Source organism: Hippocampus bargibanti, linkage group LG14, assembly GCF_051943395.1.
Source record: "Hippocampus bargibanti isolate YZ-2025 linkage group LG14, ASM5194339v1, whole genome shotgun sequence".
Lineage (NCBI taxonomy): Eukaryota > Metazoa > Chordata > Actinopteri > Syngnathiformes > Syngnathidae > Hippocampus > Hippocampus bargibanti.
The window spans coordinates 16,284,587-16,514,586 of NC_142747.1; the positions used below are offsets into that span (position 1 = coordinate 16,284,587).

General features: G+C 40.5%; 11 protein-coding genes across 18 annotated transcripts; 5 read left to right on the forward strand and 6 right to left on the reverse strand.

Annotated features, from left to right (window-relative positions):
* Window positions 1-6,040: 6,040 nt before the first annotated feature.
* Window positions 6,041-9,818, reverse strand: snrpa (small nuclear ribonucleoprotein polypeptide A). 2 transcript variants are annotated; one of them, XM_089014589.1, is made up of 8 exons: window positions 9,755-9,818; window positions 9,354-9,426; window positions 8,626-8,798; window positions 8,385-8,540; window positions 8,037-8,201; window positions 6,490-6,578; window positions 6,215-6,397; window positions 6,041-6,098 (listed from the first exon to the last, which is right to left on the reverse strand). In XM_089014589.1, the coding sequence occupies exons 2-7, from the start codon at window positions 9,424-9,426 to the stop codon at window positions 6,238-6,240; spliced, it is 816 nt and encodes a 271-aa protein (XP_088870715.1). In that variant the 5' UTR covers window positions 9,755-9,818; the 3' UTR covers window positions 6,041-6,098; window positions 6,215-6,237. The 2 variants fall into 2 exon arrangements, with proteins under 2 accessions (XP_088870715.1, XP_088870714.1); XM_089014588.1 differs by having other exon boundaries at window positions 6,041-6,397.
* Window positions 9,819-9,950: 132 nt separating this feature from the next.
* Window positions 9,951-17,559, forward strand: actmap (actin maturation protease). Of its 2 annotated transcripts, none has more exons than XM_089014586.1 (6): window positions 9,951-10,520; window positions 11,901-11,969; window positions 12,137-12,255; window positions 13,444-13,573; window positions 14,335-14,405; window positions 16,764-17,556. In XM_089014586.1, the coding sequence occupies exons 1-6, from the start codon at window positions 10,354-10,356 to the stop codon at window positions 17,138-17,140; spliced, it is 933 nt and encodes a 310-aa protein (XP_088870712.1). In that variant the 5' UTR covers window positions 9,951-10,353; the 3' UTR covers window positions 17,141-17,556. The 2 variants fall into 2 exon arrangements, with proteins under 2 accessions (XP_088870712.1, XP_088870713.1); XM_089014587.1 differs by lacking the exon at window positions 9,951-10,520 and adding an exon at window positions 10,527-11,537 and having other exon boundaries at window positions 16,764-17,559.
* A 489-nt stretch (window positions 17,560-18,048) lies between these two features.
* Window positions 18,049-38,208, reverse strand: itpkcb (inositol-trisphosphate 3-kinase Cb). Its single transcript, XM_089014578.1, has 8 exons — window positions 38,096-38,208; window positions 36,892-37,998; window positions 26,835-26,934; window positions 26,545-26,758; window positions 24,332-24,536; window positions 22,985-23,086; window positions 21,353-21,424; window positions 18,049-20,186 (listed from the first exon to the last, which is right to left on the reverse strand). Exons 2-8 carry the CDS (start codon window positions 37,942-37,944, stop codon window positions 19,977-19,979), a joined length of 1,956 nt encoding a protein of 651 aa, XP_088870704.1. The 5' UTR covers window positions 37,945-37,998; window positions 38,096-38,208; the 3' UTR covers window positions 18,049-19,976.
* A 5,037-nt stretch (window positions 38,209-43,245) lies between these two features.
* On the forward strand, window positions 43,246-56,878 carry gfm1 (G elongation factor, mitochondrial 1). Its single transcript, XM_089014594.1, has 18 exons — window positions 43,246-43,418; window positions 43,514-43,666; window positions 43,755-43,887; window positions 44,491-44,695; window positions 44,762-44,878; window positions 45,519-45,669; window positions 47,423-47,577; window positions 47,653-47,737; window positions 47,817-47,954; window positions 48,644-48,745; window positions 49,666-49,722; window positions 49,794-49,931; window positions 50,515-50,597; window positions 55,052-55,214; window positions 55,291-55,435; window positions 55,503-55,663; window positions 55,749-55,802; window positions 56,575-56,878. The coding sequence occupies exons 1-18, from the start codon at window positions 43,344-43,346 to the stop codon at window positions 56,701-56,703; spliced, it is 2,244 nt and encodes a 747-aa protein (XP_088870720.1). The 5' UTR covers window positions 43,246-43,343; the 3' UTR covers window positions 56,704-56,878.
* lxn (latexin) lies at window positions 50,651-58,793 on the reverse strand. Its single transcript, XM_089014599.1, has 7 exons — window positions 58,606-58,793; window positions 53,576-53,755; window positions 53,373-53,435; window positions 52,966-53,146; window positions 51,911-52,047; window positions 51,768-51,830; window positions 50,651-50,871 (listed from the first exon to the last, which is right to left on the reverse strand). Exons 1-7 carry the CDS (start codon window positions 58,708-58,710, stop codon window positions 50,758-50,760), a joined length of 843 nt encoding a protein of 280 aa, XP_088870725.1. The 5' UTR covers window positions 58,711-58,793; the 3' UTR covers window positions 50,651-50,757.
* Window positions 58,794-61,654: 2,861 nt separating this feature from the next.
* neu4 (sialidase 4) lies at window positions 61,655-65,661 on the reverse strand. Its single transcript, XM_089014601.1, has 3 exons — window positions 65,405-65,661; window positions 64,292-64,547; window positions 61,655-62,826 (listed from the first exon to the last, which is right to left on the reverse strand). Exons 1-3 carry the CDS (start codon window positions 65,645-65,647, stop codon window positions 61,928-61,930), a joined length of 1,398 nt encoding a protein of 465 aa, XP_088870727.1. The 5' UTR covers window positions 65,648-65,661; the 3' UTR covers window positions 61,655-61,927.
* On the forward strand, window positions 63,057-70,743 carry wdr53 (WD repeat domain 53). Of its 4 annotated transcripts, none has more exons than XM_089014596.1 (4): window positions 63,057-63,190; window positions 63,284-63,365; window positions 67,768-68,257; window positions 68,864-70,743. In XM_089014596.1, exons 3-4 carry the CDS (start codon window positions 67,769-67,771, stop codon window positions 69,461-69,463), a joined length of 1,089 nt encoding a protein of 362 aa, XP_088870722.1. In that variant the 5' UTR covers window positions 63,057-63,190; window positions 63,284-63,365; window position 67,768; the 3' UTR covers window positions 69,464-70,743. The 4 variants fall into 4 exon arrangements, 3 of the variants coding, with proteins under 3 accessions (XP_088870722.1, XP_088870724.1, XP_088870723.1); XM_089014598.1 differs by lacking the exons at window positions 63,057-63,190; window positions 63,284-63,365 and adding exons at window positions 64,434-64,572; window positions 65,450-65,539; XR_016117248.1 differs by lacking the exons at window positions 67,768-68,257; window positions 68,864-70,743 and adding an exon at window positions 64,280-64,418.
* Window positions 70,571-74,723, reverse strand: srprb (SRP receptor subunit beta). Its single transcript, XM_089014600.1, has 7 exons — window positions 74,492-74,723; window positions 74,139-74,233; window positions 73,974-74,051; window positions 72,821-72,903; window positions 72,414-72,550; window positions 72,290-72,344; window positions 70,571-71,243 (listed from the first exon to the last, which is right to left on the reverse strand). Exons 1-7 carry the CDS (start codon window positions 74,622-74,624, stop codon window positions 71,033-71,035), a joined length of 792 nt encoding a protein of 263 aa, XP_088870726.1. The 5' UTR covers window positions 74,625-74,723; the 3' UTR covers window positions 70,571-71,032.
* A 735-nt stretch (window positions 74,724-75,458) lies between these two features.
* col26a1 (collagen, type XXVI, alpha 1) lies at window positions 75,459-94,896 on the forward strand. The gene is made up of 14 exons (XM_089014595.1): window positions 75,459-75,928; window positions 76,810-76,932; window positions 77,059-77,162; window positions 84,518-84,579; window positions 84,664-84,766; window positions 85,682-85,780; window positions 85,858-85,992; window positions 89,039-89,098; window positions 89,189-89,241; window positions 89,319-89,381; window positions 89,726-89,761; window positions 89,849-89,893; window positions 91,524-91,608; window positions 93,200-94,896. Exons 1-14 carry the CDS (start codon window positions 75,741-75,743, stop codon window positions 93,262-93,264), a joined length of 1,221 nt encoding a protein of 406 aa, XP_088870721.1. The 5' UTR covers window positions 75,459-75,740; the 3' UTR covers window positions 93,265-94,896.
* Window positions 94,897-100,240: 5,344 nt separating this feature from the next.
* Window positions 100,241-103,822, reverse strand: LOC148888583 (alpha-(1,3)-fucosyltransferase 4-like). The gene has a single exon (XM_089014579.1). The coding sequence runs from the start codon at window positions 103,198-103,200 to the stop codon at window positions 102,109-102,111; it is 1,092 nt and encodes a 363-aa protein (XP_088870705.1). The 5' UTR covers window positions 103,201-103,822; the 3' UTR covers window positions 100,241-102,108.
* A 12,873-nt stretch (window positions 103,823-116,695) lies between these two features.
* Window positions 116,696-226,332, forward strand: cux1b (cut like homeobox 1b). 3 transcript variants are annotated; one of them, XM_089014570.1, is made up of 23 exons: window positions 116,696-116,796; window positions 153,251-153,361; window positions 161,621-161,668; window positions 172,682-172,760; window positions 176,966-177,103; window positions 181,658-181,781; window positions 184,139-184,215; window positions 185,083-185,149; window positions 195,165-195,213; window positions 197,341-197,448; window positions 198,853-199,041; window positions 199,149-199,207; window positions 199,417-199,459; window positions 200,537-200,633; window positions 201,749-202,552; window positions 204,139-204,222; window positions 204,846-204,947; window positions 205,728-206,269; window positions 206,403-206,544; window positions 209,287-209,571; window positions 211,448-211,636; window positions 216,668-216,935; window positions 218,091-226,332. In XM_089014570.1, the coding sequence occupies exons 1-23, from the start codon at window positions 116,734-116,736 to the stop codon at window positions 218,569-218,571; spliced, it is 4,149 nt and encodes a 1,382-aa protein (XP_088870696.1). In that variant the 5' UTR covers window positions 116,696-116,733; the 3' UTR covers window positions 218,572-226,332. The 3 variants fall into 3 exon arrangements, with proteins under 3 accessions (XP_088870696.1, XP_088870697.1, XP_088870699.1); XM_089014571.1 differs by having other exon boundaries at window positions 209,290-209,571; XM_089014573.1 differs by lacking the exon at window positions 204,139-204,222.
* Window positions 226,333-230,000: the final 3,668 nt, after the last annotated feature.

The following is a 230,000-nucleotide window of genomic DNA, read 5'->3' on the forward strand; positions in this document are numbered from 1 at the left end:
AAAACACGTGCACTTGTGAATTGCTTGCACTAATTCCGAAGCTCTCTTCTTCTTCGTCGTCGTTAACGTACTCTTCTTCTTCGCCTGCCGGGTTTTCCCTTGAGGGCTTGTCACAGCCAGTGTCCTCCATCTTCAGTTTTGATTCGCATATTTGTTTTGGCCAAGCCAAATGTATCTTCATTTTTCAGATTTTCACAATAAGAACAACAAAAAATAACCATAATAATATAATTACTCATATTTATGAAGTACGGATTAAGTTCAGGAATAGTTTTTAAAAATTCCTGAGCTATAAATAACTAAAATAAATAAATAAATTCAGCACCACTCACGCTATTATAGGTCAAATGTACGAGCAAAAAAAAAAAATATTTCACAAAATTTTTGAAAATATAGCAAAGACCTGTTAAAATCAATGTAAAATATTTTTAGGAACATATAAATCCATTTGTGATTGAAATGTGCAACTAACCAATTTTGCTAATGGTTACGTCTGAATCTCCATGAAGGTGTCTGGGGAATTGTAACCATCCATCTAATTTTACGGCACCATTTTTAGTTGGAAAGTCAAACTGAATAATGATTTATTTTTCTGAACGCTTTTGTAAAAGAACAAAAAATGTATCTTTTTTATATCCATCCAATAATTAATTAATTTTGAAAAATCCCCTTGCTGGGCTTGCTGCTCACCATCAGATTGAGTGAGCCATTTTACTAATCTAACTAATTAACATCAACAGAACCAAGACATAAATACAACAGGAAAATGTTTTCTGGGTATTGCGCTAATGTACATGGCATATTTTCCACAGATGTCCACACAATGTACCTTCTGTATCGCCGATGGTGGTCTTGTTGCTGAAGAACTTCCCTGACAACCGCAGGCGTTTCCTCAGCCCCTGGCGATTGCCATTGACCGCCCCTCCCCATCCTATACCACCCCTACCCCAGTCCCAACACCCCCAACCCCCGGCAGGGGAACAGAGAGGACCCTTGAGGAAGTAAGGGGGCCTTGATTTGCATGCCGTGACTGTGACCTCGGTGCCCGAGATGAATTCTTAAACAAGGCTAGCGGAAAGCGACGTGACAGGACCATGTCTGTGTCATCACCTGAGAAAGATCATAATACAGTGATAGCTTGGTTTACGAATTTAATTGGTTCCCAAACAGTGTAAGGCGAAAAGTGTGTATCCCAAAAATTAATTTCCCATGGGAAACCATTAAAATGAGAATAATCCGTTCCCAGGTCCCCATAAAACATAATTTTCTACTTTATAATTTTCGAAGCAATAAAATTACACAAAATATACCTTATTTCATGTATAATAAATGTGCTATGGTATTATAATTAAATAATAAACTACTATATAATGAAGTCATTTTATTTACCTTTGTGATGGTCGTTGATGGCTTGATGGAATGGCCGGTTTAATCAGGATTAAACTTGACCAATCACGTGGCTTTAACCGAAGACTGGGGGCGGGGAATAGAAGATAAAAACAGTCGGCTGCCATTTTGTTGTTAGAAGAACGGGTTCGTTCGCGAACGACACATCACTCATTGAGGCAGCTCTGTGTACAAAAAAGTTCTGATGCCAAGGTAAAGTTCGTATGCTCAGGTAAAATTTTCATAAATGTAACGTTCCTAAACCGAAAAGTTCGTAAGGCAAGGGGTTCGTAAAGCGAGGTATTACTATGTCATCTATTGAAGGTGCGCCTTATAATGTGTTGCAGTCAGGCAACACAGGTTACTGTGATTATTCATGCAATATGACGTCCACGTGATACAAGCCACTCCATCCAAGCCTGGAGTGGGTAATCTTGACAACCAAGCAATTTCCCGGTGGGCCAGGCAGCCTTATGTGTTGCTCAGGGTTACTATTCCAGCGCATACATTTATGTCCTCCTGTCCGTGAGTCTGTTTTGATATCGGCAAAAAAAAGTGCATTTGCGCTATTATTGGCTTAACATTACCGCATTTTCCGTACTATAAGGCGAGAGTTTCAACTTTGATAGTTCAAAGGCAGTGTAGACTGCAAGGTTAAAATATCCCATCAATCAGGCTTCACAAACAACCCGCACAAGCTATCTGTACACTTGATGCAAAAAGCTATCAACCCAGCTAAACAGAACACAATTGATGAGGAACTAGATAAAATTATCACAGAGAAAGCACCTACAAGGGTGCTACTCCATTCCATTAAGCCATCAACGACCATCACAAAGGTAATTAAAACAACTTTATCATACAGTTTATTTATTTAATTATAATACCGTAGCACATTATACGTAAAATAAGGTATATTTTGTGTAGTTTTAAGGCTTAGAAAATTATGTTTTTATGGGGACCTGGGAACGGATTATTCTCATTTTAATGGTTTCCTATGGGAAATTAATTTTTGGGAGACACTTTTAGCCTTACACGCTCCGTCTGTGAACCAATTAAGTTCGTAAAGCCAAGGTATCACTCTATTTTAAAACCATTTCCATATAGATTGATTGGATAGAATGGATTAAAAGACGCATGGTCAGCTTTGGGGAAAAAAAAAATTGAAGTGGGCCTTAAAGTGCGGAAAATACGGTAAATAATACTTTTTTTTTTTTGCTCCTTAACTCATTCACTGCCAGACATGTGCAAAAATGTTTCCACACAGAACCAAAACAAGAGAGTAAGAATAGGTGACAATTTTTAAAGCAGTTACTTGAGGATTATTTATGCAATTATGTAATGTTGTTCTTCTACTTCTTCCTGTCATAATTTTTGCTGCTGTGAATTGTAATAAAATTATTTAATTGAATTATAACTTCATTAAAATACCATCATTAATGATTCATTTGGGTGATTTATAAAATGTATTAATGAAAAAAAATGAATAGATTAATTGTGCTGGAGAGAATACCACATGTTACTACAAAAATATTAATCTGTACCGTTGTTCGTAACTCAAATGTTCGTAAGTAGGGGAGCGTCTGTATAACCGGCCTGACAAATGGAAGTAGTGGGGGTTGAGGGGGTGATCATCTGGGAGAATCTTTGCGTTCTTTATATTTCACTGTGACGTCAAGACCCTCCCATATGTGAGCCGACAGATAAATCCCATCATGCAACTCTCAGAACACTGTTGCTGCTGAGTAGGAAGGTTCTAGGCATGTTGCCAGGAGCACGCAACAGAAACACACATATATGGCACCCTGGGGGGGCGAAGGTCAGCACTTTCTCAAGGCAAAATAAGGGAGTGTAGAAAGGCTTGGGAAAGTGACTAAAGAATGTGCATTTGTAAGAACACAGTCGAGGTGACCGAAAGACAATAACTCAGGGCACAGTTTAAATCCACACTAAGGGGGAGGTCTCACACTATATATGTGTGTGTGTGTGTGTGAGAGACACTTGCCCACAGTGTGTCCCCAATAAAGACAACCTTACAGCTCAATCCACTCAATGTTTGCAGCACATAATTACACCGCACAATAAACCAAGGCAACTGAGGATACGGTCAGCAAACAGGATTTGGGAATGTACTAATTGGCAGACTACCGTGAGCACAAATCCACTGTTTCTCCAAATTCATAATGCGCACCCCTCTAGCTAGCTATCTCTTAGCTATATAGGTATCTTGCTGGCAAAAAAAATGAGTTTGACACCTTTTAGCTATCTATCTAGTTAGCTACCTATTAGCTATATACATGTGGTTATCTAGGTGGCTAGTTAGCTATATAGGTATCTAGCTGGCAAAAAAATGAGTTTGACACCATTTAGTTATCTATCTAGTTAGCTACCTAGCTAGCTATCTATTAGCTATATACATGTGGTTATCTAGCTGGCTAGTTAGCTATTTATTAGCTATATAGTTATGTAGCTGGCAAAAAAAATGAGTTTGACACCATCTAGTTAGCTAGCTAGCTAGCTATTTGATGGTTATCTATTAGCTATATAGCGATGAGGTTTCTTCAGACGTCATCTGTGGACCACTGTTGTACGACTGAGAGCTTACACAGACCTATTATCTATATAGGTATCTAGCTGGCTAGCTAGCTAGCTGGCAAAAAAATGAGTTTGACACCCTTTAGCTATCTATTTAGTTAGCTACCCAGCTAGCTATTTGCTGGCTATCAATTAGCTATATACATGCGGTTATCTAGCTGGCTAGTTAGCTATCCATTAGCTATCGAGGTATCCAGCTGGCAAAAAAATGAGTTTGACACCCTTTAGTTATCTATCCAGTTAGCTACCTAGCTAGCTATTTGCTGGCTATCTAGCTGGCAAAAAATGAGTTTGACACCCTGTAGCTATCAAGCTAGCTATCTAGTTAACTACCTATTTGCTGGCTATTAGCTATATAGTTATCTAGCTGGCTAGTTAGCTATCTAGCTACCTAGTTAGCTATCTAGCTGGAAAACAAATGTGTTTGACAGCCTTTAGCTATCTAGCTATCTATTAGCTATGCAGTATAGCTATCTAGCTGGCTAGTTAGCTATCTAGCTGGAAAATAAATGTGTTTGACACCCTTTAGCTATATAGCTAGCCATCTAGTTAGCTACGTATTTTCTGGCTATTAGCTATGTATAGTCGTTATCAAGCTGGCCAGTTAGCCACATAGTTAGTTATTTGCTGGCTATCTAGCTGGCAAAAATTAGTTTGACACCCTTTAGCTATCTATTTAGTTAGCTACCCAGCTAGCTATTTGCTGGCTATCAATTAGCTATATACATGCGGTTATCTAGCTGGCTAGTTAGCTATCCATTAGCTATCTAGGTATCCAGCTGGCAAAAAAATGAGTTTGACACCCTTTAGTTATCTATCCAGTTAGCTACCTAGCTAGCTATTTGCTGGCTATCTAGCTGGCAAAAAATGAGTTTGAGACCCTGTAGCTATCGAGCTAGCTATCTAGTTAACTACCTATTTGCTGGCTATTAGCTATATAGTTATCTAGCTGGCTAGTTAGCTATCTATCTATTAGCTATCTAGCTACCTAGTTAGCTATCTAGCTGGAAAACAAATGTGTTTGACAGCCTTTAGCTATGTAGCTGGCTAGTTAGCTATCTATCAGCTATACAGTATAGCTATCTAGCTGGCTAGTTAGCTATCTAGTTGGAAAACAAATGTGGTTGACACCCTTTAGCTATATAGCTAGCCATCGAGTTAGCTACGTATTTTCTGGCTATTAGCTATGTATAGTAGTTATCAAGCTGGCTAGTTAGCCACCTAGTTAGCTATTTGTTGGCTATCTAGCTGGCAAAAATTAGTTTGACACCCTTTAGCTATCTAGCTAGGTATCTAGTTATCTACCTAGCTAGCTATTTGCTGACTATCTGTTAGCTATATAGGTATCTAGCTGGCTAGCTACCTAGCGCACAAAAAAATGAGTTTGACACACTTTAGCTGTCTTGATAGCTATCTAGTTAGCTACCTAGCTAGCTATAAGGTATCTAGCTGGCGAGCTAGCTGGCAAAAAAATTAGTTTTAAACCCTTTGGCTATCCAGCTAGCAATCTAGTGAGCTACCTAGCTAGCTATCTATTAGCTATATAGGCATCTAGCTGGCTAGCTAACTATGTATGTATTGCATTGTATTTTGAACAACCCTCATTTCAAGCTCATATAACTCCCGACCCATATAATTTAGGAATTAACTTTTTTTCGCTGATAAAAGAAGAGCGTTGAACGTTTCTACCGCTGTATTGAAAGTTTATGTAGTCCTAAAACTCAATATTCTGTGCGTCCTGGAATTTAAGGGACAATGACAAAAACCCCGGCACCGGAGTGTACACATTTTTGCACATCACCTGGCAGTGAAAGAGTTGATTAAATAGAAGACCACAACTTCAGTGGAGTCACAGAATTGAGTTGATCTAATAATTATGCAAAGCTATTGAAAGTAATTAACCACCACAGAAAAATGAATCTACAAAAGATAATTTATTACCTCTTGACAAGAAGGTCACGCTTATCTCAATAACCAGGACAAAGGCGCCACCTGCAGGACTTAAAACTCAAATGTGAGTGATGAGGCAGTAAATTTTTGTAGTTTGTTTTTATTTAAAAAAAAAAAACCTAAGGCTCCAGGTGTGATGTCTGACAGACCAGACGCTGGGTGCAATGCTTTAACAAAAACACAGTCCAGAAAAATCAACAGTTGAGTAAAGATCATTATAAAAAGAACCAAAAAAAAAAAAAAAAAAACACATTCTCAGTTTGTTTCACTGCTGCAAACACACCTTGTTGCGAAGAGATGACCGGTTTATTTCTTGGCGAAAGAGATCTTCATGGCGTTACTCTGCGTAATCTTGAAGCCTTGCAGCGCTTCGCGTGCAGCGCCGGCCTGCACGTCGCTGTCGAACTCCACAAAAGCGATGTCGTGCCTTCCGGGGACCAGACGCACTTCCTTGAAGCCCGGGAACCTGCAGAGGCAAACGACAAGGCGTTCTGTGTTTAAAAAATGCGGGTGGGATACAAATGTGCGGGTGATTAAATGCACTGAGTTGTGACTGACTGGTTGAAGAGCATGGACAGCATAATATCGTTGGTTTCTTCGGGCAAGTTGGTGAGAAAGAGGATGTGATTGGGAGGATTCTCCGAAATCTGGAAGCAGAAAGCAGTTGAAAACACTTTGCGTACAACTTTCACAATTTATTATCATTTTCCATATTAACTCATGCACAAATTTATTCGGGAATTGAAAATGCGATGTTGAGCGCCATTCTCGAATTTGTTCGTTTTTTTTTTTTCATGCTTAAGTGCCGATAAAGCGCTGGCCATGGCCTCCGGCAATGTTTTTTTCTTTGCCACAAGGGGGCAGCATTTCCATTTTATCCATGTTATTGCTTTGTTTCACCCAACCCGGAACAACTCAAATAGATAGAAAGCTAACTAGTTAGCCAATCGATAGCCAACAGATACCTTGCTAGATAGCCAGCCAGCTAGATACCCAATAGCTAGCTAGCCAGCCAGATAGCTAATAAATCGCAAATAGCTAGCAAATGATATTTTCTTCACCGTTGAATTAATAATAATACATTTAATTGACAAGCACGAATTAGTCGATCGTTATCACCCAACACCTCCATAGCGGCATCAAGACCTGAACAGGGTTATAGTTAGTGAGATATTTAATAGCTAGCTAGTTAGCTAATAGATAGCTACCAAGATATTTAATAGATACCTAGCTAGATAGATAGATAATAGATAGCTAGCTAGATAGCCTGCTAGCCAGATAGATAGCTAATAGACTGCAAATAGATAGCAAGCTAGGTAGCCAACTAGATAGCCAGCTAGCTAGCTAATAGACAGCAAATAGATCAACTCCTCGCAAGCGCTATGTAAACCAACGTGTATGTATTGCATTGTATTTTGGGCAGCCGCCCTCATTTCAAGTTCATATAATTCCAGACCCATATAATTTAGGAATTAACTCTTTTAGGGTTTTCTTGCGAGGGTGCTGATAAACCACTGGCCGGACCTCTGGCAATGTTTTACCCTCCCTCGAGGGGGCAGCATTTGCCTTTTGTACAGCCGCCCCCATTTCAAGCTCATATAACTCCAGACCCATGTAATTTAGGAAATAACTTTTTTTTATGAAAAGAAGAGTCTAAGATTTCTTACGCAGTATTGAACATTTATGTAGTCCTAAAACTCATTATTCTGTGGGTCCTGGAATTCAAATGACAAAAACCCTGGCACTGGAGTGGACACATTTTTTTTGCACGTCTGGCAGTGAATCAGTTAAATTTGACGTTTGTTTTCTTGTTTCCCTTCAAACTATCAAAGATACTAGACATAACTGCGGAACGATAGCTAGCTAGCGATATAGCTAATAGATAGCAAAAAGATAGCAAGCTATTAGTTATCTAGTAGCCAGCTAGCTAGTTTTCTATCTGCTTGAGTTATTCCGGGTTGAGCTGGCGCGTATGGCTGCCGCTGCTCACCCACAGAAAACCTTATCCCATGACTGTAAAGTGACCTTGAGAGTTTTGAAAGGTGCTTAGAAATGAAATATATATTATTTAAAAAAAAAAGCCATCAAAAGACGACAGACAATACCTGGTGGTGCATCTGTCCGGGCATCATCTGACCATGACCCATGCCACCAGGGGGCATTTGACCAGGTGCCATCCCTGGCGGGGGCATCATACCCGGCGGTGGCATGTACGGTGGCTGTCCTTGCATATGCATCATGCGTCCCCCCTGGTTCATCTGTGTCATTCCCTGCAGAGAATGTCAATGAAAGCAGTGACGACAGTGTGCAGCGATTGTTTATCGGGAGACTGTGAGATCAGATTTAGGAAGCCTTTAATCGTCCCATAATGGGGACATTTGCAAATAATAATAATAATAATAAATGTTAGAAATATGAGGGTTTAATGATGAATACTAATGTGTGCATCTTACGGCCGCGCCTGCAGCCCCGGCGGATGATTTCTTGTTTCCGCTTGATTCTGACTTGGGAGGCTTCTTCTTCTTCTCCTTCTCCTTACGATCACGCTCAACATAAGTTCCTTTCATTTTGGCAATGATGTCCGAATCCTGATTGGCATATTGGATTCGCTGTGAAAAGAGTTGATGGAGAAGATTTATCATGATGTTATTTTTCTAAAGGAGGCTAAAAAAATGAATGCCACCAAGGACATACCATGGGTTTGTCATAGAAAGGAAATCCCTGCATAGATCGGAGAGCATTGGAGGCGCTGTTGACTTCTTTAAAGATCACAAAGGCTTGACCTTTCATTTTCAAAGTACGTGCAACCAAGATGTCTAAAATCTGGCCAAACTGGGAGAAGATCGCGTACAGAGACTTCTTCAACTCTGGGGAATGAAAACAGATACATCGTTCACATTGCACACCTTTAAAAATACATTTAATGTGTACTAGAATAAGACTCTGCGTTCCCCATTTTGAGATATACTACATCACATGACCCAAACAGGAAAAACACAGCAGAAATGTGATGTATCTTAACCCAAAACAAGAATTATCCTTTTTTTACGCAATTATATTTTCCAGAATGTAAGGCACACCTTCAAACTATGCCATTTAAAAACATTTTCCATACATAGGGCGCACCACAATATAAGGGGCACCTTCAATGAATGACTATTTTAAAACGTTTTCCATTCATAACACACCGCATTCTGAGGCGTTGAGTCAGCTTTTGAAAAAATATTTTCTTTTAGGTTGGTACTTCCTGTCACGTAAATTAATTATGCATGATGGTTCCTCCGTTACAAATACAAATAGTATCCAACTCCATATTACCTAGATACAATGTTTAGAAATGAATTACGTTAAAAAGTAATTCATTGTCAACTTTTTAGGATGCTTCACTCATCATTCATGCGAAGGCAGTCGGCGGTCCTCACCATCTTTCTTAATTTTCTCGTTCAAGTTATTGATATAGATCGTGTGATTCAGCCGAGCCTCCGTCGTGGCCATCTGAAAGTTCGAAAAGAACACAGATTAAGTGGAATTAACATTACTAAAAAGACAGAAGACGATATTTAATCGACTGAATGAACATCGAGAATTAGCAACCGCCATTCATTTGAACGGCGTGTGGTTAGCATTAGCCAAAAAGCTAATTCTAACACAGCATTGTTAGGATAAAAACCTTGTTTTTTTACAGACATATAGGAACCACTTAAAAGAAGAAACAACGAATCATGCTCAACAATGCTTGTAACGAAATAAGTGAACTACACGGAAAACAGATAATAAATAAGATAAGACAGATAATAACAGATAATAAAAAGCTAGTACGTACGTTGAACACGAAATCAAACGCGGATGGATTCGGTGCTCAAGTCTCGCGATAAAATTGAAGCATTTCTTCTTCGTCGTAATTTCGACAAACAGCCTTTACGCACATTACTGCCACCTTCAGATGCGATTGCCACATTGCATTCTACAATAGGCAGACATGTGGTAGTTCTGAAAATGAAACTTGATTTATTACTTAGTTTATATGGTTACTCGGCCAAGTTTTGAAAATGAGCTCTTAAATGAGCTCTTAAAAAACGCAATTTTTCATAAATAACAAATTAATTTATGAATCAAAATGTCCTGCAGGGGGCGATAATGCGTGTTCGGCGAGGCAACCCGCCGACTACATGAAGAAGAATGTTGGAAGTTACCAAATTTGGTTCCAAACAACCGGCTACACAGATCAAAAAGGCTTACTTATCAAAACAAATCACGATGTGCAACAAAACAATGCGAATAATGTTTGATGGTCATAATCGTTCGGAGATGATCACCACGACTTTTTAGCACATCGAAACGAACTATTTTCGATGCGGAAAGAAGGTTGCGAGTTGTTTTTGCACGCTGTTGGAAACTGTCCTTGACAGGTCATCAGAGGATATGTCGGGGCTCCACGTGTCCCTTCTTCCACCACCTCCTCTGCCACCTCCAGCACTTCCAGATTCTACTGGCAAAAAGAAGTTGTATCAAACGATAGCAGGCGGCAAGAGCCCACTAGAAGGGGACACCACAGAACCTCTCCTACTCATCAGTCAGAGGGAGAGCAGGTGACCAATAAATAATAATAATAATGATCATAATAATAAAAATAACTTTGGACCAGTTGTTCTATTATGACTGTATCGTTTCCTCTGCATCAAATGGTTCATAAGATAAAGGTCAATTGCATGCATAGCTTATGCGTTAAGGTATCACAAGCATGCACAATAATGTCATCGCGCAAGAAAACAAAACATTACATTTTGTGTAATTCATTTGTTTTCAAAATAGCCAATCCTCACAAAAGCTACCTTGTTTTTGTTCGTTGATTAATGTACAAAAGCTTCATTTTTACCTCAGAATAGCATTGTGCTTCAGATACACAATGCATATCAGAATCATCTTTATTGGCCAAGTGTGTAGAACACACGAGAAATTTGTCTCACGCTACTCTCGTATCATCATAAAAAACATGACAAACACATAATAATAACAACAACTATAATAATAATAATAATAATAATAATAAAAACCAAATAATAATAATCCATAATTAATTAATAATATATTAATAGTAATAATATATTTCATTTATAAGCACCTTTCAAAACTCTCAAGGTCACTTTTGTTCGCGAACGAGCCCGTTCTTCTCACAACAAAATGGCTGCCGACTTTTTTTGTCCTCTACTCCCCGCCCCCAGTCTTTGGTTAAAGCCACGTGATTGGTCAAGAAGGCAGCAGTGAGGGGAGGTGGTTTAAACATTAAAGAGACAGGCAGACGACAGTGAGAGAGTTTCAACTTTGATAGTTCAAAGGCAGTGTAGACTGCAAGGTTAAAATATCCCATCAATCAGACTCCATTAACAACCCACTCAAGTCATCTGTACACTTGATGCAAAAAGCTATCAACCCAGCTAAACAGAACACAATTGATGAGGAACTAGATAAAATTATCACAGAGAAAGCACCTACAAGGGATAATTCCTCAAAATGGTGAAAGAAGAAGGCTACGTTCCTAATCAAGTGTGTGATGCTGAGGAAACCGGCCACTCCATTCCATCAAGCCATCAACGACCATCACAAAGGTAAATAAAGCGACTTTATTTTACAGTACCGTTTATTTCTTTAATTATAATACCATAGCACATTTATTATACATAAAATAAGGTACATTTTGAGTAGTTTTAAGGCTTAGAAAATTAGAAAGTAGAAAATTATCTTTTATGGGGACCAAGGAACGGATTATTCTCATTTTAATGGTTTCCTATGGGAAATTAATTTTTGGGATACACACTTTTCACCTTACACACTCTGTCTGGGAACCAATTAAGTTCGTAAGCCAATGTATCACTGTATATTTCTTTTATCTCATACTTGACTGTTTCAGTTGTACTCTTTCCATATGCACAAACATATAGGGCACATCATTTCTTTCTTGTCTGTTGCAGTTTCAGCCGAGATCTCCACTGGACTCTGGTAAACACATACGTGCCTTCGCTCATCCAAGATGGGCCACAGTGAGTGCGGAATGCTCGTCAAGTACTATCGTGTTCTACCTTTGACTGATAGGATACTTATGTAACAGTGGAAACTGTCGCAATATTTCACATTGACGTCATTATTAGGCATACTGTATTTGCCAGGGTGTGTCCGGACGCCGATTGTGTCTTTGTTTACTTTGTAGGTGTGGCTTGGTGGCCTTGTGGATGGCGGCTCACCTGCGGCGAGCGGCCGTTGATATGGACGCCGTGGTTCAGGTTGCGCTCAGCCGAGGCTTTACAGTACAGGGTGAAATGTTCTCAGGTAATGTAAAGGGAAATGGGGTTTATGTTTGTTTGAATAGTACTGTGACAAATCATTTAGGTTCCTATCCTAGCTAAAATTGAAACACTCTCATAGCAATAACCAAAACACTCAAATAATGATTGAATCACTTTTTCTTTCCCTTTTCTTTCTCTTTTTCTCTCCCCTTTTATTTTCCTTTTTCATTTATATTTTCTTTCCTTTATTCCTTTATTCCTTTTTTCCTATTTTCTTTCATGTTTTCTTTACTTTATTCCTTTTTCCTTCCTTTTTTCTTTCATTCCTTCCTTTTTTTCCTTCCTTCCTTCCTTCCTTCTTTTTTTTTCCTTCCTTCCTTCCTTCCTTCCTTCCTTCCTTTTTTTCCTTCATTTTATCGTTCCTTCCTTCTGTTTTTCTTTCCCTTTTTCTTTCATTTTTTTCTTTCCTTTATTCATTTTTCCCTTTTTCCTGTTTTCTTTCCTTTTTTCCTTTCCTTCCTTCCATCCTTTTTCATTCCTTCCTTCCTTTTTTCATTCTTTCCTTCATTCCTTTTTTCTTTACTTTATTCCTTTTTTCCTTCATTTTTTTCCTTCTTTTATTCTTTTTTCCCTTTTTTCCTTCCTTCATTCCTTCTTTTTTCCTTCGTTCCGTCTGTTTTTCATTCCTTCCTTCCTCTTTTCCTTCCTTCCATCCTTTTTTCATTCCTTCTTTCCTTTTTCTTTCAGTGCTTTTTTTCTTTCCTTCTTTTTTCCTTCCTTCCATCCTTTCTTCATTCCTTCTTTCCGTGCTTTTTTCCTTCGTTCCGTCTGTTTTTCATTCCTTCCTTCCTTTTTTCCTTCCTTCCATCCTTTTTTCATTCCTTCTTTCCGTGCTTTTTTTCTTTCCTTCCTTTTTTCCTTCCTTCCATCCTTTTTTCATTCCTTTCATTTTTTCTTTCCGTGCTTTTTTTCTTTCCTTCCTTTTTCCTTCCTTCCATCCTTTTTTCATTCTTTCTTTCCTTCCTTCCATCCTTTTTTCATTCCAACCATCCACCCATCCATCCATCCATCCATCCATCCAGCTTTTCCTTTCAGGGGTCGCCACAGCGAATCAGTGTCCCTGTTTTTATGCATCCTCTTCTATCGAACCAGCTAGCTACCTTCATGTCCTCATTCACAACATTCGTAATGTGTTTTAAAACAATTTCATGTATTTTTTTTTTTTGTTCAGCTCGTAACATGGCGTTGCTGGCCCAGGAAGTGTGTGGCTGTAAGGCGGAGTTGCTAGCGGGTGGTTTGAGTGGCGAAAATGCCAACAGGATTGTCGCACACTTGTGGAGCAGACAGCCTGTTCTTATCCCGTATCCATTTTTAAAGAGAATAGCGGGGAAAAAGACAGCCTGGATCTTATGATGACCGAGTATAAGATTTTTCTTGTGATTGTCCATTTAGACAGTCAAAACATTTGTAGAGGTAGGACTTGTGCTGTATTGCTGAACCCAAATACAGATGTCCACCGCATCAATTTCAGGGCGCATTTGAGTATGTGCCGCAAATCTGAAATTATTGTTGCCAATCTGAGCATCCCAAAAAATGCGATGCAGGTTAATAAAAGGATGCATGACAGTGTTTTAAAGAATACAGTGATACCTCGGTTGATGAACCCCTTACGAACTTTTCGTTTGAATAAGGTATATTTTGTGTAGTTTTAAGGTAAATTAGAAAGTAGAAAATTATGTTTTATGGGGACCTGGGAACGGATTATTCTCATTTTAATGGTTTCCTATGGGAAATTAATTTTTGGGATACACACTTTTCGCCTTACACACTGTCTGGGATCCAATTAAGTTCCTAAGACGAGCTATCACTGTATTGTCCAGCCATCACTTGAAAGTAAGTGGCTTTGGATGCAACTGTGTCATGGATTCAGAAATTCAGTATCGAGGTGGTCACTAAGCAAATTAGCCACATTATGTCAAAGTGGAGTCCAAGGGCGGGAAGACTTGCAGGTGGACACATTTTCAGATGTAGGCTACTCACAAGACAAAAATACTGGACAGACTGAGCATACCTGCAAATAGTTTTAAACCAGGGAATCTGCACCTTAACATTAGCCACCCAGATATGATGAAGACTACAACCATGAGCCTTGCGAGCGTGGCGGCCATCGGGCTCACTGGGCTGTGGCTTCAGGTAAGAAACGGATGCCAAAAATCAATACAATGCGGCATACAGTTCCTGGAGTGGGTCAAAAGCAAAATGTAATTTAATGGGTTGACGAAATCACAAACTCATTCACTGCCAGACGATGTGCAAAAATGTGCTCACTCCAGTGCCAGGGTTTTTGTCACTTTCACAGGACCCACAGAATATTGAGTTTTAGGGCTACATAAACATTCAATATGGCGTTAGAAACCTTAGACTCTCTTATTACATCAGAAAAAGAATAAGAAAAACATTGTTAATTCCTAAGTTATATGGGTCTGGAGTTATATGAGCTTGAAATGAGGGCGGCTGTCCAAAATACAATACATACATACATTGATTTATATAGCGCTTTAACAACAGCTGAAGCTGTAACAAAGCACTAACATGGACAAAAGGCAAATCCTGCCCCCTTGTGGAACGGAAAAACATTGTCAGAGGTCTGACCAATGCTTTATCGGCACCGCAGGAAGAACTAAAATTCGAACAAATTCGGGAATGGCACTCAACGTCACACTTTTCAATTCCCGATTAAATTAGTAAGTGGCAGCGAATGAGTTAAAAATGAAATATGATACATCCCCAATACTTATTATTAAATGTATTACTGTATTTTCTGGTGTATAAGGCGCACCGGAGTATAAGGTGTACACCCAATGAATGGTGTATTTTCAAACATTTTATCATATATAAGGCAATGAATGAAAAAAGTTTGACAAACATCATATAAATATATACGTTTTCTAAATATATGGCACATATACTGAAGACATATAAGGCGCACCTGGCTATAAGGCCTAGGGTCATCTTTTGAAGAAAATCACAGTTTTTGGGTCCTCTCTCTCTCTCCCGGCAAATTGGCATTTTCGTGTTTATTATGTTTGTTAAAGTCATTATAAGGGCCTTGCACGCTGAGTCTGAGAAGACAGTAATAGCTATCTAGCTGGCTAACTATGAGCTATCTATTGGCTTGCTAGCTAGCTTTCTATCTATTTGTCTTACTATTCTATTTGAGTTACTTCCGGGTTGAGTGAATGCTGGCGCGTGTGGCTGCCACTGCTCAACCACAGAAAAACATCCTGTGACTGTGTAAAGTGATCTTGAGAGTTTTGAAAGGTGCTTATAATTGAAATGTATTATTATTTCATCTGTGCTGTATGTCTTGCATATTACCATATTTGACAATAAAGCTAACTTTGACTAATGCGTGCTGTTCAATTCCACTTTATTCATGTAGAGCAGGGGTCTCAAACTCGTGGCCCGCGGGCCAACTGCGGTCCCCGAAAGAATATTTTGCGGCCCACCTTGATATGAAAGATTAATGTTAGTGCACCCCGCATGATTGAGATGAATGAAACGTGTGTGGAACTGAACAAATAGGCAAGAGAAGCCATGTTTAGGACAGTTCATGTTCAATATTTTATGTTTTATGTTAAGAAAGTTAAAGGTGAAAGAACTGTGAATACAGACATTTGAAACTTTATTAAAATAATTAGTTTTCCTGTGGTTTTATCAGTCGTCTGTATCTGCCTTATAATAATTATAATTATTTTATTTATTTATTACTGGTTCATTTATTTTTTATTCATTTTTCCATTTATTCATTGAATTAATTTTTTTGTGTGTTAAAAAAAAGATTTTGAGAACATTGGAAAGTTTTATCTGTGCTTTTCTTGTGGAAATCCTGATGCGGCCCAGCCTCGCCCAGACTCTGCCTCCAGCGCCCCCCGGGTAAATTGAGTTTGAGACCCCTGATGTAGAGCATTTCAGAAAGTGAAAGCACAAATATGTCACATAAAGCAGGGGTGTCAAAGTCATTTTTTGCCACGGGCCACATTGTCGTTATAATAATAATAATAATACATTTTATTTCAAGCGCCTTTCAAAACACCCAAGGACACTTTACAATAAAAACAATAAAACAAAGCACATAACAATAAAACCATGGTTATGGTTTCCTCTCGAGGGTTATGAATTTGGGGAACCCAGTAGAATGTTTAAATCCCTTCAAATATTACATATGGAGCACACAGCAAATTAATGAATAACTCGTTTTCAAATCTGAAGTCAAGAATAATGACTTTTATTGTGGTTGACATCCAAAAATATGAAATTTTGGCTCAGATTTTAGCAATCATCATGGAATTTAACAAGTTTGATTTGTTTTCGCGGGCCGAAAAAAATGATGTGGCGGGCCGGATTTGGCCCGCGGGCCTTGACTTTGACACCTGTGACATAAGGAATGATGTAGTTCAATGTATTTCAGATTGTCTGACAAGAGCCTGACCGCTCATGCCTTTGTTTACAGGCGCTTATAAATGAAATGTATTATTATTTACCTTGCAGGGGTTCTCTTGGGTATGAACCAAGGGGACATCGGGACAGAACCCACACAGCAAGACTCCACTCTGCCATGGATTCACCTGCGTGGACATTCCAGTTCCTCCTCATCTTGTCCCACAGTGGACATCTCACACCTCAGAGATATTTACATCCTGGCCAAGCAGGGGAAAAGTCTGCGCTACCAACTGTGGACTTTAGACAGCGTCATTCGAAGCAATGAGCAGCTGAAATCGTTGGACCCGCAAAGATCCAGCGACGGAACACAATATGTGCTCCCCAAAGGTGGAGTAGAAGCCGGGTTGGCTGGTCAGGCTGTTTTACTGCATGTAAGGACAGAGTGTGGAACAGATAAACAGGCAGTTTTAAAAGGTCAGGAGTGATGCTGTTTGTATGTAAATATGGACGTATTGTTGTTCATGTGTTGAAGTGAAGTCTGTTTTAATTTTTTTAAGTACTGATTGAACTCCTTTAATAAAGGTGCAGACATTAAATATGATGCTGCGAGTTATGTACGTACATTACTTTTCTTTTTTGCACATTAAATAATTTCCTTCCATTTTCATGAATTCAGATGCGTTTCTAAATTCTTGAAACATGTTTCAAGATAATTGTTAGGGCAATTCACAATACAAACACAGTTTTTACATCTTTTCTATTTCTTTACAATGTTTTATTTTCTCGGACTTCCTGTCATCATGTCACATTCTGTCCGTCTTTATATCATTTTATTTTCTCGGACTTCCTGTCATGTCACATTCTGTCCGTCTTTATATCATTTTATTTTCTCGGACTTCCTGTCATGTCACATGCTGTCCGTCTTTATATCATTTTATTTTCTCGGACTTCCTGTCATCATGTCACATTCTATCCGTCTTTAGATCGTTTTATTTTCTCTGACTTCCTGTCATGATATCACATCCTGTCCGTCTTTACAAAAGCTCTCCCAACCAGCCCCTCCCACTTTTTCTCTCTCCTCTCTGCCTCGCCTTCGGGGGCAGTTACATTTTATGCCGTCCCGAAGATTAAAGAATCTTTTTGTTTTTACTTTTGATTCCTGCTTCATTAATGATGACCCTAACAATAATAACATGAAAATGAGCAAATACAGAACTAAAAAAATAATTATCAGTAAGAATATCACTCAACTGCTTTGGTTATTTCAGCCTTTTGAATTTTTGGGGTGTGGCTAAAACCGGTTCCATTGATGCAGTTGGGCTTCCAGCATGACGTGGCTAAATTCTCCCAATTTCAGGAAAAAAAGAGAAGTTATGAAGAAGAAAAAAGTCACTTTCTACAGCCTTATTTCCAGTTTATTGCAATCTGTTCCCTTCATTGAAAAGACGAGTTCATACCAAATGTATGTACGATATTCAGTTTGCTCACACAAGAAATCACCCAGTTAGGAGAAAGGGAAAATAATTTGTTAGCTGCTGTACATGCATGGAAGGAGGAATATAATACAGTGATACCTTGGCTTACGAACTTAATTGGTTCCCAGACAGAGTGTGTAAGGCAAAAAATGTGTATCCCAAAAATTAATTTCCCATAGGAAACCATTAAAATGAGAATAATGCATTCCCAGGTCCCCATAAAACATAATTTTCTACTTTTCTAAGCCTTAAAAGAACACAAAATATAACTTATTTTATGTATAATAAATGTGCTATGGTATTATAATTAAAGAAATAAACTGTACTTTATAATAAAGCCATTTTATTTACCTTTTTGATGGTCGTTGATGGCTTGATGGAATGGAGTGGCCGGTTTCCTCAGCATTAAACACTTTATGTGGAACATAACCTTTTACCATCTTGAAGAATGATCCCATGTAGGTGCTTTCTCTGTGATAATTTTATCTAGTTCCACATCAATTGTGTTGTGTTTAGCTGGGTTGATAGCTTTTTGCATCAAGTGTACAGGTGGCTTGTGCGGGTCGTTTGTGGAGCTTGATTGATGGGATATTTTAAGCTTGCAGTCTACACTCTGCCTTTGAACTATGAAAGTTGAAACTCTCTCACTGTCGTCTGCCTGTCTCTTTAATGTTTAAACCACCTCCCCTCACTGCTGCGTTCTTGACCAATCACGTGGCTTTCACCGAAGACTGGGGGCGGGGAATAGAGGACAAAAAAAAGTTGACAGCCATTTACTTTTGGGAGAACGGCTTCACTCTCTCTCTATCTGTAAACCCCACCCCCTCTCACGGCTGCGTTCTTGACCAATCACGTGGCTTTAACCGAAGACTGGGGGCGGGGAATAGAGGTGCCATTTTGTTGTTAGAAGAACGGGCTCGTTCGCGAATGACATCACTCATTGAGGCAGCTCCGTGTGTATCCCGAAAAAAGTTTGTATGCCAAGGTAAAATTTTCATAAATTTAACGTTCGTAAACCGAAAAGTTCGTAAGCCAAGGGGTTCGAGGTATAACTGTACTCTGTAAACAAGTCGATATTGACTTTTCAGAAATCACACACGCACAGTGATTTACTCCGGTACGTCAATCATGTCTCATCATGCATCATGTTATTGCTGCTATTTGTTTTTCCACATACCGAGTCCAGTTTGAAGATAAGGATACAAAATGGTGAAACATGAGAAAAGTAATCACTTGAATCAGCTCATTCCAGTTCAAAAATGTTCAGCGACACTCTCGCGTGGCTCCAAAGTCGCTGTAAAAGTATAAAACAGTTCAATTCTTTTGAGTGTGTGTGTGAGTAAACACAACTGCTGCTAAAAAAAGAGTTTTGATCAAAGGCTTTCGTTAGGATGCATAGTGCAGCAAGTTTCAAACAAACAGTTGTCGCTTGTATTTAGATCAATGAAGGGGTGCGGGGGAGAGAAAGGGCACGTTCAGCATTGTTCTGTTAATGGTCGTTGAAGAAGAAAATGATCAGGAACGATCTTTCTTTTAAAGAGTCACCTGTAGAAAAAATGTACAAAGTGGGTTAGTATAAAAGCCAGGAAAATAAAATTTGCACTTATACTGGTCATTGACATGGTTCATTCAATAACCAGTGTTTTAGTGTTGCTGTGTCTTTCTTTGCAAACCGTGAAATGGGGTAAAACTCCCATGGAGGCTGTGATGCTTTTTTTCAGGGAGCCGATAACAAACAAGGCTGGAATCCGCTCAGCCATTAAAGTCCTGTCTTTCTGAAGTGGCTTTAGTCCGCAATCAGCACTTTTTCCAGTTTTATAATTGAGAAGTCTTGAGGCACTCCAGCTCAGGACACCTGTGACAGCATGGAGCCAAAAATATCTATGAGGTTGTCCAGCCCCCACATATAGCCATCTTCCTGGTTGCCCTCTACCCAGGGGGTCCGGTGGTCCAAGGTCCTGTGTGCAGCTAGTGGTACCGTCTTGCCGAAATCAATCATCCACACGCGGGCCTTCCCTGAGGCATCGTGTACAAAAAGTAGAGAGCTGCCCACCACCTGCAACATCACAGGCAGGAAAAGTAGTCACACATTCGACCTAAGTAGAAGTACAGATACTCGAGGAATGACAGATGAATACATATCTTTCATTAACTAACTTCTATTGAAAAAAATCAAAAGGAAAATCACATCACACACTCTATCTCTCTCTATATATATATATATACTGCATATATATATATATATACTGCATATATATATATATATATATATATATATATATATATATATATATATATATATATATATATATATATATTATATACAGTAAAGTCTCGTTATATCGATATTCTCGGGAGTCCGAAATAATATCCGGGACTATAGATATATCCGACCCTGCCCGCATGTAATTTTCTCCTTGCGTTCATAGAAATAGTATCGTAATAAGCGGTACGATATCGATATAACGAGACTTTACTGTATATATATATATATATATATATATATATATATATATACATATATATATATATATATATATATATACATACATATACATACATATACATACATACATGTTTGTCAAACTTTTTTCATTCATTGAAGGTGGGCCTTATATATGATAAAATGTTTGAAAATACACCATTCATTGTGTGTACACCTTATACTCCGGTGCGCCTTATACACCAGAAAATACAGCAATACATGTAATAATAGGTATTGGGGATGTGTCATATTTCATTTTTAACTCATTCGCTGCCATTTACTAATTTATTCGGGAATTGAAAAGTGTGACGTTGAGCGCCATTCTCGAATTTGTTCGAATTTTAGTTCTTCTTGCGGTGCTGATAAAGCATTGGTCAGACCTCTCACAATGTTTGTCCGTTCCACAAGGGGGCAGGATTTGCCTATATATATATATATATATATATATATATATATATATATATATATATATATATATATATATATATATATATATATATATATATATATATATATATATATATATATATATATATATATATATATATATATATTGCAATGGCCTGACTTCTATATTATCAAAACATAGAATTGCAAATATGCAAATATGCTCATTAAATCAAGAAAAAAAAATATTAACGCTAACATACAAATTGCATGGAAGGAAATTATGGTGAAATATCACCAAATCTCAAAACTCCAGCAAACAGGTTTGTTTGGAATTGTGTGAATGTTACCTCATGGGTCTTGAAGAAATGTGACTGCTCCAGCACGGTCCGCAGGTCCTCCAAGCGTTGCAGGTACAAGTTCTGAATGAATAGAATGGAAAAGGACAAAAGCTTTAAAATCTTGTTTGACTGATAGCTCTAAGTTTAGACAGAAAACATGACCCCCCCCCCTAAAAAATGTAAATAAAACTAAACATGGGTTTCATGGTGCCGCAAGAAGGGTAACAGGAATGTTGAAGAGGAAAAGTGTAATAATAAAATAAAAAACAGGAAGTGAAACTTAGTGAGACATAAGGGTGTGGTGGCGAAGATAAATACAGGAATGGCAAAACGGGGAAAATAATGTGAAAAATATTCCAAACAAATATATATTAATATATGTATGTGTGTGCGTTTTTTTTAAATTAAAACTCATTTAGAAGTTTATAAATTTACAAAAGGCGGATTCGGATTCCGATTCAAGGAAAAGGAAGGTAATGCAAATTTAGAAGTACAAAACTAAATAGCCCATGAAAATACATAATGTGCAATCAAGACCATTTTTATTGGTGAAAGCTAAACTTTAAAACACAAATTGTATTTTTTTTTAACTGTCACATTCCCCTCAGCCAACGTAAAGGGACGTAGTGTAGCCTAAACAATTTATCGTCTTTATGTCAGACTGATAGAGATTAGACAGAATAAGAAGTTATCATTTTTAAAAGTTTCATGCTTAGCTGGCCAACCAAATAAAAGGCGCACATGGCCTGAGGTCAACCTAAGTTGAACAGACACAGCAAGTTAAATGGTCATCTTCATCCAGGAGATCTGGCCTTGGGCAGAATTTAGGACTTGGGAAACTCCTTTATCACCGAAGTAATTTACGACTTGAAACTCCTTCACAGGAAAAGCTCATTAGCCAGGTTCCAAATGTATCAGTTCATGGAAAAGACAATGTTTTATTGCTTACAGCTGTACATGCTTAGAACTCAAGAGGTGTGGTATTCTAATCAAGAAAACTATGTTTTACGAACGTATCACTTAAATTTGCATATACTCTCAATAAATAGCTTGACAGAGGGCTGCAGAATTCAGGCGTCTGTCATGAATGGCTGCGTCTCCTGCCGGCAGTAAAAGACAATCTTCCTGTATTCGAGGTTTTGTCCACAGTGTCTGATCGAACATCTCTGACACAGACATTACAGATAAAAAGCCTATCTTTGCACTGCTCTGGCTCAAGTTGTGTTTCAAAGTCGAGAAGTGACGGCCAAACATTAGCTGGAACACACACAGACTCAATGGTGACACTATCAGCCATATACTCGTTGGTCAAGTCCAGCCCACGAATACATTTACACTTGCAGGATGACCAGAGGCACTCTGATGAGACTATTTCATCACAAAGCTCAAGTTCCTCCCTAGTTGTCATGATAATGAAAACCGGTTTCACTGTTAGGCCAGAAATGTATGGAGGTGGGATAACAGCTGACTCACTGGCATAAAAACGGGGGTCACCTATCAAAACCGGCTAATTTTATGAAGACAAAATATACAAAGGTGTAAAGTAATGCCTGATACTTGGACCATTTTACACATCCGGGAACTGCTTTTAATTTCCAAGAAAAAAAAGTCATTACAAATCAACGGTGACTGAAAACCCACCAGGGTCTCAGTGTTTCCGTCAACAAAGTCCTCCAAGGCCCGCATCACTTGCTCCTTGAGTTTGGTGGTCTTAAAATTGGTGTTGCAGGTGCCATCAGCTTTCTGCAGAAGAAAAGAACCATTCAATTCAGCATGTACTGTGCTGTCATCATGTATTCACAGAGCATCTCGTTTCCCCCATTTTGGGACATTCAAGTCTGATTCCAAAATGGGAAAATTCAACTCGTCCACTCTATGAATAATTGCGGAAAGCATTTACTGTATTTTACGGTAAATAAGGCACACACAAAAGCATGAATTTTCTTCAAAAGATGACCCTGTGCTTTATACGCAGGTGCGGCTGTTATGTGAAGTCATATTGAGCCACAAAAGGTCGAGCAACAACAGTGATACCTCGGTTTACGAACCCCTTGGCTTATGAACTTTTCGGTTTACGAACGTTAAATTTATGACAATTTTACCTTGGCATACAAACTATTTTTCGGGATACACACGGAGCTGCCACAATGAGTGACGTGTCGTTCGCGAACGAGCCCTTTCTCCGAACAAGAAAATGGCAGCTGACTGTTTTTGTCCTCTATTCCCCAGCCCCAGTCTTCGGTTAAAGCCACGTGATTGGTCAAGAACGCAGCAGTGAGGGGAGGTGGTTTGAACATTAAAGAGACAGGCAGACGACAGTGAGAGTGTTTCAACTTTGATAGTTCAAAGGCAGTGTAGACTGCAAGGTTAAAATATCCCATCAATCAGGCTCCACAAACAACCCGCGAAAGCCATCTGTACACTTGATACAAAAAGCTATCAACCCAGATAAACAGAACACAATTGATGAGGAAAAAGATAAAATTATCACAGAGAAAGCACCTACAAGGAATCATTCCTCAAGATGGTGAAAGAAGGTTACGTTCCTCATCAAGTGTTTAATGCTGATGAAACCGGCCACTCCATTCCATCAAGCCATCAACGACCATCACAAAGGTGAATAAAACTACAGTTTATTTATTTAATTATAATACCATAGCAGATTTATTATACATAAAAGAATGTATATTTTGTGTCATTTTAAGGCTTAGAAAATTAGAAAGTAGAAAATTATGTTTTATGGGGACCTGGGAACGGATTATTCTCATTGTAATGGTTTCCTATGGGAAATTAATTTTTGGGATACACACTTTTCGCCTTACACACTCTGTCTGGGAACCAATTAAGTTTGTAAGCCAAGGTATCACTGTATATGGAAAAAAAATCGAACATACACAATTGAACAGGGGTTTGCAATGTACTCTGGTGCGCCTTATATACCGGAAAATACGGTAAATAAAGAATCTACCGCTCACTTGAATGACTGACCTTGATACCCTCGATGCGGAAGCCAAGCGTGGCTGTGGAGCTGAGCGTTTCCCTCCACTGCATGTATCTGGGCTTGAGTACGCCTTGTTGGGCCTTTTCCTCTTCGGTGGGGGCATCGGGATCCACGGCGACCATCTTGTCGTACATATCCTTGCGCAAGCGCGGGTGCTCTCTCGCTTTCATCAGCTCCTCCTCCAAATAGGTCCTTGACCAGTGTAGACAGGCAACATTTTTCTTATTTTGTGGCTAAATTCCAACAGTTTTACCAACTAACCTAAATGGACGTTGTTGTCACAACAAAGGACACATATCATGCAAACAACTGAAAACTAGTCGTGTTCAAGGCCTCTAAAGTGAAACCAATTGGAAAATCGAGCAGATGAGGGGTTTCATGCTACTTTGTTTGAGAAATACAGTAAAGTCTCGTTATATCGATATCGGATATATCGATAGTCCCGGTTATATCGATACTATTTCTATGCACGCATGGAGAAAATTACATGCAGACAGGGTCGGATATATCGATAGTCCCGGTTATATCGATATTTTTTCGGACTCCCTTGAATATCGATATAACGAGACTTTACTGTATGTATAAAGCTACTCTGTTGACTCCTTGTTTTATATTACCAGGCTCTGAGAACATTTCAACTCATACATTATCAAATCCATCGATGAAAAGGTTTCTTCAGCCGTCATCTGTACTTAAAGAAGTACAGATGACGGCTGAAGAAACCGTTTCATTGTTGGACCACTCCTGTGAGCTTGGACAGACATATCAAATCCATTGCCATTATTTTAGGAATATAATGTTTTTGAATGATGGGATAGGCGCTAACATTATCTGAATGTTTTTATTTTATTCATTCCTTCAAACATTAACTCATTCACTGCCAGACGATGCGCAAAAAAATGTGTCCACTCCAGTGCCAGGGTTTTTGTCATTTTTACTCAAATTGCAGGACACACAGAAAATTGAGTTTTAGGACAACATAAACAGTCAATTCAGCGTGAGAAACATCAGATTATCTTCTTTCATCAGAAAAGAAAGAGTTAATTCCTAAGTTACAGTAAAGTCTCGTTATATCGATATTCAAGGGAGTCCGAAAAAATATCGATATAACCGGGACTATCGATATATCCGACCCTGTTTGCATGTAATTTTCTCCGTGCGTGCATAGAAATAGTATCGATATAACCGGGACTATCGATATATCCGATATCGATATAACGAGACTTTACTGTATATGGGTCTAGAATTATCTGAGCTTGAAATGGGAGCAGCTGTACAAAATGCAAATGCTGCCCCCTTATTGCCAGAGGTCTGACCAGTGCTTTATCGGCACCCCCCTCCCCCTCAACCCCCGCAAGAAAAAACAAAATACGAACAACTTAGGGCAGGGGTGTCAGTCATTTTTTGCCTCGGGCCACATTGTAGTTATGGTTTCCTCTCGAGGGCCGTTATGAATTTGGGGAACCCATTAGAATGTTTAAATCCCTTTCAAATATTACATAGAGAGCACACAGCAAATTAATGAAGAACTCGTTTTCAAATCTGAAGTCAAGAATAACTTTTTTTGTGGTTGACATCCAAAAATATGACATTTTGGCTCAGATTTTAGCAATCATCAGAATTTAACAAGTTTGATTTGCTTTCGCGGGCCGAAAAAAATGATGTGGCGGACGGATTTGGCCCGCGGGCCTTGACTTTGACACCTGTGACTTAGGGAATGGCGCTCCACATCACGCTTTTTAATTCCTGAATAAATTCGGGAATGGCAGTGAATGAGTTAAATGGCAAAATAATCATAATATTTCTCGATTATTATTACAATGCTACTTCATTGCAAACTTATCCCCCATTGTATTGCAATTTAGACTGTGGACTGTACTACTCACGATTTCTAAACACATCTTAATTCTAAAGTCAAACAAATCCTGTTTTATTTTTAAACATGCAGTGTTCTCCAACTATTTTTCCCCCAGGAATTATGTTTGATTTCCACGGAATTTTACTTAAAGATGCAGTTTTGGGAATGTAGGAATTGTGTAATTCTAACGCATCATTTTTAGGGGGTGAGAAGGCAGTAAAAGATTGTTTACACAAGGTTGAAAATATAATTACGTTTAGTTCAGCCTTTGAATTGATCAAAGTGGATTACAGATACAACAACTGTCACCCATACAGTCGGCAAAGTCAAGTGATGTCTTACCTGCAGCCCATTTTACAATCCATAATGGACGGCGAATCAAAATCAGACAGCAGGTCGTCCATCAGATTGTAGTCCTGCTCATCTCTTTGCACCACCCCATAATAACCGGGCACGTAGGGCCGAAGAGTGTCCTTCATTAGCTTCTGGAGACATTGTTGCTCGCACTCGCAGTATCGCTTTAATAGGCGACCGTTCTCGCCGGCCTGGAAGTTACCTAAAGCAGATTGAAGATTAAAATGGCTTCGTGTTGTATGACTGATTCACGCATGGCTTACGCTTCGTAAACAAACCTGCGTGGCCGGCGAGCTGCACCCACGGGTAACGCTTCTTGAAGGACACGACGAAAGGTGACCAGTGAACCATGGTTTTCAACTTATGCCATGACTTATTCTGGAAGAGAAACAGAAAACAGTCATTGTGGATATCTAATATAGAACAGCCAATAGTCACTCTGTTGAAGTTTAGCAGCGAGTGAGCTAAAATGCACTTCATACATACGCACTTTAGTAGACATTGGTCAGATCCTCCCCTTTCAGGCCGGGAGAGGCGCACTGACAAAGCCCATTCATAAAACATTTACTAAAGTGTGGTGATGTAAAACAGAGACGTACTGTCTGAAGCCGGTGTGTTTTATCTGAAGAGCAAGGACAGTTGGGACAGATTAGCGTGCGTGTGTGTGAGTAAGAAATCAAATGGACAAAGCGTCCATGTCAGTGTTATTTATTCTGATTTCTGCATTCTGAGCCGTTTTTTTCTGATTTTTGTGATTCATGTGATATGGAAGTAATTTTGGACAATTTACCGAAACAAGAACGAGAGAACATGAAAATAATCTTTCAATGTACAGTCATAAAAATTGCGACAAGCCTCCTATGAACACCGTGTTTACATGCCGGCAATATCTCTGCGGTCTTTGCATGCATTCTTTCCACAGCTGCGGCGTGGAAATTCTGTCACAATAAAACAGCAGTTGCGCAGCAATATGCGCAGCGGCCCTTTGTTGACCTGAAAAAGACACCGGATTTGACTTCTTGGTCATCCGTCATTGTAATGTTGTTTTCATAATTTTGTCAGGCAATTGGGTAAAGTTACACTGCACAGAAGGATGTTATAAATACGTACAATAAAATGTCCAATGCGGAGCAAAGTCAAAGAGTGAAAATTATGTTCCATCAGGGGAAATAATGTGAATTTGTTCACTGCATTTTTCAAAACTGTCGCCATCAATTAAAATTTATTCCACAGTGCATGTCATGTTTGAGTAACACTGTCACTGTCATTATTGTCATACAACTGCACAAAGCTAGTGATTTTTTTTAACTAATTCACTGCCAGACGATCCACTCCTGTGCCAGGGTTTTTGTCATTTTCACTCAAATTCCAGGACCCACAGAATATTGAATTTTAGGACTACATAAATACAGCGTTAGAAACCTTCCACTCTCTTCTTTAATCAGAAAAAAAAGAGTGAATTACTAAATTATATGGGTCTGGAGTTATATGAGCTTGAAATGAGGGTGGCTGTCCAAAATGCAATGCAATATATACATATTGGTTTATATAGATTTGCTGTGGCGACCCCTTAAAGCACAGGTGTCAAAGTCAAGGCTCGCGGGCCAAATCCGGCCCGCCACATCATTTTTTTTCAGCCCGCGAAAGCAAATCAAACTTGTTAAATTCCATGATGATTGCTAAAATCTGAGCCAAAATGTCATATTTTTGGATGTCAACCACAATAGAAGTCATTATTCTTGACTTCAGATTTGAAAACAAGTTATTCATTAATTTGCTGTGTGCTCTATATGTAATATTTGAAGGGATTTAAACATTCTAATGGGTTCCCCAAATTCATAACGGCCCTCGAGAGGAAACCATAACTACAATGTGGCCCGCGGAAAAAAATGACTTTGACACCCCTGCCTTAAAGGGAAAAGCCGAAAGGAAAAGAAGAAGATAGCGCTTTAACAACAGCTGAAGCTGGAACAAACCGCAAACGTGGAAAACAGGGAAATTCTGCCCCCTTGTTGAAAGGAAAAAAAACAATGCCAGAGGTCTGACCAGCGCTTTATCGGCACCCACCGGAAGAATAAAAACTAAACCAAAAACAAATTCGGGAGTGGCTCTCACTTCACACTTTCCAATTCCCGAATAAATTCCGGAATGGCAGCAATTCAGTTAAAAACAAAAAATAATGCTTATATATATATATATATATATATATATATATATATATATATATCGATATATATATATATATATATACTATACGCATATTATATATATATCGATATATATATTTTTTACTCCCTTGAATATCGATATAACGAGACTTTACTGTATATATACACCCACATAACCAGGGCAATATCAGGTCATGTCAGTAGTCAGCTAATACACAATCAGGTATTACTGTTCGTGTTTGTATTCTGTTCAGGGTCACAAAATAGTAGCGATCCATCCCAGCGGCATTTTGGTGAGAGGCAGGGTGACACACAGGATGAGTTGCTGGTCAATGACAGGGCACCATTCACATTCTAGAACCTCCAAACAACCACACACGCACACTTTTGGAATGTGGGAGAAGTGCTCGCAAGCACGGAGAGAATCATGCAAAATCCACAGAAGGAAACACAAAAGCTGAGATTTAAACCCAGAACTTTTTGACTATGGGGCGGACGGACGTAGATTTTCTTTAAAGATGTCTAATAATAATAAAAATACATTCCATTTATAAGCACCTTTAAAAACTCTCAATGGGATTTCATTGACGTAAATGCGATCCTAGAGACAAAACAACATTTTTCCTTCACCGTTAATGAGGGGTCGCCAGAGGTGGGCCCCAGCAATGCGCTGGTCTTGGAATCCTCCCCCAAGCATCTTTTTCTCTCTTCCTTAGTTACAGCGCCTTCTGTTGTTGTCCCAGCCAACATGAGCAGGCTTGTGTCGCTTGCTTCATAATCCTCCTGTCTAACCTTCACACAAAGCTACCTCTGGTTCTTGGCGTGTGAATTCCAAAACCCTGTCGGCGCTGTTTTAACATGCTATCACGTCCCTTTACTTTGAAATTCACCAAGCCCGCTTTGGTTCCATCGACAAATCGACCTTTGCTTTTCTCTTTCTTTACCGCTGCTCCCATCTTCTTTGTTCTTCCTCATCCTATAATCCCCCCACCCCTCCCCCATTTTGAGCCCCCCACGCCGAGCCAATAGCAGAAACACGATGAAACGGGGGTGGGAACAGTGGACATTCATTCTTTGCCGTTGTGGCAAATTCCACAGTGGTGTGTAAACCTACAGTGGGCATGCGCATCGGGGCAAAGTGTGTAACGGACATAAAGTTGAGCAAATGTTGGAAGAATTGAATGGCACTCAATGAATGGAAATGTGTGGACAAGCAAGCGCTCGCTTGTATGCAGAACCTGTTAGGTGACTCTTCAGTGTTTTATATCAAAACCGCACCCCGTTGCTTCACATTGTCTGAGCACTGACTCTTTAAATGTGTTAATGAGGGCGGGAAAGGAAACGTGTTTCATTATTATCTATAAACTAGTTATTTAATAAAATAATACTGTGTGAAATATATATATATGATGGGTGTCAAACTAATTTTTAGGGTTTCCTCTAAAACACAGGTGTCAAAGTCAAGGCCCGCGGGCCAAATCCGGCCCGCCACATCATTTTTTTCGGCCCGCGAAAGCAAATCAATCTTGTTAAATTCCATGATGATTGCTAAAATCTGAGCCAAAATTTCATATTTTTGGATGTCAACAACAATAAAAGTCATTATTCTTGACTTCAGATTTGAAAACGAGTTATTCATTAATTTGCTGTGTGCTCCATATGTAATATTTGAAGGGATTTAAACATTCTAATGGGTTCCCCAAATTCATAACGGCCCTCGAGAGGAAACCATAACTACAATGTGGCCTGCGGCAAAAAATGACTTTGACACCCTTGCTCTAAAAAGTTTCTTATGAATTAGAGGAAACCATTAGAATGTTTCACTCCTCCACATATCAACTCATTTACTACCATTCAATGAAAATATGAGCGTCATTCCCGAATTTGTTGAGGTTTTGTTTTTTCTTGCTGTAGTGCTAATGAAGCGCTGGCCAGACCTCTGGCCATGTTTTCTGTTCCGCAAGGGGAATAATTTCCCTTTTTTTAATTCCCGAATTTGTTCGAGTTTAGTTTTTTTTTATTGTTTGGGTACCGATAAAGCGTTGGCCAGGGCAATATTTTTTCCCTTCCACAAGGGGGTATCATTTCCCCTTTTTCCCTGTTAGCACTTTGTTCCAGTTTCAGCTGTTGTTAAGGCACAATGTAAAACTGATGAAAGAAGAGAGTCTAACATTTGTTAAGCTGCATTGAATGCTTATGTAGTCTGAAAACTCAATATTCTGGGGGTCCTGGATTTTGAGTGAAAATGACAAAAACCCCAGCACTGGAGTGGACATCGTATGGCAGTGAATGAGTTAATGAATAACAAGTTTTAAAATCTGAAGTCAAGAATAATGACTGTTATTGTAGTTTACATATGACAATTTGAAAATTTGGTTTGGACTTTAGCAAGCATCATGGCACTTCACATGCTTGATTTGCTTTCATGGGCCGAATAAAATGATGTGGCGGGCCAGACTTGGCCCCCGGGCCTTGACTTTGACACATATGCAATAAATCGTGAATTACATTTTTTTACAAATTGGAGATGGCTTATTTCTACAATACATTTTTATTACCCTCAAATAAAAGAAATTCATTTTTAGATTGGTTAAAATGTATTTATAATTGAATGTAAAATGCTTTAACTTTCATAGTTATTTTTTACTAATTGAGAAGAGCCATTTTGTTATTTACAATTAACGAATTATTTCAAAATCTTGCTTTTTTAATGAAAAAAAAATACATTTGCACAACAACAAAAAAAGACTGATCACGTGAATGCTCAATGGGCCAGATGTGTTGCTCCTGAGGCTGTCGTTTCCCTGCCCCGCATCTCCCTTTGCATGTCCCTAAAAACTATAATTTACAAAAAATGTTTGACGTTATTTACACTTTTATGACTATCAATCTCTTTTTGTCAATGGACGCTACAGCTTCGTGTTTGCTTTCAACATTTAGCTTGTAGTAGACGTGCACAGTCCACCATGACGTCCCTGGTCCACTGGTGAAAAGGACACTTTGATCCTCTCCTCTTTCATCGAGAACCACTTCATGTAACAAAGAGGGTACAGAAAGTGCTTAAAATTGAATGACTCTCTTTGTCTTGTCGTATTATTTGTTATTTAGGTTTTATTATTCTTTTGACTTCAAGATGGCGCCGCGAGATTGGCTGCCTTTCCAGCAGTTCCTGTATTTTTTTAATACTTCTTTCATTCATTTCATAACTTTGCTGCTGTGAAATGTAAATTTCACCACTGTGAGACTAATAAAGGTAAATCCAAATCCAATCCAATGGCAGCCCAAGTGTAATTTTAAATGGCAAATATTTAATCATAAAACACATTTCCATTCTCAATACAGTAAAGTCTCGTTATATCGATATTCAAGGGAGTCCGAAAAAATATCGATATAACCGGGACTATCGATATATCCGACCCTGTTTGCATGTAATTTTCTCCGTGCGTGCATAGAAATAGTATCGATATAACCGGGACTATCGATATATCCGATATCGATATAACGAGACTTTACTGTATTTTCCATGAGGAAAAAAATGCATTGTATGTTATTACACATGATTTAAATACCATGTTTGAAATATGGAAATTAAATTTTCTAGAAAATAATGCTAACTTCTAGACTGACATTGAAGTCCCGCTCACTTGTTTTTGACAAAAGTTCATTCAGTAGCTTTGTGAATTTAACTTGTACAAAGACTTTATCAAACAACGTTGGGAACATTTCATCATCTTAAATATTACCCAATTTAGTGTGACAGCCACAAATGGAAAATGGCAAGTGTGCTTCCGGTCGCTGACACAAGAGTTTTGTTGCCTCTGGGTTTTTATTTGCCATTTTTTAAAAACTCGTTTCATGGATTTCCATATAGCCTGGGAGAATGCCAAGCTTACATAATCATGGAAAGCAAGTCTGCCTGTCGAGTGTGCGTAAAAAGGGGAAACATCACGTATGTATTCTGTGGATGTAATCTAAATTCTAATCTAAATCTGTAATGTATTCTAAATTTAAAGTTTCAGTGTTTGTAATCTTGAACATACATTTTTCCTTTTGTATTTTGTTCCACTTTGTCTTGTTACGGTCAGCAGGATTTTTTTTATTTTTAAAAAAGGCTAATGTTATATAAATTATATTAACACCGACGTGTACGAGTAACCTTTGAGTGTCAATGTTAGGGTACAGCTTGATACACGAAAGGGGAAAAAAGTACTATAAGATGCTGCCTAGCAACCAGATTCTACTTCTGTTCACTTTTCCATGACACACAACACGCTCAACCCTGAGTACAAAAAATGTTGTGTGTGTGTGTGTGTGTGTGTGTGTGTCTGCGTGTGTGAGCAAGTTGCTGAAGCCTTCAGAGCGTATCGCCTATAACTGGTTTGACGGCGAGACTGAGGCTTTTTTTTTTTTGAAGCTGTCTGCAACCATCAAAACGCACCTTCTCTTTCTGGGACACAAAACTCCTTTTTTTTAAACCCAACTCAGAAAAGGACACAATGTGCCTATTAAATCCCAGACTCTTATCAGAAACTAACGAGAACATGTCATCCTGTTTGTTACAAAGGTTCAGGTTGCTCATTTCCTGCCTTTGGATTTGTAATAGCCAGTAAGTGACAGCATCCATTCATTGGCTAAAGTGACTCAAACTAAAAGCGTATGGAACAACAAATGCATCAAACGAGCACCCAATGGAAGGTTTCTACAACTCTGTCATGTTTCATACATAATATAGGTAACATCCGAGTTACGACCAGGTTCCGTTCCAACAAAACGGTCGTAAGTCAAACAGTCGTAAGTCGAAATCCATTCAAAATGGCCGACGTGACGTTTACACGTCTGAGCCATTTAATTTTTTGGGGTGGGCAAAATTGTTATTAGTTGTTGACCTCAATTCCACGCATTACAGCCCACAGCTGTACTACATAATTTACCAAAAATGAGAGCGGCAACGCATTGACTTGGAAAATATGCAAGTATGGTAAACATGACAGGTTATATAGAGACAGTTAAAATGGAGAAGTGATAATATGCTTTCTCCCCCCCCCTTTTTTTTTTAAATGCCAGTCAGTCACAGTATGTCCCGACCCAAAACCGGTCTGAGGTGCAGGACCCCCGACCCCCTGAAGTGGGGGGAGGAGTGAAGGGACACCTATACAGGGCGGAAAATATATGAATGACATTGATCGACTTTCACTCTACTGTGATCGCATTTTCGTTGACTCGGAAAAGCTACAGACACAACCCTACTTACGAACATTGAAGTTACGAACAACGGTACACAGGAACATTTTTGCTGGTATGTGGAAAAATGTTCGGACAGAGATGTTGCAAGTTAGATTTTGTATTGCGCGCCTTTTTCCGAGTACTCCTTCTTTCCGCCGCTAATATTGATTGGGCCTTACACTCCGGTGCGCCCTATACACCGGAAAATACGGTAATTAAATGACAACTGACACCATTTTTTTGTTTCCTAACTGACATCAGAAAAACGTTTTATAGCATCGAAAATACCCAAAACACACAGGCTGATATTTTTAGTCAAATGCAAAACACCAATAAAAATGACTTAAAGTGTCCCAAAACTGCGACAAGATGAGCTTGGAACTGGGGTTATTGAGAAAATCCCGCCTTCTTGTTCGTGGCGTCACTATTGGTCACACACTGCCTTGCTCCAGAATAAAAAAAATGGCTTCAGGGAGTTCAGATTCAGAGAAGATGCTTTCTTGTTACTCATCCAGTTATGAATATGATTCAAATAGTTCTGAAGAGGAAAGCATAAATGTTTGCAATCGATTAAAGAAGTCCTTCCGTATCAATTCGAGCCGTCTGGACGCCAATGCAGCGCCCAGAAAATGCACAAGATGATGCACAAGCTACGTTGGAAATGGCTGATTTGTCCGCTGGGAATTTGTGTAAATTTACACATTCTTTATGTGTTTTAACGCAATTGGCTGCGACACATAACGATTCACCATCGCGTTATTTCTGTAGTTTTCCTTTTAATTTCGCCATCAACACGGATCAACATGATGTTTTCAGACCAAACAAAGGACCCAAAATGCATTGTGTGTCGCTTTCTCGGTCAGGGGCGTTCCAAATGTGACGTCACTTCAGGCATCGTCATCAACTCGAAAACAAGACTTCCTGAATATTCAGCGCGAGTCTTAAAACGTAAAATATAGCTATATGCGGTAGAATCTTTGTAAAATGCACTCAGTAGAAGTCATTTGTAGTGATTTTAAATTATAGACACAACTTGTCGGGAGGTGTCGGTTGTCCTTTAAGAGTTATAAAGTGACTCAAACCAAAACAAGGAGTTTTGGCTCAGCCTACCTACCATGAATGAGCCTCTATTTAAACTTCTTACTGTTGAATGTCTGACTCAGTCTGCAAAAGAGGAAACTAAAATTCCACAAGAGGGTGGACTGTTCAGAGGTAACGTTGATTCGATTTATTATACTGTGTATGAAAACGCAACATATTGATGAACAGCTTAATTGTGGGTAAGGCGGAGAAGTATTATCTTTCAACAATAATACAACATATACAACAACAATACGCAACTACTGAAAAAAACTTGTTTGCGTCAGCGCTGTTAACCAGAGAAATACACTTTGATGTCACACTCATGCCGATGACTAAAACAATACTTTTTTTTTTTTTTTTTTTGTTCTTTTGACTTCAAGACGGCGCCGCGAGAGTGGCTGCCTTTCCAGCAGCTCATGTATTTTGTTTTTCTACTTTCATTCCTTTCATCACTTTGCTGCTGTGAAATGTAAATTTCTCCACTGTGAGACTAATAAAGGCATATCCAATCCAATCCAATCCAATCCAATACTAATCAGGCTTTCGTGCAATCAACTATAACTGTATTGTAAAAGACGTCCTCATTAAAAAAATGTTAGTCTTCCTCCATTGATGCCAATAGTGACACACTTGAAAGACTAATAATTGAGGAAGTCATAAAAGTGACATTGTTGCCGTATCCCTGTTCAATTAACATAACATCTGACACACACAACCAAAACATGTACCTTCTACTTTTTATTACATATTAGAGCTAATGTAACACATGTGAAAGTGGCTATAAAATATACAAGTCTATATATGAGCCATCACATGCACTGTATAGTACAGGCATGTGAGTCTAATTATGCATTTTTCAACATTCAATGCATCCATTCATTTTGTAGAACACTAAAGTCCAGCTCCAGGATTTTTTTCTCTCCCGGGGGAAAAAAGAGGTTTCATTCTACACAGTGGGGGGCATAGAAAATCATTTATAAATGTTTTTCGAAACTCAAATACAATTGTAGAGGGGCTTAACTGGGACTACACAGATTTGTGACAGGGCTATAGTCCCATACCTTTCAACCTTGGCTAATAGCTGCCCTTATAAATTATTACAATTCCCGCATAAAAGTTGTAGTATGCCGTACATTATTTGAAATGATTCAAAAAAATGCTACGACAACCAGAAATGCAGACAGTTTACCGCACATGGGCACGTTATGCTTTTATCAATCCGACCGACCGTACGCAGCGCAAAAAAAATATATATACGAGTGAGGATTACTTTTGCTGGTTTGCCGTCACAATAGGAGTGATCGGCGGCAGCAGTTTTGTTGGCTACCAGCAGTTGAGACTAACTGAATTTGAGCCAAAATGGTCTTTGTAAGATTGGTTCACATTGTTTTCCTCTGATAAAAGTTGTAGTAGCCCGTAAATTTTTTAAATGACAAAAAAAACGTATAAAATATGGGGTAAGCGTATAAATTGACATAAGTCCCCCTGTCCACCCAGCACTGGTCTTGCACCATCCCTGACAAGACTTGTCCTCTTGACAGGTGAGTTGCTGCCTATCCCACCTGAGGAGTGCGAGGTAAATTCGTTGCCAGGCAATAAACCAACAAATACACTGAAAACCATGCATATTACAACATTCATACATCAATGCATTATTTTATGTCTTCAACGGGGGAAAACGAGTTGACTTTCAAATTCGTACCTTCAAACTCTTGAGGCAGATATTTGCAAACAACGACTTCGTCACAGTGATGCCCCATATGTTTCAATGTAAAAACACATGAGCAACACAAATATTTTAACTTGAATTCATGTTAACGCGTACGCAAACAGACATTGGTAAGACTGAAAAGGTACTCACCGGTTGGCCCTCCTCCGAACTGCAGAGGGACCTAGATGGAGACAAGCTGAACTCGATGTCGCTGCCCGTGTAGTCGTCTTCAGACTCCTCGAAGGACGAAGCGGACGACAGGCCGAGTGAAGACGAGTTGGACAGCTTCCTGGGAGACCGCAATAGCGCCGGGGACCCCCCACAACCGCTATCCGAGCACGGAGACTCGTCGTCCGGGTGCAGCTCCGAACCCCAACCGGTGCTAAGCTCAGTGCGGAGGGATAACCGGGTTGACGATTCCTCTGAGCGGGTGGGACTCGGGTCCCGAGTGATGATGAGTTTTGGTATGGGTCCGCGATAATGGAGATTCTGGGTAGGCTTTTCAGAGTCAAAGTTTGTGTCTTCGGGTGGACACGAGACGATAATTAAATCACTTTGGGTCATTGTAATCGAATCGATCACTTCGTTAACACCATCCCCCGACCGTAAGCTTGTTAAAGTCCGCTTAGAGTTAGACTCATCCGGGCTCAACTCTCCCAATGGTGCCATTAAACGATCGTGGCTGTTTTCCCTCAGTGGCTGATACTCCATGGCCCTCGTCGATGGGTCCGAGGCATTGTCCTCCCGCGTGTTAATCGTCTCCACGCAGCTCTCAGGGTTCACTTCAGCGCTCCGCCTCTCCCAAATTGGCATCTCGGTTGGACCATCCGTCGTCTCCCCGCTCACATCTCGGTCGGACGTCTGTGCCTCCAACAGGGAAGCCGCGGCGAGTAGCTGCTCGTCGGCCGCCGATACAGCCTCGTCCCTGGGTAACTTTCCCTCTCGTCGTTCGTGACGGGCAGGTGGCTCCCCCGCTTCGCTTCTGCAGCTCGGCTCCGTTTGCGTCGGGCTTGAGTCTCGCTTACGCCTCCCCAAACACGACAGCGTTTGTCTTTTCATCTGTTTTCCGTGTATCCGAAGAGTGAGACGTTTTCTTTCGCCTTTTAGTCTACGTGTATCGGGACGCATGACCTCCTCGTCTGCTTGCCATGTTTTGCCGGGGGCGGTGCGTGAATGCGAAACAACCGAGCGAGTTTGGCCCATCTCGCTCGCCGTTAAAGAGAATAACTCCAGAGACACTCCCTTGGGTCCTTCAATCTGATGATTAAACAAAAGTGCTCAATGTAGCGTGACTCTTAAACACACACACAGCGCACCATTAGTCATACAGTCCAATACTGGAATAAAAGCTTACTTTGTTCCGTTCTTCAGTCTACCCGTCGGGTTTGAGGCGACTAGTCACATCTGTGGGAGGACACAAACTCTTGTTCAATGCAATGGCAAGCATCAATAAACGACAATTTCCTTTGGCACTCACATACATTTCAAGGGGCCTCGCCATTTCAGTCAAAACTACAAGCCTATATGCTCCAGCAAATTAATAATCATGGTAAATATTTGTATGGAACTAAATACAGTATAGGTCCGAGCTACTTAGTTTTTATACAGCATGACAAACTTAACCCATTCACTGCCATTCCTAAATTTATTCGGGAATTGAAAAGCATGACGTGGAGAGCCATTCCCAAATTTGTTTGGGTTTTGTTTTTTTTTTTTCCGCTAAAGTGCTGGTCAGACCTCTTGCAATGTTTTCCCTTCCACAAGGGGGCAGCATTTGCCTTTTGTATAGTCGCCCCCATTTCAACCTCAGATAACTCCAGACCCATATAACTCGGGAATTAACTATTTTTGTCTGATGAAAGAAGACAGTCTAAAGTGTCTAACGCTGTTTCGGGTGTTTATATAGTCCTAAAACTCAATATTCTGTGGGTACTGCAATTTGAGTGAAAATAACAAAAACCCTGGCGCTGGAGTGGACACATTTTTGCACATCGTCAGGCAGTGAATGAGTTACGTTTACAAGAGCGTAGTAGGCCTGAGTGTTCATCTGATTCCTAAAAATACATTGTACCATCAAACAAAAAAAAACGATTCAAACCACCATAGCTGAGCTTCATTTCTTGGGCTACGTAACTGTACCATATCACTTCATGGCAGGTACAACCAACATGGTGCTGTCTTCCAAGATAGTACAAATGAATGACCAAAAATACAGTATGTATCTAAAGCTGCCGCCATCCCAAATAAATTGAAGGCAAATAGGAGTGTTCATAGAAATAGAAGTTGAAACTATGGAAATTGTATGTGTGTCTCTGTCCTGGGTGCTTATTATAGTATAGCAAAAACAAGTCACCAACAACAGCAAAAGAAAAGCACAATGACAATCTCCTAGTCCACTATGTTTCTCCAAAGACAAATATTGTACACAAAGTCCTTGGTTTATAATAGCGGTCTGTTCATAGCGATGGCGAAAGTGAAATTGCATTTTTCAAATCCAACCACTCCAATTCACCTGGAGATATTCAAATGCAGGGAAAAGCAGAAACCATTGGAATATAGTACACTACTCCCGCATTACTAGACACGCTAGAGAAAACATGTTTGAGTCATGCCAGTCACACCTGCAGTCAGAAAGCGCATTAGAGCAGCAGTAATTAGTGAGCGAACGCATTCCTCTTTCAAAGTGAACTGGATAAACAACTGTTTGTCATGACAATTATATAATCAAATAACACCCATAATCAAATGAACTGCAGGAAGTGTAAAGTAGTGCAGCCATGTTTCAAATGAAAATGAACTCAGACCATCGGGTGTTAATATAGAAAGAAGTCCCAAATGAGCATTTTTAGCGGATGATGACCGCTAGTGTCTTCGAAGATGCTAGCCAAAAACTGTTTCATTTTAATATGACAAGAAGAAAACATTTGACTTTGACATAAACGAAAGTCATAATGTTACCAGAAAAGAAGTGTTTCTTGGCAATATGACTACACAATAAATGTGCAAGTCTTTTTCCTTCAAATTACTATACTGTAATTATTTCCAAGTACAGTAAAGTCTCGTTATATCGATATCGGATATATCGATAGTCCCGGTTATATCGATACTATTTCTATGCACGCACGGAGAAAATTACATGCAAACAGGGTCGGACATATCGATAGTCCCGGTTATATCGATATTTTTTCGGACTCCCTTGAATATCGATATAACGAGACTTTACTGTACATGTAAAAACTGTTCACTTCAATTGTCTTGTTTTGTATTTGTTTTCTTAAATTATAGATACATAAAATACACATTTTGCTCTGGCATTTTCGCATATTCAGTACAACCCTACTACTCATTCAAAATAAAATCAACATAAGATGTGATGCAATACAACACATCATTAACTCAACACATTTAACCTGCCCACATACAGAATACAGGAGCTGCACTTGATCATTTCGAAAAACATTACGAAGAATTAAAACACATCCAGGATCCATATGCTCATTGTTCTGTCATTCACTGCAACACCCTGAAGTCAGGAAGATGTGTTCACACAGCGGAAACGAGACAGGAACGATAACAATGGAAACACCAGCTCATTGAAAACGAAACGAATATATGCACATACGCACATTAGGTCATCAAGATTAAAAATATTCCATGAAAATGACTCATCATGAGTTGGGTAATGAAGAGGGCAAGGTACTACATGCAACACATACACACAGACAGTATTATAACGCATACTTTTTTGGAAACTGGAAATTTATATGGACATTTTTGATGATATGGAGATTGTGACAGTTTATGCTGGCAGAGTTTGGGGAAAAAATTTGTTGCCTCACCCAGAGGAAAATCCTATCATTTGTGCAATGCAGCTTTTTATTTTTTTTGCTGTACTTAAGCCAAATATTGATGTTCACAATACACATAATGTGGTGTACATTCATTCATTCTCCAAACTGCTTTATCTTTACTATGGTCGCGGGGGCGTATCGGAGCATATCCCAGCTGTCTTCGGTCAATAGGTGGGGGACACCCTAAGCCGGCAGCCAGCCAATCACAGAGCACACAGAAAACAAACAACCATGCATGCTCACACTCACACCTAAGGACATTTTGGAGTGTTCAATCAGCCTGCCATGCATGTTTTTGGAATGTGGGAGGGAACCGTAAGCCCCGGAGAAAATCTAAGCACGCATGCAGAGAACTTGACAACTCCAGAACGGAACTACAGAATTTGAATTGAACCGTGTACCATTGCACTGTGAAGTCGCCGCACCAACCACTAGATTACGAGGCCGCCACGTGCCCAATAATAAAGCCTTAAATTTTACCATGGTTTAATGTTAGTCGTTATGGTGGTAATTAGAGATAAATACATTACAAGTTCACCCTAACCTTTTTTAAATGGAGTTCATGTTTGTAAATGTATGATTTATATTACAATAATAATACATTTAATTTCTAAGCGCCTTTCAAAACTCAAGGACACTTTACAGTCACGGGATAAGAACTTTTTTGTCATCTATGCATTAGCTCCGTGTTCATTTTAAGAATTCAAAATGAAGAGAATTTGCCAATTGATGGCTGGAGTACAACATTTATAGTTACTTAAAGTGCTCTCAATGGTCTGACTTTTCCAAACTTTTGTAATGTTATTGTACTGTGAGGTCACTGGGATCTGCTTACTCCATTTTATTTACAGCATTGCAGAAATCATCAGTTGTTTGTTTACTTTCAACATTTACTCACAGCGGCCAATCACAATTTGATTAGGAGATTACAATTTTATTCTGGTCAATAGAGACCTGAGTTGTATTCCTTTTACACATCGACAACAATTTGACACAGCAAGTTGGGGTGTGATACGAGAAGGAATAAAATTATGGACCTGTATACCAAATGCCAATGTGAAGGGGAAATGTCACATCTTCTGTGGAATCCAAATACAGTACTGTATACCTTGAGAGTACCAACAAAAGGCTACTGTAATGGCAAAACATCAGGCAGCCAACATAAACACTGTCAAAGTTTGGTCCAAGATACAGAGCGGAGTTGCTGCACAAGTTGTTGTTGATTTTTTTTTTTATTGTGTATTTTTTTATGCTCGGTTGAGAGTCCCTCAGTCAACATTAAAAACTAACGGTGGTGGAGCTTTGCAGAGCTTTTATTTGACTTAACAGATGCCTCTTTTAAAAAGTAGCTTAACATTCAATTGTTGAGGTCGGTCTTCCAGTTCAACTTGATTTTTTTCTCTCAAATTCACTGTAAAATGTTTTTGACTCACAATGCAAAGCATTGTGTGAGTAATTTTAGTGGGGTGTGCTATTTAAGATATACTGCTTGTTGCATTTATTTACAACAATCTAACCCTTTCACTCGTTTTAGTAAATTATGATTCACATTCCAAAATAAGGCAAACATGGTGGCATGTCATTCGTTGTTCGGCACATAAATAAGTCAAACTATTTCACCTATTTTGGTGTGCTGGACGAATCTGTGCAAAGACACAATTGAAATACAAATATTGAAATAAATGAATCTGTCAACAATAATGGAAAATGTGTAGTATTTATAGCCGCGGAAGAGTTTTAAACCATACACGTCAAATCGTTCCCTTCTTCCACAACAATTCGAATCAACACAAAACACCAGCAAAAACGCGTGTACGTGAAAGTTAAACGGCCAACTTACCCGAGGTGTCATTTAAGAGTGCGAGAGGCAGATATGTTGGCAGCTTTTAAAAGTTGCCTGATGGCGTGCCTGAAGCATGTGCAAGAAGCGGCAAAGCGCCCTTCTTTTGTCCTCGAATGTCAAGCTGCCGATGCGGTTAATGCGAAAGAGGAAACGCCTGTCAATAAAAAAAGTGACTAAAATTATTCAAGTTGGCTTAACCTATATCACCAAAAAAGGATACATTAAAAGTAATTCTAGTAATATAAACATGTGAACTAAGAAAATGAGTAACTATTCTAGATTCTAAAAAAAGTAAGAAACAAATTATATAGAAAGTTACAGGCCTCGTCAAAAAAAAAAAAAACAAGAAAATTGGTGACATTTCTGGTCACGTGGTTTAAAGGCCATCTCTTGAGAAATTTGTCACGTGGTCTTTGTTCTTGAAAATATTCAATCTGTGTTACGAACGCGTTTATAATAATAATAATAATAATAATAATAATAATAATAATAATAATAATAATAATATTATAATAATAATAATAATAATAATAATAATAATAATAATAATAATAATAATAATAATAATAATAATAATAAATATAACAGAGTATGTAAATCGTTACAGACGCAATACTTTAATAACATTCTGTGAATACTTCTTGTTTTATGCAATATGTGTTTTTTTAACTCCATCGCAATATAATTTGTCAATATAATATTTCCCTTTATAATACATTAATTTATTAATAAATTGAAGCAAAATATCGCTATCGGAACAGGCTTGTCCTTATGGTTTAAGACACTTCTCGCTTTCCGTAGATGCGGAAGTCGTGTTTCACAACCATCACGTCTCCCGTGTGACTTTCACCGGTTTTCTTGGGGAGGTGAGGAAAGGCATAAGGCCGACCACCCAAACTCTTCCCAACATGTCACTTCTTCATACGGCCCTGTGTCTGACAAAACGGCACGCACTCGCCCCAGGAGGCGTCACTCTCAAGAAGGTAACAAATTAGCGAGTGGCGGGACTTCTCGTGAGCCGCTAAGTGGCGGGATCCCATCATGGAAGGGTTGAATGTCCCCCGTGTCATTGCACTAGGTACTGATCAACAGCTGCCGATCGTGCTCGTCTGGTGCGGTCCCCAACGAGAGGATCCGCAACATCGGCATATCCGCGCATATCGACTCGGGGAAGACCACCTTGACCGAACGCGTGCTGTACTACACGGGGAGAATAGCGGAGATCCACGAGGTTTGCAACACATGCGTTGAAATGATTGCAATTTGAGTGTTGATAAAGTTACGGTTTCCGTATTCACCGTGTGTCTGTGGTACCTCAGGTAAAAGGGAAAGATGGCGTTGGGGCCACCATGGACTCAATGGAGCTGGAGAGACAGCGGGGCATCACCATCCAGTCAGCTGCTACTTACACGATGTGGAAGGACCACAATATCAACATCATTGACACCCCAGGTACATAATATTGTCAGATTAATGGTGTGAAAGTGTGGAGGAAAGGAAGGTAATGATTATTCAGAATAAGAATACACACATTCTGATTTATATTGCGCTTTAACATCCGCTGTGGCTGGAAACAAAGTGCTTTACAAAACAGCTAACATAAAGTAAAATAATAAACACTACACATAAGACACAGAGAGTCATGTAATCCTAACTACACTTTTCTTCATACACACTGTTGTTTGAAGCGATTATAGATGAAAGAGGAACGTGTAAACAAAATCCGTTGGGATAGTGTGCAGCCCAACTGTGGCATTGTTATGCACAAATGCTATAGAAAACACATAATTAAATAATCAAAATGGAATGTTATTACGTCAAATGAAAGGTAGCCGATGACTACAGTGTACAGTATACGTCCTTAATAGTTTATAATACAGTACTGTATATACCCCATAAGTGTCAAAGAAAAACAAAACAATTTCTATCCATGATGTAATATTAAATTCTATAGTTTTTGAATTACATTGAATCTGCAGGAGAAAATGTTATCACTTCATCAAAGTGAGGAAAGATTGAACCATGTCCACGATAAATGTGTCGTTTGTTATTCAGGTCACGTGGACTTCACCATTGAAGTGGAACGAGCGCTGCGTGTGCTTGACGGTGCCGTGTTAGTCCTGTGTGCCGTGGGCGGAGTGCAGTGTCAGACAATGACGGTGAACCGGCAGATGAAGCGCTACAGCGTGCCCTTCCTCACCTTCATCAATAAGTTGGACCGCCTAGGCGCCAATCCTGACAGAGCCTTGCAGCAACTGAGGTGACGTACGACACAACACATGCAATCTAACTTGTATTTTGATTAACGTTTTGCAATTGTCTGTAGGAGCAAACTGAACCACAACTCAGCCTTTGTGAACATCCCCATGGGCCTGGAGGGCAACCTGAAAGGCATCATTGACCTTGTAGAGGAGAGAAGCATGTATTTTGAAGGATCTTTTGGGTAATATATATATATATATATATATATATATATATATATATATATATATATATATATATATATATATATATATATATATATATATATATATATTTGCAAGAAATCAGTCTAATCTAAATAATAAAGACAGACAATGTCTAAGTAACAATGCCATGGGAATTGCATTGTGAAGGTAATTGCACACACTAAATGTTGTCAATATCTAAGCCACAGGTGTCAAAGTCAAGGCCCGCGGGCCAAAACACATCATTTTTTTTCGGCCCGCGAAAGCAAATCAAACGTGTTAAATTCCATGATGATTGCTAATATCTGAGCCAAAATTTAATATTTTTGGATGTCAACCACAATAAAAGTCATTATTCTTGACTTCAGATTTGAAAACGATTTATTCATTAATTTGCTGTGTGCTCTATATGTAATATTTGAAGGGATTTAAACATTCTAATGGCTTCCCCAAATTCATAACGGCCCTAGAGAGGAAACCATAACTACAATGTGGCCCGCGGCAAAAAATGACTTTGACACCCCTGATCTAAGTCAACAATAAAGTAAAAGAAAAATGAAAAGATACATTAACAAGATAAAATGATATCACCATTTTTTCACAGTGATCATCCAGTCCAAATGTCCATATTTCCAGACAAATCATCCGCTACGATGACATCCCGGCGGATTACCGCGCGGAAGCTGCAGACCGCAGACAGGAGCTGGTGGAATGCGTCGCTAACGCTGATGAAGTCTTGGGAGAGATGTTCCTGGAGGAAAAGGTTCCGAGTAACGAGGACCTGAAGGTTGGTTATATTTTTTATATTTGTCGTGTGTGTTGTGTGGGCAAGAAGGTAAAATTGAATCCAGCAAAAAGGAGTTCTTGCTAAATGCTTAGCTTGCTAATTGCAGTGCAAATTTCCACGTTGTGGAACTAATGGGGTTTATCCTATAATTTTATCAGCATTCAGGAATTTCTAGACAGTAGGGGTGGTACAGTACTTCAAAATACTGCACGTAGGTATGCTGTAGTGCATAATTATGTCCACTGTTTATTAAACAAGAAATATATAAGGTACATGACCTTCAGGGATTTTTGTATACATTATTTATAATTATAATTCTTAATTAGCAGTGATTATTAGTATTATTGAGATTAATGAAAATATATATAACATGAAGATTAATACAGTACATATAATTATACTGTATATATATTGAGTACATACTCATACACAAGCTAGTAAATTATTTTAAAAAACACTACTAAATATTCAATGTACATTTCAGTACGAACACTCCCCAATTTATGAACGGGATATGTTCCGAACGGTCGTTCGTAAGGTGAATTCGTTCGTAAGTTGCTTCAGTACTATATTTTGTATGGAATGTATCTTAAAACTTATATTAGTATGTTTAAAGGACAACTGACGTCTCCGGTTGTGTCCATAATTTGTAAAATGGCTTCAAATGACTTCTACTGAGCGTATTTTACAAAGATTCCACCGCATATAGCTATATTTTACGTTTTAAGACTTGCGCTAAATATTCCGGAAGTCTTGTTATTGAGTTGGTGACGAGTCCGTACGTGACGTCACTGAAGGAATGCCCCTGACCGAAACACATTGTAGCAGTCCTTTCATCACATCAATGCTTGTTTGGTCTGAAAACCTCATGTTGCACCAAAAAGAGCCAGAAGAGGGTGACCAAGCTCCATATAAGGAATTTATCAGCCTGTGGAAACGGGCTGATTAATTCCTCACAGCAGCTTGGTCGCCATTTTCTGCCTCTTTTTTGGTGATACATTTCTCCCCCAATGTTGCCTCAAAATGGCACGGAATAAATTCTTTAATCGATTGCAAACATGTATGCTTTCCTCTTCAGAACGATTTGAATCATATTCATAACTGGATGTGTAACAAGAAAGCATATTCTCCGAATCTGAAGCCATTGTTTTGATTCTCCAGCAATGCAAGACGTCTTGGCGTGACGTCACGAACTACCACTGCAATATATTTCCATGACAAACGGACACGGTAAAAGCTGGTTAGCTGGCTATCTATTAGATAGCTAGTTGGCTGGCTATCTATTAGCTATCTGGTGGCTAGCTGGCTAGTTTGCTGGCTATCTATTGGCTATCTGTTAGCTAGCTGGCTCACTGGTTATCTGTTGGCTATCTATTAGCTAGCTAGCTAGCTAGTTTTATATTTATTTGAGTTATTCCGGATTGAATGAACGCTGGCACATGTGGCTGCCACTGCTCACCCACAGAAAAACTTATCCAGTGACTGTAAAGTGACCTTGAGAGTTTTAAAAGGCGCTTACAAATGAAATGTATTATTATTATTATTATTATTATTATTATTATTATTATTATTATTATTATTATTATTATATAAAACAAAATATTGGAGACAGGGAGACCTACAAATATGCAAATCAGCAGGTACTGGGGTATGCAGGTGTTAGCTGTGTCTTATGCTAACATAACTTACCAAATCTCACTCTTTTGAGAAAATGTGAATCAAAATGTTTTTTTCTGATCTGGATATTTGCTAGGCTGCCTTGCGCAGGGCCACAGTGCAGCGTCTCTTCACACCCGTGTTAGTAGGCTCCGCTTTGAAAAACAAAGGTGTTCAGCCCCTGCTGGATGCTATACTCTATTTCCTGCCCAACCCAACCGAAGTCAAAAACTACGCCATCCTCAACGATGAGTAAGCACGGACTCATGTATATGAACGGCAACCATTGCTGCACTTTTTCTGACTCTGTAATTTTTCACAACATAGAGATTCAAATGAGACTACAAAGATTGAAATGGACCCGACAAGGGATTCCGCAAAACCCTTTGTCAGTCTGGCCTTCAAACTGGAGGTGAGCCTTCAATTTCCACGTCCATACGCTCACCGCATATTGTCTCTCACATTATTTTTCTGTCTCTTTTCGCGAGCAGGCAGGTCGTTTTGGTCAGTTGACTTACATGCGGGTGTATCAGGGTTGCCTGAGGAAGTCAGAGTACATCTACAACACACGTACCAATAAGAGGGTGCGCGTGCAGAGGCTGGTGCGCTTGCATGCTGACCAGATGGAGGTAAGAGCCATTCATTATTGACCGATGTTTCTATAATGCCGGTGTCGCCTATAAAGGTTTAGTTACACCAAACCACATAACTGACTACTCGCAGTCAAGTCAAAATGTCATAGAAAGGCTAACAAAAACAAGTACAGGTAACATCCGAGTTACGACCGGGTTCCGTTTCGACAAAACGGTCGTAAGTCAAACGGTCGTAAATTGAAAATCATTCAAAATGGCTGATACGAGGATCACGTGATCATGACAAATGACGACACGCTGGCATCTTATTGTTCCGTTTCTTCTCGCCATTGTCGGGGTTACCATTGCCTCCCACCCCACTCGTCGTTTTTGGTATTCTTTATTTTTAGATTATTCCCCTGGTCCTCTTTTTGGGACCAGCGCTTTGTGTTGTAGCTTAATAAATCATCCTGCACGGACCTCTGTCTCTGTCGCGTTGCTGGCTGGAGGCCGTAGAATTTTTAAAAAAAGTCTGGTGGTCGTAAGCACGGGTGGTCGTAACTCGCTTCGGTCGTAAATCGGATGTTACCCGTATTGATATCACAGTAGTTTTAAATATTCCACAAACATTTATATTTGAACATAAGCTCTAGAAATGGTCGCGTATGATTGAATAATGATCTTTCCTGTTTTCCTTGAGCAACAAATCTTCATATTTTCTCACTGCATACTATAAAATTCTCCAGGATGTAGATGAGGTGTATGCAGGTGACATCTGTGCTCTGTTTGGCATCGATTGCGCAAGCGGAGACACGTTCACAACCAAAACCAGCGATAACCTCTCCATGGTGAGTCCCCCGACATATTGTCAATACAGTGAACTCCACTTTATGCTAATGTAAAAAAAAAACTGAATATATACATAATTCTATTAGTAGTTTGACCCCTCCCACACATATTTTAAAACATTTATTAATAAAGGTTTTAAGAATATCAGTATTTAATGTGCATTTTTTGTGCATGCTCATATTCTCTTATGCTCATTCACTGCCATTCACAAACTTATTCAGGAATTGAAAACATGACAGAGTGCAATTACTGAATTTGTTTGGGTTTTGTCTTTTCTTGCTTGGGTGCCAATAAAGCGCTGTCCAGACCGCTGGGAATGTTTTTCCTTTCCACAAGGGGGCAGCATTTCCCTTTTTTCATATTAGCACTTTTTTCCAGCTTCAGCTGTTGTTAAACCAATATGTATGTATTGCATCGTATTCTGGACAACCGCCCTCATTTCAAGCTTATATAACTCCAGACCCATATAATTTAGAAAATAACTTATTTTCTTGTTGGCATATTTGACAATAAAGCTGACTTTGACTTTTATTTTTATTGTGGGGGTGCTGATATAGTGCTGGAGGGGGCAGCATTTTCCTTTTGTACAGCCACCCCCAGTTCAAGCTCATAACTCCAGACCCATATAATTTAGGAATTAACATTTTTTTTTTCTGATGAAAGAAGAGAGTCTAAGGTTTCTTACACTGCATTGAATGATTTAAGTGGATTTCGAAAGTCTTTTGAGCGCCTTCATGAATGTGCTCATTAAGTTTATGCATTTTATTGTTCTCCTGCAGCATTACAGTCAGAAAGCACAATGTTAAAATAAAGAAAGCTGTTAAAAATGACATTATAGCAAGTTATGAGCAATATACCGTCATAGCAGTAAAAACACGTCCTAGATTTTGTAAAATATTTGTTTCCTTCTCGCCGACAGGAATCAATTCACATCCCAGATGCCGTCATTTCCATGTCCATGAAACCAGCCAACAAGGTAGATTAAATACATTCAAATGACCACGCTGTAAAAAAAGAATCTCTTAACACAGTTTTCTTTTGGAGTAGAATGACCTGGATAAATTCTCAAAAGGGATTAACCGCTTCACCCGGGAAGATCCGACCTTCCGGGTTCACTTTGATACTGAAAACAAAGAAACCATCATCTCGGGCATGGGGGAATTGCATCTTGAGATATACTGCCAGGTACAGTACACGAAAGATTGCAAGAACCGTATTTTCCGGTGTATAAGCCGCACCACCAATGAATGGTGTATTTTGAAACTTTTTTCCATATATAAGGCGCACCTTCAATGAATGAAAAAAGGGGTTTCCAAATAGAATAAATGTATAAAGGTTTTCCAAATATAAGACACTCCACATTATAAGCCGCTATAGTAGAGGCTGGGGATACACACTACTTATACGGGACAAAATGGAGTCTGTGGCTGCTGATAGTAGTTGCGAGACCTGTTGTGGCTCAATATTATTTTACATAGAAGGCGCACCGGTATATAAGGCGCACGCTCATCTTTAGAAGAAAATCAAGGCTGTTTGGTGCACCTTATACACCGGAAAATATGCTAATTGACACCCGTCTCATTGCCTATCGCATTTAGAGTTATCGGATGATAACTTCCTGTTGACGCCATGTTTGATTGGATGATGGTCTATCCCTTGTCTACTAAAGACATTCATTTTCAGATGAATTTTAATTTCTGTTCCTCCTGTGTGGAAGGAGCGAAGTGTTTTAAATCTGTCTTGTTTTTTTTTTTTTTGGTCCTTCCAGAGGATGGAGAGAGAGTACAACTGCCCCTGTGTGATGGGAAAACCCAAAGTGGCTTTCAGAGAGAGCATCACTGCTGCTGTACCGTAAGTGCTGAATCCCAACACACACACACATATGCACACACTGGCAAATAGGAGGCAATGCAAGTTATTTTATTTTACTTTTTTAATGTACTATATTTATTAACGCTGCTGAATACTCACAGCCTCACTCCAATACTCAGGTGGAAGATTATTGCCACTTTTACAAAAGTGTAGTTTTTAGGTTCGTTACAGAGTATTCTCGCTTCTCCGTCTTCAGTACTTTAACTCCCTCTGGAGGAGACCATGTGACCAGCATCTTCCACGCAATTATGTCCTGTAACGGCAGGAAATAAAACCACTTTAAATACCGATTTTGAATACAAATACAGACACTCCCCTACTTACGAACGTACATACGAACATATTTGTAGTAACATATGTAGTATTCTCTCCAGTCGTACATGTACATATCTTTATAGAGCATATATTTACTCAAATCTTTATTTTTCAGTGCAAACCAATACAGGTTACTTATCTTCTTCTTTTCCTTTTGGCTTTTCCCTTCTAAGGGTCGCCACAGCGAATCAGTCTGCTCCATCCAGGTTACTGATACAAGCCTTAAACATGCTTATATAAACCTTAAACACACTCATATAAGCCTGAAACATACGTTCCATACAAAATATAGCACTGAAGCAACTTACGAATGAATTCACCTTACGAACAACCGTTCAGAATGTATCTTGTTTGGAATTTGGGAGCATTTGTATACGGCACATTCTGATGTAGCGTGCCCTTTCCATAGACTATAATGCTGAAGTGTAGTTACAGTTAAGTCTCGTTATATCGATATCGGATATATCGATAGTCCCGGTTATATCGATATTTTTTCGGACTCCCTTGAATATCGATATAACGAGACTTTACTGTATATTATACTTCATTTCAAATTTTTGGCCAAATAAAATGAACATACTGTACTAACTACAGAATCAAAATAGTAAAAAAAAAACAGAAATACAGTAAAGTCTCGTTATATCGATATTCAAGGGAGTCCGAAAAAATATTGATATAACCGGGACTATCGATATATCCGACCCTGTTTGCATGTAATTTTCTCCGTGCGTGCATAGAAATAGTATCGATATAACCGGGACTATCGATATATCCGATATCGATATAACGAGACTTTACTGTAACGGAGAAATAGTGTTATAAGGCAAAGAGTACCTGTGACACCATTTCATGCAGCAATACGTCATATTCAAACTTCAGCAGATCGTCATCACTTGCCTGTAGGACCCAATAGAACATAATTCTTTAGACAAACAGTACATTTTTAGGTGTGTCTTTCAGCCAAGTGAATAGCCTACCAGCCGTGTGACGTTGGCTACTTGAGCCATGTTGTACAAAGTGTCTTCAGTGGATTCTTTAAGCATGACAAAGCTGGACGCTACGGCGCCAAGGTGCCAGAATGGAAGGTTCTCAGGCTCAATGTGACCGTTGCTGTCTGTGGATGATAGGGACAAAAAGAATACATCTTCTGTTTCACAATACTCTGTTACATTTGGCAATTCGCGACACATTTACAGTATTAGTATTAGTACTGCATTTTTATTTTTACTTATACATGACAGCATGTTTGTGAGGATAAGTGATGTTTTCATGTTAAATTTATATAATGTATAAATGCATCTACAAAATAGGTCAAGAATTGCTTACAGAAGCCACATGATAGCAGCAAATTATTTAAACAAAGAGGACCATAATGTAGCAACATCATGCATTATAAGCACAGATATCTACGCATGTTCAATAAACCAGGAGTTAACTCATTCACTGCCATTCACAAATTTATTCGGGAATTAAAAATATGACGTAGAGCTCCATTCCCGAACTTGTTCGGGTTTTGTTTTTTCATGCTTGGGTGTCGAGAAAGCACTGGCCATGGCCTCTGGCAATGTTTTTTCTTTTCCAAAAGGGGGCAGCATTTCCCTTTTTTCCATGTTATTGCTTTGTTCCAGCTTCAGCTGTTGTTAAAGCGCCATATAAATCAACATGTATGTATTGCATTGTATTTTGTACAGCTGCCCTCATTTCAAGCTCATATAACTCCAGACCCATATAATTTAGGAATTAGTCTTTTTTATGAAAGAAGAGGGTCGAAGGTTTCTTACGCTGCATTGAATGTTTATGTAGTCCTAAAATTCAATATTCTGTGCGTTCTGGAATTCAAGTGACAATGACAAAAACCCTGGCACTGAAGCGGACATATTTTTGCACATCGTCTGGCAGTGAATGAATTAAATTAACAAAGCACATTCACCTGAGCCTCACAACTAACATACAAGCCAAACAGATGCACACTGACATGGCTTCACACAAACATGTTTTTTTTTTTTAAGATCGTAAATAAGGGGTCACATACCGGGCAGGTTTTGTGCAAATAGCAGGGTGTGATTCCTTTTGTATAGCTGGTACAATAAGGTCTCTTCTTCAATGCTGACATTGTTTTTCAAGAGGTCATCGTGTGATGAAACATGGACCTGCAGTGGAGGGTGTTCCTCCTTGCGGGGGAATATAACCTCTGCCATGCACTTTGCTGTGGTCTGTGGTAGGATGGAGAAGCCTGTGAGCGTACTTGTTAAAAAAAAACTATTATTATTTCATGTTAATGAAGTACAGGTAACACTATTGCAAGCATACACTCCGAACAATAAGGCAGAGACTGACTGAATTACCGGTAGACACTTGCAAACAAATTACAGCCCGCGATACGGGAGGCAACTGACTCTCTCACACAAACACTGTTAAAAAAAAAAAAACATGTCCTACTTTCTTCACCATTTCCTGTACAGAGAGCTCAAGCTTATATTTTCTCCCAGAGCCAGGCACATCCTAGAAAGAAAAACACTCATCAGTTGAGGCCATACACACACACACACACACACACACACACACACACACACACACACACACACACACACACACACACACACACACACACACACAAGCTTATTACTTTTAGACTAACTTGCCTCTGCAAATGCCCCAAAGACCTTCTGCAGTCCAAAAACTTTGTATGGTGAGCCGTGGAGGGTATTCAGGTAATGCTGCACCACCTTGGCTGCCCTCTGAGCAGGGTAGTGATTCGGGTTGAGGTCTCCAGTCTCCATCACCTCCTCCATTGACTCCCCCTCTACCACCACTGCAGTGGGCTATAATAATAAAAAGCAGAGAAAGAGTCCAAAGGGTGTACAAAGGCTGCTTGGACTTTGTGTACTCCAGGTGTACAGAAGGCTGGGCTAGTTTGTCTTAGGTTAAGGTGGATCGGATGAAAAACATTGACAAAACCAAAAACAAACAAATTAGACTTTCATAGCCTAATAAAAAAGTGACAAAACAAAAAACAAACAAATTAGACTTTCAAATCTTGCATGATCCTGATCAAAACTGAACAATAGTAACTTTAATGTTCTTCAGTCAGTTGTCTTCATGGAAGTGGAAGAGTTGTGTCTCACTTCCTGTTTGTCAAACGGGACCACCTTTATTTAAAGAGACAGTGTTCTTTTTGTACCGTTTGGGTAATCCAGGGGTGCTCACACTTTTTTTTAGCATGAGAGCTACTTAAGTCAAAATGATCGACCCATTATATTTATTGATCAATATATTGAGGATTCTTGCAATTTATGTTGACGTATAACCGCGTATGTTGCGCAACACAACACAATTCTGTACATTTTTTTGCCATTACCTGAGGTCACTCTGATAACTGGCAGACGAGACAAACGCACTTTGAATACGTCATCGTGAAAAAAGTCCTACTCCCATTCCGTATTAAAGTGAATTTTTTTCTTCTTATTTGATCCAGCCTCTCAACTCATTTTTATACCCCATATTACTATATTAAGAGGGAAAAAACGAGCGAAATATTAGCATGTAGGTAACGACTAGGTTGTTAACGTTGCAACGCTCAGTGGCTTGTTTGAGCACGTGTGTATCTAATAATGAACTGTCATCTGATTGGTTGTTCGGTGTATCAATCAAGTGAAGGGATGGCTGATAGGTTGACGTCTAGTTTTTTTGTTTTACGGAAGAATTAAACTTTATTTATACAGCGTCAGTTCTTGTTAGTGTCACATCACCTTTTCATGTGATCTCCCGATAGTAATAATAAATAAAATGTATATTTTATCTCTAAACGCCTTTTCAAATAGTCAAGGACACTTTATAGTCACTTTGGAGATCGACTGGTCGATCGCGATCGACGTATTGAGCACACCTATGATTAAATCATTGGTTGCTGGGCAGATATCACAAAACCTCCCTGTACAAATTACAATCTCATTTGTAGATTTGTGAGACGCTGAGTGTTAATAGTTCTAATGGTGTTTTTTTTCTTTTTGGTGGAAATTATTTTTCACATTTGCGAGTGAGATTATTTTTCAAATTTGGTCAGCCTTTTTTAAAAGTCATTACAAAATCTACACATTGTCACCTTCTCCATTTTGTAGGTTTGACTTCACTCACAAGAAGCAGAGTGGTGGTTCTGGTCAGTATGGAAAAGTTATCGGTGTCCTTGAACCTCTGGACCCAGAACATTACACCAAGTTGGAGTTTGAAGACCACACCGTGGGAACTAATGTTCCAAAGCAGCTCGTGCCAGCCGTCGAAAAGGTTTGCGCTAGCTTCTTTAGCTTCACAAGTTCTGTTGTCCTGCTCCTTCATTTAAATCCCCCGCATTATACTCCAGGGCTTCAGGGAGGCCTGCGAGAAGGGAACTCTAAGTGGCCATAAGATCTCTGGAGTACGATTTCTTCTGGAGGATGGAGCGCATCACATTGTGGACTCCAACGAAATGTCTTTTATCCGCGCCGGGGAGGGTGCTTTAAAACAAGGTGAAGGTGATTTTCATCCTGATGGAAAATAGCATCCCATTCATTCCATCCATGTTGTTCTTCACAGCTATGGAGAAGGCCAACAGCATCATCTTGGAACCTATCATGTCGGTGGAAATCGTGGCACCTCAGGAATTTCAAGGCGTGGTGATCGCAGGGGTGAACCGTCGCCATGGTATCATCACTGGCCAAGATGGAGCTGAAGGATACTTCACTTTGTATGCAGATGTAAGTCAAAGCACGTGAACACATCCTGCCTGTACTCAGCGCCGTCATGTCATTGGATTTAACGGATTGTGTTTACTTCTGACAGGTTCCCCTAAATGACATGTTTGGCTATGCCACGGAGCTACGCTCTTGCACTGAAGTAAGAAAAAATTATCTTTCGTAGAATCGGTCTGACTTACTTGCACAACAGCAACCATGAACGAACAAAAAAAGGAATGACTTTGTATTAATTCAGCAGGGCAGACAAATTCTTAGTCCTGTGAAAAGGACATGTCGACTTTTATCACTTTGAAGTTGTTTAAAAAAAGTGTGATTGGATTAGCCTTTATTAGTCTCGCAGTAGAAATATTTACATTTCGTCGCAGCAAAGTGATGCAAGTAAGAGGAAAGGAAAGAAAGAGGTAGAAAAACAAAACACGGAACCTGCTGTAAAGGCAGCCACTCTTGGAGCGCCATCTTGAAGTAAAAAACAACAACAACAACCAAAACAATGAAATAACAAATAGTGTGACACAACACAAAACACACAAACAGTCATTCAATCTTAAGCACTTTCTGCTCCATCCTTGTTATATGAAGCAGTTTTAGATGAAACAGGAGAGGATCAAAGCGTCCTTTTCACCAGTGAATTAGGGACGTCACGGTGAAATGTGCACATCTGCTACAAGCTAAATATTGAACGCAAACACAAAGCTGTAGCATCCATGAACGAAAAGAGACTGTCTCACATTTCCTGTCCCACGTAAATCCGCTTCAATTCCGAGCCGCGACAGTTCCACTTTTCCAAGACAATATAAAGAGTCATGGGAGCTTCCATGAATGCCAAAAATTGATATAACCATGAGCTAAATGGTGATATTTTTTTTTCTTCTTAAAATAATGTCTATGTTTTGTCTATGTGTTGTAATAAGGGCAAGGGTGAGTACACTATGGAGTACAGCAGTTATCAACCGTGTCTACCAAGCACACAGGAAGAACTCGTCCACAAGTACTTGGAGGCTACGGGCCAGTTACCTACAAAGAAGAAATTGAAGAGCTGAATCCTCATCACTGGTAGAGCTTTATAATTCAATCGTGTGGACTCCAAACCTTTATTTACACTGTCGATTTTGTCAGTGAACCCATAACCCACCCAGTCTGGGGAAATCTAATTTATTATTAGAACCTTGATATGGACATCATGGGCAAGAATTAAATCCTTCCTTGAGCAAATAAGCATATAAATATTCATTGGATTATTCATTGCAATTTTCATTGCCACATCTGATGCGATAGAATAGGAGAAATGAAAAGAGAGTTCAATTTCACAATCCTGTACCCGAATTGCAGAATATCTTTGACATGTAAAGTGCGTCACTTTTAACGCATTCGGCATTTTAAAGGTATTTCAACAGAAAAAAAATGTGATACAGCCACAACACAAAAAGTGATACAGTGATACCTCGGTTTACAAACCCCTTGGTTTACGAACTTTTCGGTTCACGAACTTTACATTTATGAAAATTTTACCTTGGCATACGAACTTTACCTTGGCATACAAACTTTTTTTCGTACACGGCGCTGCCTCAATGAGTGATGTGTGGTTCGCGAACGAGCCTGTTCTTCTAACCATAAAATGGCAGCCGACTGTTTTTGTCCTCTATTCCCCGCCCAGTCTTTGGTTATTGCCATGTGATTGGTCAAGAACGCAGCAGTGAGGGGGGAGATTTTGAAAGAGACACAGACGACAGAGAGTGACAAACAGATAGAAAGTAACATTTGGAGTTTCAACTTTGATAGTTCAAAGGCAGAGTTTAGACTGCAAGGTTAAACTATCCCATCAATCAGGCTCCACAAACAACCCACACAAGCAATCTGTACACTTGATGCAAAAAGCTATCAACCCAGCTAAACAGAACACAATTGATGAGGAACTAGATAAAATTATCACAGTGAAAGCACCTACAAAGGATCATTCCTCAAGATGGTGAAAGAAGAAGGTTACGTTCCTCATCAAGTGTTTAATGCTAATGAAACCGGCCACTCCATTCCATCAAGCCATCAACAACCATCACAAAGGTAAATAAAACGACTTTATTATACAGTACAGTTTATTTATTTAATTATAATACCATAGCACATTTATAATACATAAAATAAGGTATATTGTGTGTAGTTTTAAGGCTTAGAAAATTAGAAAGTGGAAAATTATGTTTTATGGGGACCTGGGAACGGATTATTTTCATTTTAATGGTTTCCTATGGGAAAATAAATTTTGAGATACACACTTTTCGCCTTAAACACTGGGAACCAATTAAGTTCGTAACCCAAGGTTTCACTGTACATTGATAATGAAGATTTAAAATGTTTTCAGATTAATTTCCTTTTAGGGAATAAATTAGTGTCTAAAATATATTATGTTACATTGTGTAGTTGTGCTCTTTTGTTTACATTCCCTGTGAGATTTTTATTTAGAGATGCACTATTCTTGAACTAAATCATGTGTGATTTTATTTTGAAGGGGATTTTTTCCCCACAATCATTAAAAAAAGACACAAAGCAATGAGGAAAATCTTGAAATGGTTCCTGTTCAAATGAGAATTACTTCTCAACAGAGGTTAAGGAAAAGAATAAATAAAACGACATACAGAATTTTCACACAAATTGACATTTCTCAAATTCTTTCAGGGTGGATAAGCTTACGAAAACAACTACATGATATTAAATATTAAAATGGGTGCCCTATGAAGGATTAAGAAGAAAAATGCTGCATAGTTATAACAATTTTGGCCAATGTTTTTGTATTATGTACAGAATGGCTTCAATATCATGATGACTGCAACAAATATATAGTTTGTAAAAACTGAATGGTCCTTTTTATAAAAAAAAAAATACTTAAAAAAATACCACATTCACCTTTATCATTTTATTAAAGTTGTGTAGCATGCATGAGTTTCTCTCACCTTCTCAGAATTGTCTGATGCAGCATTAGGGACGACGGTCACAGTGGGGCTTCCATTTATGACCCCGCTGAGCCCAACCATGGTCAAAAGCAACCCCAAAATCATGGTGTGCTCAGGTACGCTGCAGATGCGGGAGAAAAAGTTCAAATGCGGGAAAACAGGAATGAGCGACGACTTGTTGTGAGTGCTGCTTTATAACGAAGGAGTCGGAAGGGGAAATGGCGGTGAAGAGGATGTCTAGATTCCTGCCTTGCGGAAAGTGCTTATTGTTGTACTTTCTCGAAATCCAACATGGTTTTTATTAGGTGTGGTCCTAAACCATGTCAGTCAGTGGCTTTGCCACAATAATAATAATAGTCATAGCCATAGTCGTAGTCATAGTAATGATAGTAATACAGTGATACCTTGGCTTAGGAACTTAATTGGATCCCAAACAGAGTGTGTAAGGCGAAAAGTGTGGATCCCAAAAATTAATTTCCCATAGGAAACCATTATAATGAGAATAATCCGTTCCCAGGTCCCTAATTTTCTACTTTATAATTTTTCTAAGCCTTAAAACTACACAAAATATACCTTATTTTATGTATAATAAATGTGCTATGGTATTATAATTAAAGAAATAAACTGTACTGTATAATAAAGTCGTTTTATTTACCTTTGTGATGGTCGTTGATGGCTTGAAGGAATGGAGTGGCCTGTTTCCTCAGCATTAAACACTTGATGAGGAACTTCTTCTTTCACCATCTTGAAGAATTTATCCCTTGTAGGTGCTTCCTCTGCGATAATTTTACCTAGTTCCTCATCAATTTTGTACTGTAATAATAATAATAATAATATTATATACATTACATTTTAAGCGCTTTCAAAGCTCTCAAGGACACTTTACAGTCACAGACAAGCATAGGTGCGATAATAAATAAAATATAATCACAAATAGAATGAATACAATAAATAAAATACAATTATAAATATAAACAAGAGAAAGAGCTACACAGAAAATGCAATTTTAAATAGGTGGGGTTTGAGATGGGATTTAAAGGTGGGAAAAGAATCGAGGTTACTAATGTTGGGAGGGAGAGAGTTCCAGAGTTTGGGGGCAGAGCAGCTGAAAGCTCTGTCCCCCATCTAGCTGAGACAGGTGGGGGGAGGGGCACACAGAGGTGGAGGAAGGAAGAAGTTCTGAGGGTGCGAGAGGGAATATAAATTTGAAGACGGTCAGATAGGTATGGGGATGGATAGCTTTAAATGTATAAAGAAGAATTTTGAAGTTGACCCCATGCTGATTTAGGGCTAAACAATGGAAAACGCCATTAGCAAGCTAAAATTCAAGTTGACTTGACAACAGTGCAGGGAAAAACACATCACACACGTCAAGATCACACATAACTCTTATATAAACGTGCAGGATACACACACTTGGACCCAATTTGCTAAATACGCTGACATTGCAAGATGAATACATCTAAGGCCAAAGAAGTCAAGTCAACAGGGGAGTGGCCTCGGATGCAAGGTCTGTTGATAATCTTGAGCATGCACAATTCTCGGAAGGATTAAAGTGCGTGCGTTCTTTGTTTTTTCATTCTTAAAAGTTTCCAGCAATTCTCTTTGTAATTGATGTTGCTTCTGCTTTTTTTTATAGAGGTGGGCAAAATTTAACCAAAACATGTATTCCTGGCATGAATAATGATTCAATTAATCACCATCATAACAATGAGCTTTCATGGGTCATTTTAAATGGATTTATTTTCAAATTACTGTACAGAAATACAACATGAACAAAATGATTCATTCGAAAAGCTTTTTTTAACTCATTCACTGCAATTCCCGAATTTATTCGGGAATTGAAAAGCACGACGTGGAGCGCTATTCCTGAATTTGTTTGGGTTTTAGCTTTTGTTGCGGGGGTGCCGATAACGCGCTGCTTTTTGCCCTTTGTGCAGCCACCCCCATTTCAAGCACAGATAACTCCAGACCCATATAATTTAGGAATTAACTATTTTTTTTGATGAAAGAAGACAGTCTATGGTTTCTTACGCTGCATTGAATGTTTATGTAGTCCTAAAACTCAATATTCTGTGGGTCCTGCAATTTGAGTGAAAATGACAAAAGCCCTGGCACTGGAGTGGACACATTTTTTTGCACATCGTCTGGCAGTGAATGAGTTAAAAAAAAATAACACTCAGTCTAAAAACTATTTAAAACTAACTAAATTCAAATTCTATACAAAACTAACTCAAATTAAAAATTTTCAAACTATTACAGACACTCCCCAATTTACGAACAAGATACGTTCGTAAGGTGAATTTGTTCATAAGTTGATTCAGTGCTATATTTTGTAAGGAATGTATGTTTAAGGCTTATATAAGTAACCTGTATTGGTTTGTACTGAAAAAATAAACGTTTAAGAAAATATATGCTCTATAAAGGTATGTACAGTGAGACCTCAACTTACAAACACCTTAACTTACAAACTTTTCGTCTTACAAACGTCAAATTTCTGAAAATTAAACCTTATAATAAGCACTATTTTCATAATACACACCCACCACGGCTGGCGGAGTGATCTTCGGCGGAAGCACACGACCGAACAGCACCAGAGGTTAAGTTACCAACAGTCCTTACGGAAGGTGACTCTCCTTCCATAAGCCATCAACGACCATCAAAAAGGTAAATAAAACTTTATTTACTTTATTTAACAGCACTAATTAATGCGCCTCATTAATGCACTTCTCTTTCCAGACAGCAATTCCCTTTGACCTTCGACCTCCAACTCCATTCCATCAAGCCATAAATGACCATCACAAATGTAAATAAAGTGACTTTATAATACAATTCAGTGTATTTCTTTCATTACGATACAATAGCACATTTATTATACATAGAATAAGGTATGTTGTGTGTAGTTTTAAGGCTTATTTAGTTGACAAGTATATTTTATGGAAACCCGGGAACGGATTATTCCCATTTTAATGGTTTCCTATGGGAAAATCTTTTTTGAGATACACACCTTTCGCCTTACACACTCTGTCTGGGAACCAATTAAGTTCGTAAGTTGAGGTCTCACTGTACATGTACAACTGGAGAGGATACGACATATTACTACAAAAATGTTCGTATGTACCGTTGTTCGTAACTCAAATGTTCGTAAGTAAGGGAGTGACTATGACCTACTTTAACGCCTTCAATGAATTAAACAATAACACCACACTGCCACTAGATAACACCAAAATACATGTATACCTTTTTTTAGCCAATAACAGAAGACATGTTAAATAAAAGAACATTATACGATACATGAATTGACAAGGTATAAAAACTCAATTTAAGATAGAGCACAAAAGTCACTAAGCTTCCTCGTCTTCACATGTGAAGTCTCACATCCGTCTGCATTGCCCTCGTGTTTATTATCTTCACCATATATAACGGTCTTGCCTGGCGGGATGTTATTGATCAGCTCGTAGAGGGTGAAGATGCAGAAACAGATCTCGTCATAGGCAGTCCTGGCGCCGCACTCCAGCAGGCAGGCAAAAGCCACAGCGGGAGGGGAGCCATACAACGGGGGCAGCTCCACATATGCCAAGTCGGAGTAGGCGCACGGACCCTCGTAGATCACCCATGGCCCGCACCAGCTGTCAGGATCGCGGGGGTAAAGACTCAAGAAGACACCTAGGTCCTTCCGTGCGCTGGTCTTTGTAGGGTGGGAGTATACCACCCATGTAGGGGAGAGAAAATCTGGCGATGTTGATGGGATGATAGAGGTCAAATCATGTCTGGAGGACTGGGTGAGTTGGCGTAAGCGTAGATCAAGATCTAAATGTAGCGGAGCTGGGAAACCTACCACGCTACCGTGACAACCATTCCGAGGCTCCACCAACCGCTGAACCAGTTGACCCTCCTGAAAAGTGGTTCCGTTATCCAGACTCAAGGCCTGCACCCGGAACCCTAGCCTGCTGCGTGCATTGCAATACAAGAAGTTGCTCCCGTCCTCCTCATCTACTGATACCACCTGGCACTCCACGCTCTCCGGGCTTGGGATGGTCTCCCCGAAACGCCAAGTTCGACCATGGGTGTCGCTGTGGAAACAGAAGGAGCGCGGGGATGTCTGGCATAGCTTTCCAAAGCACTGCTTGCACTCGATGTGGTAGGCGTAGGCGGGGACAAGGAGGCGACCGGACTTGAGCTGGATGCCATGACCTGGGCCTAGCGCAAAGGTGGCCCATTCTAGAGAATGGAGCCAGGAGTTTTTGGGGTAAAAAAAAAGACTGAAAATCAGCACATTACGATGAAATTCGTGGTTTTGACAGGAAATATGGACTAGGAATACTGTAAATGCTGCTGATAAATTTGTTTATCACTGCTATCCCGTAGTTGACCAGCAGATGGCTGTGCTTTATTTTCTTGACATTCATTGCATTGGTTTGTTTACACTTCCGGTACAGGTTTTACTTTCCGCACTTCTTAAGTTTCATTTTCACCGAGAAGACGGCGAGAACGGACATGCTTTATCGCTGTACTGTTTAGCAAGGAAAAGATAAAAAAGGACAAAAATCAAAACTTCCATTTCGGACGGAAAGCGGGCAAAGTGGTTTGTACAATTTTATTGCATACGTTTTATTTCATTGATGTAAACTCCAAATGTTTGTGTAAATAATAGCTATATTATTATACTTGTTTGTAGTTCTACGGTGGTGTGAAATCACACTAAAGAATTAACCATCAGTACAAAGAACCGGAGTATTCTGTTTCGAATGGAAGCACAGGTACTGTATAATACTTTATTTTTCTTCGCGGCATAGTGGTTGACTAGATAGCATGACCGCATCACAGTGCAGAGGTGCATGGTTCCTGTGTGGAATTTAATAATAATAATAATAATAATAATAATAATACATTGTATTTATAAGCGCCTTTCAAAACTCTCAAGGTCACTTTCCAGTCAAAGGATGACTTTCTGTGGGTAAGTAGCGGTAGCCACACGCGCCAGCGTTCACTCAACCCGGAAGTAACTCAAATAGATAGAAAGCTAGCTAAGAGATAGCTAATAATAATAATAATATTTAGATGTTCTCCCTGTGAAAAAAGCATAATAATAATAATGCATTTCATCTATAAGCGCCTTTCAAAAACAGGATAAGAACAAAAAACATTTTTTGTAATGTGTCCAATGAAGATGTACTTTAACTCATTCACTGCCATTCACAAATTGCTTCAGAATTGAAAATATGACATAGACCGCCATTCCTGAATTTTTTTTTTTTTCTTGTTTGGGTGCTGACAAAGATTGCCAGAGGCCATGGCCTCTGGCAATATTTTTCCCTTCCACAAGGGGCAGCATTTCTCTTATTTCCATGTTAACGCGTTCCAGCTTCAGCTATAGTTAAAGCGCTATATAAACCAAGATGTATGTATAGCATTGTACTTTGGACAGCTGCCCTCATTTCAAGCTTTCAAGCCGACCCATATAATTTAGGAATTAACTATTACTTTCTGATGAAAGAAGAGAGTCTGAGTTTTCTTATGCTGTATTGAATGTTTGTGTAGTCCTAAAACTCAATATTCTGTGGGTCCTGGAATTTAAGTGACAATGACAAAAATAAGTACTGGAGTGGACACATTTTTGCACATCTGGCAGTGAATGAGTTAATTTCGAACAGATTTTTTTTTTATGAAAAAGGAGGTGTCGGACCTTTGAGGGTGTCACCTATGACCTGCTGCGTGAGGTCAGTGGCTGGACTCCACGTGACACCTTTGTCCGTGCTGGAGATGTAGCAGAGGCGCGTTAAGTTCTTCCCCGTGGCCAGCTGGAAAGACTCGGTGGTGTGACCCAAAATGGCGATGAAGAACAGGAAGAGGGTATCTGTGAAGTCATCGTACACCGGGCACGGGTTCATCGAGCGGTGGCCCGGCAAGTAGGCCGTTCCAAGTGCATTCATGTCTTCCCACTGGAAATAAAGAGGAAGATTCCATGTAATAACCTATTATTGTTTTTTTTGGTTATGGGACAATGTGACCTGCTCCATGTTTAAAGGACAACCGACGTCTCCAGACAAGTTGTGTCCATAATTTGTAAAATGGCTTCAAATGACTTCTACTGAGCGTATTTTACAAAGATTCCACCCCATATCGCTACATTTTACATCTTAAGACTCGCGCGGAATTTTCAGGAAGTCTTGTTTTTGAGTTGGTGACGAGTCCTCACGTTACGTCACTGAAGGAACGCCCCTGACCGAAAAAAGGACACATTGTAGCAGTCCTTCCATGACGTCAATGCATTTTGCTGCACTTTGTTTGGTCTGAAAACTTTGTGTAGCACCCAAAAGAGGCAGAAGATGGCAACAAAGCTCTGTGTAAGGAATTAATCAGGCCGTTTCCACGGAGCTTTGTCGCCATTTTCTGCCTCTTTGTGGTGCTACATTTCCCGCCCCCAGATACCTCAAAATAGCACGGAATAAATTCTTTAATCGATTGCAAACATGTATGCTTTCCTCTTCAGAACTATTTGAATCATATTCATAACTGGATGTGTAACAAGAAAGCATATTCTCCGAATCTGAAGCTATTGTTTTGATTCTCCGGGGCGGGACTTTCTGAAAATGCCAAATTCGCAGCTCAATTTTTTGCAGATTTTGGACACTAAGTCATTTTTATTGGTGTTTTGCATTTGACTAAAAATATCATACTGCGTGTTTTGGGTATTTTAGATGCTGTAAAACATTTTCTGATGTCAGTTAGGAAACAAAAAAGTGATGTCGGTTGTCCTTTAATCATTCCCAGTGGAATCCCAGTGTACATTTCTCACCTCAACATAGTTCCTGTAGAAAGTCCCTCTCCTCATAACCAACAGGTGAGCTTGGGAGTCAGCTGGACTGAGCCTCTCTTCGCAAAAGGCCAGGAAGGAGCTGCTTTGGGGCAGGTAGAGCAACGCCGGTACTCGGTAGGTCACCCCATTCGATTCCTTGCGGAAAAGCACTGACCTTGCTGGGAAATAAGGCGCTGTCATCGTGCTTGAGACAACTGTAATTGGAAAGAGTTGTATTTTCATCACTGAAATTTTAAGACACTTCTTGTATTGATGTCATTGTAAATTATTTATTGGGGTCATACTGCTACTTCCATTTTGCATCCAATTTTGTGCAAAAAAAAGATTACCTACATTGAGCTGCTGCTATGTGGGAAGGCATCTGTGGCTGCGTGATGTTCAAATGGGCTTTTAGTTGAGTGTGTTTTTTTGGATAACTGGGGTCCCCTCCCTTCCCTGCGGCCTATTCAACACAGCAGCTTCGTATGCTTTTTACTGACCTAGAAATAGACCACACTCATCAAGTCTGCAGCTTTGGATGAATCAGCGGAGAGCAGCCATTGTGGAGATGAAAGGTCATGGATGTTTTTGAGGCATGCTGAATAAAGATTGGACGAGCATGACCCCACTGCAAGGGTTTTGTTTTTTACGTTGTCCACAAACACGAGCTGTGGTAAACACTATATTCCCAAATTTGCATCATATAAAGACAAATTTATTTTTATTTTTATTACTGTTATATTATTATTACTGTTATTATTACTGTTATTATTGTATTTTTATTATGATTATTATTATGATTACCACCTGGCTGGCTCTCTAATTGCTATCAATTAGCTGGCCGGCTCGCTAGCTATCTAGCTGGCTATCTATTGGATTTGCCTTTATTAGTCTCAGTGGAGAAATTTACATTTCATATTATATATTTCTAACTAATACTAATATATATATATCATATATTGGTTATACGGCTATCTAGCTACCTAGCTAGCTGTCGATCTATTAGCTATCTATTGGCTATCTGTTAGCTAGTTAGCTTTCTATCTGTTTGAGTTACTTCCGGGTTGAGTGAACGCTGTCGCGTGTGCCTGCCGCTGCTCACCCACAAAAAAATGTATCCTGTGACTGAAATGTGACCTTGAGAGTTTTGAAAGGCGCTTATAAATGAAATATATTATTATTATAACAATTGAAGATATTTTTCATAAATAATTTTACGAATCTATTTGTATGAATATAATTATATTTACAAAAATATGAATATCTTTTTTTTTGCTTTTGAAACATTCAAAATGTATGTATATTTCTTGTAGGTATGCCTTTCAAAAATATTGTATGTACTGTATATGAAAAAAAATCACTAAGTGTGTTATTTTTTTGTAAATATCCAATTTGCATTTTTGAAATATTCTAATATGCAGTTATTTTTATTTTTGAAAAATCAGGGAAAATATATATTCCGGTTATGTTTCTTACTTGTTAGTATGTTTTTTTATTGATATAAAAAATAGCACTGGAAATATTTGGCCAATTTTTACCTTTAAAAAGTGTTAAAAGTAACATCGGAAAGAGTTACGGTGTGTTTCTGACGTGTTCTCTATTTTTTAGCAATAAAAAACACGTATAAAAATATTTATTCGGTAATATTTGTACTCGAATTAATATTTTATATGCCTCAGTCTTTTAAATAGTATCGTTAGAGAATTTGCGACAAGGACGTAAATTAGGACGTTTTAAATGAATGCCAGAAACAGCGCCTGCGTGTGACGTCATCAGTATGCGACTGCAACACTCACGTCGGTTATGAGAGTGGAAACCACGTACCTTGTTTAATATTTGCATGTCTTATCTAATGAATGGGTATGGCTACTCGGAACAATTGTAATGAAATGGAAAGCTAAAGATTTTTAGCTTATATACTTTTTTTGTTCCGTGTGTGAGGATCTTCTAAGCAGTTATTTCTACGTAAGTACACTGCCTGAATATCGTGTGTGCGTGGATCGATTGATTTAGCAAACCGTCATTTGGTTACAAATAATACAAAAATTGACAGTCGTCGTTTTTTTGGGACAGAGTAATATACGGTAATAATAATAAGATACGATATATAAGATAAGGTGAGCATAATATCAAAGTGTTTTTTTCTTCTGGTAAATTGACAACACTACAGTCACAGACAAGCATAGGTACTATAATAAAAAAATATAATCACAAATACAATGCAATAAATAAAATACAATTACATACACAGACATTTTCAGTGGTGACTCAATTGCTTGTGGGATTCATCCTTTCACATCTGGCTCAGTTCTTACAGATGATACATTTACTTAAATTTGTTCAACGCCATTCTCCCCCCGTAGCATGGCTAAGCTGTGGCGTGGGGGCCACTCCACGGCTATCTTGTGTGTGTCCGCGTCCCCGGGCCCCGAGGGACTTATCGCCTCAGGTTCAGAAGGAGGGGAAGTCGCCATTTGGAGTCAAGAAGGATGTGTCCTCGGTCGCTTCAACCTGCCAGGGGAGGAGGACTGCACCAGCGTGGCATTTTCTCCCATGGCACCACACCTCCTTTACGTTTCTCATGGCCACACGGTGAGCTCGCTCGACCCAAGGAACCTCAATGGCACAGTAGAAGAGTTTGTCGGTGTTGGGGAGGAAGAAATCAACGCATTAGCGTTGAACGAGAGCGGTTCGACTTTGGCGCTGGCCAATGATTCGGGGGCTGTGCGGATACTGGAGCTTCCTGGGGGTAAGGTATCCAGGACGCTTCGCAGACACACCAACATCTGCTCCTCCGTAACTTTTAGACCGCACAGACCCAACAACGTGCTGTCTGCTGGACTGGACATGCAGGTTAGACCATTACACACAATAACAGACAAGACAGTTACACGTTTTTTTTCTTTACCTTGATACACCAACATTATGATTTAAACCAGGGGTGTCAAAGTCGTTTTTTGCCGCGGGCCACATTGTAGTTATGGTTTCCTCTCGAGGGCCGTTATGAATTTGGGGAACCCATTAGAATGTTTAAATCTCTTCAAATATTACATATAGAGCACACAGCAAATTAATGAATAACTCGTTTTCAAATCTGAAGTCAAGAATAATGACTTTTATTGTGGTTGACATCCAAAAATATGAAATTTTGGCTCAGGTTTTAGCAATCATCATGGAATTTAACACGTTTGATTTGCTTTCGCGGGCCGAAAAAAAATGATGTGGCGGGCCGGATTTGGCCCGCGGGCCTTGACTTTGACACCTGTGTTGTAGTAGGATGATTTGCTAGCAGTTTGTACAAATACAAATTTGACACTTGAATTTCGAAAGGTAGTCGATTTCATGCCACAAAAAAAATCATGTTACATTTTAATTCAATTATTACTGTGGATAAAGGCAAAATGTTGAATGTAATTGTGCAGAATAACAAATGTGAAACTTTTCATTTTTAATCTTCAGGTGATGCTATGGGGTCTGCAGAAGACACGACCCATTTGGACCCTTAACCTCCAGGACATCATGGATGAGGAAGACAACCACCAGCAGCGTCCCGGTCAGCTTTTTAACCCTCCGTTAGCCCATTGCGTCTCCGTGGCCAGCTGCGGAAACATTGTAGCTTGCGCCGCCGAGGACGGCCGAGTGCATCTGATGCGAATAGGCGGTGGCTCCAAATTGGAACAGCAAGGGTCATTCAAGGCCCACCGCCAAGGTTCTTCCCAAGCTCATTTCATCCCGTTCCTCTGTCACCCATACTGGCTGGCCACAGGCGGCAATGACGGCCATGTGGCTCTGTGGGATGTTAGTAAACACCCCGTGGTGACTCCTGAGGCTAAAGTCAAGGGTGCGACCGCGCGTAAGAAGAGCAAAAATAAGGCCAAGACAAAAGGACAGGATGTGGGAGAGAAAAATGAGGTGGCGGATAAGTCTGGACCCAAAGTGAAGATCGACCACGGTGACAAAGTGAATTGGTTGTGTCCTGCTTTGCTCAAAGGCACAGCCAGTTTGCTTGTGGCTGATCAGAGCTCGAGTTTAACCGTCTATCCGCTGCCTGAAGCTTAAATGATGCCACTTTACTCACAAATCCATTTCAATAACAGTGTGTCACAATGTTGAATGACCTAAGACATTGTGGTGCAGATAAAGCGTTGATCAGACCTCTAGTGATGTTTTTCCCTTCCGCGAGGGGGCAGCATTTGCCTTTTGTCCACGATAGCGCTTTGTTCCAGCTTCAGCTGTTGTTAAAGCGCTATATAAACCATTATGTATGTATTACATCGTATTTTGGACAGCTGCCCTCATTTCAAGCTCATATAACTCCAGACCCATATAATTTAGGAAATACCTTTTTTTTCTTATTCGGGGTTATGTTTTTGTTGTGGGGGTGCTGATAAAGTGCTAGTCTGCTAGTGCTAGCCTCCGGCAATGTTTTTCTCTCCCTCGAGGGGGCAGCATTTGCCTTTTGTACAGCTGCCCCCATTTCAAGCTCATAACTCCAGAACCATATAATTTAGTGGTGAAGCATCATAGAAAATCGATGTTATTAGACTAATGACATCGCTTTTACAAGTAACTAATTGTACTTTTTGACAATCGATCTCATGTGTCTTCTTCTTGATGGTTACAATTTTTTTTTCTCATCACGTGAATTGTACATTTTATTCTAGTGATAATCTGAAACGAGTACAAAAAAAAACATTTCCTGTAGGGGAAATTTGTATACAGTAAAGTCTCGTTATATCGATATCGGTTATATCGATAGTACTGCTTATTACGATACTACAGTAAAGTCTCGTTATATCGATATTCAAGGGAGTCCGAAAAAATATCGATATAACCGGGACTATCGATATAGTGTTTTCTCCGTGCGTGCACAGAAATAGTATCGATATAACCGGGACTATCGATATATCCGATATCGATATAACAAGACTTTACTATATTTCTATGAACACAAGGAGAAAATTTACATGCCGCAGGATCGGATATATCGATAGTCCGGTTATATCGATATTTTTTCCCACTCCCGAGAATATCGATATAACGAGACTTCACTGTATTTGTCACCCAGTCCTAATGAATCTGTGGGTGACCTGTTTGTTTGGCTCGACAAAATAAACTTGGAAATAAAACAAAACCCACATGGACAACCAAAAAACACCATATTAGTACCATTTTGTACGAGCAAGAATTTTTATTAGTCTGTTTTTGAAGGAATAAATTATGACCTGTCATTACAAATGCATTCTTCACAACAATCTCATCCATTCAAAACTGCTCTAAAGCAAAACATTTGTCATTGTATCAGAATAAAAAGGCACACGGGTTCCTTTCCATGATGACCCGACAGCTTCTTTGCCCGTGATTTCTTGAAGCTGTCCAAAATGTATGTTTTTGCATAACCTGAGCTTATTTAAAACGGTGATGGTTGACTATTAGATTTGCACTTCAAAACAATCAAACGGTATTCATTTCATGAATCTCAATCCATTCTGGCAAATTGGACTTTGACAGTCTTGATTTGACTGAATGATTGAGGGAGTGGTCGTCTTTTGATGTGTAGTGAAATTGTTTACTTCAATGTGGATGGTGGCTGCCAGTGAGTTCCTCCACTTGTTTTTTTTTAACCCATCACAGTTTCGCCAAACTCTTCTCCAAAGCCTGGATATCAGCCTCGGCCTCTTCACCTTTGGCTCCTCGTGCGCTGCACTCCAGGAATTCGATTTTAATGGGCAGCTGACTAAATTCAAAGTCCTTGCCTTTCTTTCCCAAGTACACGCTTCCACCTCCCGAACCGTCCTGGGAGCTCAGAGCTGCCGAGCGAGTCACCCGCAGTGTGTTCCTATGACATACCGAGGGGTCATATTCAGCAAAATGTCTTCTAAACAAATAATTATGTCTCAACTAAATACAGTGATACCTCTGTTTACGAACCCCCTTGGCAAACGAACTTTTCAGTTTACAAACGTTAAATTTATGAAAATTTTACCTTGTCATACGGACTATTTTTCGGGATACACACGGAGCTGCCACAATAAGTGAGGTATCGTTCGCAAATGAGCCCGTTCTCCTAAAAGAAAATGGCAGCCGGCTTGTTTTGGTCCTGTATTCCCCGCCCCCAGTCGTCGGTTAAAGCCACGAGATTGGTCAAGAACGCAGCAGTGAGGGGGGAAGGGGTTTACAGCCAGAGAGAGTGAAGCCATTCTCCAAAAAAGAAAATGGCTGCCTGCATTTTTTTGTCCTCTAATCCCCGCCCCCAGTCTTCGGTTAAAGCCACGCGATTGATCAAGAACGTAGCAGTAAGGGGAGGTGGTTTAAACATTAACGAGACAGGCAAACAACAGTGAGAGAGTTTCAACTTTGATAGGCAGAGTGTAGACTGCAAGGTTAAAATATCCCATCAATCAGGCTCCACAAGCAACCTGCACAAGCCACCTGCAAAAAGCTATCAACCCAGCTAAACAGAACACAACTGATGAGGAACTAGACACAATTATCACAGAGAAAGCACCTACAAGGGATCATTTCTCAAGATGGTGAAAGAAGGCTACGTTCCACATCAAGTGTTTAATGCTGAGGAAACCGGCCACTCCATTCCATCAAGCCATCAACGACCATCACAAATGTAAATAAAATGACTTTATTATACAGTAGTTTATTTCTTTATAATACCGTAGCACATGTATGATACATACAATAAGGTATTTTGTGTAGTATTAAGGCTTAGAAAGTTAGAAAGTAGAAAATTATGTTTTATGGGGACGTGGGAACGGATTATTCTCATTTTAATGGTTTCCTACGGGAAATTATTTTTTGGGATACACACTTTTCGCCTGGGAGCCAATTAAGTTCATAAGCCAAGTTATCACTGTACTGTTGGTTACTCACAATTCCTTTTCCAGTTGCTGCTGAATCAGTTTGGCTGACTTTGCCATGGTGATATCTGTCAAGGAAAAATATTTGTTTATTTATCGGAGTAAGTTTGCAGGGGGAAATGAAGATTGTTCAGTACCTTGTTTGTTGCACGCAACCAGAAATGTGGGGGCGTTTTTACAGAGCACGGCATCCGTCAGAAGAACATACATAAACTCAGCAACGTCTCTCACTTCCTTCTGGAAGATGGCGCTGTCCACTACGAACACAATAGCTCTGGAGAAAGTCGAGTTTGTCAACATTATGTGGTTAAAATAGCCATTGGAATTCCCAAGTAATGTAAATTCATTCAATTTGTTGCTCATTGATGAGCCAGACATTGATTTGAACCAAAACGGTCAATTTTAGCTGTCCTGTATTTCTTGATCTGTTGTATATTTAGACAGAATTATACCAGTGACATTAGTGACACACCTAACAACTCTTTTAAAATTGTGAATTAATGCACAGTAGCTATCCTTGAAATCAAAGATGTCATATCCTCACCTGGCTGCTGATTTGAACTTTTCCAAATATTGTGAACGCAAACTGTCATGACCCGGCAGGTCTATCAGAGTCCAGATAGTGTTCTAAAGAGGGGGAAAAAGAGAGGGAAAAACAGGTTAAGTCATTGCAATAAACAACTGAGACACCAAGAACTGGATAAAAACTAACACCCGGGAGAAGTCGCACTTTCTAGATAATTCACCAATACAGTGATACCTCGGTTTACGAACGAGTTGGCTTACGAACTTTTCGGTTTACGAACGTTACATTTATGAAAATTTTACCTTGGCATACGAATTTTTTTTCGTACACGGAGCTGCCTCAATGAGTGATGTCATTCGTGAACGAGCCCGTTGTAATAACAAAACGGCAGCCGACTGTTTTTGTCCTCTATTCCCCGCCCCCAGTCTTCGTTTAAAGCCACATGATTGGACGCAGCAGTGAGGGGGGGGGGGGGGGGGTTTAAAAATTTAACAGGCAGACGACAGTGAGAGAGTTTCAACTTTGATAGTTCAAAGGCAGAGTGTAGACTGCAAGGTTAAAATATCCCATCAATCAGGCTCCACAAACAACCCGCACAAGCCATCTGTACACTTGATGCAAAAAGCTATCAACCCAGCTAAACATCAATATCAGTATCAATAATTAGCTATCTAGCTGGCTATCTAGCTATTAGCTTTTCTAGCTGGCTATCTAGCGAGCTATCTGGTTCGCTATCTAGCTGGCTATCGAGTGAGCTATCTGACTGGCTATCTGTATGGCTATCTGGCTATCTAGCTATTTAAAAGCTTTTCTAGCTGACTTTATTATACAGTACAGTTTATTTCTTTAGTTATAATACCATAGCACATGTATTAGACATAAAATAAGGTATATTTTGTGTAGTTTTAAGGCTTAGAAAATTAGAAAGTAGAAAATTATGTTTTATGGGGACCTGGGAATGTATTATTCTCATTTTAATGGTTTCCTATGGGAAATGAATTTTTGGGATACACACTATGTCTGGGAACCAATTAAGTTTGTAAGCCAAGGTATCACTGTATATAAAAATTACACCAAGCCATTGTCACTTATTTTCAATATCAGATTGTGTTACCTCACTGTCATTCGGTGACTGAATTACTGCAATGAAAAAAAAAAAGATAAAACTCACCCTTTCATGTTTCACTTTATAGGGAGCACTGCTGTCTGTAATGGATGTCTGGGTTTTCTTAAACTTCCCAGAGAGCAGCTGAAAAAAAAAAAATCAAGCATTAATATTTTAAACTTATGTCTCGTGCCACCTCGAAGCATTGAGCGGGTGATGCTATCCACTTACTCGACTGAAGAGAAGAGTCTTGCCCGCGTCGCACAGCCCGACTAGCAGCACCGCACTTTGGACTGTTTTACTGGTCAAAAAGTATTTGAGAAAAACTGCAAAAGGCGAACAAGAAGGGATTCATTGTGAAGCTTTTACTCAAGCAGAAAGAGCAAACAAGTGCAAGAGGCGAAAGCATAAACCCTTAGCTTTCTCAGTTCAACGTTCATCAAAGAGGACAAGCATTTACATTAGCAAACATTAACAAATTAACGCAGTGTTAAAAGTTAAACTTAGATTTAAACGCGCCAGCTTCATTAGCATTAGCTTGCTAGGCTATGGTTAGCATGCTAACATCCATGATGCGAACGCACCACAGGTGATGATCACAACCGCTAATGCGACGAGGACCCCAATAAGGAAAATCTGATCCTGGTCTTCCAATTGCTGTCGCACGGATTCGATGTACGGCTCCAGTGAGATCCCCGAATCGGTATTGTCGTCCATGATGCCGTCGATATCGACCTCCACGGATCCGTTCGCCCGATGAAGCTAAATGAACGTAAGGACTCAACAAAGTGGGACACGTCTGCTTGTTCAGAAAAGGACTGTACTGACGCCATTCTACCTCTTGATGACGCTGCTTACCAACACTCACACTCGTTGAAGATGAATTGAAATTGGGATGTAAATATACAGTATGTTAATCTTACTTTTCATATTTAACACCACTAATATGTTGTCGTTTTACTAAATCACGCAATTAATACACATTTGTGGATTTACGAGTGTGAGAAATGGGTACCGTGTTTTGTGTCACACTAGTGTCACAGGAATGACACAAGGGAACTCGGTTCTCACGTCTATTCGTCATAGTTTCCTGTAATTAGATGATTACTTTGTAAATATGCCCAGTTTAATATATCTGTGTGAATTTATAACAGTGGAAGTGGTGCCTTGTGTGCCACATTAGTCTTCGAAAAAAAAAAAAAGTGGTTTTGGTTGTCTGGTCATACCTAATGGAGTTCCTGTAATTATACGCTGATTTAGTCGTGGCTTTGACCCACTGGGTATTTTATCAAACAATTTATTAATGCAACTTTTGACTTTATAGGCGTGGGATTGGTGCATTAATTTTGTCACACGTCATTCCCCAAAATGAGAAGTGGTTTTGATTCCCACGTTCATTTCTTATAAGCTTCCCGTAATTAGATGTTTACTTACACATTGGGCGTTTGTTTCCCCCAAAATTAATTAACCCAACATTATGAGTTTATAGGGGTGGAATGTGTGCCTTTTGTGTCATATTAGTCTTGGGAGGGACAATAAATGATTTTGGTTCCCATGTTTATTCCAAATGAGGTTCCTGTAATTAGACAGTCACTTAGTAAGGGCTTTTCTACACTGGGTTCAGCCCTTGACTTGCATCCAATGCGCATCGGATATTTGACTCCACACAACTCGTCAGAAAGCCGCATTGTACAACAGTATATAGGAAGAGGCTGTGTGACAGCCCCACTTAGTTTTAACTCGGCGTGATCACAACGTTGAAGATTACTTTTTTAATTCACTCGGGCGTCTTGTCATCCGCAGCGGTTGCATCAGGGATACGCGTAAAAAAAGATGCGAACCAAAATGACTTCAGTATTTTTGTATTCATTTTGCACATGGACCTGTTTATTCGGTTTATCCATGGGAACAGGTTTTGTCTATCGGCTCCCAGGTATTACCGTGCAGCGGCAACGCGTCGTACCGGTGGTACAGGAGTTGAGTGCCCCCATTGGACCGCCCGGTAGCGGCTCCCAACACAGGTGAGCATACCTGCACTTCTCGTAATGCTCATATTTGGATTATTTCGAACACCGGTGGTGGTAATTTTACTGCATTTTATTATTACAATTGACACAATGTCTTCTCCAACTGAGATGCAGATGATGCGGAGCAGTATATGTATACCGACTACAAATCCCACAATGCACTGCGATGACTGGATGTGTTGTCAGACCCGGATATTATGAGTGCCATGGGACCACTCGATATACTGTACTTAGTAATATTTCCGTGAATGTCTATATAATAAATAATTGTAATCTTTTTTTTGGTAATTTCTCAATTTTTTAGTGTTATATTAATTAATTGACCTCAATAACCGAATTGGTTCACATTTTATAGGTAAACATGAATACACATACAGTACCTGTTTCTGTATTTTTCAGTGAACAAGTTTGTCCCTGAAGAGCAAATTACATTAGAAAATACAATGCAAATACGTTCCACAATTTCTCCCTTCACATCTCTTAAAATGGTGACAGTTAATTTGAGATCTGTTATTTCCGAAAGGTGTGTATCAATAAATCCCCGAGAAGTGGCTCTCACTCTCACAAAGGTTGGTGATCACTAGACTAGACACGTTTGCTGCTGCTAAAGTTAAGGACAGTATGTGTTCAGGAAATACAACACAGAAATATAACAATATTTATCCAGTCACATGAAAATAGTCTCTGTCTCCGTCTTAACATGTTAAAACTGTCCTCCATCTGACAAGATACTTCTCACCAACTATATATTTTTTCCCGATTGTCCACTTCAGTTGCATTCAGCCTCATCAGTGCTAAATGATGCACTACTAATTCAAACCCGACAATGTGTTGATGATTATACACACAACTTCTCTCTCATTTTTGTACCTTAGAAACTGGTGTCAGTATACTGTTTCCAAGACGGTCTCCTGTCAGGTGCACAACGGAAGCCAAGCCACCGTGCAACGGGTGCTTCAAACCTGCCACTGGCCTGCAACGTGTTCCAAAGTTGTCAGGTACGACATCCCCGGGCTTCTCTCACACTTTTCCCGTGTTTGTGTGTGTGTGTTGGGCATTTTTTAGGTATGTTCTATTAAATAAGTTAGTTATATATCTTTGTTGTTGTATTTTTTTTTAATCAGCTACAGGACCGTGCTCAGACCATCTTTCATGGTCTCCTACAAACAGGTGACTGCATTGGAGTGGAGGTGCTGCCCTGGGTTCTTTGGCAAGGATTGCCGTGAAGGTGAGATCATTATTATTTTATTGCCTCGGGGTTGAAAAAAAAGTACAATGCCGAAAGAATACAGTGTGTGTTTCAGAGTGTTTGAAGACTATAACTGACTTTTTGGCAGCACCATGCAATTTCTGAGCTTCATTTAATTTCTGCTGGTGTGTCACTGGCTAATTGCCCTGAGAAAGCACACATTAGCTAATGGAATCAAGAAAAGTGTTCTTACAAAGTGATTATTTATGTTGGGGTGGACATTAATACCACTCTTGCTGTAATGCCAGTGATTGTGGTTTACTTGACACCAGAGTAGCTGCAGAAGTGTGAAGAAGTATTCTGGTAGGTTGTTTATGGCTTTACTGAACTGATTTTACACTCTCTAAATTGCCATTGGGTGCAAGGGAAATCACCACCGTCCGAAACCGCTGTCACACTATGTTGGGTTGTGTTAATTATAGTTTTTTTTAAAGAGGCATGACCAATGCACGACGAGGAGCTGCTCCAAAAAGCAGGGTTGCCAGTCCAATGAAAATGTGGCTTTGAAGACTTTAAATTTACTCATTGTTTGTAGTGTTTATCTAGAACAGACAAAAAAAGCACAACACCTTTAACTCATTCACTACCAGACATGTGAAAATAGTCTCCACTCCAGTTCCAGAGTTTTTGTCATTTTCACTTGAATTCCAGGACCCACAGAATATTGAGTTTTAGGACTATATAAATATTCAATACAGCGTTAGAAACGTTAGAATGTTTTCTTTTATCAGAAAAAAAGTTAATTCTTAAATTATATGGGGCTGGAGTTATATGAGCTTGAAATGAGGGCAACATTGCAATACATACATACTGTATTGGTTTATATAGCGCTTTAACAAGAGCTGAAGCTGGAACAAAGCGCTAACATGGAAAAAAGGGAAATGCTACCCCCTTGTGGAAAGTAAAAACATTGCCAGAGGCCATGGCCAGCGCTTCATCGGAACCTAAGCATGAAAAAAAAATAATAATTCGGGAATGGCGCTCAACGTCATATTTTCAATTCCCGAATAAATTCGTGAATGGCAGTGAATGAGTTAATAGGCAATATCTCTCTTATTTATGACAGAGAATTTTGGTATAGATTTTAGAAAGCATCATGGAAGTTGACATCCTTGATTTACTATCACGGACCACATAAAATTATGTGGTTGGCTAAATCTGGCCCTCAGGCCTTTAGTTTGACACCTGCCATCGAGATAAAATGTGTTTTCGTTCTACCTGGGAGATAGATGTGAGGGGGCAAATGTTCTGATACTCAATTATTTCGGTGTTTGGTCATGATGGTTTGGGTTGATGGCCACGTTCAAGAACTCATTCAAAGGATCATACTTACCAGATCTAAAGGACGACGTAATCGTGGGTTACGCTCCAAAAATATCATTGAATTTGAAATTTTAGAAGCACCTCCTCTTGAAAGATGTTACATGTGAGTAAAACAAACCATGCAATATTAGGAAATAAGCATATGACTGAGTTGTTCTATCCAAAGTATTCCAAGGATCCTTGGAGATCATTTTCTTACTTGTGAGGCCAGAGGACTGTACCAATTATCACAGTGTCATATTACTCCACCTTTGAGCAAAACGAAATCTTTAAATCTGGAATAGCTAGCAATTGCTGACCTCCAGACTTAGAAGGAACAATGCAATTTCCTTTCTGCTTTTCACGTACAGTATCTAACTTCCTCTGTCCTGTAGATAACCTTTTCTTGTTATGGTAAAGCAATAAAACCGATGCCTATTCCACATGTGCTCCACCAGACTGCAAGTTGGACAAAGTGAGCATATGAGTGATGGTTCTATTACATCGCCACTTGTGCTTGTAACCTTTAACCCATTGAAGCTCAGCGCTTCACGCTCTGATGTGGCTGATGAATGATGTTCCTCTTCTTTATTTCTTTCTACGGCTTCTCCTTGGGTTCTTCCAGTGCCTGGTGATGTTGCTCCTTTTTTTTCCTTTGGTTCTTCATTCAGTCTGCATACATTCTGCATAAGATACTTAAAGGACAACCGACACCTCGGATGAGTTGCGTCCATAATTTATAAAATCACTTCAAATGACTTCTATTGAGCGCATTTTACAAAGATTCCACTGCATATAGCTATATTTAATGTTTTAAGACTCGCACTGAATATTCACGAAGTCTTGTTTTCGAGTTGATGACGATGTGATGTCATGGAGGGAACGCCCTGACCGAGAAAGTGACACACAATGCATTTTGGGTACTTTTTTTAAAATCCGAAAACACTGTGTTGATCGCGAAATTAGAAGGAAAACTACATGAATAACGCGATGGTGAATCGTTGTGTGTCGCAGCCAAATGCGGTAACACGCATAAATTTCTCCACTGTGAGACTAATAAAGGCATATCCAATCCAATCCAATCCAATCCAATCCAATCCAATAAAGAAGGTGTAAGTTTACACAAATTCCGGCGGACAAATCAGCCCATTTCTAACGTAGCTTGTGCACCATCTTGTGCATTTTCTGGGCACTACATTGGAATCCAGGCAGCTCGAATTGATATGGAAGGACTTCTTTAATCGATTGTAAACATTTATGCTTTCCTCTTCAGAACTATTTGCATCATAGTCATAACTGGATGAGTAACAAGAAAGCATCTTCTCTGAATCTGAATTCTCTGAAGCCATTGTTTTGATTCTGGAGCAAGGCAGTTTGTGAAGAAGTATCCTGGTGTGACATCACGAACAAGGCGGCGGGACTTTCTGTATCTATGGAGTTCCGAGCTCATTTTGTGTCAGTTTTGGGACACTTTAAGTCATTTTTATTGGCGTTTTGCATTTGACAAAAAATATCACCCTGCATGGTTTCAGTATTTTAGATGCTATAAAACGTTTTTCTGATGTCAGTTAGGAAACAAAAAAAAAATGGTGTCGGTTGTCCTTTAAGGTCCCTCAAACGATTCTTGGAAAAGTCTAGCACTATGATAAGAGCCATATGTGTCCATAAAAATGTTATCTGTAATCTTTTTTTTCTTTTCAAAACAGGCTGGGAACTGTGCTTGATAATATGTGAATGAATTGTCTGACGATTACAACCCCCTATGGAAAACTACGGCTTCCATGTTTGGGATATTTTTTGAATGGTCCAATCCATTATCTCATGAGAAATTTCAATGAAACCCATGTGATCGACAGTATATGAGGCATCCATTTTACTTCTGGAGCATTCCCTTGAAACTAGAAAGTTGTCGTCAGTGGTGGCTATGGGAGCGAGTGTCATTTATCTGTCCCTCAAAACGTTTGCTAACTAGGAGGGATGATGCTGGTCAAAGGTGCGTAAACCTTTGGCAGCAGCACCTGGCAAATATGTGTTCTTTGATGGTCCCTTTCAAAATATGCAATTCTATCCTCTATTGCAAAGGACAATAAAATCCCAGCGAGAGAGAAACCGGGACAGTTAGAAAGTCTTCAAAAACATTAATTTACATCCTTTTCCATTCTTACATCCTTATGATCTCATGTTATGTCATCAGTCGCGACTTGAAAGGACAAATAAACAGAGAACGCCCAATGAGCATGTTGTTTTTGTCGGCTAGCTTAAACTAAGGAAGGATGCATCGTTTGGCTTGGTTAGGAAAATATCGAAAGATGCATTTCGTCCTACTGCCACGGAAATACATCAGAGTCCGCGGGGAAGTTTAAAAAGCACATAGCCGTTCCAAATGACATGACTTACGAAGACCATACATGGGAAGTTCACAAGACCATACTCTGTTAGTGAGAAACAACCGCAATCTAACATTGGACATTGCTCCCCAATCTCCATTTTAGATGAAACGAGTCTCCTTAAACAAGATACCAATACTGTAGTTGTGACCCTCTTATTGTTGTTTTGGCTCATTTTGGCTGTTGTTTTTAGGACTGGGTGTTTTTTGTTTTTCGCTCTACTAATTAGAAGTAAAAAAAAATAAAAAATAGACCCGCCCAAATCCAGCTGAGTTTTGTAGTTGAAAGCAGAATTGACGACTTTCGTTATGGTCAAAATGTGTATTTATGACATGAAAGTAGTTGCTGTGTGCGATTCTTTTCTCATCGAACCGCAATAAACTCGCCTTTAATTCCATTCTGTAAGGGCTGCTGCTCCCGTACGGAACCACGTAAGATCGTGTCAGGAAAAGATGATGAATGCACGTCTACACCATCAAACCCATTCGTCTGCTTGTGCGGTTTAAGTCATGAAAGGATGACTGGCCAGATGATGAGATGATTGGCATCAGGGTTAATTTGTCATTGCATCACGTCTAGCGAACTGTTTGTGAAGTCTCCTTTTATTGAAATGGTGTGTGATTGGTCAAGTGGTATCATGGCGGTGATGCCGAATGATGCCAATGTGGTCTTCCAGGCATCTTCGCTTTTAACTCTGTCACATTGTGGCAAAAAAAATGGGTGTGGGACCAAAAGAGCTTGTGACAGAGTGATTTGTGTTTGTTTGTCAGGATGCGTGTAGGTGTGTTTCTGCCTCACTCTATTCATACCAGCTGTTCTTGATGCCAAGCAGTTGTTGACCACTCGTTGGTTGAGGCCACTTTGAGATGCAGACGGGCTTCTTGGTGGTTGTCTGCGGGTCTTGGATCTATATTTGGATCTGAAATATTGCAGCCTCAATTCTTGGGCTGTGGTATACTTTGCAGTGTACTGGCACAGATGATTCATCCAATCAGTGAACATTTTTGGATTGGAATGGATTGGATTAGCCTTTGTTAGTCTCGCAGTGGAGAAATTGACATTTCACAGCAGCAAAGTGATGAAAGTAAGAGGAAAGGATAGGAAGAAGTCGAAAAACAAAATACAGGACCTGCTCTAAAGACAGCCACTCTCGCGGCGCCACCTTGAAGTCAAAACAACAACAACAAAAAACCTGAACCACAAATAATGTTACACAACACAAAAGACACAGGCATTCATTCAATTTGAAGCACTTTCTGCAACCTCTTTGTTGTATGAAGCAGTTCCCAGATGAAAGCCGAGAGGATCAAAGCGTCATTTTCATCAGTGGATCAGGGACGTCAAATGTGAAATGTGCATGTCTGCTATAAGCTAAATGTTGAAAGCAAACATGAAGCTGTGGCATCCATTGACGAAAAGAGATTGCTATCGCATGTAAATCCACTTCAATTCCAAGCCGTGACAGTTCCGCATACACTCCTTTCTTCTCTTTTGGGATTTATTTCGCAAACATGCTAAAAAATACACGAACAAATATTTTATATCTAATATTTTGCTGCCGTGAATGTTTTTCTAGTATATACTAATGACGTGACTGGCTGATTCTTAGCTCTGAACAAGACAAGTTAGCCCATTCGCACCAAAAGAAAGAAGCTTAAGATGCCCGGAGAGTGGAAATGAATCATACTGTATGTGAGGCTTGGATGCCAAGTCTCAATTGACAAAATCATTGCCGATAGTTAACTCTCTTAAGATCATGCAGCCAATTTGCCGAATTTCGATCGCAACGGAGCATCTGTCCATCCAGTCAGTGCACTCACAACAAACAGCCTCCATGGGGTTGTCCCCTGCCTCTCTGGTTAGCCAATCTTCAGTGTTTGGGTTGATGAAAACTTTGGAATGTGAGCCATTTGAGCTGTTGATCGTTACTTCCGCTTGTGGCCACGTTCCAAAGGAGAGATTCACAAACGAGGAATCGAGAAACCACACCCCTGAGCATTCAGCACACCACAGGACTGGATTAACACGCGGGAGACCCACACACGTTGGGGTACAAGGCATCCTATTTCAGTGAAGGGGTAACCTCAGCAGCCACCCTTAGCATCCTGTACGCTGCGGTTGGAGATGCCAATTCCATCCACGAATTCATTTTCGTTGTTGCGTTATTTATGAGGGCCAGTTGTTTCTCGTTCTTGGTTTCTGGGCTATGACCACAATGTGGGTGGGTCCCATTTTAGGGACTGACAGCTGACATTCCACACTTGAGCCATTGACCATAGAAAGCCTCATATTAGGAAGAAATGTAAGGAAAGAGAGAAGGGGCCAGGAGCAGGACTTTCCAAAATAAAAGCACAGAAGGAAGTGGGTTTGTGATAACACAGCACAAATTTCCAGTGATGCTGCTATTCGAAGACAACCATGTCAAACTCTTTTTTTTTCTTTGCTGTGGGCCACATTGTAGATAGGGTTTTCTCTCTGGGGGCCTTTTATGAATTTGGGGAAGCCATTAGAATGTTTAATCCCACCTCAAAACCTATTTGTTTAAAATTGCAGTCACAGTTGAGTTTAATCATCTCTTTTATGATTTATAATTTTATTTATGGCTTTATTGTTCTGGTCTTTATTGTTCTTTTATTTGTAAAATGGCCTTTGGTGCTTTGAAAGGCACTTGTAATGTATTATTATTATTATTATTATTATTATGCAAAATTCCCCATTATGGGACTATTAGAGGCTTTCGTATTCTGATAATCCCGTCCACATACAGAATTACATGTAGAGTACTCAACAAATTAATGAATACTGTGACTAATTTTCTAATTTGAAACAAAGACTGTTATTATTATTGTGTTATTTGAAATTTTGGTCCAGACTTTAGCAAGCGTCAAATTTGATTTTCCTCCACGCGCCGAATAAAATGATGTGGCGGGCCAGATTTGGCCCCCGGGCCTTGACTTTAACACCTGTGTTCTAAGAAGTACAAACAAATTTCGTGTATCTAAACTTGAGAATTGGATTACATGTACGCCAATAATTGCACTTACAGTAATTGCAAAGCGCTGAATTTGATTCTACGTTCATTGATGCCATTAATGTCCTTTGCTGTATATCTGAAGCTTTTCCCATGAGGATGAAGCAATGTCTTAATGGTGACTCACTGTCGCACAAACCAATAACATCCCTTTATGTTGAATTCCTTGTCCCCAGAGTTCGGCAGTATATTCGATGAAACATCATCACACTTATTACCGAAGCCTATGCCAGGAAAGAACACCTCATTTGTTTGAACCATGCCTTTCAAAATATGTTTGTGTTTGCCTTCTGCCTGTTTAAAAACATCAGCGAGTTTGGTGGTGGAGTTTTAGTATTTGGGGGGAACTGAAAAGACGCCAAGTCGGGGGCACGAGCAGGTGTGCACACTGTGTGCAAAAGACATTGAATTAAATAATATTCATCCCGCGTGTGAGTGACATGACTTGAGAAGGAATTATTAATAAGCTCTCGGGTCAGGAGCAATAACGGGCATTATTCTTGTGTGTCTTGGCTGGGCGTCTAAAAGTCACTGGAGGGTCTGAGGAATGATAATTAAATGTGAAATTGTTTAATCCAACAACACCTCTCCTTTGTCTTTTCTATGTCTTGCAGAGTGCATGAACTGCACCTCATACACGGACATGAGTGTTAGAATCAACAGCATCGAGTCACAGGTAAGTGTCCAGCCAACCGGACATCGAGTTTGTGAGCGCACGTGAAACTGATTGTGTCGTCTTTTTCTACTCTTTCCGTGACAGATCAAGTTGTTAGAAGAAATGCATTTGCCGTCACCGACTGTCACCAGACCCCCACAGGAATCAGTTGACAATGAAGTGGATGCACCTTTGCCAACTCCGCCATGTATGTCAAATTTTACTTTTTAGAACAATTACATTTATTAACTAGACCTTGGTATCGAATTTGGTTTTATTGGTACAATTGAGGTCATCATTATGGATTTTTTTTATTTTTATTTTTAATTTTTTTGTGGCTTCTGTCACCCAAAGTGTGTTCTCTCCGGCGTGAACTGTTTGCATTGACACTGAATTGTGCTGAGAAATTATAATTGATTCATTGAGTTTTGGGTGCAGGTTGATTTTATATTATGTATTTTATTATTATTGAAAAGAACGAGATCCTAGATGTCTCCATGGGGAGTCCGGGCTCTCCCTTAGAGATAAGTTGGGAAGCTCAGTCATCCGGGAGGGGCTCAGAGTCGAGCTGCTTCTCATCCACATAGAGAGGAGCCAGATGAGGTGGCTCGGGCATTTGATTTGGAAGCCTCTTGGACGCCTCCCTGGCATGTTCCAATGGCAGAAGACTCCGGGGACGACGCTGGAGAGACTATGTCACCCAGCTGGCCTGGGAACGCCTCGGGATCCGCCAGGAAGTGCTGGAAAAAGTGGCTGGGGAGAGGGAAGTCTGGGCTTCCCTGATGAAGCTGCTGACCCCGCGACCTGAGCCCGGAGGAGCGGCAGAAAATGGATGGATATTAATGAAAATTTACAAAAGTTTACTCTGTGTTTTTTTCTGACACCCTGGTCAAAAAATGATAAGGCAATTATTGTCTATTAATAACATTTTAAAATTTCGGGTTCAGGCTGACGGAGAAAAAAATATTAGTTTTTATACTTTTATGCACTGTTCGGCATGACTGGGCACAGATGGGAAATGCTTTACCAACGTTGAGACTTTTCCAACCCGTGTTGGGATTACTTTTTGGAAGAACAAGTAGACCCACCTGCCGTACTGTTAACAAATATTTCCGTTAAACAGCTACATGTGCTTGCGAGGGAGTACCAGGACCCATCGGACCACCAGGAAAAAACGGACCTCGGGGTCCACCGGGAAAAACAGGTCTTCCCGGCGTCATTGGTAAGACCTTGTCCAAATTTGTTTTTCATTTTGGGAAGGTCCGATCATCTGTTTAACTGCTTATTATCAATGTTCAGGGCCAAAGGGAGACAAAGGTGAACCTGGCCAGGAGGGTCTCCCCGGCCCACCGGGCCCACCTGGTCCTCCAGCTCCTCCTTCCAAGCCTTCTATCGTGCACGTGGGAGGGGATGTGTTTCAAGTGGATGATCAAGGTGAGAAAAATCATGTTAAAATGTATAATGCTCAACCCTTCCTGCTGTTCATTCATTCATACTCTGAGGCGGATAAAAAAAAAACGCAGATGAATGGAAAAGAGTTTACAAGAGGAAACGACGAGAGCAGCGGTCTCTTTAAGTAGTCAAACGAGCAAATGTGTCTTATGCATTTAGCGAAGCACGCCTATACTTGGGGAAACGCTGGCTCCCGTCGAGATTAATTGTTCCCGTGTGCTTCGTTGACGTAGCTGTGCCGCTCTTTACAGCAGTATGACTGAAGACCACCAACAACAACGGGAATGGAGTCCAAGTTTAAAATCACAAGATTGACATTAGAGATGCGACAGATGCAAATGTGAAAAGGGCGCCTGTTTACATACAACATTACCACGTAGCAATACATTTCAATTCTCGGTTGGTTATCATCACGTTTATCCTGATAGATAACAAAAACAGACAGAAAACATGTTGTGTGACTTTAGAGGCATAATAGTAAGACCTATATATCGTATGAAGCTTGCATGTTCTCCCCAGGCTTTCGTGAGTTTGGATTGGATTGGATTAGCTTTTATTAGTCTCACAGGGAGAGCAAAGGAAAGAAATAAGAAGAAAAACAAAATACAGGAGCTGCTGTAAAGGCAGCCACTGTCACGGCACCGTCTTGAAGTTAAAAAAAACAAAATAACAAATAATACGACACAACACAAAAGACACAGACAATCATTCAATCTTAAGCACTTTCTGCACCCTCTTTGTTGTATGAAGCAGAGGATGAAAGCATCCTTTTCACCAGTGGATCAGGAACGTCATGGTGACATGTGCACGTCTGCTACAAGCTAAATGTTGCAAGCAAACACGAAGCTGTAGCATCCATTGACGAAAAGTCACTGTCTCACATCTCTTGTCCCACGTAAATCCGCTTCAATTCCAAGCCGCGACAGTTTACTCAGGTTTCCTCCCACATTCCAAAAACATGCATGGTAGGCTGACTGAACACTTGAAATTGTCCCTGGTGTGAGCGTGAGCATGTTTGTCTCTGTGTGCCCAGCGATTGGCTGGCAATCAGTTCAGGGTGTCGCCTGCCTATTGAGGATAAGCGGATCAGTAAAATAATGGATATAAGGATATATTTAAATTTGGTGGTCATGTTTCAACTGTGTGTAATGTTAGAGTGGTTTTCGGTGACATCAAATTTAATTTTTAGGAATCCATCATTGGTTGTTTTGATGAAAAGTTAGATCCACAAAGCTACTGTATGTTAATGTTGGTCATGGTGGTGGTGGTAACTGTCCAGCGACGATTTTTTTGTTTAGGTCAAAAGTTTGAGAATGACTGAAAATGGGAAAATTGTACAACACTGGATTGTGACTCTCACCACTAGAAGGCAGCAGACATCCATGTGTCTAACTCCTCCGGTGGACTTGCTCTGATTAAGCTGTATCTGCTCCCTTTGAGCCCACATTCCCCACAACTGTGTTTGCGGGTCTGGAACAATGCAGATTTGGGTCTGTGGGACCATGTTAGCTTCAGGGGGAATCGAGCGGCTGTAAATCGGCCCTAATTTGTTAGCTGTCAGCACAACACTATGCGTTTCAGGGAACACGTCGTGGCCCACGGCCAGCCAAGGAGGAGATTGCCTGCCACTCAGGGTCAGATTCTTGGCGAGGCCTCCAGGTTGGAGGAGAGTGGAACATTAAAAAAATGACTTCCAGAAGAAAATCTGTTTCTTTCTTTTTTTTTTTCCTCAGTGGATTGTAGCCCTCATGTAACACTGCAAACTCGACACAGAGCAAGCTAAGTGAATAAGAAGTGGGGATATGCCTGTGCATGTGCTTTTTTTTCAAATTTCTATAACCCGTTTTATATTCTGAGAACGAGGCACCGCAACCCAATCCAATTCTCATTTGTTTTCTGTAAAAACACACCATGTCCGAGTGCCTAATAGGCCGTTAAATGCTGTCTTGGATTGTCCTGCTGCTGCTGTCAATCGGTGTCACAGTGGGAATAATAATCATCTCAATGTTGACTATTATCATCTCAAATCCTGTTATCGTTAATTAAAATTTTGGCTTTCCTGGAAAACCCAATGCCCCGTGGGCTGTACACTACCCACAAAGAGCTTTTGATCCAATCCACTGTGTATTTGTACAAACAAATGAAGCCTCAATGGACCTCTTAGGAAAAGGCCAAAAACCTACAACCCACAAATGATTATAATTTATGATCATAATAAGACCGTGACAAAACTTTGGCTGGCATCTGTTAAAGTCCCGTGTTTTCCTTTCGTCCTGTCTAATTTGTTTTCAATCATTAGTCATGCACAAAAATAAAAGTGAAGAAAAAAGCCTACGCTTGGGTGGGGTGGGGAAAGGAAACTTATTGGGACTGTCGCAAATGTTCCGTTTTTGTCACTCATCTGTGCAGTTGGTTCCCCCGACATAATTATATAGTGATCCGGGGTTAGGATTTTTCATCTCCCCTGGGATGTAATGTGAGACACCTGGATTGTGTGCACTAGTAGACCCGCTATGCAAGTCTTAAAACTACAAAGGAACACACATACATGGTAAAATACGATGTTAAAAAGGGGACTGACAACAAACGTTTTCTGCATATTAAACCATGTGATAGCACAATGGTAAAAAAAAAAACACGTGTCGTTTAACTAACTACCCCCAAGATTTTCTACACACAACCACCAAACATTTCTGTTATATTTTAATATTCCTAACGAACCATCACGCAAACAGAACTCAAACTAATAAGCACTATCACATGTCCTTGAAGGATGAGACTCCTGCTTTGCTTGGGAGCTGCGTCTCCTCACATGAAAACTTTCCTCCTAAAATTGCTACATTTCATTTGTCCTTCTCTTATTTTTGTTCAAAAAAATTGCAGGTGTGTGTGTTTCTTACTGAAAATGGATTGCCTGTAAAGTGTCCTTGAGAGTTTTGAAAGGCACTTAGAAATTAAATGTACATATTATTATTAGTATTACTCTCTTGTTAATCGACGCATTTGTGGTTTTTATGTTTCTGTCCAGACGGGGAGTACATCCGCCTAACCGGCCCCCCAGGTCCACCCGGCCCACCTGGTCCTCAAGGTACAAATGTCAACCGGTCCCACAACATTGCAATTACTGTATTCCTAATCCACATTAATATCAATAATCTTGGACACTAATTGCATATAGGCCCGTTGGGTCCGAGGGGTCCCATTGGGATTCCAGGCATACCTGGACAGAATGTGAGTACCTTTCATCGAATATTAATCAGTAAATCAGGAAGTTCTTATGAATACGCCATCTTTGTCTTTGACCCAAGGGCAAGGACGGCGATCCCGGTCAAACTGGGATTCCTGGACCGAGAGGTGACCCAGGTCAAAGGGTGAAGCTGATTCCTTCGTACAAACGTTTGACCTCGGGATCTGTTATGCGGCTGAACAAATTGATTAGATATTATTTCTTAGTAAATACTCTCTGATGTCATGTGATACGAAAGGTGAAGCAGCTTTTCTTCAAAGGCTCTCGCTCCAGCTTGTGACGAATCCCCACAACCCCCACCCCGGCCCCTCTTTGTCCAAGGCCACTCTGCTCCCCTCTCTTATGGCCCTCGAGCTTTAAATCTGATCCCAGTGCAGTGATTTAAGACCGAGGTCTGCTGAAGAGCAAGATGAGTGTATAAAGTGTTAAAATATCTGCTGTCTTTTTCTTTATTCCTGCATCCTCTAGGGGCCAGCTGGAGAAACAGGCGAGCCGGGCCAAGCTGTGAGTACAGTGTACATTTTCAGCATTATATGAAGCAAAAAAAAAACAATAAAAACATGACAAGATGATTGACTCGTTCTTTTATAGGGACAGCCAGGGCCCAAAGGAGAGCCAGGTGAAAGCTTCAATGACGTAAGAAACATTTGCTGTTTTACTTACATTTACACTATGTATACCGTATTTTTCCCGTGTATAAGACGCACCGGAGTATAAGGCGCATTCCTAATGAATGGTGTATTTTCAAACGTTTTCCATATACAGTAAAGTCTCGTTATATCGATATTCTCGGGAGTCGGAAATAATATCGATATAACCGGACTATCGATATATCCGATCCTGCGGCATGTAAATTTTCTCCTTGCGTTCATAGAAATAGTATCGTAATAAGCAGTACTATCGATATAACCGATATCGATATAACGAGACTTTACTGTATATGGCGCACCGGAGTATAAGGCACACCTTCAATGAATGAAGAAAAACATTCCAAATATAATATATAAATATATGTTTTCCAAATATAAGGCACACTCCATCATAAGGCGCTACAGTCGAGGCTGCAGTTACACATTACTTCTTCTACAAGGGGAAATGGTGTCAGTGGCCGCTGACAGGAGGTGCGAGACCTGTTGGGGCTCAATATTACTTCCCATATAAGGCACAGGGTCAACTTTTGAAGAAAATAAAGGCTTTTGGGTGTGCCCAGAAAATCAAAGAAGCACAGATAACGGCTGAAAAAACGTTTTCACCGGAAAATACGGTACACTTTTTACAAAATTGTAGAGTAAAGGCTCTTAAACAGGGGTCTCAAACTCAATTTACCCGGGGGCCGCTGGAGGCAGAGTCTGGGTGAGGCGGGGCCGCATCGGTTTTTCCACAAGAAAATCACAAATAAAACATTCCAATGTTCTCAAAATCTTTATTTTTAACACATAAAAAATGAATTAAACGAATAAATGGAAAACTGAATACAAAATAAATGAACCAGTAATAAATAAATAAAATAATTTAATGATCATAAGGCAGTTACAGACGACTGAAAAAAACCACTGGAAAACTATTTTAATACAGTTTCAAATGTCTGTATTTACAGTTCTTTAATCTTTAACTTTCTTAACATAAAGAAAATATTGAACATGAACTGTTCTAAACATTGCTTATCTTGCCTACTTGTTCAGCTCCACACACCCGTTTCATTCATATCAATCATGCGGGCCGCACTAACATTAATCTTTCATATCAATGCGGGCCGCAAAATATTCTTTCGGGGGCAGCATTTGGCCCACGGGCCGCAAATTTGAGACCACTGCTCTAAAACAATCATCATTTTACTAGAATGAAATCGTAATGTTGTCTGAATTAAAAAAAATACAAATCAAGCACAGATTTATCTCCTAGTGGTCCTAGAATAGTATTAATCACATCGTACGATGTACAATATACAATCACACATATAAAAGAAAAGTTAGTATTTTAAAAGTTGTATTTGCATTTAGTGTATCTAAATGAAAGTTATTGTACTCTTTGTACTTGAATATACTGCACGACAAAGGTGATTCAAAGATGATTTCATGTTACAAAATCTTATTGACAAGAATACTGGAATTATTTGTTAATTCTGATTATGTAGGGAAAAAAAGTGCCGATACCGTTAGCATTTTTACAACAATTAAATCCCGCTGTTACAAGAAGAAATACCTGATATGAGAAAAGACTTGTGTGGAACACGCTCCCCTGTTAATTTTGACATTCTCAATTCAAGCCGGATGCGATCCCACAACTCAGGGAGGCTTTGAAGATCCTGGCCGAGCGAGTCCTGATCATGGAGCACATGATGGGCATACACGGTAGGAGTGAAGCCAACAACTCACATTTTAGTTTGCCTGTCGGGTAACATTGACATTCCAGAGTCAACTGCCATTTGCTCAGTAGAACTTGAACATGCGCTTATTTTAATAAACAAAAACCAAGATTCAAGAAAAAAAAATGTAAATGGCGAACCACAAACATTCTAGGGTCCATGATAGATACAATACAATAAAATACACTACATATTGATTTATATAGCGCTTTAACAACAGCTGAAGCTGCAACCATGCATAAATGGAAATGCATTTTACTTTAATTAATTTCAAATACAGCTGAACTATATTGCAAATCATTACACCGGATGAAGAAATGTAACTTGAGGGACAATTTTGCAACATTTAAGGACCACTGACACCATTTTTTTTGTTTCCTAACTGACATCAGAAAAATGTTTTATAGCTTCAGAATTAGAAAACCTTTATTGGTCCCACAATGGAGAAATTTGCATCTAAAATACCCAAAACACAGGCTGATATTTTTAATAAAATGCAAAACACCAATAAAAATGAGTCAAAGTGTCCCAAAACTACTTCAAAATGGCGAGTTTCAGAAGGTCCCGCCCCCTTGTTCGTGACGTCACGCCAAGACGTCTTGCCTTGCTCAAGAATCAAAACAATGGCTTCAGATTCGGAGAAGATGCTTTCTCGTTAATCATCCAGTTATGAATATGATTCAAATAGTTCTGAATAGGAACGCATAAATGTTTGCAATCGATTAAAGAAGTCCTTCCGGATCATTTTGAGGCGTCTGGACTCCAATGTAGGTCCCAGAAATTGCACAAGATGGCGCCCAAGCTCCGTTGAAAATGGGCTGATTTGTCTGCTGGGAATTTGTGTCAACTAGTATCAAATAGTAGTCTTAGTGCAACACACAACCATTCACTATCGTGTTATTTATGTGTTTTCCTTCTAATGTCACCATCAACACGATGTTTTCAGACCAAACAAAGTACCCAAAATGCATTGTGTGTCAATTTCTCGGTCAGGGGCGTTCCTGATGTCATGTCACGTCAGGAATCGTCACCAACTTGTCCGGCGGCGTCGGTTGTCTTTTAACTCGTTCACTGCCATACACGAATTTATTTGGGAATTGAAAATATGACGTAGATTTTGTTCTGTTTTTTTTTCCATGCTTGAGTGCCGACAAAGTGCTGGCAATGTCCTCGGCAATGTTTTTTCTTTTCCACAAGGGGGCTGAACTTCCCTTTTTTCCATGATAGCGCTTTGTTACAGCTTCAGCTGTTGTTAAAGCGCTATATAAACCATTCTGTATGACATATTGCACTTAATTTTGGACAGCTGCCCTCATTTCAAGCTCATATAACTCCAGACCCATATAATTTAGGAATTAACTTGTTTTTTTTCTGACGAAAGACAAAAGTCTAAGGTTTCTTACGCTGCATTGAATATTTATGTAGTCCTAAAACGCAATATTCTGTGGGTCGTGGAATTCAAGTGACAATGACAAAAACCCTGGCACTGGAGTGGACACATTTTTCCCCACGTCTGGCAGTGAATGAGTATATATCAAAGCATCCGATGTGACTGAGGCGTCTTTGTCCCCGCACAGGAATCCCAGAGGGATCCGGTTATGACGTGGTTGTGGACCCACAGAAGAAAACCAAACGCCGCTAAACTGCTCACAGAACCTCACCGGCGGGGATACAACAACCATCTCCTGTTTAAGGCAATTGCAATGTATATTTTTGGCTGGATCTTTCTTTTTTTGTTTCCTCACACTTTTATTGCCTTTTTATCACCATAAGTATCCGACTGACTTCAATATAATACTTCATAGTTCCTTTTTTGGCGCGACTGCAGCGGGATTACAGTGTACACATGTGTAGTAGCAGCGCTTACATTGTGTCAGGCAGTGAAATATAAGCCCATAAAGTATTATGAGGGTCTCGGCTTCTTTCTTTCCACAGATAAAAGACGACCTAGTAAACACATCAGTTTCGCTGGCTTGCGCTGGCAAAGTTCCCCAGGCTGCGACAGGAGAGTTTCCTGAGAGCCGGAGACCAAAAACATACTGTTTAGTGTCAAACATTCCCTCGTAGCATCCTCAAAATTCATCTTGTGTAGCCCTGTCAAACATATTTCTTCTTTTTTTTAAACTCTCTGCATCTTTAAGGCCGAGGTAAGACACGAGAGGCTGCCAACAGCGTCTGCTTAAAATGACAAGTTTGCTTTTTGCAGTCTACATCTGGAGAAAGCACATCTGGGAAGTAATTTATTTTCCTCCTTCTTCTCTTCTTTCACAACCTGACAGCATTACATCATCATAAACGCCTCAGAGACCGGCTGCTTTGCTATATCAAGTCCCCTCAAATAATAAACTTAGATGACATGCTATGTATAGTTTAAGACCAATATGGGTTCAAGTGTGAGCCATATTTTCAATTAAAGTGCATTTTTATTGTCTGGCCATGTGGAAATGACTAAGTGGAGAGATCGTGTAAAGTGGAATTCTATTCCTTTTTTCACACTGCGGACAAAAATATACAAAAATGATAATTTAGTCAATGCATTCCAATATACAGTTTTTTGGAGTTCATTGAAATACACTAGGTCAGTGTCTCTGAACATTTTCACATAAAATATCATCTCCAAAAAATACCTGACTTTTCAAGCACTACCATACAATAAAACTGAGTTTTTTTTTTATATTATATTTATGATGCTAAACAGCATCATAAATATTATTGTAAGGCAATGGCGTTTAATGCATCGGTTGAACATAAACTCACTGCTTAAATGTTAAAAAAAAAAATGTATTTGAATAATTGTTTTCTTCACATGTATGGCACATAATAGTTTTATGAAAATTCATGTTTAATTAAAAACAAATATTTTTGAAATCTTAAATATCAACGCCTCATACGGAAAAGAAGATACACGCACTACTTCAACAATCAGAAGTGTGTGTAAAGGCCACATGGCACTACATTAGGTACGTTGATGATCCTAACCTTTTTTTTCTGCAATGAAATCTGCTCTTTCACAGCTAAAACATGCTCAATATTAGCACCATTATAATGCAATGTTTCTTTTTCTTTTTTTTAATTTGTTGCATCGCTCACCAAAACACCGGAAATTGAACTTATATGCACATAATAATACTTGTTAAATTGATATGAACAGTTGCTGAATTTAAACTAGTAAAATGTCCAGTGTATGTAATGTACTCTGTACCCTAGATGGGCTATCATTTTACTGTCTTTGCATAATTGAAAAAAAAACCAAATAAATCATACTCTGACTTCAGTTTTTTTTCTTGGCTATTCTAACCAATGTGGTGATAGATTTGACCAAAAAAAAATCTTGATTTTGTATTTTTTTCAGGTAGAATTTTGTGCTCAACGTGGATCGCTAATGATCACAGGGAATACAGTAAACACCCTCCTACTGCAAATAGAGGCCTGCCTCATCGTATCAAGGGGCAAAAAAAAGATTAGTAGCTGCTAACCGAAAGAAGGAGAAAAGGAAGCCCACTGTGGACGTTACCCTTGAGCAGAACCAGATGCGGCATTTCAAAGAGGTTCAATAGAGTTTGTGTGCTGGTGAGAGTATATCAGGTATGACTGGCTGTCTCTCTCCATTTGTGGAGCCGCAACATTTCGCAGGCCTCCATTGTCCATGGTACGCATTTTGCTTCCAGTTTATTTTTCTAATTCATTCACCTGAGTAGTTGTTACTGTCTGTTTATACAGTGAGACCTCAACTTACGAACTTAATTGGTTCCCAGACAGAGTGTGTAAGGCGAAAAGTGTGTATCTCAAAAAAAAAATCCCATAGGAAACCATTGAAATGGGAATAATCCGTTCCCGGGTTTCCATAAAATATACTTTTCAACTAAATAAGGCTTAAAACTACACACAACATACCTTATTCTATGTATAATAAATGTGCCATTGTATTGTAATGAAAGAAATACACTGCGTTGTATCATAAAGTCACTTTATTTACATTTGTGATGGTCATTGATGGCTTGATGGAATGGCGTTGGAGGTCGAAGGTCAAAGCGAATTGCTGTTTGGAAAGTGAGGCGCATTACATGAGGACTGTAATTAAAGAAATAAACTGTGTTGTTAAATAAAGTTTTATTTACCTTTTTGATGGTCGTTGATGGCTTATGGAAGGAGAGTCACCTTCCATAAGGACTGTTGGTAACTTAACCTCTGGTGCTGTTCGGTCGTGTGCTTCCGCCGAAAATCACTCCGCCAGCCGTGGTGGGTGTGTATTATGAAAATAGTGCTTATTATAAGGTTTAATTTTCAGAAATTTGACGTTTGTAAGACGAAAAGTTTGTAAGATAAGGTGTTTCTAAGTTGAGGTCTCACTGTATATGGAAATGGATGAAGAATGTTCACTAATATCATCAGACAGTTGAAACAGACAAAACCCCGAAAAAAGATTGCTCTATAGCTTACCCAAACGGCATACACAAAACTTAAAATACCTTAACCCACGTTTGAAATATGAGAGACCACATGATGAGCGAAAAAAATCGGGATGTGGCGAGGTGACTCATAGCACGTTTAACAATTTCTTTCGTAGTCCCAACTTTGACCTCTGAGAGGCAGTGTGGCACCACAGCGCACCCACACTAGTGGATTATTCAAAGAAGAAGAAGCATTAGCAAACTGTATTGTAAAAAGAGATTGTATTTACAAAGATAGCTCAAATAATTATTTGTAAAAAGTAGGTAGAACTACTCGAGTGTTGACTAACCGGTAAGTTATATTTTTTTTCCAAGTAGATAATGTACATGAAAAAAACGTGCAAATTCAAATACAGTTCAACAATATGACTTTAAATACGTCTGTATAAGCTCTCAGTCGTACAGTAGTGGTCCATCGATGAAAAGGTTTCTTCAGCCGTCATCTATACTTCTTTGAAGGTGTCGGACGTTTCGCTTCTTATCCAAGAAGCTTCGTCAGCAAACTAAAGTCTTCCTGCTAGTTTCGGCCCTATATATATCCCTACTCTCCAGACGTGGTGGTGCCGGACACTGCAATGATAGGTCCCAGTTCCAAGGTTGTGGGGAGCAGAGGACTACTCCCTGTGGCTCCACTGATTGCTTTTATTGTCCTGACTGACGACTGGCCTGATTGCCCTATTATTACCTCAGCAGTCCGACACCACCATATCGGTTTAGTGAAGGATTTAGCTGTTTTATGAAAATGTCTTCTTTTACTCCCCTTTCAAACCATTACTCCCCTTCCGGCACCGCCACGTCTGGACAGTAGGGATATATGGAGGGCCGAAACTACCAGTAAAACTTTAGTTCGCTGACGAAGCTTCTTGGATAAGAAGTGGAACGTCCAACACCTTCAAAGAAGTACAGATGACTGCCGAAGAAACCTTTTCATCAATATAACTTTTAAACAGTCTATTTTTTTAATCTAAAAACCCCAAATCAAGGCTAAATTCTACCTCAGTAAAAATGACCCCAAACGAACATATTTGTAAACACGTAAAATTGCTGATTGTTATTTTTTTCCCCCTCAAAAAATCTACTCTGCACCCATTGAGGACTGCTTTTCGTCGGGGCAGATGCTGATGATGCGTGACATCTACTTTTTTTGGGTCGTCGTCCATTCATGGAGTTTCTTGAACCGATCTCGAAGGTAAATATACATTTCTGTCATGTTTCTCATAAATGGGTCGGGTTAACATGTGACTGCTTGGCTCCATTCGATTGGCGAAACACGATCATGTGACAAAAGCCTCACCAATGAATGAAAATAACGCCTTGCAACAATAGATACCTGAAGATAAAAACACAAGGAGCAAGTGCATTGTAGCTCATTGTAACATCGTTAAAAAACAGCTTTAATTAACATTGATGGGCCGAACTCATTAGAGAGGGGACCGTGGCTTGTCTCCAGATTGTTTGCGGCAACACTACAAAAGCAACATTCTCATCTGCTCTGTCGTCAAACTACAGTCCATTTTAATTTGAATTCCCTTTATCCTGCACGATTGTATATTAGCTTGTCAGCAGCTGACAACTTTGGCGGTGAGTCGTTGCCAAGCAACAAGGTGAAAGATTGAATTCATCAATATGAGATTCAGAGGTGGTGGTGTGCTGAGATGAATACTCGATTGTAAAGTATTTTTAGTAGATTTAAATCAATGCGTACTTTCACCCCGCCCCCCTTTTTTTTTTGACTAATTGCGCTGTTCCGATCACCCCCACGGGCTAGAGACCCTCTAATCTCATTTGTACGGCAACAGATGGTTCTCCTAAAAACATCCGCCGACTGGGGACTTTAAAGTGGGACCGGTAGATGAAAGCATCTCATTGACAGACATACTGAATTGCGCTGTGCTTATGGAGCAGTCCCACGTAAACAAGTACGCTTTACGGGTGAAATAACACAGTGCTGACTTGAGATATGAGTGACTCAATTTACAAGTCAATTGCATTTTTTTTAACTTGTAAGCAAACATTTAGGATGAAACAATATGGGCAGTGAATTCAACCCACTTTTTTATCCTATGCATAGAATGACTTGTTTTTAAAAATTCTAAATACATATACAGTAAAGTCTCGTTATATCGATATTCAAGGGAGTCCGAAAAAATATCGATATAACCGGGACTATCGATATATCCGACCCTGTTTGCATGTAATTTTCTCCGTGCGTGCATAGAAATAGTATCGATATAACCGGGACTATCGATATATCCGATATCGATATAACGAGACTTTACTGTATTTAAATTAGAAATTTTGGGGGTCCATTACAATTTACAACGACAAATATATTAATTACCGTATTTTCAGGTGTATAAGGCGCACCCAAAAGCCTTAATTTTCTTCAAAAGATGACCCTGCACCTTATATGCCGGTGCACCATATATGCATTTGAAAATACACCATTTATTGGGGGTGCTCCTTATATTCCAATGTGTCTTATACATTAGAAAATACGGTACTTGCAAACCATTTGACTGTTTTACAATATTTTGTCATGACCTATTTGTTGATTTTTAAGGGGTTTTTTTTTTGCTATTTTTTGAGCCAATTGTGTTTTTTTTACATTGTTTCAACATTGATTAAAACACATACAAGGCTATCGAACTATTTGTTTTAAAAAAGTGACTGATTTTTTAGAGTTGATATTAGCTGATTCAATTGTCAAGCCAATTTAGCAATTCTACTCTAAATATTACCCCGATCACTTACAGTAGCTTTAAAAGTCTTCTTCTTCATTTGTGACTCCATGACAGTCTGACAGTCCTGTACTGCCTCCTGATGGCCAAGTCACACACAGCAGAATGTTGCGATTATTTAATCATAATGCACAACCATAGTTTTTACACAATTTTATGGTGTTATTGTTTGATAAAGAAATATAGAATGAGATTTTACTGATTAAAACGCATTATATTTTTTGTTGTTGTTGGCTTTAGGGAAGAAGCTGCAATTAATTAACTCATTCACTGCCAGACATGTGCAAAAATGTGTCCACTCAAGTGCCAGGGTTTTTGTCACAGTCACTCGAATTCCAGAATATTAAGTTTTAGGAATACATAAACATTAAATTCAGCGTAAGAAAACTTATACTCTCTTCTTTCATCAAAAAAAATAGTTATTTCAGAAATTATATGGGTCTGGAGTTATATGAGCTTGAAATGAGTGCGGCTGTCTAACATACAATGCAATACATACATATTGGTTTACACAGCGCTTTAACAACAGCTGAAGCTGGAACAGAGCGCTAACATGGAAAAAATGGAAATGCTGCTCTGTTGTGGAAGGGGAAAAAACATTGCCATAGGCCATGGCCAGCGCTTTATCAGCACCCAAAAAAAACCCGTCATATTTTCAATTCCCGAATAAATTTGTGAATGGCAGTGAATGAGTTAATGGCATTCCCATTCATTTCAATGCGAAATCATGATCCAAACATGACCACCGCAATTGGAGTTTTCACATTCTCGTCTACGTGTGCCAAAAGTCCGTGTGCAAAAAAGGCGACAAATAAAAGAATGCAATCTGACGGCTGGTTTCCCATGACTGTGTCTTGCCGGCCTATGCACCTTCCACTCTGTCTCGCTGATGCCTCCTGTATGATTAGGATCATCCATCTTACTGTCAAAGGCAACAAAAAAGGGCAAGAAAGGGGGTGGGGGGGAGGTGGGGGTGCATCGTCACATGCGCTCACCGTCCCTCATGTCCAGTAAACAAGCCAACGCAGTCTGCAAGCAGAGGTAAACAACCAACAGCTTCGATTGGCTTTGTATCAGGAACGGGTGTGGGCGTGGATTTTTCGGGGTCGTCCGCGGCTGCCCATTATACTGCATGATCAGTCACTGGAGTGTACATAGGGGCGGGGGGCAGGAGGGGTGGGGTGACATGTCTGATCTTGCAGCTGATCAAAAGGCACCAGAGACTTGCTCCCTTGTGGCCGGGCAAGCAGGGCCCTCATATCAACATGTCTCTGTTCAGTAGACAGGAAAAACAAGAAGAAAGAGAACGGGAAGCGGGTGGGGGGGGTTTGATTGGTAGGGGGGTTGGGAGACATATGGGCTAAAAAAGCACAGATGAAAGGATAGCGAGGGAGACGCGACGGCGGTATACAGGATGACAATAATACATAACTGCGCTTGTATGTTTATTGTCGCTGATGAGGCTTATTAAAGGACAACCGACGCATCCGGACAAGTTGTGTCCATAATTTGTAAAATCACTTCAAATGACTTCTACTGAGCGTATTTTACAAAGATTCCACCGCATATAGCTATATTTTGCCTTTTAAGACTCGCACTGAATATTCAGGAAGTCTTGTTTTCGAGTTGGTGACAAGTCCGTACGTGACGTCACTAAAGGAACGCCCCTGACCGAGATTGTGACACACAATGCATTTTGGGTACTTTGTTTGGTTTGAAAACATTGTGTTGATCTGTGTTGATGGTGAAATTAGAAGGAAAACACATAAATAACGCAATGGTGAATCGTTGTGTTGCACCCAGACTACTATTTGATACTAGTTGACACAAATTCCCAGCAGACAAATCAGCCCATTTCCAACGGGGCTTGGGCGCCATCTTGTGCATTTTCTAGGACGCCGCATTGGAGTCCTGACGGCTCGAATTTATACGGAAGGACTTCTTTAATCGATTGCAAACATTTATGCTTTCCTCTTCAGAACTACAGTAAAGTCTCGTTATATCGATAGTACTGCTTATTACGATACTTTTTCTATGAACACAAGGAGAAAATTTACATGCCGCAGGATCGGATATATCGATAGTCCGGTTATATCGATATTTTTTTCCCGACTCCCGAGAATATCGATATAACGAGACTTTACTGTATTTCAATCAGATTCATAAATGGATGAGTAAGAAGAAAGCCTCTTCTCCGAATCTGAAGCCATTGTTTTGATTCTAGAACAAGACAAAGACGTCCTGCCGTGACGTCACAAACTCTGGGGTCATTTTGAAGTAGTTTTGGGACACTTTAAGTCATTTTTATTGGTGTTTTGCATTTGACTAAAAATATCAGCCTGCGTGTTTTGGGTGTTTTAGATGCTGTATAACGTTTTTTTTTATGTCAGTTCGGAAACCAAAAAATGGTGTCGGTTGTCCTTTAAGACATCTGTGTTAATAACCTCCATGACAGGAAATTGTTCTTGAAACATTATGTGTAATGTTATCGCCACATTTCCTCAAATTATGGCCTGGGGGGTTTATTTACTCAACTGCAAATGGGGGTGGGTATACAGTACATTAGGAGTGCAGATCAAGTCAACAGGAATGACAAATAATCTCCTGTATTATTTCAAAATCAAAGGCATTTTTTTGTTTTGGTAAGGGTAAAAGTTGCAAGATGAGTTTGAAATTATGTTGTGAATTCAGTTAGTGCTAAAATTATAGTTTATAATTAGAACTGTGTAAATTACTGGACATTTTGCTCCTCATCCAAAGAGCTTCGTCAGCAGACTAAGATTGTGCCGGTAACTAGCCCTATATATAACCCTAGTGGACAAAGGTGGCAGTGCCAGATCTCTGCTCCGATAGGTCCCTGCTCTAAGGTCGGGGGAGCAGTGGACTACTCCCTGAAGCTAATCTGATTACTTCTTTTGTTCTGATTACTTCTTTTGTTCTGATTAACTTCAGGAAGTAGTCTACTGCTCCCCCAACCTTAGAGCAGGGACCTATCAGAACAGAAGTCAGGCACCACCACCTCTGTCCATTAGGGATATATATATATAAGGCCAGCGTTACCAGCACAACTTTAGTTCGCTGACGAAGCTTTTCGGATGAGGAGCGAAATGTCCGACACCTTCAAAGAAGTACTGATGACGGTTGAAGAAACCTTTTCATCGATGGACCGGACCACTCCACTCCTGAGAGCCTACACAGACATATATTACTAGTACTTTTTCAAAATTAGCCCCAGGGCTCTATCCCAGTCCCCTCTAAGTTGTAGGTGTTTTGTTTACTGTATGCTAGCAGTCCTCAGGACTCAAACCATCGAGTTAAGTCACGGACCACATGGGTGCGTCCTATGGTCTTCTGCAGTGCCCTGCAGGCGGTGCAGTAGTGTTCTCCCCAGAAGGCGGGCTGGCGCAGTCCATAGCCGGTTCTCCAGCGCAGGTGCCTCAGCAACCGTTTCGGGTCTCGCCTGAGCGCCAGCAGGTACAAAGCCAAAGCTTTGACAGAGGAGAAGTCCTCCACATGGATGAAGGCCTCGGGCGGTAGGAAGCGCTCGTAATTCTTCCGGGCAGGACCAAGGACCACGGGCACGGCTCCGGCCAGCACAGCGTTCCAAAGCTTCTCTGTGATGTAATCGGTGTGTTGCGAGTTCTCCAGGGCTAAATAGAAATGGTAGTGCTTTACCAGACGCACCACGCTTCCGAGGCCTTCCGGGATGCTCTGTCCAGCTCGGCCAAACACGTCCACCTGGATGTACTGGCTGAGTTGGTAATAGAAGGCCACTCGGGCCTGCGAATCCACCCAGTTGCTCACCACCCACGCTATCAATCCAGGACGAGAAGTTCTAGAAGGTTCTGATAGCGGGTGCCCGCCGCCATGCTTGCGAACCAGGTAGCCGTAAGGGAGGAAGATGTCAGAGTCGGCCCGGTAGGACATGGTGAGGTTAAAGCGATCCTCCAGGCGCCATAAAGCTGGCGTGTGAGCGGGTGACTCATAATTAAGCCATATCCACTTCTGCCCCGACGGCCGGCCCACTTCCGGCGGCATTTCGGAGCTACCCGAAACGACATCCCGGTGGTGCACGAGCACGCCGTCGGCGCGCGCGTACGCGAGCCGGTCGTCTGTCAGCACGCAGCCGTCGACGCCGTAGAGCGCCAAACAATCCGGAAGTGGCCGCTTCCGCCCGAATGGATGAGTCCAAATCAAGAGCGTCACTTCGGGAGCTGTCGCGGCCGGCTCTTGAGCGAGCGGCTCGGGTAATTGCTGTAAAGAAAATCCCAGGAGGACGAGGAAAGCGGCGGCCACTAGGCCCGCGGTAAGAAAGTGCCAATCACATTTATACGAATCGGGGCGCCTCTTGGAGCATGCGCGGGTACGTCTTGTCCAAACTCCCATAGGTGCCCTTCACCCCCGATTCCCAGGTCACCTTGTCGTCGTCGTCATGGCAGCCTTAAGCCTTTTAAAAACTTTAATCCTGCTCGCAGTGGTCCAATGGAGACGCAAACATTTGCTGGCGGGTTCCTGGTGCCTGTCAATGAGCCTTTTGTGACGCCTACAAAGCTTCAGAGGGCACTTCGAAACTGAGTAAACATCGACGCCACAGCTCAGGAAATACGTTACTTTTTTATGATATGATTCTCAAGTACACCCAGAGTGTACCTTTGAGTTGAAGCAAAGATAAGGTTCGAATAGTTACATGGCAGGTTATAATAAATAGTGTACAGGAAGGACGCCACCCACACTGTGCCCCAATTTTTTAATCCACAAAAGCGTCTCAAGGCATTATTTTTTCACCCAATTTTTACAGTGGCATACACAAACTAAACATGTGACACTATTTTGGATTTTGATTGAGCGAGTTGCTTGTTCTGTAGCCACAAAGGGACATATGTCTTCTTGTGCTCGCAGAACACGAGTATGTGCTAACATAAAAGTACTTATGTAAAGTAATAATGTTGTTACAATTCATTAGATGAGAACACATTGAACCTCTATTTTAATAAGTCACTTCTTTAGTTTCATGTTAAATATCACACTTGTAAGAAATTCAAATAGTCAGTTCACATATCACAATATCACATTTTCTTCCAATACTGTATTGGGCAGCCCGAATGTTGATGTTAACTCATTCACTGCCAGATAATGTGAATAATAATACAAATAAGAGACTACTAAAGGCAAATCCAATAATAATAATAATAATAATAATAATAATAATAATAATAATAATAACAATAATAATAATAATAATGTTTCATTTATAAGCCCCTTTCAAAACTCTCAGGGTCACTTTACAGTCACAGGATGGTTTTTTTCTGCGGGTGAGCAGCGGCAGCTACATGCGCCAGCGTTCACTCAACCCGGAAGTAACTCAAATGGATAGAAAGCTAGCTAGCCAGCTAACAGATAGCTAACAGATAGCCACCTAGACAGTTAGCTAACTAGCTAGATAGCCATACAGCTAATAAATTACCAGCTACATAGCTAGCTAGCCAGATGTGTCCACTCCAGTGCCAGGGTTTTTGTCACTGTCATTCGAATTCCAGGACCTAAAGAATATTGCCTTTTAGGACTATATAAACATTCAATGCAGAGTGAGAAAACTTCGACTCTCTTCTTTCATCAGAAAAAAAGTTAATTCCTAAATTATATGGGTCTGGAGTTATATGAGCTTGAAATGAGGGCAGCTGTCCAAAATACAATGCAATACATATATATTGGTTTGTATAGTGCTTTAACAACAGCTGAAGCTGTAACAAAGCGCTAATGTGGAAAAAAGGGAAATGCTGCCCCCTTGTGGAAAGGAAAAAAAATCAGAGGCAATGGCCAGCGCCTTATCTGCACCCAAACAAGAAAAAAACAAAACCAGAAAAAAAATCGGGAATGGTTCTCCATGTCATAATTTCAATTCCTGAATAAATTCGTGAATGGCAATGAATGAGTTAAGACTCACCGAAATTGAGCGCAAAAATAAACATCCACCCAATTGAGTTATTATATTATCATTACCCTCATAATAAATATTACAGTTCAGATTCACAGCAATCCTTGCATATTTAGAATCAACAGATGCAGTTATAGGATTATGTATTTGTACTCCATGTGCCGCATATAAAATTTGCATATTTTACAATATATCTTGCTAAACATTGAATGTTTTATCAACATATAGCATGATATTTTCATACCATTTTAAAACATCATACATTGTTATGATGAAGTATTTCTAAGCTTTTTAAACATATATATGGTTAATCTAATTTTATATATTTAATATTTAATTTTTTTTTTTTGCTTATTTGTTTTAAAAACACTGAAATATATAAAAAATAAGCTTATCGTGAATGGCTTGTTCTCTACTAGTACAGTTTGACTACCACTGGGTGTCTCCATACACAAAGTTGTGCTATGGACAGATTTCTCCGATTGAGCCTCGATGAGCAACCACCAACCAACCTGGTTTTCAAGTCAAGTGACACTGTGGGATTATATTGGGGGGGTTGAATCATGCATTATTAATTTTGCCAATAAATAAATATTCTCATCTTTGAATTAGCCACGTCTAGCCGCCACACTTTAAAATGTATGATGTTTTATTCAATTCTGAAAAAAACCCCAAATCCAAACATTAAAAAAAAACTTGGTTTGAATTAAAGGACAACCGACGTCACTTTTTTGTTTTTTAACTGACATCAGAAAAACGTTTTATAGCATCTAAAATACCCAAAACACGCAGTATGATATTTTTATTCAAATGCAAAACACCAATAAAAATGACTTAAAGTGTCCAAAATCTGCAAAAAATTGAGCTGCGAATTGGGCATTTTCAGAAAGTCCCGCCCCCAGTTTGTGACGTCACGCCAAGACGTCTTGCATTGCTTGAGAGTCAAAACAATGGCTTCAGATTCGGAGAATATGCTTTCTTGTTACTCATCCAGTTATGAATATGATTCAAATAGTTCTGAAGAGGAAAGCATACATGTTTGCAGTCGATTAAACAATTTATTCCATGCCATTTTGAGGCAAAATTGGGGAGAAACGATCACCAGAAAAGAGGCACAAAATGGCGACCTCCTGTGGCCACCTCCGTTTCCACATGCTGATAAATTCCTTATATGGAGTTTGGCCACCCTCTTCTGGTGGCTTTTGGGTGCAACACAAGGTTTTCAGACCAAATAAGTCCAGAAAAATACATTGATGTGATATGCAGTGGAATCTTTTTAAAATACGCTCAGTAGAAGTCATTTGAAGCCATTTTACAAATTCTGGACACAACTTGTCCGGAGACGTCGGTTGTCCTTTAAAAGACTAGAAAGAAAAAAAAAGTAGTTCCACATGTGAGGTTGTTGTACTGCTGGTGTGAAAATGCCAAAACATCTGCGTTTTGGAAGCCCCCAAATCTGGCAGGAAAAAAAGCACGCTGTGTGTGTTTTTTTTGGACAGCCCCGCTACTCCACCTCCCCCTGACTATCCCCAATCCTATTCCCTCCCCTTTAAGTTTGTCATGAATCCTGGATGGAAGCATAAAACACGGAGCGGTGGGAGGAGATGAAGTCTCCACTGGGTCCTCCTCCCTGTGACATTCATTCACTTTTACTCGGTGTGAGGTTCAAAAAAAAAAAATCAGAGCAACTGCACGTCTCTGTGTCAGATCAGCTAAACCCGGAAAAGGTTTTGTATTCTTTTTGCATTATTTATTCCCTCCCTCCCTTCCTTACCCTCCCCCATCCCCTTCTCCCTTTCAGCAGAACCATTCTATTTTCAGACGATTCTTCATCTGATGTTTATCTGTGGCTGGCGAGAAACAACAACAGTCTGCTTCCCCGGTATTATTAACACGTGTATGTCTCGCCGCAGAAGCAGCCAAGGCTAGCGTGGTCTGGGAGTGACGTGCGGACGGCGTTGTGCGGTCTCCTTTCACAATTTCAGAATCTGCGATTGATGAAGGAAACAGGGCAGTAAGTCCAGTTGCAGCAGTATCACGAGTTAATTCTTAAGTTTTATGGGTCTGGAGTTATATGAGCTTAAAATGAGGGTGACTGTCCCAAAATGCAATGCGCTTCAACAATAGCTGAAGCTGGAACAAAGCGCTAACATGGAAAAAAAAGGGAAATGCTGCCCCCTTGTGGAAAATAAAGAAAAAAACATTGCCAGAGGCCATGGCCATCGCTTTTTCGGCACCCAAGCATTAAAAAAACAAACCCGAACTAATTCGGGAATGGCGCTCTACGTCATATTTTCAATTACAATTCGTCAATGGCAGTGAATTAGTTCATGTGGTTTTCTGTGTGTTTTCCCCATTTTTAAACTGAACCACAAAAACACGTCGTGATTGTCAAAGAAGATAGCCACAAAGAATAAGACATGGATGAAAATGAGGAGATTTTTTGGTATCCTTCATTTCTCAGTGAAAGGCTCGTCATCAAAATGTGCCTTTGCGTCCTATGATGGCATCTTGGTGTCAAGCATCGATGTTGAACTGATTGGAGGAGTTTCAGTTTGTCAGGTTTAAGCTTTGTGTAATAGAAAAGGGTGTGCCATCTTGTGGTATTTTATGGGATGACACAATTTCAGTGTGCGTGTCACTTCTCACTTAGCATCATAAAGTGCGTCAGAGCATGGAGACGTATGCAAGATACAATCTGAATGTTCTGTGATACCTCGGTTTACGAACCCCTTGGCTTATGAACTTTTCGGTTTACGACTATTAAATTTATGAAAATTTTACCTTGGCATACAAACGATTTTTTGGGATACACACGGAGCTGCCACAATGAGTGATGTGTCGTTTGCAAATGAGCCCGTTCTCCTAACAAGAAAATGGCAGATAGCTTGTTTTGGTCCTCTATTCCCCCCCCAGTCGTTGGTTAAAGCCACGTGATTGGTCAAGAACGCAGCAATGAGGGGGGGATTACGGACAGAGAGAGAGTGAAGCCATTCTCCCAAAAAGAAAATGGCAACCGACACTTTTTTTGTCCTCTATTCCCCGCCCCCAGTCTTCGGTTATTGCCATGTGATTGGTCAAGAACGCAGCAGTGAGGGGGGGAGGTTTAAACATGAAAGAGACAGGCAGACGACAGAGAGTGACAAAATGGATAGAAAACAGTAACATTTGGACTTGTTTCAACTTTGATAATTCAAAGGCAGAGTGTAGACTGCAAGGTTAAAATTCCCATCAATCAGGCTCCACAAACAACCCGCACTAGCCATCTGTACACTTGATGCAAAACGCTATCAACCCAGCTAAACTAAACAAAATTGATGAGGAACAAGGTAAAATTATCACAGAGAAAGCACCTACAAGGGATCATTCCTCGAGATGGTGAAAGAAGAAGGCTATGTTCCTCATCAAGTGTTTAATGCTGAAAAAAACGGCCTCTCAAGCCATCAACGACCATCGTAAGGTAAATAAAACGTCTTTATTATAGTGTACAGTTCATTTCTTTCATTATAATACCATAGCACATTTATTATATGTAAAATAAGGTATATTTTGTGTCGTTTTAAGTCTTAGATAATTAGAAGGTACAAAATTATGTTTTATGAGGACCTAGCACCGGATTATTCTCATTTTAATGGTTTCCTATGGGAAATTAATTTTTGGGATACACACTTTTCGCCCTACACACTCTGTCTGGGAACCAATTAAGTTCGTAAGCCAAGATATCACTGTATATTGGGTGTGCGCCTTATACTCCGTGTGCCTTGTACACCTGAAAGTACGGTAATGATAAGACCGTTTCTAGCTTGGAGAGTGAGCTACAAAAAAAATAAAAATACAATAAGGTGATAGCTTTTTCTCGTGGTGTAAAAGCGACTTGCAGGACTCAAGTAGTCCACAGAGAGCACAGAGAGTTAGTCTTTTACGACGGGACCCCCAGGTCATCACTCATCTTCCCTATTGATTTTCTCTTTTCGCGTTCTCGGGGGACAGGATGTCTCAATTGGTCGCGCCTGGTGTGGGAGTCTGAGCGACAGCGATGAAAACCGGAGAGTAACGGCAGGGCTGCAGAAAGAGAAAGGCAAAGGGGGGGGTTACAGAGACGCTCGCTGACCCACGACCTTAATCATGACCCTATAGGTCGCACCGAAGGTCAGGGGTTGTGTGAAAGTGGCGCAGAGGCGATTCACTACGCTGGCGGGCGTTGATGATCTTATGCAGCCGTGTCGCCTTGTCTGGCGTGATCAGTGTTGCGCGGGCCCCCAAGGGCCACGCATCCGTCTCGGCCACACGAGGCCCCTTTAGAAGCACCTCGGAGGCATGGCTAGGAAGAGGGTGCGGCCAGAACTACTCATGCAGTATTGGGGACGCTGATATGATATACAGGTAACATCGGAGTTACGACCGGGTTCCGTTCCGACAAAACCGTCGTCAGTCAAACGGCCGAAAAGCATTCAAAATGGCCGACGCGAGGATCACGTGATCATAACAAATGACGACACGCTGGCATCTCCTATATGACAGGATAGTATACGATGTCAATCTGTTGTTTTTAAGCAATGTTTTCTATCGAGTACTATTATATACCAAAATGTTAAAATTGAAAATGACTAATTTCAAAAAGACAAGATATCAGGGGTGTAAAGTGCCGTATAATTCGTGATCGTCACATTTTGAAAGTTATGTAAGACAAACATTGTCAATGCATGCATCTTGCATCGTAGCACATTCTTCATATTTACATTGAGATTGTGTATTCTGTTGTTTTGTATTGGGATTTATTAGACTCACGTTGGTCAATTATCATACAAAATTGTTTGATGAATGCTTTTCATTTTTCAGGAACGATACCCGTGTCTTGTCTAAAGTTACCATTCAAAAAGCATTCCACTGAAATATGATCTGCCGCCTGCATTCCGTGTTGTAAAACTCCAGGTTGTAAAACTACCTGTTATACCTTTAGTTGTGTCCACTTTAAATATATTAGAGTACCCGCCGAGTAAACCAGTCTCGGGTAACCAGTAAAACTGTCAAATCAACGCGGTTTAAACAGAAAATATATCAAAATGGAGGGAACAAAATTGTACTTTAAAGGACAACCGACGCCTGCGGACAAGTTGTGTCCATAATTTGTAAAATCACTTCAAATGACTTCTACTGAGCGTATTTTACAAAGATTCTACAGAATATAGATATATTTTACGTTTTAGGACTCGCGCTGAATATTCCAGAAGTCTTGTTTTCGAGTTGGTGACGAGTCCGTACGTGACGTCACTGAAGGAACGCCCCTGACCGAAAAAAAAAAAAATAACGTTATGGTGAATCACTGTGTGTTGCACCAAGACTACTATTTGATTCTAGTTGACACAAATTCCCAGCAGACAAATCAGCCCATTTCCAACGGAGCTTGGGCGCCATCTTGTGCATTTTCTGGGATTCTACATTGGAGTCCTGACAGCTTGAATTACGCAAGGACTTCTTTAATCGATTGCAAACATTTATGCTTTCCTCTTCACAACTATTTGAATCCTATCCATAACTGGATGAGTAAGAAGAAAGCATCTTCTCCGAATCTGAAGTCGTTGTTTTTATACTAGAGCGAGGCAAGGCAAGGTGTGTCATTTTGAAGTAGTTTTGGGACATTTTGAAGTAGTTTTGGGACACTTTAAGTCAGGGGTGTCAAAGTCATTTTTTGCCGCGGGCCACATTGTAGCTATGGTTTCCTCTCGAGGGCCGTTATGAATTTGGGGAACCCATTAGCATGTTTAAATCCTTTCAAATATTACATATAGAGCACACAGCAAATTAATGAATAACTCATTTTCAAATCTGAAGTCAAGAATAATGACTTTCATTGTAGTTGACATCCAAAAATATGAAATTTTGGCTCAGATTTTAGCAATCATCATGGAATTTAAGTTTGATTTGCTTTCGCGGGCCGAAAAAAATGATGTGGCGGGCCGGATTTGGCCCGCGGGCCTTGACTTTGACACATGTGCTTTAAGTCATTTTTATTGATGTTTTGCATTTTCGATGACATAAAACGTTTATCTGATGTCAGTTCGGAAACAAAAAAAAATGGTGTCGGTTGTCCTTTAAAAGTTTGCACTGGCGTGCCGTCGTTGGCTGGTGTCGGTGCCAGATGTGTTTAGCGTGTTGCGGGTTTATAATAATTTGTAGTAGGGTTGATAACACTGAGACAAACTTGTTCCAACATGAGCGCACGTCCCTCTACTACTGCTTCATAGCCAACCGGTGAGAGCCCGGTGAAGCGCTCACTGCAGAGACTGTTTGTGGAAAAGGAGTTCAATGCTAAAAATGTGAGTCACATGACTCAGCAGGGAGTCCGGCGGACAAGTCTGGCTAACAATTCTCAGGTTTGGGGTTTGAATCCCTACTCTGACGTTTTCTTTGATGTGTCATGTTTTTGGAATGTGGGTGGAGGCTATAGTGACCAGTGATCGTTTAAAAAAAGGTTCCACCTTTTGGAGAGAAAAAAAAAATCGTTCAATTTCGATGAGACTGTATTTGTTGGATGGTCATAGTCCTCCCCCCGCCCCCTCCGTGTACTAATGTTTTAAGAGCAAATCAAAAAATATGTCTTTAAAAGAAGTAACTGTACTTGTACTGTAACTATCACATTATCAGACGTCACTGGAAATCGGGAATTGACGACTGTACTGTACTTGCATTAAGCCTGACCTGAATTTCAAGTTTGACTTGATGATAGGTCACATCATAAGTCATGCAAGCCCATGCAACAACTAAAATGAAGAAAATAGTTTTCAGTTCGCACACAACATATTGGACTTAAATGACTCTGTTTCCTAGCAGTTTTAACATATGGTATTATATTGTTCACCTTCTGAGGAAAGAATATCTTATTAGGTGGCTTAACATTTCTGAACATTTGCCAGCCCCCTAAAACTCATTCACTAAATTCATAGGAAAAAAAAAATCCATATCGATACCGATTTAGGTTTACATGTCAGGGAACATGCGGAAAGCAGACATTTTGCATGCAAATTGCATGAGAAAGATCCCTGGGTGTATTTTTGTTGCAGATGCAGCCGATAGCAAGACTGCAATTCTATTTGGCTAAAAAAAAGTAGCTAAAAAAGCGCACTAATTTCACTCTGGCAGAATTTACAGCACATTTGATGGGGAAAAAAAATGAAGAATATATTATGAGCACCTGAGAGGTTACAAAGATAAACCAAAGCAAGTACAGTGAGACCTTAACTTACGAACTTAATTGGTTCCCAGACAGAGTGTGTAAGGCGAAGTGTGTATCTCAAAAAAAAATTCCCATAAGGAACCATTAAAATGGGAATAATCCGTTCCGGGTTTCCATAAAATATACTTTTCAACTAAATAAGCCTTAAAACTACACACACCATACCTTATTCTATGTATAATAAATGTGCTATTGTATTGTAATGAAATAAATACACTGCATTGTATCATAAAGTCACTTTATTTACATTTGTATGGTCATTTATGGCTTGATGGAATGGCGTTGGAGGTCGAAGGTCAAAGGGAATTGCTGTTTGGAAAGAGAGGCGCATTACATGAGGACTGTAATTAAAGAAATAAACTGTGCTGTGAAATAAAGTTTTATTTACCTTTTTGATGTTCATTGATGGCTTATGGAAGGAGAGTCACCTTCCATAAGGACTGTTGGTGCTGTTCGGTCGTGTGCTTCCGCCGAAGATCACTCCGCCAGCCGTGGTGGGTGTGTATTATGAAAATAGTGCTTATTATAAGGTTTAATTTTCATAAATTTGACGTTTGTAAGACAAAAAGTTTGTAAGTTAAGGTGTTTGGAAGTTGAAGTCTTGCTGTACCTGCTCTCCATATGTGCATCGTATGGCACATATATACAGACTGCGAGAGCATTTGATCTGAGTTGCAATGGAATTCTATTTTTAAAAACTGGCCTCTGAGGGGGAAAAAAAAAACATTTTCAAGGCATACAACGGGGCGCCTTTTGACGCGAGAACATGCAAACCTACGGCTCACTGTGAAGGCATGGTCAGCGAGAGTGACGTGTCGGGAGCAGCCGGGGGTCAACTGCAAGGTCAGTTTGACAGGAGTGACACCATAATATACACACTGGCGTGTCCTTCCCAGACAGAGTGTGTAAGGCGAAAAGTGTGTATCCCAAAAATTATTTTCCCATAGGAAACCATTAAAATGAGAATAATCCGTTCCCAGGTAACCATAACATAATTTTCTACTTTCTAATTTTCTAAGCCTTAAAACTACACAAAATGTACCTTATTTTATGAATTATAAATGTGCTATGGTATTGTAATTAAAGAAATAACCTGTACTGTATAATAAAGTCGTTTTATTTACCTTTGTGATGGTCGTTGATGGCTTGATGCAATGGAGTGGCCGGTTTCATCAGCATTAAACACTTGATGAGGAACATAGCCTTCTTCTTCCACCATCTTGAGGAATGATTCCTTGTTAGCTTTGGCAGCTTTATCGTCAGAACTGGCTGCCTCATGATGACGAATGACACTATGAATCCCTGTACGACACCTAAAGTTCTTGAACCATCCATGCTTAGCCTTGAAATCATGATTGGATGACGAACTTCCAGGTTGCCTCTTGACGATATCCGAGTGAAGTTGTCGTGCTTGCTCTGCGATAATTTTACCTAGTTCCTCATCAATTGTGATCTGTTTAGCTGGGTTGATAGCTCTTTGAATCAAGTTTACAGATGGCTTATGTGGGTTATTTGTGGAGCCTGATTGATGGGATATTTTAACCTTGCAGTCTACACACACACACACACACATTATATATATATATATATATATATATATATATATATATATATATATATATATATATATATATATATATATGTATGTATGTATGTATGTATGTGTGTGTGTGTGTTTGGCATACATATATACAAATAAGGTGTGGCATCTATGTCATCTCTTGTGGTATTTCCCATCTTTTATTAGGCCTATGCATTCGTTTTAATTAGAGCAACCCCATGGGACATTTTGAAATGAAAAGTATTAATGCTAAATTAATGATGATCTCGTCCCAATTTCCTCACTAGTGACATAATCATCGTGAAATCATTGTTACGTCTATTAGTTCATATTACTGGCAGAGAGATGAACAAATATATATTTGCAATGAATAAATGATTTTCAAATTAAGTGAAATGAGATCATTTTCGACAGCACATGAGGATGCGTTCAGAGTTACTGATGATTGAGAATGGGCCTCTTTGGAAAGTCATGGCTGAACCTTTATTTCACCTCTGTGGAAAATATCTTCTGGTGAAAGCAAGATGAAAAGGTTCACTTCCTTGAGGAGATTGGGAAAGGGAGCACTGTTAAAAATAAATTGGACTCCACAGTGCGTATCGTTGACTTGTCTCTTGAATGTATTTGCCTACAGTTGGTGAAATTAGTCGGCGTTGCCAAAGTAAAGAAAGATGGTGCTGAACATATCTCCTTTCATTTTCTCACGGTGAGTCTGAGCTAACCCATGCTAAGGGTAAGTTAAAGGTTGCATCCAGGCACCTTTCTTCAGCATTTTTTAAATTCTTTCCACAAGTACTTAGTCACGGGTCATTTTGCTCGGATAGGAACGGAAAGGAAGGTTCCTCAGGAAAAAAAAACCACAGAGATCCTCTGTCTATCTCTATATTTATCTACAGTAGCTATCTATTTGCTTAGCTCTCTATCTACAGCAGGTCCTGGAAAGATATGGTTGAGGGCCACATCCACAGTCTCCGGATGGCCTTTGTAGTGTTCCTGCCAATAAAATAAATATAGAGTATACGGTGCTTTTTTTTATTTTAATGATCTTGCATGTGGACAGTACAAGGTAGCAAGAAGTACGACTTATGTCTGCGATGTTGCTAACATTTTGGCTGTAATTTAGGGACTTTTCCTCCCCTCTAGCGACTCTTACAAAAAGAGACAAGTGAAAATGAAGAGGGCCAAGGGGATTTGGCCTAATAATACGCAGATCAACACTTTCACAGACTGTACATATTGTAATTCATCCTTGTGTCGTTTGATAGCTCTGTCAATTATATGCCTTAGACTTATCTATAATTATCCATCTGACTTCTTATTTACTACTTTTTGATTTAATAGTCCCTCTTATCAACAGCAAATACAATGATGCCTTGAAATATTAATTTACTTTGCTCCTAACTCAAAAGATTGGAATCGCAAATCATCTTTCCACATTGAAATGAATGGAGATTCCACTAATCTGTTCCAGCCGCACTACAACACCCACCCAAAAAAGTGCCATGAGGAAAAATAGTCCTCTAAAATATGGTGATTTATAATAGTAAAGGCCTGAATTCAATAAAAAATGAACAATATTTCTGTCGCAGGTCTGTTGGCTACTGGTGGCCTGTGTCAGACAGACAGCTCAGCTTCTCTTTTGGCCTCTCAATACAGCGGTAATATTCGTCATTCTTCACAGGCAATGAAGAATAAAATCCTGTGAGTAATGTTATTTTGGCTGTCTATTTGTGTTGAAGCACCATTTGTATAAAAAACATCTGTAATTTTAGGTAGGTAACAACACCACATAGATGCTAATTGGTAGGCAGCGTTTCTTGGAGTTTCCTCTTGTATGTTAGCAGTCAAGTAGCTGAGGCCACGTGCTCAAATAAAATACACAATCTGTAATTCTCTGTTTTTTTAATTTAGTTTGACAGTGACATTTAGCACAGAATGGCAATAAACAATTGTCTATTTGTCTATCTGGCACACTTCCAAATAGCTCATTGGCCCTCAAGTAACCTGTTAGGATTTTCTGCGGTTCCACCATTCACACATGTATTTGTACCTTACCTGTACTTTTCATTGACATATTTTATTCTTCTCACTTTTTTTTTTGCTGCACATTTACATCGGCATATTTCAAAAATTCACAACAGGCTGTTGTTTTGCCATATTTTAAAATATATATTTTTCACACTATTCCATGTTTTAATAATAGAAATGTGTGTGCGTGTATATTGTATACCTGTACACGCCCATTCATTAACATTCAACGTCACAGATTCAAACAATTCCCATTCAAAATCAAGAAATATTCAACTCAATCAATTCATCGTGGGAATTATATTTAACATTTCGGAAGTTAACAGATACATTTCCCCATTATCGGACTATTAAAGGATTCTGATTCTGAGATATAAAAAAATTATCCACCTTTTCCACCACTATATTGCACATTTACTCCAATGTCCTTCCACAAAATAATAATAATACATTTAATTTACAAGCGCCTTTGAAATCACCCCAGAACAATAAAGCCATAAATAAAATCATAAATAATAAAAGAGCGGCTTAAACTAAACTGTGAATGCAATTTTAAACAGATGGGTTTTGAGGTGGGATTTAAATCCATATCATTTAGTTTAACGTCATATCTTCCAATTGCATTCCATATCATTCCGGATTTTTCAACAATTTCACATTTTTTTACCACTATCTATCCACGTTTTCAGTATCATTTCATTTATTTGAATATCATTCTCTTTTTTGCACTTATTTTTCCACAACCAATATATTTAACATCATTCCATCGTATTACAACCTTCCAACATTTATACCCAATTTCTCCAGATAATGACTTTTTTTCTTTTCGCTGCACGTTCTGATTATAAATAATATACAATACACACAATATGAAGACAATAACGAAAACAATTTGAGTTCGGTAAAAAGAGGAGGTAATATAACGCCTCTTTAGTATTTACCTGTTAATTTGTCGTATTGATAAAATGCTATTTAAGCAATTATAATGGCGTTATTAAAGCGATAATCCCGCTGCGTGACTCCGTTCCACAAGAATCCCCAATTCCATACGAGGCTAGAAGTAAATCCAATCCAGGTTTTACCGGCACCCGCTCCCCTCCACTGAACTCCAACCCCCGCGCGCTCTATCAGCATCTCATTCCTGTCTCAATATGTCTCAAGATGGCGGCCAATGCAGGATCGATGTTTCAATATTGGAAGCGCTTTGACTTACAACAACTACAGGTCAGTGGACGCTGTCTTTTAGTTCACTCGGCTGCCGTTCTGCGCGGGGCTCGCACTTCTACACCCCGGCTGGGTTTAGTGTGTGTTTTTGTTCCGCCGCCGCTTCGTTCGCAGGTTTACGGAGGGGGAACAGAGCCCGGAGAGCTCCCCCTCGCATTGATGAAAGTGGCTCCTCTCGCTGATCAGAAATTGATCCTCTTTGTTCAATTCAACATCGATCGGACTACTGCGACCGGCTACCGGCGGGGGCATCGCCGTCGGGATGCGATGAAATCACAAAGCCCCCTCATATAACCCCTCCGAGCAACCGCCGACGAACGATAACGGCCACTACGGGAAAGCTTTTTCGCCTTGGCCACCTTTTTTATCGCGTGTTGTTCAACTTTTAGTAGCCGTAGTTAGCCCAACGTTTTAGCCGCGAGCTGGCTACCTTAGCTGGGGGGTTGGGGGTGGGGGGCACACACCAAGTGGCTCTGGTTAGTCGGTGGCGCTATGAGGACACCCGACTTTGACGACACACTCAACAACTCTTCTCTTTTCGTGGCATTTCGAAGCAAATGAGCAAGTTTACTTGACGTTTTTTAGCGAGCTCTTCGGCTAGCTGGTTCAAGGCAGTTTGACGCCAAGTGGCCGTTTGGTCGGCTGTATGTGAATGTTTTATGTGTGCGTGTTATTTTAACCACTTTGAACCCACTCTTGGTACTTAACTAAACAAGACTTAAATATTGATAGTTTAATATAAATCGATTTTACACTATACATGCGTAGAAGCCTGATATTGTTCAGTTTCTTTTTTATGTTTATGTTATTTTATTCTTTTTCTTCTCATACTTTGAACTGCTGAAATAGTGCGTGCGCGCGCCTGCAGAACCGGGGCTGTAAATTGGGCCCAGCGAATGCGTGTGAACGGCGGCCTGTATGTACATGAGAGTCGGTTTGACCTATCACAAGACACCAAGACAATGGCACTGTTGTGAGTGTGTATGTTCCCCCCCTCCTCATTCCCCTCCTTGTGGCATTTAACGTGTACGTGCCCTAGTTGGACTTACAACTTGATGACTATTCGAAAGATCCCATCCGGGTCATTAATAGAAAATGGCTGAAATTTGCACGGGATCAAAAACTTTCATCTGGGTCACGATGAGCACTCAGACAAAAGGAGAGTGAACAAGTCTTCCCGGTGGCCTTTGTGTTGCACTTATGCCACATCATCAAGGCTCCACTTCTCCTATTTATTTGATCCTACCCCTGCCCCCTTGTTCATGCATTATGTAAAAAAATGTGCCTCGCTATCTGTCTCCCTCCCCCTTCCTGTTCGCCATCGAATCTCTCACTGCCACCTTCCCCCCCCCCTCCTCCGTTTTTATTTTTTCCTCCCCTCTCTCCTCACTGGCCCTTCACCCCGCTCTCACCCATTTCTCCCTGTTTGAACTGCTGTGTGAATTTGTGCGAGATCAGTCTCAGACCCCACCTCCCATTTCCCCTCCCCTTAGTAGATGGACTGCCAGCATGGACAGTGAAGGCAGCGCCAGCAGCCAGGACATGAAAAATGCATCGCATAAGTTTGTGATAAGGCCCTGGGTAATTATGGCAAAGGCCCCCATCACAAGCGATTAGTCAGGACAGTGAATCTGAGCGTGTGCAAAAAGGCTGGCGCTTGGCAGGCTTGTCTGCGGGATGGAAATCAGTCAAGGCTGGTGTCTGTGTGTGCGTGTGTGTTGGGGAGTGGGGTTGGAGGGTCTCCTCAGAACGCTCACTGTCTATTATTGATGACATTCTATTTACTCTCACTCACACCAAGAGGCTCCCGGAGGAAAGTCCTCATTTGGATCAATTTTTCTGTATGTTGTAGGGGATTATGCAAAAGGCGAGAGTGGGGGGGGGGCACGTTTCCCCACCTATGACTCTGAAAAATTTGTCGGAATGTTGCTAGAAGTCTCGCCAAATCCAACTCGCCTTGACTACACTGTGATGAAGTTATGTGACGTCAGACTCTAAAACCATAGAGTACAGTGAAGCCTTTGTTTACATAGGAGTTGTGTTCGTGTGTATTTCCGGCGGTTTATTTCAATTGTATTGATTGATACTCAACAGAGCTGTTGTGTCAATTTGGATACATTTCTGGTGTTCCCGTCTTTGTGTCTGCACACCTTGAAGCCCCCGTGCTTAATTTTCATCCAAGACGCCATGTTTGGAATGGATATGGCGTTACCTTGTTGACCCACCAGTTGCTATTGATTGATGTTCTTGTCATTCTTGTCATAGAGATATTGTCATCTGCTTCAGTGTTGGCGAAATAATTTAACTACCAAATCTTTGTCATAGCTTCCATGAGATCTCAGACAGAAAGGCTCCAGAAATTATTATCTGCTTGTTTTAGTACATCCATTGTAACCAAAAGGTATTTTGAATGCAGTTTCTCTTGAAAAATCTATCCACCATGGTTACATTTTCAAGCGGAATCATGACATTAGTTGAATTTTACCACCAACAATCTCGGGAGTCCGAAAAATATCGATATAACCGGGACTATCGATATATCCGACCCTGCGCGCATGTAATTTTCTCCTTGCGGTCATAGAAGTAGTATCGTAATAAGCGGTACTATCGATATAACCGATATCGATATAACAAGACTTTACTGTACTTCAATTTCCATGAGGAAAAAAAATCTGGGGTCACAGGACCCTAAAATGCTTTGTACAGTGTGAAACACAAGACAGAAAATATAAACCTATGATATAGTGCACACGGGAAAAAAAAACTTTTCAGCCCATTGAAGTTTAATGGAAAACGTTTATTACTGTCTCTTGAAGTTTATTGTAAAAAAAAAAAAAGTGGTGCATAAAAATAAATCAAATTAAGCATTGTGGATATAAATGGAAACGCATTAAACCAGGCCATATTATTTATTTATCTAATAAAAATCTCATATTTTAATACTCACACTATTATGCAAAACACCTGAGACTGGCTATCTGTTATTTGCATGTATGTAACTTTAAACCAATGGTTCTGTTGGTGTTATCAAAACCAACCAGTTCATATGCACGTTCACCGAACCTTTTTTAGAGAAAAATATTAACAAAGGCCATAATTGCAGGTACATGTTTTCAATTGGGGATTTTCTCTGCCTCCTTTTTTTAATCTTAAATATGCCGCATCCTTTCCAGGTAATTTTACTTTCCAACAGACAATAAACCCCAAAAGACACCTTTTGCACACAATATATTGATGATATATTTGGCATTAAGCAGATTACATTTCCTTGATCAATATTGGGGCCTATTCATAATTGTTCTTGTTTTTTTAATGCGATTGTCCTGTATTCTGGCCCAGAATTGTTTTCCCACAGAAATGATAATTTTATTACCATATTTTCCGGTGTATAAGGTGCACCGGAGTATCAGGCGCACCCCCAATGAATGGCATATGTTCAAATCTTTTCCGTCTAGAAGGAACACTGGAGTATCGGGCGTACCATCAATGAATGAAAAACAGTTTTCCAAATACAGTAAAGTCTCGTTATATCGATATTCTCGGAAGTCGGAAAAAATATCGATATAACCGGACTATCGATATATCCGATCCTGCGGCATGTAAATTTTCTCCTTGCGTTCATAGAAATAGTATCGTAATAAGCAGTACTATCGATATAACCGATATCGATATAACGATACTTTACTGTATCATATCTTTTTCTTCTTTTCCTTTCGGCTTTTCCCTTCAAGGGGTCGCCACAGCAAATCAGTGGCCTCCATCTTTAGAGGTTTGATCCGCATGTTTGTTTTGGCCATCAATATATTATTTTTTTCAAATGGTAAAAATGACACTAAAAGATATAAACTGTAAACAATTTGGTCTATACAGTAATAAAAGTTGAAAATATAAAATGATAAAAATCACACTAAAAGGTAAATAATTTATAAATGAACTGTAAAAAGTTTGGTGTATACAGTAATAAAAATTGAAAAGATAAAATAATAAAAATGACACTAAAAGGTATAACATTTATAAATGAACCGTAAACAGTTTGGTATATCATAGTATTTAATAGAAAAAGTTGCTTAAAAACAACAGATTGACATTGTGTATTATTCTGTAGTATTGGAGATGCCAGCGTGTCGTCATTTGTTATGATCACGTGATCCTCGCGTCAGCCATTATCAATGCTTTTCGATTTACGACCGTTTGACTTATGGCCGTTTTGTCAGAACGGAACCCGGTCGTAACTTGGATGTTACCTGTATATTGTGTATGTGCGCATACAATATGGCCGCCCGGTGAGATACGTCTCACGTCCGGCCCGGTGTATTTACCTAATTGTACAGTTTGGAATATACAGTAATAAAAATTGAAAATATAACATGATAAAAATGACACTAAAAGGTATAAAAGTTATAAATGAACTGTATTTTATAGTATTCTATCGAAAAAGTTGCTTACAAACAACAGATTGACACCGCGTACTATCCTGTAGTATAACCCTCGTGTCGGCCATTTTGAATGGATTTCAATTTACGACCATTTTGACTTACGACCTGTTGGTCGCAGCGGAAACCGGTCGTATGTCAGATGGTACCTGTATAAAGCGCACCGGACAACAAGGTACACCTTCAATGAATGGAAAAAATATATAAATATAATGTATAAATACATGCATATAAAAGTTTTCCAAATATAAGGCACACCACATTATAAGGCGATACAGTAGAGGCTGGGGTGACGCATTACTTCGAAAGGGGGAAATGGAGTCGATGGCTGCTGACAGTAGTTGCGATACTTCTTGTGATACTTCACATATAAGGCGTACCGGCGTATAATGCGCAGGCTCATCTTTTTAAAAAATTACGGGTTTTCGGTGCGCCTTAAACACCGGAAAACACGGTACATTATCAGCATAGGTTAACATCCTGATTTCACAAATATACTTTTTTTTCCCCCACTGCAATAGTTAGAATTCTTCTAAACTCCATTATCATTCCAGTTACTACTTGCAACAATTTTCACATACTCGACATGCGTCGTCTTTCTGTGAAATATTTTGGTGGATGAGACATCGTTTGTTTTCCATCAAATTTTGTGGTTTGCAAACATAATCCACAGTTATGTCGTGCTGAAAGACATGCTTATTGAGACCAACCGCACATATGTTGTCGACTCTCAACTGGAACGCTTTGAGGTCTGACTTCTCAACTTCCAAGCGGGTTGTTTCCCAGTTCTCCGGAATGCAACGCATATCAGTGCTGTTAAGACAATTTTTTTTCTGCGTGCATTTGGTCTTTATAAAATGATGAGATTGTCCTTCATGTACAATTAAAACTGCACAGTTTAGTGTTGAACCAAAACAAGTTGTATTAGACCCACTACATTTTTTTTGTGAGACCAAAACTGTCCTTCAAGGCTCGTACGTTCGCCTTATGCGCACTTTGTATGACAACATATCAGTCGTCGTTACTTTTGATGTAGTAAGCTAAGTAAGGACAACCTTAATTTTGAGCGGACTGTGATGGTAGCTTAAGCAATTATAAGCGCAAAAAAAAAAAAAACTAATCATCTGCATTCTTTTGATCGCTTTATCCTTGAACTTGCGATTCTTTTCGTCAAGTACAAAATGACCTTGTTAATATCGTGAAATTGAAGCTTCTTACATTTTCGTTCTCAACGATCGTATCTCACTGGCGGCCATATTGTATGCGCACATAGACAATATATATACATTTTTAGGTTCATATTTACTTTGGATGGTGTTTATTGAATAGTGCAAATACGTTTGCGAGATGTAAACAGTTTTGGTGGTTTCAAACAATTCAATCAGAATCATCTTTATTGGCAAAGTATGTAGAACACACAAGGGATTTGTGTCCAGTAGAACATGATGCACTAGTATCATCATAAAAAAAAGACATGACAAATAAGTATGAGGGACACGAATAACGGATAATCTAATCTAATTCCTTAATGTAAATGGTAGTACCTCTCAGGAATAACTATGAGACAATGTGCAAAATATCAAGCAGACGGTGCTTCAACATTAGAGACAGGCAGACGACAGAGAGAGTGAGAAAACGCACACACACACACACACAAAAGGGAGACGACAGAGCTTGAAACAAAAAAACAAAAGTGAAATGGTGATAACATGGATATAAACAGTGAAATTTGGACTCGTTTCAACTTTGATAGTTCAAAAGCAGAGTGTAGACTGGAAGGTTAAAATATCCCATCAATCAGGCTCCAAACAAACAACCCGCACAAGCCATCTGTACACTTGATGCAAAAAGCTATCAACCCAGCTAAACAGAACACAATTGATTAGGAAAAAGGTAAAATTATCACAGAGAAAGCACTTCCAAGGGATCATTCCTCAAGATGGTGAAAGAAGAAGGCTACGTTCATCAAGTGTTTAATGCTAATGAAACCGGCCACTCCATTCCATCAAGCCATCAACGACCATCACAAAGGTAAATAAAACGACTTTATTTTACTGTACAGTTTATTTATTTTATTATAATACCACAGCGCATTTATTTCCATAAAATGTTATATTTTGTGTAGTTATAAGGCTTAGAAAATTAGAAAGTATTGTTTTATGGAGACCTGGGAACGGATTATTCTCATTTTAATGGTTTCCTATGGGAAATTAATTTTTGGGATACTCACTTTTCGCCTTACACACCCTGTCTGGGAACCAATTAAGTTCGTAAGCCAATGTATCACTGTATATTTTTTTACTTTGCTTGACCAACCTAAGTAGTAGGACGTTTTTACATCGACACAATTCTTCAATTAGACACAGACATTCAAAACAACTGAAACAAAATATCGGCATAGTTCATAGAGATGTAATTTTTTTTTGGTGATGTTACATCTGCTTAACAAATGCTTTAAAAGAATATCTTTAATGTGAAATTAGTTTTAATTATTAGCCTGCTGCGTAATTTTTCTAATTACAATTGTGGAACATTTCTTCCTCTCGTGCTTCGGTGCGGCGTGTTTTGTCTTGACGCGCAAGTTTGGTGTGTTTTCTTCTTTTGATGATGAAAATCCAAACCAACCACGCAAGACGTCATTCGCTTTAAGCCACCTCAGGCTCCAGCTGCTGATGTTCATTAAAATCTTATTTGATCAGCGTGTCCCATTCCTCCCTGCGTAAAGAACCAGCTAGCTGGTTGTTACAGGACGGAGAGTGCTTTGAAAGAGTGTCCAGAGCTGTTAACTTGTCATCTCTGCATGCAGGCCTCCCCTCCCCCCTTCCCCCTGTTATATTTTACCCTTTCCTTTATGCCGCCTCCCTTACCCCCACTTGAAACGCAAATGGGTGCAACAGTGACGCTTTTAGCAAAGGTCTTGCACACTTTCAAAATGGATCAGTGATTCAGAGATGACGGCAGGATGACTGTGAATTACAGATGGATGAGGTTTTTTTTATCGACTAATCCCCCCCGTCCGTTCATTACGGAATGGAGTTTCTTGAGGGGAGCTCATCAGTCTTCTCCCCTATTGTTGTGTGTGTGTTTTTTTTGCTCTGCCCTCCTTCATTTTCATTTGACCCAGTCAAGTAGTTTGCTGGGAACATTGTGTCTTGACTTGGGAGCGATGGGAGATTGTGCTTCATTATTGGCAAGCTTTAATAAGATATCACATGTCAGTATGCTTGGGATTTTTTTGCTGCGTAACGTTAGGAAATTGGGAAAAGAATTTTATCCTCTGTGATTTATTTGCCTTAATGGTCTTCCTCTTTCCTCGCCGACGTGGGAATTTGTCACTTCCGTAAGCATCTGTTTATTCGACAGATTAGTCAAAATTCAATCGTTTCTCTGAGTTTGAGTCAAAGAAGAAGCTGCTTCGGTCAACATGTAAGTAGAAAACTAAGATTGATTCATTATACAGTGATACCTTGGCTTACGAACTTAATTGGTTCCCATACAGAGTGTGTGAGGCGAAAAGTGTGTATCCCGAAAATTAATTTCCCATGGCAAACCATTAAAATGAGAATAATCCATTCCCAGGTCCCCATAAAACAATTTTCTACTTTCTAATTTTGTAAGTCTTAAAACGACACAAAATATACGTTATATTATATATATATACACAGTAAAGTCTCGTTATATCGATATCGGTTATATCGATAGTACTGCTTATTACGATACTATTTCGATGAACGCAAGGAGAAAATTTACATGCCGCAGGATCGGATATATCGATAGTCCGGTTATATCGATATTTTTTCCGACTCCCGAGAATATCGATATAACGAGACTTTACTGTGTGTATGTATGTATGTATATATATATATATATATATATATATATATATATATAAATAAATGTGCTATGATATTATAATTAAAAAAATAAACTGTACAGTATAATAAAGTCATTATATTTACCTTTGTGGTGGTCGTTGATGGCTTGATGGAATGGAATCAGAATCATCTTTATTGCCAAGTATGTAGAACACACAAGGAATTTGTTTCCGGTCGAACACGGTGCACTAGTATCATCATCAAAAAATTGCAAAGAGGCACTATACAGTTCCATTTGGGCTACTGTTCAAAGAGTTAATGCCCGCTGCAGAGCCCCGCTTTAGCGCACTCAGTGTCACTGTTACGACAGCAAAACATGAAAAAAGGGAGTCTCGAGTATGCCAAAAAATAATACCTGAGTATTCACATGCGTCTTATTCTTTTTCCTGATGCAAAATCTTTTTTGTATGATTAATCGGTTATTGGTTGAGTACTTGATTTGAAAAAAAAATTCGATAGCTACATCGTTATTCAGAAAATTCAATGATGGTTGTTCTCATCTGTTGAAAAGCAACAATTTGTTGAATAATGTGAGACATTCCGGGTAATTTAGTGACAGTGTATACCCATTCCGAGCTAAAACAAGAATTACGCAGTTGGTGGTTTTGATTCAACGTTTACAGTCAATTGTTCAGCCTTGTAGCCCTCGTCTGTTTTCTCTGTTTGTGGGCAGCTCTGTCGTAACTTTGGTGAAAAGTGATCTGTCGTTCAATCTTTTTTTTTCCTCTCCAGTTTGTGTCGCGTAAATTTAGTCAAGGCTTCGGTCAGATGATCCCGATGCGGCGGTCTTCGGCAATCCGAGTGGTTTAAATCTCTCAGCGGCCGGTCTGCTGCTGCTGCCGCCGCCGCCGTTGTCTCCAGGAGTTTTACTCTTAATTTATGAGCTGGTTGTCTGAAGGCACTGGTCAGGATATTTTTACCCCTACTGTTGCCGCACAAGATGGGGGAACATCGAGGATTGGGAGTGAGGGGTGGGGGTGGTGGGGGGATCACGTCATGCTTTTACTGTATCCAAGCAGCCCTCTGCCCAGTGACAAAACCTGGCATTGGGACTGAGCTTGTACTGTGTGCTTGGTGGGTGTTGACAATTAAGCATGAGTCAGAGTGTAGGGCGAGTACGCAGCAGGTCTTTGGTGTCTGCCACTTGCTTGACTTCGGTCTCGTTCTCCGAGAACTTTTACCGAATACCCTCAAGAGGAAGCGAAGACCGCCAGACTTGTCATATCTCGACCATGGACTCATCCTTTTCCCCACTTACTTGGTTCACCGTTTTGCTTCGGAAGGGAGTGTCCGCAACGCCCAGATTAAGCCAATTTAACAAACAAAAATAACTTGAGTCATAATCTAATAATCCCGTCGTACATTTTGTATTACACTGTGGAAATTTTGAATAGTGTTTATGAGTTCAGATAAAAACAGCTCAAAGCAGAAGTTTAAAAAAAGATTGACTTGGCTTTTGGTTGTGATTGAAAAATGTCTGAAGTACAGTAAAGTCTCGTTATATCGATATTCAAGGGAGTCCGAAAAAATATCGATATAACCGGGACTATCGATATATCCGACCCTGTTTGCATGTAATTTTCTCCGTGCGTGCATAGAAATAGTATCGATATAACCGGACTATCGATATATCCGATATCGATATAACGAGACTTTACTGTATTTTACTTTTGATTGTTGTGGCCTATTTTCCCAATTGCCCATGAACAAATAGGCCAGGGGTCGGGAACCTTTATGACTAAGAGGGCCATACAAGCGAAATATTTCGAAATGTTTTTCAGTGAGAGCCACACAAACATACATATATTTACATGTATGTGTGATTTCAATAAAATGTCAGAATTTATTATTTCAAAATTTGTTATAGTACTCACCATTAATATGAATGGTTTTCTGTTCCTCATGATTGGTAAAAAAAAAAATCCATCCAAACGATCGGAATGAAAGTCAACTTGCCGGGTCCATACGCGAAGTTACTGCTTGCTAGGCTGCACACGGCTCATTAGCTTCCACGCTTGCTTGCTGCTGTCTCAATACTGATGCTAACATTAGCATGGGGCTTGTCAAAGTGCACTAACATTTGACTGTTTCATCGATGGTATTGTTTCATTGCAAATTAGAATCACGGCAGAACATTTTCTTTCGACAAAGGTGAATCCTTCGTCGAAACCTGAAGTGTAGGATACTCGTCTTCTTTTAAATCAGTATCATCCAATCAAATTGCGCCTTTCCCAACCATGGTCAGTATCATCCAATCAAATTACGCTTTCAGCCAACTGCAGCCTAATAGGGAAATGAACAGCGAAAAAGCGAGAATGTGTATTTAGTTTTATCTGCGAGCCAGATGCAATCATCAAAAGAGCCATATATTGCTCACAAGCCATAGGTTCCCGATCCCTGAAATAGGCGCTCAACACCTGAATTCGCTCGACACCGTTTAACGTCCGATGTTTTTTTTTGTGTCTCTTTTCTGCTCACTCTTAACATGTTTCCGTTGCGTCTCATTTCGAAAGCTATAAGCCATACACAAACCCCGCAAATAGCAACAGGAGATTCCCTTTCAAGCATCAGGCATCATTTACAGGCCCTCTCGGAGTCACTCGCCAACAGCGTCATTGAGTTTCACCAGCTCTTATGACAGAAACGGCCATTACTTTGCTGCTCTTTCAATCGAAACATCATCGCATTTACTGATCAAGGCGCTACTTGCTGGGCTCACAATAAAAAGGCGCTTGACTTTCGCCCTTTCGTATTTAAAAATGAGGTTCGCCGCAGAAGTTGAATCAAGGCAACGGGTTGTTGAAAACGTTCCAACCTTTAACCCAAACGACTTCTCTAAGTTCTTAATCGTGAGTGTGGAGTTCCCCTGGTGATGTCACCGCTAACCTTGTTAAGCTCATTTCACAGAACAGGCAAAGTATGAAAAGGAATACGGTAAAAAAGCAGAGCAGCAGTGATGCTGCAGAACAATCTTTCTGTTCATTTTACCAGCCATGTCTGTGCCTAACTTTCATCTGTGCCATCAAATTCAAAAATTCAAATATCTGCTCTAGTACAGTAAAGTCTCGTTATATCGATATCGGATATATCGATAGTCCCGGTTATATCGATACTATTTCTATGCACGCACGGAGAAAATTACATGCAAGCAGGGTCGGATATATCGATAGTCCCGGTTATATCGATATTTTTTCGGACTCCCTTGGATATCGATATAACGAGACTTTACTGTATTTCATATAGATGACCACTTTTGAAAATTTATGTGATAACACCATAAAAAAATTGACATTAGAACGGTGATTTTTAACCTTTTTAGAGGTACTAAACCCAAACAGTTAATGTGCACATTCACTGAACTCTTCATGAGTGAAAAAATTAAAAATATTTCTTTTTTTTAACAAATTCAAGATATTATGAAAACACAAAGTCAATACAATTTCAACAGAACTATTCCTTTAAAGAAATAGTAATATTATTTATTTTATTGTACGACATTCACACCTTGACCATGAAGCGAACTACATTTCCCCGCAGCACTGATTGGACAAGCAATGTGACGTCATGAACAAGGGGGCGGGACATTCTGAAACTCGCCATCTCCGAGGTCATTTTGAAGTAGTTTTGGGACACTTACTCATTTTTATTGGTTTTTAATTTAAAACTGATTCTTTTCTTACAGACAGTGTGTTGTAGGTGTTCAAATACCTATTTTACCTATTTGAACACCTACAACACACTGTCTGTAAGAAAATAATCTGTTTTAAATTAGATATCAAGTAGACAGGATTAACTTAACACAACTATCATTTTCATTGGTGTTTTGCATTTGACTAAAAATATCAGCCTGCGTGTTTTGGGTATTTTAGATGCTATAAAATGTTTTTCTGATGTCAGTTAGGAAATGGAAAAAATGGTGTCGGTTGTCCTTTAAAGTACAGTAAATCCCAGCAAAACAAAGACCAACTGTGTAATGTTCTTTATTTGGGGAAAAAAGCCCAACGTGATAAGTGGAAAAGTTATCGTCAAGTATCCCGGTCGTAAAACCTGCATTTTTCAAAGAAAATGTGACATAACAAAGCTGCATTGTTTTCCCTTTGCTCTTAAGGAATAGAACTTGAAAACAACCTGGAAGAAATGTCAGCTTTACCGAGTTGTATGAAAGCAAGAGTGGAAATTCCAAGTTTTAGCACATTTGATTGGTTATAAAGTTGCAGATTTCTTGCAAAGCGAGCCTGTGTGACCTTTTTGAAGTTAATAAAAAAGACGTTAACCTGGAAATATAAACAGAAGCAATGGACCAGAAAACGAAATGGAGTCCCATTTCCACAAAGTACCACATTGTGATCATTTAGACCAACTGCGAACAGTCACACTTGAGGGGCCAGTGGCCAAGTTTTCCCAAGCGCTTGCTTCACTGCCTTTGGATGTAAAATCTTGCACAGTCGCGTGTCCTCCTGTATAAAGCTAGCATGTCATGTTTCTACGGCAAAATCCTCAGTGGTTTGCAATGGTTGAACTCTGTGGCCTTCCTTATTTTAGCGCCTGTTTATCACATTGTTATCAGGTTGTCTGGGCTATACACGGCAGGAGTTTCCCTATATTCAGTTGCGATCCCGTATCAGTCCTTGTCCCCCGTATCACTGTGCTGTTAGATCATTGACAAGCCGGTATTGAATTCTAATAGGCCTATTGGTGTGACCTAATGGCCCTCATATTGAGTTATGATATTGGCAAAGGCTGATGGCCTCGGGATTGAATGATGACATTGGTGGCTTGCCGTCTAATGCTTCTCGGTATTGAATTATGATATTGGGGCACTTTGATGGTACACGGATTGAATCATGATATGGCGTGCTATCTGCTAAAAGCTCGCTCGGTGTAGTTTTCAATGTCAATCACGGGCCCCCGATGGCAAGATCCATCGCCGACCTTCGGGCTAAAGCTATCATTCACATCAAATATGAGCAGCCTTCAACTTTTAGCCCTTCCTTTGCTGTCTGATCTGTGGCACTCTCTACTTATCAGTTTACTTATCAGCCTTGATGTCACTTCACCTGAGACATGATTAGGTAAATGTTGTATACAAAGACTGTTTCTTTAAATAATGCCGAAACAAAACAGATTATCGTGAAATTATGTGCAGAGTTAGGGTTATCTCATTTTGTGATTTGGGATAAAAATGCATATCATTCTCACTACAGTGATCCCTTGCTAGTTTGCGGTTCACTTATCACGGTTTTGGGACATCAGACATTTTTTGAGGGAATAAAAAAAAATGCCAAATGACTCAGACGTTTTGTACATGGCTGTAGCTAGTTCTTAGCGCTGATGTTACCCAATTACAGCACGGTATCTCATAGTTTAGAGCCATGGTGATTGGCTGTGCATCTTCTCAGCCCCGCCCAGCACTCCGCTCTGTTTTATCACAGATGCTATTATTATATAACTCTACTTCGCGGATTTTCATCTATCGGTGGTGGTCGTGGTCCCCACTAACCATGAAAAACGAGGAATGGCTGAAAGTGAATCTAACCACACACTGCTACGATTTAGTCTCATTCACTGACTATTGTAGAGTTGTTGGAAACCGCTAAAGTATTTACGCGCACCATTGTAAAATGCCAAATGCGAAAGTAACGCAACAGTAACGGCTGGGAAACCGATCCGCTTCAACTCTGCAAGTGTCCGCATCTTCTCGGAGTTTATGTTGAGCTCATGCCCATTTTGGTCAGTTTAAAAGAACCCACAGTGCTAATGATCCCTCTGCCAGCTTGCAGAGTAAATGGACGGCCTGCTTCTATGTCAGCCCTCTAAAAATAACACAGACTGCTGGCTAGGCTCAGCACAAAACTCTTGCCGATTATGATGATTCAACTACACTGTATTTGCAGGTGTGTGTGTGTGTGTGTGTGTGTGTGTGTGTGTGTGTGTGTGTGTGTGTGTGTGTGTGTGTGTGTGTGTGTGTGTGTGTGTGTGTGTGTGTGTGTGTGTGTGTGTGTGTGTGTGTGTGTGCGCGCGCGTGTGTTTGTGTGTGTCTCGGGCAGGGCATAATTTCTGTTTCTGTGTTTGCCTGATTGATTATTCATTATGTGAAACTTCCAGAGGCCCCCCGCGGCAAAATGTTGCTTTTGGTTTTTGAATTTATTGGCAGATGGTTGGATACTTTTCATGATTAAAGAACATTAATTTTTCAGAACAGTTTTCTGATTACCCTCATCTTCAATTTTTTTTTTTTTTGTTTTTTTTACATTATACTGGAGGAATTGATATTTATTGCTAATTTTGCAGAGGCTGACAAATCCTTTAAAGGACAACCGACACCATTTTTTTGTTTCCTCACTGACATCAGAAAAATGTTTTATAGCATCTAAAATACCCAAAACACACGGGCTGATATTTTTAGTCAAATGAAAAACACCAGTAAAACTGACTTAAAGTCTACCAAAACTACTTCAAAATGATCTGAGAAAGTTTCATTTGCAGAATGTCCTGCCCCCTGGTTCATGACGTCACGCAAAGACGTCTTGCCTTGCTCGAGAATCAAAACAATGGTGTCAGATTTGGAGAAGATGCTTTCTTGTTACTCACCCAGTTATGAATATGATTCAAATAGTTCTGAAGAAGAAAGCATAAATGGTTGCAATCGATTAAAGAAGTCCTCCCGTCTCAATTCGAGCCGTCAGGACTCCAATGTAGCGTTCCAGAAAATGCACAAGACGGCGCCCAAGCTCCGTTGGAAATGGGCTGATTTGTCTGCTGGGAATTTGTGTTAACTAGTATCAAATAGTAGTCTTGGTGCAACACACAACGATTCACCATCACATTATTTATGTGTTTTCCTTCTAATTTCGGCATCAACACGGATCAACACGAAGTTTTCAGACCAAACAAAGTACCCAAAATGCATTGTGTGTCGCTTTCTCGGTCAGGGGCGTTCCAAACGTGACGTCACGTGGGGATCGTCATCAACTTGACAACAAGACTTCCTGATTATTCAGCGCATGTCTTAAAGTATAAAATATAGCTATATGCCGTGAAATCTTTGTAAAATACGCTCAGTAGAAGTCATTTGAAGTGATTTTACAAATTATGGACACAACTTGTCCGGAGGCGTCGGTTGTCCTTTAAATAATTTGTTATGTTCTGAACTCCTGTGTTAAAGCCAGTTGTGTAATGATCAGAGTAGAACCCATAGCTACAAGCTAGTTGGCTCAATCAGGGATAGCAGGGTACTCAATTTTTTTTACAGAAAATGATAACTATCACTTGCATATACATCATCAATTAAATAATTTCAGCAATGATTCTTATGATAATTATTATTCCAAGTACGTCTTAAGTGATGATGAAATTAACTCAATGAAAAACTCAACGAAAAAAAAAATGTGACAATCACCACCACACAGTCAACAGTGTAAAATTTTCCCGCAATCCGTAGAATCATCCTCAGGCGGTACCTTGGCCCCTGCTGAACCTTTGACCCCAAGCAGCTGTCAGACTGAAGTCAGAGTTCAGAGGTGGGTTGACCCTGCCGGCCTCCCCGTGACCCAGACTGTCTGACTGGTCCAACAGTCAGAGCAAAAATACGACCACTTTGCCATCTGGCTATCCCCTTTATTAGTTCAAACCACCTTGAACTTGTTTGTTTGTGGATTGTCTGTTGAAAATATACCGAAATAAATTGACATAAAGAAAATGTAAGACAAATAAAAGAAAACAGCCATCATACAGCTCGATTATATGTTCAAAGGAGTAGGAAGAAGTTAAAAAAAGTATCTTGTCATTCCCCCTTGTTACGTATTAAGATATAAATAGATCATTTCAAAATATCAAATCAGAAAAGGAAAAAGTCTTCATATAAACAAAAGCGCGGTCCGAGGATTGACGCTGTTTTCCATTAGATTCCCTCTCCAAAAGTTTCATAATAAACTGTCGCGGCTTGGAATTGAAGCGGATTTACGTGTGATATGAGATAATCTCTTTTCGTCAATGGATGCTCCAGCTTCGTGTTTGCTTTCAAGGTTTGGATGAAAATTACTAAAAGCTAGCTAACTATTTGCTATTTATTAGCTGGCTATATAGGTGGCTGGCAAGCTATCTAGCTGTGTATCTGTTAGCTATATAATTAGCTAGCTTTCTCGCTAACTTGGTCACCGAGTCTACTTAACATTTGGATGAAAAGGACTAAAAGAGAGCTAGATTTCTTACTTGCTTACTGGCAAGCTATTTGTATATATGTTAGCTATGTAGCTGGCTAGCTTTCTAGCTAGCTAGGTCACTGAGTGTACTTGACGTTTGGGTGAAAAGGACTAAAAGCTAGCTCGCTATTTGCTATTTATTAGCTGCCGTTGATTTGACAATTCGCATACGAACGTTCGTTTGGCAATTTGCGTACTCGGCACGGCAGCCAATCAGAAGCCTGTTTCGTGCTTCGAACTATACTGTGACTGTAAAGTGTACTTGAGAGGCCACCAGGGGCAGAGACGTTTTGAAAGTTGGACGCCCGTCCTAAAAGTTGTACGCCCCGGGCCTCCGGGCAGACGTTATTACAAATACTGTCTATAGCATCAAAAGCTTTTTTTTAGCTTTGTAAAACTCCCAACAGTAAATTCTTTGTTTTCTATATTATAACTTGATCTTGAGCTATGAATGAGTAAAGTCTAACAATCCTTAACAGTCAGCTTGAACCGGATTTATATAGTTCCGTGTTTTCCAAGACCTTGGTAAATTTAAACTTGTTTAATCTGGTTTCGCTGTGGTTGAACAGTCAAACGCTGAGGCCTTGTTTCTCAAAATAAAAGTGGAAGAAAAAGGTGGGGGTGCATGGGGTGGGTGTCTGTGTGCTTAGTAGACACAGGCTCATCCGCTGACTGTCGTCTGACCCCCCGAGTTCAGCGGTATGGTTATTAATAGGCCCAGAGGCCTCAGCTTCCAGGAGGCCCTTCTGATCAACTCCAGATGTGCAAGAGAACAAGTCCAAGTCAGCCGATCCGTGTTTCACATGGAGCGCAGACCAGGCAGATCGGTATTTTGTCCAGACTGATAAAGAGCGAGCCAGGGAGGAAAGGGAGGGACAGGAGACCTTTCCACAGCGGGAGCGTGTTTTCTGAGCCTTTTTGTGTGTGCGTTTTACTTATTACACTCTCTGCCCTGAGACCCAAAGACCATAAAAACGTATGGCATCACCATGGCGACCGTTATAACTGCCTATAAAACAGCGTGTAAATGGTGAAATAAGACAAACAGACCAGAACAGGCCTGACTAGCTGAGTGACTGGCTGACTGAATGGCTGCCTTCCGCCATAAAACTATTTGAGAGCCAGACTGAAGGAATGCCTTGGAGGGTGCTGTGGCTGTCACGACACATGAAAGGATTAGCCTCTGTGTTTTATCTCCTCTTTATCTGATGGTAATGGATAAGCTGAGCGTAGCCTATCATCTGACGCTCGGGCCCTGGGTTTCATGTTTTAGTCTGGTGATGGTTTGTTGAGTTGACCGCTTTGCTCTATTGATTGCCATTTGATGGTTTTGATATGTAGGCTGTGTTGAACAGGTCAGGTCTTATGCAGTCAAGGTTCTGAATAGCTTTTAGCTGTCCCTTCATGGCCCCCGTTGCCACGCCGTTACTTTCGTGGTTTGCTTGATGTTTGGATTAATCAATAGAAAGCTGGAAGCCCTTGCACACATCCGAGTGAGCTACATTCCTCTTACTTTATCCGTCTTGCTTCAACATCAACAACGTATTACGAAAAGAACTATACTCTCATTGCTGTGAGGATAAGGATTGCTTGTTGTCTTGCTCTCTCACGGTTTCTTTGCCTTTTCCTCCCCCACCCTAAAGTCACGCGAGTGGAGCAGAAAACACATCAAGGCTGTGTAAGAGTTAGCCCGCAGACACGCTCTGTTGATGCTGATCTTATAGACCATGGATGTCAAACTTAGTCAAAGGTCCAGGCCATGGTAGAAAACAGTGACAGCATGAGCTGGATGGCTCAGTGTAAATAGATTCTTAATGAAGGTTTGGACCCTGCTGTTTTTTAATTCATGTCGACATTATAATGGGTCATCATTGCGTATACAGGGCTGGTTTGTTTATTGTACATTCACGTCACATTGGGCAAAACAGTCAGACCTCACCTACAGTCCAAACATAGGCAAATTCAGTTAAGAACGACATGACGTCAAGTATGGAAAATACAATGGCGATCTGCAGGAAGAACTAATGTTGAATCAACACCAATTATTCAACAGTATCTCGCTCCATCGACCCCTGACTGAATGCGATTAAGCAAAAAGTCCACACAAACAAACAAACAAAACATTCAAGTGATTGTTAAATGTCCCCATAGACAGTCAAGGAAATTTAAAGCCCAACCCTGGTCAATTAAATGACACACTGTTGGGTGCCATTTGACTTGGTTTTGACTGCACAGGCATTGAGAGGAACACTCACCCTTCTGTTCACCGACACGCATTGTAACCAGCAATATAATAACCGAGCTTTCGGTTAGCTGGGTTCACCATACCAACAGGGTGCACTGTCATCTCGAAGAGCTGGTTAGATGTGTTGTCTTGCCTGAGTAGGCATTGGGGATTCCAAAAAAAAAAATCCCCCACTGGTGAGTTTTGTTGTTGACGTTGCGACATGGACATTTTTTTTGTTTGTTTGTTTTGGGAACACATACTTGTACAGTGTGGTCTGTGTTAGTAAACGGTAACAACTGGGCTGGAATGGGACTAAACAAAATCAGCACTGGCATATTTGTCTTTGACTGGGTCAAGTTGATGTCTATATTTTGAAATGAATTCATGGGTTGAGCTCACTGGACTACGGAAGAGGATTAGGGCCAATGAAGAAAAAAAAAATAAGGTGGCAAGATTCTCACTTGAATCGCACAATTCTGACTTTAAAGAGAGAATTCTGATTTTTAAAGCAAGGATTCTGACTTTAATCACAGAATTATCACTTTATTGTCAGAATTCATACTTCAGTCTCAGAATTCTGACTTTAAAGTGAGGATTCTGACTTTAGTCTCAGAATTTTCACATTCTCAGAATTTTCACTTTATTCTTAGAATTCTCAATTTAAGCGCAGAATTCTGACTTTGAAATGAGGATTCTGACTTTAATCTCAGAATTCTCACAGTAGTAATAATAATAATACATTTAATTTCAAGCGCCTTTCAAAACACCCAAGGACACTTTACAATAAAAACAAAGCACGCAACAAAAAAACATAAGTAAAATGATGAATAATAAAATAGCAGATTGAACTAGACATTGAAAGCAATTTTAAAAAGATTTTGAGGTTGTGTGGTGGGACTTGAAAATAGGGCGGGAGTCAATATTACGGATGTTGGGTGGAAGTGAATTCCAGAGTTTGGGAGCAGAGCGGCTGAAAGCTCTGCATCCCATCGTGGTGAGACGGGCAGAGGGCACATAGAGGTGAAGGGAGGATGAGGATCTGAGGGACCGAGAGGGACCGGAGATTTGAAGCAGGTCAAACAGATTGGGAGGGGCAAGGTTATGGTTTGTATGCTTTGAATGTAAACAGAAGTATTTTGAATTCGATTTGATGTTGAACAGGGAGCCAGTGGAGCTGCTGGAGGACAGGGGTGATGTGGTGAAAGGAGGGGGTTCGAGTGATGATCCGGGTTGAAGAATATTGGACTAGTTGGAGTTTATGGAGTAATTTCTGATTGACACCGAAGAGAAGTGAGTTACAATAATCGATGCGGGAGGTGACGAGACTGTGGATAAGGAAGGATAGCAGCGGTGTGAGGGGTGAGAGAGGGACGGAGACGGGATTATCACTTTAAACTCAAAATTCTGACTTTAAAGTGAGGATTCTGACTTTAATCTCATAATTCTGATTTTAAAGTGAGAATTCTGAGATTAAAGTCAGAATTCTCACATTAATGTCTGAATTAAAGTGAGATTCTTGCCAATCTTATTTTATTTTTCTTCAGTGGCCTTAATCCTCTTCCGTACTGGACTCCTGGCGAAAAACTGAAATAAATAATCTATCATTTTGGGGGGAGAATTATTAAATAACACTGCCCCCATAGAAAACAGCCTTTTCACCTTTAAAAGATGCCTTTTGCTGTGAGATACTGTAATCATATGAATGTAAACGACATTGGATTACAGTACAAATTGAATCATTCTTGCAGTCTGCCGGATGAGATAGCATGAACATAAGCATCACGATGGTTTGTTGTCAGGTCTATCAGGCGCTGTATGCAAGCGGAAGAAATGTAAACAAAAGCGGGGAACCTCAGACACGCTATGGCTCCATTACATAAAGTGCTAACCATTCAAACTCCCCAGCCAAAGCCGCTCTACGTGTAACACCAGATCCATACAACACCAAAGGGATGATTAGCATTACAACTAGCGGCAAATCGCGATGTTCAGGACTGTTGCATTTTATTGATCATGTTAACATGGACTCACGCGCAGAGTCCCCACGGTTCAGTCGAATGGGAAACAAAAACAGTGGCACAGAGTGAAATTTCATTGCCAGATTATGATGTTAACACTGACAACAATGGATAGGATACTGTATGGCACTGTACTGTAAAAATGAAAATGAATACTCATTGCAATATAAACGATTGTGGCGGGACGGCGTGTTGACGTTAAAGAGACAGGCAGACGACAGAGAGAGAGTGAGAAAACGCACACACACACACACACACACACTAAAGGGAGACGACAGAGCTTGAAACAAAAAACAAAAGTGAAATGGTGATAAAATGGATATAAACAGTGAAATTTGGACTCGTTTAAACTTTGATAGTTCAAAAGCAGAGTGTAGACTGGAAGGTTAAAATATCCCATCAATCATGCTCCACAAACAATCTGCTCAAGCCATCTGTACACTTGATGCAAAAACCTATCAACCCAGCTAAACAGAACACAATTGATGAGGAACCAGATAAAATTATCGCAGAGAAAGCACCTACAATGGATCATTCCTCAAGATGGTGAAAGAAGGTTACGTTCCTGATCAAGTGTTTAATGCTGAGGAAACCGGCCACTCCATTCCATCAAGCCATCAACGACCATCACAAAGGTAAATAAAACCACTTTATTATACAGTCCAGTTTATGTCTTTAATTATAATACCATAGCACATTTATTATACATAAAATAAGGTATATTTGGTGTAGTTTTAAGGCTTAGAAAATTAGAAAGTAGAAAAGTATGTTTTATGGGGACCTGGGAACGGATTAGTCTCATTTTAATAGTTTCCTATGTGAAATTAATTTTTGGGATACACACTTTTTGCCTTACACACGCTGTCCGGGAACCAATTAAGTTTGTAAGCCAAGGTATCACTGTACTCTGCAATGTTTCAGGGCTCTCTGACTGCATGCGCAAATAACGTCAAGGGACCGGTGTTGAGTCACTTTGCCGACATTGAGGGCTCATAAAATCCAACTCGTGTACGCTGATGGAAATTTGAAGGTGTTTTTCAACTGTGACATTTTAAAACTGCGGTGTATCTCGCATTCAGTAACCGTTAAATGCTTAAAATCAGCACTTGCAAGCAGATGTAATCGTGTTAATAAAAGCTTAACAATGTGCCCTTAACAGAGCTATTTTTATCAGGTGCGCTAGAGCCAGGATTGAATGTTCCCAGGGCATGAAGGAGTGAGAATGTTTTTGATTTGAGTGTCCTGCAACTGAACAAATATCATAAAGTTGTAAAGCTTCCTTAAATGGAAGTTCCTACGGAATCACAACAAATCATATTATTTAACGAACCGAGAACAGATCTAATCTTGAACAAGTTTGCGCGCCTTACACAACGACTCTATTTTCCAGGCTGGTAGACTTTAAAAGACCAACATGAGTGGATATCCAGCATCCAGACTTTGATTGATTTTTATTTCCCCGTTGACTCTATTGCCCACCGCAGGAGGCAAATCATTTTTCGTGGCCATCCTACCCCCCCGACCCCATCATTATCCACTCGCGATTGCTTGTATGTGCATCTGATGTCATATAATTGATAGTGGCGGCGTCAAATGTGTGTCCAGTCCTTGGGACCATGGCATCTCCATTGAGCTAGGCGCCCTGCAGAGGACCACCACTCTTCGGGCTGACTTGATTAATCCCTATCACCCCCTCTTCACCATGATTGTTTCCATTTTTTTGGGGGGTAGTCTGTATCTGTGAACTCATCCTCGCCCCAATCTCCTCTCCCTGGCAAGCAATGGCTTCCTGGTAGGATGGAAGCATTAATTCAGGGATGAGAGGTGTGATATACTCTCTTTCCCTGTATCCGTGCTCTGTTTGTAATGCGTGGCCTTTATCATGGCTGAAACAGCTCACTACCCTCTGATCCTATCTCGGATCTCAATATCCTAGCCGTTCCACCCTGTAAACGCATGGATGAAAAATCTTGCCCTTTTACACCCCTAGCATATCACCGTACCCCCTTCTCCTCCCATCACACAGCCCACACCAACTCACCCTTTGTGACGCGGCCCTCCGGCTGAATTCCAGCTCTTCAAAATGAGACCAAGTGAACTGCACTTCCTCCATGCCACAAAGCATCTTAGTCTCATTATATTTGTATTTAGGCACACCCTCTTCCCCTCGCACCCCCCTCCGTCCCCCCTATTGTCAAGGCAATAGGTCAGGCAAAATAATGACTTGCGCTCAGCGAGTTTCAGGAGAGTTAAGGCTGCGATTGTGGGGGAGATAAAACAACAAGCAGTCTCTCAGCAGAAAAAAAACATGGATCAATATAAACGAGGCTGCCGTGTAAAAAGGCTGCTTTTGATCCAGGACTCCATCAGCGTCAGCGAGGTTAGTCTTGACAGCTCTCGCGCTGCTGCAAGATATGGATCTGTTAAGAAAAACACTCAAGAGACTACAAGATTCTTGTTAGGATCCAACCGTTGTTGACTTCAGGCGTAAGTCCTCGCTTGTTTCAGGTTATCAAGTCTGATTGACTTCACGAAGGAAAAAAATGAATATTATTAAGGTTTGAAGATCAATCAAGTTAGACTTTCCGAAAATGACGGTATGTCAAAATTCGGAGACTCCCTTTGAATGGCCACTTACTTCTATCTGAGTCTAATACACCAAGAATTTAGAAAGATACATGGTGGGGTTTGGAGAAATACATGTTGTGCCCTGCAATTGGCTGGCAACCAATTCAGGGTGTCCCCCGCCTAGTACCCAAAGGCATCTGGGATAGGCTCCAGCAACCCCCGTGACCCTGATGAGGATAAAGCGGTCTGGATAATATATGGATGAATTTTTTTTTTGTGTGTTGGGGAAAAATAGCCTTTTTGGGCAGACATTTTGTGCGATACAGACCCTCTTCAACTTACGAACAAGATACGTTCTGAGCGGTCGTTTGTAAGTTGAATTTGTTGCTTCAGTGCTATATTATGTATGGAATGTATGTTTAAGGCTTATATAAGTATGTTTAAGGTTTATATAAGTATGTTTAAGGCTTTTATAAGTAACCTGTATAGGTTTGTAGTGAAAAAATAAACATTTCATATTAATAAACGAATCTGTTACAAATTATTTAATAAAATGTATGCTCTATAAAGATATGTACAACTGGAGAGAATAATAATAATACATTTCATTTATAAGCAAAACTCAAGGTCACTTTACAGTCACAGGATAAGTTTTTCTATTGATGAGCAGCGGCAGCCACACGCGCCAGCGTTCACTCAACCCGGAATAACTCAAATAATTAGAACGCTAGCTAATAGACAGCTAATAGATAGCTAGCTAGATAGCCAGGTAGCCAGCCAGATAGCTAACACATAGCAAATAGAGAGAAGATAGCTAGCTAGGTAGCCAGCTCCATAGTCAGTTAGATAGCCAGATAACTAGTTAGATAGCTAGTCCCACAATTGTGAAATTGTTAACACCACAAGATGTTAAAAAATGGAGTGGTTGCCTGCTGACAGTCATTGCGAGACCTGTTGTGGCTCCATTGGACTTCATATATAAGGCGTATGAGGCGCAGGGTCATACTACAAGTTACTACAAAAATGTTCGTATGTACCATTGTTCGGAACTACAATGTTTGTAAATAGGATAGCGTCTTCTGTACTTGTCTCTTGAAAATCTGGTAAAAAAAAATGACTTGAAGTTATTTTTATTTCTCGTCTTTTCCTTTTATCTGCGACTCTGATTTTTTTCTGACATCCTGAACAAAAGTGTTGCAAACCATTTAAAAACTCTACGAACATGCCTCCCAAATTTTGGGATGTAAATTTCAAAGAACACCGTGCGGTTGGCGCAGAAGCACGGTTGTATTTAAAGCCCAACCGTGCTGAAAGTAGGCACGCAGGCAGATGTGCAAGGAAGGATGGAGGCCTGTTATCTGCACCCCTGTTGTGCTGTGTTTTGAGGGGGCGTCACCTGTGATCTGTTCTCGTGTAGCGTGTCGCTGAAGCGAGCGTGTCGCTCCTGACTGAGCCACCAACCTCGCCATTCCACCCCCGCACAGTAAGTATGGCATACAGAACAGTCAGATGGTTGATGGTGGGAGGTTGTGGGGAGGGGGTTAGGTGGGTTTGAGACGTAGCCCTTCTAGATTCCAGATAAGGAATCTTTACAGACGCCATTTCTGTTTACTATCATAACCACATAACCGCCTCAGACTTGGCAGCGATAAAAAAGACAGATTAGCGAGTGCGCAGGCAAGCGCGGAGAACTTCATCTCTTCAACATCTGTCACAAGCCTCTAAAAGGCTTCCCACGTTGCAACACATTCACAAATGTTTTATTTAAAAATATGAATTGCCTTTGTAGTGTGACGAATATGTTGTTTGTGTTTCCGAGAAGTACTAAATTTATTGTCTGTGTCTTTTTTTTTTCTTTTTAAAGCTGGCTCCCACTCAAAGGCAGTACTTTATTAGATGAATGCGTCAAGTGTGCAGTGATTGTGGAGCTGCACCTACATTGTGTTTGGACTTGAGCTGGCATGGTAGACTCCATGGCATGTCTCGCTGTCCAAATGGTGTAAACAATGTATTTCTAGCGGTTAAAATTCCAATTACTCTTCAGAGAATGAGATCCAAAGGCTGGTGTTCTTCTATCTCTTGCTTTTTCTGCCCCCTCTTCCTCTACCGTGCGCGTCCCCCACGGTTACCATAGCAGGCTGCAGATCGACTTTGCAGACTGTGTACACAACAATAACTTTGTTGTCATTCCCAAGGCCTATCTGTCTCTGCATCGCTGGAGAATGAGGGCACAAGAAATTCCATAAAGTAAGGATACTTGTTTGTCTCCGCTTATCTCATTTAGCGGAGTAATCAATAAAATTGGCATAATCAGACATGCCTGATTGGGAGACTCCCATTTAATTAATCGGGCTTATTGGGGTAATTGGAATGAATTGCTCAAAAAGAAGATCTCACTTTCTCTCTCCCTCTGATTCTGTCTCTCTCTCTCTGTAGCCATACCTGCCAACTACTCCGGTTTTGCCATAAAAACTGTGGTTTTCATTGTCCCATTCCAGGTTACAGGTTAATAATGAAAATTACAGTTTCCAATAAAACCAATAAATCCAAAATCGTCAAAATAGTAAGTACTGTACTCAACGTTAATTCAAAACACGAGAACAGGCGATCGGCACAGTGCTAGCTGTTAGCTTCCTTTCGATGAATTGCGCACATGCGTGGTATGGGTCTTTCCTGGAATCCAGAGTGACGGCTCCTTCCTGGAATTGAGACTCAAGAGTTAGCGTTGTTTTTATCATTGCCGTGTAATGGCATCTGCCAGAGAAATATCTACAAAAAGTGTGAAAAGTAAAAGAAAACTACAGTCGTTTCGTGAGGAATACTCCCATGCATTTCCAGGAGTTAGACTTCGCTCAAGAAAAGGTGAAAATGACGCGAGTTTGAATTTCATACCTGTCAACCTTTGCTAATAGCGGCTCGTGTAAATGATTACAATTCCTGTATAAAAGTTGCAGTACGCTGTACATCTTTTCGATTCTAACCACCCTCTACAACACAAACTAGGAGTTATCAGAACCCTCCACCATAGGGCTAAACTAATACCAACAAGCGTCGGAGGTAGAGAGAAAAGGAGTCAAAACATATCAGGAGAGCACTCACTAACTGTGGGTAGCCTCAGTGGTCTTTTAACAAATGTCAAAAGGAAAGAATAGGGAATGAAACCAAAAATTCTGAAGATACAAAAAGGAGAGGAGTAGCAGTACCTTACATTGCAGGAGTTTCTGAAGAACTCGAGTCCTTTGGCAACACAAAATTCCTACTTATTTCAAACCGATAAACACTTTAAGGCAAAAATTAGTGCATCCAAAAGATAGGCTGCCAACTGAAAAACAAAGTAATGTAGTTTATTCGATACACTGTAAGAATAAAAATTGTAAAGAGCAATACATTGGGGAGACTAAACAAATTCTCAAAAAAGACTATCAATATCGCAGGGATAATACTAGTGGGCCTCAATCGGCAGTACACCTAAAAGCTAACAACCACTCATTTGACGACAATGAGTTCTTAGCGAAAGAAAATAGATGGTTTGAAAGGTGAGTAAAAGAAGCTATTTTTATGAAAAAGCAAAATCCTTCACTAAACCGCCATGGTGGTGTGAGGTTCAATTTGGATCGTTCGTACAACAGACTGCTTAGACAACATAGGCGCAGTTATGCTGATGAGGTGATACCAGGGCAAATGGGGCAATCAGGCCAGTCGTCGACTTCATACTCAGGCAAGACAATCCAGGTTACTGCGCATGCGAACTGACCTGTACCATGGCGTATTACGAGGCTTTTTCTGGTTTCAGACGTTGGCAGGTATGTACCTCTCTCTCTCTCGGAGCTTTTATTTCGATTACATAAATCTTCCTCTTTGTACTGATGGTGATAGGTGGGTAGGCGTAGGTCCTACGATGAGGGATGCTCGTATCTGTTTGGCCCGAGCTTGAGTGCTAGTACAAACATTGTCCACTTTGTCAGACCGGTTACATCAAACATGTGAGCAAGAAAGTGGAAAGGCTTGGACTCCCCAAGTTAGTGTGGCTGCCCGCCTGGGCATTCATGTGTGAGCATACACGTGCGGAGCGCCGGACGGGAAGCTATTTGGCCACGGTGGCGTTGGACGTCTCTCTAGGGAGTGTCGGCAATCTGTTCCAATCGTCTTTACAGCTGACCGGATGACCAAATGAACCAGGACAGGAACTGCTACTGAGGGCCAGCCCGGCCTGGCCTGGTCAAGGAGGCCGACTGCAGCAGTCACATGGATGTTATCAAATGTTGACCAGATTTTAAGTTCTAAATATGTAAGTAATTTAAGTAATTTAAGTAAGAAATATGAAATCAATGATATTGTCAATACATTTCTACAGTTTTAGCCTGCCTGACTGGTTTTATGCTTTAGGTCTTTATTCAAGGGAACAAAATCTCACATTTCGAAGCCATTTCCTCCTTATGAACCATTCATTCATATATTCATCAATTTTCTAAACTACTTTTCCTCACTACCATTCCAAGAAATCTGTGATATTATCTTCAAAATATTTCACAGTGGATGAATTGTTTGTGTGAGTTTGCCTTAGCTTTGAATGAGTGCTTGTGCAAATGTTCACAGCGATTCGCCGGTGATAAATATTCTGTTGGTATGTCAGTTTTTCGGTTTTGCAATTAACTATAATTTTTTTGGTTTAAAATGTTTGGATGATTAGCTTTTGGAACATACTCCACAGGTACATTTACCAAATTTATTCGGGAATTGAAAATATGACGTACAGCGCCATCCTGAATTTGTTTGTTTTGTTTTATTCTTGCTTGTGTGCCAATAAAGCGCTGACCAGACCTCTGGGAATGTTTTTTTTCCCTTCCAAAAGGGGGCAGCATTTCCTTTTTTTTCATGTGAGCGCTTTGTTGCAGCTTCAGCTGTTGTTAAAGCGCTATATAAACCAACATGTATGTATTGCTTTGCATTTTGGACAGCCACCCTCATTTCAAGCACATATAACTCCACACCTATATCATTTAGGAATTAACTCTTGTTTCTCATGAAAGAACAGAGTCTAAGGTTTCTTACGCTGCATTGTATGTTTATGTAGTCCAAAACTCAATATTCTGTGGGTCTTGGTATTCGAGTGATTCCGCCTGTAGCCTCTTAGCTTAGCATTCGAGGCTAACAAGCGTGATAGTTGACATTTCCCGTACATTCTGGTTCACATTGAAAGTTATGTAGGTTTTGTCGTTGGGAGTTATTTTTAGTACTTTTCATGCTTTTTATGCTTTTTTTGTGGATTTATTGTGACAGTTTTAAATTTTGTGAAGCACTTTGTGGTTTTACCTGCGAAAAGTCTTCCTTACTTACTTAATGACAAAAACCCTGGCACTTGCATGGACACATTTTTGCATGTCTGGCAGTGAATGAGTTAAAAATCAAAATTTGCTACTGCAGGATATTGGTTGCAGTCTTTGTTTGAAGACAGCTTCAGAATAATATAAGTCAAGATGTTTTGCACTCTTGTGAATGAGTATTGGATATATTAGCGTGTATATCCGCCATTTTTGAAAGCATATTTTCATCATCATTCTTTTTGGGCAGTGTGTTTAATAAATGAATAAACTAGGCCGGTGTTGTTACACAGATATTGTAACTTGCATTTTCAGAACAAAATTGTGTTGATGTGACTAGTCAATCTTCACTCGTGGCAAAGATCGGTCACGACATCTGTGAACTGGTCAAAAAAAGAACATGAAAGATCTTCATCTTTCTTCTTAAGCTATCAATTTTGCTCCAAACTATCTTTAGTCTTGTTGCTTGTAACATAAACTGTGATGTGGCTTTAAAAGCAAATCGGGTCACCTATCGACTGGGCCGCCATCAACTTGCTAATGGTTTCAAATACTTTACCATTGCTAGCTCATGTTTAAAGGACAACCGACGGCCCCGGACAAGTTGTGTCCATAATTTGTAAAATCACTTCAAGTGATTTCTACTGAGCGTATTTTACAAAGTTTCCACGGCATGTAGCTATATTTTACGTTTTAAGACTCGCGTCGAATATTCAGGAAGTCTTGTTTTTGAGTTGATGACGATGCCTGAAGTGACGTCACATCTGGAATGCCCCTGACAGAGAAAGCAACACACAATGCATTTTGGGTACTTTGTTTGGTCTGAAAACTTCGTGTTGATCCATGTTGATGGCAAAATTTGAAGGAAAACACCTAAATAACGCGATGGTGAATCGTTGTGTATTGCACCAAGACTACTATTTGATATTCGCGGACACAAATTCCCAGCAGACAAATCAGCCCATTTCCAACGGAGCTTGGGCGCCATGTTGTGCGTTTTCTGGGACGCTACATTGGAGTCCTGACGGCTCGAATTGATACGGGAGGACTTCTTTAATTGATTTGAAACATTTATGCTTTCCTCTTCAGAACTATTTGAATCATATTCATAACTGGATGAGTAACAAGTAAGCATCTTCTCCGAATCTGAAGCCATTGTTTTGATTGTAGAGCACAGATGTCAAAGTCAAGGCCCGCGGGCCAGATCCGGCCCGCCACATCATTTTTTTCGGCCCGCGAAAGCAAATCAAACTTGTTAAATTCCATGATGATTGCTAAAATCATAGCCAAAATTTCATATATGTCAACCACAATAAAAGTCATTATTCTTGACTTCAGATTTGAAAACGAGTTATTCATTAATTTGCTGTGTGCTCTATATGTAATATTTGAAGCGATTTAAACATTCTAATGGGTTCCCCAAATTTATAACGGCCCTCGAGAGGAAACCGTAACTACAATGTGGCCCGCGGCAAAAAAATGACTTTGACACCCCTGTCCTAGAGCAAGGCAAGATGTCCTGGCGTGACGTCACGAACAAGGGGGCGGGACCTTCTGAAACTCAGCATTTCCGAGGTCATTTTGAAGTAGTTCTGGGACACTTTAACTCATTTTTGTGTTTTGCATTGGACTAAAAATATCAGCCTGCGTGTTTTGGGTTTTTTAGATGCCATAAAACATTTTTCTGATGTCAGTTAGGAAACAAAAAAAATGGTGTTGGCTGTCCTTTAAGCATTCATGTTGCTTTTTCTACCACAGTCATGTATATATTCATTTTGGCAGTGTTTGCCAGCCAACAAATATTTTTGCCTGCGTTGAGCTACCACCTGGGATCCCTTGTCCACAGCTGATGTTTAAATGAGCGTGCCTGTTTTATTTCGATTTTGATGATGATGGAACAGATCATCACCTCAAATGATACTTTGGTTGTCAGAATATCGTGCGACCTCTCGAGTGGTCACGAAGACGTGATGTGGATGAACAGCGGGAATTGTGCACTTTGGGGATGTTACGCTCCATCAGCAAGATGAGTGTAAAGTCTGCTGATGTGGGCAGAGAGTTTGCTGCATAGACAAAACCCCGGCCATGTATGAGCCCCCCCACCTCTTCTCACCACACATTTTCACCCGGCATGGTGCACACAATTATTCACCCACTTGGAATCCGATCGATCTACTTTTCATGCACCAAGTGTTTAGTTAGGCTAACGGCCAGAATATTTTTAGCATTGGTGATTTGGGTAACAAAATTGGCCTGACGGATTGAGAGTGGCCAGAGCTAGCACAGTGTTTCTGTAGCGAGCTGCAGTCTAGCTAGCTATTAACTTACCTACCTAGGTATCTATTTACTATCTAGCTGGCTGGCTAGCTATCTAGCTAGCTATCATTTAGCTATCTAGCTGGCTAGGTAGCTATCTATTAGCGACTGTATCTATTAGCTAGTGAGCTAGCTTTCGATCTATTTGAGTTACTTTGGGGTTGAGTGAACGCTGGCGCGTGTGGCTGCCGCTGCTCACCCACAAAAAAAAACTGATCCTGTGAGTGTAAAGTGGCCTTGAGTTTTGTAAGGTGCTCAGAAATCCAATGTATTATTATTGTTGTTGTCATGCGTTGAAGGAACCACTCTGATGTTTTCAGTGACCAGAATTTTGTCTTACAACAAAGCCTATGCAAGAAAAGTTGTTTACATCGCATGACTGTCTGTAATTTTGTGATTTTATGTTAACTGTTCTGTAAAGCTCTTTGTTACGACTGAAGCTGTTGTGAAAAGCGCAACATAAATAAATATGTCTTGTATTGTTTCTTCACTGGAGGTTGAAACGGTCGATAATTGCAGAACGGATATTTGTTCTCGACTTTTGTTTTGTCACACTGTGCAATTGCACGTTGTCAAACATCAAATGGCGACTTTGACATCGTGAAATAACAATTTGACAGAATAAAAACGTTTGTAAATCGAAAATATATTTGTTGAAATAGCAGCCAGTCAGCTAAAGTATTTCTGCTGGCAATTACCGTATTTTCTGGTCTATAAGGCGCACCAGAGTATAAGGCGCACCCCCAACGAATGAAAAAGGTTTACAAAAAATAATATATGAATATATAAAAGTTTTCCAAATATAAGGCACACCACATTATAAGGCGCTACAATAGAGGATGGGGTGACGCACGACTTCTTCTACAGGGGGAAATACAGTCGGTGGCTGCTGACAGTAGTTGAGTGCCCTGTTGCGGCACAATATTACTCTACATATAAGGCGCACCTGCGTATAAGAAAATCAAGGCTTTTGGATGCGCCTCACACAGCGGAAAATATAGTACTTTGTTGAAAAAAAAAACAGTATGGGAACTTGACAAATACACATTTCAAACAGCATTCTATTCACTTAATACAAAAACTTCAATAGAGGGACACTTTTTTTGTGGTCGGGGGTGGAGGGGTAAAAAGGTGCCTAAAAGGCATTTTATATTGACTTTATTTTCATATATAATAATAATAATAATACATTTTATTTTATGTCTTTATACGCGCCTTTCAAAGCTATCAAGGACACTTTACAGGATAAGTTTTACTGTGGGTGAACAGCGGCAGAGCTAGCTAGCTAATAGATAGCTAGATAGCAAGTAGATAGCTAGCTAGGTAGTCAGCAAGGTAGCCAGCTAGCTGGACAGCTAGATAAATAAAAAGAAATGGAGACAAAACAACCACCTAAATAAAACCACAGTTCACATTATAAATAACAATAAAATAATAATAAAAATATATAAATACAATTGCGATAGAAATCAGATTTTCAGATGTCATGACAAATTGGGTCCTGATTTTTTTTTATTGTTTTTGTTTATTTATTATTATTATTTCATAATTTTAATCGTGTTAATATTTCTCGACAAGACAGATTTATGACCTCCGGTTCCCATCACAATACTGTATTGGGCATAATGTAGCAATGTGGAACTGTGCCATATTGCAGGTTTTCAGACGGTTCCACGCCTACCAACAAATGTGTTGTGCTAGCTTGTATGTGTGTAGCTCGCTTTAGCTCAACTTCCCATAGCTGACGTCATTTGTTCCTCTTCAGACCGTAAACCGACAGATTGAATTGTTCCCAATAAGCTCAGCCCTTTCTAATTTTATACAATATGTTGCTTTCTTTCTTGACTTGATTGATGCTAACACATTTTCCCATAGTGTTCTCTATATTCGCTACACTGGTGGTTACACACACAAAAACACTTTACGTAACAAATTTCAACATTGCCAACAATTCACACAGTCTCGCTCTTTTTTTAAGCTCGGGCCTCGTTGTTCTGTTCCAGGGATGTTCAATATTTTTTAAAATGTTACCGTTGCGCAGAATGGTTCATCCGAGGACAATGGGTGAGAACGATTGAGTGAAAATTGACGATGTCATAAATATCAATGATCTCATGAACGAATCAAATTGACCATTACCTCACTCTCAAGTACAAAAAAAATCTAAATGTGTTTAAAAATTTCATTTTCATCGATAACCACCGTTATTTTTTCTTTCAGACAGCTGATCTAACATCACTGTCACCCATCCCAGCTTTACCAGTCCTACAACATCGATATTTTTGAACATTGAATATAACGCGATTACAATTTATCATGGCCCCTTCTCTTTTTAAATTTATTATTACATTTGTATTTATTTATCGGGCGTACAAGCTCCCGCACTCGCTTGAGTTGACTAACACACAGAGCAGCTGCTCCATGGCCACAGGCAGACAGGCTGCTACATCAACTGCTCCATGGGCAACCAGAGCACGAATTTAGCTTTTTTTGTTATAATTTTTTTTGTCCCGTGCTGCTGCTGCATTAACCGCTACAGCAACGCTTGACCAAGTTCCGTTTTTTTTTTAAATTATCATAGATGTGGATATAACAAGATACACGTCGACTTGAGGAATTTGATTTAATGCTGATGGAGGAGCAGGGGGTGGGTTCTCATTAGTACTGGATCGCACTATTTCTTTAGTATTATCGTGGGAGGTGGGCAATGTGTGCGTGAGTGTGTTTTGGGACCTTGTCAGCAGACGGAGCCACAAGGGCCCCTGTGGTAATGTGTGTATTAAATGATTAGTGTGTTAGTTAGCATAACGGCCCTTCAGCAGCGTTTAATCACTCTCAGGGGTGGGTGGCCTCACAGGACGTGGAGGAGGAGGGGGAAGAGAAGAATTTGAACAGTGAAGTACTGCATTTTGGATGATGAGTGGAGAGAGAAAGATAGAGGGAGGAAAAAAAGCGTGACAGAGGGCAAGAATCCAACAGCAACACAATCTGAGCATGGCTCGATACGATCTTTATAAGGCCTTCAATGTCTTGTTAATGTCAGCTCTTGGCTCATCATCATCTGGAACGAGCGCCCATAAATAACTTTTAATAGGAATGCAGAATGGACACAATAAAGACGGGTCTCGCTTTCCGTACGGATTGGCGGCGCCCTGGCCGCGATTGTCTGGCGGGGGTCTTCCGGGAGCTGTCGCTCGATAATTGCTGTGAAAAGTGAAGCGTTGGAGTCGCGGCCTTTTGCCAAGACTCGTGCGGTGGCAAGTGATGACACTTGATTGTGCAGCTTAGTTTACTAGGCGGGACATCCATATTGTGGTTTTCTGTTCTCAGCTGTAGCAACATGCCGGGTTATTTCACCACGGTGTTTCTAGTCGGGGTCTAGGACTACATACAATACTGCTGAGTACCGTATTTTCGGAGTATAAGGTGTACCCCTAATGAATGGCTATCTAGCTACATCTATTAGCTATATAGATAGCTACATATCTATTGGCTATCTAGCTAGCTATCTATTAGCTAGCCTTCTATCTATTTGAGTTACTTCCGGGTTGAGTGAACGTTGGGGCATCTGGCTGCCGGTGCTCACCCACAGAAAAAAAATTATCCTGTGACTTTAAATTGACCTTGAGAGTTTTGAAAGGCGCTCATAAATAAAATATTATTATTGTTATTATTGTTATTGTTATTATTGTTATTTCTGTGTAAGCTCTCAGTCGTACAGGAGTGGTCCATTGATGAAAAGGTTTCTTCAGCCGTCACCTGTACTTCTTTGAAGAAGTACAAAGAAGATATTATTATTATTGTATACATTTCAATATTATATTTCAACATAAAAATACATTATTATTATTCTCGTACATTCCTTTAATAAGCGCCTTTCAAAACTCTCAAGGTCACTTTACAGTCACAGGATAAGTTTTTCTGTAGCAGAGCAGCGGCAGCCACACGCGCTAGCGTTCACTCAACCCGGAAGACAAATAGTTAAAAAGCTAGCTCACTAGCTAATAGAAGATAGCTAATAATAATAATAATACCTTGTATTTATAAGCACCTTTCAAAACTCTCAAGGACATGGCTAATAGCTAGCCAGCTAGCTATATAGCTAATAGATAGCAAATAGATAGCTACCTAGGTAGCTAGCAAGATAGACGACTGGATAGCTTAATAAATAAAAAGAAGTGTATTATTATTATTGTTATTATTATTATTAGTATTGGAAAAGAGCAATCAATTTAACCTGGATTTAAATGCATTTCCACTTTACTAGTATGTATTGAATCTTGACCTTGAAGGATGTCAGTCAAATGGGTTGGTGTATTATACGCCTTTTATTGGCATTTGACTTCATTCGCTTGATCAACTATGAGTAAATACAGTGGAACCTCGGGTTTTCGAACGTCTCACAGTTCGAACAAATCGGAGTCTGAACAAAATATTCGAGAAATTCTTGCTTCGTAGTTCGAACAACAATCGGTGTTCGAATGCCAATACGACGCGTGAGTGCGTACGCGAGGGTGGGGTGCTGAGCGGCGTACGGGTGTATCGCTCTCTCGGTGATCAACTGATGTCGCTTGCGGACGTTCTGCGTTTTGCTCTAGCGTTTAATATAGGTGTACGAAGAGTTTTAGCCACTAATCATGCCTCCAAAGAGAGTAAGTGCTGCGAAAAGTGATAAAAATAAAAGTAGTGCGTACAACTATTGCATTTAAAAAAGAAAGAATCGCAAAATATGAAGGAGGTGTGCGAGTGTCTGATCTGGCGAGGGAATACAGCATGGCGAAATCTACGATCAGTACGATATTAAAGAATAAGGAGGCTGTGAAATCTCGTGATGTGGCTGTGGGAGTGAGAGCAAGTGTCATTGGATAGATATTTGAAGAGAAAAGAACATCCTGTATCCGAGTCATCCGTAGCTGTCACGTTCCGAGCGAGAGTGACGGCAGCTGACTTGTCGGAATGTTTGGGATCCCAAAGCAGGCGGCAGAGACGTACTAACCAAGCAGGATGTTGATTCACAAATAAAAGAAAACACAGCGAGTAAGAAGGCAGGGGGTGATCCGACCCGCTTACTACGCCAAAAAGCAAATGGCACACGAGGGTGCAAAATTACACAATCCCGGAAGATGACATACATTTACGGGACGCCGGGAAAATACCTCGGACCGGATGCACTCGCGCATCGAAGGAAGAGTCCAGGTATGGGGTGAGGTGAGTCAATCATCCGGTATTGGCGAGGTGATCGCGAACCGTATAAATGCCCCGTGTCCGTGATTAGAGAATTGACAGCAGGTGGAGGGCGGCCGGGAGAGGCAGCCCCGACCCCCGCTGTCAACTCGCACGTGACAGGAGCAAAGAGATGGTTTCGGTGTTCAAACAAATTGCTTTTCGAACAGGGTTCTTGAACGGATTATGGTCGAGCACCGAGGTATCCCTGTAATGATAGATTCATTGTTTTTTTTTTTTTAAATTGTAAACTTGTTGTACTTGTGTTGCAGAAAGAACTCGATGCCACCGCCACACAGCTCGCCAACAGACAGGACGAGAGCGACCAGTCCAGGAAGAAGCTCATCGACCTTAGCCGAGAGTTCAAGAAGAACACACCAGAGGTAAGCGAGTGTGCCTGTCAGCTGCGAACCCACCAACACGTGCCCCCCTTACATTGTCCGCTGACCATAGTTTGCCTTTGCATGCGTGCGCTCTCTCCTTCATGAAAGGCAGCCATGATTATTTCCAGAGAAAGCGCAACGGCACAGGAGCAGCGCGGAGATGTGGGCTTGGCTCCCAAAAATAGTCTCTCCATTAGTTTCCCTGAAATCCTAAAGAGACAAAACAGAAAAGCCTTCAGGGGTTTGTATTATCTGACCTAGTTTATTTATGCGTGCAAAAAGTGTGTGTGTGCATGTGTGTGTGTGACGAGGCGGGATCGGGAGAGAGGCGGAGAGTGTGACAACGCTACAAAGCGGGATCAGGGGGGAATTCTGTCCTTTTCCTATGTTCCCATCCCTCCTCCTGGGAATTTTTGTTTCATCTCTGTTACCCGGGCAACACATTTTTTAAACCACACACGTGAAAACAAAAGTATTGTTATTATTGGTAATGTCACCATGGTGAATTATTGATGGTTCAATGAATTATGTATGAACGCAATAGACGGCGGGTAGAAAATTGTCAACTCTCCGTGGAGTTGATCGTAGACCTATAATGGTTAACACGGAGTTAAAATTGATGCTATTGACTTTAGCTCTGAGCACAACCGCTTGATGCCCTACAGCAGTGTTTTTCAAACGCTGTGCCACGGCACACCAGATATTGTTAGGCATGCCATCGGATTATTCTCATTTTTATGGTTTCGTATGAGAAATTCTTTTTTCGGATACACACTTTTCACCTTACACACTCTGTCTGGGAACCAATTAAGTTCGTAAGCCAAGGTATTTCTGTAGTTCTCCATCATAACGACAGGTAGCAGTAACAGCTAGCTTATTGCCTCGTGCTTCGAGACAATTGTAGTTTCTGGCGCGAGGCAACACGACGAAAGCTATCCTTAATTTGGATTTATTTTTACCTGAAGATTAAACTGCACAAACACTGTTGTGCTAGGGTCCCAATTTAACTCAAACTCCATCCCAAAAACAAAATACCCTTGACTTCAAAACAAAAATCTGCAGTATTTTGTCTGCCTGCGTGAACACACGGAGAAACAAGCAGCGAGAGTGCATTCCAGTGCCAGGGTTTTTGTCATTTTCACTCAAATTGCAGGACCCACAAAATATTGAGTTTTAGGACTACATAAACATTCTATACAGCGTTAGAAACCTTAGACTCTTTTTTCACCAGTAAAACAAGAGTTCATTCCTAAGTGATATGGGTCTGGTGGTATCTGAGCTTGAAATGAGGGCATATGTACAAAATACAATACATAGATATTGATTTAAATAGCGCTTTAACAACAGCTGACGCTGTAACAAAGCACTAACATGGACAAAAGGCAAATGATGCATCCTCGTGGAATGGAAAAAAACATTCCCAGAGGTCTGACCAGCGCTTTATTGAAAAACCAAAACCCGCACTGTGAATTGCCCTACCAGCACAAATTCGGGAATAACGCTCCACATCACACTTTTAAATTCACAAATAAAAATCGGGAAAGGCGACCAATGAGTTAACATGTCATTTAAGTGTGCATAATATCGATGGGAATCCTCGTATCGCCAAAATCTTGCTTGATTTGCTATATCATTAAAATTGACATTCTACCCGATGTTGCCAGCATATGCTGTTGTGCACACAACACTCTTCAAATTCAATTGACAAATGACATTTTGGTTCGGATTTTAGCAAGCATCATGGAATTTCACAAGTTTGATTTGCTTTCGTGGGCCGAAAAAAATGATGTGGCGGGCCGGATTTGGACCACGGGCCTTGACTTTGACACATGTGCTTTAAGTCAATTTATTGGTGTTTTGCATTTGACTAAAAATATCAGCCTGCGTGTTTATTCAGGAAGTGAAAATATGACATAGAGCGCCATTCCTGAATTTGTTAGGGTTTTGTTTTTTCTTGTTTGGGTGCGGATAAAGCAGTTTTGACTATTTTAGATGCTATAAAACGTTTTTCCTGATGTCAGGTAGGAAAAAAAATGGTGTCGGTTGTCCTTTATTTTTTTTCATTAACTAGTTTTCAAGTTTTTCGGCCGATTCGTCACTTCGCCAAAAAATTGGAATTCCACTCGTGCTGAAACATTTATCTCCAATGTCATTTTCAAAACTTAATAGTCACGGGAGGAAATGAAGCACACATGCTCAAGGAAGGAGGAAGTGTTACAATCACACAACTAACGCACACACACGAACACACTTACATAAAGGCAGATAACTGGGCAAGGACATTCATCAGTGTAACAAGGCTGAGATTTAGGAAGGCTCCTCTGGCGTCTGCGTGGCCCCTGGCATCTCCCTGGTATGCGGAGGAGGAATCCGAGCCGGTGCAGTCTTGAGACAGGATTCATTACAGGGATGTATGCAATGGCACTAAAAAGCACAACGCTTTGAAAGAAGCCTAGAAGATGGAGTCTTTACCAAAAAGACTACTTGTTAAAATTTGATTATGCGAGCTGATTAATTCATTCACTGCCAGACATGTGCAAAAATGTGTCCACTCCAGTGCAAGGGTTTTTGTCATTGTCACATTAATTCCAGGACCCACAGAATATTGAGTTTTAGGACTACATCAACATTCAATACAGCGTCAGAAACCTTAGAATCTCTTCTTTTATCAGGAAAAAAATGAATTATTTCCTAAATTATATGGGTCTGTAGTTATATGAGCTTGAAATGAGGGCGGCTTTCCAAAATACAACGCACTACATACATATTGGTTTGCCGCTGCTCACTCACAGAAAAACTTATCCTGTGACTGTAAAGTGACGTTTAGAGTTTTGAAAGGCGCTTAGAAATGAAATGAGAAGGTTTCTTCAGCCGTCATCTGTACAAAAGTGAAGGTTTCGGACGTTTCGCCTCCTATCCAAGAGGCTTCGTTATTATTATTAGCTGTCTAGCTGGCTATATATTAGCTATTTAACTAGCTGTTAGCTATCTATCTGGCTAGCTATCTGGCTGGGAAGCTATTAGCGATATATTAGCTAGCTTTCTATCTATCTGAGTTACTTCCGGGTTGAGTGAACACTGGCACGCGTGGCTGCCGCTGCTTACCCACAGAAAAACTGATCCTGCGACTGTAAAGTGACCTTGAAAGTTTTGAAAGGCGCTTAGAAATGATATGTATTTTATTATTATTATTATTATTATTATTATTATTATTATTATTATTATTATTATGGCACTTTAACTAGAGCTGAAGCTGGAACAAAGCGCTAACGTGGAAAAAGGGAAATACTGCCCCCTTGTCGAAAAGGAAAACATTGCCAGAGTCCATAGCTAGTGCTTTATCCGCACCCAAACAAATTCAGGAATGGCGCTCTATGTCATATTTTCAATTCCTGAATAAATTCACAAATGGCTATGAATGAGTTAAAAACGCTGCAATCGTGTCCGTCTGTATGTCTGTGTTCACATGTGTGCATGCGTCTGTGGCCCGTTCTAGGGAATCGGCCCGTCGGCTCTTTATGGTCGGCACCAGTCGGCGCAGATCACAGTCACATCAGATCAGACTGCATTAAGTTGAGCGGGAGTCCGTCTCTGATCCATAATTCAGCAAGCAGGAGAGCGGGGCCCGCGTTGACTCTGTCTCGTCTGCTACTCGCTTGTGAACTACACATACACACACACACACGGCAGCTTTTGTAACATTTTAGAAGTAGTGCAAAGAAATACAGCATATAAAAAAGTTTTCATTATTTATTTGGACTGACATACTGACTTTTTTTTGGCGCATGTGTGTGCCGTCTAAATTATTCATTCCGTTCTTAATTTTCCTTTTAGTTAGTCAAGGCTCCTCGACGAGTCTTGCATAAAGGCCGGGGGGTGGTGGGAATTGTTGTAAAATGCCCCAAAGATTGCTAGCCAGAGGCAGCGGAAGTAAAGCAACTCTGTGTGTTCTTGTGTGTCGTCCTTTATATGTATGTGGAAGCACACGCACATGCGCACGCGTTTGTGTTTAGCTGCGGGCCAGACAGACAGCGAATGGGAGTTCCATATTCTCTGGAGACTTCCTCAGGCTGGCCTGTCTGCTGACTGCCGGCAGCTCGCACACTAGCCATCCATCTCCTCCCTCCTCCCCCTTCTGGTCTTGCCACACACACACACACACACACACACACACACACACACACACACACACACACACACACACACACACACACACACACACACACACACACACACACACACACACACACACACACACAGTTCGCGCTCATGTGTGTATTTTTATGTTGTTATACGTCATAAATCTTTGAAAGTGGAGGGGGCCGGTGGGGCAACACACCGGAGAAATGACCAAATGGGTTCAGGGCAGCTATAAGGTTTGGCAAAAATGAAAGCTAGTAACTTGACCCGGCATGTTTTCTTGATTAAACGTTCATTTTGCGAATCTTTGCTTATTATTCCATGTCATTTGCATAATTCCGGCATTGCGTCTGGGAAAATCTTAGCAAAAGAAAATAGATGGTTTGAAAGGGGAGTAAAATAAGCTGTGTTTTTAAAAAAAAACAGAAAAACCCTTCACTAAATCACCATGATGGGGTTCAATTTGAATTGTTACCACATAGGCTTAGTCATGTTGATGAGGTGATACCAGGGTAAGTGGGGCAATCAGGGTCAGTCATAGACCAGGATCAGTCAGGACAAATGAAGTAATCAGTTTAGCTTTTGGGAATAGTCCTCTGCTCCCCCCCAACCTTAGAGCCGGGACATATCAAAGCAGAGGTCTGGGACCACCACCTCTGAACATTAGGGTTGTATAGTATAGTATAGTATAGTATAGTATAGTATAGTATATAGGGCCAGAGCTACCAGCAAAAATTTGAGTTCGCTGACGAAGCATCTCGGATGAGGAGCGAAACGTCCGACACCTTCAAAGAAGTACAGATGACTGCTGAAGAAACCTTTTAATTGATAATTCTAGTATTCTTTAGTTTACGCTTTTATGCAAAGAAGTCGTGAGTGGGTGTAGGCAGGTTCACAAGAAGTTTATTTGAACAAAGGTTGTTGTTTGTTGATTTGCATCGCGCATTGCTTTCTAGGTTTATTGTACGTCAGTAATGTATGTTGAAAGTCACGGAAAACAAAGTAAACAAATGGAGGATTTATGAAATGATATATTAGGATTTAATCTGAATATTTTACAAATGAGAGGAGATCCTCTCGTCCCTTATATGTGGGTGTTTGTTTTGTGTCTGCTTATCTTGGGTGCGTTTGAAAGGGAGCGAGGGCGGTAGGGTGAAGGTCATTATCCCTGTCAGGGTAATATTGAATTGGTCCAGACAAACAGCCTCTGCGACCCCTGATGAGGTAACAATAGAGGCAGGTCAGTGAGGTCGCGACCCGTTCTCAGCCTGTCTGGACAGACATGGGATCTGGTCAGCAACTGTTCCCGGGTCAGTTTGAGATGTGTGCGTCTTCCCGCTGTCCTGTCTGTGAGGTTTTTGGTTGAAGGGATGCACATATGTCATTGCCCCATTTTGCATCTTTATAAGGCTGTTATTTATCATGTGTATGTGTGTGTGTGTGTGTGTGTGTGTGCATGTGTGTATTCGGCGAGTGTGCAAATCAAATGTTCCTGAACAAAATGTACTATTCAGCTCCGCTTTTTACCGTACGCTCCAGTTCAGTCTGTCAGGATGTAGGCTCAGCTAACAGCTCTGTGATTTGCATGTTCCCCTGACATATAGTCCACTGGCTATCTAATCAGAAACTGCTGACTGTCACCGGAAAGTCATGCAATGGGACTCGTGCGGGATGGAAAGCCTTTGCTGTACAGTGATCATTAAAAAAAAGACAATTCAAACGAGTGCTCTAAGACAATTTGCATTAACAGTAGGCCTACTTAGCGGCTTATGCTAGCTCCTCGCATGCATTCGGGCGCCTCGGGGTGGCCCAGGTGGTGCTGCACCTGCTCTTGTGAGAAGCCCGGTCCACTAGGGCACCCCAGGGTGCAAACCTGGTCTCATGCTAATCATTCACACGCACACCGCTCATTCCCTCTTGGCTGTGGTGAGAGTGATTCGCTGAGATGTGCTAATTTGATTCGTGCGAGAGTGGAGCCTTCACCCAGTTGACTTCAATCTGTTTCCAATGTGTTTGTCTTTTTAAAGTGTATAATGTGTGATAACGAGTGTGTGGATTGTTTCATGTTTCACCATTTGTATGTGTTTTTAAAAGTACAGTAATTTCCGCACCTGATTCTAAGCCTCACACGGTACATTTTTAAAGGAAAAACTATGTTGTACATACAGCACGTAAACCGGTCTATAAGCCGCATGTTTTCTTCAAGAAAGACGGTACACAGACATTTTTTCAAAGTTTTAATAATATAGGATTGCATTGGATTTACCTTTATTAGTCTCACATTTCACAGCAGCAAAGTTATGAAAGGAAAGAAAGAAGTAGAAAAACAACATATTCCTTATGTAAATACCAATATATCTTAACTTGACTGTTACGCGGTAGCAACACAACAAGCATTACAGTAGTAACACAGACCTAACAGGGCTTGTTATGCCCGGTAAAGTTGAGACATGGCAGTACCACAGCAGCAACATGTTAGCACTCGCTAACAGGTCTGGGTACAAAAACATAGTAAGTCACTGAGAGCTGTCCTCCTGCGTGTCGGATTGGAATATTGTCCGATATTCCTCGCCACACACGTTCTCATTCTCTCTTTCGTTGTCGCTGTAAGTGTCACTTTCATCCTGAGGTAAAGTGACTCCCGAGTTTGTGCTTGTGCTCTCCTTCACGCAGCACATTTCTAAACCCATTGGTGATGGTTGATTTTTTTTTTTTCCACACGACTCGCTGTCAGGATCCACTGGCAAACTTGTGCAAAAGTTGCGCGTCGCATACAACCAGTTTTGGTAAACGATTTCCTGCTGCTGGTCAACTCGAAGGGCCGCTTTAAATACACGATTCACACGGCAAGTTCCATGAAAATTGCGTCTGCCTCGGTACATATACAGTGATACCTCGGTTTACAAACCCCTTGGCTTCCGAACTTTTCGGTTTACGAACGTTAAATTTATGAAAATTTTACCTTGGCATACAAACTTTTTTCGTACACGGAGCTGCCACAATGAGTGATGTGTCGTTTGCGAACGTGCTCGTTCTCCGAAAAGAAAATGTCAGTCGGCTTGTTTTGGTCCTCTATTCCCCTGCCCCAGTTAAAGCCACGTGATTGGTCAAGAATGCAGCAGTAAGGGGGCGGGGGGTTCACAGACAGAGAGTGAGTGAAGACATTCTCCAAAAAAGAAAATAGCTGCCGACATTTTTTGTCCTCGATTCCCCGTCCCCAGTCTTCGGGTAAAGCCACGTGATTGGTCAAAAACGCAGCAGTGACGGGAGGTGGTTTAAACATTAAACAGACAGGCAGAGGACAGAGAAAGAGAGAGAGAGAGAGAGTGACAAAATTGATAGAAAACAGTGAAATTTGGACTCATTTCAACTTTGATAGTTCAAAAGCAGAGTGTAGACTGCAAGGTGAAAATTCCCATCAATCAGGCTCCACAAATGAAAAGACAAGCAAGGGAACCAGCTATTAATGATGTTTCTAGTGTGTCTGCTTGCATCTGTTGCTGTTGCAATATCACAACTTACAAGATGTACAACTCAGAGCTCTTTGAGACACTTTTATGCAAAAAGCCATCCATTCCATCAAGCCATCAACGACCATCACAAAGGTAAATAAAACGACTTTATTATACAGTACAGTTTATTTATTTAATTATAATACCATAGCACATTTATAATACATAAAATAAGGTATAGTTTGTGTAGTTTTAAGGCTTATAAAAGTAGAAAATTATGTTTTATGGGGACCTGGGAACGGATTATTCTCATTTTAATGGTTTCCTATGGGAAATTAATTCTTGGGATACACACTCTGTCTGGGAAACAATTAAGTTCGTAAGCCAAGGTATCACTGTACTGTATTCGCCCTGTCTCACTCTTATCTTTAGTGCTCGAGCGCCTCTGCCGGAAAAAAATACATAAATTGGCCGCATCTTTGCATAACCCCCAGGGTTGAAAGCTAGTGACAAAAAATCGCAGTTTATGGTCCGGAATTTACAGTAATTTTTGGTAGATTTCCCAGTCGTCTTATTTTCGTGTTCTTCACAAGCTAAGGCACTTCTAATTGTTTTTCTTCGTGATAATTTCATTGAACCTTACACATTTTTCTTCTTCCTTTTTCAGGACTTTAGGAAACAAGTCGCCCCGTTGCTCAAGAACTTTCAAGGAGAGGTGAGTTCATCCTGTTGTACTTGTGATAAATATGCTTAGTAAACGCCAGACGCCATTTTAACAGCCCTCTGACTTGGCTTGTCCTTTAGTCTTCTCTACGACTTCTTTTCCCTCTTGTTCTTTCTCTCGCCACTATCTCATTTCAACCCCTCCCACTTTTTTTTTCCCTCCTCTTGATTTTCCTGTCCTATTCATGAAGTCCTGTAGCCCCAGGGTGTGTTTAAATTGCATCCTGCAACAACAAGAAAAAAAAGCATCACTAAACCCCGGCTTTAGCCTGTCGCAACCCAGCGAATGCCATTTCCTCTGAATGCCTTTATTTTTCTGTGTGTCTGACTGGGGTATTTGTTGCTTTTGTTTTCTTGTTTTGTTTTGTTTGGCAATGGGGTGAATCGCAGGCCATTCCTATTCATTATGACATTTTTTTTACCCACCCCCATACATACATTTGCATATTCCTTGACTTATAAGGTGTGTATGCGTGCGTGTGCGTTTGTATTTGTGTTTGTCTGTCTGTGTGTTATTCATGTTAAGTTTCAGAAATCCTAAATCGGAGATTTTCGTCCTCGCGACTCTGTGGTGCGTGTTAAAATAATATGAGCGTTACAACAGTGATACCTCGGTTTACGAACCCCTTGGCTTACGAACGTTAAATTTATGAAAATTTTACCTTGGCATACGGACTTTACCTTGGCATACAAACTTTTTTTCGTACACGGAGCTGCCTCAATGAGTGATGTGTCGTTCGCGAACGAGCACGTTATTCTCACAACAAAATGGCATCTGACTAATTTGGTCCTCTATTCCCTGTCCCCAGTCTTCGGTTAAAACCACGTGATCGGTCAAGAATGCAGCAATGAGGGGGGCGGGGGTGGTTTAAACATTAAAGAGACAGAGTTTCAACTTTGATAGTTCAAAGGCAGTGTGTAGACTGCAAGGTTAAAATATCCCATCAATCAGGCTCCACGAACAAACCGCACAAGCCATCTGTACACTTGATGCAAAAAGCTATCAACCCCGCTAAACAGAACACAATTGATGAGGAACTAGATAAAATTATCACAGAGAAAGCACCCGCAAGGGATCATTCCTCAAGACAGTGAAAGAAGGTTATTAGAAAGTAGAAAATTATGTTTTACGGGGACCGGGGAACGGATTATTCTCGTTTTAATGGTTTCCTGTGGGAAATAAATTTTGGAGATACACACTTTTCGCCTTACACTCTCTGTCTGGGAACCAATTAAGTTCGTAAGACAAGGTATCATTGTAAATAAAACACAAAAATGCTTTCGTTGTTTATTTATACTTTCAATCAGTCTAAAAATGTATTTTGTTTTTTACATTTTCTTTTGTTTCGCCTTAAAAATGAACTGTCTGCATTGTGTCAATAGTTGCTTTATAAAATGAGTATTGTGAAGTATGGTGAGTCTCCGAACCCAATTGTGAGACTTAACATGTATGGTGTGGGTATGTGTGGGCGCACTTATATCCCACTTTCACACTCAAAAAATCCTCCATCATTTATGCCCATTTCCAAACAGACTCCTCCTCCTCCTCAACATTCCCAGTTCACTCCCATTTGTGAAGACAGGGAAAGAGTGGAAGCGGCTGTTTTGGACCCAGGCATTATTTGGGGCGAGAGTGGTTGGACATTTGCAGTTGCAGCCGAGCAGCTCACACAAGAACAGGCGCACACACTCTGTACACTCAATACAAAAGAATGCAAATAGATAGTGACAGGGCTGCTGTGCTACTGGCCGTAGAATATTACAGTTTAACACCGGGTTACTTTCCATATTCTTGTGTTGGTTGGGGCAGCCACCACAGCCAGCGGTTGTGTAGGAAAAAAAAATCAAAATGGCTCCAGTATATTCCACATTCTATTTAGAGCGAAGAAACTGGACCAATGTAATTGGGGTTTAGTCAGCTGTTTCCAACAGTGTCGACACACCTCAACATGTACAGTCCAACAAAATCAAGAGCTTAGTGGGTGGCCTTCCAGCCGACGAGACGTTATTGTGCGATTATTGAGATAATACTGTATACCAGCGCCAGTCGAGAAGCAACCCATCAATCAGTCAACTATTCTGCTGTGCCGGCGTGCCACAACACGATCTGCTCCAGGAGTGTGTAATTTTTAGCCCAGGATTTGTTTGCTTACGCTCCCTTCTCCCCACCTCCTCAGTCCCTTTGAACGAGAATAAGACAGCTTCATGTCTTCATTGCCCAAACGTCTAGATGTCGGTTCCTGGCAGAACTTTGAAATTTGGCTCTTTGTCAATGATACCTTCAGGTTGTAATTACACACGCTCACCAATTCACGTACCGAGCGGTCGTTCGTAAGGTGAATTTGGTCGTAAGTTGCTTCAGTGCTATATTTTGTATGGAATGTATTTTTAAGTCAAACACTGAACTGGGACGTATAAAACACAGACACTCTAAGTGCCGTAAAATAAATTCACACCTACTGTAGTACGACAACATATATCCTTGGATCTTCAGTAAGCCATGACTGAAGCTCATTACTTTTTGTGATGCACCGCGTCCTTCTGGAGTGTCAACTGGAAAGAGGGATTTCCTCCCCGCCCACATACTCAACGCAGCCAATCGCAATCGGGCTCGTTGGATCAAGTCCTGAATTCGGTGGCAACACTTCAGCATAGCCGGGCGCTGATTGGTCAGCCTTGGTGATCATATTTCGACATACTGTACCTGCAAAAATGTTCCTTTATACTGTTTTTCATAACTCGAATGTTCATAAATTGGGGAGTGTTTGTATTACCAATAAGGTGTACGATTTCTTACTCGAGTGTGTGTGTGTGTTGCCTCCTGAGTGTTCCTTGTTGGTCCATCGATCAGATAAGCTTTTCCATTATCCAAGGCTTCAGTCTTTGCTTCCCATAGCCTCTTATCAGAATCAAGTGGGGGCCACACGCGCACACATACACACACGCACACCCACAGACTCACCAACCACTCAGGTGGGCCCGATGTCCTTCACACAGGAATAGTGGAGTGAGGTGGTGCTGAGAGACGATGACTCAAGGACGCTGACGTATACGGACGGATGTGTGCTTGGGATGTGTCAGGAATTCCTTTTTTTTTTGCAATTGCAAGCGTTTCTCCCGATGCAGGCGTTGGCACCATTAGTGTCACTTCATTTGTTTTGAGTGTGCGTGTGTGCATTCGGGTATGGGGAGGTAGGGGGAGGATGTGAGAGCAGATGTGATCGGGAGTGGTGGAGCGCGCTACACTCTGGGAACCGCAAAGGCTGTATTTGCAAATCCTGGGTGGTCTCCTAATTGCTCCGGTCCTGCAGTTAACCTGCCTCTAACTGTAGGGTGTGTCCTACATTAAACTCTATTTCCTGCCTCCCATGTCGGGCTATATAAAGCGGCCGTACCACTGACCTTGGCCCCGTCATTGTACAGTCACGCAGCTGTCTTCCTTCGTCGCCGCTAGAAGATAATATACATGTATCGGTTTGCAAATGTGCATGTTAGCGTCCTAGAGGTCCGCATTTCTTGAATAATTTTGATAACGTGACCATGTTGTTGCGTTTTAATTCATGTTTTCATATTTTGATGAATCAGAATCTGAAAGCCTTTAATAGTCCCACAATTTGTTGTCTGTATTTTCCTCGCTGTGCACATTTGATTGCCCCCATTCGATGATGCACTCTGTACTGTTAATTTTGGCTGCTAAATCTGCATGCTTCAGGATTTCATCTGTAGATTATATTAGATTAGATGAGCCTTTATTGTTCCCACAATGGAGAAATTTACATTTCACAGCAGCAAAAACAGAATACAGTAGTTGCTGTAAAGGCAGCGACTCACGCGGGGCCATCTTGAAGTCAAAACCAAAACAAATATTGTGTCACAACACAAAGGACACAAACAGTCATTCAATTTTAAGGTAAGGTTAAAATCTTAGCGAAAGAAAATAGATGGTTTGAAAGGAGAGTAAAAGAAGCTATTTTCACAAAACAGCAAAATCCTTCACTAAATCACCACAGTGGGGTGAGATTCAATTTGGATTGTTCGTCCAACAGACTTATTCGGCAACATAGGCTTAGTTATGCTGATGAGGTGATACCAGGGAAAATAGGGCAACAGGCCAGTCGTAGACCTCATACTCAGGCAGGACTATAGAAGTAATCAGTCAGGACAATCGAACCTAATCAGTGTAGCCGCAGGGAGTAGTACTCTGTTCCCCCCAACCTAAGAGCAGGGACCAATCATAGCAGAGTCTGGACAGTAGGGATATATATAGAGCCGAAACTACCAGTAAAAGACTTTAGTTTGCTGACGAAGCCTCTTGAATAAGTAGCGAAACATCCGAGACCTTCAAAGAAGTACAGATGACGGCTGAAGAAACCTTTTCATCGATGGACCACTCTGTACGACTGAGAGCTTACACAGACGTATTCAATTTTAAGCACTTTCTGCACCCTCTTTTGCTATATGCGGCAGTTGTAGATGAAAGAACAGACGATCAATGCGTCCTTTTCACCAGTGGATCAGAGACGTCATGGTGGAATGTGCGCATCTGCTACAAATTTTGAAAGCAAACATGAATCTGTAGCATCCATTGACGAAAAGAGATTGTCTGACATCTTCTGTCCCATGTAAATCCGCTTCAATTCCAAGCCGCGACAATTCCACATATGCATCGGCACTCTGCGTATTTGTGCTGCCGAAAAGACGCAACCGATTACCAGAGTCTCCTCCTTGATGAATACGACACACAACAACACAGTGACAAAAGACAACACAAAAACAACAACAAAAAAGCACTTGCAGACGGCTGCCTACTCGGGCGCCATCATGGACTTCATTTACACTTCTATACAAGATTATTAATGAATAACATTAAAAATACTGTTATCTATAACTTTTCTGAATTTAGAGGTGCATTTTTTTCTTTAACTGTAGATTGAGTTATCCAACGTTCAACTGTAAATGCATGAGCACTCTGGGAGCTGATTAAAATAACGATAGTCTACGTTTGATTGACACATTGGCAGACAGACGCTATGCTAATCCAAGTTTGATTCATCAAACTCCAACACCACGAACAACAAACCCGAACAGGTATTAGTTGTTAAATGACTCACTCATGTCTTGGTGTCAATCAAAACTGAGTGTGATCATCTTTGGCAACTTCATGCAGTGTGTTTTTGTGCAGGGAGTTGACAGTAAAACTGTTTACAGGGACACGCATAGGTTTGATTGTGGTGTGTGAGCTGTATTAGTCATGAGCATCCATAATCTTCCATTAATGGCTGCACAATTGAGGAACGCAATCACTCCATCGTGTCACACGATGAGCACATGGGAGGGGAGAATTAACATATAAAAACAGCAGGACGGTATTGGTGTGCGAATGCGTGTATTTGCATGCCAGACACGTCAGACCTGTCCATCCGGAGCTTAAAAGAGAAACATGAGAAGCATGTGACCAAGATCGACGGTTAGAATAAAAAAAATGGTGCATACATGGAAACAGGGACGCACGTGGGTGGCGCCCTTGCGCCATTTTGACAGCCACTGGTGCAACTTTGTTACTCCACTGCGCCAGCACCGGCGCATGTCTATTACGATCAGCGCATATTGCGACATGATCTGCGTCATATATGACATACTTCTGTTAAAATTGTTAATAAGCACAATTTGTTAAACAGTTTTTCGTTTTCCTTCAGAGATTTTAACGTTGGTCATCTGCCATCTTGCCTTACCGATTTGGATCCATAATCACCTTGCTTGCATTTCGTCTGTGTAAGCTCTCAGTCGTACAGGAGTGGTCCATCGATGAGAAGTTTTCTTCAGCCGTCATCTGTACAAAAGTGAAGGTTTCGGACGTTTCGCCTCCTATCCGAGAGGCTTCGTCAGCGAACTAAAGTCTGACTGGTCGTATCGGCCCCATTTATATATCCCTAATGTCCAGACATGGTGGCGCCGGACACAGCTATGATAGGTCCCTACTCTCAGGTTGGGGAGGGGGGGCAGGGGACCCCTCCCTGTGGCCCCACTGCTTGCATTTGTTTCGGAATGCAAGGTTGTTTCGAAAATGTTTATTTTATATATTAATTCATTATTTGACTTGAATTAAAATTGTTTCTATACAGTGATGCCTCGCTTTGTGAACCCCTTGGCTTACGAACTTTACATTAAATTTATGAAAATTTTACCTTCAAGAACGCAGCAGTGAAGGGAGGTGGTTTAAACATTAAAGAGACAGACAGACGACAGTGAGAGAGTTTCAACTTTGATAGTTCAAAGGCAGAGTGTAGACTGCAAGGTAAAACCTGCCCATCAATCAGGCTCCACAAACAACCGGCACAAGCCATCTGTACACTTGATACAAAAAGCTATCAACCCAGCTAAACAGAACACAATTGATGGGGAACTAGATAAAATTATCACAGAGAAAGCACCTCCAAGGGATCATTCCTCAAGATGGTGAAAGAAGAAGATTACGTTCCTCATCAAGTGTTTAATGCTGAGGAAACCGGCCACTCCATTCCATCAAGCCATCAACGACCATCACAAAGGTAAATAAAACGACTTTATTATAGAGTACAGTTTATTTATTTAATTATAATATCATAGAACATTTATTATACATAAAATAATGTATATTTTGTGTAGTTTTAAGGCTTAGAAAATTAGAAAGTAGAAAATTATGTTATGGTTACCTGGGAACGGATTATTCTCATTTTAATGGTTTCCTATGGGAAAATAATTTTTGGGATACACACTTTTCGCCTTACACACTGTCTGGGAACCAATTAAGTTTGTAAGCCAAGGTATCACTGTATTAGAAAATATTTGAGTCAAAAATGTTTTTTTTTTCTTTGCAATTTATAAATATCATCCTCCAATGACTGTATGTTGGTGTATTTCAAACAGTTTTGTATACTTCGGAAATGTAGTTAAATTGGGCTTCATCCATTTTAGAATTTGGCCCCCTTTTCAGACACAAGGGGGCCAACTGGCAACAGATGCATCTATCCCTGTGGAAATGACGAGAGGGAGAATTAGAAAGAGAAAACGAATGCAGGGGACATAAGGGGTACAGCTCGGTACCAGCCGGCTGTGGGCCAGATGTTTTGCGGCTAAAAAACGGAATCAAAGCCATGTAAAGAGATTTATTAGGTTCCCATAGGAGCGCAGGCAGAATTACATGTATCCCATGTTGTTTACAGTGGGCGAGGACCTCTAAACCTCCCATCAGCAACGCTACTGGTTTGGCTGGGAATGTGAAGACTTAATATTTGGACTTCACGTTGGCTTTTGTTTCTACCACCCCCCTTCTAACCTCACCGCGAATGTGCTGTGGAGTTGGAAGAGAAACACATTCCTGTTTAGTCTGTGTGTGTGTGTGTGAGACACAGTAGTCAGCTGTAGCGTTGCCCAGTACAGTAGCAACATCTGAATGTCTTTATTTGGCATCTGTTTCCCTTCATTTATACTCGACTTTCAGATGTGTTTTCGGCCTACTCCGCCTGCTTCTTTCATCGAAGCGTGACAGTCAGTCTATCGCTGTTTCACCATTGACCAGCGTATTAATACATCTCCGGTATGCTAACAGAATTAATCCCTTATAGATCCATTCTAATGCTGCCTTTTTTTGATTAATATCAGGGATGGAATGCATGTCCTCTGTCCTCTCGTGTTAATGGCTACATTGGTCATGGATCCGCGTTGTATTGCCGCTAAGAGCTGACTGAATAATCTGCTCCTGCTGTGGTTGGAAAGACAGAGCCAGCTGTTTAATGATGTCAGCGTGTTGGAGTGGGGGTGGGGGTGAGGGGGGTATGACCGCACTTGCACTCACTCATTTACTCACTCAGCTTAGAACAGACAGACAAACAGACCGACACAAATGCACAGCAAATGGAACGCGGCCCTTGCCGTCTGAACAGCTGAGGTGATTGCACGGGAAGGAAACACACTTTGGTTACAGGCAGCATAGCAACATTGTGTCTGGGTGGACGACTGTGTGCGTAAGCCTCCTTGCGATAAAGGTCTGTTTGGTTCGTGATTGTGCCATTCGGGACTTTAAACCTTCATCTGGCGGAGTTTCGGCGTGATAGCAAAGTGTGAGGACGCAGTGCATTACATTGATGAAGGTGGTACCATATTGATAGCAACAAAATGTCTGGCTAGCTGCTACTTACCCACACAAAATCCTGACTGTGAAATATCCTTGAGTTTTTCAAGCCGCAGATCCAGGATACAGTTGCTGTATGTGTATAATATCCCTTTTCAGTGTTCGTGCCGGTCGGTTTTACCAACCATGCGCATTATTCCACGCATCCTCATTGCTAAACACATTACTAATGCGGTGCACCATATGCACGGCAAACATTCCTAGTGAAAAGGTCAAATGCCATATCAGTTTTCTTCCTTAACATATTCTAAGCTACTGAGACAGCAACTGACCAAAAAAAAAAACATCCTTCCTCAAACGCATTGTAACTTGGGGTTGTGTGATTAGGATATGCAGTACTTAACTCTGGAGCCGTTAGCACATGATTCTGTCAGTAGAAGATGCATGCTTTTATTATTTGAATTTTGTTGTTGTAATTGTTTGTTATAATGTTCTTTATTGGTTTTGGTTCTGGTTTATGTTTGCCATAAACCAAATTTATTTGTTCCTCTGCTATGGGTCTGTATTGGTGCAACCTGGAAGGTAAGGACACTCCCCAACTTACGAACGAGATACATTCCAAGCAGTCGTTCGTAAGGTGAATTTGTTCATAAGTTGCTTCAGTGTTTTTTTTTGTATGGAATGTATGTTGAAGGCTTATATAAGTACAGTAAAGTCTCGTTATATCGATATCGGATATATCAATAGTCCCGGTTATATCGATACTATTTCTATGCACGCACGGAGAAAATTACATGCAAACAGGGTCGGATATATCGATAGTCCCGGTTATATCGATATTTTCCGGACTCCCTTGAATATCGATATAACGAGACTTTACTGTATGTTTAAGGTTTATATAAGTATGTTTAAGGCTTGTATAAATAACCTGTATCGGTTTGTACAGAAAAATAAACATTTCATAAAATATGTGCTCTGTCAAGATATGGACATGTACAACTGGAGAGAATACTACATATGGTACGACAGAAATATTCGTATGTACCGTTGTTCGCAACTCGTATGTTCCTAAGTAGGGGAGTGTCTGTAGTCTAGTAGAGTGATACATTGGCTTACGAACTTATTTGGTGCCCAGACAGAGTTTGTAAGGCGAGAAGTGTCTATTCCAAAAACTAATTTCCAATAGGAAACCATTAAAATGAGAATAATCTGTTCCCAGGTCCCCATAAAACATAATTTTCTACTTTCTAATTTACTAAGCCTTAAAACTACACAAAATATACCTTATTTTACGTATAATAACTGTACTATTGTACATAATTAAAGAAATAAACTACTGTATAAGAAAGTCATTTTATTTACCTTTGTGATGGTCGTTGATGGCTTGATGGAATGGAGTGGACGGTTCCCTCAGCATCACACACTTGATTAGGAACGTAGCCTTCTTCTTTCACCATCTTGAGGAATGATCCCTTGTAGGTGCTTTCTCTGCGATAATTTTACCTTGTTCCTCATCAATGGTCTTCTGTTTAGCTGGGTTGATAGCTTTTTGCATCAAGTGTACAGATGGCTTATGCGTTTTTTTTTTTTTTTTTGTGGAGCCTGATTGATGGGATATTTTAACCTTGCAGTCTACACTCTGCCTTTGAACTATCAAAGTTGAAACAAGTCCAAATTTCACTGTTTTCTATCCATTTCATTACTCTATCTCTCTGTCGTCTGCCTGTCTCTTTAATGTTAATCCCCCCCATCCCCCCGTGGCTTTAACCAAAGAGTTGGGGCGGGGAATAGAGTAAAAAAAAAGTTGGGTGCCATTTTCTTGTTAGGAGAACGGGCTCGTTCGCCAACGACACACCACACATTGTGGCCGCTCCGTGTGTATCCCGAAAAATAGTTGGTTTGCCTTGGTAAAATTATCATAAATGTAACGTTCGTAAACCGAAAAGTTTGTCAGCCAAGAGGTTCGTAAACCGAGGTATCAGTGTACTACATTTCTCAATGGAAAGAAAATCTCAACTACACTGCTTGGGGCAAATTGTGAAAGTTCAAAAGTCAATGTACGGCTCGTTGTACTAAATTCATCCTGTCTACTTGATAACTAATGTTAAGCAGATTCCTTACTTACAGACAGTGTATTGTCGGTGTTCAAATACCTGACATGTTTCGGCGACTACTTCCGCCTTCGTCAGAGTGTCACGGATGTTGCTGTGACGCGCCATTTTCAGCTGGTGTTGCTATGAGGGCGTGACCCCATGCAAGTCATGCAATAAATCATACATCGGGGAGACAGGAAGGAGTTTCAATACAAGAAAGAAAGAGCACAAGAACGAGTGCGAGAAGGAGACGGCAACAATCCAAACAAGAGCAATAAAAGAACAAGCACAACAGGAGCACCATAAATCAGCCATCACGGACCACTGCAAAAGAGAGAACCACATCATGGACTGGGAGAAGGCCAGAGTCATCCGCACCGAAGACAACAAACATCAGCGCTGGATCAGGGAGGCCATTGAAATCCGAAAGCGAGGACCAAGGACCATCAACAGGGATGAGGGAGCTTACATGCTCTCTACTACCTGGAGCAGCATCCTGGAGGGACGAGCGGACAGCGGGGGGCGTGGCTTGCCTGTCAGTTCTGACAGGTAGGTCACGCCCTCATAGCAACACCAGCTGAAAATGGCGCGTCACAGCAACATCCGTGACACTCTGACGAAGGCGGAAGTAGTCGCCGAAACATGTCAGGTATTTGAACACCGACAATACACTGTCTGTAAGTAAGGAATCTGCTTAACATTAGTCAATGTACGGCCTTTAACACATAAGGATCCCTGACCTCACACACATTTGGAGGTGATGTGAACTCTCTGACACTTCCCATCTCTTTTGCCTTTACAGATCGACGCCCTCAGTAAGAGGAGTAAAGAAGCAGAGGCCGCCTTCTTAAACGTGTACAAGAAAATAATCGATGTCCCAGGTAAGACGAGTCATCACGCTGTTTCCTCTTTGAGTCTAGACCGCGTCGTCAGGCTACAAAAAAATGTCGTCAGCGGGACCCTTTCATGCATGCAAGCAGCACCAACAGATGAGGAAAGGGGAAAAAAACATGACACCATCCCTCTGGTGCTTCGCCGCAGTGCATCCAGGCGTGCTACAGCACCCTATTATGTCCACATGAGATCTCAACTGCACTGGTGTTGCCTTTAAGAATGTCTTAAAAAAAAAAAAGTTGTCCTCATGTGCTTGTCGAGCGTCGCCACGACGTATATGAGAAGTCAACGCACCGGGGTCAGAGAGGGACATGCAGCGGGAGATGTTAGGTTACACGGGTGCCCCGAGGGGGGTCCCACGTATGTCAGAACAAGCGGCGTCAGGATCATCTATAGCGTAAGGGGGTCATCATATTCCCACACGGTTGGACCTACAATAATATCTTTAGATTGTACTGCTCCCAATAAGTCAGTAGCGGCACTGATGGGGGGCTATTCTTAACTTGCAGCGAGACAATGATGTAATGCCTGATGCACACACAGCACCAACCTGACTAATGCAGCAGTCTTGGAAACATTGTGTTTTGTTCTATCTTCTATCAGCTGAAGGCTTAAAGGTGTCTGATGAGCGTGTTTAGCATACAACTACTCCGGTTTTGCTGTAATTAGTACGGTTTTCATTGTCCCATTCCGGGTGACGGTTTATTCAATATTCAAATTGCGGTTTTTGAATTTAGAACAGTCGATCGGCACAGTGCCTGCTGTGATGAACTCCTTATTCTGCTCGACTGTAAATTTTTTTGTGTGTCCTCTTCGGCTTCACACTAGCCTGTGGTGGGGTCTTTTTCGGTCCCATAATAGCAAAAGAACTCGATGACAAACCACGTCTGCGCTCAAAGGGGGTAAAGAAAACTAGTCCGACAGACTCCGTGGCGCTGTTCCAGCGTGTGGTTTAGTGTCCTTCCGCCGAAAACTAGTCCGCCAGGCACTGTGGCGCTGTGTGGTTTGGTTCGTCAGCCAAGATTATATGTTCGTAACGTGAAAAGTTTGTGAGGTAAAGCGTTCGTAAGCTAAGATATCACTATATATCTTTGACATTGATCTACATTTGCATTGTGTTTTTAGCCTGTGTTTTTCCTAACTGACATTAGAAAAATGTTTTATAGCATCTAAAATACCCAAAACACACAGGCGGATATTTTTAGTCAAATGCAAAACACCAATAAAAATGACTTGGTGTCCCAAAACTGCCACAAAATGCACTCGGAAATGGCGAGATTCAGAAAGTCCCGCCCCCTTGTTCGTGACGTCGCGCCAGGATACTCCTCCACAAAATGCCTTGCTCCAGGATCAAAACAATGGCTTCAGAGAGTTCAGATTCGGAGAAGATGCTTTCTTGTTACTCATCCAGTTATGAATATGATTCAAATAGTTCTGAAGAGGAAAGCATACATTTGCAATCGATTAAAGAAGTCCTCCCATATCAATTCGAGCCGTCAGGACTCCAATGTAGCATCCCAGAAAATGCACAAGATGGCGCCCAAGCTACGTTGGAAATGGGCTGATTTGTCTGCTCGGAATTTGTGTCAACTAGTAACAAATAGTCTTGGTGCAACACACGATTCACCATCACATAATTTGTGTTTTCAGACCAAACAAAGTACCCAAAATGCATTGTGTGTCGCTTTCTCAGTCAGGGGCGTTCCTTCAGTGACGTCACGTACGGACTCGTCACCAACTCAAAAACAAGACTTCCGGAATATTCAGCACAAGTCTTAAAACATAAAATATAGCTATATGCGGTGGAATCTTTGTAAAATACGCTCAGTAGAAGTCATTTGAAGCCATTTTACAAATTATGGACACAACTTGTCCGGAGACGTCGGTTGTCCTCTAAATCGCTGTAATGTGAAACATTGTTTGGCTTCAGGACCCCTTGACCAGGATCCCGGCATATTACTAGGCTTTTCTGGTTTCAAAATTTGGCAGGTTTGGTTTAGCGCTAGTAGCCAACAAGTCACACAACTTTTAACTGGCTGTACAGTACATTTGAAGGAGGAGGAGTTCTGATGGTGTCCATGAAGGACAAAGGTTTGATAAGAGAAAGTTGCATTTCAAGGGCGCCAACTTGGAGGCAGATAAAAGCCTCCATTCAGGGTGTGTGGTTATGTTCCTCAATGTTTGTACTCCGTGTGCGCGACCGATGTGTTGAAAACGCATTGCGAGCATGTTGCTTTACCCTGCATGGCGTGTCACCTTTGACGGCACAGAATCAGCATGAAATTCTCCAATCGTTCGCCGCTGATCTCTCATTAGCATAGTTAAGATATCTAACTGTGTCAGACATGAGGCGCGCACGCGTGCACGCAGTCCTTACCCCCAGCTGTAAGCTGTCAGTTCCTCTTATCTGTACTACACACACGCACGCACACACACACACACACACACGCAAAATGCTCTTTTCGCTGGCATGCTGATGAGCGTCGCCCGCGTCTCTTGGCTGCCTGTCACCAGTCTGCCACCCATGAGCACCAATCAGATGTGATTGGCCTGACTGACAGGGCTCTCTTCATCACACTGACAGTTAACCCTTTCTTCCTCCTCCTCTTCCTCCTTTTCTTTTCTTTTTTGGGATTCCATATTCAAAGCCTTGCGTGTGTCTCCGACGTGATTCCCGGCAAGGAAATAACTTTATTGACAACCGTCACGAGAAGCTAGATATCCATTAGCCACTTAATTGTGATGGTGTTTCAAAACTAAATCAGATGACAATGATATGAGCTAATTTAACATAGCCTACCGCTGCCATTTAAAAAGTATTCTAATGACCGCACACATGGTCAAAAATAGACACTGCCGCCGGTTTACTTCCCACTCCCTTCAATGAGCAAACGATAAGAAAACAACTTGGAATAATTCACGAGCCCCTGATGGGTTTGACTCGCTCAGATTAATTTAACATTTTAACTCACTCACTGCCAGACGTGTGCAAAAATTTGGCTAATCCAATGCCAGGGTTTTTTTTGTCATTTTCACTTAAATTGCAGGACCCACAGAATATTGAGTTTTAGGACTACATAAACATTCAATACAGCGTCAAAAGCCTTAGACTCTTTCAGCAGAAAAATAGTTAATTCCTAAGTCATATGCGTCTGGAGTTATCTGAGCTTGAAATGGGGACGACTGTACAAAATACATACAATACATACATATTGATTTATATAGCACTTTAACAATAGCTGAATCTGTAACAAAGCACTAACATGGACAAAAGGCAACTGCTGCCCCCTCGTAGAAGGGAGTAAAAACACCGCCAGAGGTCTGACCAGCGCTTTATCGGCACCCCCTCGCAAGAAAAGCCAAAACCCCAACAAATTCGGGAATAGGGCTCCATGTCACGCTTTTGAATTCCAGAATAAATTCGGGAATGGCAGCGAATGAGTTAATAGATCGCTACAATAACACTTTCAATAGCTAACCACTCGCCAGGCTTGAGATCAATTGGTAAAAAATGTACAGTAAGGCGCTCCGTTAGATTTTGGATTTGTAGCACCGGTGTAACCAGATTATTCGGTTGGTTGTACCGATGCAGAATTGGTCACACCTTTTTCTTCTTTGAACACTGTCTATTTTGAAAGTTTGAAGTACCGTATTTTCCGGTGTAGAAGGCACACCCGCGTATCAGGCGCACCCCCAATGAATGGTCTATTTTCAAACATTTTTTCCATATATAAGGCGCACCGGACTATAAGGTGCATTTTCAATTAATGAAAAATGTTTTCCAAATACAGCTATACTTCGGTTTACGAACCCCTTGGCTGATGAACTTTGCGGTTTACGAATATTAAATTTATGAACATTTTACCTTGGCATACGTCGGAAAATACAGTACGTTTTTTATGTATTTTACTTTTTTAAAGGTGATACTTGTTAGCCCACCATTCTATGATAACACTAGCACTGGCAGAATTTTGTCCTTGACGGCACTAGCGGTTCTTCATGGAGGGAGCAAAGTTCACGGTCAACGGCAAAATAATAGTCCCCGGAGCCGTTAAGAGATTCATCGCCTTGCTCAAGGACACCTCAGCGGGGGCAAACGTTTGCTCTCACGGGGCCTGATGAATGCAGTTATTGCATTCTTGTAATTTGCTTTGCGCCCGTGTTAAATGTTGTGCGTGTACTCCTGTGGCAGATCCCGTACCTGTACTGGAACTGGCTCAGCAGCTGCAGCTGAAGCTCCAGAGGATGCACGACATTGAGACGGAGAACACCAAACTTCGAGAGACACTGGAGGACTATAACAAAGAGTTTGCAGAGGTCAAAAACCAAGGTTAGAAACATATATACCGATATATATATATATATATATATATATATATATATATATATATATATATATATATATATATATATATATATATATATATATATATATTTGGATCTATATTTAAAATGGCTCCTTTAAAATAAGCAGCAAATATGGCCTGCAGGCAACCAATAAATTACATTATCACCAGGCCTAGTATAATTTGTTGCCTGTATAATTTACTTTTTTGAGATTATGGGATCGGAGATGGGCTCTGGTCTTTTTTTGTGTTGAATTGACATGTTCTTATAGGGCAGAACTATCTAATTGGATTTTTTTCAACTTTGTATTCCGATTGCAATTTAACTCAATCACTGCCACATGTGCAAAAATGTGTCCACTCCAGTGCCAGGGTTTTAGTCATTGTCAATTCCAGGACCCACAGGATATTTAGTTTTAGGTCTACATAAACATTCAATGCAACGTTAGAAACGTTCGACTCTCTTCTTTCATCAGAAAAAAGTTCATTCCTAAATGATGTGGGGCTGGAGTTATATGAGCTTGAAATGGGGGCGGGTGTACAAAATACAATGCAATGCATACATATTGGTTTATATAGCGCTTTAACAACAGCTGAAGCTGTAACAAAACGCGAAAATGGAGAAAAAGGAAATGCCGTCCTCTTGTGGAAAAGAAAAAAAACATTGCCAGAGGCCATCGCCAGCGCTTTATCGGCACTCAAGCATGATAAAACAAAACCTGAACAAATTCGGGAATGGCGCTCTATGTCATATTTTCAATTCCCGAATTAGTTTGTGAATGGCAGTGAATGAGTTAATGTAGAATTATTTTATTTTTTATTTATATTTTTAAATCAATCATGGACAATAAATGAATGTGTATTACAACACACTTTTTGACCCATGTTTTCCTCCCCACTTGCAGCCTTTGTAATGCAAAAATTGCATCGTACTGCATTTAAATATATATTAATTATTCAGAGACATTTGTACTTCAATCATGTTTCCCACTGAAATTAATAGAACTGGAATTAATCCTTTCTAACCCACAACCAGCCGAAGGACAAATGTTCTTACCCAAAGTAAAGAGTGTGCTGGGGGGGGGGGATAATGGGGGATGACAATATTTCCTTTCACAACCCATGAAAATGATGAAAAGCAAAAGTATCACCAGGGAGCCTGTTAATCAGATTTGAAAATAAATAATCTATCCTGACATCACAAGCAACTTGAGAGCCGTGTGCCACTTTGAATTAAGGCTTTATAAATCTTGAGTGTGATTTGGAAATGCTTGCAATTAGAATTAAAAATAGATGGGCCGACAAGTCTGTACAGAGAAAATGTGAACAGAATCTAGTGTTCCTCTTAGGTCCACGACATTAACGGCAATGTGTTGATGACATTTTTATAGTGGAGAGGAACCTGCGCGGCGGATATTTTTAATCCACATTTGGAAATATTTGAACACCTCGTGCATTATTAAAAGCACAAAATGTACAAGGTTTTACTCTTCCAATTAGGTTTTTCATGGGGAAAGAACATGTGGCACATTTTCATGAATAAAAAACGACAAGCTACCTCAGGGTAAAAAAAAAAGATGGGGGGGAAAGTGACAAAGGCGCAGATGAGCGAAAAGGAGTTGTAAAAGTGGTTTCATTTTAAGTCCGGGCGGCAGGATGGGGAATAGCGAGAGGGAGAAGGAGGGAGCAGGGAATGTTTTGGAATCTCCCCTTTTTTTTCCCCCCTCATCTCGGGTTAATTGGGGCAGCTCGATAGCGGCAGGGTTCCATTCCGCCATTGATTTTCCTGTTCCTTCATCCTTTATCCCTACTTCCCGCCTCAATAGATGGGGGGGGGGGGGTATTTAAACCCCAAAACACGCCGTGTCACTCCCACTCCTGTTAAACACACACACACACACACAAATACAAATGGAGCAAGGGGCCATTGATCCTTGCAACCTAAATGTTTAAAGTTCAGTTAAGCAGTTAAGGGGTAAGAGGGCTCTGAAGGGACTCTCCTATCGATTATATGTCAGAGTAGTGAGACTGGAGTTTAAATCACATGCGGCGTGCGCACACGTGGCATCCACACACACACACACGCATACTTAGAGCCCTCAGTTGAAGGCTGCAATGCTCTTTATCACCGTCTCGGGCATTTATATCTTTCTCTGAGAAAATCCACACACATACACAAGAGGCCTATTTATTACTCCAGTTATGTGTTAGATTTATTTCCGGGCTGCCCCGTGCAGAGCTCAGACGTCAGCGTGTTATGGGGTTTCAGCACTAATGGAATCCTAATGAATACAGCGTATCTGCGCTTGGAGAACATGAGTGTACCTTACGTCCTCTTTGGGATGGGAAGGCCAGGCGGGAGCCTCCGGTGCGCGTGGAGCAGGTTCTAGTCTGTGATGACTCGGGGAAATCTCACGAAAACGCACTCGTAAATGTGCTACGGCACACATTGGGAGTGTAAAGTGCGTGAATAATACGACGGAAGTACACACTTCCTTCTCCCTTGTAGTTCCCGCATTATACTGTTTATTTTTTTTTTTTTAAATTCTCATCATAAAGATTATTCTTACTTCAATATTGTTAACTTCCAACCAACATACATCAGTTCCCTTAACACCTAAATTACACTTGCTAAATTTTTCGAGATGTTACCCATCAATTAGCCGACAATTTTGCTTTTACTTGTGAGCGCAGAGCCGAGATACGGTATCGTATGATGGCTGTGAACTTAATTGAATTGGTGAACAGTTCTCTGAATATTTTTCCAAAATATTTTCAAGCTGTTTAACTCATTCACTGCCAGACAATGTGCAACAATGTGTCCACTCCAGTTCCAGGGTTTTTGTCATTTTCACTCAAATTGCAGGACCCACAAAATATTGAGTTTTAGGACTACATAAACATTCAATACATTCAATTAGAAACCTTTGACTCTTTTCTTTCATCAGAAGAAAAAGTGTTAATTCCTAAATTTTATGGGTCTGGAGTTATCTGAGTTTGAAATGGGGGCGGCTGCACAAAATACAATATATACTTATTTATATAGCGACGAAAAGGCAAATGAAACAAAAGGCAAATGCTGCCCCGTCGTGGAAGGGAAAATAAAACATTGCCAGAGGTCTGACCAGCGCTTTATCGGAAGCCCCCGCAAGAAAAAAAAAACAAATTCGGGAATGGCACCTCAGCGTCACACTTTTCAATTCGCAAATAAATTCGGTTATGTTAGCGAATGAGTTAATACGCCCTTCAGCTGAAATTTACTCTTGAACTAACATGAAAAAAAGAGAATTAACTTGGTGTATTAAAACAAAAATCACATAGCTTAGCCTTTCACTTCACTAGCTTCATGCCAACTGTAAATCGATTTCGCAACACCCACATTTAAGCAATGGATAACCCACAAACGGTGCAGCAATACACATAGTAAGATGAATACTCTGTAATATATTCTTTATCCTCTATGAAGAATGACTATTGTTAGTGTCAAACTGATGAACTCTGATGAATTGAGACATTTCAATGAACTATCTGTTTGTTTTATGCGGCCCAAAGGTGGCCAAGGCAGTCACGTCAGTAAATGTAGCACAGTTACTATTCAAGTGATGCAATGTGACAAAAACGGTTCATTTTAAATTTTGTTTAAAATGTCTTTCCTGTATGCTTTTATGAAATAACGGTAACCCCTTTCCATGTCATACGGTACAACATTTTGTAGCATTTTCCTTCATTTCAATGGGATAAGAATGATTTGAGAAAATGTTGCTAACCGCTGCACTTGTTTTTCTTAAACAGTCACCTTCTACATACCCTGTCTTGTATAGTGAGACCTCAACTTACGAACTTAATTGGTTCCCAGACAGAGTGTGTAAGGCGAAAAGTGTGTATCTCAAAAAAACATTTCCCATAGGAAACCATTAAAATGGGAATAATCCGTTCTTGGGTTTCCATAAAATATACTTTTCAACTAAATAAGCCTTAGAACTACACACAACATACCTTATTCTATGTATAATAAATGTGCTATTGTATTGTAATGAAAGAAATACACTGCGTTGTATCATAAATTCACTTTATTTACATTTGTCATGGTCATTGATGGCTTGATGGAATGGCGTTGGAGATCGAGGGTCAAAGGGAAATGCTGATTGGAAAGAGAGGCACATTACATGAGGACTGTAATTAAAGAAATAAACTGTGTTGTAAAATAAAGTTTTGTTTGCCTTTTTGATGGTCGTTGATGGCTTATGGAAGGAGAGTCACCTTCCATAAGGACTGTTGGTAACTTAACCTCTGGTGCTGTTCGGTCGTGTGCTTCCGCCAAAGATCACTCCGCCAGCCGTAGTGGGTGTGTATTATGAAAATAGTGCTTATTATAAGGTTTAATTTTCAGAAATTTGACATTTGTAAGACGAAAAGTTTGTAAGATAAGGTGTTTGTAAGTTGAGGTCTCACTGTATGTAGCTTTTTTATATGCATTCTTTGTGTTTTTATTGCCTCTACATGTATTCACTGTTGATCCATGCTTCTACCTCCCACAGAGGTGACCATCAAGGCCTTGAAGGAAAAGATCCGCGAATATGAGCTGTCGCTGAAGAACCAAGCGGAGAACCTGGCACAAGAAACGCAAATCCAGTTGCACAACGACTATGCAGAGAAAGAGAGGTATGCGTGCGTGCGGCTGTTTTGATTTGAGTCATTGGGTGATCAGATGAAAATGTTCTTTTTTTTTTTTTTTTTTTTTTTTTTTGAAACCCAAGTATTCAGTTTTCAGCAGTTCAATCAACCCATTTCCATTGCGTTACTCAATGCCTGGATTCTTTTCGATGATTGGCGGATTGGACAGTAAAACAATAGCTGATTTTTCCCATGGCTGTGCCACTTACTGTGATTGGAATCAGCTACCTCAGGCTGCTATTTTCTCTCTTCGCCACAAACTATTCCAACCATGCTGTCTGGATTTAATGTTACACATGGGTCCTTTTATTGGCTCCGAGAGTGGAATAAAACCCTCAAAATGGCTTGATTTGATATCCTTAAGATTAGTGTTCATAATTAATTCTAATGGGCCACTTCCCCGTTTGATAAAAACCCGTCTGGATTTCTTTTGTTCAATGTTGATTTTTGTCAGAAACATAGAGTGCTTCTGCTGGTAGTAATGAATGATAAAAAAATGCATTGGCGCCAGATATTTTATCAATGTAAAATGTTATCTTGTGGCGCCACATTACGTCAAATTTGTCAATGCACGTGTTTAATATGGTTATTCTTGTTAGTGTGTGTGCTATTTTCAAGTTAAAAGTGGCATGCTTTTGTTCTTAGAAAGGACAGTGAATATCTTATTAGATCTACAGTGATCCCTCGCTACTTCGCGGTTCACTTATCGCAGCTTCAGTGCATCGCAATTTTTTTTTTTCAGGGAAAAACAAACTTGTTTTTGTATTTTATTGTTTTTTATTAATGGCATGCATATGAGCAAACGGATTATGGTCAAAAACCGAGGTATCACTGTATTTGGAACATTTTTGTCATTCATTGAAGGTGCGCCTTATACTCCGGTGCGCCTTATATATTGAAAAAACTGAAAATGCACCATTCATTGGGGGTGCGCCTTATACTCCGGTGCACCTTATATATGGAAAAATTCATTGATACATCTTATATTCCGGTGTGCCTTATACGCCAGAAAAAAAAATATATACAGTAAAGTCTCGTCATATCAATATTGGTTATATCGATAGTACTGCTTATTACGATACTATTTCTGTGAACGCAAGGAGAAAATGTACATGCTGCAGGATCGGATATATCGATATTTTTTCCGACTCCTGAAGAATATCGATATAACGAGACTGTACTGTACATATATATATATATATGTACAGATGACGGCTGAAGAAACCTTCTCATCGATATATATGTATATATATGTGTGTATATATATATATATATATATATATATGTGTGTATATATATATATATATATATCCAGTAAAGTCTCGTTATATCGATATTCAAGGGAGTCCGAAAAAATATCGATATAACCGGGACTATCGATATATCCGACCCTGTTTGCATGTAATTTTCTCCGTGCGTGCATAGAAATAGTATCGATATAACCGGGACTATCGATATATTCGATATCGATATAACGAGACTTTACTGTGTGTGTATATATATATATATATATATATATATATATATATATATATATATATATATATATATATATATATATATGTGTGTGTGTGTGTGTGTGTGTGTGTGTGTGTGTGTGTGTGTGTGTGTGTGTGTGTGTGTGTGTATACACACACACACTCAGCACTTATGCCAATGGGCAAGTGAGACTGTGAAAAAAAAACTCAGGCATTGCTCAATTTAAGGCACAGACACGAAGATGAGTGGTCCGAATTGCATTTCCTGTACGTCAGTGTTTTATAGCCCCCTTCCTGTCTGACTGAGGGCCCACTTCCTGCCTGTGAGAGGGGGGCTGTAAATGGATGGCACCTCTGATACGTATGTGGCTTCTTCAAGGAGCGAGATGAAAGGATGAAATTGAGGGCAGGGAGGGAAAAAAATGGAGATGACAGGAGAGACGGCGCGGCGGAGAAGGGTGGGGGCATCAAAGAGGGCCATAAAGACACTCTTTGTGCTAGATTATTGATGTTTTTACACACGGCGGCAATTTCTGAGCTGAGACTAACTTTTTATATGCTAAGAATGAATCTATTTTATCCATGTGGTTTTTTGAGGCCCATGCCTCTCCGCCTGCTTCACCCCACCCTCGGCGCTGAGTGCCCCAATGGCTACACATTCCTGCCTAATAAGACTACTTAATAAGGAGTTGGTTGCATTGGAGAGATTTTTACTCTGGAGTTCTTGGGGGCGAGGGGTGACACCTTAGAAATGGTGGGAAAATAGAGAATAGCTGCAGTTGCCGCAAAGTGTAAAGCTCAAGATTTGTTGACGCAGTCTCACTGTGACATTGTGCTCTCTAACGTGACTTTTGCCTGCCCTGGTAGGAAACTACAGGAGAGCCAAGATTCCATGTCGTCACGGTTGGAAGAGGCCGAGCACAAGTCGCAGTCCCTCCAGACAGGTAATCCATCCTGAAGAAAGTTAAGAAAAAAAATGGACGCTTTACTTAAAGGACAACCGACACCATTTTTTTGTTTCCTAACTGACATCAGAAAAACGTTTTATAGCATCTAAAATACCCAAAACACACAGGCTGATATTTTTAGTCAAATGCAAAACACCAATCAAAATGACTTAAAGTGTCCCAAAACTACTTCAAAATGGCGAGTTTCAGAAGGTCACGCCCCCTTGTTCGTGACGTCACGCCAGGACGTCTTGCCTTGCTCTAGAATCAAAGCAATGGCTTCAGATTCGGAGAAGATGCTTTCTTGTTACTCATCCAGTTATGAATATGATTCAAATAGTTCTGAAGAGGAAAGCATAAATGTTTGCAATCGATTAAAGAAGTCCTCTCGTATCAATTTGAGCTGTCAGGACTCCAATGTAGCGTCCCAGAAAAAGCACAAGATGGCGCCCAAGCTTCGTTGGAAATGGGCTAATTTGTCTGCTGGGAATTTGTGTCAACTAGTATCAAATAGTAGTCTTGGTGCAACACACAACGATTCACCATCACTTTTTTTATGTTTCCGTTCTAATTTCGCCATCAACACGAAATTTTCAGACCAAACAAAGTACCCAAAATGCATTGTGTATCGCTTTCTCGACCAGGGGCGTCATCAACTCAAAAACAAGACTTCCTCAATATTCAGCATGAGTCTTAAAACGTAAAATACAGCTATATGCGGTGGAATCTTTGTAAAATACGCTCAGTAGAAGTCATTTGAAGTGATTTAACAAATTATGGACACAACTTGTGCGGAGGCGTCGGTTGTCCTTTAACAGTGTATCTAAAACCTCATTTCAATGTTTTTTTTTTTTTTTTTTGCAGTACTTGAAACAACTCAGGCTGAGCTCTTTGATTTGAAGGCAAAATACGACGAGGAATCCTCAGCAAAGTATGTGTCTTCTTCTTCTCCTCCTCCTCCTTTTTCTCTCACCCCCTCCATAGTCTGTTTCTGACATAATCATCCTGTTTAGTGTACCTCTTTGCCTGGAAACTCCCTCTCCTCTCGCAACTACCGGATTGTCTCCCACAAGGCTCAGCCAGCCTCAAAATCCCGGCATTACCGCCGGACTGTAAATACTGACAGGGCCTTTGATGCGTTCTGCAGCCACAGCGAGCACAACATTTCCTTGTCGTGTCCAAGTGCACCCCAGCATGCTCTGCAATCCCAAATTTACTGAAACATTATCTGGAGGGAAGCAGGGAGGATGAATGTGAGCGCAGTATGAATACAAATATCTAAATCGGTTAGCATTTGGCATGGTGATAAAAGACTGGATTTATTGAGTGTGATTTGAATTTGATCATCTCATGTCCCCAATCCTGTCATTTTAGATGATTTTAACTCATTCACTGCTAGATCATGTGCAAAAAAAAATGTGTGCGTCCACTCCAGTGCCAGGGTTTTTTTCATTTTCACTCAAATTCCAGGCCCTACAGAATATTGAGTTTTGGCACTACATAAACATTCAATGCAGCATAAGAAACCGTAAACTCTTCTTTAATTCAAAAAAAAAAAGTTAATTACTAAGTTACATGGGTCTGGAGTTATCTGCATTTGAAATGGGAAACAGCTGTTCAAAAGGCAACAAATTCGGGAATGGCGCTCGACGTCATATTTTCAATTCCCTATTACATTCGGGGAATGGCAGTGAATTAGTTAGAATATCGTATTTGCACAAAAAGGGGCCGTAAAAACAACTCCTTGACGACAAAAGCATGTTTGCATCCAGACATTTTTCACAACAGAGGAATTTTCACAATAGCAAATTGTATTTGACAAAAAACACAGAAGTGTGCCATATTTTACACATTTTACAGACTGGCTTATTCGTTTTCAGTGTTGAGTGAAAACTGGCGCGTGTGGCTGTCGCTGCTCACCCACAGAAAAAGTGATCCAGTGACTGTAATGTGACCTTGAGAGTTTTGAAAGGCGCTTACAAATGAAATGTATTATTATTATTATTATTAAATTTCTAAATGGACTGTAAACAGTTTGGTATATACAGTAAAGTCTCGTTATATCGATATTCAAGGGAGTCCGAAAAAATATCGATATAACCGGGACTATCGATATATCCGACCCTGTTTGCATGTAATTTTCTCCGTGCGTGCATAGAAATAGTATCGATATAACCGGGACTATCGATATATCCGATATCGATATAACGAGACTTTACTGTAGTAGTATTCATTAGAAAAAGTTGCTTAAAAACAACAGATTTACATCGTGTACTATCCTGTAGTATAACCCTTGCGTTTTGAATGGATTTCGACTTACGACCATTTTGACTTACAACCGATTGGTCGGAATGGAACCCGGTCGTAAATCGGATGATACCTGTATAAAGCGCACCGGACAACAAGGCACACTTTCAATGAACGAAAACAAAAATCTAAATATAATGTATACAACAGTTTTCCAAATATAAGGCACACCACGTTATAAGACGCTGCAGTAGTAGCTTGGGCTAAGCACTACTTCTTCTATGGGGGGAAACGGAGTCGTTGGCTGCTGACAGTCGATGCGAGACTTATTGTCGCTCAATATTACTTCACATATAAGGCGCACCTACGTATATGGCGCGGGGTCATCTTTGCAAGAAAATCAACGCTTTTGGGTGTATCTTATACACCGGAAAATATGGTATTCTTTATTGTTATTTCAGTTGTGTATAATTATGAGAATACACTTATTTGCGTATGGCGGCCGCTGCTCGCCCACAGAAAAAACTATCCTGTGACTGTAAAGTGACCTTGAGAGTTTTGAAAGGCGCTTAGAAATGAAATGGATTATTCTTATTATTATTTTACACTTCACATATCCAAGGTAGAAAGAAAAAAAGATAATGCATAAAACACATTGAATTACAAACTTAACCTCGGGAGGCTTTTTCTTCTCTCCCTCACCTTGGCCCATATTCACCGTGCCTGTCCATTAAGAGAGTTGTTAAATTGACTGACAAACAGATCGATCCAACTTGCCTCATCCTCACGCTACTTTTATCTACTCTTCCTTCACTCTCTACTCCCTGCACTTTTTATCTTTTATCTGTTTATGAAAAGACAGTCCACGGGAATATAGCACAGGGTGACAGTCCCAATCAATACCTTATGCTATAGAGTAGACGATCTGCCATCACCCCTTTGCATTTCCTTTCGCCCGCAGCCCGATCGCACTCTCGTTCATTACTTTGTTTTCGTCCCTTTTTTTTTTTTTTGCCCCTTTTACATAGCAAGCACATTTTGTATACAAGGGCCCCATTTGCTCGAATGAGCTAATAAACACATGCCTGCGCACATTCCCCACGCACGCTCGTGTACACATCCAATCGCACACGCGCTTGCTTGCTCGTGAGCCCGAGGCAGTCAGGGTCCTTGACTATGTGGCGTGCTGTGATCTGAAATTTTAATGCAACGCTTTAAAGCGCACACAAACCCCTCTCTAACCCTGCACCCTCCCAGTCCTTGGAGTCCCCCCCCCCTCTCTCCCGTTTACTGCTTGACTGAGCAAATCGCCAGTGTTTGGCTGAACACAACTTTTAACCCTTTGAATGCTTCACAGTTTGGCACAGCAAAAAAAAAAAAGATGCATACATAAGTGCACGTTTTCACACAGGCGCTTGCATTTATGCACACACGCGCACACACACACACACACACACACACACACACACACACACACACACACACACACACACACACACACACACACACACACTTGCTCTGAACTTGCTGCTAAGGAGGCCATTGCGTGACAAATCTCCCATCCTCTTGGTGCATTTGGGTAATCTGCCTTTTAAAACACACACGCGTGCGCACACAAACACACACGTCCTGAGAATTTTATCGATGTTGCAGTGCCGGGCGGGGACTGTGATCTCCAGCAGGAAGCAGATGTAGAGAACCCCCCCCCCCCACACACACACACACACACACACACTCTGTGTTAGTTCTTTGAGGGTCTGGCTGGTTGTGTTATACTCGTTTAGTCACTATTAAAGATTAATGATATATTGATCCGTGGCTCTGCAGGGTGGTGCGCGCACGTTTGTGTGAGTGTGAGAGTGCATTTTTGCACACACGTGTAGTTTAATCGTTGTTAAAGGCTTTAGGGTCCATTTGCGGAGAAGTAAAATTGTAGGTGATGAGGGAGCACTTTGTTTAAAGGACAACCGACACCATTTTTTTCTTTCCTGACTGACATTTTACGTTTTATAGCATCTAAAATACCCAAATCACACAGGCTGATATTTTTAGTCAAATGCAAAACACCAATAAAAATGAATTAAAGTGCCCCAAAACTACTTCAAAATTACCTCGGAGATGGTGAGTTTCAGAAGGTCCCGCCCCCTTGTTCGTGACGTCACACCTGGACGTCTTGCCTTGCTCTAGAATCAAAACAATGGCTTCAGAGAGTTCAGAGTCGGAGAAGATGCTTTCTTGTTACTCCTCCAGTTATGAATATGATTCAAATAGTTCTGAAGAGGAAAGCATAAATGTTTGCAATCGATTAAAGAAGTCCTCCCGTATTAATTCGAGCCGTCAGGACTCCAGTGTAGCGTCCCAGAAAATGCACAAGATGGCGCCCAAGCTCCGTTACAAATGGGCTGATTTGTCTACTGGGAATTTGTATCAACTCGTATCAAATAGTAGTCTTGGTGCAACACACAACAATTCACCATTACGTTATTTATGTGTTTTTGTTCTAATTTTGCCATCAACACGAAGTTTTCAGACCAAAAAAAAAGTACCCAAAATGCATTGTGTGTCACTTTCTCGGTCAGGGGCATTCCAGACGTGACATCACGTCAGGCAACGTCATCAACTCGAAAACAAGACTTCCTGAATATTCAGCGCAGGTCTTAAAACGTAAAATATAGCTATATGCTGCGGAATCTTTGTAAAATACGCTCAGTAAAAGTCATTTGAAGTGATTTTACAAATTATGGACACAACTTGTGCATACAGTATATGCTAGCACGCGCACACACACAAAACTATTAGGTTGACCAAAAATTACACACACTGTCACACTGGCACAACCAGCTTCCTTTTTAAGCCTCCTTGAAATCCCCAAGGTAACGCACTGTGAAAATGTAATGTCGAAAGAAAAGGAAATGGGGTCATGAAAGCTGCTGGACACAAAAATAACAACAACAAAAAAACAAAATGTGGAAAAGCAACCCCGAGGTCCGGAGGCTACGGCGAAGAAAACGGGATCAGAGTGCGATAGAGGAGGGAAATGAAAATCTAAATCGGGGAATATCCTGCTGGCATAGAGGACACGGGCTGAAGTAGAGGAGGGGGGTCGGGCAGGAACGTGGAGGAGTTGCAGAAAAAGAAGAGTGGCGGACTTGGGAGGGGGGTGAAAAGGAAGTACATCTCTTGGCGTTTTTCAGAAGACAGTGGCTGAATCACACATGCTCCAAAAAAACGCTTTTGGATTGGATTGGATTTGCCTTTATTAGTCTCGCAGTGGAGACATTTACATTTCACAGCAGCAAAGTTATGAAAGGAATGAAAGTAGAAAAACAAAATACATGAGCTGCTGGAAAGGCAGTCACTCCCGCTTCGTTACCGCTTTTCATTCATGTGTAGTTCCCAGGATGCATTTGGGCCGCTCCCTTGCGCCATTTACATATTTGGACAGCCACTGGCGCAACTTTTTAACTCCACTGCGCCAGTACCGGCGCACGTCTGTTACGATTAGCGCATATTGCTACATGAGCTAATAGCTAAAAAAACAAATTTTGTTCGGCGTCTCTTGAGCGACGGTTCATGAGTTGCCAATGCGGAAGAATGCGGGATGTCGGCTTTACTTCGTGTTCATGTTTACATCTTTATTCTCAAGTGTACATAGCTAGTTAGCTAACTGTCTAGCTGGCTATTAGGTATCTGTTAGCTAGCTAGCTAGCTTTCTATCTATTTGAGTTTCTTCTGGGATGAGTGAACGCTGGCGCAGTAAAAATGACGTAAAGTGTCCAAAAACGATTTCAAAATGAAACCGGAAATGGCCATTTTCAGAAGGTCCCGCCCTCTTGTTCGTGACGTCACGCCAAGACGTCTTGCCTTGCTCGAAAATCAAAACAATGGCTTCAGATTCGGAGATGTTTTCTTGAATGAATATGATTCAAATGGTTCTGAAGAGGAAAGCATAAATGTTTGCAATCGAGTAAAGAAGTCCTCCCATATCAATTCGAGCCGTCAATGACAGCAATGTAGCGTCCCAGAAAATGCACAAGATGGCGCCCAAGCTCCATTGGAAATGGGCTGATTTGTCTGCTGGGAATTTATGTCAACTAGTATCAAATAGTAGTCAACACACAACGATTCACCATCGTGTTATTTATGTGTTTTCCTTCTAATTTCGCCATCAACACGAAGTTTTCAGACCAAACAAAGTACCACAAAATGCATTGTGTGTCGCTTTCTCGGTCAGGGGCGTTCCGTCACGTCAGGCATCGTCATCAACTCGAAAACAAGACTTCCGGAATATTCAGCGCGAGTCTTAAAACGTAGAATATAGCTATATGCCGTGGAATCTTTGTAAAATACGCTCAGTAAAAGTGATTTTACAAATTATGGACACAACTTGTCCGTAGGCGTCGGTTGTCCTTTAAATCAGGCCCCATCCATTTTCTAATTTGGCCCCCTTTTCAAACACAAGAGGGCCAGCTGCCCCCTTTTTTTTTAATTTCCCAGATGCATCCCTGCATTTGAAATGTGCTCCAGTGCTCCTCCATGTGGCTGATCTGTCCACACATTGACTTTTGTAAATCTTCAACTTATCAAAATAACCACCCACCTCCCAATTTCCAACATTTTGGGATGCAAGCATGCATCCGCTTCATGGATCGTCATTTCCTCCCTTTCCCTTTGACCGGCCCGCCTGTCAGAATATTCTGAAAATCCTTTCACTGTGATCTGCTTTGGCCCTCGGCCTCGAGCTTTGCCTTTATAATTCCCAAATAAAGCCAAATCCAAAGGTTATTTAAGAAGACTTTGTACATCTGTACTTTGATTAAATGATCACATTTGGAGCCGGGTGCACTGTGTGTATTTGGGTTGCATTACGATATCCATAAATGCTCTCCATTACAAGCTTTTCTGGCTTGTTGCTTCTCTTACCTCACATTTGTGCGCGTGACAACATGCAGGCTGCTCGCGCGAGCACACACTATGGCTTAAGACAGGATAAAAGCTGGTGAGGTAGTGAACTATTATGTTGAATAAATGCACACCAGATCCTTTTAACTAACTCTAAGGGATAGTATAAAAGTGGAGAGTGAAAAGCGCCCCTACTCTCTTTTTTTCTTTTTTTTTTTTAACTACATTACCTTCGGCACATTCTTGACCTAATATCAACTTTGTCTGTTATGTTAAATACATTCAAATCAGTACTTGGAAAGCCTGCGGGACGTAACGCTAGTTCTCATAGTGCGACACGCAAACACAAAAGACTGCGATGCCTAATGGTTTTGCACCCAACGTTGGTTGTGGAATGAAGGAGAGAGAAAGCAGAAGACAGAAAGATCGGGGGGGGGGGGGGGGGGGGGGGTGATGATTGGCCTTGTTTGAAAGCAGCGGCAGCATCTTTCAACATTTTGTGTCTCATCTTTCAAATCGCATGGAATATTGTTTTTTTATGAGTAAACACACAAGCTACCAAAGGCAAGACAGTATAATACAATACATATTGATTTATATACCGCTTTAACATCTGAAGCTGTAATAAAGCATTTAACAAGGACAGCAATAATAATAATAGTAATAATAATAATAATGCGAGAGTGACTGCCTTTCCAGCAGCTCCTGTATATTGTTTTTCTACTTTCATTCCTTTCATAACTTTGCTGATCTGAAAATGTAAATTTCTCCACTGCGAGACGAATAAAGGCAAATCCAATAATAATAATACTACTACTAATAATAATAATCATCATCATAATCATAACATAATCATAATATAATCATAATAATGATAACATAATAATAGTAATAAATAATAATAATAATGATAATAATAACTATAACAATAATAATAACAATAATAATCATCATTATCATCATCATCATTATCATCATCATAATCATAATAATAACAATAAGAATAACAATAACATTAGTAATAATAATAATGATAATAATAACAATAACAATAATAACAATAATAATAATAATAACAATAATAATATTCATCATTATCATAATAATAATAACAATAACAATAGTAATAATAACAATAATAATAACAATAACAATAATAAGAATAATAGCAACAACAACAATAACAACAATAATGACAACAACTATAATAACAACAACAATAACAATAATAATAACAGTAATAATAACAAAAATAATAATAATAATAATATAATATTAATAATAACAATATATTTTATTTCAAAGCTCTGAAGGACACTTTACAGACACAGACAAGCATAGAATACAATAAATAAAATACAATTATAAATAGAAACAAGAGATAGAACTACACAGAAAATAAAGCAGTTACAAAGATGGCAGAAACCACCGAGGAGTTAAACCAAGATCAAGTCGGAATGATGACGAGTCAAATGCCAAAGAGTACAAGTGATTTTTGAGACAATTTTTAAAAAATGGGCAGCGAGGGGGCTTGTTGAATGAAGCACTAATTGTTTAGTTTGTGACATTTTGTGATCATCAGCAGTAAATTTGGCCAAGCCACCCAAACGATTTAGGGATTAGCCCAAAACAAGCTTTTTGTGAAAAGGTGTACTTTATACACAACGGCACCTTTGACCTGAATAGTTTTTTTTGATTTAAAGGACAACCAACGTCTCCAGACAAGTTGTGTCCATAATTTGTAAAATGACTTCAAATTACTTCTAGTGAGTGTATTTTACAAAGATTCCACCGCATATAGCTATATTTTACGTTTTAAGACTCGCGCTGAATATTCAGGAAGTCTTGTTTTTGAGTTGGTGACGAGTCCATACGTGACGTCACTGTCACTAAAGGAACACCCCCTGACCGAAAAAAAAGTACACATTGTAGCAGTGCTTCCATCACGTCAATGCTTGTTTGGTCTGAAAACCTCGTGTTGCACCAGAAAGAGCCAGAAGAGGGCGTCCAAGCTCCATTTAAAGAATTTATCAGCCTGTGGAAACGGGTTGAGTCATTCATCATAGGAGCTCGGTGGCCATTTTCTGCCTCTTTTTGGGTGAGACATTTCCCCCCAATGTTGCCTCAAAATGACACGGAATAAATTCTTTAATCGATTGCAAACATGTATGCTTTCCTCTTCAGAACTATTTGAATCATATTCATAACTGGATCTGTAACAAGAAAGCATATTCTCCTAATCTGAAGCTATTGTTAGCTATTGAAGCTATTGAAGTTTTGATTCTCCACCAATGCAAGACGTCTTGGCGTGACGTCACGAACTGGGGGCGGGACTTTCTGAAAATGCCCAATTCGCAGCTCAATTTTTTGTACATTTTGGACACTTTCGGTAATTTTTATTGGTGTTTTTCATTTGACTAAAAATATCGTACTGTGTGTTTTGGGTATTTTAGATGCTATAAAACATTTTTCTGATGTCAGTTAGGAAGCAAAAAAGTGGAGTCGGTTGCCTAAATTGTTCAGCCATTGTCTCTTTGTCTCTCTTGTGTGAACACCATTCCAATGTCCTTCCATGACAGACCTATAAACTAAAAGTTATAAATGCATTTCAATCACAACAAAAGCTTATCAAACACTTGTCTATGATGACAATTTAGAGGCGGCATTACAGACTTCCTGCTTTCTGACCTCCCTCAAGTGAGAGGTGAACCGTGGGCTCCATGCAGACCATTAGTCAGACACAATCTCACAGCTTCATAGCAGATTAGTCTGCTGTATTAGGATTTAGAGATCTATTAATGTTATCCCTCTGTTTTAGTGTGGCCGAGGTTTTAGGGGAGCTTACATGTGCGTGGAGAAACACACACACACACACACACACACTTAACTACACGCATGCATGCACATACACATACAAGCAGCTCGGGTTATGGAGTTCACAATCGGTGGATTAAGGTGAAATTTAGACGCTATCTTAATGGAAACGACAGTAGCATTGTGCAAATGTAACTTTCCTGGCATTAGTTCTTTTTTGAACTCATTCACTGCCATTCCCGAACTTATTCGGGAATTGAAAAAGCATGACGTGGAGCGCCATTCCCGAATTTGTTCGGGTTTTGGTTTTTTTCTTGCGGCGAGGTGCATTTGTAGCTTCGGTCAGACCTCTGTGACTAGGGGGAAGTATTTGCCTTTTGTACAGCCGCCCCCACTTTCAATGCAGATAACTGTTTAGCCAAGTAAGCTCAAAATTGAAAATATGGGAATTGAAAATAGTACGTAGAGCGTCATTCCCGAATTTGTTTGGGTTGTGTTTTTTCTTGTTTGGGTGCCGATAAAGCGTTGGCCATGGCTTCTTCATGATTTTTTCCTTTCCACAAAGGGATACCATTTCCTTTTTCACCATGTTAGCGCTTTGTTCCAGCTTCAGCTGTTGTTAAAGCGCTATATAAAATCAATGTATATATTGTATTTTGGCTAGCCGCCCTCATTTCAAGCTCCTATAACTCCAGACCCATATAATTTAGGAATTAACTTTTTTTCTGATGAAAGAAGAGAGTAAGGTTTTTTACGCTGCATTGAATGTATATGTAGTCTTAAACCTCAATATTCTGTGGGTCCTGCAACTTCAGAGAAAATGACAAAAACCCTGGCACTGGAGTGAAAACATATTTGCACATCGTCTGGCAGTGAATTAGTTAACCCAGGACCAAACACACTCACACACATGGAATCTATTGAACATGTCCCATTCTCTTTGGCGGGTTTTCTGTGAGTTATAAACTGAATGTCTTCCTCAGGGCCGACGAGATTGAGATGGTGATGACAGACCTTGAAAGAGCCAATCAGGTAAACACACTAACTCTCAGATGAATCATAACGCAGTACTTTAGTCGACTTCCCAATTGTTTTGTATTCCACAAGTAAGGCAATATATATTTATACATTTATTGGTAAATTTACATGTATGTGAGTATCGGAGTCCAGATGACTCAAATTGATACGGAATGACTTCTTTAATCGATTGCAAACATTTATGCTTTCCTCTTCAGAACTCTTTGAATCATATTCACAACTGGATGAGTAACAAGAAAGCATCTTCTCTGAATCTGAACTCTCTGAAGCCATTGTTTTGATTCTGAAGCAAGGCAGTGTGTGACCAATAGCGCCGTCACGAACAAGGGGACGGGACTTTCTGAATCTGCCCAGTTCCGAGCTCATTTTGTGGCAGTTTTGTCATTTTTATTGGTGTTTTGCATTTGACTAAAAATATCAGCCTGCGTGTTTTGGGTATTTTAGATGCTATAAAACGTTTTTCCGATGTCAGTTAGGAAACAAAAACAAAAAATAGTGTCGAGTGTCCTTTAAAGTTCACTCAACATCCAACAAGTACTATAACACAATGGTGAAAATATTAACCGAAAGGATCCATGGATCTGTCTGTTGCTTTCTATTATTTTTCTAAACACAAACAGCTTCATTGTGCTGCTATTTTCTAAATAGAACCATGAAAATCTGCTTCTTCCTTCCAGGCTTATTGACGGTGTTGCTTTTGGTTCATGTTTGTTTATTTGTTTTTTTTATTTCTCACAAGACAAGTAACCCCATCCAGCTGAAACAGGCCCCTTAGCACACCCTCTGCCCTTTGTGCTGTAAATATTCCCGTGGTATCTGTTAATGTCATTGTTGTTAACTTTCATTATTAGCCCACAAGTATGATTTGTGGCTAAAGGGTTAGCATGGGCATGTAATGTTAATATTAGCCTAAAGGTTAGCACTCTCGATGAGAATGCCACACGCACTAACGCACTCCCACGCACACACACACAAACGCGCACTATTCTCACTTCTGATTTGAGGTTTACTGAGGATGACAGCATGGCCCGCAGCTCAGCCACAGACTTTTTATACGTTTTTATAAGGAGAAAATGGAAAACAGCATTTTGTTCTGGCGGCGACTCAGTCCGGCTCCCCGCCCTGTCAATAGCGGCTCCCAATGTGGTTGCAATTAAGAACGCTGTGGAATCAGTTGCCTGTAACTCCTAATGATGGCGTGTTTACCCCGTGTTACTGATGATTCCCGACTGCAGCGTGGCTGTTTGACCATAAAAAGAGGCAGTGGGTGTCATCTCAATTTTCCAAGCCAATGTAATATTTCACTTTATTGAATCGAATTGGGGGAAAGAAATCCTTCCTCCCTGTGGTGTTAATGTGTTTACGCTGGAAGGAATCGGACTTTGTCGCCACAATGACTGTAAAACAACATATTGAAGTCTGCTGATATTCACACGTTGTACACCACAGGTGTCAAAGTCAAGGCCCGCGGGCCAAATCCGGCCCGCCACATCATTTTTTCCGGCCCGCGAAAGCAAATAAAACTTGTTAAATTCCATGATGATTGCTAAAATCTGAGCCAAAATTTCATATTTTTGGATGTCAACCACAATAAAAGTCATTATTCTTGACTTCAGATTTGAAAACAAGTTATTCATTAATTTGCTGTGTGCTCTATATGTAATATTTGAAGGGATTTAAACATTCTAATGGGTTGCCCAAATTCATAACGGCCCTCGAGAGGAAACCATAACTACAATGTGACCTGTGGCAAAAAATGACTTTGACACCCCTGTTGTACACAGTACGGTTGAATTTGGGTGATTTGAGCTTGGAAAAAGTGTGAATAAATTGTCACATCAGCATTAGTTTTTCTGACACCACCCTCCATAAAATTATAGCCGCAAACTGATTTATATTAAGTTAGTGGCATGCCAGCGCCATGCAACGTCAGTCGCTTCACACTCCGTCCACGTGAATATATGATTTTTTGTGTGTGTTTGTGTTCCTCTGGGCTGGAGACTGCTTTGAGGAAATGTGTGCCCAAATACAAAGATAACACATGAATTCAGATTAGTGCTGCATAAACATCAGATTAATCATGTTTGACCAAAAGAACTGCATTTTTTTTTCTCCTAACAGCGAGCTGAGGTGGCGCAAAGAGAGGCGGAGTCACTGCGGGAACAGCTGTCCTCGAGGACCCAAACCCAGCAGGCCGGCAGCCCGTCCGGCAAGGCCGACCTCGACACGGTAGCGTCCTTTTCACCATGCGCTTGACAGAGACATATCGACGAATTTAAGATCAACTCGGCCTTTTGCTTCAGAGGTGGTCGACTGACCACAGCAGGACTGAATTGATTACTGTTGTCATTGGTCGCCAAGGTCATTGACTAAATGAACTGGAGGACTATTTGAGACAACAGGAACAAAAACATGGACAGTTGTGCAATCGACTTTCCCCATGTACTGTATGATGTTTGAGTACAAGACAAACACTTTATTATGTATGTGTGTGTGTGTGTGTGTGTGTGCGTGTGTGTGTGTGTGTGCGTGTGTGTGTGTGCGTGTGTGTGTGTATATATATATATATATATATATATATATATATATATATATATATATATACACATACATACACATTTCGGAAGTCAATAGACAGAAATCTAGCCAGCCAGCTAGTAGATAGCCAACAACCCGGAATAACTCAAATAGAGAGAAAAGCTAGCTAGCTAATAGCCAGTTGCTAGACAGATAAGATAGTGAGGTAGCTAGATAGATAGCTAGTTAGCTGATACACTGAACGTCACTAATAAATACACAGAATTGAGTAGCATGTTTCCATCTTTACACATAAGAATGACATATTTAATTATATATATATATATATATATATATATATATATATATATATATATATATATATATATATATATATATATATATATATATATATATATATATATATATAGCTAGCTAATATAGTATATATATACTATACTATATATGTACTATACTTTACTATATATAATATATAGTATGTGTATATGTATGTATATTTATGTATGTGTATATGTGTGTGTGTGTATACACACACACACATTATATTTGCAAAACATTTTTCATTTATTGAAGGTGCACCTTATAGTCAGGTGTACCTTATACATTGGAAAATACGGTATATTTCTCTCGTGAGTCCGAATCCCGTTGAAAACGTCCGTGCCAAGGTGCGTAAGTGGAGTACCACCTGGATCAATTTTGGGGCCCATGAAAAAACAAATGCAAAACTAAAATATTAACTAAAATTGAAGTATGGAGAATTCTGTCATGAGAATGAACAACTGCGGTCAACAAATGGACCCAAAAGCCTCCTAAAATATCCATGTGTGTAACTTTTTTTTCTCTTGCTCACTCCCTCTGTTTGTATAATCATAATGTACCGACATGCAGTCAAGGCTAAAAGATTCTTGACAATCATTCCATGTTGTTTGTGGTTCCGTAAAAATGAAGGCGGTAGTACAGTATACCTGGCCCAAAGCCTGGATATAAATGCGTGGGTTGCACCCGGAAAGATAAACTATGCCAAATGTGATTGTCCAGTTGAGTTAAATGTATCTTCGGGCTGCTGAAAATGCTGTTTTGATTCTTTGCTTCCAGGAGCAAGCTGTGGAGGTGACATCCCACTCGAATCTCGAGGCGGAGCTCAGGGCAAAAGAAAGAGAGAGTGCACAGCTGGTGGAGGACGTCCAGAGACTGCAGGCCAGCCTGACCAAACTCCGAGAGACCACCAGCACCCAAATCACACAGCTGGAGCAGCAGCTCAGCAGCAAGTCCGCCATTCTCAATGTACGCACAGAAGAATTCACTGGGATCGGGGGAGGGAGGTTCTCGGGTTCAGATATTAGATTTTCTAGGTGTCCGTGTCAACATTTTCAGTCCTTTGTCATCCACAGGAACTGGAGGAGAAGCTTGTGAAGCAAGCAGACTATGAAGAGGTGAAGAAAGAGTTGGGGTAAGGACCTTGAGAACAATTCATTGTATCATTGATGTCAGTGAGGTGGCACGGAAGTATTTCCCCATTTGCAGACGAGGCCTGTAATCTGTAGCATGATGTACTCAACGTGCTGTTTTGACCTTGAAGATACGGCAGCATGTTGTGAAGTTCTTCATTTTTATCTTGTTCTTTGTAGTAAAATAATACCTTTCGCTTTATCCTCTCAGTATTCTGAAGTCAGTCGAGTTTGGAACATCAGACTCCGTGCAGGTAAAAATTTCTCGTCATGACATTACCGTATTATCCGGTTTATAAAGCGCACCAGAGTAGAAGGCGCACGCACAATAAATGGTGTGTTTTCAAACTTTCCATATACACACACTCCTCTACCTACGAACATTCGAGTTACGAACAATGGTACATATGAACATTTTTGTAGTAACATATGTAGTATTCTCTCCAGTTGTACAGGTACATATCTTTATAGAGCATATATTTTATTAAATGTTTATTTTTCACGACAAACCAATACAGGTTATTTATATAAACCTTGAACATACTTATATAAGCCTTGAACATACATTCCATATAAAATATAGCTCTGAAGAAACTTACGAACGAATTCACCTTATGAACAACCATTCGGAACGTATCTCGTTCGCAAGTTCGGGAGCGTCTGTATAGTTCAAAGGCAGAGTGTAGACTGCAAGGTTAAAATATTCCATCAATTAGGCTCCACAAATAACCTGCACAAGCCATCTGTGCACTTGATGCAAAAAGCTATCAACCCAGCTAAACAGAACACAATTGATGAACTAGGTAAAATTATCACAGAGAAAGCACCGACGAGGGATCATTCCTCAAGATGGTGAAAGAAGAAGGCTCCGTTCCTCATCATGTGTTTAATGCTGATGAAACCGGGCACTCCATTCTATCAAGCCATTAATGACCATCACAAAGGTAAATAAAACCACTTTATTATACCGTACAGTTTATTTTTTATTATAATACCATAGCACATATATTATACATATTTGTGTAGTTTTAAGGCTTAGAAAATTAGAAAGTTGAAAATTATGTTTTATGCGGACCTGGGAATGGATTATTCTCATTTTAATGGTTTCCTATGGGAAATTAATTTTTGGAATACACACTTTTCACCTTACACACTCTGTCCGGGAACCAATTAGGTTCATAAGCCAAGGTATCGCTGTCCTATAATTATTTGATAATTGAAAAAGTATGGTCAATACGAGCTTTTCAATTGTGTTTATTTATTTATTTTGGGCGGGTACAGAGTCCATTTATTTTTTATTTTTTTACTTCATCGTGGTTTCTCATAATCAGGATTCATCCAAACCTCTGGAGGTGCTGTTGCTAGAGAGGAACCGTACTCTACAATCTGAGAGCGCTGCCCTGCGCATAGCGAACGCCGAGCTTAGCGGTAAGTTTAGGAAAGTCTCACGGGAGGCTGTTCTGAGGCTGTGGGTAAGGCTGTACTTTCATATATTTCATCCAGATGCATGAAAATAACATGCATCTTGCTTCTTTTTCTCTGAGAATACTGAACACAGTGTTTTTTTTATAAAACATGTCACGTAGATTAGTTTTCTATTGAGCCCGCGTACATAACAAAGACATCTCCATCGAGTTTATTCACCAGTAGGTCAACTTTAAGGGCTATGAAGTTGCACAACAGCAAAAAACGAAGACGCGATACTATGCCCCGCCCCCCATACACACACACACACACACACAAACCGTATCAGGACCACCGCAACAGTGTTTATGGTTTTAAAATGTCATAGCTTTAGGCATGAATAGCCGAGGAGCTCTGAATTGATTAACATTCACAGTAAGGGGAGCCTACTGTCTCGCACAATCATGTTAAGTCTCAATGGTTTTGCATTTAAATAACATTACTCCCTGCGCCAATCATCGAGATGGATTCATATAGTTAAAAGATCGGGAGTTTGGGGGTACGGGGTGTGCACCTTATTTTTTTTTTTTTTACATTTGTTTGGATGAAATGTGAAAATTGAGTCAGTTGGAAACTTTGATTATAAATGTGAAGAACTGCACACGACATTTGTATTCTGTTCAGTGGTAAGTATTGTTTTCAGACTTTTCGACTGGATATTTTTAATAAACATAAGGACGTACTACAACATCTGGGACAATGGAGTTTGCAGAGTCACGACTGCGACGTGGAAGGAGGACATCTGTAAACATCTGTATGACTACTTCTTTTCCACTGTCGCCAAGGAACTTTGAGCTCCTGGGCCAAGCTCAACGGCATCAGGGACTTAGCGTCAATAGTTTTGGTTGTCCTGTTCACCCCCCCCGCCCCCTCACACCCCTTCCAGGTTGTGACTTACAAGAAAGGTTGAAATCACAAATGCATGGGCATTTTGTCTGGTGGGGGGGTTGGCAAAAAAAGGGGAAGTCTAATTCGGAAAACAATTTCAGTTAATTTTGTGTTTCTTCTCTGCTTTTTGGACCCCCTTTTTTGTCGACTCCCCCCCCCATAATGCATGGTGTGTTTGACCTTTCTTGTAGGGCCAACCGGGCGGAAAGGGACAGAAGAGTCAGCACCCAAGGAGGAAAGCTGCAACCCCACTTCTTCGCCCCCTTCGTCTCTTTCTTCCTCCGCGCATCCTCCCCTTTCTCGCACTCACACGGATACCCTCAACACTGTCCCCACAACCACCACCACCAGCAGCAGCAGCAGCGGGGAAACGCACCCCTTCACCCCCACGGGCATCGGACAGGACTTCTACTCTCCGGTTTTCCCGCTGGTGGGCGGCAAGATGGCTTTGAACTCGTTGATCCAGCGACAGCTTCTGCAGACCTTCTACTCCAAAGCTTTGCAGGAGTCGTCCGGGATCCCCAGCGGAGCTTTGTTGTTCACCCCTTTCACGCCAACTCTCAGCTCCATCCCTACCTCCACCCCTGGCTGCGGGTCCGCCGCCATCCCCCTGGCAGCCAGCAGCCCCCAGCCGCCTCCGGCTAGCCCGGACATGGCCCCTGTTAACGGGAGCAGCACCGCCGGCAGCGCCCCTTCGCCGTCACCTAGCCACTCGGACGCCACCACGGGAAGCGTTTTGGATGGCGAGGACATGGATACGGCGGAAATCGCTCGGCAAGTGAAAGAGCAGCTGATCAAGCACAACATCGGTCAGCGCGTGTTCGGCCATTACGTTTTGGGCCTGTCCCAGGGCTCCGTCAGCGAGATCCTGGCCCGACCCAAACCGTGGAACAAGCTCACCATTCGGGGAAAAGAGCCCTTCCATAAGATGAGACAGTTCCTGGCTGACGAGCAGAACATCCTGGCGCTGCGCAGCATCCAAGGCCGGCAACGAGGTTAGCGTGTGCATCCGGCGCCTCGGCCGCGTGTTGAGTATGTGTGTGTCCAGCATGCGTGTGCGCATACGTGAACAGCCCTGCACACTGCTATTGATTTGGTTGTCGGTAGGAACTAGCCTTCATATATGTCTTCTTCTTCTTCTTTCCTAACTCCCATCGTCTGTGCCACATCTGTGTGTCGTGAATGAGTTCTTAGTCACACACAGACACTCATCCCAGGAGCCTCTCGGAGCCATTGTGGTCAATACTGAAACCTTTCACAAATCAATAGCATTGATTGGTGGGAACTAGGAAAAACTGAGGTGCTGCTAACGGCGTGTAAATTCGATTAAGCTGGGCCTGCTTTTGTTCACGCATCAGGACATTTTTTTGATGGGTGATGGTCTCGCTGGTACACGGAACGTAGCACAGTTCACCACCGTATATTAACTCTTGCACTGCCATTCCTGAATTTATTCGGGATTTGAAAAGTGTGACGCAGAGCGCCATTCCCGAATTTGTTCGGGTTTTGGTTTTTCTTGCAGGGGGTGCTTAAGAAGCACTTGTCTGACTTATGGCAATGTTTTTTATTTTCCACAAAGGGCAGCAATTTCCCCTTTTTTTCACATTAGCGCTTTGTACTAGCTTCAGCAGTTGTGAACTTATTCACTGCCAGAAATGTGTCCACTCCGAGTGTCATTGTCACTCGAATTCCAGGACCCACACAATATTGAATTTTAGGACTACATAAACATTCAATGCAGTTAAGAACCTTAGACTGTCTTCTTTCATGGGAAAAAAAAGAGTTAATTCCTAAATTATATGGGTCTGGAGTTATATGAGCTTTAAATGAGGGCAGCTGTCCAAAATACAATGCAATACATACATATTTGTTTATAAAGTTAACAACAGCTCAAGCTGGAACAAAGCACTAACATGGAAAAAGGATAAAGAAAAAACATTGGCCGAGACCATGGCCAGTGCTTTATCATCACCCAAGCATGAAAAAACAAAACCCGAACAAATTCGGAATGGCACTTTACGTCATATTTTCAATTCCCAAATTAATTTGTGAATGGCAGTGAATGGGTTAAAGTGCTATATAAATCAATATGTGTGTATTGTATTTTGTACAGTCGCCCCCATTTCAAGCCCATATAACTCTAGACCCATATAACTTAGGAATTAACTATTTTTTCTGAGGAAAGAAGAAAGTCCAATGTTTCTTATGCCGCATTGAATGTTCATGTAGTCCTAAAACTCAATAATCTGTGGGTCCTGGAATTTGAGTGACAATGACAAAAACCCTGGCACTGGAGTGGACACATTTTTGCACATCGTCTGGCAGTGAATGAGTTAAAATCTGTGAAAGTTGAGCCTCGGTTAGAAAGCAGGTGTGTTGTCATTGTGTCTCGCATTAGCTAGAAGTCGATGTTGGGTTCCTGTCAGGCTGCACGTGATTTTTAGGGTGCTGTAATGTGCACTGGATAAACTTATCCCCACGTTGCTTTTTATCTCTGGGGGAACTTCATACACCAGCGTAGCCGTTAGCAAATCAACCCACAATTGCTGTAACAGAGTGTGTGGTATATTGTTTTTAACAGAGGGCTCAGGCCAGCCCCAGCTTAGCCGAGTGTTTCAGGATGTTCCGAAGCGGAGAGCCCTCTCCAATACAACTTCACACACAGGTCTGTCCCCCTTTCACACACAGATTTGAGCACGTTCTGTCCGTGTGGCATGTTTGTGTAAGGGTCAACTCTATCCGTGTGCTTGCTTAATTGTCTGTGCTTCGACGAATCATGGCTAGTTCAGCTAGCATAAATGTGCCACGATGGTAGCCGGACAAAGCCAGCATGTTCATTCTGGAGTTTCACTGGTAGTTCTACCCGTAGCAGTGTAGTGCGTTTGCATGTGCGAGCTTTGAAGGAACCAACGTCTACGATGGAGTTGCTTTAGAGATAGCAGATAGGTCTTTGTGCAGTGGATGAGAAGGTTTCTTCAGCAGTCATCTGCAGGTGAAGGTGTCGGACATTTCACTCCTCATCCGAAAAGCTTCGTCAGTGAACTAAAAATTTGCTGACAAAGCTTTTTTGGATGAAGAGCGAAACATCCAACACCTTCAAAGAAGTACAGGTGACGGCTGAAGACTCCTTCTCATCGATGGACCACTCCTGTACGACTGAGAGCTTATACGGACGTATCTTTATGCAGTGATAAGGTTAATTAAATTAGCATTCAATGATCTCTTTGTCTCCAAATTGTTGTTTTCCCTTCCTTGTCTTAATCTCTCGCTTATTTTCTTCCCTTCCAGGTAACATCACTGCTCGCGTCCGCACTCAAGAAGCGGGTTCGGATGAGGCCATCAAGTCCATCCTAGAGCAGGCCAAAAGGGAGCTGCAGGTGCAGAAAGCCGGTGAGTGAACATCTCTTTTCACAGAAAAAAAACTGATCCTGTGACTGAAAAGAGACCTTGATAGTTTTGAAAGGCGCTTTGAAATGATATGTATTAGTATTATTATCATTTGCTAGCTATTTGCTATCTATTAGCTCTGGCTGGCTAGCTAGCTATCTAGCTAGCTGTCTATTCGCTATCTAGCTGGATGGCGATCTAGTTGGCTATCTATTAGCTATTTATTAGCTAACTAGCTAGCTTTCTATCTATTTGAGTTATTCCGGGTTGAGTGAACGCTGGCGCATGTGGCTGCCACTGCTCACCCACAGAAAAACTGATCGTGTGACTGAAAAGTAACCTTGAGAGTTTTGAAAGGCGCTTTGAAATGAAATGTATTATTATTAGTATTATTATTATCATTTGCTAGCTATTTGCTATCTTTTAGCTCTGGCTGCCTAGCTAGCTATCTAGCTAGCTGTCTATTCACTATCTAGCTGGCTGGCTATCTAGGTAGCTATCTATTATCTATTTATTAGCTATCTAGCTAGCTTTCTGTCTCTTTGAGTTATTCCGGGTTGAGTGAACGCTGGTGCGTGTGGCTGCCGCTGCTCACCCACAGAAAAACGGATCCTGTGACTGTAAAGTGACCTTGAGAGTTTTGAAAGGCGCTTATAAATGAAAAGTATTATTATTATTATTATTATTATTATTATTATTATTATTATTATTATTATTATGGCCCTCTATCAAGTCCGGAGATGTTTCTATATCCCTTGACATTGTTTATTTTCATGTCACCAGATTTGTCACATGCGCAACCCTCGTACGCCGGCCTGAAAGGAGGGGGCGTAAGCGGACTGGGAGGCGGTGGGGGTGGCGGGTCAGACGAGGCCATCCGCTCCATCCTGGAGCAAGCTCGGCGAGAGATGGAAGCCCAGCAGGCTGCGCTGGAACCCATCCTCAAAGCTTCATCGTCCGCATCATCCTTAGTGTCTCCGAGAGACCTAATGAGTTCCCCGCTCACCGCCCCCCTCCCTCCTTACAATCCCCTGGCTCTTTCCCTCAAGAAGCCTCCCAGCTCACTGTTGTCGTCGCCATCTTCCCCGTCCCCGGTGTTGGACTTCAGCTCCGGCATCAAGAGGGAGGGCAGGCCCTCTTCGGGGATCGACATGTCATCGGACGGCGCATTCAGGCAGGGTCGGAGCTCCGAGGGTTCCATACGCTCCGGGACTGCGGCGGGCGGGGTGGGTTACTGGAGAGAACAGTGGTGGAGCAGCATGCACACGGACCCTCGCAGGTCTTCGGCAGGAGATGAGAACTACAACCAGGAAGACTCCAAAGAGGTGGGGGGGGGGGGGGGGGTTACTATGTGTCTGATTTCTCTCGAGTCCTTTTTTTCTGTTTCGCCTGCTCCCGATAGTTCCACTCTGCAGCAGTTTTATCTCTGACCCATTCCCCCTTTGGTGCGCACTTTAGGGAATACTCGGTGACAGTCTGTCTCGAAACAAGCCGTGGAACAAGTTGAACCAGAGGAACCGCGAGCCGTACCTGCGCATGCAGCCGTGGCTCAATGGAGACCAGGGGCAAAACGCACACATTCAGCCAACTCAGAACCAAGGTACACAAATCCATACCTGCCAACTACTCTGGTTTTGCCGTAAAAACTCCCATTTTCATTTTCACATTCCGGGTTAATAATGAAAATGACCGTTTCCAATCAAAACAATCAATCCAAAATCGTCAAAATAGTAAGTACTGTACTCAACGTTAATTCAAAATATGAGAACAGGCGATCGGCATAGTGCTACCTGTTAGCTTCCTATAGATAAATTGTGCATGCGCATGATACGGGTCATTCCAAATCAACAAAAAGTGTAACAAGTAAAAGAAAACTACAGTCGTTTCGTGAGGAATACAGTGATGCCTCAGTATACGATCTTAATTGGTTTTCAGAAAGTGTGTGTAAGGCGAAAAGTGTGTCTTCCAAACATTAATTTCCCAAAGGAAACCATTAAAAATGAGAATAATCTGTTTCCAGGTCACCATAAAACATAATTTTCGACTAAATAATCCTTAAAACTACACAAAATATACCTTGTTCTATGTATAATAAATATGATATTGTATTGTAATTAAAGAAATAGACTGTACTGTAAAATAAAGTCGTTTTATTTACCTTCGTGATGGTCGTTGATGTAGTTGCCTCTTGATGATATCCGAATGAATTTGCTGTGATTTCTCGGCGATAATACCCTCACTCACTGTCCCCTGCTAGCTGCTTTTCATTAATCCAAATCAACAGAAATTTTTCAACCTCTTCTACTGCCTGATACCGTTGCATAGACAACACAGAAACACCCGTAGCCACACGTAGCAATGGTTGACTTAGCATACTGGTTCTGGGACGCTAAGTCACAAACGCACACCTCATTTGTGTTTTTTGATGATCTCCTTCTTCTGCTCAACCGTAATTTTCTTTAGTGTCTTCTTAGGCTTAACACTAGCCTGTGATTGGGTCTTTTTCGGTCCCATAATAGCAAAAGTTCTCCACATGATAACAAACCACGTCTGCACTCAAACAGATGGGCTGTGGAAAACTAGTCCGACAGCCACCGTCGCGCTTTTCGACCGCGTGGTTTGGTTTGTCCGACGAAAACTAGTTCGTATGCAAATTTAAAGTTCGTAAGGTGAAAAGTTCGTTAGCTAAAGCGTTCGTAAGCCGAGGTATCACTGTACTCCCAAGCATTTCCAGGAGTTAGACTTCGCTCAAGAAAAGGTGAAAATGATGCGAGTTTGAGTTTCATACCTGTCAACCTTGGCTAATAGCTGCTCGTATAAATGATTACAATTCCCGTATAAAAGTTATCGTACGCCGTACATTATTTGAAATGATAAAAAAAAAACGCTAACAATCGGAAATACAGACCGCTTACAGCGCATGCGCAGTAACCTGGATCCCGGCGTATAACTAGGCTTTTCTGGTTTCATCAGAACCAAGGTACACAAATCCTTCTACATCATGATTCACACAACCTCTTTACTCAGAAAGCCCTGATTAGAGCTCGCGGCGACTTGCCACTATCCCATCTGTCAATCACTCAATCTTCCCTCCCTCCCTCCATCCATCTTTCAGTCCCTCGCCCGATCTGACCTCAGATCCTCCCTGATAACTCCTCCCACCCCCCGCCCCCTCTACATTCACTGTGGCAGTGTCAGCCAGCAAGCTGCTGGTTTGTCATGTCATAGACAAGTTAGTGTTGCGGCGCCAGATGGCAGCTCTGTGTATGCGTGCGTGTGTATGTCTCCGTTTCTCTCTGGGGGTGTAAGCAGCAGCTAATGTACACTGACAGCTCCTCATGACTGCTCTCTTCCAGCCTGCTGAGCTGCACAGCAACACTACACAGGGCAGAGACAGGGAGATGAAAGAATGATCAGCAAGCCAAAAATGCGTCAAACTAAAAAACTTAAAACATATTTGCCGTTCCTTAAATAGGGATTAAGTTGATTTTAGCATAGCTAAAGCCCCCCCTAAAGTTGCCTGCCCGGCCTTTAAGTTGCCTGCCCGGCCATAAAGTTGCCTGCCCCATTTTTCACAACTTGAATAAATTACAGTATAAATAATAAGTATAAATGATTTTTTTAATTAAAGAAGTACCTACCACAAATGCTCCCTTGCTTAATTTATGGTAAATTTCCCTTGCTGAAGATTTTGTTCCAGTTGTCGTTTGTCGTCATGGTGCTCAATGCAATGTTTGCGTTGCGTTGTTTGCTAAAAGCCATGTGGACTCCTCTTTCTAAGCGCCTTTCAAAACTCTCAAGTACACTTTACAGTCACGGTATAATGTACATTTATGTTTTGTAATGCCATAAATTGTCTTATGGGGCTGAGGTTCTGTGCATCTACTTTGGAAAATGATATTCAAATGCAAATCCTTATAACGCTCTGGAAAGTCCGAAACACGAAACAGGCTTCTGATTGAGCTGCCGTGCCGAGTATGCAAATTGACAAACGAATGCTCGTCAAAAGAAGCTAACAAAATTTATGACGCTACAAAACGTAAACGTACATTATACCGTAACTGTAAAGTGTACTTGGGTGTTTTGAAAGGCACTTAGAAAGAGTGTGGTTTGTAGCGGTTTGCTTGTAGCTTTTGCTCTATTGAATAAAGCTTGATTTGAAAACTTTTTTTCTTAAAGAAGTCGTCGGCCACCCGGGCAGAGACATTTTGAAAGTTGTACGCCCGACGTAAAAGTTGTACGCCCGACGTAAAAGTTGTACGCCCGACGTAAAAGTTGTACGCCCCGGGCTTCTGGGCAGACGTTATTTCAAACACCGGTCTTGCCCTTTGTCTCCAAAAAGCAGAAGGTACTCCGAAAACATCAGCGAGCTGCAGCCCCGCTCCCGAGTCGCCCCTCAGCTCGGCCGAAGAGTCCGTCAACGGCCTCGCCTGCGATCTGTCGCAGTCGTCCGGGCTCAAGCCCCCCTCCGACGATCCTTCCTGTGGGGACTCGCAACCAGGCACCCCGCTGCCGATACCTGGTCATTCGGGTTTGAGCATTCAGGAGATGGTTGCGATGTCTGCTGAGCTTGATACTTATGCTATTACCAAGAAGGTGAAGGAGGTGCTGACAGACAACAACCTCGGTGAGACATTCAGAAAATCTATTTCTATTACCGAGCTCCAGGCAGCCCTTTTAGATACAGTATTTTGTTTTTTTTTTCCTCATGGTACCTACCCTACGTTATTTTTCCAAATCGATGTATATTTTTGTGCTCATTCTATAATCCCCTAAATGCCGCAAGATTGCACCAAAGCACAGACTAATACAAAAGTGGCAATTAGTGTCAAGGAAGTATGGTCAAGAAAGGAATGCACCTCTCGTGATGGGAATTCCGGCTATCTAAAAAGAACCAGTTCTTTTGGCTTGACTCACTAAAATGAGCCGGCTCTTTCAGCTCCAAATTAGCTCAGTTTTTTGTTGTTGCTTTAATTAATTTACTCCCATAAATAATGTAAAATTATGTGTGAAACGAATTACTAATGTAAAAAAATATAAAATGTATAATTTTCATATGACTTTGTATTCTTCTGAAGATACATAATGAGCTGGCTCTAATTGCCCATTCGTTCGCGAATGACCCATCACGATGCATCTCATCTCAGACATTAATGGACACACCCCTACTTAAGAACATTCGAGTTACGAACAACGGTACATACGACCATTTTTGTAGTCACATATGTAGTATTCTCTCCAGGTGTCCATGTACATATTTTTATAGAGCATATATTTTATTAAATTTTTATTTTTCAGTACAAACCGATACAGTTTACTTCTACAAGCCTTAAACTTATATAAACCTTAAACATATATTCTAGACAAAATATAGCACTGAAGCAACTTACAAACAAATTCTCATGACAAACGACCGTTTGGAACGTATCTTGTTCGGAAGTTGGGGAGCGTCTGTATAAGGCACGAATGGTGCATTTTCAAACTTTCCATATGCAGACACTCCCTTACTTACGAACACTCGAGTTACGAACAACGGTACATATGAACATGTTGTAGTAATATCTCCAGTTCTACATGTACATATCTTTATAGAGCATATATTTTATTAAATATTAATTTTTCAGTGCAAACCAATACAGTATCTAGTGTTTTCAGGGTTTTGGGTATTTAAAAAATCTATTTTAAGAAGATCGGCACATGCACCAAACCCTTGGGTATTACTCATGAATCCAGCTAGCTGGCTATTTAGCTAGCTATATGTTAGCTAGCTTCTTCTTCTTTTCCTTTCGGCTTTTCCCTTCAAGGGGTCGCCACAGCGAATCAGTAACCTCCATCTTCAGAGGTATGATACGCATGTTTGTTTTGGCCCAGCTACAAAATATAATATACAAAATATAGCATGAAAGCAACTTACAAACAAATTCATATTACGAATGAATGGAACGTATCTCATTCGTAAGTTGGGGAACGTCTGTATGTTGGAAAGGAGCTAAGTTGTTTGCTGCATTTGTAGGTTTTTGCAATTAGATAATACAAGATAATTTATGGATTATTAAGTTGTTTGGCTCATCATTTGTGGTATATTTACAATTTTTAATTATGATTAATATACACCTCTCACGATTAGGTCGGGGGACTCCCGATTTTGACCACAATACTCACTTTATAAAGCAACTATTGACACAATACAGACAGTTCATTTTTATGGTGAAAGTTTTTATTCCAATTGAATGCATAAACAAACAACAAAAGCATGTTCCTGTTTTATTTACTTGTAATTTACACTTTTGTAACACTCACATTATTTGAACACGAAAATCTCCATTTTAGAATTTCCAAAACATGTATGGGTGAGGCCACTTCTGAACTATACAACAAAAAGTCATTTTTTTTGCAAGTAAAACTAGCTTTGCTGTTTAATATTTTTATCTCCCAAATTTTTGCGCACCTTTAGAAGCAATGATTTTCTCTGACAAAGACTACTTTTCTTCTATCCCTACCAGGCCAGCGTCTGTTTGGTGAGACTATCCTGGGTCTGACACAGGGTTCGGTCTCAGACCTGCTGGCCAGGCCCAAACCGTGGCACAAGCTCAGCCTGAAGGGCAGGGAGCCCTTTGTCCGAATGCAGCTTTGGCTCCAGGACCCGCACAGTGTGGAGAAACTCATGGACATGAAGCGACTGGAAAAGAAAGGTGTGTATGAATAGCTCAAGGCTGGAGGGCGGTAAACAAAAAAAAACCAAAAACTACACACGTAGCTTCATATTTAAAGGACAACCGACGTATCCGGACAAGTTGTGTCGATAATTTGTAAAATGGCTTCAAATGACTTCTACTGAGCGTATTTTACAAAGATTCCACGGCATATAGCTATATTTTACGTTTTAAGACTCGTGCTGAATATTCCGGAAATGAGTTGGTGACGAGTCCGTACGTGACGTCACTGAAGGAACGCCCCTGACCGAAAAAAGGACACATTGTCGCAGTCCTTCCATCACGTCAATGCATTTTGCTGTGCTTGTTTGGTCTGAAAACGTCATGTTGCACCAAAAAGAGCCAGAAGAGGGCGACCAAGCTCCATATAAGGAATTTATCAGCCTGTGGAAACGGGCTGATTAATTCCTCACAGGGGGCTTCTCCGAATCTGAAGCCATTGTTTTGATTCTCCAGCAATGCAAGATGTCTTGGCGTGATGTCACGAACTGGGGGCGGGACTTTCTGAAAATGCCGAATTCGCAGCTCAATTTTTTTGCACATTTTGGACACTTTAAGTCATTTTTATTGGTTTTGCATTTGAATCAAAATATCATACTACATGTTTTGGGTATTTTAGATGCTATAAAACGTTTTTCTGATGTCAGTTCGGAAACAGAAAAGTGACGTCGGTTGTCCTTTAAATAACAACAAAGGCGCTGTGTACTTACTTGAAATTGATTTATTTGATAAACATACCGATGAAAGCCCTTTTGAATCGCGCGTGCACATCTGCACAGACGATATCCTTTGTGCAGGACGGCCGAGCATGTTGTGCAGATCACAGTCATCTTGGTGTGATGTCAGTAGCAATCAGGACGGCAGCCATCACGTCCCGTATTAGATCTGACAGCTAGGGGACCGCCGCGGGGTCTGCTTACTCACAGCCATCAGCACTCCTCTTCATCATTGTCATCATTGTAATAATCATCAGTCTATAAACTTTAATTTTTAATCTTTTTTGCCGACGTGACGTTCGTGATCCAATGGCTAATCCAATGGCCTCACGCTGACCCCTCACCACGCGATTGAGGCTCCTTTGGAGGACGAGCGCTTTCATTTCAACATCCCACCAGTCACTGGCATCATACAGTTAGATTAGATTAGATGAGCCTTTATTTGTCTAACAATGGAGAAATTTCCATTTCACAGCAGCAAAAACAAAATACAGGAGCTGCTGTAAAGGCAGACACTCTCGCGGCACCATTTTGAAGTAAAAAAAAAAATATTAACAAAAAATGTGACACAACACAGAAGACGCAGTCTTCGATCTTTAGCACTTTTTGCACCCTCTTTGTTGCGTGAAGCAGTCCTAGATGAAAGAGGAGAGGACCAAAGTGTCCTTTTCACCAGTGGATCAGAGACAGCATGGTGAAATATGCATGTCTGCTACAAGCTAAATGCTGAAAGCAAACACGAAGCTGTAGCATCCATTGACGAAAGAGATTGTCTCACATCTCCTGTTCTACGTAAATCCGCTTCAATTCCAAGCCGCGGCAGTTCCACATTCGCATCACCGCTCCTTTCTTTGCATCATCGGCACCTCAAGCTAAAAAAGCACACTCCCCCCAGAGCTGTCCAGCGATGACAGTCAAAAAGCACCGACATTCCTCCCAAATCAAAAACAGTGCTGGTATATTCGTGCTGCTGAAAAGGCGCAAACACTCAGCAGAGTTTTCTCCTTGATGAATGTCGTGGCCAAAAATGCTGAAAAAAACAATCCGTATCCGTTCCACACGATGTCACAGAATATTGGGGTTTAGGACTGCATAACCATTCCATGCAGTATAAGAAACCTTAGCATCTCTTCCTTCATCAGAAAAAAGAGTTAATTCCTAAGTTATGTAGTTCTGGAGTAATATGAGGTGCAAGTGGAGGCAGCTTTACTAAAGGCAAATGCTGCCCCCTCGTGCAAGTGAAAAAAAACATTGCCAGAGGTCTGACCAGCGCTTTATTAGCAGCCCCCCTCCTCCCGGCAAGAAAAACTGAAACCCAAATAAATTTGGGAATGGCGCTCTTCGTCATATTTTCAATTCCAGAAAATATTCGTGAATGGCAGTGAATGAGTTAATTCCTAAATGATATGGGTCCGGTGTTATATAAGCTTGAAATGAGGGTGCCTGTCCAACAGACAATGCAATACATACATATTGATTTTTTTTCCCCCTTTCTTTCCTTTCCTCTTCCTTTCATAACTTTGCTGCTGTGTTATTTCCGGGTAGAGTGAATGCTGGCGCAAATGGCTGCCGCTGCTCACCCGCACAAAAAAAATCCCGTGACTGTAAAGTGTCCTTCCGAGTTTTGAAAGGCGCTTAGAAATTCAATGTATTATTATTATGATTATTATTATTATTATTGTTATTATTATTATTATTATTATTATTATTATTATTATTATTATTATTATTATTATTATTATTATTATTATTATTATTATTACAACAACACCAAGTGACAACACAAAAACAACAACAACAGCATGGCTTGGGGGCCATTTGGCCTTATACAACCACAAATAAAAAAACATCACATTTATGTGTGAAAAGCACAAGCAGGCTATTTTGATTGCATTTTTATAGCGCATGTTTGGAGGTCACTCTCCTTTAAGCTTCATTTGGGTTTACTGACCCCAAAGTAAAGTGCCCCTGTAGCGTTCAAAAGTCCCGACCCAGAGCAGAGCCAGGAGGAAAGACACCAACCGTACTCTACAGTAACCATGTTTGATCCCTCACCTTTGCAATACCAGCCTGCGAGGTAGCAGCTTTCCCCTCTTTTTTTTTTTTTTTTTTTTTGCATTGCCCTAACCTTGCTCTAAGGGTCTCGCTTCTGCTGCCGCACGACTAATATATCTGGCAGCGTATATCAGGGGTGGACAAAATGTCAAACTAATGTGAATTTGCCGTGTACTGTTCATTTTCCGCCTCTGGTGCCTGAGCTGCAGCTGCTGTTTGTGTTGAACAAGACTTCATTGTTTCATTTTATGGGAGTTACAGTAGCACCATCTAGTGTCAGGTTAGAATAACTCAGTATATTATTGGTCTTGACTCAAGACTTATACAGTGAGACCTCAATTTACAAACTTAAATGGTTCCCAGACAGAGTGTGTAAGGTGAAAAGTATGTATCTCAAAAAGAAATTTCCCATAGGAAACCATTAAAATGGGAATAATCCGTTCCCGGGTTTCCATAAAATATACTTTTCAACTAAATAAGCCTTAAAAGTACACACAACATACCTTATTCTATGTATAATAAATGTGCAATTGTATTGTAATGAAAGAAATACACTGCATTGTATCATAAAGTCACTTTATTTATATTTGTGATGGTCATTTACGGCTTGATGGAATGGCGTTGGAGGTCGAGGTCAAAGGGAATTGCTGTTTGGAAAGAGAGGCGCATTACATGACGACTAATTAAAGAAATAAACTGTGCTTTAAAATAAAGTTTTATTTACCTTTTTGATGGTCGTCGATGGCTTATGGAAGGAGAGTCACCATCCATAAGGACTGTTGGTAACTTAACCGCTGGTGCTGTTCGGTCGTGTGCTTCCGCCGAAGATCACTCCGTCAGCCGTGGTGGGTGTGTATTATGAAAATAGTGCTTATTATAAGGTTTAATTTTCATAAATTTGACGTTTGTCAGGCAAAAAGTTTGTAAGTTGAGGTCTCACTGTATAAACTTTGTACATATACATTGTATAGTAAGGTGTTTTTAGCCCGAAAAAAAAACTATATATATATATATATATATATATATATATATATATATATATATATATATATATATATATATAAGTCTCGTTATATATATTCAAGGGAGTCCGAAAAAATATCGATATAACCGGGATCGATATATCCGACCCTGTTTGCTTGTAATTTTCTCCGTGCGTGCATAGAAATAGTATCGATATAACCGGGACTATCGATATATCCGATATCGATATAACGAGACTTTACTGTATATATAGTCAGCCGTTTTTAACGTGAAAAAAAAACGACCATGCAATACCCTAAAGCGTTTTTAGTGTGAAAAAAACTACCATGTATAGTAAGGTCTTTTTAGAGTGAAAAAAGGACCATGTAAACCAGTCTTCGGTTAAAGCCACGTGATTGTTCAAAGAACGCAGCAGTGAAAGGGGGTGGTTTAAACATTAAACAGACAGGCAGACGACAGTGAGAGTTTCAACTTTGATAGTTCAAAGGCAGAGTGTACACTGCAAGGTTAAAATATCTCATCAATCAGGCTCCACAAACAACCCGCACGAGCCATCTGTACACTTGATGCAAAAAGCTATCAACCCAGCTAAACAGACCACAATTGATGAGGAACTAGATAAAATTATTGCAGACAAAGTCCCTAGAGGGATCATTCCTCAAGATGGTGAAAGAAGAAGGCTGTGTTCCTCAACAAGTGTTTAATGCTGATGAAACCGGCCACTCCATTCCATCAAGCCATCAACGACCATCACAAAGATAAATAAAATGACTTTATTATATAGTACAGTTAATTTATTTTATTATAATACCATTGCACATTTATTATACATAAAATACGGGATGTTTTGTGTTGTTTTAAGGCTTAGAAAATGAGAAAGTAGAAAATTATGTTTTATGGGGACCTGGGAACGGATTATTCTCATTTTAATGGTTTCCTATGGGAAATTATTTTTTGGGATATACACTTTTCGCCTTACACTGTCTGGGAACCAATTAAGTTCATAAGGCAAGGTATCACTGTATATCATGTGGTCATAATATAAATTACTGCAGGTGCAAAAAATGCTTATTTGTTGACTTGAAATATTGAATTATGGCAGCAAAATATTGTGATGACAAAATAGAAATCAAGTGAGTGAGCAGTTCAGTATGGAACCATACAACCACAGGACCCCAACGATGACTCACATTCACCATTTGTAAATGTCCTACAATTATTGAACTGACCCTTTTGTTGTTTTGTCTACCCACAGCCTACATGAAGAGGAGGCTAAGCTCCTTAAGTGATGGCCATTCCGTAGACGGGGGCCTCGCGGGGCCGGACTACGTGCAAGGCTCTCAGAGTCCGGGTCCGCAGCAGCAACTGAAGAAGCCGAGGGTGGTGCTGGGACCTGAGGAGAAGGAAGCCTTGAAAAGGGCCTACCAACAGAAACCGTATCCCTCCCCCAAGACCATCGAGGAACTAGCCTCTCAGCTCAACCTGAAGACCAGTACTGTTATCAACTGGTTTCATAATTACAGGTCAGCATTTTGAGGACAATCATGAGCAATTTAAAGGACAACCGACACCTCCGGCGGACAAGTTGCGTCCATAATTTGTAAAATCACTTCAAATGACTTCTACTGAGCGTATTTTACAAAGATTCCACCGCATATAGCTATATTTTACGTTTTAAGACTCGCGCTGAATATACAGAAAGTCTTGTTTTCGAGTTGATGACGATGCCTGACGTGACGTCACGGAAGGAACGCCCCTGACCGAGAAAGCGACACACAATGCATTTTGGGTACTTTATTTGGTCTGAAAACTTCGTGTTGATCGTGTTGATGGCGAAATTAGAAGGATTCCTGAATAAATTCGGGAATGGCAGTGAATCAGTTAATCCTTTAATAATAATAATAATAATAATAATAATAATAATAATAATAATAATAATAATGATAATAATAATCATGAATAATACGTCTGTGTAAGCTCTCAGTCATACAGAAGTGGTCCATCGATGAAAAGGTTTCTTCAGCCGTCATCTGTGCTTCTTTGAATAATAATAATAATAATAATAATAATAATAATAATAATAATTATACATTTAATTTCTAAGCGCCTTTAAAAACTCTCAAGGTCACTTTACAGTCACAGGATACGTTTTTTTCTGTGGGTGAGCAGCGGCAGCCACACGCGCCAGCATTCACTCAACCCGTAAGTAACTCAAATAGCTAGATAGTTATCTAGATAGCTAATAGATAGCTCGCTAGATAGTCAGCTAATAGATAGATAGCTGGCTAGATAGCCAGCTTGCTAGATTCATTATTAATTAAGTCACTTAATTATATAGCAAATATATAATGATATATGATATATATAGCTAGCAAATATATAGCTAATAGCTAGTGAATAGATAGCTAGCAGCTAGCGAATAGATAGCTATTTGATAGCTAATAGATAGCGAATAGATAGCTAATAGCCAGCGAATAGATAGATATTAGCCAGTGAATAGCTAATAGCTAGCGAATAGCTAGCGAATAGCTAGCGAATACATACATAAAATGCTATTGTGAGGCTACACAAAATTAGCATCCAACTCTAAATTAGACTTGTCGACATATTTAACAAGTGTGTGTAGTCACATAACAAGTAAAATGTCCTCAAGGACTAATGTCCAGCGTCTCTTCCAGGTCACGTATTCGGCGAGAACTCTTCATTGAGGAAATCCAGGCAGCCGGAGGTGTCGGACCCGGCAGCGAAGGGGGCTCCCCTTCGCTCCGCGGTTCCAAATCAGGTGAAGGGGACAGCTGCGACGGAACCGAATCAGAAGGCACAGTGGAGGCACGGCAGGTATTCGGATCAGGCCTGGAGGATCACAGAAGCTCGTATAAAGACCACGACATGGAGGCCGATTCTGAGGCGGGGGTCTCGAATAATTCCCCTTCCCAGATAGACTGCATCCCGCCCAGCTCCAGCTGCGTGCCGGGCGGACTCGGGCTCTTCGGCCTCATGGAGGCAGCCCCCGGCAGCTCAAATATCCCGGCGTCCGGTCCGGCAAGAAACCCCAGGGACAACAATCTGCGCAAGAAGAAAGCAGCCAACCTCAATAACATCATCCACCGGCTGGAGAAAGCCGCTAGCAAAGAAGACCCCTCAGAATGGGAGTTTTAGCCCTCTCCCCCTTTTACTCTGAGCATCCTTTGCCCCATCTTTGTCTCATAACCTCACCGCCTCGAAACCTTGGACCCCTTCCTCCTCTGTTCCCATTGGAGAATGGACACAGCCAAAGTCAAGCTCAGCAGCCATTTTTACAACAGCTTTCCCATAAGAGGAAAAGTGTGGTTGGGGGGAAAAAAAAATACTGAATACCTAGAAGAACAAAAATAACAGAGCTTAATTGTCTCTCCTGATTTTTTTTTTTTGTATACTGAGAAAAGCACTTAACCGTCCTGCTGGCCTCTGGCCCTGCTGTACCCCCCACCCCCCACCTCCCTTCCCGTATCACCAGCTACTGGTGCGTCCTAAGCTGGGGTCTGACCCGCAGCCGGGCAGTAAAACCTGGACTGGGTAACGACAGGCGAGGCCTGTCGCCGCAGCTGTTCCAGTGATACACACTGCTCGATGCTAAATAAGAGACAGGAATTCTCACTTTGTTCAAGGAGACTCCCCCCCCCACCCCCCACCCCTCGCTCCTCTTCTCACCTCCCAAATATCCACAAACCTCCCCTCACTCAGTGAGACGCCTCGTTTTTTTTCCACACTGTAGAGTGACTGTTACAAAACCCCTTTGCCTTTTTCACTCACTTGCGTGCGTGTGTGAGCGTGTGTGTGTTTTTTTCGTGTCTGTTTAGGGGTTGAGTCAGTGTGTTCTCCATACGAGTGTGCTGAATGGCAGCACAAATCGTTTTTTTTTTTATATTTCACTCCTACACACTTAAAAAAGGGTTACACACCTGAGCTGCCATGGATATTGATGTATGAACTTCGACCTGTTGTGTGCACCCTATTCTTCTATTTCTGTCCTGCTGACAAGCCATGTGATGGCCAGGAGGATCATATCATAATTGCAAACACATATTCATCTGGAAAGAACGGAGAGAAGGAAGCCAATAGGTCCTTCTTGATGCATGAAGGACCACCTCATTCTTTTGTTTTTTTTTTTTTTAATTAATATTGCAATTTGGTTGCCGATAAGAGATTGCACAGTCTTCTGACTCTAAAAATAACAACATAGGGAATTTTTAGAAAGGAGTACAAAATAAGCAGACGATAAGAGTCGTAAATTACTGTTGTTTTTTTTCTTTAAAAAAAAACAAAGAAAGACAATTAGGATGGAATAATGTTGCATTTTCAAATACGATACTGATCACTTCACATAGTACTGTAGCCGATATTTGTCTCTTGCTTGTAGTTGTCTTTTTTTCTTTTGTAGGTTGTGCTCGTCACAATTTGCCCTACTAACTGGATGCGTGAGTGTGAGTGCGTGTACACGCGCGCTCACCACCAGCTAATTTCCTGTTCACAAACGCATTCTTTTTTATAGGCCAAATCAGGAAGTATGTGCGTGTGTATCAGTCAGGGTCGAGGTCAATTCACTCAGAGTTCAATTTACAAATGTTATCAAGCTCCTGATGATAGGATGTATTGTTTTTCTTGTTGTTTGTTTGTTTGTTTTTTGCAACGTACAGTACTTTTTAGTTCAAAAGTGAGTTCACTCCAACGTGATACTATGAGTCGTTACCATACCTGCTAGCTACTCCGCTTTTGCCGGAAAAACTACGGGTTTTCATGATCCCATTCCGGGTTACGGATTAATCATGAAAATTACGGTTTACAATTTGTCAGTTTATACGTTTCCCACGTATTGTATACGTTTTTTTTGTTTTTCATTTCAAATAATGTACGACGTAATACAACTTTTATACAGGGGAAAACAATACAATTGTGAACCGATTTTACAAAGACCATTTCGGCTCAAATCCAGTTCGTCTCAACTGCTGGTAGCAAACGACAATAATGCCGCTACTAATAATCCCTACTATTGTCACGGCAAAGCAGCAAAAGTAATCATCAATTGTACTGTATATACAATGAGACCTCAACTTACGAACTTAATTGGTTCCCAGACAGAGTGTGTAAGGCGAAAAGTGTGTATCTCAAAAAAACAAATCTCATAGGAAACCATTAAAATGGGAATAATCCGTTCCCGGGTTTCCAGAAAAATATACTTTTCAACTAAATAAGCCTTAAAACTACACACAACATACCTTATTATATGCATAATAAATGTGCTATTGTATTGTAATGAAAGAAATACACTGCATTGTGTCATCAAGTCACTTTATTTACATTTGTGATGGTCATTGATGGCTTGATGGAATGGCGTTGGAGGTCGAAGGTCAATGGGAATTGCCGTTTGGAAAGAGAAGCACATTACATGAGGACTGTAATTAAAGAAATAATGTTTTATTTATCTTTTTGATGGTCGTTGATGGCTTATGGAGGGAGAGTCACCTTCCATAAGGACTGTTGGTGCTGTTCGGTCGTGTGCTTCCGCCGAAGATCACTCCGCCAGCCGTGGTGGGTGTGTATTATGAAAATAGTGCTTATTATAAGGTTTAATTTTCAGAAATTTGACATTTGTAAGACGAAAGGTTTGTCAGATAAGGTGTTTGTAAGTTGAGGTCTCACTGTATTTTTAATTGCTGCCTACAGTCAGATTAATAAAAGTATAACGTGCGCGGTACAATGTCTGTATTTTTGCTTGCGTTAGCGGTTTTTTAGAATTTCAAATAATGTACGGCATACTACAACTTTTATATGGGAATTGTAATCATTTATAAAGGCAACTACTAGCCAAGGTTGACAGGTATACCAATAAAAAAAAAAAAAACACTTAAATCCAAAATAGTAAGTACTGTACTCAATTCAAAACACGAGTACAGGCAATCGGCACAGTGCTCGCTAGCTGTTAGCTTCCTGAATTGTGAATGCGCCTGGAACGGGTCATTCCTGGAATCGAGAAATAAGAGTTAGCGTCGTTTTTAATCATTGTCATGTAATGGCATCTGCCGGAGAAAAATCAACAAAAAGTGTGAAAAGTCAACGAAAACTAGTCGTTTCGTGAGGAATACTCCCAAACATTTCCTGGAGTTAAAACTTCGCTTACGAAAAGGTGAAAATGACACGAGTTTGGGTTTTATACCTGTCAATCTTAGCTAATAGATGCTCGTACTGTTAGCTTAAAATGCCTTTATAATCGTAAAGAAAATAAAAAATAAAAGTTATAGTACGCCGTATAATTTAAAATGATAAAAAAAAACGATAACAAGCGGAAATACATGCGCAGTAACCCGGACCCCGGTATATTCAGTTTTTCGGCTTTTAGAAGTTGGCAGGTATGTGTTACACTCTCTTCCTGTCTTTCTTGCATCTGGGGACTCAATTCTACTGTATACACTACAAATTTAAAAGCATATCACCTCGTCCTCTTCCCACACAAGCCCTCAGTGCCTGTCAGACCACTGCCTCCCCTTTGTGTGTGTGTGTGCGTGTGTGTCTATTTCCAACGAGTGTGTGGTGTTTTTGTATTTCGTACCTACTTGGCACACACTACGAGTGCACAACTGACACCCTTCTTTTGAAGCTGTTTGAAGCGTTACCATTACATTAATCTTCTCACCACATAGTTTAAGACGATGATTTTACTGTAGCTCAGTTGTATTGCTTTTTTTTTTTTTTTTTTTTTGCATTTAGTTTTGATTTTTATTCTGCTTATTTATAGGTGCTGTAATTTTTTTCATTTAATGTCTTATCATTTGGGTTGACTATTTTGTAAGGGATTTATTATACTGTTCCCGAGGGCAAGTAACATTTTTACTAGACGTTATAGACTGCCGGCAGTATTTGGTTAATATTTACAGAGACGTACTAGTTCTCGTTTGTTTGTATATTCATGAATCCAAAATGTTTTAGTGTCATTTCAATACCTTTTTATGAGTCATGCGTTTGCCACACTTCGCACCCCCCCCCCCCCCCCCCCCCCCCTCGCCAAGCTTTTTCCGAACAGCCCCCAAATGGCAAGCTCGAGAACCCCTCCTCCCCCCCAAAAAAAAAACAACAACAAAATACAGTAAAGTCTCGTTATATCGATATTCTCGGGAGTCGGAAAAAATATCGATATAACCGGACTATCGATATATCCGATCCTGCGGCATGTAAATTTTCTCCTTGCGTTCATAGAAATAGTATCGTAATAAGCAGTACTATCGATATAACCAATATTGATATAACGAGACTTTACTGTATCAAGATGATTTGCGAGCATATCTCCCTCTCTTGTTACTTGACTGTCATTTTTTTTTTTTGCGGCCGTATCTCGGACAAGATCGTCTCTCGCTAGAATTCACCCCCTCCCCCCCCCTCTTTCATCGCTCTTAACTTGGTGATCAGGCCCAAGCATATACTTGTTGTCAAATAGGTCAAATGAAATCACCCGAAGATGAGAATGCATTTTTTTTTAAAAGCGGTCATATCTGCCAAATTGAGATTAGACAAGTTCTACCAGCTGGCAGGTGTCTTGAGGCCACCCAGCCTATGATTATGCAGAATTGTAATCTATAGCAGTCCGTACAGCAAAGCACTTATTAGGACAGGGTCTATAAAACACTACACCGGAATTACCATCCCAGGGTCCTGGGAAATCGATGCCTTTTGTTTGTGGAAGTGTTTGGAAAAAAACAAAAACAAGCACGGACTGAAACACTAAAATGGAAACAAATGTCGTCTGTTTGAACTCAGTCCTTACACATAACTAAGTAACGTGAACATGGTGTGTGTAGATATAATTAGTAAGCACCTGATTTTGTTTCTATCCGTAACCCTATTCCCAAATCTTGCCATTTTCTTACCCCCCCACTGGTTCATTGACGACAAGGTTTCTTCAGCCGTCATCTGTACTTATTTGAAGGTGTCAGGTGTTTCACTCCTCATCCGGAAAGCTTCGTCATCGAACTCAAGTTGTGCTGGTAGCTCTGGCCCTATATATATATATATATATATATAGCCTTAATGTCCAGAGGTGGCGGTGCCAGACCTCTGCTCTGAAAGTTCTTTGCTCTAAGGTTGGGGGGGGGGGGGAGCAGTAGTCTACTCCCTGAAGCTAATCTCATTACTTAGTCATGCTAATGAGGTGATACCAGAGCGAATGGGGCAATCAGGGCCAAGCATAAAATATATTCAGACAGAACAAAAGAAGTAATCGGATTACCTTCAGGGTGTAGTCCACTGCTCCCCCCCCCCCAAATATTATATTGTTATCGTTGGGTTTGTGTATGAGGTGGGGGTGGGGTGAGTTTCAATTTGGATCGTTCCTACAACCGACTTCTTAGGCAACATAGGCTTAGTTATGCTGTTGAGGTGATACCAAATCAAATGGGGCTATCAGGCCAGTCATAGACCCCATAATCAGGCAGGACAATAGAAGTAATCAGTGTAGCCGCAGGGAGTAGTCCTCTGCTCCCCCTAACCTGAGAGCAGGGACCAATCATAGCAGAATCTGGCACTGCCACGTCTGAACAGTAGGGATATATATATATAGGGCCAAAACTACCAACAAAAGATTTTAGTTCGCTGACGAAGCCTCTTGGATAAGAAGCGAAAGGTCCGACAACTTCAAAGAAGTACAGATGACGGCTGAAGAAACCTTCTCATCGATTACGGTTGGGTTGTTTGATTTGTTTTTTATTTTTTAACAAAAAAGTACCAACATTTTTCTCACCGTTTTAACCCCACGGACATTATATGGACAAAGTATCGGGATACTTCCAGGCAATGAAAATAGTCAATAATGTGGAGTTAAGCAATTTTAAAGACATTCAACTACACTAAAACAACTTCTGTGGGCAGAAAGCATCACGCTGGCAACAAAACTAAGGATTGTTAACTCATTCACTGCCACATGTGTCCACTCCAGTGCCAGGGTTTTTGTCATTGTCACTCGAATTCCAGGACCTACAGAATATTGAGTTTTAGGACTACATGAACATTCAATGCAGCGTAAGAAACCTTTGACTGTCTTCTTTCAAAAAAAAAAAAAAAAAAAGTTAATTCCTAAATTATATGGTCTGGATTTATATGAGTTTGAAATGAGGGCGGCTGTCGAAAATACAATGCAATACATACATATTGGTTTATATCGCACTTTAACAACAGATGAAGCTGGCACAAAACGCTAACATGGAAAAAAGGGAAATGCTGCGTCTTTGTGGAAACGAAAAAAAAAACATTGCCAGAGGTCATGGCCAGCGCATTATCGGCACCCAAACAAAAAAAAACAACCTGAACAAATTCGTGAATGGCGCTCTCTGTCATGCTTTTCAATTCTAGAATAAATTCTTGAATGGCAGTCAATGAGTTAAAAGCCGACAAAAACAAACGTCCTTGGATCAGTTCTTTTCAAAATGGCAGGCAAAAACAATTTCTGAGAGAGAGCAAAAAACAAACAAACAAGAATGCAGTTAAAAGAGCATCATTTTTATTCTTTACCATCTTTTAAAAGTGACTTGTGCCATGTGTCTCACTACTTTTGTCCATATAGTCAAACCTGGTCCAAAATGCGCTGCATTTAAAGGACAACCGACGTCCCTTTTTTGTTTCCTAACTGACATCAGAAAAACGTTTCATAGCATCTAAAATATACCTGCAGTATGATATTTTTATTCAAATGCTAAACACCGATAAAAATGACTTAAAGTGTCCAAAATCTGCAAAAAAAATGAGCTGCGAATTGGGCATTTTCAGAAAGTCCCGCCCCCAGTTCGTGACGTCACGCCAAGACGTCTTGCATTGCTTGTGAATCAAAACAATGGCTTCAGATTCAGAGAATATGCTTTCTTGTTACACCTCCAGTTATGAATATGATTCAAATAGTTCTGAAGAGGAAAGCATACATGTTTGCAGTCGATTAAAGCATTTATTCCATGCCATTTTGAGACAACATTGGGGAGAAACGATTGCCAGAAAAGAGGCACAAAATGGCGACCTCCTGTGGCCACCTCCGTTTCCACAGGCTGATAAATTCCTTATATGGAGCTTGGACGCCCTCTTCTGGCGGCTTTTGGGTGCAACTCAAGGTTTTCAGACCAAACAATACAGCAAAATACATTGACGTGATGGAAGGACTGCTACAGGGGGCGTTCCTTTTGTGACGTCACGTACGGACTCGTCACCAACTCAAAAACAAGACTTCCTGAATATTCAGCACGAGTCTTAAAACGTAAAATATAGCTATATGCGGTGGAATCTTATTAAAATACGCTCAGTAGAAGTCATTTGAAGCCATTTTACAAATTATGGACACAACTTGTCCGGAGACGTCGGTTGTCCTTTAAAATCAAGATTTTACCATCACAAAAACTTTTTTCTTCCCACCGGCCCATGACCGCACAACACATCTCATATCTCTATTGTAACTTTTATATTTAGCACTTAACTCATTTCACCCCCCCTTCCCCCCTTACAAAAATCACATTGGATCATCAAAATGTGTGCCTTTAACTGCCAAGCAGGGCACCGAAATGTTGTGATTATCGTCAAGATGTCTGGGTGTGGACCTTGTCGTCTCTGATCCACAACCCCCTAAACTCCTTTCACACAAACACATGACCTGTACTTCTCTCCTGGAGAAGTTTGCTGGAAAATGATGAGCTCGTGTTTTTGTTCATGACTGACCCATTGGGAAGCTTTATCAAACTGTTACCCCCTTCGCCCCCTTCACACACGCACCTCACCTTGACGTTGTACATACAGGGTGACCCAAAAAGATGCGTAGCCATGAACATTTCAATTGTGGCTTTTATTAAAAAGCAATTTTGTTCCAATTACAACCACACGTTATGCAGTTTATAATAATAATCATAATAATACATTTCATTTATCAGCGCCTTTCAAAACCCTTAAGGTTACTTTACAGTCACAGGATAAGTCTTTCTGTGGGTGAGCAGTGGCAGCCACAGCCGCCAGCGTTCACTCAACCCGAAAGTGACTCAGATAGAAAGCTAGCTAGCTAGCTAATAGATAGCCAATATCCAGCTAGCTAGATCGCTAGCCAGCTAATAGATAGCGAATAGCCTGCTAGCTAGGCAGCTAGCTATCCAGCAAGCTAGATAGCTTCTTCTTTTCCTTAAATAAATAAATACATAAACCTCAGTAATTATAAATCAACAAAGAAAAGAATCCAATCCATCCACCCAAATAGAAAGAAAGCTAGCTGTCTAGCTAATAGCAACATAGCTAATAGATAGCCACTTACATGAAGGAATTCGTCGAGTTTCATCAGACGCCAGCCGTACCTCTTTCGGAGAGGTGTCGGACGGCCTGCTCCTTACCAGCACAACTTTAGTTCGCTGACGAAGCTCTTTGGATGAGGAGCGAAACGTCCGACGCCTCCAAAAGAAGTATAGATGACAGCTGAAGAAACCTACTCGTCCATGATTCAGATTATGAAATGACATTACTATTCACCAGTTTCCGCTATTTCGGTCAATTTTTAGTCCATTTATGGCTTTCTCAAGATTTGTTCCAAATGTCCACCATTTCATTGCAAGCAAACTTGAAACACAATAAGACGACCAATCGCATAAAAACCCATTGTTGCAAAGTATTCAGGATTGAGAATCAGAATATATAACAGAACGACACTTTAAAATTAAGTAATTGATCTACCTACCACAAATGCTCCCTTGCTTAATTTATCGTAAATATCTTTTGCTGATGATTTTGCTCCAGTTGTCGTTTGTCCATACACTTCTCGGCAGGTTGCGCAGTGCTATATTTCCGTTGCGTCGTCTGCTGCAAGCCACGTATACTCCTCTTTCCACCATGCTCTCAATGTACATTTTGTAGCGTCATAAATTTTGTTAGCTTCTTTTGAGTCTTTCTTCTGGGGCTGAGGTTTTGGCTTGATTCCTAAGCACTTATCCATTTTTCTTGTGTTCTCTGTGCGTCTACTTTTGAAAATGATATGCAAATGCACCCGGAACCACGAAGTTATTCGATGCAGGCTTCTGATTGGCTGCCGAGTATGTCAATTGCCAAACCAACCGAAATTCCAACATTTCAAAACGAACGAAAGTTTCAAAATCGGAATAAAGCAAACGTTTGATTAAAAAAACATATATTTCGTTTTTTTCTTTTTCTTTTTTTTCTGGAAAAAGTTGTCGGGCACCCGGGTAGAGAGGTTCTGGAAGTTGTACGCCCGGCGTAAAAGTTACACAGCTCGGGCATCGGGAACGAAATGGTGGACATATGGAACACATCTTGGGAAAGTCATAAATTGACTAAAAATTGACCGAAATAGCTGAAACTCTGGTGAATGGTCTTCCATAAATTGAATAATGTGTGGTTATAATATGAAATGAATAGCTTTTTAATCAAAGCCACAATTGAAATTTTCATGGGTATGCATCTTTTTGGGTCACCTTGTACCTAACAAGCAGAATGAAGGAAGGAAGCACGCCGAAAAAAACAGCAGACACTGTAATAACACTGAATTATTATTCATAGGGCATTATTGTTATTATTTTTTTAACGTTTTTGTTGGGTTTGTGTTCTTCCTTCTGTTCCGTGTCAGGTTCGCTGTGACGTCACTGCAGGTATTGAGATGACGTGTGCCAACTATTTTGAGGGAAGATAAATTGTAAATAGGAGTCGGGGGTTAAAGTAGCTACAGGCGTCACTTAGTGTCACAGAGTGCTTTTTTTTCTTTTGGAAGGTAAGACGGGAGAAGGGACGATTCAGGACTTTTTTTCCATGATCCACAGATATTTTTCTACAAATTTAAAAAGATCCAGATGATTCTATACACTGTTGAATAACATTGTAAAGGTGTAACAGATGCTGTATATCATATCATGTTGTCTGAAGTCGTAAAGCTTTACTGTATGATCTGTTTTTGAAGTAGTGCTTTTTCTTTCTTTTTCTTTTTATATTATTGTAATGGAAGCCTGGACAGCAGCACTGGTCACCCTATTCAGGAAAAAAAAATCTTTAAAAAAAAAGACAGAAAGAAAAACCTCAAGATGTTTTTTGTAATAATATTAATACTTTTAGAATATATCTTATGAAGTCTTTTTTTGTTTTGTAAGGAATCACTTTTTTTTCCTCCTCTCCTCACTCAGCGGTGCTGTACGCATAGCACACACGTCGTTAGTGGTTACGCACCTAAATACAGCACAATACACATTTTCTTCACTTTGCTTGTGTGTTTCCTTTTTGATTTAATTTGGTTATTTCCTCGCTTTGTTTCCAAGCGTAACATTTCAACGTAACACACAAAAGAGGAAGCAAAAAAAAAAGCTAAATAGCGATGTAGTTGTCCACCTTTATTTGCTCCCTTTACGTCTCTCGTCACCCCCCCCCCCCCCCCCCCATCCTGTAGCTTCCTCTACACTTTAGACTGACAACCAAATGACCCCCCCCCCCCCTCCCTTACAACTTTGGAAAGCTTTAAGATGCTTGTTGAGGCTTTATGTTATTATTTTTTACACCTTATCAACAACGCGGAAGTAATAACGCTTTTCCCCCACTGCTTAAAAGTGTGTGTGCTGTGCATGACTGTAAAAGGGACGGTTCACCTTTCCACCCCTCCCCCCACCCCATTTTTCAGCACTTCCGTCACTCCCAAAATGCTATTTTTTTGTCCTCCATTTTTGTTCTCATTTGTTTCTTCATGTATCATCGCTTTCTTTATATCTATTTACTAAACGTATCATGTTTGTTCTCAGCACTGTAAGACAGCCCCCCTCTTACCTCCCCTCCCCCTTCTACAACATTTGAAAAGCAATATCACTGTATGAAACGTTCACAATGTATTTGTTATGATTGACATTTGATTCATTCATCATCATTATTATTCACATGCACCCTAGGTGTGATAATTGAAGTAAATCTCTTTTATACAAATACTATAAGTGTGCTGTGGAGGTTTGTCGTTCAAGTATTCTCAGAGAAAAAAAATGTTACTTTTCAAGATGTTACACTGTTTATGTCAATCACAGCCTTCCCACAGGTGAGTTCCTTCCGAATAAGACAAGTTACAAATCCAGATGTGGGGTGGCGAAAAAAAAAAGACCTTTTCTAATCCTCCCCCCAGGTTGCAACGCCGAGCTTCGGGGGGAGTTTTCCGCCGCTGTGCGGATCAGCGCGGAGCAGAAGGAGTTGATCATGAGGCTGGAGCATGACCTGAGTACAATCCAAGCCATGTCGTCCCTGCCTCGTCCGGGTGCCGAGGGGGCCGAAGTCATCAACATCCCCGAGCCTATCAAAGAGGCCACCGCCATGTTTGCTGGTCCGTTTGTATGCGTGATTGCTCATCACTTATGATTTTCACGAACTGGGGGAGCAGTGACAGGCTAACCGCTACGCTAACGCTAACATCTTTTCAAATACAATGACATTCTGCTATAGTTGTCGGTGATGCGTCATACGAGTGACTCCTTTAACTCATTTAACTCATTCACTGCCAGACATGTAAAGAAAATGTGTCCACTCCAGTGCCAAGGTTTTGTTTTGTCATTGTCACTTGAATTATTGCACCAGCA

Bases quoted from the DNA above. Each gene is read 5' to 3' on its own strand.
- snrpa (XM_089014589.1), bottom strand. From the start codon at position 9,426: ATGGCCACGACGGAGGCTCGGCTGAATCACACGATCTATATCAATAAC. The intron at 8,202-8,384 runs GTAAGATGCACA...CATTCTCTGCAG, and splicing joins CCGGGGCTGCAGGCGCGGCC to GGAATGACACAGATGAACCA. The intron at 6,398-6,489 runs GTCAGTCACAAC...TTGCCTCTGCAG, and splicing joins CTGTCCATGCTCTTCAACCA to GTTCCCGGGCTTCAAGGAAG.
- actmap (XM_089014586.1), top strand. From the start codon at position 10,354: ATGTCGGGGCTCCACGTGTCCCTTCTTCCACCACCTCCTCTGCCACCT. The intron at 10,521-11,900 runs GTGACCAATAAA...TGTCTGTTGCAG, and splicing joins ATCAGTCAGAGGGAGAGCAG to TTTCAGCCGAGATCTCCACT. The intron at 11,970-12,136 runs GTGAGTGCGGAA...TTTACTTTGTAG, and splicing joins CTCATCCAAGATGGGCCACA to GTGTGGCTTGGTGGCCTTGT.
- itpkcb (XM_089014578.1), bottom strand. From the start codon at position 37,944: ATGGGCCAAACTCGCTCGGTTGTTTCGCATTCACGCACCGCCCCCGGC. The intron at 24,537-26,544 runs GTAAGACATCAC...ACACTGGTCAAG, and splicing joins GATTGTAAAATGGGCTGCAG to GACCTATTTGGAGGAGGAGC. The intron at 21,425-22,984 runs GTGGGTTTTCAG...CTATTCATTCAG, and splicing joins ACGGAAACACTGAGACCCTG to AACTTGTACCTGCAACGCTT.
- gfm1 (XM_089014594.1), top strand. From the start codon at position 43,344: ATGTCACTTCTTCATACGGCCCTGTGTCTGACAAAACGGCACGCACTC. The intron at 44,696-44,761 runs GTGACGTACGAC...AATTGTCTGTAG, and splicing joins AGAGCCTTGCAGCAACTGAG to GAGCAAACTGAACCACAACT. The intron at 49,932-50,514 runs GTACAGTACACG...TGGTCCTTCCAG, and splicing joins ATCTTGAGATATACTGCCAG to AGGATGGAGAGAGAGTACAA.
- lxn (XM_089014599.1), bottom strand. From the start codon at position 58,710: ATGATTTTGGGGTTGCTTTTGACCATGGTTGGGCTCAGCGGGGTCATA. The intron at 53,756-58,605 runs GTGAGAGAAACT...TTATTATTATAG, and splicing joins CATCAGACAATTCTGAGAAG to CCCACTGCAGTGGTGGTAGA. The intron at 52,048-52,965 runs GTATGTGACCCC...TATCATCCACAG, and splicing joins ATTTGCACAAAACCTGCCCG to ACAGCAACGGTCACATTGAG.
- neu4 (XM_089014601.1), bottom strand. From the start codon at position 65,647: ATGAAAATACAACTCTTTCCAATTACAGTTGTCTCAAGCACGATGACA. The intron at 64,548-65,404 runs GTGAGAAATGTA...CTTTATTTCCAG, and splicing joins TCTACAGGAACTATGTTGAG to TGGGAAGACATGAATGCACT. The intron at 62,827-64,291 runs GTCCGACACCTC...TCCATTCTCTAG, and splicing joins CATAGGTGACACCCTCAAAG to AATGGGCCACCTTTGCGCTA.
- wdr53 (XM_089014596.1), top strand. From the start codon at position 67,769: ATGGCTAAGCTGTGGCGTGGGGGCCACTCCACGGCTATCTTGTGTGTG. The intron at 68,258-68,863 runs GTTAGACCATTA...TTTAATCTTCAG, and splicing joins CTGCTGGACTGGACATGCAG to GTGATGCTATGGGGTCTGCA.
- srprb (XM_089014600.1), bottom strand. From the start codon at position 74,624: ATGGACGACAATACCGATTCGGGGATCTCACTGGAGCCGTACATCGAA. The intron at 72,345-72,413 runs GTACTGAACAAT...TTTCCTTGACAG, and splicing joins GGTTGCGTGCAACAAACAAG to ATATCACCATGGCAAAGTCA. The intron at 71,244-72,289 runs GTGAGTAACCAA...GGTATGTCATAG, and splicing joins CAGCAACTGGAAAAGGAATT to GAACACACTGCGGGTGACTC.
- col26a1 (XM_089014595.1), top strand. From the start codon at position 75,741: ATGCGAACCAAAATGACTTCAGTATTTTTGTATTCATTTTGCACATGG. The intron at 84,767-85,681 runs GTATGTCAAATT...TCCGTTAAACAG, and splicing joins ACCTTTGCCAACTCCGCCAT to CTACATGTGCTTGCGAGGGA. The intron at 89,099-89,188 runs GTACAAATGTCA...AATTGCATATAG, and splicing joins CGGCCCACCTGGTCCTCAAG to GCCCGTTGGGTCCGAGGGGT.
- LOC148888583 (XM_089014579.1), bottom strand. From the start codon at position 103,200: ATGGGAGTTTGGACAAGACGTACCCGCGCATGCTCCAAGAGGCGCCCC.
- cux1b (XM_089014570.1), top strand. From the start codon at position 116,734: ATGGCGGCCAATGCAGGATCGATGTTTCAATATTGGAAGCGCTTTGAC. The intron at 199,208-199,416 runs GTAAGGACCTTG...TTATCCTCTCAG, and splicing joins GAGGTGAAGAAAGAGTTGGG to TATTCTGAAGTCAGTCGAGT. The intron at 204,223-204,845 runs GTCTGTCCCCCT...CTTCCCTTCCAG, and splicing joins CAATACAACTTCACACACAG to GTAACATCACTGCTCGCGTC.